This window comes from Crotalus tigris, unplaced genomic scaffold (genome assembly GCF_016545835.1).
Source record: "Crotalus tigris isolate CLP2741 ecotype Arizona unplaced genomic scaffold, ASM1654583v1 scf7180000017940.1788314, whole genome shotgun sequence".
In the NCBI taxonomy this organism is placed as follows: domain Eukaryota; kingdom Metazoa; phylum Chordata; class Lepidosauria; order Squamata; family Viperidae; genus Crotalus; species Crotalus tigris.
In genome coordinates, this window is record NW_024096732.1 from 829,834 (window position 1) to 1,066,558 (window position 236,725).

General features: G+C 47.7%; 19 protein-coding genes and 2 long non-coding RNA genes across 59 annotated transcripts; 11 read left to right on the forward strand and 10 right to left on the reverse strand.

Annotated features, from left to right (window-relative positions):
- The first annotated feature begins 699 nt into the window (after window positions 1-699).
- UBAC1 (UBA domain containing 1) lies at window positions 700-8,922 on the forward strand. The gene is made up of 10 exons (XM_039345057.1): window positions 700-920; window positions 3,239-3,359; window positions 3,559-3,632; window positions 4,129-4,236; window positions 5,304-5,406; window positions 6,020-6,128; window positions 6,528-6,762; window positions 7,292-7,378; window positions 7,916-8,054; window positions 8,342-8,922. The coding sequence occupies exons 1-10, from the start codon at window positions 783-785 to the stop codon at window positions 8,455-8,457; spliced, it is 1,230 nt and encodes a 409-aa protein (XP_039200991.1). The 5' UTR covers window positions 700-782; the 3' UTR covers window positions 8,458-8,922.
- A 982-nt stretch (window positions 8,923-9,904) lies between these two features.
- Window positions 9,905-21,457, forward strand: SET (SET nuclear proto-oncogene). Of its 5 annotated transcripts, none has more exons than XM_039345058.1 (8): window positions 9,905-10,577; window positions 11,748-11,805; window positions 12,340-12,482; window positions 12,845-12,948; window positions 13,242-13,355; window positions 14,131-14,301; window positions 14,388-14,534; window positions 21,192-21,457. In XM_039345058.1, the coding sequence occupies exons 1-8, from the start codon at window positions 10,505-10,507 to the stop codon at window positions 21,267-21,269; spliced, it is 888 nt and encodes a 295-aa protein (XP_039200992.1). In that variant the 5' UTR covers window positions 9,905-10,504; the 3' UTR covers window positions 21,270-21,457. The 5 variants fall into 5 exon arrangements, with proteins under 5 accessions (XP_039200992.1, XP_039200993.1, XP_039200994.1 ...); XM_039345059.1 differs by having other exon boundaries at window positions 14,388-14,493; XM_039345060.1 differs by lacking the exon at window positions 21,192-21,457 and adding an exon at window positions 15,627-16,998 and having other exon boundaries at window positions 9,917-10,577.
- A 4,361-nt stretch (window positions 21,458-25,818) lies between these two features.
- On the reverse strand, window positions 25,819-28,590 carry LOC120308672. Its single transcript, XR_005556900.1, has 3 exons — window positions 28,469-28,590; window positions 27,420-27,536; window positions 25,819-26,433 (listed from the first exon to the last, which is right to left on the reverse strand). It is a non-coding gene; the product is annotated as an uncharacterized LOC120308672 (long non-coding RNA).
- A 5,293-nt stretch (window positions 28,591-33,883) lies between these two features.
- PKN3 (protein kinase N3) lies at window positions 33,884-52,929 on the forward strand. 2 transcript variants are annotated; one of them, XM_039345063.1, is made up of 22 exons: window positions 33,884-34,037; window positions 35,716-35,965; window positions 36,231-36,382; window positions 36,640-36,748; window positions 37,301-37,455; window positions 38,113-38,299; window positions 39,447-39,638; window positions 41,373-41,482; window positions 41,877-42,020; window positions 42,193-42,268; window positions 42,589-42,772; window positions 43,009-43,126; window positions 43,486-43,538; window positions 44,093-44,159; window positions 44,691-44,782; window positions 45,159-45,335; window positions 45,877-45,939; window positions 46,122-46,198; window positions 46,315-46,457; window positions 50,241-50,348; window positions 50,442-50,522; window positions 51,504-52,929. In XM_039345063.1, the coding sequence occupies exons 1-22, from the start codon at window positions 34,014-34,016 to the stop codon at window positions 51,714-51,716; spliced, it is 2,775 nt and encodes a 924-aa protein (XP_039200997.1). In that variant the 5' UTR covers window positions 33,884-34,013; the 3' UTR covers window positions 51,717-52,929. The 2 variants fall into 2 exon arrangements, with proteins under 2 accessions (XP_039200997.1, XP_039200998.1); XM_039345064.1 differs by having other exon boundaries at window positions 52,804-52,929.
- Window positions 38,314-46,426, reverse strand: LOC120308676. The gene is made up of 4 exons (XR_005556901.1): window positions 46,292-46,426; window positions 40,795-40,881; window positions 40,241-40,330; window positions 38,314-39,667 (listed from the first exon to the last, which is right to left on the reverse strand). It is a non-coding gene; the product is annotated as an uncharacterized LOC120308676 (long non-coding RNA).
- Window positions 52,930-53,815: 886 nt separating the features above from the next.
- On the reverse strand, window positions 53,816-56,300 carry ZDHHC12 (zinc finger DHHC-type palmitoyltransferase 12). The gene is made up of 5 exons (XM_039345068.1): window positions 56,131-56,300; window positions 55,608-55,744; window positions 55,355-55,441; window positions 54,824-54,990; window positions 53,816-54,660 (listed from the first exon to the last, which is right to left on the reverse strand). The coding sequence occupies exons 1-5, from the start codon at window positions 56,228-56,230 to the stop codon at window positions 54,348-54,350; spliced, it is 804 nt and encodes a 267-aa protein (XP_039201002.1). The 5' UTR covers window positions 56,231-56,300; the 3' UTR covers window positions 53,816-54,347.
- Window positions 56,301-57,537: 1,237 nt separating this feature from the next.
- ZER1 (zyg-11 related cell cycle regulator) lies at window positions 57,538-68,929 on the reverse strand. 2 transcript variants are annotated; one of them, XM_039345067.1, is made up of 17 exons: window positions 68,744-68,929; window positions 67,556-67,625; window positions 66,566-66,856; window positions 66,301-66,451; window positions 65,311-65,741; window positions 64,520-64,696; window positions 63,894-64,008; window positions 63,646-63,792; window positions 63,247-63,420; window positions 62,801-63,016; window positions 62,359-62,400; window positions 61,961-62,080; window positions 61,592-61,707; window positions 61,124-61,312; window positions 60,677-60,774; window positions 60,307-60,409; window positions 57,538-60,107 (listed from the first exon to the last, which is right to left on the reverse strand). In XM_039345067.1, exons 3-17 carry the CDS (start codon window positions 66,721-66,723, stop codon window positions 60,050-60,052), a joined length of 2,295 nt encoding a protein of 764 aa, XP_039201001.1. In that variant the 5' UTR covers window positions 66,724-66,856; window positions 67,556-67,625; window positions 68,744-68,929; the 3' UTR covers window positions 57,538-60,049. The 2 variants fall into 2 exon arrangements, with proteins under 2 accessions (XP_039201001.1, XP_039201000.1); XM_039345066.1 differs by lacking the exon at window positions 67,556-67,625.
- A 1,702-nt stretch (window positions 68,930-70,631) lies between these two features.
- TBC1D13 (TBC1 domain family member 13) lies at window positions 70,632-82,211 on the forward strand. Of its 2 annotated transcripts, none has more exons than XM_039345070.1 (12): window positions 70,632-70,787; window positions 72,636-72,709; window positions 73,530-73,570; window positions 74,040-74,101; window positions 76,168-76,267; window positions 76,506-76,588; window positions 76,879-77,038; window positions 77,258-77,459; window positions 77,545-77,708; window positions 78,856-78,953; window positions 79,080-79,137; window positions 79,413-82,211. In XM_039345070.1, the coding sequence occupies exons 1-12, from the start codon at window positions 70,765-70,767 to the stop codon at window positions 79,482-79,484; spliced, it is 1,137 nt and encodes a 378-aa protein (XP_039201004.1). In that variant the 5' UTR covers window positions 70,632-70,764; the 3' UTR covers window positions 79,485-82,211. The 2 variants fall into 2 exon arrangements, with proteins under 2 accessions (XP_039201004.1, XP_039201003.1); XM_039345069.1 differs by having other exon boundaries at window positions 70,633-70,787; window positions 78,793-78,953.
- A 561-nt stretch (window positions 82,212-82,772) lies between these two features.
- ENDOG (endonuclease G) lies at window positions 82,773-85,277 on the forward strand. The gene is made up of 3 exons (XM_039345078.1): window positions 82,773-83,329; window positions 83,611-83,720; window positions 84,219-85,277. The coding sequence occupies exons 1-3, from the start codon at window positions 82,829-82,831 to the stop codon at window positions 84,502-84,504; spliced, it is 897 nt and encodes a 298-aa protein (XP_039201012.1). The 5' UTR covers window positions 82,773-82,828; the 3' UTR covers window positions 84,505-85,277.
- An 87-nt stretch (window positions 85,278-85,364) lies between these two features.
- Window positions 85,365-91,219, reverse strand: SPOUT1 (SPOUT domain containing methyltransferase 1). Its single transcript, XM_039345077.1, has 12 exons — window positions 90,977-91,219; window positions 90,103-90,145; window positions 89,767-89,883; window positions 89,133-89,292; window positions 88,874-88,963; window positions 88,228-88,277; window positions 87,828-87,958; window positions 87,355-87,427; window positions 87,023-87,121; window positions 86,794-86,896; window positions 86,245-86,392; window positions 85,365-85,923 (listed from the first exon to the last, which is right to left on the reverse strand). The coding sequence occupies exons 1-12, from the start codon at window positions 91,010-91,012 to the stop codon at window positions 85,810-85,812; spliced, it is 1,164 nt and encodes a 387-aa protein (XP_039201011.1). The 5' UTR covers window positions 91,013-91,219; the 3' UTR covers window positions 85,365-85,809.
- A 685-nt stretch (window positions 91,220-91,904) lies between these two features.
- On the reverse strand, window positions 91,905-100,882 carry KYAT1 (kynurenine aminotransferase 1). 5 transcript variants are annotated; one of them, XM_039345074.1, is made up of 15 exons: window positions 100,746-100,882; window positions 99,675-99,777; window positions 98,116-98,174; window positions 97,719-97,869; window positions 96,936-97,085; window positions 96,603-96,689; window positions 95,947-96,075; window positions 95,492-95,612; window positions 94,938-95,014; window positions 94,508-94,597; window positions 93,622-93,811; window positions 92,875-92,942; window positions 92,543-92,629; window positions 92,217-92,313; window positions 91,905-92,079 (listed from the first exon to the last, which is right to left on the reverse strand). In XM_039345074.1, the coding sequence occupies exons 1-14, from the start codon at window positions 100,769-100,771 to the stop codon at window positions 92,245-92,247; spliced, it is 1,407 nt and encodes a 468-aa protein (XP_039201008.1). In that variant the 5' UTR covers window positions 100,772-100,882; the 3' UTR covers window positions 91,905-92,079; window positions 92,217-92,244. The 5 variants fall into 5 exon arrangements, with proteins under 5 accessions (XP_039201008.1, XP_039201009.1, XP_039201005.1 ...); XM_039345075.1 differs by lacking the exon at window positions 99,675-99,777 and having other exon boundaries at window positions 100,746-100,874; XM_039345071.1 differs by lacking the exons at window positions 99,675-99,777; window positions 100,746-100,882 and adding an exon at window positions 98,979-99,060.
- A 585-nt stretch (window positions 100,883-101,467) lies between these two features.
- LRRC8A (leucine rich repeat containing 8 VRAC subunit A) lies at window positions 101,468-117,455 on the forward strand. 6 transcript variants are annotated; one of them, XM_039345086.1, is made up of 5 exons: window positions 101,468-101,657; window positions 103,897-104,071; window positions 104,651-104,774; window positions 109,492-111,655; window positions 115,414-117,455. In XM_039345086.1, exons 4-5 carry the CDS (start codon window positions 109,499-109,501, stop codon window positions 115,687-115,689), a joined length of 2,433 nt encoding a protein of 810 aa, XP_039201020.1. In that variant the 5' UTR covers window positions 101,468-101,657; window positions 103,897-104,071; window positions 104,651-104,774; window positions 109,492-109,498; the 3' UTR covers window positions 115,690-117,455. The 6 variants fall into 6 exon arrangements, with proteins under 6 accessions (XP_039201020.1, XP_039201019.1, XP_039201022.1 ...); XM_039345085.1 differs by lacking the exon at window positions 104,651-104,774; XM_039345088.1 differs by lacking the exon at window positions 104,651-104,774 and having other exon boundaries at window positions 103,902-104,071.
- Window positions 117,456-117,859: 404 nt separating this feature from the next.
- On the forward strand, window positions 117,860-126,030 carry PHYHD1 (phytanoyl-CoA dioxygenase domain containing 1). Of its 4 annotated transcripts, none has more exons than XM_039345104.1 (12): window positions 117,860-118,030; window positions 119,164-119,316; window positions 120,397-120,555; window positions 120,696-120,771; window positions 120,849-120,896; window positions 121,300-121,355; window positions 121,867-121,929; window positions 122,168-122,213; window positions 122,582-122,710; window positions 122,900-123,016; window positions 124,578-124,704; window positions 125,669-126,030. In XM_039345104.1, exons 2-12 carry the CDS (start codon window positions 119,284-119,286, stop codon window positions 125,718-125,720), a joined length of 906 nt encoding a protein of 301 aa, XP_039201038.1. In that variant the 5' UTR covers window positions 117,860-118,030; window positions 119,164-119,283; the 3' UTR covers window positions 125,721-126,030. The 4 variants fall into 4 exon arrangements, with proteins under 4 accessions (XP_039201038.1, XP_039201039.1, XP_039201041.1 ...); XM_039345105.1 differs by having other exon boundaries at window positions 122,192-122,213; XM_039345107.1 differs by lacking the exon at window positions 120,397-120,555.
- Window positions 125,681-129,454, reverse strand: DOLK (dolichol kinase). Of its 2 annotated transcripts, none has more exons than XM_039345092.1 (2): window positions 129,314-129,454; window positions 125,681-128,316 (listed from the first exon to the last, which is right to left on the reverse strand). In XM_039345092.1, exon 2 carries the CDS (start codon window positions 128,208-128,210, stop codon window positions 126,639-126,641), a length of 1,572 nt encoding a protein of 523 aa, XP_039201026.1. In that variant the 5' UTR covers window positions 128,211-128,316; window positions 129,314-129,454; the 3' UTR covers window positions 125,681-126,638. The 2 variants fall into 2 exon arrangements, with proteins under 2 accessions (XP_039201026.1, XP_039201025.1); XM_039345091.1 differs by lacking the exon at window positions 129,314-129,454 and adding an exon at window positions 129,070-129,307.
- A 46-nt stretch (window positions 129,455-129,500) lies between these two features.
- On the forward strand, window positions 129,501-149,704 carry NUP188 (nucleoporin 188). 5 transcript variants are annotated; one of them, XM_039345080.1, is made up of 44 exons: window positions 129,501-129,547; window positions 131,162-131,216; window positions 131,495-131,568; window positions 132,044-132,128; window positions 132,387-132,467; window positions 132,737-132,781; window positions 133,061-133,153; window positions 133,290-133,409; window positions 134,074-134,285; window positions 134,581-134,695; window positions 134,798-134,995; window positions 135,656-135,745; window positions 136,082-136,147; window positions 136,586-136,705; window positions 136,878-137,004; window positions 137,445-137,600; window positions 137,951-138,077; window positions 138,193-138,280; window positions 138,761-138,837; window positions 139,207-139,321; window positions 139,466-139,586; window positions 140,051-140,117; window positions 140,372-140,497; window positions 140,733-140,863; window positions 141,052-141,158; window positions 141,512-141,718; window positions 141,841-142,010; window positions 142,184-142,253; window positions 142,562-142,629; window positions 143,097-143,292; window positions 143,509-143,583; window positions 144,028-144,113; window positions 144,884-145,029; window positions 145,156-145,337; window positions 145,736-145,936; window positions 146,154-146,246; window positions 146,326-146,484; window positions 146,734-146,871; window positions 147,207-147,281; window positions 147,373-147,582; window positions 147,950-148,081; window positions 148,233-148,306; window positions 148,579-148,708; window positions 149,048-149,200. In XM_039345080.1, the coding sequence occupies exons 1-44, from the start codon at window positions 129,522-129,524 to the stop codon at window positions 149,198-149,200; spliced, it is 5,187 nt and encodes a 1,728-aa protein (XP_039201014.1). In that variant the 5' UTR covers window positions 129,501-129,521. The 5 variants fall into 5 exon arrangements, with proteins under 5 accessions (XP_039201014.1, XP_039201015.1, XP_039201016.1 ...); XM_039345081.1 differs by having other exon boundaries at window positions 134,107-134,285; window positions 140,369-140,497; XM_039345079.1 differs by having other exon boundaries at window positions 129,522-129,547; window positions 140,369-140,497; window positions 149,048-149,704.
- A 1,121-nt stretch (window positions 149,705-150,825) lies between these two features.
- Window positions 150,826-165,451, reverse strand: SH3GLB2 (SH3 domain containing GRB2 like, endophilin B2). 10 transcript variants are annotated; one of them, XM_039345093.1, is made up of 13 exons: window positions 165,224-165,450; window positions 161,697-161,838; window positions 160,869-160,997; window positions 160,198-160,331; window positions 159,660-159,752; window positions 158,982-158,993; window positions 157,204-157,266; window positions 154,808-154,831; window positions 154,463-154,552; window positions 154,095-154,195; window positions 153,687-153,701; window positions 152,909-153,176; window positions 150,826-152,765 (listed from the first exon to the last, which is right to left on the reverse strand). In XM_039345093.1, exons 1-13 carry the CDS (start codon window positions 165,284-165,286, stop codon window positions 152,658-152,660), a joined length of 1,242 nt encoding a protein of 413 aa, XP_039201027.1. In that variant the 5' UTR covers window positions 165,287-165,450; the 3' UTR covers window positions 150,826-152,657. The 10 variants fall into 10 exon arrangements, with proteins under 10 accessions (XP_039201027.1, XP_039201030.1, XP_039201034.1 ...); XM_039345096.1 differs by lacking the exon at window positions 154,808-154,831 and having other exon boundaries at window positions 165,224-165,451; XM_039345100.1 differs by lacking the exon at window positions 157,204-157,266.
- Window positions 165,452-166,605: 1,154 nt separating this feature from the next.
- MIGA2 (mitoguardin 2) lies at window positions 166,606-177,966 on the forward strand. Of its 5 annotated transcripts, XM_039345113.1 has the most exons (17): window positions 166,613-166,741; window positions 168,370-168,581; window positions 169,263-169,470; window positions 170,338-170,450; window positions 170,603-170,723; window positions 171,258-171,394; window positions 171,700-171,814; window positions 172,105-172,208; window positions 172,554-172,669; window positions 173,267-173,339; window positions 173,645-173,731; window positions 174,069-174,167; window positions 174,447-174,581; window positions 174,801-174,854; window positions 175,218-175,334; window positions 175,485-175,599; window positions 176,025-176,160. In XM_039345113.1, the coding sequence occupies exons 2-16, from the start codon at window positions 168,486-168,488 to the stop codon at window positions 175,551-175,553; spliced, it is 1,644 nt and encodes a 547-aa protein (XP_039201047.1). In that variant the 5' UTR covers window positions 166,613-166,741; window positions 168,370-168,485; the 3' UTR covers window positions 175,554-175,599; window positions 176,025-176,160. The 5 variants fall into 5 exon arrangements, with proteins under 5 accessions (XP_039201043.1, XP_039201047.1, XP_039201042.1 ...); XM_039345109.1 differs by lacking the exon at window positions 175,485-175,599 and having other exon boundaries at window positions 166,606-166,693; window positions 176,025-177,966; XM_039345108.1 differs by lacking the exon at window positions 175,485-175,599 and having other exon boundaries at window positions 176,025-177,966.
- A 1,761-nt stretch (window positions 177,967-179,727) lies between these two features.
- On the forward strand, window positions 179,728-188,585 carry DOLPP1 (dolichyldiphosphatase 1). The gene is made up of 8 exons (XM_039345115.1): window positions 179,728-179,880; window positions 184,641-184,741; window positions 184,849-184,933; window positions 185,377-185,476; window positions 185,720-185,818; window positions 186,144-186,272; window positions 186,824-186,913; window positions 187,292-188,585. Exons 1-8 carry the CDS (start codon window positions 179,805-179,807, stop codon window positions 187,326-187,328), a joined length of 717 nt encoding a protein of 238 aa, XP_039201049.1. The 5' UTR covers window positions 179,728-179,804; the 3' UTR covers window positions 187,329-188,585.
- Window positions 188,586-188,731: 146 nt separating this feature from the next.
- Window positions 188,732-202,019, reverse strand: CRAT (carnitine O-acetyltransferase). The gene is made up of 14 exons (XM_039345114.1): window positions 201,993-202,019; window positions 197,920-198,183; window positions 197,159-197,277; window positions 195,761-195,814; window positions 195,061-195,226; window positions 194,796-194,970; window positions 193,876-194,054; window positions 193,347-193,447; window positions 192,987-193,106; window positions 192,781-192,903; window positions 192,001-192,136; window positions 191,813-191,875; window positions 191,486-191,623; window positions 188,732-190,910 (listed from the first exon to the last, which is right to left on the reverse strand). Exons 1-14 carry the CDS (start codon window positions 202,017-202,019, stop codon window positions 190,695-190,697), a joined length of 1,881 nt encoding a protein of 626 aa, XP_039201048.1. The 3' UTR covers window positions 188,732-190,694.
- Window positions 202,020-203,487: 1,468 nt separating this feature from the next.
- Window positions 203,488-220,190, forward strand: PTPA (protein phosphatase 2 phosphatase activator). 2 transcript variants are annotated; one of them, XM_039345116.1, is made up of 10 exons: window positions 203,488-203,642; window positions 206,806-206,909; window positions 207,299-207,385; window positions 208,470-208,595; window positions 209,123-209,240; window positions 210,486-210,585; window positions 211,035-211,159; window positions 211,388-211,488; window positions 217,101-217,208; window positions 217,489-220,190. In XM_039345116.1, exons 1-10 carry the CDS (start codon window positions 203,618-203,620, stop codon window positions 217,561-217,563), a joined length of 969 nt encoding a protein of 322 aa, XP_039201050.1. In that variant the 5' UTR covers window positions 203,488-203,617; the 3' UTR covers window positions 217,564-220,190. The 2 variants fall into 2 exon arrangements, with proteins under 2 accessions (XP_039201050.1, XP_039201051.1); XM_039345117.1 differs by having other exon boundaries at window positions 203,494-203,642; window positions 206,809-206,909.
- An 8,496-nt stretch (window positions 220,191-228,686) lies between these two features.
- IER5L (immediate early response 5 like) lies at window positions 228,687-231,665 on the reverse strand. The gene has a single exon (XM_039345118.1). It carries the CDS (start codon window positions 231,421-231,423, stop codon window positions 230,236-230,238), a length of 1,188 nt encoding a protein of 395 aa, XP_039201052.1. The 5' UTR covers window positions 231,424-231,665; the 3' UTR covers window positions 228,687-230,235.
- Between the last annotated feature and the right edge of the window lie 5,060 nt (window positions 231,666-236,725).

Consider the following 236,725-nt stretch of genomic DNA (forward strand, 5'->3'; position numbering starts at 1 on the left):
AAACTCCCTTTTCCTGGTGACTGGCCCACAGGGACTATTAAACGTGTTTGCTGCCTGACACTCAATGATTCAACCAAGAAATTGCAATAAAATAGATGTAATTAAAAAATGAAAGACGGAATGAAGTGAGGCTCTGCGTGGAGAATCGGGGGTCTTCACGATCCTCAATGTTGGGGTCCCAACATTGCAGAATGGGAGAGGCGATGGGGCGCCCGTCGTGCAAAAGTCATCTCCGCACGGGCGGGCAGCTCCCCAGCAGACCTAACTCGGTTACTGGACTAACCCCGTTTCCCCGCTTGGAGGTGGACGGGCGCCAGGAAAAGCAACGGCAGCTCCCGCCTTGCCAGGTCAGCCCTTCGCCTGCAAGCCAGAGGTGCGATGCAATCGCTGAACGCCTTTCCTGGCTCGGAGAAGAAAAGCAGAAACGGCATGCACGGGAAAGACTTGGGCGGGGGGGGGAGGAGAGGCTTTACGGGGGAGCCAAGACTGAACCCCAGTTTTGGGGATCCGGCGACCACACGCCGGACACACAGGCGTTACGAGGCTGCAATCCCCTCCGCGGGCGCCGGGGGCAGCAAAGGGGCCAAGGAGCCCCAGTCTAGGAACGGCGCGGCCGCCTCTCGCTCTCTCCGGGGCCAGCCGGCAGGGCGGAAGGGGCGGGGCGCCGGCGGCCTCCGCGGCGGGACTGCAACTCCCGGCGCGCCGCGCGGCCCGTCCATTTCCGGCGCGGAGGGCAGTCGGTCGGGCCGGGCCGGGCCGCGGGCCCTGAGGCGGCGGCGGCAATGTTCGTGCAGGAGGAGAAGATCTTCGCGGCGAAGGTGCTGCGGCTGCGCATCTGCGCGCTGGATGGCGCCGAGTGGTTGGAGGAGGTCCCGGAGGACACGGCCATCGAGCGCCTCAAGGAGCGCTGCCTGAAGCACGTAAGCCCCCGGGGGGACTACAGCGCCCCTCGTCCTCAGCCGGAGCCGCCCCACGGCCGAGGGGCCGGACTACGTCGGGCCGCCCTTCAGAAGGGGCTGGCTACGGTGCCCATCGTCCTCAGCCGGCATGGCTAGGTTGGCCCCCACCTGGGGCTCCTGACAGAGGGGATGGACTACATAGCCCATGTCATTTGGCCAGTGTGGCCTCCTGAGCTGCCGAGCGTTTTTAGAGAGGGTGACGCCGGTGCCCATCATCCTCAGCCAGCCCCTGCCAGTAGTGATGGGGCTCCTTTGTCCTTCATACCCTACCACCCTGTTCTTCTGAACCATTCAGATTGGATTGACTCCAGTGCCCATCGTCCTCAATCGGCACTGTTGCCTACGCACACTTGGGACTTGTGTCAGAGTGATGCACTACGTAGCCCATCATATTTGACCCCTGCACCTCCTCATGCCCTTTAGAGGGCATTGTCCACAGCGCTATGGCCCACCTCCCTGTGGAGCTCCTGACGGGGGTAGTGGATTACATAGCCCATCATAACGAGTCAGAGGGATTGACTACAGCCTCCGTGGTTCCCAGTCAGCACAGTTTATCTCCAGACCTGCTGGCCCTCTGGAGGTCAGGGGCTTCAGCTCCTATCATCCCCAGCTGGGCAGAAGGTAGTGCTTCCAGTCTGCTGGAAGGCAGTGCCCATAATCCTCTGCCGGCACAGCCAGGTACCTTCATTTTTTCCTGTCATTCTTTGCTTGTACAATCCAGGCTCCAAGACAGGCTAGACTTCAATTCTCACCCCTTCTAGGCCACCTCTGTTGGTTTGCAGGACCCTCACTGAAGACCATATACTTGAGCATTAGAGTGTTTTGAAGCTTAAACTGGTTGTTTAAAAAATTGGGCAGGGGAGGAAGTGTTTCAGTGGCACCTTAATGTAGGATGGGGTGAGCTAATCTTGAAAGCAACTGGTCTCCCCAGTTGCTGTTTATACGCAAGAAAATGTTTGCAGTAACCAAGTTTAAAAGGCAGTACCAGCAGAAAAAACTTTAGGGACCTGGTGGGAATCTCCAGGGCATATCTAGAGTGTCTATTCAGGTCAGTTTTCCCTTCCTTTATGAGAAAAAAAGAAAGAAGCTGGCTTGTTTAACAGTCACACAGATGTGTCCTGAGCCAACCCTGACTTTGCATTTCAAAGTTATTTTTGGAAATGAAGACTGGGAGAAAATTTCAGGACTGAAATATCCCAAAACAGATGCTTTCCATAAAGAAAAAAAAATGTGCATTTAGTTTTTGCGTAATTTGCATATTCATATGCAAAAATACAAGTGTTTTAAAAACAAGCTCACGCTCTATAGTATTTGGATGATTTCCTTCTGTGACTCAAAACATGGAAACACCACCCCTAAAATGGGCCGATATGAGTGTAAGGTGAACTTTTGGGGAACACCAAATGAATCTTTAGTTTCATTTTGATAATCTGCCCACTTTATTTTAAGAAAAGAGGGAAAGCTTTTTGCATTTCCATTTTAATTTTTTTTTCTTTTGGAAACAGGCACAGGTTCCATGACTGTTCTGCCTCTAGTTTTAAGACAGCCAATCTGAATGCTGCAAGGGATATTAACTCAGACATTTACCTAGAGTGGCAAGCCTTATGTTTGGGATCAACGGATAACATCTCCTGTCGCCTGCAAAAGGTCATCGTGGGGGAATATAAAAATAAACCAGTCCTGACATCGCAGAAGAAAGTCATAGTTATGGAAGGCAGTTGAGCTTTATAGGAACCTCATAGATGTGTAGAAATTCCCATTATTTCTCTGCTCGGTCTGTACAAGTAATCCTCAACTTACAACCACAGTTGGCACCAGAATGTCGGTTGTTAAAACAAGCTAGTTCTTTAGTGCGTCATGCCCAATTTCACAATGTTTTCCCCATGGTTAAGTGAATTACTGCAGGTAAGCGAATCGTTCAGTCGTTAAGTGCAAAAAAAGGCAAACAGGATCCTCTGACAAGGGAAGTCAGTGGGGAAGCCAGACTCACTTAACAACCGTGTCACTAACAACTACAGTGATTCACTTAAAAACTGTCTGGCTTAGCCACAGAAATGTTGGGCTCCATTATGGTCATAAGTCGAGGACTACCTGCATATATCCTGTAACTTTCATTCTTCTCCTCTTGAGTCCTCCACATCCTGTCTCTCCATCCAGTTTTTTACATTTCCCCGGAAGGGGCTGTTTTGCCCAGGAAGCGTAGGGACAAGGAGGATGAGGCGGCTTTAAAAGGTTCACTCTCTTCCCTGCTCTTCCTCCCCCCCCTTCCCCCTCCCCAGTGCTTGCCGGGCAGCCTCGAGGACCCGAAATGTGTGACGCACCACAAACTCATCCACGCCGCTTCGGAGAAGGTGCTGAGTGACACTAAGACGGTCTCGGAGGAAAACATTCAGGATCGAGGTGAGGGGGCGGCTGGGGGGTCACATGGCGTTCAGAAAAGCCAACTCTGAAAGGCAGAAAGTTAATTCTTTGATCCTTTTGGCACTGGGCAAGACATTGTTTTTTTTCCCCCTCCCTCCAACTTTTTTCATCCTATCAAAGCAGAAAATGAAGCCAGCCGTGACATCTCATTCCCTTTATTTCCTTCTCGTCTCCTTAGATGTTTTGGTCCTGGTGAAGAAAAGGGCCCCCCCAGCGCCTCCAAAGATGGCAGACGTCTCTGCCGAGGAAAAGGTGAGTCCCGAGGGCCGGGATGCAGATAGACTCTCAGTCTTTGTGCGTCAAGCTGCACTTTGGCACCTGCTCCCTCCTCTCATCCCTGGGTCACATCACCAGCCTGGATTCTTTACCATGTGAGACTTGGGCAAAAGTGAGCTTTTGTCATGAAAGCTGGCTGGGTGACTTTGGGCCAATCACCAGGCGACTGGGAGTTCTAGTCCCGCCTTAGCCAAGAAAGCAGGCTGGGTGACTGGGCCGGTCCCTCTCAGTCCAACCCACCTCACAGGGTTGTTGTGATGGGAAAAAGAGGAGGAAGGTACGTTAGATATGTTCGCCACCTTGAATTATTTCAAAAACAATAAAGGCAGAAGACAGATGAACGAACGGATGTAAGGCGGGCCTCCCATCTTTAAAATAAGCATAGTTGTCCTTTGGGGCAGCCAGAGTAAGTAGCAGTCAACAGTCAAAGGGCCAAGGGGGTTGTCTGAACATTGATTCCTTTCCCGTCCAGCGGAAGCAGGAGGCGAAGGCACCCGACAAGGAGGCGATCCTGAAAGCTACCACCAGCCTCCCCTCCCACAGCGTGGATCGGAGCGTGGCCCACCACAACATGAGAGACGTGAGTGTGTGGCTTCTCCAGGGGGTGAGAGGAGGCTGCTGCTCAGCTGTCTGGCCATCCCTTAATAGTCTCAGGGAGGGGGAACTACAGTAGGAGGAGGCAATCCTGTTATTTGTGCAGCCGCCCTTGCTTTTGTTCAGCTGCAGGTGAAGAAGATGTATTGGAATATAGGTAGTCCTTGTCTTATGACTGGCCACTTAGCAATTGTTCAAAGTTACGATGGGTCCCAAAAGCTACCTATGACCCAGTTGTGACAGCAACACCCCGACACAGTCCATAACCGTTTTCAGGCACTCAGAAATGGCTTGACTTTACAGCCAGCTGCGTAAGAACATTTATGATGGGGGGTTTTTTTCCAGCCCCACCCAAAAAATCCTTAGGAATTCGACCGTCACACAAAAGGTCCTAAAATCAAGCCAGTTGCATGGGAGGGGAGGTGACTTAACAACCACCATGACACATTTAACAACTGTCTTGCTTAACAACATAAAGTTTTGGATTCAAATGTAAGTTGAGGACTCCCCGTATTGCCAGTCTGGATGCTTCCTTAAAAGAGAATTGACAGCTCGGGCAGGATGATAATCCCTGTGAATCACAATCTGGAACCAGACCAGTGAACAAATCCACCCCACGTCCTTGTCGTTGGTCAAGGCACTAATTTCATTTCAGCTCTAATTGAGCTCTTAAAGACAGCAGGCATTTGGGGGGGGGGGAAGGATGAGCCTTGAGCATGGCTGAAAATCCCTCTCTTAGAAGCAGGAGCCTTAAATGTCAAGGTAGCTGCAAAACGGGCAGTTTTAGGAATGTGTATCCATAGAAGAATTGTAATAAAACATCCAGGCCCAGTGGTGGTTTTCAAAAGGCAAATAATTGTTTTTGAGATTCTCAAGGGCCCTGGCAAATTAAAGCAAAAAAAAGGGGGGAGGGGGATACTGTGCATTGAAAAATCAACTAAACTGAAATTAATTCTTCTGCCAAAAGTCAGGGCTAATGGCGGAGTGCCAAGGAGAGGAAAGGGGGATTTTGGGGGAGCATCTTTAGACGTGTTGATTTCTTCTTCCTTCTAGTTTCAGACGGAGCTTCGGAAAATCTTGGTCTCGCTCATCGAAGTGGCCCAGAAACTCTTAGCCCTCAACCCGGATGCTGTCGAGCTCTTCAAGAAGGCAAACGGTGTGGGGGGAAAATATTTATTTATTGGCATCCTGCCTTTATTATTCTCATAAATAACTCAAGTCGGCGAATATATACAACACACCTTCCTCCTCCTCCTCCTATTTTCCCTAGAACAACCCTGTGAGGTGGGCTGGGCTGAGAGAGAGAGAGAGTCTGTCCCAAAGCCACTCAGCCAGCTTTCATTCCTAAGGCGGAACCAAAACTCACCGTCCCCGGGTGATTGGCCCAAAGTCGCAAGAAAAGTCCTTGCCATATTTTGCTCACGTGACCACAGATGCAGTGAAAAACGGTCATAAGTCCTTTTTTTTCAGGGCTGTTTTAAGTCTGAATGGCCACTAAATGAACCGTTCAGTGTTGAGTGATTGTTCAGTGAATGGTTGTAAGCTGAGGACTCCCTGAACGGTTGCTGGACAAAGACAACCTACAGCAGTGTTTCCCAAACTTGACCATTTTAAGGCATGTGGACTTCAACTCCCAGAATTCCACAGCCAGCGTTGCTGGCTGTGGAATTCTCGGAGTTGAAGTCCTCATGCCTTAAAATGGTCAAGTTTGGGAAACACTGACCTACAGAATCCAGCCCGTCCTTACCTGGCCCTTTTTCTTTCCCCAGCCATGTTGGATGAAGACGAGGATGACCGAGTGGACGAGATTGCTCTGCGCCAGCTGACCGAAATGGGCTTTCCTGAGAGCAGAGCCATTAAAGCCCTCCGCCTCAGCCAGTAGGTGCCACCGGGGGGGGGGGCACTGTTGGGCTCACATCAGCGCAAGGAACACGGAACAGGGCAGTGCCCAGTTCCCCCGTGACGTCGCCCTGGGTGTGTGTGTCTGCCAACAAACCCCCCCCCCCCAATTCCTGGGTCAGGAATCGGACCAACGTGCTTCTCTTTCCACAATTGGAATGAGCGTGTTGTGAAAAAGGTCTCCTGCGGGGGTGGGGGGGTTGGACTAGACGACCGCCAAGGTCTCTTCCAAGAAACAGAAGATAGAATTGAACTGAATTTTTTATTGCCCAAGTGTGATTGGACACACAAGGAATTCGTCTCTGTTGCATATTATTATCCTGGTTATCTATTATTATTGATTATTCCGTGTATTGACGCATGTCTTTTGCCCCGCAGCATGTCCGTGACTCAAGCCATGGAGTGGCTCATTGAGCATGCAGACGACCCCACGGCTGACGCCCCCATGCCCGGCCACGTCCCCGTGGAAAGCACAGCCGAAGAAGCGGGGCCCGCCCTCCCCCCGGCGGTCAACGGGGCCAGCTCAGCGGCCGCCCTGGAGGAGCCGAGAGATGAGCTGACAGAAATATTCAAGAAGATACGAAGGAAACGAGAGTTTCGTCCGGATCCACGGGTACTCTCCCTGCTCCGGGTTTTCCCCCTTGCCGGCCCGTTTGCACCCCCCCCCCCATACTCGGCGCCCGGCCCTTCTCCTGCCTTGGCCATCCTCAGCTTACAATCATTGTGGCTGTAAAGCTTCTTTACTTCCAATTTTTGTTCTTGCCCCATAGAAGGAATTAAAGGTCCTCCCCAGAACTCCCTACCCACGTGGCACATCTAGTGGAGAAAGCCTCCAGCTTTTAAAATATTATTTTTTATTTCTGCTGGAGCCGGAGTAGTGTAAGGAGCCAAAGGCTGGTGAGGGGATGCCCAGCCATTTGGTGTCTCCTACCAATAACCTGCTCATCTGTAATCCCATTTTCCCACCAGCTGATGGCCTGCTTTGAATTCCTCTCCCCCTAAAACAGCCACCCCCGTTATCTTATGGGAACCGTGCATGTCTTTGCTCCACCCAAAACTAGCCACTGGGGGTCCAGGAATGGGATGCAAGAAATGGATTCAGTTGGGCAACCCGTGTAAGCATTTCCATGGTTCTTTTTCAGGCAGTGGCGGCCTTAATGGAGATGGGCTTTGACGAGAAAGAAGTGGTGGACGCCCTCAGGGTCAACAACAATCAGCAAAACGCCGCTGTGAGTCTCTCGCAACTTCTGCAGGGCTGGTTGGCTTCTTACATGCTGCCTATCCAGGGGGCTTAAATCCATGGGGTAACGTGATAGCTTCTTCCAATATTTGAGGGACTGTCACAGAGAAAAGAGGGTTGACCTATTCTCCAAAGCCCCTGAAGGCAGGACGAGAAGTAACTGGTGGAAACTTATTAAAGAGAAACCCAACCTAGAAGTGTGTGCCCTATAGTGGGAGTCCCAGGGGGAGGAGTTGAAACTATATCTAGGATATGAAGGGTCTGTGGCTATTTCCTCACCCCTCATTCTGACCCACACAATATACAGTTCTTCTATGGAAAGCAGGCTAGTTGCAATTGTTTTTTCTGCTGTCTTAACTATCCGCTGAAGTGTTTAAGCTGTTCTGTTTGGTAGCTGTGCCAAACGAGGCACTTACAGAAGTGTAAACGACAGACTCAGTTGCCCTGGAGTTGCTCACCCTTCTTCTCATGTGGCACTTGAAGGGGTGCAAAGGGGTCATTCTTTGTCTTTATTTCCTCCACTCAGTGCGAGTGGCTGCTGGGCGACCGGAAGCCGACCCCCGAAGATTTAGACAAGGGGATCGACCCTGCCAGCCCTCTTTTCCAAGCCATCTTAGAAAACCCCGTGGTACAGTTGGGGCTGACAAACCCTAAAACTCTACTTGGTAAGTCTCGGGGCTTCCCAGGAATTGGATGCAGACTGAGGAGATGAGGGAGGTAGGAATGTTTGCATTATAATCCAGATTTCTGTTGCAACTTCAACTCCCAGAATTCCCCGTGCTGCTGGAGAATTCTGGGAGTTGGAAGTCCATGCATCTTAAAAATTGTGAAGGTTGAGAAACACTGATAAAAGTAACAGCAACTCTACTGGTTGCACCTGCATGGTGGGTAATCAGCTCGCATTTATAACCATTTGCACCACTGCCTCCATCCTCTCTCTTTTCTCCAACAGCTTTTGAAGACATGCTGGAAAACCCCTTGAACAGCACGCAGTGGATGAACGACCCAGAAACTGGGCCGGTCATGTTACAGATCTCCCGCATCTTCCAGACGTTGAATCGCACCTAGAGGGCTCCGGCCATTCCGCTCTGCCCTGTTGGGTCTGCCGCTTTGCTCCGATCCCAGAACGAACCTGGGACGCCGATGGCCGGCCGAGCCCGACGCGTGTTTTCTTTTGCCTTTGAGTCTTTGGATTGACGTGTTACAGACTTTCAGTTTGGTTCCACTTTTGGCTTACGCCCTGCGCCCCATTTCTGTTTTTAGGTGTAGTAGGAGACAGTTGAATGAGAGGCCGTTTCCTTTTCTTTCAAGTGTTTTTATTAAAAAAAGAAAATCGGAAAATAATCCATCATTATAACTTGAAAAGGCGTTTGCAATTAGGAATCCAACAATTGGGAAAAATAGCACAGCCTCGTCCATACATGCAGAGCTTCGGAAACGGCTCGGGCTTCTTTTGTACACGAGCTCTTTCTCGGGATGTTGGTTTCTCTTAAGTTATTTCTGTTGTAAAATACAGAAGAGTTTTTAAACTGATGGCCTGAGAGTTTTGCTTTACCAGACCCATCCGGGCTCCCCACCTCAGCCAGTCCTGCTTCAGGGAATGTTAAAGATCCTAACTTTTGTCTGAAATGGTGGTATAGAGTCTCCTTCCAGAGAAGGGGGTTGGACTACCTGGAAGACTCTTCTGATTCTGGCTCTCTGGAATTAAAAGAATGGGGTTGTTTGGGATCTGTCCCAAGTAAATTGGCACCCACTAAAGTCTTGATTCTGCTCTGCCTTTAGGGGGGAAAAATTGGTTTAATGATTGCGAAGCTCGAAAAATTTGCATTTTCTCCAGCATTTCCTTGCAGCCCCCAGGCACCTGGGGAAAAGGGGGGCTGTAGTTATGGGCATGCTTTGCTTTCCCTTGCAAGGGCATGCCTGAACGGGGGGCCACTTGCTCTCCAACTGCATCCCCCCCCCCAGTTTGGAAAGGGGAGCCTTTCTGCACCAGCGTGTGTTACTTGCAGGAAAGGCCGGAGGCGTGCAACGTGCAACATGTGCCATGCATGCAAAGCCCCAAAGCAACCTGAAGAGCCGCCCCCCCGCAGCGCACAAAAGGCAGGAAGCTCCCGCGCGCAGCAGCCTACGCATGCGCACCCACCGCCCTACTTTTCTCTCGCCCCCGCGGGCATCAGACTAGATAGAGCCAGATCGCTCCGCCCACTCCCAGCCTCTGCGCTGCCTATTGTAACCCTCGGCTACCAATCCAGAGCGGAGAGGGGCGGGCTCTCCGTCCTCAGCTCCGCCCCATCGCTCAAAACATCTCCCGCTGGGAAAAAAAAGCGCGTTTCAAGAAGGGAGGGGGGAGAAGCCGCGCTTGCGCACAACGCTTTTCTTCTCGAGCAGGGCCACTTGACCTCTCTTTATTCCATTACTGGGGGGGGGAAAGCGGCCGTGCGCTTGCGCAGAAGGCCGACAGGCGGAGGGCGGGAGTAAGGGAGCCGCGCTGACGTCTTTCTCTCTCTCCCTCTCTCTCTATCTCTCTCTCTCTCTCTCTCTCTCTCTCAGCCGCGCATGCGGCTTGGCTCGACTTCATCCTCTCTCCTGCTGCCACCCGATTGGGGAGAGTGCTTACAGGCCCCGCGCGCGCCTGCGCGCTCCCCCGCGGGCCTTCGCCCGCCGCGGAGAAGAGGCCGAGTGCGCGTGCGCGGTGCCCCCCTCGCCGTCGCCCAGCGTCCGGGAGGGGCCGCCTCTGCGCCTGCGCGTCTCAGGGGGCGGTAGAAGCGGCCGAGTCGGGCCTTGCTCTGCGCAGTCGCCGTGCGCGCCTTCAGTCTGCTGGCGGCCGCGGGAGGGCGAGGAGAGAAAGCACTTCTCTGCGCCTGCGCAGCGCTCGCCCCTCGCCTGGAGGAGCCTGAGGAGGCGGCGGCGGCGGCGGCGGTCATCGCGTGAGGCGACCCGGGCTCGGCCACCCACCGCCGCCTCGGTCGAAGCGCGGCCTTGCGGCCCAGCGGGCGGAGCGCGGCCGAGAGCCGGCGAGCGAGAGCCGGGGAGAGCGCGGCGGCGGCAGGAACGCGGCGGCCGGGCCAGGCCGGTCTGAGGCGAGGCGAGGCTCCGCGCTCCCTCCTCCCTCAACATGTCGGCGCCGGCGGCCAAAGTCACCAAGAAGGAGCTCAACTCCAACCACGACGGGGCCGACGAGATCTCCGGTAGGCGCGGGCGGGGCCTGCCGCCTCCTTTCCCTCCCTTGCCGCCTGCTTCCCTCTGCGCGGCCGCCATCTTCCCCGGAGGCGCGAACGGCGGCGGGCTGGAGGAGGAGGAGGAGGCCGGATGTGCGGCCTGGCCCGCCGATCGCTCCCTCGCTGGCTGGGCCGGCGGAGGAAGCCATCTTCGGCGCCCCTTTTGTCTGCCGCCCAGCCAGGCCCGGCCGGCCCGATGGCGCCGCTCCCTCCCTCCCCCCGCCCCCCTTCGCCGATCGGGCCGCCATGATGGCTGCGCTCGCCGCATGGCCGGGGGCCGCGCTCTCCGGGGGCGCCACGTGCCAGCCCGCCTGCCTGCCTGCCTGGGGGGGGGAGCGCCCCCGCGAGGGGCGCACGTGCCGGGGGGGCTTGGCGGGGAGGGAGGGAGGGGGCGGGAGGAAAGGGGTTATTTCTCCCAACATCCCCCCGGGGGGGAGGAGGAGGGGGGCGCCTTCTGGCTGCAGGAGCTGCTGCTGCTGCAGCGGAACGGGGGGAAACTTTGTTAGGGTGGGGGAGGGGGCCTTTTCCCGCCATTCGATGCGGCTGGTTTCATCTTTGGGATGGGGGGGGTTGCTCCCGCGAGGGGGGGGCGGGTGGACCGGAAGCAAGCGCGGGGCGGTTCTTGTTAGGGCTCAGGGCACAGCCAGATGTACGGTGGAGTGGATTTGGCCTTTTTTATGCCCCCGGGGAGGAGATTTCAGCATCCCGCCTTTTTATTCGAGGCCGGGGGCTGGCGTAAGCATCCCGCCTCCTTTTTTCCCGGCACAACAACCCTGCGAGGTGGGTTGGGCTTGGGAGGAAGGGACTGGTCCAGAGTCACATGGCCAGGTTGCTAGGCCAAGGGGAAGGGATGGATCCCCTTCTTGCATGCCCGCCTCAACGGATTTGTGGGCGGGGGCAACACAGAAGGCCTTGGAAGGCCTTAAGCTAAGCGCTTGCTCCAGATGCAGGGTCTTCCCTTCCTGTAGGGAGGGGGAGCTGTATCTGTTTTAAAGGGGCCGGATATCAGCTGTTGTGAACAACGTTGTGGAAGGCCTGGGGGCTTGATGCAATGTGTGATGTTTTCAAAACATTGCCTTGTCCCCAGTTTGATCTTTTTTATAGGGGCTTCAATAAACTTTTATTTCCCCCACCCCCCAGACAAAGAGCAGCAGGAAGCGATTGAACATATTGATGAAGTACAGAACGAAATAGACAGGTAAACTATGCTTTTAAATCTGTATTGTGGTTAGTTTGCCATCCTGTAAAAAGATTGTATTGTAAATATTTTTTCCTGATTTCATAATTAGCTTGATACAATGTAATCCTAAGGAGGTGGCTTTTAATATACAGAATTTCAGTGTCTAAAACATGAACCTTTGCTTGGAATTTATTGAAAAACGTCCCTTTTTTACAATGTAACACAATTTGCCTGTTTCAGTTTTCCTCCCAATGTTTTGAGGATTTGACATAAATTGTAACATTATTTCTGCAAAACAAGAGCTCTCATGCAGAACAATTAAAACTATTTAATGCTCAATTTATTTCTTTTGTGCACTGGAACTTTTCAGCTGAAATTTACTACCTAAGGCCAAAACAAAATCTGTCTTTGATAAATGTTACATTTTATAATAAAAGTGTGGATTTGGCATTTCACTATGTGAAAGGTTCCATGTTGGGTTAAAACTTGTTTAGTACTCCAGCTTTAAGTACTGCGTAAAAGTTTTTACACATGTTTAAATCTTGTGTTCAGACTGAACGAACAAGCCAGTGAGGAAATTTTGAAAGTAGAACAGAAATACAACAAACTCCGCCAACCATTCTTCCAGAAAAGGTCAGAATTGATCGCCAAAATCCCCAACTTTTGGGTTACAACATTTGTCAACCACCCACAAGGTAAGCAAAGTTATTTTATGTATTTTTACCTGGAAACTTACAAAACAATTTCTAAGTGACTTGTAATCTTTCACATCACATGCAAAATGAAAGTTTTAAAATGCAAAAGTCAATGAGTTAGTTCCTATTTTCGATTAGATTTTAGATTTTTTTTTAATCCATGCTTTATTATTTTTATAAATAAAGCAGTGAACGTACCTAGTATTGTTCCTCCAAATTCCCTGTTAAATTTAGCATTCTAGAACATTTAATGTAGAAATTTAGTAGGGAAGCGTACATTTGAGAGAGAAATAGATCTGATTAATGAGAAAGTGGCTTCCTGTGAAACTATTTGTAACACAAATTTCATCTTCCTGCTTTAGTATCTGCACTGCTGGGAGAGGAAGATGAAGAGGCATTGCATTATTTGATCAGAGTTGAGGTGACAGAGTTTGAGGACATCAAATCAGGTTACAGAATAGATTTTGTAAGTACAGGTGTACGCCACCATTTTTACACTTCTTTCCAGTTGTGTAATTTTTTTTAAATGCTGTTTGAAATACATTTTCTATGTAGCATGTCTCAAAATATCCTCCAGAGGATGGGTTTACAACCCTTTTGAGGTGATTGGGGGGCGGGGGGGGGGTTGGAACAATCAATACTTGAGTTGTGCAGGGGAAACATGTATAAGCTTAATGTATGGATGGTAGGCAATTTAGAGATCATGCTACACGCAATGTGTAAATTTCAGTGTTTCTATTTTTGTTCCTTTAAATGCAGTATTTTGATGAGAATCCCTATTTTGAAAACAAGATGCTCTCCAAAGAGTTTCATCTGAATGAAAGTGGAGACCCCTCATCCAAGTCCAGTGAAATCAAATGGAAATCTGGGAAGGTATTTAACGCCATTAAGTATAAAATCACCATATGTAATAGTAAAAAAAAGAGTGGTAGCAGAAGTTCACGAAAGCTGATGGCTTTTAATAAAACGTGTAGAGTTGTCGCTCTGGTTAGAATGTTGATTCAGGTTGTTAATGTAGCGTTTCCTCTGGTTAGAATTGGGAGCAGACAAAGTACCACATGGAATAAACCATTGGGGGTTGTTCCTTAAAATTCTCAGCAGCAAGTCAGGTTGAATCCCACCCTATAACATGAAAAGGAGGGTCTCAGTTGGAAGCCATGATCAGTCTGCTGCAGACCAATGGAAATGATAAATGTGAAAAATTGAATTGAATTGGTTTGTTCTGAGACTGTTAAGCTTTATGTTGGCTTCCTTTGGGATCATTCAATATTTGTGATTTTTCCCTTTACATTCACGATGAGAGATATAACTTGCAGATCATGTCTGCCTGCAGTTGCTCCTTCCATAACGCTTGAATTGTAACTGGCTGCAATATTTGTAATTGTCAACAGCCATTCCTAGCACGAAGCTCTGTTTTCCTTCACAGTTATTGACTTCTGTGCCACGATAGACAGTCAAAGGAAGCGAGGCAGATGAACTCAACTTCCAAATTGTAGCAGAAACATCAAATGGATCTGCTGTGTTGGGGGGGGAGTTACATAATTGCTAACTTTTTAATAACAAATCGAGTTGTAAATTGACACCCAAGCAGTTGTGGTAGAAAACAGGCAGGTGGGAGGGTTAATCTTTCCCTGTTTTCCGGACCAAGGACCTGACAAAGCGCTCAAGCCAGACGCAGAACAAGGCCAGCAGAAAGAGGCAGCATGAAGAACCGGAGAGCTTCTTTACCTGGTTCACCGACCACTCTGATGCGGGCGCCGATGAACTGGGGGAGGTCATCAAGGATGACATCTGGCCAAATCCGCTGCAGTACTACTTGGTGAGCGTCCACCGGGAAGACCCGCCGGTTGCGTGGCTGTCTAAGGCGCAGGGGGCCCTTTGCTAACTCTGTTTGTGCCCAACAAGGTACCTGATATGGATGATGAAGAAGGTGAGGGAGAGGAGGATGACGACGACGACGAAGAGGAGGAAGGCTTGGAGGACATCGATGAGGAAGGTGATGAAGATGAGGGTGAGGAAGATGAAGATGATGATGAGGGAGAAGAAGGAGAGGTTAGAGCTCTAAGATTTCCCTCTTGGGATGGCAGTTAGTGACCTTGTGTTGCCCTGAACTTTAAGCTCAGAACAGAACTAGTCTTTGGAGATTCCCTGGGCGGAATACTTCACCATAGACCACTGCTTTGGCTGATTAGGAGTTCAAATTCAGCTGCTGCTACAGTTACAGTGGCAACTTGTATAACTCGCCTTCGTGTCAGCCAGCAGGAGGCTTGATTTTTGCTAATAAATTCCCATGAAATTCAAAGTATATATACAGGATTGGCTTAGCACTATTAGCTTATTGACGGCACACGAATTGATTTAGAAGGAAACGTTTCTTTTATTGCCATCAACTGATGTATTGCTACCAATATAGGGGAGAAATGCCACTGGGCAAGTTGCATAAGCACCAGTTAATGGGTTTTTCTCCTGTACGTGGTGTAACCTGCTATTTTACTTAGGTCATATTATGCTCCAGAGCCTGGCTGGAGAATTCTGGGAGTTGAAGTCCGCACACCTTTAAAGTTGCTGAGGTCAGGAAACCCTACTCCCCAGGACCTCCTTTTGTGCTTGGCCCAAAGGCACCGACAGGCCCATCTCCCTTCCTTCCTTCGTTTGCCCAGCCAAAGCCCACTTCACCCTATTTACCTAAAAGGAACCCTGATTTTTCCTCTTGAAAATTGCCTCTGGTCAAAATAGAACAGTGGTGTTATTTCTCTCTCTCTCTCTCTCTCTCCCCCTCTCTCTCCCTCTCTCTCCCTCTCTCTCCCTCTCCCTCTGTGGGTGGTGGTCATTTCAAGTTGAGGTTCATCTTTTAGTGTAATCTGTTTGTTGGCAGTGCTGTACCGCTACAGCACAAAAGAACTTCAGGCTAGGACCCCAAAGCTATTAATAGGATTCACAATCCCCAAATGGAACAGCGCTAAGCATGCCTCAGTAATAAGAGCCTTACATTAAGTTTGTTCAAACTACCCCCTTATTGCTTCTTGTTTCCATGGTTTGTCAGGCCACAAGAGTGTAAAGCAAAGGAAACTTACCGTGCAGGTGGTTTATTTAGCCATTGCTTAACCAACCATTTATTTGAAAGCGTTGATTTTCTTTCCACAGGAGGATGAAGGAGATGACGACTGAACACTGACAGATTCCAACCTTCCTTTTCCCTCCACCAGTCCCTGGGAGCAAATTGCTGTCTTATTCCTTCCCCCCTTCCATTCCCCCCCCCCGCCCTCTTGTACTCAGTCGCATTGTTCTCCCGAGGTCTTTTCTTTCTTCTCTTCACCATGGTTCACAAATAATTTTGGAGAAAAATATCTTGAGCAGAATACAGTGGAAGAGAATCTCGACCCATTTCAATTTTTTTAATCCCTGTTTTTGAAATGAAAAGAAAAAAGAAAAAAACTGTCAGTGGCATCAGCGCACTGTGTTCTGTGGGGAAGAACGAGAACCGTCTGCTCCTGCTGGAGGCTGCGGAGTGCTAGGCCCCCCTGTGTGGTAGTGCATAGAATCTAGCTTTTTCCTTCTCTCTGTATATTGGGTTCAGAGATTACACTGTGTCTCTTATGTGAATATGGACAGTTAGCATTTACCAACATGTATCTGTCTATTTCTCTTGTTTAAAAAAAATGAAAAAAGCTAAAAAAAATGGGGGGTTATAGACAGGGTAAGCAAGGGGTGGGTTTCAGATGTTGGGGTGGGTTAAATGGGCATTTTGACAAAACATGGCTTCTTCTCCTTTTGGCATGTTTAATCGTGATGTTTAACAAACATCTTTGCAGTTTAAGACGACACTTTAGAAATGAAAAAAAAATTAATTAAATTCTCCTAATGATTACAGTTCAGCCCTTCCACTTGACGGAGAATCAGCAAACCCTGTAGGATCTTATTTGGAATTTACATTCTCTACTGTAATTTTGTTCCTTGTTTTGGTTTTTTTTTTCCAACTTTTTTTTGTTTCACTGGAAAAAAGAAAGATGCTCAGTTTTAAACGTTAAAAAAGTGTACAAGTTGCTTTGTTACAATAAAACTTAATGTGTACACAAGGGGGCTAATAGTCATCACTAAACAGAGCCTGCTTTGGACCCGTCCCAATGAGTTTGGTGTTTCAGCATAATACCCCTAGAGCAAAATACATCACAAGGGACACTAAAGCCAAAGCGTTGGTTGTGCAAGCAGTTGCAACCCCCTTCCCCTCTCCAGTATCGTTATTCTGTCTGGGGCTGGTGGGGTCCAGGTTCAGGCTAAACGTCATTCCTTGCTTTTATTATTTTTTTTTTTTCCTGTGAATTGTGACTGGCTGTTTCTGTGTGGTGGAAAAACTTGGCAGCCCATGAATAAGCTGGCTTGTTTTCCAAACACGATTTCTGGGGAGATGAAGACGCTTGAGGTATCCTAGAGTGATGCTTTTTAAATTTTAATTCAATGTAGGAAGAATTGTGTAACTTCATCTGTTGATATCAATAAAGATCATCACTGGATTGGCCTTTCGGAGTGGCTTGAATTAAAAGCTTTGTTTCCCTCGGGAAATGTGGGCAGAGCTCATGGGGATTATTATGTTCCTCTAGAGCCTTTGTGCCACTGACTCAAGTTTTTAAACCGCTATTATGTATGAAGTCGATTAAAATGCAGCTCTAGCATAGTTGAGACCAGCAAATTAAACTGTGTTTGAGAAATTAGTAAAGTGCCATATAAGTAAATCCCATCTATGAATTTGAAAGGCTGTCTCAAATAGCAAGCATTGCCTGCTAAAATAAAATGAGAAATGACTTGTTACATTGGTGCAGCCAAACTCAATTTTATTTCAGGTATTCCTTTACAGCATCTTTTACTCAGAAAAAAAATGTATTGAAATAGCAACTCTTCTGCCCTTAAGTAACTTCCTTTAAATGTGCTTATTTTTAATCCAGATGTGAGATCAAACAAATTCAGATGGGGGGATCCGTGGGTCTCTGGGGGAGGGCACCTTCCCTTCCTCTCCCCCTCCCATCCATCCTTTGATATTTCCTCCCACCTTCCCTGTTCTTTTTCTTGATCCTTCCCTCCCTCTCATTGTCTCTCTCAACACCCACAACTTCTGGAGGTGATTTAAATTAAAAACCTTTTAAAAAAACACTTGCTGGCCACTATCTTAAGAGTCTCCAACCAGGTATGCAGAGGGAGACGAGGGTAGAGTTTACAAAATTGCCGGCTTGCAACAGTAACTGAGATGGAAGGGACCTTGAGGTCATTTAGTCTGGGGGCAATTTAAATTTAAAAACCTTTTTTTAAACAAAAAAAAAAAAACTTCCCCTGATCAGTACAACCTCTCCAGGCAAAATCCAAAATGGGGTGGTGGGTAGGGGATTTCCTTCCAGTAAGGCAGGGGTCTTCCATCTTGGCCCTTTGATGACTTGTGGACTTCAACTCCCAGAAATCCTCAGCCAGCATGCCTGGCTGAGGAATTCTGGGAGTTGAAGTCCCCTGTCATACAAGGGCCAAGTGGGAAGACCCCCTGCAGTAAGGAGTCAGCAGAATCTCTGCTGGGTCTGTGCCAGGGAGAGGAGGAGGCGGCAGCAGCAGCCGCAGGCTACCAATTTCAGGCAGATGCAAACAAACCATCTTGCAAAGTGCTGCACTTACCAGCACAATAGGAAGCAGAGCAGTTCCCAAAGGGATTACAAAGGACAGAAGTACAGTTCCACAGAGTAACAAAAAAGAAAGTATTATAAAATACAGAAGTAATTCTAGCTCTCTAGTCCTCAAGTCCAGCAAGCAGCAGGAAAGCAAAACATTGCAAAAATCACCCAATCTGCTTCCGCCACGTGACCAAAAAAACCCCCACTTCCGGCTCCTTCTCTCCAGGCCGCATGGCCGCGGAGGCCTCGTTTTGGTCGCCGTTTTGCCTGTCCCAGGTCAGTAGCCTTTCTGAATTCGTTCGTTTTTGTGAACACCCCTAAACAAACGCTCGTCCCTGGGGAGGGGGGTTACGTGTGTATAGCCATTTGTGTTAAAATTAAGAATAAGTCCCGCTTGAATAACTGCACCTGCTTTTAATTAAACAGCCGGTTGCATTTAAACATGGCGACCTTGTTAAAGATGGACTCTATGGCTCCCTTTTTGTCCAGGCACCCAGCGGAAAGGGTTTTTTTTAAAATAAAATAAAATAAACTCTTAGGGTTTTTCTTTGCATTTGTTCCAATTTATTTTGCACCCTGCTTTTAAGTCCCGTTGAATAACTACCTGCCAGTTGCATTTAAATATGGCGACCATCTTGAAGAGCCACCGATGGACTCTGGGGCTCCCATTTTCTTCCAGGCACCTAGTAGAAAAGTTTTTTTAAATAAAATAAAATAAACTCCTAGGGTTTTTCTTTGCATTTGTTCCAATTTACTGTGCGCCCTGCTTTTAATGAAACAGCCAGTTGCATTTAAATATGGCGACCATCTTGAAGAGCCACTGAAGGACTCTGTGGCTCCCTTTTTCTTCCAGGCACCCAGTGGAAAGGTTTTTTTAAAAATGAAATAAAATAAACTCCTAGGGTTTTCTCCTCAGATCAGCCAGGCGAGGTGAACCAGCTACATGCTGAAGCTGCCTGTGTGCTACAGAGGCAGAGGAGAGAGCATTGAGACCAGCTCCTACAGCACCTTGAAAGCCTGGTGTTTTCTCTCCCTTTTATGCCAAGGGTAGCCTTGTTAAATTTCATTCTGATGTGGTCTTGTTTCTTGAGCTGACCTCCCATTTTGCTAATAATCTCTATCTTCCCCAAGGTCAACCTTATGTTGGTCTATTGCCATTTCTCTTTCAAATGGCTGGGATTTTATACTTGATTGGGTTGTCCTCCATGTAAGCTTGCTAAGATACCACACCTTCACACAACGGGCTTGCACGGCTACACAAAGGATGCTATTTGGAAGCCGTGAATTCCTTGCTCATAGGATCCGGGTCCTTGGGTTGGCTCTGAGGATGCACTGAGGACTTTCTCAGATAGGTGTCTTTCCACTCTGGCTTTCAGTGCCACAATCATAAAGGTTGGGTAGCTGTGCCCGGGTCTGACACAACACAGGCCAACTTTAGAAGCAACTACACGGAGCATTTCAGAAGATGGAGATCCCCCAAGTGATATTAGAAAACCTGAGGAGGAGAAACGATGAAGAGCTTGGCTAAGGTCTTTAGTGCCTTCAAGGGGGATTCATCTTGATCCTCACGTCAACTTCTTTCATTCACTAATCTTTATCAAGAGCATGATAGAAGAAAATTAGAGATGGTGCCAAACATAGATTTCCAGATGCTGTTGGACCACAGCCCCCAGCATCCCTTACTCTGGCTTGAGGTTGCTGGGAGTTATAGTTTAGCAACATCGGGACAAGTTTTCTATCTCTCTCATCTATCTATCCATCCATCTCTATTTCATCTATATCTTTATCCACCCTTTCTCTCTCTTTTTTTATCTCTTTTGTCTATATCTTCACATTTTATATCTCTTTATCTCATCTATATTTCACTTGCTTATCCATTTGTCTATCCATCTATCTCTTCTCTGATTCCTCTCTCCCTCCCTCCCTCTTTCCCTCCCTGCAATATGTTTTTTTGCTTGTAATCCATGGAGAAAGTACTCTACGTATCATAAAGAAAAAAAACACACTTTTTGTAACATAACTGCTGTTAAAAGTGAAATGAATGCAGTAGAGCCATCATATACCAACAATATTAAAAATACTCATTGTGTGATATCTCACTGGTTGAATAATTTAAGAGATGTCGTAGTTATCCAGTGTGTTAAGTTTTCCTTCTCCCTCCTTGCCTCTTTTTCCTTATGTCGTGTCATCCCGACTATAAGTGTACAGGCCAAATGGTATAAAAAAGACTTTTGCAGAAATATTAGCAACTTTATTAATAAAAGTTAACAACACAATTCTTCATGCAACCCATGTAAAAAACAGGCAGGCTTTGATTTTTTTGTGACTTCTTTTCCCCCTTTCAAGTGCCCCCTGGAGTCTTGTGTAAAGAAAAAAACATACAGCCTCTTTTATCCCTTTTTCTAATTAATAAATACAAAAAAAGAAAGCATCAAATTCTAAAGGAACAAGCTAAAACAAGAAATGAAAACATGCAGGATATATATTTACAGAACATCTATATCCATAAACGGAAGTTATGATTCATTACAGACATTCATAGCTAATCTATATTCATTAATTGTGCAAACCACAGAATAGTTGCAGCCATATGTTTGTCTTTCCAGGGCTGCCCTTGTGGCTTCTCAAGCATAGGAGCCAGAAGGAAGATGGGAATCCCAACTATTTTCAGCTCTGTAGGGATAGACAGCCCTTGTGCCTGTTTGCTTAGTGGTCTATTTCAACTTGTAATTGGAGAAAGGTGTTATGAACTTTACAAGGGTGGTAGGGTTAGGTTAGCTGGCCCAAGGAAAGCAGAAAAGAGTCCTCCTTAAGGGAGGTGGGCAAAAGGTTCCCAAGAGGAAGCCACCTCACGCAGGACCAAGCAAAGGTAGGGAAGTCCATGCATCCTCTTTGGAGTGAATCTCTCCCACCAGCTATTTTTTGGGAAAAATCTAAGGCCAAGTCAACTGTGAGTCAGCGTTCTGGAATGTAACATTTGCTCCTTTCTGAAGTAGGACTGAAGATTTGCAAGATCAGAAATTGTCTTCTAACTCTGTTTTTTCTTTCCTTCTGACACTAGATATGGGAAGGAATCGACATAGAGACCATGATGCCCATCCGCTTCCTGATGCTGCAACCCATGGCGCTCTGCTACTGACGGCGGCAGAGTAGCTGCAACCGGGTGGTGGGAGGCTTGTTTGGGTGGATGGGAGGGCTACATGTCTCTTGGAGCAACTGCCACAGATCCACGAAGTTCAGATTCATCTGGACCAGCCACATGGATTCCCGTCTTGAGTTGAAGACCAACCTTCCAGTGTCCAGTAAAAGGACCTCTGCTTTGATGCACTGTTGTAGTGTTTGATATATTTGTGCAGTTGTTACATGTTTTACTTCTAGCTTCCTGGGCTGTTACAAATCCCCAAACACCAAAAGGACCCCCCACTCCACATTATGAGGGGGGGGGTGCCATTATAAGGGGATGCCCATGGTAAGCTAGCTTTCGGGGCGAATGGCTATATATATTACAGGTAGTCCTTGACTTAATGGCCACATTTGAGTCCAGAGCTTCTGTTGCTAAGCGAGGCATTTTGTTAAGTGAGTTTTGCTTAATTTAATGACTTTTCTTGCTACATTTGTTAACTGCAGTTGTTGAATTAGTAACATGGTTCTTAAGCGAATTGACTTCGCTTTTCAGATCACAAAATGCAACCACCTGACCCTAGGACACTGCACCCATCATAAGTATGAGTCAGTTGTCAAGCTTCTAAACTTTAATCACATGCCACGAGAATGTTGCAATTGTAAGCTACTTCCTTCAGTGCTGTTATATCTTCAAATAGTCACTAAATGAACTCTTTTAACTCAAGGGCTACCTATACCAGCTTTTATGTAGTAATATATATACACATTCTTTTATGTACATATTAGCATTTTGTACAGATAGTTCTATTTATTAAATATGCTAATATGCACATATATGTGTATGTATATATATGCACACAGAGACATAATTTGTCTATTCCTAGAATAAACTAATTATGCCAAGAAGTCTGCATGTGTATATATGTATATATACATGCCCCAACCTTTCGCTTCTCATCCAAGAAGCTTCTTCAGTTCTGACTGAATGGTGGGGAATGGAACGATTTATATTCTTTGCAGTCATCTGGTCCTTAGTACCCCAAAGGTAAGTCGTTAGCTCTCTGAGAGTCGTTGAGGCCACTTGGGGGTTTATCTGTATCCTCGGGGTCACCTGGACCAGTGTGGAGATGGGCCTGGGACCTTCTTGGGACGGCTGCAAGGACCGTGTTGGAGACAGGAGGTAAGTGGTGTCGTATTCCTCCCCCTCTGTTGAGAGGCCTGTTCGGTTTTAACACAGCTGGCCTCTTTGACCCCTCTTTCAAACCAGCGGTCCTCTCTATCCAGACCGTGGACTGTCTTTGAAAGAGTAGCCTTCGCTTTCAAATGCAGATGGACTGCTAAATCTTGTCCTGTTGGGCCATGCATTTGTGGTTTGTTTTGTTTCTCCAGTGTGCAGTTCTGTACATGTCTCACTACATTCTACTGCACATATAGCATTGCTCAGTTTGTGAGCGTTTTATTCTTGGGGTGGACAAGCTTCTGCCTTAGTGCAGTTTCTCAATCTTGGCAACTTTTTTAAGATGTGTGAACTTCAGCTCCCAGAATTCCTGAGTGAGCATGCTGGCTGAGGAATTCTGGGAACTTAAGTCCACACATCTTAAAAGTTGTCAAAGTTTTGAGATACTGCCATAGTGTATTTTGGGGTTGAAAGTGTGCACGTAGGTTGAGTTAGTTGAAAATCCTGAGCTTTTCAGATATTCCTGTGCATTATGGTTTAATATTGCTTCATTTGTTGTTCTTTTGTCCTTATTGGGGACAGTAAGGGGGGGGGAGACAAAGGCTCCTACTGGATCTTTGTCTGGATTTGAGGAAGGCCCTGTTGGGATAGCCACAGGTTCTGAGGGCTTCAGTGTGTTTTAGTCCTTTTCCCTCTTTGCTGGTAGGTAAACCTTCAGCCCAGTGATGTAGGATTCTGATGACTTCCGTGTTTTTGTTCCAGTGAATGTAAACACTGGGTTTTCTGTATACTTCAGTGTTGAAGTATGAATTGTGTCCTGATGGGTTTGTTCACCTATGTTGTGCCACGTGCTTGTGAAGTAGTAGTTTTGTTCACAAACGCATGGCACAACATAGGCGAACAAACCCATCAGGACAAGATTCAGCAGTTCATCTGTCTGTGGAGATTCTTAGCCAGATCATGGTTTGCTCCAAAGGTCCTTTTCCAAGAGGTAACTAGACTTCCTTTGTTTTTTCTTGAAGATTTTCACTTCTCATCCAAGAAGCTTGATGGATGAGAAGTGAAACATCTTCAAGGAAGAAAAAAAGAAGTGCAGTTGCCTCTTGGGAAAGCACATTTGGAACAGCAGTCCATCTGCATTTGAGAGATGAAGGCCACTCTTGAAGACAGCAAAGTCCACGTTCTGGATGGAGAGGACCCCTGGCTTGAAAGAGGAGTCAGAGGCCATCAGTGTTAAAGCCAAACAGGCCTCTCTCAACAGAGGGGGAGGGATAGACACCTCCTGTCGCCAACACGGTCTTTTCAGCAGCCCCAAGAAGGTCCCAGGCCCATCTCCACACTGGTCCAGGTGACTCCGAGGACACAGATAAATCCCCAGGTGGCTTCAACGGAGCTAACGACGACCTTTGGAGTACTAAGGAGCAGATGACTGCAAAGAATATAAATCCTTCCATCTCCCACCATTCAGGCAGAACTGAAGAAGCTTCTTGGATGAGTGGGGGGGGAAGGGTGGGGGGGAGGTGGGGGGAGGAGGGAGGGGGGTGCGGGTGGGGAGGGGGGGAAACATAAGGGAGGGGGCACCACGCTGAAATCCAGCTCTATAGAGCCAAGCCACAGAGTGTGGGGTTCCCTCTTATACACCCGCCCGCCCACACCCTCCCCCCTCCCGCCCCCCCCTCCCCCCCCTCCCCCCCACCACCCACACCCCCACCACCCACACCCCCCTCCCTCATCCACCCTCCTCCATTACTGTATCTGCCTGTGTACTTTAACACATTCACACAGTCATCTAAGATCTATTGGGACCTTTTTTCCTAATAGATCTTAGCCTATATTGTTCTATGTGTCTGTGTTAAGATACACAGACACATAGAACAATATAGGCTAAGATCTATTGGGAAAAAAAGGTCCCAATAGATCTTAGATGACTGTGTGCATGTGTTAAAGTACACAGGCACATACAGTAATAGGCATATTCCCTAACATATGGTATATGTTTATGTATCTACATACTACCATATATTAAGGTGTATACCAGTGTTTGTTTCTCAACCTTGACAATTTTAAGGCATGTGGACTTTCAACTCCCAGAATTCTGGGAGTTGAAGTCCACATGCCTTAAAATTGTCAAGGTTGAGAAACACTGGTGTATACCATAATAAAGTTACCAGCTCTAGGCTTCAAAAGAAAAAAAAAAGCCACTAGAAGGCAGCAAATTACATTTGGCACCATCTAGTGGCCTACCATCTTTTTTGCAGCCCAGATCTGGTAACCTTTAGAGCAGGGGTTCTTGACCTTGGCAACTTTAAGATTTGTGGACTTCAACTCCCAGAATTCCTCAGCCAGCAAAGCTTTGCTGGCTGAGGAATTCTGGGAGTTGAAATCCACAAGTCTTAAAGTTGCCAAGGTTGAGAACCTCTGCTTTAGAGCAGTCTTTTTCAAACTTGGCCATTTTTAAGGTGGATGGCTTTGAACTCCCAGAATTACTTGGGAGTTGAAGCCCCCCCACATCTGACAAGTTTGCAAAACACTGCCCTGGCTCTATACACAATATACATCCAGCTGCATGTGTGCATCTTTCTTCTGCAGCTCCACTGATTTTATATATATATATACAGGCAATCCAGGGACCCTCCATCATGTCACAATTTGCCTCTTCGGCAACAGTTTTCAAGAAGGAAGTTCCTAGAAAAGGAAGTGTCTTGATGGAGGCATCAGGATACCTCCAGAATACCAAAACCATCTTCCTGGTCTGGAAAAATTCCTTTGGGGAAACTGCTGGATTAGCCCAATCGGCGTGAGGAAAACAAGGACATTTAAAGTTGCCCAGAAAAGACCGTTTTGCCCATATATACCAATCACTTTTCTCCTGATTGCACAAGGACTGCAAACTCTCAGGTGCTGAGGTCTTGCCCATCCGAGTTCTCTCTGGCCACCAAGTCCCATCATCCTCAGTCCATGCTGCAACGGCCGAGAGGAATAACTGTGGTGCTCTCCCTGCTAGTTTGGCAGCTGCCCTAGCCCACCCAGCAGGAAGGCCCCACGACTTGTGTTTCGTTTTGTGACCAAGCCAAAGAACCGGCATAGAGAGCGGATCAGGGAAAGATCCTCATACTGCACCAAGTTAGAGATGCAATACAACTCCAAGCAGCCCCAGGCAGCACGGTTAAAGAGGGGTGCTGCTTCGGCAGTCCTGGTGCGATCAGGCAAAGTGCCAGTGGAGCTGGAGAAGAAAGGATACTTACACACATGCTTGACTTACCTGTGGCGGGATTTTCTCCAACTGGGATGGCCTCTGGATCGTCTCCTAAGGTGGGATTTTGAAAACCAGCAACCCTGACAATAAAACAGCCCTTTTCAAGCATACCAACCCCCTCATCCCGAGACCAACGCTTAATAAAGATATTTTATTTACAAGAAAAACGCTCCCAAAGTCTCTTCTTCTTCTTAAGATCTCCAGATGTTGCAGGTAGCGTCGGCGCCTGTTCCAGAAAGGCAGCACTGAACTATTTCAGCTAGGTGCAAGGAATGGAAGCCCTCCCTTCCACCAGAATGGTCTCTGCACACGTGGGCTACAACCTGTCTTACTACCTCCTGATCCATGGGCTAAAACCTTTATTATCTTCTCCTGATTCTTGCCTATCTATCATGGCTCCTGTTACCCACCATCTCTTCTTCGGTCCTACAGCACTGTTATTAAAGCTCTGGGGAGACCCCCATGTGTCCCCCCTTCTTCTGCTGCCTGCTTGGCCAACCCGTGGCTTCCGAGCCCTCCAAAGAGGTCTGCAGGAACGCCATCCTTGGGGTTCTCCTTCTCCAGGGTCCAACCCAGCTGGACTTCCCTTCTTCCCACCCTGCCTAGATGTTGTCATAGGGGACCACAAGGCCAATGTTGTAGCTGTAGCCGACCACTTCGTTGTAAGAGGAGCAGCAGATAGGAAGGACGCTCTCTGCCACCAGCTTGTCTGTGGAGAATTCGTAGGTGTAGATAATGCCTCTGTGCCTGTTCAGAGAGAAGCAAGGGGAGAAAAGGGAAAAGAAAATAAGCAGGGTGCTTTTCAACCAGCCTGGTTCCCAACAGTTCAAAACCCTTTGGAGCAACTTTCCAACCTTGGCAACGTTAAGATGTCTGCACTTCAAATTCAAGCTGGTTGGGGAATTCTGGGAATTGGTCCACACGTCTTAAAGTTGCCCAGATTGAAGAACGTTGCTCAGACCAGGAGTCTTCAAACTTGGCCCTTTTACGACTTGTGGACCTCAACTCCCAGAATTCCTCAGCCAGCATGTTGAGGACCCCTGCTCCAGACTCTGGTTCCTCTCTAGGGCCAAGGAGATGTTAAAATGCAAGCACATCAATTCAGAGTAGGCCCATGTGCTTGAAGGAGCACCCTTACTGGTTCCGGGTTGTTCTACTTTTAGAGTAGTGCTTCTCAACTTTGGCCACGGTAAGACATGTGGACTTCAATCCCCAGATGGACTATAATCCCCATCAACCTTAGCCAAGCCAACCCATAATAATGGGTGCTGGAACATCTTACCACCCATCACCCAGGGTTTGTTCTTCCAAGCCACTTGCCGCTCACTAGAGCTTGCCTGCGAATTATAGCTGGCTACCCTCCCATCCTAAACCTCTGCCTGGCTTGGCCACAACATCCTGGCTCTCTGCCACTATAAGCTCTCAAAGGCTCCTCCATTGTGGCTTCTTCTCTTTCCCTTTGTTTAAACCAGGGGTCTTCACACTTGGCCCTTTTATGACTTATGGATGCTGGCTGAGGGATTCTGGGAGTTGATCCACAAGTCATAAAAGGGCCAAGTTGGAAGACCCTTGATTGAAACTGAGGAAGGCGAACTTGGGAGAATGGCCCCAGTGTCCCACAATATTGTCTAGCTAAAGTTGCTGGGAATTGTAGTCTAGCAACCTTGAGTGGTGTCACAGGGCGCCTCCTGCTGGTTGAGATAAAAAGTACCACCGTGAAGGTCAGCTCTCACCTTCGCTGAGTGGTCAAGTCGTCGTCCGTGATGCTGGCCCCTCCGGGAGTCTTTTCATTGGGGATGTTGGCCGTGATGAGGCTGTGGGAGCTGAAGCGGAGGTGGCGAACTGGGTGCCTGGAAAAAAAAAAAAGGGAACCAAAGAGTCTATAAGTGGCTCTTCAACAACGTCTCCATGTTTAAGTACAGGGGACAAGAAACTGACTGTTTAATTAAAAGCAGGGTGCACAGTAAATTGGAACAAATGCAAAGCAAAACCCTAGGAGTTTTTTTAATTATTATTATTATTTTAAAAAAACCTTTCCACCTAGTGCCAGGGGCTCTTCAAGAAGGTCTCTATGGTTAAATGCAACTGGCTGTTTAATTAAAGGCAGGGTGCAGTTATTCAAGTGCACAATAAATTGGAACAAATGCAAAGAAAAACCCTAGGAGTTTTGTTTTATTTTTTAAAAAACCCTTTCTATTGGGTGCCTGGACAAAAAGGGAGCCACAGAGTCCTTCAGTGGCTCTTCAAGATGGTCGCCATATTTAAATGCAACTGGCTGTTTCATTAAAAGCAGGGCGCACAGTAAATTGGAACAAATGCAAAGAAAAACCCTAGGAGTTTATTTTATTTTATTTAAAAAAACTTTTCTACTAGGTGCCTGGAAGAAAATGGGAGCCCCAGAGTCCATCGGTGGCTCTTCAAGATGGTCGCCATATTTAAATGCAACTGGCAGGTAGTTATTCAACGGGACTTAAAAGCAGGGTGCAAAATAAATTGGAACAAATGCAAAGAAAAACCCTAAGAGTTTATTTTATTTTATTTAAAAAAAAACCCTTTCCGCTGGGTGCCTGGACAAAAAGGGAGCCATAGAGTCCATCTTTAACAAGGTCGCCATGTTTAAATGCAACCGGCTGTTTAATTAAAAGCAGGTGCAGTTATTCAATGGGACTTATTCTTAATTTTAACACAAATGGCTATACACACGTAACCCCCCCCCTCCCCAGGGACGAGCGTTTGTTTAGGGGTGTTCACAAAAACGAACGAATTCAGAAAGGCTACTGACCTGAGACAGGCAAAACGGCGACCAAAACGAGGCCTCCGCAGCCATGCGGCCTGGAGAGAAGAAGCCGGAAGTGGGGGTTTTTTTGGGTCACGTGGCGGAAGCAGATTGGGTGAGCCTTTCAGTCCCGCATTGCAACACATTGTGACACGTGACACGCCTAAGTCAGCTGAAAGAGAAAAAAAACGGAGTTTGTGTTTATTTTCTTGTTTTGCACTTGATTCCTGTGTCTTTTGGGGTACAGGGAAGGGATTGGGCTGTATGTGCACGTGGAACAGCTCAGAAGGGCAAACAAGCTAACTCAGGAGTCTACAAACTTAGCAACTTTAAGACCTGTGGACTTCAACTCCCAGAATTCCTCAACAAGCCATGAGGGCTGAGGAATTCTGGGGGTTGAAGTCCACAAGTGTTAAAAGTGCCAAGTTTGAAGACCCCTGAACTATCTGGTAGTATTAATTCAGCAAAGCAACAAAGGAACATAGCAGCCTGAAGGGGACTACAAAGACCTTCTATAGCACAGGTCAAGCAAAGAGTGCCCTCTGGTGGTTATTTTGGGCATAGCAGCCTGAAGGGGACTACATAGACCATATATAACACAAGGCATGAAAAGAATGCCCTCCTGTGATTATTTTCGGCAGAGCAGCGTGATGGGAACTACAAAGACCATATGTAGCACAGGACATGAAAAGAGCGCCCTCTTCTGGTTATTTTGGGCATAGCGGCAAGAAAGGGACTACAAAGACCATATATAACACAGGGCATGAAAAGAGAGCCCTCAAGTGGTTATTTTGGGCATAGCGGCCAGAAAGGAGCTAAGACTGGTTCTCAACCTGTGGGTCGGGGCCCCATTTGGGGTCGAAGGACCATTTCACGGGGATCGCCAAACAATGCAGTCTGCCATTTTTTTCCCCCTTTTCCTTAGCTGTGCTACTCCCTTTTATTCTATTGGCTTTTGAAAGTCAATAGAATAGACTCTCTTGAATAGAGTCTAATTCCATTGGCTTTCAAAAGCCAATAGGAATTGTCCAGGCTGTCTCTGCCCTGCTGAACCCGCCAAAAGTCCCATTCTGCAAACAGTGCTGCACCAGTTGAGTAGTCCTCGACTTACGACCGGTTGAGTAATTCTTGACTTATGACCGGTTGGGTCGCAGCATTAAAAAGGTTGAGAACCACTGTTCTAAGACCATCTATATAGCACAGGGCAAGCAAAGAGTGCCCTCCTGTGGTTATTTTGGGCATGGTGGCCAGAAAGGGCATTCTAAGACTTCTTTTGGGCATAGTAGCTAGAAAGGGACTACAAAGACAATCTATAGCACAGGGCATGAAAAGGGTGCCCTCCTGTGGTTATTTTGGGCATATCAGCCTGACAGGGACTACAAAGACCATCTATAGCACAAGCATGAAAGGGGTGCCCTCTTCTGGTTATTTTGGCCATAGCAGCCAGAAAGGGACTACAAAGACCATCTATAGCACAGAGCAAGAAAAGGGTGCCCTCCGGTGGTATTTTGGGCATAGCACCCTGACAGGGACTACAAAGACCATCTAGAGCACAGGGCATGAAAAGGGTGCCCTTCTCTGGTTATTTTGGGCATGTAAGCTGAAAGGGACTACAAAGACCATATATAACACAGGGCATGCAAAGAGTGCCCTCGTGTGATTATTTTCGGTATAGCGGCCTGACAGTGACTACAAATACCATCTATAGCACTGGGCATGAAAAGGGTGCCCTTCTGTGGTTATTTTGGGCATGGAAGCCTGAAAGGAACTACAAAGACCATATATTACACAGGGCATGCAAAGAATGCCCTCCTGTGGTTATTTTGGGAATGGCAGCCTGACAGGGACTACAAAGACCATCTATAGCACAGGGCATGAAAAGGGTGCCCTCTTCTGGATATTTTGGGCATAGCGGCAAGAAAGGGACTACAAAGACCATATATAACACAGGGCAGGCAAAGAGTGTGCTCCTGTGGTTATTTTGGAATAGCAGCCACACAAGGAAATAAACCTTACCCCAAAGAGGGCAAAAAAGTCAGGCTTTCCTAACATATCACAAACTATGTTTGTCATTTTGGGGACAAAGTCATCCTTATGTCTACTTAACTCTTTTCTAACCGCAAAATGGATCAACAGTCAAGCCGTAGTCTCTTCTTACCCAAAAGAGGGCAAAAAAGTCAGGCTTTCCCAAGATATGAAAGACTATTTTTGTTATTTTAGGGGCAAAGTCATCAGAATGCAGCATTAGGTAGGAATAGCAGCTACAGAAGGAAATAAACCTTACCTGCTGACTTCCTGTCACACATGCGCAGTAGTCCTCCACTGTCCTACACACTGACCTCCTCTGGGATGGCCAACTTCCTGTCCGTTTCTGTGGCCATCCTTCCACTTCTATGCAGAACGACCAGCATGGCCGACTTCCTATCCCTAAGGAGGTGGCTGGATGCCGGTAGTTGCTACAGTACGAGAGACTGGGAAGCTGGGTCTCTTTGTGCCCTTTCCATTTCAGAGGGAGAAAAACAAGAGGCCAAATTGGGAACACAGAGATAAAGTTCATATGTTTGCAACATAATTTTCAGGGATTCTTTCTCAGGCTTAGTTGCTGCATCTGCATTTCTAAAATGGCCCTCGGGCCCTGTTTTACAACTGGAGAGGACAAGTTCAGGGGACAGAATGATCAGGATTTTGAGGTTATTCTTCTGCATCTTTATTATTACAAGCTTTGATATTAATAATAATAGAGCAGGGCTTTTCAACTGGTGGTATGTGTACCACTTGTGGTACTTTGCCACATGGCCAGTGGAACGGGATTGCAAGCCAAGTGAAGCAGGGGAGGGGAATGAGCCAAAGTGAGCCAAGCCTGAGGGAGAGGCAACTGCAGCCACAGGACTGTCTGGGCTGGCAGGGCAGGGCTCCAGCTGATTGGCGCTTCCGGAAGGAGCTTACAGCTGGAGGTGAGCTGAAGAAAAAGGCAAAGGGGGGGGGGGAGAGGAGAGGCTATAAAAGAATGTGGTTTGGGTGGGGGAAGGGGGAAAAAAGACACCAGGAAAGGTTTAATCCTTTAAACAAATGTAATTAATTTTACCCCTTTTAATTGAGTCTGTGGCTTTTAGAAAGTTTTCTTTGAAGGTAAACAGGCTTAATTTAAAGCTAAAGCTTTTTGCAATTGCCGGAGCTTTTCAGTCCTGGATTGCAACATTGTGACACGTGATTCACCTGAGAGAGCTTAAAGAGAAAAAAAACGGAGTTTGTGTTTCTTTATTTTCTTGCTTTGCACTTGATTTCTTTAAGGGTACAGGGAAGGGATTGGAAGAGCTCAGAAGAGTCAACCAGCTAGCTCAAGAGTCTACAAACTTAGCAATTTTAAGACCTGTGGACTTCAACTCCCAGAATTCCTCAACAAGCAATGAGGGCTGAGGAATTCTGGGAGTTGAAGTCCACAAGTCTTAAAAGTGCCAAGTTTGAAGACCCCTGAACTAGCTGGTAGTGGTGCATATTAATAAACATGGATAAATTCATCATACATTTCTCAGTGCAAAGGGAAAGTGATTCAGCAAAGGAACAGCCACAGAAGAAATTTTTAAAACTGGTACTTTTTTTTCTTTTTTTTTTCTACAATTTGTAATATTTTATTAGATCAGGGCTTTTCAGCCAGCGGTACAGGTACCACCTGTGGTACATTGGCACCTGGCAGGTGGTACACGACCATCCTAGAAAAGTGGTAGCGGGGGAAGGGAATGAGCTGAACCGGTGGCAGCATTACACAAGCCTGAGCGAGAGACGGCTGGAGCTGCAGGGCTTCAGGGCTCAGCGGAAGCGCCAGGATTAGTACTGCTTTCCAGCTGATGGGCGCTTCTTCGGGATTGTCAGGGCTCAGTGGAAGCGCCAGGATCAGTGCCAGGCTCCAGCTGGAGCTCGGCGCTGATCCTGGCACTTCTGCTGAGCCCAGAAGAAGCGCCAATCAGCTGGAATGTTGCAGCATCTCCAGGGTCTTGTGATTTACATTCAAATGCTTGGCAACTGATTCATATTTATGATGGTCACAGTGTCCCAGTGTCATGTGAAGTGACCAAAACCTGCTGCAACCACCCAGCAGATGGGGGGAATAAAACCCCCACCCCACCCCCGCTGCCAATCCTTAACAGAAATGCTCACAACAATGAAAACCTCAGACAGGAGGAAGAGCGCAGCTGGGCGGGCAGGCAGGTGTCTTGCTCAGCTGTGGCTTGGGGGGCACTTTTTTCAGTGCCATTGTAACTTCGAACAGTCACTAAGCAAACTGTTGTAAGTGGAGGACTACCTGTTACTTTATCACTTTTTTCCTTTTTTTTTTTTTGGTCATCAAGTTTTTGACACCTTGCTAGGCAACTGGTGGTACTCAGATGTTGCCATATCCTAAAAGCGGTACAAAGGTTGAAAAGCCCTGTATTAGATTATAGAATAAAATACAAAAATACAAAAGCAAATAGTAGGACACAGTGGGGAGGAAAAAGGGGGGGAAAGTGAGGGGGAGAAGGGAAAAACAGACTTCCTCTGTTGCAGTAGAAGGAAGCATTAACATCGAACCTCATCTTTTTACTTTTCCATAATATTATAAACTAGCCATTTCTATAACAACAAATGAATCTAATCAATAAAACCCAAAATCCCCCCCCCTTTTTTTTTAGTCATAATGTTTTTGACAGCTTTCTAAGCACTGCTGGTACTCAAATATCGTCACGTCCTAAAAGTGGTACAATCTGTGAAAAGGGTGAAAGGCCCTGGTCTACAACACTGCATCTCCCGGGGCACCCCACACACCCTCCACGGGTGTCGTGTCCTAGCCGAAGAAGTTAAAATCGATCTGGCCTGGTCCACCACGGCCCCACCGTAGGTGGTGGAGAGAAGAGAGAAATTCTGAAACAAGGGGGACAGGATCAAAGGCCACATGGCTGCTCCACCAGGTGCTTCAAAGGTGGGGAAAGGGTGCCAAGCAGTCGACGCAAAAGACCCACAAAGAAGACAGGGAAAGAGACGGGCCCGTTGGGTTCCCCCCAACGCCTGGCCATGGCAGGGCAACTCCCACCACCCAGCCGAGAGAGCGACAGCGAGGACGGCCCACCGGTCAGCCACCCGGGATACCTGTAGCCATCCCAGGAGGCGAAGGGAGACCCCATTGCCCCCCTGGACTTGGGCTGTACAGGCTGTTTGCTCAGTCCTGGCCACTGACATCCCCTCTGGAGGAAGGAGCTCAAGGACAGCATTTTGCCCACCTTGTTCTGAACGACTAGGGGGGGCAGGAAGAGGAGGGGGGACATGAGAGCAGTCCTGCGGCGTTTGAGGGGCTCCCCGGAGAAGGGGAGGGCTCCACCTCCCCTCCAAAGCGCTAGAGGGCAGGGCCGAAAGCCCCTCCAGCCACGCGGGCCAGGCGGGTCTCCTCAGGGCTTCCCGGGCTCCGGCCGGGTCAAAGGGCGCAGAGCCAGCAGAGGGCGCGAGATGCGCGCCGCGTTTCCTCCGCGGGGACGGGCCAAGTTTGAAAGAGTTCCCCGCCGGAGCTGGGCGTGCTGCGGCGATGGCGGCCGGGCGAAGGCAGCAGGTGAGCGCGCGGGAGGCGCCGCGCAGAGCAGGTGCGCCTTTGCAAAGCGGCCCCCCGGCTCGCGCCGCCTGAGCGGCCGGGACTGCTGCCTCCCCGTCGTGGGGAGACTGGCGGGGGGGGGGCGGGAGTTTCATTCCGACGTTCAACGCGCGTGTTGGGTGGCTGGCTGGGGGAGAATTCGTGACTCCGGACTGGCTTGTTTGGGAGGGCCCCGGCTTTGCAGGGGAGGGAGTCTTTAATCTGCCTTGAATGTGTGAATGTGGCCCCTTCTGCGCTCCTTCTCTCTTCAAAGAGAGCTTCCCCCCCCCCGCCCGGCTCAAGCAATGGGATGTAGATGAACGGGGTGTCCAAACTTTGGACCAGGAACCCCTTTTCTGCTGCTGGTTTCCCTGTCGCTTTTGGCCCTGGTGGGGCTGGCTCTCTCTTGTGTGGAGCGGAAACGAGTTGTGTTAGGCTAGGCAGGGAATTGTGGTTTAGGTGGGCAGGGGAGACAAACATCCTCAGGTGTGGAGAAGGCAACAATGGTGCCGGTGATTTAATGTTTCTCAATCTCTGCAGCTTTAAGGTGGGGAGACTTCAACCCCCAGAATTCCCCAGGGAGACTTCAACCCCCAGAATTCCCCAGCCAGCATAGCCCCCCCCATCTTAAAGTTGCAGAGACTGAGAAACAGTGTGCAAGTAAGCAGTCCTTGACTTACAATCACAACGGAATCCAAAATTCCCGTTGCTAAGTAAGACGATTGAGGGAATTTTGCCCCATTTTACAACCTTTCTTGCCACAGTTGTTAAGTGAATCACTGCAATTGTTAACTGAATCACACGGTCGTTAAATGAATCCAGCTTCTCCCACTGACTTTGCTTGTTGGAAAGCCTCTCCCCCCCCCAATCACCCTCCCACCTCCTTCGCCCTTGGTAAATCTGAAGCCAAGCTGCGTTTCCTCCGAAATCCAGTCTGCTTCCTCCATGGGCGAGACTTTCCTGCACCCGCCACTCTTTATCCAACTTCCAGGAGTTGTTTGTTTAGAGACGGGAAACCTTCCCAGATTTCCGGCCGGGGTGTTTCTGCTGTGGACATCACATTTCCACACACTTTGCACCCACCCCTTCACTAAATGAATGGTTGTAAATTGAGGACTATCTACAGTCACACTCGGCTTTAGTGACTTTAGCAGATGCATTCACTTGTTGTTTTTTTGACAAAGATTTCTTAAGACCAAAGTGCTTTTTGCTTATTTCTTTCAGGACTCTTTGACTTTTGACTGTTATGCTGAGATTTCTCGTTCAAGATCTAAAAGGGAGTTATAATACTCCATTTACCCTTTGGGGAAAGGGCAAAGTTGCCTTCGCCATTTTACAGCCCTTCCTCTAGATTTGTGTTTTTGCATTTTAAGATTTGTGTTTGTGTTTTGATTTGTGTGTCTGCCTTATACATTTTGTGTTTGTGTTTCAAGTCCTACTCTTGCCTCTTAAATTTTATATATGTTTCATGTTTCTATCTTTTAAGTTTTGGCTTTGTTTTGATTTCTCTTCCTGCATTTTATTTCTCTCTTTATTAGTCATACTTAAATCATCACCCACCTCATGCAAAGTCGCTCTAGTCTAGGCGGCGTACCACAATTCAATAAAGTTTCAAGTTGTTTATTTGTGTTTTGATTTCTTTTTCTGCAACTGGCTGAAGGTCCCAGATCCAGCAGGGAGCCAACAGAAACTGGAATCTGAAAAGGAATCGGTCTGCCGGGCCATTCAGAAAGAGCTGAAAATCAAGGAAGGGGCTGAGAATTTGCGGAGGGCGACCAAGGACAAGAAGAATTTGGCCCACGTGGAGACAGCGCTGAAGTCCTCCAGCCTGAAGTTGGAGCAGTTGCATTGCCAGCTCCAAACACTCCAAGCACGGATTGTTACAGGGGAGAGAAACAGTGGCCAAGCAGGTGGGATGTGGAAGTGTTTGTGGCTGGGGAATTCTGGGAGTTGAAGTCCATGCCCCTTAAAGAATGCCAGCTGGGGGGGGGGTTCTGGGAGTTGTCGTTTACCCGTCTTAAAGTCTGGCAGCTGGGGAATCCTAGAGTTGAAATCCGTGCCTCTGAAAGCAGTGCTGGTTGGGGAATTCCGGAAGTTTAGAATCTCTGTGTGGTCTCCCAGCCGGTGGCTGCGGTTTAGTCGCCTCTTATTGATTGGCCTTTGTGTCCTCCCCAGATGGAAAAGGGCCACCCGATCTCAAGCTTTGGGGAAAAGATCCAAACCACGTTTCAAAAAGGCTGGAAGCGTTGAAGAAGCAGCTTCACATAGAGCTGAAAGTGAAGCAGGGAGCTGAGAACATGATCCAGGTCTATTCCAGCACAGCCAAGGTGAGCTGGGTACCATTTGCCCTTGAGCAGGGGGTTGGACTAGAAGACCTCCAAGGCCCCTTCCAACTCTCTTATTCTGTAAAGTTCCAGTGACTGAGTCTAGTGCCAATTTAGTGCTGGCGGTTATTCGACTAGATTCGTGGGTAGCGGCCTGAGCAATACATCAGCTGAACTGGAGCTTCAGGTATGATCCTGATTTTGCACACCTGACGATGCTCTTGATGTTCCTCACCTCGGAATCTCTTTTCCCTCTCCAGGAGCGGAAACTCCTGGCAGCTGCTCAGCAAACTTTTCAGGACAGCAAGACAACAATCGAGCTGATCCGGATGGAGATGCTGAAGCTCTCCCAGGCGACGGGCGCACCAGGTAACCCCCTCAGCCCGACAGATTTGTCCCTTTGCCCAAACTCTTATGAAAGTTTTCATTTAGTTTCTTTTTGCAGTCCTTTACAATCATCTCCTTTTGTAAGGTAGATTCATTTCATCTCTCTCTGTAGCTGAAACTCTTCCAACCATTGGCAGTGTTGGTTGATTTTTATTTCTCCAGAGAAGGTATAAATTGATATTAAAAGAACTCTAGCCTACCTGTTCAATTGCATGTGGCTAAGTTACAAAATGCAGGCTGTTCACAGATGTTTCTCCTTCACCTGCTACAAAGATAAGGCAGAGATTGGAGCACAGCTGTCTTCCGGGACTTGTTCTTGCTTCCTGGTCTAATCTAAATCCCTGGAATTTCTTGGTGGCCTCCTACCCATTCCTAACTAGACCAAAAGCTCCTTCAGTTTTGAACCCAGAGCAAGGTGGACAACAGTGGCAGGCAGTCTTTGATTTATGGCTGTAATGGAGCCTGCCCATCATGATTGTAAATCGTAACAGTCGTACAGTGGAACAATGATTACCCCCCCTTCTGTCTCTGCAGGGGTGGGAGGCAGGGCCCCCCTCTTACTTCTGGAGCTGCGTCTTGAAGAACTGAGGCATCGCCTGCGCATTGAAGCGGCGGTGGCCGAGGGAGCCAAAAACGTGGTGAAGATCCTCAGCGGACGGCGGGTGCAAGACCGGAAGATGGTGGCAGAGGTAAGAGCAACTTTGCGTTTGTAGCAAACAGATTCTGCAACCAGAGTCGGTGACTCTGCATGTTTCTACTCCCTGTAGAGGGTGGAGCCTGCAATTCAAGGGGTCTTCCTGGGCCTGGTATGTTGGATTATAATTCCCAGGACCCCCCCCCCCAGCAAAGACGAGCACTAAAATTGCAGCACTGTAGAGTAACCTCTGGAAACTGCTGGATTAAAGAAAAATCCACTGGGTCTCATACTTGTATTATCCGCATTGAATTTTGCACGTTAAAATTGCTCATAACTTGCAAGGACACCTCTGTGTAATTTTCTCTTACCACACCCCGTGCCAGCCTGTGACGTCCATCTGTTCAGTTTTCCAGTCTAGCCAATTTCCTTGGAATTTCTGGTTGGCCCTCCCATCAAATTACGTCTGACTCCAGGTGGCTTGCCAAAATGATATTTTTTAAAAAATAAAAAATAAAAAAACACTTTTTAAAAAAAAATACTGTATTTAGGGCTGGAGAAAGTTCCAAGGCAGCTAGGTGGAAGAAAGGTTTTGAAATATTTTATTTATTTTCCTGTCTATTTATGCAATAAATATTTCCAGTCCTTTTATAGTTCAAACTTCCTTTTTCCCTCTTCTCTGCTCTTCTCTCTCCTTCGCGATATGCTCCAGGCACAGGCCTGTCTGCAGGAATCGTCCCAAAAGATTGATCTGTTCCGACTGGCTCTTGAACATCTTCTGAGCCAACTTTCTCCAGATCACCCGAAACGGGGGCTGATCAAGCAAGAGCTGACAGACACCTTCTCCCTCGGGGTCCAACAGTTGTCCCCGACTCTGATCAAGCCCTCGGCTCTCACAGGTGCCTTTGTTCTGTTAACTTTATTTCAATATTTGTGTGTGTCTTTCCATTTGGCATATTCAAACCTCGATATACACGGCAGGATGTAATTAGACTGGAAGGGAGGAAACTCCTTTGAATGAGAGGAAGCACTGATCCGGAGTTTTGTACATGGAAAAAACCCAGCCAGAATGAAATCTTAACTTTCATTTGATTAACAAAACTCTGGATATTTTACAAAGAAATGAAGACGTTCGCTTTCTAATAACATCCCGACTTTCCAGCAGCTATAAAGGTACAAATGCAAACGTACGAATTTGCCAATGCTAATTAAAGCCACTGTATCAAATCCATTAAATATGATTTTCTGTTTCAGCCTATCTGCATGCAAATCAAGAGAAAATAAAAATTATGCAGTCATAGATTACTGGAAGCAAAGAATACCACACAGATTTTATTGTTATTTAATTTCTTTTCTTTTCCTTTTTCATCCATTTATCTCCTTTCTTTTTTCTTTTCCTTTGTTATTTCTTTCCTTCCCTTCAAATTCTCCTTTCCCTTCCTCCTTTTTTCTCCTTTTCTTCCTTTCCTTTCCTTTTCTTTTATCAATTTCCTACGCCGCTCCTCACCTACAGTGGCTCTGGCCAGCCTTATTGCATGACAGTTTCTACATTTTAGACTTAACAGCCATTGTTTTACAAAACAAGGAATGTTCTTTTGTGATAAGGAAAATGTTGTGTTGTTTTTAAACAGATTAACTGTGTTTAGTAAAATAACAAAGTTATCTCACTTATCCTCACTTATCCTTGTGTGTTTATGTGTAAACACCAAGTTAAATGGCAACAAAGCTGCAGACAAGTTGTGCCAATTTCCACTAAAATTTCAAAGTACTCCAGATAAACAGAAGCCTGTTTTCTGAGTATTGTAACTGGATCAAATTAGTCAAAGAACCAACATCTCTGTTCAGTCCCAGAGAGATAAAAGTCCTAATTTCTTTTAGATCTACTGCCTAATTCATGCTGGATTTTCCGTTCTGAATTTATTCTGGTAAATGATTTGAATAATCACGGCAATTTTCTCCTTCAGTGATATATTTTGAACATTTTTCCTTACAACCCTCTTTTGTGACAGTGGTTCACGCGTTGTGGCTCTTCTCTTTGGCTTGCAGGTGGCCTTCTAGTCCGTTTGGTGGGCTGTGAAGACCTCTTGGAGAAGATGCCAGGCCGTTCCCGTATGGCCACTTCCGCGCCTGTTTACACGAGCTCTGGTGACTTCAGGCTTTTGACCCGGACATGGGCTGGCATCAACTTCCCCGGCCGGGGGCCTGCGGGGAAGCTCCTTTGCCAGGAGGAACTCAGCCGTGAGTGTTGATGATCCTCCGTAGAGGAACTGACAGCAGACAGAGCGGAATCAGGTTTATTATCCAAATAAAATATGCCAGCTCACACACACAGAAACAGGCAGACAGACAGACAGACACACACACACAGAGAGAGAGAAACAGGCAGACAGACAGACAGACACACACAGAGAGAGACAGACACACACACATACACACACACACACAGAGTCCTTCTTTAGCCACACATTCCTTCACAGATAACAAGATATATATATATATATCTTTTTTAATCCAGAAATTTCAACAGAATGATATCCCACAATCAGGCAGCCTTTGGGATCTGCCCCTGCCTGTGTGCATCTGAAGTGCTAGCTAAACTGACAGCCCCCCATCTCTTAAAACCCCATAAGGAAGGGATCCACCTTCCTTCCCACAGTTTATTGCCTAGAAATAGGACCTGCACTTAAGTTGGAAAAATGTGCTTTAAAACGGAGCCTCCGTGCCCACCCTTGTGCCTTGTAGCCAGCAAGGAAATCTACATATCGCCAGGAACCATTTGGACATCCCACTCCTGGTGCCCTGTTTATGGAACTGTTTTCTTGTAAACCTGGGATTCTTACCATAGGCAATGTTCTGCTGGCAAGCTGCCTCTTTCCGGGTATCCAAAGTTATGGAGGTGTCCAGCCGGGGCTGCATATGTCCACATTCCGCTATATTTTGAGGAAACAGAAAAAGCTTTTTAAGCAGGAAGATGGGAGCAGAAGAGATCTTGTGGGATGCTTTGACGAGGAGGCACCTGATTGGAACACTTGCCTCTCCTTCAAACTTAAACCCCTGTTTTTCTCTCTCTTAAATTCTAGTATAGACAAGCAGATGCAGAATTTTCTTTCCTTTGATGCACAGTTTAGAAATGTTTTTGGGATGATGCTTTCAATTTACCTGCAATTCTTCCCACCTCCTCCCTACTGAGACTAGGAAGGAGGTGGGGAAAAAACAAATCCCTTCCCAGTGAATCATGTTATATGATCCTCTGACACATTGCTTGCTCATATCAACCATGGTGACCTAAAGAAAGTTCTTTTGTAAAACAAAATAATAATAAATAAATTAAAGCAATTTTTAACCATTCCCCCCCCCCAGGTCATTTAATTCAAGTTACTTTTTGACTGCTTACCTTCCATACATTTGCATTCGCTGCCTTCACATAATTTAACAAGAGATTCTTCTCCGTAAGCATTATAAACGATGGTGCACCGTTTTTCTGTAGAAACAAAACAAAACAAAAATCATTTTCTTGAAATCGAGAGAGATTGATCATGTATTTAAGTTAGGGAAGGGGAAGGGGAAGAGAAGGAAAAGAAAGGGGAGGAAGAGAGGAAGGAGGGAGGGAAGGGGTGAAGGCATGAGAAGGGAAGGGAAGGAAAGGGGAGGGAGAGAGGAAGGAAGGAATTATTATTTTATTTATTTATTTTATTTTTTATTATTTTATTGTATGGTACTGTACATACAGCGTTGTACGTATGGTACTGTATACGGTGCTGTACGCACGGCACTGTACGGCAACAGCTTGGTGGAAAGCGCTGACAAGTCACTTTTTTAAGTGCCGCTGTAACTACTTCAAGCGGTCATTAAATAAGTGCTAGTGGTCGCTAAGGGAGGACTGCTTGTACTGTTAGGGGGCTTGGCACAGTCTCTTCCCAAGGAGACCCCCAAAGATCTGATGTCACCCCTTCTTTTTTCTTCTGTTGGCAGGAGACGTCCTTGCTGTTCTCAAGGTCGACAACAAAGTTGTGGGTCAGACAAACTGGGGGCCGGTTGGTCGGCAAGCGTGGAACCAGACTTTTGCTGTTGAGTTGGAGCGAGTAAGTGTGCATCCTCACTTGCCCCAGGAAGAAACCGCAATCCACTTTGGAGCAAACATAGAGTATCTATATGAGTCGTCCTTGACTTACGAGTGACAACATTTCCACTGCTAAGCAAGACCATTGTTAAGTCACACGTTTTAAGGCGGCTGTGGTTGCAAGTTGAGGATGGGGTGAATTTGTCCCTGAGCAGGGAGGCAGGCTCAATAACACCCTGCAGTCCTGAGGACTAGCAACCAATGTCCCCGGCCAACCCCCAGAGGGCTAGTCCATGGCCACCGTCACTGCAGCGCGCACGTCTGGCGCCCTGTTGAGAAACCGGTGCTGCAATCAGGATGTCGGAGAACGGATCCTTTTCCGAGCAATGCTGATCTCTCTTCCCTTCACCCTGCAGTCTCGGGAGCTGGAGGTCTCCGTTTATTGGCACGACTGGCGCCAGCTCTGCGGGGTGACATTTGTGCGTCTGGACAGCTTCCTCGACAACGCCAGCCACAACCTGGCTGTTCCTCTGGAACCCCGGGGGAGGCTCTTCGTAGAGGTAAGGGCAGTTCTCTTACAGGTGGCTCAATTGTGGCCACATGATGTAAAATCCAGCACGATTCCTTTAACAACCGCCTTTCTTAGCCACGTGGGAGTTGAGGTCTATAAGTCTTCAAATTGCCACGGTTGGGCCTCCCTAACTGCAGCCATTTTTATTCCTTCCTCCATAGGTGACGTTCAGCCAGCCGGTCGTTGAGACCCACGCCAAGCTGCAACGCCAGAAGCGCATTTTCCCTAAACAGAAAGGTAGGAGAAATTCCTCACAAAATATCAATTTCAATATTTTCCCCTGCATTAAGAACTTCTGTCGCATGGCCCAGTGATCACCCTGGTGGTGCTGGACAGCGCAACAGCTCTTAGAACCCAGAACTTAGGTCATAGGGCTGGAAGGAACCATGGAGGTCTTCTAGTCCAGCCCTCTGCTCAAGGCAGGAGACTTTACACTTCATTGTCCACCTGAACTCAGATTGAGTTTTGAGGAGAAATGCTGGACATTTAGAATCAAGGGTGACCCAGGTGGTGGCTGGGTGGCTGAGCATCGCTGGCTTTGGTGTCCTTTCCTGCAGGAAAAGAGTTCCTCCGAGCTTCTCAGATGAACGTCAACATTGCCACCTGGGGACGCCTGATGATGAGCCTCCTGCCCCCTTGCAGTTCCCTCAGCGCTTCCAGCCCCCCTTTCCGGGGGTCTCTGCATCCAGATGTTGGCTCTGCAGCTGCCGCTGAGGACAGCTCCGGGCCCTGCGCACCCAGGTGAGCTGTCCCTAAATACAAGCCGGTTGCCCAAATTCTGATCCTGTGATCCTGGATGGTTGTAAGTGCAATGACCCTGTCGCAAGTCACTTTTTTCAGCGCCGTTGTAACTTTGAACAGTCACTAAACGAATGGCTGTAAATTGAGACGGCCTGTGTTAGGCGGGCGAGGCTGACCGAGACATTTGGAGAGGAAGGGAGAGTTTACAAATGTTTAAAAAAGAGCCTCTCTTCCAGATGCAGCCCTTCCCCTCCGGAAAAGCTGACCCAGGGAGGTCAGCCGCCCCCCAAGCCCCCTCGCCTCTTTCTGCCTCTCTCGCACAAGGAACCCGTCACGCCTCCCACGGATCTGGGGGTAAGTTTCTCCTTTGCCCCTCCTGTCTGTGCTTCCGTTGGAGACGTTGTAGATTCCCAGTCCCTGGCCGGTTGCTTGCTTTTTATTTTATTTTATTTCTTTATTTCTATCCCACTTTTATTATTTTTATAAATAACTCAAGGTGGGGAACGTATCTAACCAACCTTCCTCCTCCCATTTTCCCCGCGACAACAACCCTCTGAGGTGGGCTGGGCTGAGAGGGCGAGAGGGACTGGCCCATAGTCCCCCACCCGGCTTTCCTGCCTAACGCAGAACTAGAACTCAACATCTCCTGCCATTGGCCCAAAGTTTGTTGATCACCCAGTGGTCTCCACTCCTGCCCTGTATTCTATTTTTAGAAGACTCCCCTCCTCCATGGAAAAACAGGCAACTTGCAACAAACCGTCATCAGGTACGAACCAGAAAAACGAGAAGCATTAACCAACCTGGCTGCCTTTTCGGCAGGTGCCTTAAACCCCCTTTGCTGCATTTGGTACCTTCCAGCTGGGTGGGTGTAGGAATGACGGATACAAGCAGTCCTTGACTTACAAGGTTTCTGTTGCTAAGTGAGACAGTGAAGTGAGTTTTTGCCCCATTTTACAACCTGTTAGGGGAACCGCTGCAGTTTTAAGTTAGTAACAGGATTGTGGGGTGAATACGGCTCCCCTCATTGATTTTGCTTGTCGGATGGTCGCAAAGGGGGATCACGCTGCAACCCTCGTAAATATGAGCCCGTTGCCAGGCGTCTGAATTTTGATCACATGACCACGAGGATGCTGCAACAGTTGTTAAGGGTGAAAAATGACCATATCACTTTTTTCAGTGCCGTTGTCATGTTGAACAGATACTAAACAAACCGTTGTGAGTTGGGAACTGTCATATACGACGTCAGACACGAGAGCCTTTCGATCTGAAGCAGCTTCAGGACTTTCTGGATGCTTTAAATATTTTCCTTCGCTCTCCCAGGGGGATGGCCCTGCAGCTGGAAGACTTCTGCTGTATGGCGGTGCTTGGCAGGGGCCACTTTGGAAAGGTAGCGTGTATTGTGTGTGTGTGTGTGTGTGTGTGTGTGTGTGTGTGTGTACACCCACCACTGCCCTGGCTCCAACCAACAGTGTGATAAAGACATCCCGGGTTGGTTCACCCTTGCAATATCTCTGAAGTGGGAATTTGGAAAAGCAACATGAAACTCGGGTCCCGTCTGCATTAACGCCGTATTGGGTGTTCCCGAGTCACCCAACTCCCCTTGTTCCGAATGAACAACACGCAGACCACTTTCCGTGATGGTTTCAGGACCCTGGGGTGGAAATGGCCTTATGTCACTGGTCAGAAAGTGTGTCCAGCCTCCCAAAGCAGGGGAGACAGGAAACCGTCACTAAATGTATGGTTTTAAGCCAAGGATTGCCTGCACAGCAAGCAGACAAGAACGGATGTGACACATTTATTTATTTTAAAAAATGATCCAGTCGTTTCAGCCGTAGTGGGGTAGATGCAAAGCTGGGTGGGGGGAGAAACTGGTTTTGATTTTGACCTTTTCCCAAAAGGATTGGATCCTTATTTCTAGGTCTTGCTCGCCCGTTACAAGGCCACCAAGAAGCTCTTCGCCATCAAAGCCCTGAAGAAGCAGGAGATAATTAGCCGGGATGACCTGGACAGGTGAACATGGCTTGGTTTGTAAGACTTGCCCATTGTTTTTCCTCCAGGAGGGGAGCATTGGGTATTCCTTCCAGCAACCTTGTCCGCTGGGCCAGATGAAAAAGACGACTGGCAGAAAGTTTGTGGGGTTGACGGTAGACACTTTTGTGAATTTATACACTGCCTGTCTCACTCATTGGACTCCAAGCAGTGTGCAAAATTAAAAACACAGAAAAAATTTAAACAAATAACAAAAAATTAAAAAAACCATTTTAGATAAGGCGCTAGTCCTTGTGAAAATGAAAGGAAGGAGAAAGTGAAGGGGAAAATACAGTTCCGGGAACAAAGGGTATCTTTATTGTCTTTTGATGTTTCCTTGAAATTTTATCTCTGGCAGCCTGTATTGTGAGAAACGTATTTTCGAAGTCATCAACTCTTCCGGCCATCCCTTCCTGGTCAACATGTTTGCCTGTTTCCAGACTTCCACTCACGTGTGTTTCCTGATGGATTACGCCCCCGGCGGGGACCTCATGATGCACATCAGCTTCAACAATTTCTCTGAAGATACCACTCGGTGAGTGGATGAAAAATATAGAACACAGAATAACAGAGTCGTAAGGGACCTTGGGTGTCATCTAGTCCAACCCTCTGCTCAAGCAGAAGGCTCTGTTCCATCCCAGTCAAATGGTTGTAGTCCTTGACTTACGATCACAATAGCAACTGGAAAATTCATCATTAAGTGTTCGTCGTTAAATCAGGCGTCCCATGACTGCATCCAATTGTATAATCTCCACGGTTCTGACAAGCAACCTTCCCTGTCGACTTCCCCATTGGCTGCTTGTCAGAAGCTGGCTGTGATGGTCTCAGATGACCGTCATATGACCCGGGGAGGATGGAACCGTTGCAGATGTGACACCTGAATCACAACCCTGACTGTGGGGACACTGCGATGGTTCTAAGTGCGAGGACAAGTCATAAGTAATTTTTTCCCAGTGTTGTTGTTAACTCCAAACACTTGCTAAGTGCCCGGTCTTAAGTAGAGGACTACCTGTGTGCCCTCAATGATGCTGCTGTGATGTTTGATCGTCTTCCTTTCCCCGTTCAATCTTTCAAAGGTTCTACTCGGCCTGCGTTGTCTTAGGACTTCAATTCTTGCACGAGAAAGCCATTGTTTATAGGTAAGACATCTGAGACGCAAGGATAGAATTGCTGGCTTTCCTGCCAACTAGAACTCACCGTCTCCTGCTTTCTACACCAGCACCAAATTGGCCCCGCTGCACCAAACTGGCCCCCTGTCCCCTTAATAACGGACTTCCCTTTCTCCTCCCCACCTCCCTTTTCCCTGCCGCTGCTCCTGCAGGGACCTGAAAATGGATAACCTGCTCCTGGACGCCGAAGGGTTCGTGAAGATCGGGGATTTTGGGCTTTGCAAGGAAGGTGAGGAAGAAGCAGCAGCTTTGCTTGGGGTGTGGGGGGGGGAGAAAGTGGGAGAGCTGTGTGTATTTGCAATCTGTTGACAGGCTTGCTCACCTCCTCTTTATCCCGCATCCCAGGGGTCGGTTTCGGAGACCGGACCAGCACCTTCTGCGGCACCCCGGAATTCCTGGCTCCAGAAATTTTGACGGATCCGTCCTACACCCGGGCGGTGGACTGGTGGGGGCTGGGCGTGCTCATCTTTGAGATGCTGGTGGGAGAGGTGAGCACAATTTCCAGTCTGGGCTGAACATTCACAGAGTATCCGGGCTGTAAAAAAAAATTGTAATTTCAGCAGGCAGAAAATATGCGGTTTACAAATAACATTTCTGTACAGGTAGTCCTTGACTTACAACTGATTCGCTTAGTGACCGTTTGAAGTTACAACAGCCCTGAAAAAAAGGGACTTGGGACCTTTTTCACACTTGCTACCGTTGCAGCCCCCTTTATGGATTACTGCCTTGTCATGGCGAAGGGGCTTGCGTAACTCAATGAAGCTATCAGCTGTGCCGTGCAGGGCCACCCAAGACGGACAGGTTATAGCAGAGAGTTCTGACAAAATTTGATCCACTGGAGAAGGAAATGGCAAACCACTCCAGTATCTTTGCCATGAAAACCTCATAGATAGTACTAAAAGGAAAAAGGATATGACGCTGGAAGATGAGCCCCTCAGGTCGGAAGGTGTCCAATATGCTACTGGGGAAGAGCAGAGGGCTAGTACTAGTAGCGCCAGAAAGAATGAAGCGACTGGGCCAAAGCCGAAAGGACGCTCAGCTGTGGATATATCTGGTGGTGAAAGGAAAGTCCGATGCTGTAAAGATTTTTTCTCCATAGGAACCTGGAATGTAAGATCCATGAATCAAGGCAAGCTAGACGTAGTCAAAAAAGAGATGACAAGACTGAACATCGACATCTTAGGAATCAGCGAACTAAAATGGACAGGAATGGGTGAATTTAACTCAGATGACCATCAGGTATACTACTGTGGGCAAGAATCCCTCAGAAGAAATGGAGTAGCCTTCATAGTCAATAAAAGAATAGGAAAAGCAATACTGGGATACAATCCCCAAAATGACAGAATGATCTCAATTCGAATCCAAGGCAAACCATTCAATATCACAGTAGTCCAAATCTATGCCCCAACCACTGGTGCTGAAGAGGATGAAATTGACCGGTTCTATGAAGCCCTACAGCACCTTATAGAATTAACACCAAAAAATGATGTCCTTATCATCATGGGGGATTGGAATGCTAAGGTAGGAAGCCAAAAGATAACCGGAATAACAGGCAAGTTTGGCCTTGGAGTACAAAATGAAGCAGGGCACAGGCTAATAGAATTTTGTCAAGAGAATACGATGGTCATAACAAACACTCTTTTCCAACAACCCAAGAGATGGCTCTACACATGGACATCACCAGACAGTCAACATAGAAATCAGATTGACTATGTACTCTGCAGCCAAAGATGGAGAAGCTCTATACAGTCAGTAAAAACAAGACCAGGAGCTGACTGTGGCTCAGATCATGAGCTTCTCGTTGCAAAATTTAGGCTTAAATTGAAAAAAGTAGGGAAAAGCACTAGGCCACTCAGGTATGAACTAAATCATATTCCTGATGAATATACAGTAGAGGTGACAAATAGATTTAAGGAACTGGATCTGATAGACAGAGTGCCTGAAGAACTATGGATGGAAGTTCGCAACATTGTACAAGAGGTAGCAACTAAAACCATCCCAAAGAAAAAGAAATGCAAGAAAGCAAAATGGCTATCTGAGGAAGCTTTGCAAATAGCTGAGGAAAGAAGGGAAGTGAAAGGCAAAGGAGAAAGAGAAAGATACACCCAATTGAATGCAGAATTCCAGAGAGTAGCTAGAAGAGATAAGAATGCCTTCTTAAATGAACAGTGCAAAGAAATAGAAGAAAACAACAGAATAGGGAGGACCAGAGATCTCTTCAAGAAAATTGGAGATATGAAGGGAACGTTTCATGCAAAGATGGGCATGATAAAGGACCAAAATGGCAGAGACCTAACAGAGGCAGAAGAGATTAAGAAGAGATGGCAAAACTACACAGAAGAACTATACAAGAATGAGCTTAACATCCCAGATAACCACAATGAGATGGTCATTGACCTCGAACCAGACATCCTAGAATGTGAAGTGAAATGGGCCTTAGAAAATCTGAGCAACAACAAAGCTAGTGGAGGTGACAGTATTCCAGCTGAGCTATTCAAAATCTTAAAAGACGATGCAGTAAAAGTGCTACACTCAATTTGCCAGCAAATTTGGAAAACTCAACAGTGGCCACAGGATTGGAAAAGGTCAGTTTACATTCCAATTCCAAAGAAAGGCAATGCCAAAGAATGTTCAAACTATTGCACCATTGCACTCATTTCACATGCTAGTAAAGTTATGCTTAAAATCCTACAAGCTAGACTCCAGCAGTATGTGGATCGAGAACTACCAGAAGTACAGGCAGAGGAACTAGAAATCAAATTGCCAACATACGCTGGATCATGGAGAAAGCTAGGGAGTTCCAGAAAAACATCTACTTCTGCTTCATTGACTATGCTAAAGCCTTTGATTGTGTGGATCACAACAAATTGTGGCAAGTTCTTAAAGAGATGGAGTACTAGACCATCTTATTTGTCTCTTGAGAAACCTATATGCGGATCAAGAAGCAACAGTGAGAACTGGACACGGAACCACTGATTGGTTCAAAATTGGGAAAGGAGTCCGGCAAGGCTGTATACTGTCGCCCTGCCTATTTAACTTATATGCAGAGCACATCATGAGAAAGGCAGGGCTAGATGAATCAAAAGTTGAAATTAAGATTGCCGGGAGAAATATCAACAACCTAAGATATGCAGATGATACCACTCTGATGGCAGAAAGTGAAGAGGAACTAAAGAGCCTCTTGATGCGGGTGAAGAAGGAGAGTGCAAAAGTTGGCTTGAAACTCAACATTAAGAAAACCAAAATCATGGCATCCAGCCCTCTCAATTCCTGGCAAATAGATGGGGAAGAAATGGAGGTAGTGTCCGATTTTATTTTTCTGGGCTCAAAGATCACCTCAGATGGAGACTGCAGCCAAGAAATTAAAAGACGCTTGCTCCTGGGGAGGAAAGCTATGGCAAATCTAGAAAGCGTACTAAAAAGCAGAGACATCACCCTGCCAACAAAAGTGCGTATAGTCCAGGCCATGGTTTGCCCAGTTGCAATGTATGGCTGTGAAAGTTGGACCATAAGAAAGGCTGAGCGCCAACGAATGGAGGCCTTTGGACTATGGTGCTGGAGAAGACTCCTGCGAGTCCCTTGGACTGCAAGGCGTTCAAACCGGTCAGTCCTAGAAGAGATCAACCCCGACTGCTCCTTAGAAGGCCAGATCCTGAAGTTGAAACTCAAGTACTTTGGCCACCTAATGAGAAGGAAGGATTCACTGGAGAAGTGCCTAATGCTGGGAAAGATTGAGGGCAATAGAAGAAGGGGACGACAGAGAATGAGATGGCTGGATGGAGTCACTGAAGCAGTAGGTGTGAATTTAAATGGACTCCAGAAGATGGTAGAAGACAGGAAGACCTGGAGGAACGTTGTCCATGGGGTCGCGATGGGTCGGACACGACTTCGCAATTAACAACAACAATAACAACCGTTGCAGCATCCGTATGTCCACCTCAAGACATACCTCCCTCTCCTAAGACACCCCCGCCCCCGAGGCTGGTAGCCTAATTAGGTCTTCTTAAACATCCAGAGAGATGGAGCTCAATTACTCATTAAAATTAATTATTTTAAACTAATTAACCAGGGCTTCTTGATTAAATTCCTCTTCGGCAAGAGCTGGTACTTTGGGCCACAACATCTCTCTGTACAGCCTACCTCATAGGTAGAGGAGAGGAGGCTGTTTTGAACACACACACACACACACACACACACACACCTTGGAAAAGGTAGGAGAGAAAGTTAAACAAGGAACAAGGATTAAACCGTTTCAAATTCTGTCCTTCCAGTCTCCGTTCCCCGGTGACAATGAAGAGGAGATGTTTGACAGCATCATCAGCGAAGAAGTTTGTTTCCCACGATTCCTCTCCGAGACCAGCACTTCGCTTATGCACAAGGTAGCGTCGTGAATTCAGGGCGGGGGTCCCACAGCAAAGTTTTGGTGCTGGATTGGAACCCAGTCCCGATTTTTCCTTCATTTTTCTCACCAGCTTCTCCAAAAGTGTCCTGAGCGACGTCTCGGAGCGGGAGCCAGAGACGCCAGAGAGATTCAAAGTCACCCTTTTTTCAAGGTATGGAGATCCCTCTGCATTTGCCATCCGGTAATCCCCTTCTGGGATCCATTTTCTTCCCTTTCCGATCTCTTGAATCAACACTTAAGTTGAGCACCCAAAACAGTGGTTCTCAACCTGTGGGTCGGGACCCCATTTGGGGTCGAACGACCATTTCACGGGGGTCGCCAAACAACGCAGTCCGCCATTTTTTCCCCCCTTTTCCTTAGCTGTGCTCCTCCCTTTTATTCTATTGCCTTTTGAAAGCCAATAGAACAGACTCTCTTGAATAGAGTCTAATTCTATTGGCTTTCCAAAGCCAATAGGAATTGTCCAGGCTGTCTCTGCCCTGCTGAGCCTGCCAAAAGTCCCAGTCTGCAAACGGTGCTGCACCAGTTGAGTAGTCCTTGACTTACGACCGGTTGAGTAGTCCTCGACTTACGACCGGTTGGGGGTCACAGCATTAAAATGGTTGAGAACCACTGACCCAAAAGGAGCAAGAAACAGTGAGCGGAAGAAAGGCAGTGCAAGAGATTTTTAAAAAAAGAAAGAAAAAGACCTCAATTTAATCTTTCTATCTACCTGCTCTCCATAATTTAATCGTTTTGCCTTTGTTTTTAAATCACCTCTTTTTTGGACTCCCTTTCATTCTCACCTGTATTTCTCTTTTCCTCCCTCTCAGCCCCTTTCCAGTTCTTTGATATATTTATGTATAAACTTTATACGGATGTATGGAGGCTTTGAAGAAGAGATTGGACAACCATCTGTCTGAAATGGTTTGGATCTCTTGCTTGAGTGTTTGTGTTTGTGTGTGTGTGGGGGTTGGACTAGAAGATCTCAGAAGTTCCTTCCAACTCTGTTATTCTGTTATTTCTTTTGCAATTTGATCCTTATTCTCTCCATATCAGCGTTTCTCAACCTCAGCAACAGAGACAGAGGAGACCTAACAGAGTTGGGGAAAGTGGATTTCTGTTTTTCTCTCTTTCTTTCCCAACCCCCCAGGAGATGGATTGGGATGCCCTTTTTTCCCGGAATCTCAAACCACCCTTGGTGCCCATCCTAAAAAGTGCCACCGACGTCGGCAGCTTTGACAAGGAGTTCACGTCTCAAAAGCCTGTCCTCACGCCTCCCCGGGACGCCCTCCCTCTCTCTGTCGAGGAACAAGCCCGGTTTAAGGATTTTGACTTCCTATCTCAACACTTCCTGAATGTCTGAATGTGGGCCTGATCCCTGCCCTGTTGCTCAAGATCCTCTCCCCTCAGGTGCTGCTCAAGAGAAGCTTTAACAGATCACGGTTTGGGGGAACCAACATTTCCAAGCACTATTTTTTTTTTTTTTTACTTTTTTTTCTTGGCAAAATTTTTAATCCTCTGAATCTGGCCCCAGGGAGCATCAAGGTCAACTTCCATCAGCTTCCCCTTAATTCTGAATTGTTGAGGAAGGGGCATCAAGACAGGATGGGGCATCCCAAAACCAAGATGAGGATCCCCGTGGTGCATTTGGGAACCTTGTTTCCTCTTCATCCCCAGAAGCTTCGGAGAAAACCCTAGTAGCTTTAATATCATTTTCTAACTTGAGACCAAACACTCCGGGTTGTTTTTTGTTTGCATTTTATGATGAAATCTTTCAACTCCGACCAGATGAAGGAACCTGGCTCTCCAAAAATGTAGCTTTGCTTTAGAAATGCAGGGTGTAGTTTGCACTATGTAGGTCTTTCTCAAGCTTGGCATCTTTAAAATGGGTAGACTTCCCCAGCCAGCTTTGGGAACTCTGGGAGTTGAAGTCCACAGGTCTTGAAGTGGCCAAGTTTAGAGAGCCCTGACTTAAGAGGATGAAGAATTTGATCCACTCTGATCTCCTGATCCGCCTGCAGCCTCCAGCCCTGCAGAGGGGAAATCTGCTCCCAGCTGTTGGTTCCCACAGCTGGAAAGTCTGTACATCTGGCCAAGCTCTGTCTCTATCCGTATCGGACCTCTGGTTAGGCAGGAGGCAGAATTATCGACAGGCAGTTTGCACGCTCTGGCTGGCACTGATCGGCATGGAATTTGAACTCTCTCCTCCCCCGGACGACTGTGTGAGATGCCCAGCGTTGGCTGCAAACAAAACGGGCCTCTGTTCTTGCCGTGGCTTTGGAAACAAAGCAAGTTCCTTGTTCCCGAACTCAGCCCAGGGCACAATGCCTCTCTTTCGACAGGCCTCAGCTGCCTTAGTTTCCCCCTGTTTCGCCTCCCGAGATGTCACTTTTAGAGGCCACAGAACAAATGTATGCGAATTGTATTTTTTCTCTTCCTTTCCGCATCAGGCATGGGGTGCAGATTGTTTGGACAGAGGGGGCAGAAGAGAGAAGGCAGGAAGCTCAACGCCAAACACGTCTCGCCTTTTGGTTCTCCACTGTGACTGAATTAATTTAAAATTAAACTCATTTCAATAAGAAAGAAGAGCATGTTTTTCTAAGATGGGGATATCCTGCTAGCGAAGTTGAGCCTCTGCAAGAGGCAGGAAAGTTTTAATTTTTTCCATTGCAAAGCCATGTCCTGGGCCACCTGGTATCTCCAGTCCAGCTGTGGATGATAGGAACCGTAGTACAAGATACCCGGGAGTTATGTCGTGATGCCAAAGATGCCAAATTTCTGTTGTGAATTTCTCCTCTTTTCTCCCATCAGCTCTGAAACAGAAGCCTTAATTTTATTATTTAACACCTTAGTGCCAATTTTTTTTAATTGGACACCCTAGCACAGGGGTGTCAAATTGCCAGCCCGCCCCATTGCCAGCAATGGCAAAAAAGCTCCGATATGTTGCGTGACGTCATGTGACATCGCGAGTTTGACATTTCTGCGCCTAGCAGATTCACAAAACACCGAACCCCATTGTGGTTTGGCTGTGGCTTGCTACAATGTGGAAACCCAGCTACTGAGAGTTTACAGAAGGAGCCTGGGAGACCCAGGATGGTCTTTAACCCCATTGTTTGTTGCCCTGTACGTCATAAATGTGAGGACTGGTCATAAGTGACTCTTTCACTTCCAACCGTCATTAAGGAAATGGTTTTAAGCCGAGGGACTTGCCTGCCCACTGGCAAAAAGAAAAAAAAATAATAAGTACAAAGAAGTGGAAGACATATTTTAAAAAATAGTATGATAGGTCATTACTAAGAGTAAAGCTTTTTTTTTCTTTTCGCCAGCATCTTTGTGTTTTGTTAGGCAAGAAGGAACAAAATTGGACCTGGGGAAGTGACTGGCTCTAGCCCCGCCCATATTTAAGCCCCACCCTCCATCTCTTGGCACACGCCCACACCGAGCCAACAAAACAAACTTTGATGCAAGCTTTGGTCTTTTATTAACGTTAGTGTTGGATTAAAACCTTTTTTCTTTAAGCTCTTAAACCCCACGGCACCAGGTGAAGCTGCCTTGTTCTTTGCAAAACCGCTCAGCTTCCAGGGAGCGCCCGTCTCCCCAGCCTCAGTTCGATACGAACATCCGGCCGAAATCACGACTTGTATTTCAAGCCGGGGATTCTGGACCTTTTCATGTTTGGCTGCCTGTGTTTCCTGCTTCCTGCCTTGACGCTGTAGGATTCTCCTTCGGTTCTTCTTTGTAACAACTGCCCAGATCTCTATATCTCCAAATCTCAATGGTGGATCTCCAGTTTTAGGGTTAGCCCCCCCCCCACTGCCTCATCCCCAACATCCTGTCAGATTTTAGCCTTTGGTTAGAAGAGGTGATGCTTCTGTAAATAGGTCCTTCTCCTAGTCAGGACGATGATCTGGTGCTTCGGCGTCCTCTCCAAAGCTTCTGTTGAGGCTTAAGGCCCTTAGGATGGTCCGATTCATCTCTCAAGATCCTCCTGCGTTCACACCAACTCGCTCTCCTCTGGAGGGTAGAGTTTCTCCCAGGCCACCAGGCGACACGCGCAGAAGAACCTCCAGAGGTTGAGGAGGACCCCCTGGTCAAAGGGATTCTCCACCTTGCAGTGTTTCAGGTAGGAGATGCGATGGCGGGAGATGAACTCCCAGGTGGTGGTGTTGCAGGAGATGAGGTAGAGATGGGAGCCCAGCAGCAGCGTCGCAACCACCGTGCAGACGAGGAGGAGCAGGAAGGAGAGGAGGAGGAGCAGGTGGCACTGAAACCAGACCCAGGAGAACGGCTGGAAATTCAGGCCGGACCTTTTGAAGTGGAGAGAGAGACTTGCTCTAACACAAAAGCTTCCTTTCTATCGTTGGACAGGAGCACCTGATTTGGATGAACAATGGCGGAGATGCCCTCCGTCCCCCTTCAGACTCAGCACAAGGGTCCCCAATCCCTGGGGCCATTCTGCCCATCCCTTACCAAGCCAACTGCAGAGCCCAGAGCAGGACGGCGAGCTGCACCCCCAAATAGAGTATGAAAAGTGGGTGATTCCTCTCCCCGATGCAGTTTTCAATCCAAGGACAGTGATGGTCGTAGCGACGGACGCACTGCTGGCAGGCCTGGCAGTGCTTGGCTCGCAAAGGTTGCTGCAAGACGGCAAAGCAGTGGGTCAGACTGGATAACCTTCAGGATCCCTTCAAACCCTGACTTTCTATGATTGCGTGCTGGCAAACTCCTATTCTTTTCCCCCTCCATAAATGCCTCAACATCAGAAACCTTGGGGAAACTTCTACCTACAAAGGAGAATATTGAAATGAAGTTTCAGAAGTTGTGGGTGCTCCATCACCAGAGGTTTTTAAGAAGAGACTGGGCAACCATTTGTCCAGAATGGCATAGAGTCTCCTGCTCAAGCAGGGTTGGACTAGAAGACCTCCACGGTCCCTTCCAGCCTCATGATTCTAGGATTCTATGGTCTCTCTCGGGCAATGTCACCTGGAAACCAAGCGTTACCTTCACCATGCAGTATCCACACCGCCTCAGACGGACGCTGTGATCCTGAGAGAATGTTTTGGCTTTCTCTTCTCCGGTCATTGAGTCCTATCAAAAACCACATCAAATAATCTTTAGCAAAAATTGCACAACCTCAGCACTTAACCTGTCCATTCCTAGATATCTTTTTTTTTTTTTTTTTGAAAACACATCTTTGTTTTTAACAGCCTCCAAAGTATTCCCAGTTTTTCCTCGACCCACCTTCTCGACCCACCTTCTCGTCCTCACTCTGCTCCACGTAGCCTGGGTTCATGAGCGACACAACAAAATACAGGACGACGGAACAGAGAACCAGCAAGGTGAACAAAAGAGGCTGAAGCAGTTCTCCCCGCTCAAGCTGCCTCCGGAGATCTGGAAGAGGAAGACAAATGGGAAATAATTATTCATAACCAAGTGGTGCCTTGGATGCATTCCTAAAACAACTGGAGCACCATTAGAATCCCATTGGCATCGACAAATTCACCAACGGTCAATTAGTGTGCGGACTCAGACGCGTTTTTTCAAGAGAAGGGAGAGAGCACCACGCAGGGACTTTTCACTATCACGCCGATCCTTGGAGGGAACGTCTCAAGGCTGAGCTCAGGGGCACTTAGGGTGGGAGCAGCAACCACGGTTACCTAGATCGCAGCTTACACTCAACAAGCCGCGATCGCTCCCCCGGGGCTTGGCTTGGCGGGTCACCCCCGCGATCTCCCGGGCGCTCGCTGGGGGCCCGAAGCAACTGGGGGGGGTCTCACCTGTGTTGTGCAGAAAGAGCCCCACGGTGACGCCCCAGCTGAGCCCGGTCTGCGCCGCCCGCACCGCCCACCCGCTGCCCGCGGGCGCCCCCGGCCGCATCCCGCCAGCTCAGCCGCGGCCCCGGAGCTGCTCCAAGCGGAAGCGCAGAAGCCCCGCCCCCGCCAGCGGGAGAGCGCGATTGGCGGGCCAGGAGAGGGGGGGAGGGCGTGTCCAGGGATGCCGCGCGCTGATTGGCTATGGCAGCTCGAAATGTTGAAAGTGGTACAAAAATAAACATAAATCCTTTTTTTCTCTTCCTCATTAAGGAAGTCCGAGCAGAAAAAGGAACCTCGTCTGGCTGGGGGGCTTTCAGGGGGTTCCCCCGCTCAGCCACGCCTGGGTTCGTCCATTGGGGGGGGGGAATCAAGAGCATCAAGGGCGGTTTTAGTTCGGGAGGCGTAGATGGAACCAAAAGTGCAAGGTAGGTGCACCTTTTGATCAAAAACAGGTCTCGCCTGGAGATGCCTTCCGGGCAAAGGTTCAGGGAGAGACCCTCTCTGGTCTGGAGATGCTTCAGCCAAGGGATAGGAGGGCCCCAAAGGATTATAAAATGGGCGGCTGTATAAAGATTTTAAATTAAGTAGGTAGACAGAAAAAAGAATGACAAAAGAAAAAGGGAAAGAAAGAAAGAAAGAAAGAAAGAAAGAAAGAAAGAAAGAAAGAAAGAAAGAAAGAAAAACGTCAATGGGAGAAGTTGGATTCATTTGTCATGTGATTGCCTTAACAACTGCAGTGATTTGCTGAACACCAGAGGCAAAAAAAAAATAGTCAAACTGGATCTGACTTAAAATAATAGTCCACCCCTAATGCAAATCCACAGAGTAGCAAGAGAATGAGCTCACTCTTTGCATAAAGCATGGTGATTTTTGCGCCTTCCCAGAAACGATGTGATACCTTTTTCCAAATGGTGTTTTGGAAATACACAGGAGATAATTTGCACTCCCATGCGTTATTCGGAAATCAAATAAAAACACGGCATGGCTTTCATTTCAAACATTTTCTGCTAAGCCCAATTCTCCTTACTTCAAGACAGAAACCCATGCCATTGATGCCTTCCAACTTGACATTTCTTAAAAAGCCCAAGAAATTTGATTTTCTATCGGGAAAATTTTTAAGTATTTTTAGAGCACCCCAAGGACTCTAAACGAACAAAACACCACATTTAGCAAAAAGGGAGAGCTTTCCACTTGATCTTCTCTCCTCCAGCCAACAAAATTCAGAGAGAAAAATCTCTAATTCCCTTATGCTCGGTAAAATTACAGTTTTATTTTAAAGGTAAAATGTATCAGTGAAAGACCAACCTTCCTTGCAGATCAATTCAAAAGACTGTATTATATATGAACCAACATATTCATGATAAACACAAGAAAAGTTGTTTTCTTTGTTTATTGATGACATGTAACAGCAGACAGAAGAATTCATAACTGTCCAGAATAAAAATCTTTGCGTCACAAATATAGGATCAAGAAGAGGCTCTTCAAATTGAGAGGATGGGAAAATTAGCTTGGTTAAATTTACACGGGATTTCCACATCCCTGTTACGGCATCAGCAGCAGAAAATGAAAATCTTCCAGTCTCTCTTAAGCAGTTCAAATCCTTGTCCATTCTTTCTTCTGAAAACAAGGAAATAAAGACCATCTCCTCCTGGAAGATTGAACAAATCCACACCTTAAGATGCATTTTTCCAGACAAAGGAAAATTCGGGATTTTTTTTCCCCTTCTCAAAATCAATCACCATCTGCCTTTCTTCTGGACTCGGAGGAAAATGTACAGATAATTCTTCTTTTTCTTCTGCCATCTTTTTAGGACCTCACAAAGCCAGATTTCCTTATTTATTTATTAAATTTGTCACCCATCTCACTGCAAGGCAGCTCTAGGCAACTTACATTAAACCAGGTTGGATCAACTGACACCAAACTCATGGAGTGTCTCTGAACCTTGGCCAACTGAAAGGGAGTGGACTTCAACTCCCAGAATTCTCAGCGATGGTTATGCTGATTGGAATTCTGGGAGTTGGCGTCCACATATCTGGAAAACTGCCAACCCTGGAGTAATGGTTCAAATTCAATCACATGTAGAAGACGCCGAACTATAAGGTCATCAGGAATCAATTCCTTCTGCCTTGAACTCACGAGAAAGTTCAACCATGAATCTTGCTCTAGAAAAGAGTATAACATCTATAGGTAGAGTCTATCTATACAGAAGGATAAATAGATAAATTGATAAATTTGGGGCACTCTTGCTGTAGATTAGGAGAACAGCATGAAAAAGAGAATTTTGGGGTGGATTTTCTGTGCCAGATGTTTTCTGGGCTCCAGATGTTGTGAGAAGACCTCTGTGGAAGGTGTTTTCAGTTGACTCCAGCCAAAGGAAGACTCAGTTACATCCGTTCAAAATGTCATAAACTACCTCAGGAATTTGCGAATTTCTTCCAATTCTGATCCCATGGCAGTTCCGGAGGAGATAGAAATGAAAAGCTGCATTTGCTAGAATTTCAGACACATGGAAGAGAACCCAAAGGAGGGGCTTTTTTTGAGACTTAAACTTTTTTTGAAATATAGATTTAAGCCTGCTTTTGCAATCAGTTAACCAAACCTTCCTTGGTTTGTCAACAATAAGGTCTAAAAGTGGCTCCATCCACCGAGGACTGATTTTGCCGTGCCGCACGCTCCCTGCTGAATTCAGGGAGGGAAGGAGAGTCTGAATTTGCAAATGTTGATCTAAATTTGCAAGTTCTTTGACCTGTATCCATTTTTTCTGACCCTGACACTCAAGCAGCTTCCAAAGAAACTTTAAGCTACGAGAGAGACTCTGCTTTTTCCTGGCTAGAGAGACCCGGGGTTTTGGGGTTTTTTTTTTACTCTGTCTCAGCAAAGCTTCCTGGTCATCCGAGTCTCCACCCCACAGGTTTTGCTTGTGTCATCCAAGTGGCGAGCAGCAGTCTCTGCCCTGTCTTCAGAGCACAACAACCAGTTAATTTCCACAGCTTACACTTTTCAGATCTCCACTCCTAACTTTAGGATTCTGCTAAAAAAAAAATCAGCTTTTTTCCGCTGCTTCTTAAAAGCCCCGAAGCGACCAACAGCACTGAAATCTCCTCCTCTATCTGAAGGAGTTGGGGAGGGGGGTAGATCAGCTTTGACCTACCTCAATATTAACCAGTCAGATTTCCTTGCTGCTTGCAAAGCTCAGTTGCAGGAAGGGGCAGATTTCAAAAGCTCAGGGACAAGCAAGGCCATCCGTCCCTCCTTAGTGTTCCAATCCGAGTGCTCCAAGGTACTTCAGATAGGTTGACAGCACCCATAATCCCCAGCCTCACAGTCCTTCCTGGTCTGGGGTTAGCAGCTTTGCCTAAACCTTTTATAGTCCTGCGGCGTTGCAAGAGGGAGAATGACCCTCATCCGAAGGGCTGTGCTGTGATTCGAAGGAGATCTTCGTGCTCTGTCGAAAAGCTCCAAAGATACACAACAGCGTGGATTTTTGTTTTATACAGTCATGACGCGCGCACACACACACACACAAAAAAACAAAAACACCAATCAGTACTTTTTAAACACACACACACACCCCGCTGTATCTCAAACTCCACCTTTCAAGGGAAGCAATTGTAGTGTGCAAAAAAATGGTCCCTCAAAGACAACTTGCTCAGGTGTGGTTTTTCTAACCTCCCCATTCCCCTCCTGCCCCCCCCCCCGTTTCCTGAGCCTCTCTCATCTTCCTAACACTGTCCAAGTATGCACACTTCCAACACACCCCAGCACGCACTAAGGGCTTCTTCCGACAGCTAAGCTGATGAGAGGAGACAGTCCAACCTATGTACAGGTGAATTTGAGAGGAGGCGGGCGCAGGTGGGCTGCACCTGGGATTCCACGCTCGGCTCTATCTGGAGGTGTCCATGTTCTCATCCGTAAAGTTATTGCAGTGTTCGATGACTTTCCTGGTAAGGAAGGAAGAGAGAGAGAGTTCCAGCTTCTTATTTTAGGACAGAGAGAGAAGATGGGGCAAAACTGCCGGAGGGTGGAAGGGTTTGGAAAAAAGAAAGGAGAAAGAGAAGGGAAAAGGAGGAGGAAGGAAAGGAGGTAGATAGGGAGGGGAGGGCAGCACCTGGAAAGGCGTCCTTCCCCAAGAGAGCTCACCTTCCCATCTCCTTGGTTTCTGGCTGTGCTGATGCCATCAAAATCATGTCCTGCAGGAGGAGAAGGCCCCCTTCTTTGATCAACAGGGGGCAGTATTTGTCCGCTGGAGATGTAGGCAGAAAGAGGAAGAGGTGAGGGGCTGGAGCTCAGTCTGAAACACTGGGTCTGTATCCCCCCCCCCCCTTTGGAAGATGCCCCTTCCCTCAGCCAGATCCCCTGTGGCATGCAAGGAGCAGGAGACCACCCTCTGGAGAGGCACCTCAGAGGCCCACAGGGGGCGCCGGTCCAATTTTACTGAAATGCTTGGCTGCTCTGGGTTTTGTGATTCTTTGGGGCAGGATGGAAAAACAGCTGAGAGGAGGACACTCACGGTAGACAGAGACCAGGTTGTAAAGGGCCCACGTCGCCCAGTGCTGGCTGACTGGGGAGATCCACTGAGGGATGAGTCTCAGGATTGGTTCAAAGGACCTGTTCGAATGGCCACAAAAACTAGATTAAGAACGAGGGAGGGAATGGAGGGAGGAACTAGCAATCTGCAGCTCCAGAAAAAACACTTCCCTTCTTCACCACTGCCCGATTCGGACACAATACTTATCCCATCCACCACAGTTTCTTTCTAAGATGTGGTGGAATGTGGTCTGGATTCCCAGAAGGGAATTCTAAGTCCTGCCTTAGGCATGAAAGGCAGCTGGCTGACTCTGGGCCAAGCCAAATCTGTTCCAAACCAGGCAGAGGCATCACGAAGCACCCAATAGAAAAGCTTGATCAGAGATACAGGTAAATCAAGGTTGTCCCTTTACGCAGCTGGCCTGCTCACCTGTAGTTAATGTTCCGCCTGGAATTGACATCCCAGCGTTGAATTGCCGCCCACATCCTGTCCACCACCTCGTCCCTGGTGGGCTCAGCGATCAGCCAGGCCTCTGGCCCATCAAACATAATGTGGGAAAGGACCCCGCAGGCGTTGTACGACACTTCGATCCCGTCCGCTTCACTATCTAATAAATTGCTGTCACAAAATGTCAGGATTTCAATCCCCAAACCCTGTAATGTTGGGACCCCTTAAAAACCACATTAAGAGGGATTTAAAATGCGTTTGGAAGTCTCATCTCAGGGTCTGGATGAGCGACTGGATGCTTTGACTTTGCCCCCCCCCTCCAAAGCCCACTTACAATTTGACTCATTTCAGCATTTCTGGCTACAAATTTGTTACCAAAGTGGCTGAGAGCAGCCCCCCAAAGAACCACCGCTGCCTTTTCACCCCAAGGCAATGCAACGGAGGCTTCACCTGAAGACGCTGATGAACTGGGACGTCATCAGCTGGGGACGGAGGGCTTGAACTTCGGCCACGTTGCCCAAGAGGCCCAGCATGTTGCGGTGCAGCTCCTGCTTGTTGGGAAACTCCTGAGGGAAAACAGCCAGCCTGTCACGACGGAATCTCAGCAGCCTGGATGGCCACAGAATTACAGGCAGGCAATATTCCTCAGCTTGTGAGCCACAATGCAGCCCAAACTTTTTGCTGCAGAGTGAGACATTTCTTAAGTGAATTTCGCTCCCTTTTACAACCTTTCTTGGCACAGTTGTTAAGTGAATCACACACACCCCGCTGTCATAAATATGAGTCAGTTGCCAAGAAATCACGTGAAACGAGGCCCACCTTCAGGCACTCCAGGAAGAGCTTCATGCCGCCGTAGTTGAGGAACATCTCGCAGTTGCTCGGCGTCTCGTCAGTGATGTTCCACAAAGCGCTCCAGGAGAACTCCATCACCTGGTCACACTGGCCGAGCCGAGGAAGAGAGAAAAACGACAACCGTTCACACCGTTGCCAGCAACAAAACAGAGGAGCAAGACAATCGGAGGGCTGTGGGAAGCATCCTTAACGAGCTGCACCAAGGTGCTAACACTTAGGGGAGGGAGGGGGATTCTGGGAGAAGCAGTGTGGCACAGTGGTTAAGGTCTTTGGACTCGGAGGAAGGGAGGCCAGGGTCCCATCCCGGACCTGTTTATTTTTCTTTTCTAAAATTGTCAGCCTGAGAATCTGAATCCGACACTTACTATTTTGTCCCCCAATTTCTTCTGAATCAGCCTCAGCATGGTCTGCCGGAAGAAAACAATGAAGAACTGAGTTACAGGCGAGGGGGCGAGTGGCAGAGGATGTCAATGGAGAATTTAGACTTAGCCGTGTGACGGTCTGGGAAGAGCTTTGGCTGCCACCTTTAATAACGTCAAAACAAAAGTGTTTTTTTTACAGCAGACAAAAATCAATCAAGCAACTCTTTAGATATTTTTTTTTCTTCCCAGTCTCTCTTTCTTTTCAAATCGGCAGCTATTTTTAAAGACCGGGGATGTGTGTAAAGAAAGAGTTCCTTTTTGTTTTATATAAAATATGTGGCCTCTCGGCAACTACCCTGCATTGACAGTTGTGTTATGCAAAGCAGTGAGCAATTTCTCCCCCCAACAGGAGCACAATTCTCGAGGGCTCAGCCACCTGACCCACCGTGACGAACCCCATCCGGCCGACGGCCTCCTTGTGGTCGTTGTCCACCTGGCAGACCAGGGCGTTGCAGAGGTGCACGGCGATGCGCTGGATGGACTCGTCCTGCCGCGTCGGGTTCAGGATGTTCAGCAGCAGCTCGTTGACCCGCCGGTACTGGAATTCCAGCTCTTCGGGGATACTAAAATTGCACAAGGTGAGGCAGCAGTTCCGTTGCACCTGTGGAGGAAGCGCCCGGATGAGCCAGCCAGCCAGGGAGACGGGCCGGGGCTGTGGGATGCTGCCGTCCTTCCAGTTCTCGACTTATAAGTTTAGTGAAGTTACAGCAGCACTTTAAAAAAGGTGACTTAGGATCATGTTTCAGACTTATGACTGGTCACGTGATCAAAATTCGGACACTTGGCAACCGGGAAGAGAGGCGGGGGTGAGGGGGGGGTCAGCACCCTCACCGTGACTTCCTGGTAGGACTCCATGCCGTTCAGCACCACCTGGACGACCTTCTGCCGTAGCCTGGTGCTCTGCTGGAGGCGGTACTCGGAGTTGGTGAGGTAGAAGAGAGCAGCGCTTCCCGTGACCTGGATGTTCTTGTCGTACTTGTGACATTTCAGGGCGGTGATGACCAGCTGCAGAAGCAGGAGAAGGAACAGGAGTTACATGCCTTCTGCCCACACAGTCTTCCACTTACGGCCAAAGTTACAAAAAGGCTTAACCAGCGTTGCAGCATTTTGCAGGCACGTGATCCAATTTTGTCGGCAAACGAACCGCACTGCAAAGGACAAGAAGCCTGGAAAGGCGGAGTGCCAGGGCGGTGCCACCTGGGCCTTGAGCTGAAGCCGAGCACCCCTCACCTTCAGGGCTCTCAAGAGCTGGGTGCAGCGCTCAATGCGGACAATGTCGAAGAGGATATTGAGGGCTCGCGATGTCATCTCCGGCCGGTGTTCGGTATACGCCTCGATGGCGTTCAGGACCTGCTCCTCGTTCTTCTCGCCCGTGACCTGAAGTTGCCAAGGGGGGGGAGGGGGTGGATCAGAGGCCAGGAAGCAGATAAGCTGAGAAAAGCATTCACTACACACACCTGGCTGGGTTCTGCTTTTACCTTGTAGGCTGGGATGTGCGTGACGTGGCAGAGAGAGACCTCAAACAGCCCCAAGAACTGCAGGGGTCTTCTCAGGCTCCGCAAAGGGGCGATGCTGCTTTTCGCCGGGTTGGTGCTGAAAGAAGAAGCAGGAGAAACGAACAGGTTGAGTCAGGAAAATAGAATCCTAGGTCTAGAGGGGGCCTTGGAGGGCTTCTAGTCCAGCCCCCTGCCAAGGCAAGAGATCCTGTACCGTTCTGGACAAATGGCTGTCCAGTCTCTTCTTGAAAACCTCCAGTGATGGAGCACCCACAACTTCTAGAGGCAAGCTATTCCACTGGTTAATTGTTCTCACTGTCAGGAAATTTCTCCTGAGTTCTGGGTTCGTTCTCTCTTTGACAAGCTTCCACTCAGGACTTCTTGTCCTTCCTCCTCCTCCTCCTCCTCCTCCTCCTTCCCCCTCCCTCCTCCTCTCCACACTGTTCCATTCTAGCACTGATGACATCACCTAGTTGTGCCATGAAATGCCTGCAAGAAAACCACCAAGCTCAGACAGCACCAAGGATCTCACAGTTCAGCCCTGGGCTACAAAGGTTCTCCTCCACTGATAGCTTCTCTCCTCACGGTCAGCCATGTCCAACACCCACCTGGGCTGATCTGTTTTCTCATCCGAGCAGGCGATGGTGCAGTTGTCCAGCATGGTGTGACCCGAGATATCCAGAGAAGTCAGGTTGCTCAGATTCTCCACAAAGAGGTTCAGGACTTTGCGGGTCAGCTTGAACTTGTAATAACTGGACAGGCAGTCTCGGGAGATGTCTAAATGTCTGAAGGCAAACGGGAGATGGAGATTCTCAGCTCTTGGGGGTCTCAAAGGTGTTTTTCCAAAAAGAAAACAATTGGACTTTCTCGTTTTCCCTTGAACACATTTCTCCTTCTCACCCAGAAGCTTCTTCATAATTGAAGAACTGAAGAACTTCTGAAGAAGTGAAGAAACGAAGCTTCTGAAGAACTGAAGAAGCTGCTTGTTTGAGAAGCGAAATGTCTTCAAGGAAAAACAAAGGAATTCCAACTATCTTTTGAAAAAGCCCTTTTGGAAGGAGTCGTGTTTTCCAATTTAGGTGTTTATTAAATGGCGCAAGCTTTCGCGTATCTTTTCTGGCCCACAAAGCTTAATAGTTACGTACTAAACTCTGTCTGATTTTGGGTTATTGTAGACCAACGAGGAAGAATGCAAAGTCATAAAATTTGCATGTGAGCCATAAAGTTATTTTTTACTGGAAATTCTTATCTAAAGATCTTGTTTCATTTTGTGGCGCTTATCAGTTCCTGGTTTATTCAAGTTTTATTTTTCACTGTCTCCTTCTTCTTGCTCTTTCTCTCCTCCCCTACCTCAAGAACTTTTCATGGAAAAGCAGCGACGTCTTTCCAAAAGACTCACCTGAGCTTCCGCAGCTGGGCTATCACCTGAATGTGCTCCTCGGAGAGATCCATGTTGTACAGCACTAAGGAGGCGAGGCTGTCCTTCCACTGGGTCAGGAAGTGGATGTCGTTCAGCTGGATCCCGGAGAGATCCAGGGCGGTGAGGGAGGCCAGCGGCCGCAGGAGGCTTTCCACGTTGATCCCTTCAATCATCCGGCCCAGGTTGAGGAAACGCAGCCGCTGGAAGCCTTCAAAAGTGAAGTCCTTCACCAAGACCTGCCGGGTGGGGTTGAAGTCATCCTCGCAGCCGCCTGGGTTCTCCTCTTCGTAGAAAAAGTTGGTGCAGCCAAAGAGGCTGAGCGAGACCAGGGTGGGGCTGAAGCTGCCCAGCGTCTGCAGGCTCTTAGCCGTCAGCTTCTCACAGTTGGTCAAGAACAGCTCCACGAGGTCCTGCAAGTCAAGCAGGGGAGGGAGGGCTGTAAATGGAACGTGCGGAGGACCTTGGGGGATGAAGGGAAGAACTGCTGCCTTACCTAGGCTCAAGCCAAGCCTTAAGCAGGTGTCAAGTCCCAGTCTAGGGTTTGAAAGAAGCATGCCTAGAGAATCTAGATCCATGCCCACCAACTCTGGCAGGGCAAGCCACTTGTATATAAACAGAGAGCAAACCCTAGTCTCTTCTAGCATGGATGAAGTTCCCTAGTTGGGTTATGAAACGTCTGCAAGAAAACCATGAAGCTCAGGGAGCACCAAGGACCCCTCAGGCCTCCTTTTCCTCTCCCCTTCCCCTCTGGCACCGATGATGTTCCCTACTTTGATAATGAACCATCGTCAAGAAAACCAGCAAGCTCAGAGAGCACCAAGGACCCCACAAATACAATCTTCAGGTTCCCTCCTGGTTTCTAATCACTGGAAGCCAATGTTCTCAATTTGGGCATGCTTGGCAACCAGAAGGGGTGCCAACAGACTCCTGATGTGACCTGCAGATTCACAAAAAAGTGCGGGCCCTTACTTGCTTCCGAATGGCTTCCAGGTCTTGATCCTGGACAATGTCCTCTCGCAAGTGGATGCGGGCGAGCCGAGTGCTCCGAGGATCCGAAAAGAGACTAAAAAAGTTTTCATTGTGTTCAAACAAGGTGTCTGCGTTCACGAGGTCCACGTAGCTAGGAAAGAAAGAAACAGGCGTCAAGGCGGCGATGTGGGGTTATTTGCAATCCGAGTCCAACGGAAGCAGTTGGTGCAACCTAGAGAGAGAGAGATAAATATTTGTAACTTACTCATTGACCAGCCTGTCGCAGATCTCACTCGGAAGGAAGATGTCTGTGTGGAGGCGGAAAGTCTCGTTGTCCAACAGGTAGCATAGAGTCCCTTCAAGGTTGTGAAGACAATAATCTATGCACAAAGTCATCAGTGACTCTGGGCTGTCAGAAGCCATCTTGGGGCCGTGGAGGATGGGAAAAGGGGAAGGGAAAACGTGAGATCAACTTAGTGATTCCTCTTCTGGGGTCTTCCTGGAATGTCCGCCCAAAGAGATTTCTGAGTGGACTTTGAAGTGCGTTTCCAGGCAGCTACAGCAAAAGCAAAAAGAGAATAAATCAGCTCTTTTAAAATACAGGCAGTCCTCGACTTCCAACAGTTCATTTGGTGACTGAGGTAGCACCAAAAAAAGGGACTTAGGACCATTTTTCACACCTATGACCATCGCAGCATCCCCATCTGAGAAACATCCCACACATGATTACAACCACATGGCACAAACCAACTCAAGCTCTCCAAAACAGCTTAAGTAAACCAAAAGACCCAACAGCCCCAAAATGAAAAAAAAAAGGTCTCATTTACAACATACAATATAAGGACTGTAACAGCCAGTATGTAGGGCAGGCAGGCAGAAGGCTAGCAGATCACATCCATAAACACCAACTAGCAGTCATAAGAAATTATGCAAATTCCTTAATTTCACAACACATGGACTCAACCACAGTTTGATAACAGAAATTGCGAGCATTCTAGACCAAGCTGAATCCAAAAATTCTAGAGATTTCCTGGAAGACTGGCATTCAGAGAAATCATCTATCAAGAGGCACATAGAGATAAACCACATTTACACACCATTCAAAAGAGGCAATCGAGAAGCTAAGGAAACAAAAAGAGCAGAATTTATGCTCTCCAGCAAACAACAGCCAGATAAGCAGAGGTTAACACCAGACAAACAATCAAGCAGAAAACCTTAATCAGGGAAAATATCAAGGAGAAAACCACAGCCCTACCAACGCTAGCAGGCCAAGGTATTGCATATAAGCAGGGAGCCAAAACCACACTGAGCAGCACTGATGTTACCTAGGATAAAAAAAACAGGCCAACATCACAAGAGAATAACAAGGCAAGTTGTGCCAAATATAAACTCCAACATCTCAAAAGAGGATTTTGTGGATGATGCCCAACTAGGAAAAATATGAAATGCACAGAGGAATTCAACTTCTCCATCTAACCCAGTTTTCTTCTAACTTGGCAACAGAATAACAGACTTGGAAGGGACCTTGGAGGTCTTCTAGTCCAACCCCCTGCTCAGACAGGAAACCCTCTACTATTTCAGACAAATGGCTGTCCAGACTCTTCTTAAAAACCTTCAGCGATGGAGCATCCACAACTTCTGTTACTTGTTCTAACTGTCAGGAAATTTCTCCTTTAGGGAGAGGCTGGGAAGGCCAACACCCAGGATTTCCCATCCAGTTGAAAAACGCTGATCCAACTCATCTCACTGGGTTACTTTGCTTTGCAAGGCCCCCTTTGTTTTTATAAACATAGAAAGGTGTGTTTTTTAAACGTTGTTTTCCTCCTTGATGATCTGATCTCCCTTTTAAAAGACCTGCTCTTCAAGATTACTGCCATGGTCTCGGTTGGTTAAGATTCTGGAGAGGCAAAGCCACCTAAAGATCTTTAAAAGGGGTGGATCAGATTCAAGATCGACTGTCACTATTAAAAGATCTCACCAGATGATCCCAAAGGTGCTCCTTTTTTGTCTTTTTCCAAAAGGCAACTGGACTGAAAAGAAAATCCAGTTGCCTTTTGAAGGGGGAAACGCGTCTTTTCTGCACCTTTGGGGCAAGCATGAGAATCTCCCTGGAGATCCCACCAGATCCCTTCCAGCCCTGCCAGGAAGAGAGATCGGACCTGCTTCTCCTTCGGGCTCAGCCAAGCCGGGTAGCAGCAGGAGCCAGACTACAACTCCCATCCTCCTCCACAGAGCCAAGGAGACTTTCCACTCCTCCCGTGATCCCGGGGGCGCCAGGCTGGGGAAGCCGGGGGGGCAGCACGCGCAGGGAGGGGGGCGAGGAGGAGGAGGGGCGGGGACGGGCTTCTATCCCCTCCGGCGCCTGTCAAGGGGGAGCCCGGGGGCGCCTGGCGCTGCGGCGACGCCTCTGCCCCCCCCAACCGGCAGCGTCCTCCCCACTCACCGGACTCCCCGCCTGGCTGGGGGGGAAGGGGGGAACAAAGCTCCCCCTCGCAGCTGGTTCCGGTTCCGGCGCGGAGAGAGCGCAGTCCCCACCGGGGTCCGATCTCCCCGTTCTTTTCGCTGGCGCTCGCATTGGCAGCGGCCGCCGCTGTCAACAAATCCTCACGTCACTTCCGGCGGCCGTGCCTTCTACCGGCCTCGGGGGTGCAGCGAGAAACGCTTTCCTCCCCCTCCCCCCGGAAACAGAGGCGGGCGGCGGGGAGTTCCGCCGCGCTTCCTCGCCAAGCAGCCCACCTCGCTTCCTTGTGAGTTGGGGAGTGTGGCTGATGGGGGTTGTAGTACAACCCCTCCAGTTGCCATGGAAGGAGCTCAGGTGCTGTTGAGAGAAAAGTACCACAGGGAAGGAAGGCAGTCCCAGGACTGTGGTAGGGGCTTCTTAAGGGGAGGGGGGGTTTCTCAGAAGCCTTTCGGGCTTTGAAGGACAGCCCCAGCAGTTTAGGGCGGGGGGTGAGCAGAAACGACCGTCTACCTTAGACGGCTGCATTTTGCACCAATGGCCACGTCTGAGCAGCCTTCAAGGGAAGCCCTGCCTAAAGTGCCTTGCAGTAGTCCAGATAACTTCTGTTTGATCCTGTTTGACGAGAGTTTCTTCAAGCGTTTCCTCCTTCAAATGCTAGAAGGGTGTATTTTGGGCAGCAAAACCGTCCTAGAGGCAGGCAGACAGAATGGATAGATAGAAGACATGGATAGAACAGATGGATGGATAGATAGCTGCCTATACAGAAGACATGGACGAGAGAGAGAGAGAGAGAGAGAAACACACACAGACAGAGAGAGCGCAATCTCTTACACGCATCTACATATATACAAGATGTACACACCCAAACATGTATATATTTAGCCATCTGATATTTTATTCATTTATCAAATTTTTACACTATCTCACCTAAGTGACTTTGGGAGTGTTTAAAAACCATAGTTAAAACCATAGTTAAAAACACTATACTAATCTAGATTTTTGTTTTGGTTATTTTTGCTCTCCTGGATTTTGCATTGCATTTGTTAATGCTGTAAATGTCTTAGCCAATGACAATATTTTGCATATTTGCCTCTGGGGCATTTAATGAATAATGTACAGTATAGTGTTACATTATTCTAACAATGGAATGATCAGCATTAGTAGGCTTTACCTATATTCCTAGATAGCGTACAAAAAACAATGAAAACAGAGCCTGCAGCCATATTAATTATTTATGGTTAATATTATGCATATGAAGTATAATGTATAATTAATATATAAATTGTTATGTATCTTATACAATATGTAAATTGGAAATTGCTTTCCTTGTTGCTCAAAGAAGATGCTAGATCAAAGATCACGGGGATCAGGGAGGATGCTCATTCCCTCTTAACAGTGACCCCCAAATATAGTTCTTCATCATGGGTGTCTAGACTCCTTATCCCATTAGTCCCACCCAAAACAAAATGCCTCTTTTTGTTTCATTATTAGCCCTTATTCCTCTTCCAATAAAAGCTTGTAATATTTTAGGAGGATTCACTAGAAAAGAGACGAGGCTGGCTGTGGAGCATAAGCAATGGAATCCAGCCCCCCCTCCCAAGCTACTAGGAACTTTGCTGGCTGTGGAGCATGGGCCTGGAGCCCTGGCTACCAAGTAAAAAAGACTGCTGGCTTGGAGCATAGGCATCAGAGTCCAGGTTCCCCCTCCCCAGATTGTGGGGCTGTGGAGCATGGGCAACGAAGCCCAGACTCCCCCTCCGCGCCCCCGATTGTGGAGCGTAGGCTTCCCACAGGTCAGCTTTGGCCCATGGGCTCTGGAGTCCCGGCCGCCGGCCAGGGAGGAGGGAGGGCGGGGAAGGAGGGGAGGCAGGGCGAGCCGCAAGCCGGGCCGGCGGGCAGCCGAGCTCCGCCTCCGTCTCCGCCATTTAGTCTCCCGGCGGCGCGCCGGAGCGCCCGGGAGAAGCGGCGAGAGGGTCCGGGCTGGTCCCCGCGGGGCCCGCATCATGTCGCGCCTGCACCGGAGCAGGTAAGCAGCCCCGGAGGGGGCGCGAAAGGGGACCCCCGGCCCGCGTTTTCCCCGCGCGAGCCTTGCAAAAGTTCCCGGGGTTGCATCGCCCCCCGTTCCCATTTGGGGCTGGGGGTGAAGGGAAAGGGGCTTTGCGCCCCGGGGGCGAAACACGCCTTTGGGGCAGATGCCGAAGACTCTGGGAGACCCGCGTTCTCTGGGCGGCTTCCCTCTCTCTGGAACTGAGCCGCTTTTCCCCTTGCCCGGGGCGATGCTTTCCTTCCCGCTTGGAGCACCCGGGCGCGATTCTGTAAAGGCGCTTTGACAATCCCCTGTGTGTTGTGTGTTTGTGTGTTTGTGTGCATGCGAAGGCTGTTGAGAAGCGGTCCAACGACCGGCTCGGGTTTCTTTTGTTCTTTCTCCCATCCTTGTGTTGTTCTTCCTTTTCTGCTTCTTTGCCCAACTAAAAGCAACAATGAAACAAAGAAAAAATAAAGGAAGCTTTTTCAGGTCTCCAAAGGCCATTCGGTACTGTTTTCCCCATTTTTCCGAAATTAAATCTTTGCTACTCCTGAATTTATTACAGTTGTAGAACGAACTGGTAGGACTGTTAATGGTGTGGTGGGTACGGTCCAGCTCTTTGCTGATTGTTTTGAAAACACATACAAAATAGTCCTAACATAAACAAGACCAGGATTGTTTCCTTTCCAAATTTCCCTGTTTCTGGCTGGGAGGGGGAGTTGGCTTGCTAGCTGTGGAAGTTACCGACTGTGGATTTTCCCCTCTTGAACAAAAATAATCTGGAATAAAAGAGGCTTTTATATGGATTGTTATTAATGAACGTTAATGAAACATCTCCAATTTACGGAACAAAATCCATAGTCAACTGAAGGAAAGGTGGATCCATTTTTACCGTAGAAAACTGAATTTTTAGCACAGGAATGCTCTTGCCTTTGGGTGCTCCTTAAAAAGTAAATTTGTATTTGGCCAAAGTTTTAAGAGGGCCGAAGAGCCAGAATGTAACTTTTGAGTTCAGGCAGGGGAAAATGGCTATTTTTGTCCAGCTATTCTTCATGTGGCCGTTTAAGGATTTTAAACATCTAGGATAGCTTTTTTCCAACCAGGTGTTATTCAGATGTGCTGCCACATTATTTATTTAGTGATCGAAGTTAGAACGGCATTGAAAAAAGTGACTTATGACCATTTTTCACACTTATGACCGTTGCAGCATCCCCATAGTCATGTGATCAAAATTCGGACACTTGACAACTGACTCACATTTATGACGGTTGCAGTGTCACATGATCCCCTTTCGCGACCTTCTGACAAGCAAGGTCCATGGGGAAGACTGAGTCATTTAACAACCATGTTACTAACTGAACAACTGAAGGCAAAACTCACTTAACAAATGTCCCACTTAGCAACAGAAATTTTGGGCTCAATTGTGGTCTTATGTTGAGGACTACCTGTGCAGATCTGGGGAGGCATTGAAATTGTTGCAGCTATTGCTGATAACAAAATTCAGGCTCCCTTTTGCGCTTAAACATGGTTTAAGCTCAGATAAAAGCCCTTATCAGAATGCTGCGGTTTTTCAGTTAGCCTCCATGTGGCCTGGGGGGGAGGAATACAAATAACGTTGCACAGTGTTGTGTTTGTGGCTTCTGGGCTTTATCCTATCCTGAATGGAGACTGAAAGAAACTTTATATGCATTTAGCTAAAGCCCCAACAAAGTGCTCTGCCTCATAATGTTTCACCCGCCTGCAGGTCCCAGGTTGCTTTAGGCAACACAGAACCTTTTGTGGTTTCAGAGTGTGTCTCTCTGTGTGTGGTGTGTGCTAACAGCTTTGTCTGGGTTGTGTTTCCTGCAGAATTGCAGAATTTGAAGACATTCTGAATGAGCCCAACATTGTGCTGCAAAAGCTGCGGAAATTTTGTTTCAACGGTAAGCTCAGTCTGGCAAAATTTGCACAGAAAGCTGGTTAAGAGATACCAGTTTCCACTGAGAAAAGTTACATAAAATCATAGGGCTGGAAGGGACCCTGGAGGTCTTCTAGTCCAACCCCCTACTCAAGGCAGGAACCCTATACTATTCCAGTGAAATGGGCTGTCCAGTTTCTTCTGAAAGTCCTTAAAAATCCTCCAGTAATGGAGCAACTTCTGGAGGCAAGCCATTCCATTGATTAATTGTTCTCACCGGTAGGAAATTTCCCAGCAGATGATGGAAAGGAGGAGGAGGATAATGATGGGGGAGGAAGAGGGGAGGAGGAGGAGAAGAAGGATGAGGAAGAGGGGGAGGAGAAGGAGAAGGGGGAGGACCTTGCTGGATTATGTACCTGTCCCATCTTGTCTGGCCATCTGTCCTCACAATGGTCACCAACTGCCCACTCAGCAGGTGGCCTCCAGAAGTAGCCTCACTGCTCTTCATCCCAGGTATCCATAAATTGATCCAGCCTTTGCTTGAGGCCAGCACCGCATGTCGAGGTAGCCAATCCCGAAGCTGAATTATGTGCTGCGTTAAAAATAGGCCCTCTTTGGCCTGTCCTGGTTCTCCCAAGATTTCCTTCCTCTGGGTGGCCTCCGATTCTAGTATTTTGAGCAGGGGAGAACAGCGTCTAATTGTCCACTTCATCCACACCGTGGATAATTTTGTGTGCTTCTGAACCTCCCTCAGCAACTGCCAATAAAACGTCCATCTCGCCTCTTAATCCTTCTGCCACGTTGGAAGGGGCTCCATTTAATCACCCGACTCTTCTCTTCCATAGGAATTCCCTTTGAAGGCGGTTTGCGCTGTCTCTGTTGGAAGGTAAGCGCCTCCCGATCAAAGAGCATCGCTCCACCTGCTCATTTTATTCCCTTTTGCATTGCTGTATTTAAATGTGTTTCATTATACAGGCAGTTCTTGACTGACAACCATTTGTTTAGGGACTATTTGGGAAATTTCTGTCGCTAAGCGAGGCAGTTGTTTTGCCCCATTTTATGACATTTCTAGCAACTCTCCTAGGTACATGCCAGTTGCCAAGCATCTGAACTTTTGATCAGGTGACCACAGGGACGCTGCAATGATCGTTAGTGTGAAAAACTATCATAAATCACTTTTTCGGTGCCTTTAATGCCTTTGGTCACTAAAGGAATGATTGCAATTTGAGGACTATCTGTGTTAAATGAAGAAGGGTTAACGGTTGGGGGTTGGGAAAGTCTGGTTAGCAAATTGAGGAGCTCAGAATACATTTTCCCCCCTAATTCAAATCCTTTTTCCTGTTTGCCTTTTGCAGATCCTCTTAAACTACCTTCCTGTGGAAAGGTGTGCTTGGAATTCCCAACTGAAAAAGCAAAGGTGTGTTGAACCATTGGCACTCTCTCCATCTTTCCTTCTTGGCATAGAGAATAAGAACATTCCTGTGGGAGAAAGGTGGGCAGAAGCAGGAGTCAAGAGAGGAATCAGCCTGGAGTCGTTACGTGGCTGCCAACGATTTTAAGTCCGAGCTCTCTTGCAGTTAAAAAAGCCAACACAGTCCTAGGCTGCATTAACAGGGGGATAGAATCAAGATTACATGAAGTGTTAGTGCCTCTTTATAATGCCTTGATAAGACCACACCTGGAATATTGCATCCAGTTTTGGTCGCCATGATAAAAAAAAGATGTTGAGACTCTGGAAAGAATCAGAGAAGAAAGAGTAACAAAGATGACTTGGGGGACTGGAGGCTAAAACATATGAAGAATAGTTGCAGGAATTGGGTATGGCCAGTCTAGAAAAACGAAGAACCAGGGGAGATATGATCGCAGTCTTCCAATAATATTTGAGGGGCTGCCACAAAGGAGAATGGGGTCAACTTTTTTTCCTATTCTCCTTTGGATCAACTAGCTGTTTAAAATTAAATTTATTTTAAAATTAATTAAAATTAACTAATTTTAACTTAATTACTTAAAAGCTTGCATGTCCATCTGGATCGTTTTAATGAGTTTTAAGAAAGGTGAAACAAAGGAGATTTGTTACACGGTCACTGAGAGTTGAGGGTGATTTGACCCCCCCCCCATAATCAATTAATCAATGAAAAGCATTTCCTTCCTGTAGATTTAAAATTTCTTTTCCTCATAGATTAACTAAACTGCAGGGCTGATGACTCAACAGAAGCTCTGCTAACACTTCCTGTCCATTTTTTAAAACATTAAGTCAGCGTTTTTCAACCTTGGTGATTGTAAGATGGGTGGACTTCAATTCCCCAAATGCTGGCTGTGAAGTTCTGGGAACTGAAATCTACCCACCTTACAGTCACCAAGGTTGACTAAGTTGGAAAAATTATGCATATATGACTTAGAGTAGAAAATGTGAATGTATAATTTGAGATGTATTTAGAAAGGCGATTAAAGGCAATGTTCAATCAGCTGGACACTGTTGCGGCAAATTTATTTCCGCATTGCTGCTTGAGGTGTTTGGGGTAGAAAGCCAAATGGTTACACTGACTATTTTTGAGTCTGTGAAGGCGGTGCTTTGTGGGGGCTAAAGAAATTACATCAAAAATTTAAAACTGGGGTTGTGTTCCTAATTATTCTGCCTGACCAGATTGGTAGATGCTGCTTCTGAATAGCCAGCAATGGCCTTTTCCAATAGAAATCAATGGAAAGCCGTTGCAATGGAGTGCTTTAAAAGCAGAGATCAAATCGCAAATTGGTCGTGCTCCTTAATAATGCATGGAACTGCATAACTATCGGTGTATTTTTGTATGTTCCCTGGAAAATCACTTTAAGGCAACCAGCCTTTGTTGTATTTGCGGGGAAAAAAAAAAGGTCTCTGGAAATCTTTCAAGGAATCTGAGGGAAGAGATATGTCCAATATGTACACCGAAATAATTTCAGGTTTGATAAGTCCAAGGCTCTAGATTTGATTTTGCGCTAAAGCTCAGGATGAAGCTTCATATAACTTCTGAAATGTGGGTGTGATAAACGCATCCCGTATTGTGTCCCAGTGTTCTGGCTCGGGGGGGGGGGGGGCTGCTTCCCACAATGTGCTAACACAGAGTGATCAGTATGTCAAAGCAAGAATATACAGTATTTGCCTGAAAGTTCTTTGAAGTGCTTCATTAGTCGGAACCTGTGACATCGTGACCATTTTAGCCTACTGTAGCATGTTGTGTGAATCTAACCAATTCATGCCATTTCTCTCTCCTTCCTTCCTTCCTCCCTCCCTCCCTCCCTCCTTTCTTCCCCTTCTCTTCCTCCCTCCCTCCCTCCCTTTTTGTTGGGTGTGTTTCAAACAAGGCGGCTGTGTGTCTTATGTTAAACAATATTCAGCTCTGCTTGCTTTTGAAAAAACCTAGCAGTGCCGATGGAAATCGAGTGCAAAGCCTGTTCCTAATATGTGCTTCTTTTTGAACTGTCTTCTCCTGCATCATCTCTTCGAAGGGAGTTATATGCCCAGTTCTTGAAGGAAATGATTATCCAGCCAGGAATAACGAAAGCTGAACTTGGAGTCTTCAGGGAAGATGTTACCTTGGAAGACCACGTAAGCCATTTTCTTCTAATTGTGGATATTTCAGTTGGGGGTTTAGGATCACCTCACAGGGTTGTTGTTCTGGGGAAAATTGGAGGAGAAAGGCATGTAGGAGATATTTGCCCCCTTGAGTTATTTGTAAGAATAATAAAGTTAGGATATAAGTAAAAAAATAAATAAAACAAAATCTGCATTTCTGCTCTCATCTTGGCTTTGAGTGCATTTTCTCTTCAAATCTCTCTCTTCAAAGCCGCTGAATCCAAACCCCAACAGCCAGTGGAACGCCTACTTCAAGGACAACGAGGTCCTGTTACAAATCGACAAGGATGTCCGGTAGGTCAAGAAGGCCGAGTCGCCCTTCGTCTTCGCTCAAGCCCCTGTTTCAGAAATAACCAACACTCCATTGGCAGGATCTTGGTGGCTTCATCTGCAGTAAACCATGATTTATAATAAACTTGTTAGTCCCAAACTGGGGTTTCCTTGAACCATGGCTGTCAGCTCCAGTAGAGAAGAACATTTTGGGGATGGCTTCAGAGCTTTCCTCTCTTAAAGCAACTGCAGCAGCTTCTCCGGCGTTGTGACAGGCACACTTTGAGAAACTTGGTTTTTTTTCCCCCCCGTAGACGACTGTATCCCGATATGGCTTTCTTCCAGCGCCCCACAGAGTATCCCTGTCTGTTGATCCTCGACCCCCAGAACGAATTTGAGACCCTTCGCAAGCGGGTGGAACAGACCACCCTCAAATCGCAGACAGTGGCACGGAACCGGAGCGGGGTCACTAACGTAAGAGGATACTCTAGTCTCTTCTTAAAAATCTCCAGTGATGGAGCGCCCACGATTTCTGGTGGCAAGCCATTCCACTGGTTGATTGTCCTCCCTGTCAGGAACTTTCTCCTTAGTTCCAGGTTGCTTCTCTCCTTGATCAGTTTCCAGCCATTGTTTCCCGTCCTTCCCTCTGGTGCTTTGGTGATGTTGGGGCCCCATTTTTTTCTGACCTTGCAGGTGAGCTCCCCTCTGAAAGCACCGGTGCTGAACGAACACGAGGTTCTGCCCGATGGCTCAGAAGCACATTGGGAAGTTGTAGAACGGATCCTCTTCATCTACGCCAAGCTGAACCCCGGAATTGCCTACGTCCAAGGGATGAATGAAATTGTGGGGCCCCTTTATTACACCTTTGCAACAGACCCCAACAGCGAGTGGAAAAGTAAACAGGGTGGGGATGTTCCTGCCGCGTTGGTGTCTGGTTGATCTCCCTGGATGGAGCTGACGGTGTCCCTTTTCACGCACAGAGCACGCCGAGGCGGATACTTTCTTCTGCTTTACCAACCTCATGTCTGAGATCAGGGACAACTTCATCAAGAGCCTGGATGACTCCCAGTGTGGGATCACCTGCAAGATGGAGAAGGTCTACGTCATCCTGAAAGAGAAAGACGGGGAGCTCTACCTGAAGCTGGTGAGAAGTTTGCAGCTTGAGTCTGGCCCTTTGGGGAACCTAAAGGGAAGGTCCATCGTAGTCAACTGAATCAGGAATGTCCACCACTTAGACCAACTTCGTGGAGCTCAAGGCTCATGGAGAGGCATAAATCTGTTCAGGCAGATGGCCCAAAGCCACCCATCTAAGGCAGGTCTAGAACTCACCGTCTCCTGGCGATTGGCCCAGAGTCACCCAACCGGTTTTCATGCCTAAGGCGGGACTAGAACTCGCTGTCTCCTGGCGATTGGCCCAAAGACACCGAGCTGGTTTCATGCCTAAAGTGGGACTAGAACTCATAATCTCCTGCTTTCTAGCCTGAAGCCTTGACCACTAGACTAGACCACACTGTCTCTCATTTTAGGTGTGATACTTAACAAACGGCAATATTAACAATTCAGCTATTCCTATTTCAGGAAATTCTGCAGCCCAGCTGAAATGTTCAGTGAGGTTTGCTCCCCTGGGATTGCAGGAGGGCTCAGATTTCTATGGGGCTTCTAGGCGTTCAGTTAGGACCCACATCTAAGAGGAGCTTCTGAAGCGAAGAGGATCTTTCCCTTCTATTTCAGTGGGCAGAGACTGAATGTTAGGAGGTCCGTTCGTGGTGCCCCCGTCTGCTTCGTTGTTGAACATCTTTTTTATCTTCAAGAAGAAGAGGAAGGAAGTGCTACCGATTGAAAACCACAAGCTTCCTTTCGGGTGATAAAGTGGTTGAATAAATTAAGAGGCCTGGGTCTAATCCACGGATCCTTGCTGAGGACAAGCTGCCTTGCCATTTGTGAGAAAACTTTATTTCCAGACAGTGCCCAGTTTGATCTGTTTAGGGCGCCAGGCCAGAAAGTGGGAGATTGTGAGTTCTAGTCCTGCCTTAGCCATGAAAGCTAGCTGGATGACTTAGAACCAATCACCAGGAGACGGCGAGTTCTAGTCCCACCTTAGGCATGACAGCTGACTGGGTGACCTATATATAATTTTATTATTACTAAAAGGATGTCTTTGATACTTTCTTTTTCTTGCCCACATTTTCTGCCGCAGACTGTGTCAATATTCTATTTTCTCCTTCCAGCAAGAGCAAAACATCAAGCCCCAGTTCTTTGCTTTCCGCTGGCTAACCCTCCTGCTCTCTCAGGAGTTCCTGTTGCCCGATGTCATTCGCATCTGGGACTCCCTCTTCGCTGACGACAATCGCTTCGACTTCCTCCTGCTGGTCTGCTGCGCCATGTTGACGTGAGTTGTAATCCGCACATTTTAAAGAACTTTTTTCATTTCTGCTCTTGGATTGTCCATGCTCGACCCCTTTCCTGTTGGATCCGGGCTAAGTCCATTTTTTCCCCTGTCATGTTATCCCTACAGGCTCATTCGAGATCAACTGCTGGGAGGGGATTTTACTGTAAATATGCGGCATTTGCAGGTAAAGAGGAAAGGCCAAGTATTTTTCTTCCTGGCTAAGAACAGCCTCAGCCACAACTCTGTAACTTTGAATGATTGCTAAAGGAATGGTTGTAAGTCAAGGGCTACCTAAAAGTCCAGGGGGACAAGGATCCTAGTGGTCACCTGTGGATCTGAGGCTGTCCAGGGCTTGGGATCAGTGTCTGTAAGTGGTTCTCCCCTCTTGAAGAACGGGTGGCCTGCAATTGTAAGGATTCCTCCCTCATTCAGCGCCTGCGTTATTCCTTTTCCATGCAGGACTATCCTATCTCTGATGTCCACCTGATTCTGAAGACAGCCAAGGATCTTCAGGACTCTAAGCAGGTGTGATGCCGCTTCTCTCCTCTGGGTAGGACCTCGGAAGTAAGTCCTGAGGAAGCCATGTTTAGGTTGCCCAGGATCCAGTTCTTCTCTTCCAAAATCTCCCCCACCAGGAATGACTCCTCCTTGCCACATCTTTTGGGCAAGGGACTCTTAAGGAGATGAGCCACAGGGCATTTCTTCAAAGGGTCCAGAAATGGTCCAGAAGCAGGACCCACCTGGAATTTGACTTGATGGGAAAGAACCAACCTTTCGGGGGAACCTCTTCTCTAAGAGACCACCAAAACCAGCTTCTGTATCATCGTTTGGGGATAGGTTCTTCCCAGCTCTCCATTCAGACACCAAGATCTTCAGCCTTCTTTGCAAGATTCCTTCCTTCTTTCTTTGGAGGCCAGCTTTTCTTGGAAGCGTAAAAAAAAAAAAAAAAAAAAATTGGAACGATGCTGGAAATGTCTTCTTACCCACTGCCTTAGAGTGAACCTATTTCCTCCTTTGCTGAAACACGGTGGGGATGTTCAAATGCAGAACAACATTCTCCTTGCTGAGCTTAAGAGTTTCAATTGTCACCCTGTTGCGTTTTCCTACTGCGTGTGATCTTTCAGTGATCTGCAATGAATTATAAATTATCCTCCCCAAAAAGTGGTAAAAGCCTATCCTTGCCCATAAATGCCTCCAATAAAAGGTTTCCTGTGAGCCAAAATAACTGATAATTTAGGGATTGAAGATTTCTTCTTGGTCTGCTAGTTTTCTGCTTGCAGGGAAATCCCCCTCTCCAATGAACATTGGCGCAGAGGGATTATTCTAACAATGAAAAAATAATTTTGGTTGTTTTCAGAATTCTACCATGTTAATAACGTGCTATTCTGGATTAGTTTGAATTCCCAAAAGCTAATTAGGTTCTTGTGACAATTGAAGTGGCTTTCTTTTCCTCTAGTTAAATTCAATGTAATGTGTGTGACTTGTTAATTAGCTACTTTGTTTTTTTTTGAGGGACCCCGTTACCTTGAATGTAAGGTCGAAATTAGAGGTATGATGTAGCTGAGCAAAGCAAGTTTGTTTTCTTTCCGGGTTTCAATGCCAATCGGAGAATTTTCCTTTTAAAATGGTTTTCAAACAGCCCTGCAGATGTCAACCTTCATGTTGTGTTTAAAGAGGATTTAAAACAAGAAGTCTGCTTTTTTCAAGAAGGATGTGGAAAAGGTCATTTCCTCCCTTCCTGCTTCCATTCCTGATTTTGCAACAGAAAATATCCCGATTGTCCATTTTATGGCTTTTTGGATAATGCACGATGGAACCAGAAACCAGGAGATGGAATCAAAGCATTTCTACATTTAAAAGTCAGTAAGCTGTAATCCTAATGGAAACTCACTGCAGAAAACACATGTTTGCTTTATTACCAAAGGAAGACAATTAGCAAGAGCCATGGAGTTTCAAAGCTGGTATTCCATAGTTCTTCCCTTATTATCCTGAGGTAGGGAAATTGTTCTGTATTAAGGAATATGCTGGGCACTTTTGAAGGCTGCTTGAAAATTAGCCTTACAGCTTTTATACAGCGTAATCACTGCCAAATCCTGTAGCTTAAGTTTCCTGCCTCCTTCCGCGGAAGAAACCGAAAAAGTCACAAAAATGCAAAACTTGCACGAAGAATGAAATAGCCACTTAGCAGTCGACATTTCCAGTAGAAAGGAGAAAAAGAAGACTTGTAAAAAATACATAAAAATTGCTCTTCTCCCAAAATACAGATTGGGTTTCTTGCAAGACACCTCCCAACCATTTTTTTTTTCATATTTTCCTGGATAATTGTCTTTTTGTTCTTTTTAATTTTGATGACAAGACTCCTATTGGACATGATGTGTGATACAGAGCAGCTGGTTTTTGCGTGACCTAAAAATCATTCTCTGTTGGTTGAATTGAATGTAAAAAAATGTTCAGATTATGATATTTAAAATATCATGTTGCAACGAAGGGACAAAAATATATCTCTGTGAGTGTCTGTGCATAAAAATTCCAGTTTCTTGCATATGGGTGTAGCATATAACGTATGTCAAGATTTTTACACACCCATGCACACAATCCCACAAAACTGCTTAGAACCATTGAGCCTATTGTTAACTTCCAAGTTCAGTGTGTAAAAATGCTTTGTAAATCTCTTCAACTATGCTGTACGCAAAGGGAGAAATACTTTTGTTTTTCTTTGCAGATATAATAGAGCAGATCAACTCAGTTTGCTGCCATTTTATTTTGCTGTCCCCCTGCCAAATCTTGCTTTCGCTGTTTAATTTGTACATATTCCACTACTTTCCGAAATAGCTTTTTTATTTCTACTGGCTAAATGAAATTGGCTACCCAGTTTGAACATCAGTTGTAAAATCATGTAAAAAGAATTGATGGGGAAAAGATAGAATAAGGTTAAAAAAAATTGCCTGAGAAGTATGTAGTAATAGGAAAGAAGAACTTTGACTCAAGAGGGAGTTCACAAGTGTATAATTTGTACAGGAAATTCTCTACAACTCTTTGTCGATCTGTATTTTTTTTTAATTCTATTTTTTCTGAAGAGCAGAAATATTTGTTTTTTAAAGATCGAGTAGAGAGCAGTTGCCAATATGAAACAGGGTATTTTGTGTTTTGCTTTTCAATTCATTTGGCAACACCGTCTGTTAGCAAGCAAATCCGGATTCAAGATATTTGCCCTGATTTTTGTGCAGGATATAAATAAAGTTTTTATTGTCTTCCTTGCACATTGTGTCATCTTTTGGTCTTGAAATTATGTAAGCAAAACATGGCTCCAATAAAAGATGTATCTTAAATAGGGAAGAGTCTCTAAACCGCAGTCCCTTTAAGATGCATGGACTTCAACTCCCAAAATTCCCCAGCTATGTTGGCTGGGGAATTCTGGGAGTTGAAGTCCACGCATCTTAAAGCTGCCATGGATTAACAGGAGCTGGTTGCAATCAAAGGTGGCTTAGCCTTAAGACCTATTTCCCAAATCCCTCGAACTTTAAATATCTTCAAGGACAGAGAGAGGATGCGAAAGTGCGGGCAATGCGGAAGCTTCTTAAAAGGGCAATGCCCGGTTCATGTGGCCACTTTTTACTAGCTTTCTTCCCATCACAACAGCCTCATGAGGTAGGCTCAGAAGGATCATTAACATCGGGTGGGGAGGGGATTTTCAGCTGGATCATCCGGCGCTGCCAAATTTTTGCCACATCGTAGGTCCAAACCCCCCCTTGGCTCGGCGCCATCGCCTCTTTAAGAAGCGGCGAGAAAACTTCCTTGTATTCACTTTCCCTTCTTCCGGTGTTCCATTCCTTTGATCCCGGCGCGTTCCATCCGGAAGCGCCTCTGCGGACGGGATGCGGCGCTGGTGGTGCAACCTGGCGCCCGCGGCGACCTCGCTGGCCCTCGGGCTGGGCGTGGGCGCGGTCTGGGCCGGGGGGCAGAGCCGGGGCTCGCCGTCCGCGGAGGGGCTGCTGGCGCGGCTGCCCGTCGTGCCGGTGGCGGCGGCGTCCTCCTTGGAGGTGGCCCGGGGCGGGAGCGGCGAGCTGGCCAAGTACGGCCTGCCGGGGCTGTCGCAGCTGCGGAGCCGCGAATCCTACGTGCTGTGCTACGACCCGCGAGCCCGGAGCGCCCTCTGGGTGGTGGAGCGGCTGGAGGCGGCGACCCTGCGCGGCTCCTCGGAGCGGGCCGCCTGCGACTTCCGCGAGGACGACTCGGTTCACCCCTATCACCGCGCCAGCAACGCGGATTACCGGGGCAGCGGCTTCGACCGAGGCCACCTGGCCGCTGCCGCCAATCACAAGTGGAGCCAGAAAGCCATGGGGGACACCTTCTACCTGAGCAACATCGCCCCGCAGGTGAGCCGGGATGGGGTGGGAACAGATGGATGCCCTCCCGAACCCCAGGCGGAGTCAGGGAGCAGTTCCTCCCTTGATTTACTAGGGTTTGGCAGTTTCTCAGCATCCTGCTAAGAAGTGATTTTAAGTCTGTTTAATGGTAATCCTCGACTTTTATGTCACCTTTTTCAGTGCCATTGTAACTTCGGTCACTGAATGGTTATAAGTCGAGGACACCCTAGTATATTTTTGAATTTTTAACATTTTATCTTCCCTCTAACCTGGTGGCTTTAACTTTCTAGAATCCTCATTTAAATCAAAACGCCTGGAATAACTTGGAAAAATATTGTCGAAGTTTAACAAAGACTCATCAGAATGTTTATGTCTGCACCGGCCCTCTTTTCCTACCCAGGTACCTGTTCCTCAGTTTCCCCTTTCTATCCTCTAGCAAGCCCGCCTGTCGCGTGATCCAAGGGAAAAGGCACTGTTATTTTGAATTTTTTACTATGAGGTTGAAAGATCCAAGCAGATCTTAAGGCAAGGTGTCTGTTTGCCATGGAATAGAAAAATTTGGGGTGCAAAATAAAATTCAATATTTTTGCAAAATCTGTGACGAGCTCAGCTTGCAGGGGTCTTTTATTGGCTGAATGTCATGGCAGAAAAATGATCCAGTGCCATTAAAGCGTGGCTGTGTCATCAAACATTTGCATTTGGGATGTATTATTTCTTTTTTGAAACTTAATCAGAAAAACATTTGAAAATTTGAAAGATCTTTAATCTCAAAAGAAAAAAAAAGAAGAAATTCGTTTTGTGGCCTTTGATATGCAAATTCATGCAGTGAGGACTAGAAACCTATGTAGCTTTTTGGGGTGGAATAGGAGTCCTTTGTAACAGTCCGTTCTCCCTGCAGGACGGAGCCGGATGGGAAGATGTACGTGAAGTACCAAGTGATCGGGCGGAATCACGTGGCCGTCCCCACCCACTTCTTCAAGGTGCTGATCCTGGAAAAGCCGAGCGGGGAGGTGGAGCTGCAGTCCTACGTCCTGCCCAACGCCCCCGTGGACGAGAAGACCCCCCTGCAGCGCTTCCTGGTCCCCATCGAGAGCATAGAGCGGTCATCCGGCCTCCTCTTTGTGCCCAACATCTTGAAAAAGACCAGCAAGTTGAAAGCAATCACTGCTGGGAGCGGCCCCTGAGGACCCCCGGCAGCGAGAGGCGTCCCTCAAAGCCCCTGAAGGCAGGCGGTCCTCGGCTGGCGATCCCAAACGAGCTGAAAGGTCCGTTGCTAAGCGAGACAGGGATTGAGTCCATTCTGCCCCATTTTACGACCTTCCTTGTCACAGTTAAGTGGATCGTTGCAGTTAAGTTAGTAACATGTGAAACTCTGGCTTCACAGAATCACTTAACGATCGATCGTGTGACTGACGACTGCAGTGGTTCACTTAAGGTCGTATAATGGGGCAAAACTCAACAAATGCCTCACTTAGCAATGCAGATTTTGGGCTCAACTGTAGTCGTTAAGTCGGGGACTTGGTTTTCCTAACCAAGCAGGCGGTGTAATAACTACTGGAGAACCGCTTGCGAAGAAGTAGGGGAAACGACTCCCATCCAAAGGGCTTTTAGTGCCGGAGCTTCCCAGTTTAGTTCCCAGAAACGGAAAGGATGCTTGGAGGACATCCGAGGAAGAAGAGGGCAGCTGAGACCAAATCAGCAAACATCAGAAGGATCTTCAGATGAAGAAAAGGAACGGACGTGGGAGAAGAACGCTGTTTCTTTTGCAAACGCCAAGAAGAACATTTCGTTCCCAGGAAACTTTTCAGGGGTGAATCGGCAAGGCGAAGGGGGGCTGGCCTCATCTCAGGGAAAGCAAGAGGCTGTTCCTTGCCCAAACTCAGGTTGAGTTTTGGGGCAGAGAGAAATAATGGATACCTTCGGATCTCTTTTGCAAATAAAATGAGACGAATCTCTCCGTGATGGCCTTGAAATTTTGTTTTCCAAAACCAGCTGCTCTGTCGTTCTGCCTTAAACACGGTCCTCAAGTTATGACTACAACAGGGACTTGGGGGGGGGAGGCACACAACCCCCTTCTCCCATTTATTTCTGCCAAGCACATGCTTTAAAAACAGATTGTTTTTTTCTCCAGCAGAGGCGATGAAACAGCATCTCCTCGTTCAGTATCAACCGCAGTTTTTGGTTCGAGCGAGGCGGTCGCAGGTCTCTCCATCGTTATATAAATAACTTTAAAAATGCCAACATGGAGAAAATGCAGACACGGCCCCTCCTGTTTTCAAAGGGGGCCCTTAAGGAGCTGCAGAATTCTGGGAGTTGAAGTCCACCCCTTGCCAAGTTGAAGAAGTTTGTCCTATGGTCCGTCTTAAGCCCCAGAAATTCACGGGCGTCGCCATCTTGGCTCCCAGGGTGCCCCAATTGGTGCATGCACTGGTTCTCCACCAAAAGATTATCCGAGCCCGTAAGAAAAGTGCCTTTACTTCTGCTCCTTCTCATTTGGCTACTGGGGGCTGATTCACGTCTGGAACTCGGCTCCCACTTCGTCCTTCCTTAGCCGCTGCGTCCATCTTGGGTCTCAGTGCCGAGAGAGAGACCAGGAGGGCTTCCTACAAAGGCATGGGAAAGAGCTGGAGTCAGCCACTGGATCAAAAGGATCGTTGCTTTCTCCTGCAATGGTGTCCCATAGGATCTGTCAAGGATCCAGAAACAGAGTAACAGGCAGTCTTCAAATTACAGCCAGAAGCGCCAGAATTTTGAACCGTTCTTCTACCAAGGGTTATAAATTGAGGACTACCCTTTAGAGCAGGGCTTTAAGACACGTGGACTTCAACTCCCAGAATCCTCCAGATTAGATTAAGTCAGTAAACTCCCTGCGGGGAGAACCTGCCCAGAGAGACTGCCCATCCACTGCATTAATCCTGGCTTACCTCCGTCCGGATGGTGCGACTTCCTTGTCCCGGACAGGTGTTCAAATACAAATCAAACAAGGTACTGGGGTCGGTGACATCCAGGTGAGGATCTGCCTCCACTCCAGTTTCAAGACCTTGCAAACCCCCGAAGACGATCAAAGCGTGGCTACCAGGAAGAGACAGAGAGAGGAGGGGTCTTGGGAAGGCTGTCTCAGCTCCTGCAGGGCAGAGACAGCGCAACAGAGTTGGAAGGGACCGTGGAGGTCATCTAGTCTGACCCTCCGCTCAAGCAGGAGACCCTATTCCATTCCAGTGAAATGGCTCTCCAGTCTATTTTTGCAAACTTCCAGTGACGGAGCACCCACAATTTAGGGAGGCTGGTTTATTGTTCTCACTGTCAGGAAATTTCTCCTCGTTTCTAGGCTGGCTCCCTCTTCTCTTCAGCAGCTCCTCCAATATCAAGTCGCCCCTCGTCTTCCGCTTTGCTAGACTAGGCACTCCAGTTCCTGCAACTGTTCGTCACGTTTTAGCATAAAACATAACGTGCACATGCTTCATTGCTGTTACCTGAAAGCAGGTAGGCTGGCTTGATCCACGGAGGATCCGCGCTCCGAGGTCCCAATGGAGAGATCGTAGCCATCCTTATATGGGGATTCGGCAAAGACGGCGCCTGATGCGAAAGAAAGAGCTTTTAAAAATACACACAGTTAGTCCTCAACTTACAGCAGTTATCTCTCCTGTTTCTAGCTTTGGGTAAATTATACGGAGAGAAAGAAAGTTATGACATCAGACTTACTCAGACACGAAGCTAATCGGACGTTGTAGCCCCAGTAAAGGCCAGAAACGGTGCGGGGACTTTGTGTCGATACAACAACACCCTTCTGCGTTTTGCTCTCTGAAAGAGAAAGGAGTCAGTTGGCAGAACTGAATCAGCTCTTGCAGGCAGGCCTCAACTTACGAACACAAGTGACCCCAAACTTTACATTGCTAAGCAGAGGCCTCCTGACTGATGTTGTGGCTCCTTCTTAAACCTGCACAGACTTTGTGCTAGTTTTCCGTTACTGGGCACCGTCACGGGAGGGACCGGCTCTGACCTGAGTTTCTAAGTCAAGGCCTGTCCAAGAATACCTGGGTTCTGCTTTTTATCCAGACGCACCGTGACGCGAAGACCAGCTTCCAATTGCTTGTCTATCTGGACCTCCTGTGGGAAACCGACACCAACAAGGAGCATCACTTAGTCCGGGCAGAGCAGTCAAACCGATTGGTCTGTCTGTCCAGCAATCCATCAGTCCTTCCATCCATGTCTGCCCCTCCCATCTGTCCATCCATCCATGTCTGTCTGTCTCCCTATCTGGGATCGATCATCTATCTCCATCCATTTATCCATGTCATCTCCATCCATCCATCCATCCTTGTCATCCGTCTATCCATCTGTCCAATCATCCAGTTGCAGCCCATAAGCTCCTCCCCCTCAGCCAGCCATTGGCTGAGTGGCTGCCCCATCATGGAATGGTCCACCTTCCTCTCAAAGGGGGGCAGAGAAAGTGGACAGAACCGCAAAGCCTCCGTTAGGCTAACGCAGCTTGACCGCTATGAATTACCTTCCGCATCCCGCAGTTCACAAAGGACCCTCGGCCAGGCCTGGTGGGCCGGTCCAGGACCACCCCTTCCCGGTATTCAGACTCTTCGTCCATTCGGACATGGTGGGGACTGTCCAGAGGATTCAAGAGGCCTGAAACGATCCACAGATGGCCAGAAAGAGAATTAAAAAAAAAAAAAGTTAAAAGATGTTTCTACTAAATACAGCTCCCATAGAGGCCATTTCTCACACAACTAGTCCTCGGCTTACAACCACAATTAAGGCCCAAATTTCTGTTGTTAAGTAAGACATTTAAGTGAATTTGCCCCATTTTACGACCTCTCTTGCCCCAATTGTTAAGTGAGTCGCTGCAGTTGTTAAGTTAGTCACACTAACTGAGGAAACGGGAATCCAGGACTCACCAGCAAACTGCAGGTCCTGGTGCTTGGGGAAGAAGGACTTCCTTAGGTACCTGTTCAAGAAAGAAGACCCAGAGAGAGGAAGAGCTGCCACTTTTCTCAGACAATTGTGCAGGCAAAGCAGATGCCTGGCTGAGCTAATGACAAAAAGCTGCCACTTTCTTGCCTCACTAAAAGAGGAATGACGAGAGAAAGAAAGAAAGAAAGAGAGAGAGAGAGAGAGAAGGAAGGAAGGAAGGGAAGGAAGGAAGGAAGGAAGGAAGGAAGGAAGGAAGGAAGGAAACAGAAATAGTAGCTCTTACTCAAAGGCAAACACTGTAATAAACTAAGATAAATTTACACTTCAGAAAATGACCTATTCCTTGAACTCTTGAGTTCTAGTCCCTCTTTAAGCATGAAATCCGGCTGGGTGACTTTGAGCCGGTCCCTCTCTCTCAGCCCAACCCACCTTGCAGGGTTGATGTAGTAGGGAAAATAGAGGAAGGAGTATTAATTCTGTTTGCCACCTGGAGTTATTTATAAAAATAATAATAAACGTGGGATTTAAATAAATAGATGATGGCAAGGCAGGCAGACAAGCAAGCAAGCAAGCTAAAAGCGACATAATTGTGGCTTGTTTTGGCCGGACAGTCTTTGCAGGGCGACTTACTGGGGACACTCCAGGTACTGAAGGATCCGGGCCAGCTGGACGCAGGCCTGCCCTTTGCCCTTGATCCCCTCGAACTCGCCTTCGATGCTCCTGAAAGACAAGCAGCAAAAGTCACCGAGTGCCTCAGGCTGGCGACCCTGTTTGCAAAAATGCCAGTTCGCAGCTCAGCCTCGCTTGGGAGGAAAAAGCATCGTATCAACGCAGAGCCTGGCTTTTTGCAACTCTGTCTGGGGACCCAACCTTCACAGGGATTCCTTACCTGGCATTTTCTCCTTGATCGTCAAAAACCACGATTTCATCCACGCAGAAGATGACGCAGGCGCGGGCGATCTGTCCGGCCAGATACGTCCGCAATTCAGGCGACTGCGCATTGCTTAGAATTGAGCCAGGAACAGCCACGCTGACTGTGTGGTGCCGCCCTAGGAAAGAAGCGGGGGAAGTTAGGAGTGGGATTCCCCCTCCCAAAATATTCCTTCCTTCCCTCCATCTCTCCTCTCCCTCCCTCCCTTCTTCTTTCTTCTGAACATACTTAATACTTCTTTGTCCTTCTATTTTTCATCACAACAATAACATTATGAAGTGGGTTGGGCGGGACTACAATTCACCGTCTCCTGGTTTCTAGGTTAGCACCTTCATCACTGCAGCAAACTGGCTCTTCTATCTAATCTAAGGTTACTGTATTAACACAGTTTCTGGGTTTGGGGCTGCTGATCCATAAGCTGGCAAGAACCGGCAAGCTCCAAAAAGAAAAATCTAATGAGAATTAACCCTCAGTCCACCATGCAGGGAGAATACACTCATTGCTCTTTGCCCAAGTTGTGTGAACCCAACCTTTCTCATTCCTCAAGGCTAGTCAGAGACCCAAAATAGGTTTTCTGTATTTTGGCAGCCACCTTTGTCCTCCTTTGGCTTTGCTTCTTCTCTCTCTTTCTCCATCACCGCCCGGGCTCTCTCCTTTTCCAACTTCTTCAGCAGTTTTATCTCTTTCCATTTTTTCTTCTCTTCTTTTTCTAGGAGGTGAAAGCAAATGTTTGATTTTAAAATTCTCTCCCCTGAGGAATTTGCAAAGAGTTACAAGGTCGCCCTTCCATATACAAAATGATGGTTATTTTTAGGGAGAGTTAAAAAGCATCTTGCATCCTTCTAACCGGCAATCAGGATTTCTCTATGGACACAACTGACACCCAGCAACTCTTTTTAAAAAATATCTTTTAAAACTCAGTTCTTACTTTGTTGTTTCCATTTACGCCAATCCATCTTTTCTTCTCTTCCCTGGAAAACAGCGCAGAGACTTTGTCAGTTTGGAAGACAAAGGCTGGGTTCACAAAACATGCTAAGCCCAAGTTAAGAGAGCAAAAATATAAAGTTATAAAGGTGGGATAAACATTGAATAAAGGAAGGAAGGGAAGGGAAAGGAAGGGGTAAGGAAGGTTATAAACAACATGGGCGTATTTGCATTACACGGGATGTCCAAACAAACAGGATGAAGTTTAAACTAATGACCTCATTCACCCTTTAAACCAGCGTAGGACTGGGTTCCCAAAACACCGATCCACAACCTGCCAATCCACTTTAGCCGGGGCTAAGATGTTGTGTGAATCCAAGCCCACGCACCCCAAACCCCTAGAATGTCTGCATCTCCCTGACTCACTGGCAAACTTAACCCGCCTTCTCCCTGCCTAGCTCTTCCACTGGGCCAACTACAAGATCCATCACCCACGGCCAACGCAGAGGCGGAGAGCTCTAACCACACACGCATACGGAGGACCTCCAGGATGCAACCCGGGCGAAAGACTTTTCATCCTCCCCAGCAGGCAGATGACAACCCAGCCTCCCCATCAGAACCGGTAAAGTGTTGCAAAAATAAATCCATTTTTTTGCAAAGGGTTCCGACGCTGGCACGGATCTCTTCGCCCAGCCCCGCGTGGAGCCTCCCTGGCCAGGAGCAGGCTACCCGCGCCAGATGCAAAGGGAAGCAGCCCAGGAAAACGGCTGCCTCACCCGCAGGGCGCTCCAGAGGACGCCCCGCCGTTGCAACGGGGGCTGCCCCCCCAGCACCCCCCCCCGTGATCCCGATCCGCGCGCCCCGCGCCCCTCGTGCACCTCCCGCACGCGCTTCGCCCCGCCGCGCTCCGCCATGTCTCAGCCAGCCAATCCCTGGCCGGCAACTTCCGGAGGCGGCCGCCGATTGGGTGGGGCGGGAAGGAGCCGCAGACCGATGAAAATGTAGAGGGGGCCATCCGGCTGCATTCCTTTTCTTTTAATTCCTCTTTTCCTTTTTTTACTTTTTCCTTTCCTCTTTCCTTTCTTTCCGTTTTTCTTTCTTTCGTTCTTTTCTTTCCTCTTTCCTTTCTTTTATTCCTTCTTTTCCTTTTGTTTTCCCTCTTTCTGTCTCTGTCTTTCCTTTTCTTCATCCTTCTTTTCCTTCCATTTCTTCTTCTCTTCCCTTTTTTTTTTTTTTGCTCACCTTGTACTTCCAAGCTATTTTTCATGCGATTTTTATCCATGGAGTTTTGTTTTCTTTTAACTCCTTTTAGCTAGTTTTTTGGTGGGAAATGTTCCTTTTCAATCGATAAAAGCAAAACTTTTTTTTAAAAAACCTAATGGTTCTCTTGCTCTGTGTTTTGTCCAGCAAAGTCATTGACGCAGAGCTAAATAACATTTCAGAGTTACTGGGGCAGCATATTGCAACCTCAGATTAAAAAACATGTCCTGCATGTGTTTGTGTGTATGTGCTTCTGTGATGTTGAAATGCCCTTGGTTCAATGGGCTGGTTTGAGCATCCTCCCAAAAATGCACGGTTCAGGTGAATTTTGACCTAGAGCATCATGAAACCCTTGCAAAGTTGTTCATTTAACCATGATAGTCTCTTTCATTGATGCAACCAAGCAATCCTACCTATTATGGTCTGGTGGACAACCACACCCATTGATTGTGGGAATCAGAGGGGATCCCAACGTTCCGAACTGTTGCTCTGTGCAAGAGTTTTACGGTCTTTTCCAGCCCTAGGAGTTTACACGCTTTGCAGACATACAGCAAGAAGTGCAACTTTAATTAAAACTTGACACCCTGAGAGGTAGGAACTCCTGGGAGGTTTTCAGCATCTCCAGGGGTATGAATAGTCTTTGACACACAAGTGCATCGGCGCTGGGCTGAGTGGCTGCCCCCATCATCTTGCTGAGACCTCGGGAAGACCCGCCAGGAGCCTGCAGAGAAAGAAGAGGAAAGAAAATCAGCGTCAAACCCGGGTTCTGGAGACTTGCAGGGAGGGCTTGCTTTGCAAACGGCCCAGGGAGTCAGTCCCTCCTCCCAATAGGGCAGGTGGCAATGCCCCAAAGCTTGCCTCTGCTTCTCTCCCCAGGGCTGAGGTGTTACTGGTTTTGCATTTCCTGGCTCCATTCCTTCAAGATGTCCCCAGCAGCTTTCAAGGTCGAGTCCTCCTAAAAGATTGAATGAAAAAAGGATGAGCTTTTTTTTTTAAAATAAAATATAATTTTTATTGAATAATTATTTTTACAAAGTGAAAAGATAAACATGAAAGAAAATAGGATAGGAGAAGATAAGGGAAGGGGAAGAGGGAAGGAAAGGAAGTAAATGGAGGAGAAAGGGAAGGAAGGAAAGGAAAAGAAAGAAAAAGGAAAGGAAAGGAAAAAAGAATGGAGACTTCACCTTTGCAAAGCAGAAACGCAGAAAATGGTCAAAATTTTTCTTCTGTGGGACACTGTAGAAAGCAGAGACAGGAATGGAAGCCAGACGCTGTAGAGGAGGGAGGACATGAAAAATCAGGATGAAAAGCAAAATACATCTCTCTCTCTCTCTCTTCCCCCCTCCCCAAAAAAATATTTTGTTCCCCTTCTTGGATTATAACAAAAAACAGAGCCTTCATGGTGAAACTTTAGAGCCCCAGTAAAGGAAAAGTACGTGAGGCTCAGGGTTGAAATGAGGGGTCCTTGGTGCTCAGAGAGACCCCCCCCTTTAGAACCCCACCCTTCTCCACTCACCTTATTCTTAATCATCCATTTTGCAAAACGAAAGTCGTAGGATTCTTCCGAAGGCAACAAATCAATTTCTGGAAGAGGACACAAATGACGTGAGGGCCTTTGGCAACCTCCGCTGGGTCTTTAGAGGTCTTTACTGTAGTTCCCATCATCCCCAGCCATGCCCCATGTGGCTGAGGAACATGGGGCAACCCACTAGCATTGCGAGGCTCTGTTATTATAATCCTACAATACAAATAGTCTTAGTACGGGTGCAGATAGTCCTCTACTTACGACCAGTCACCAGTGACCATTTGAAGGTACTTCCATCCCAGTGCCAAAGTTATGACAGTCAGATCACGGGACCACATTTTGAGCCATCGACCACCAGCCCACATTTAAACCATGGGCAGCGTGTTTTGCCAAAAATGAGTGCTTACTTCTGGGTTTTGCCAAAAACACCCAATAGCAAACAATGTGTTCACTTAATGACCACAGATTCACTTAAGGACTGTGGCAATTCACGTAACCACCAACGTAAACGAGTTTGTAAAATAGGGTTGGTTACATGGGTGACTTGCTTTACGACTGCCAGTCTCCATTACGGTTGTAAGTCAAGGACTACCTGTAGTCCTCGAACTACGATGGCAGCTGGGATTGGGGTTTCCAACATTCACCGTTGCAGATGTGGGATCAACTCAACACAGGCCCAACCTGAACACCCAACCCTCTGCACAGCCCTGCAGGGACTTTGGGGGGGGGGGGGCTTACTAAACGTCGAGAGGTCGGCAATCAGGTAGTAGGTGCCCTCCGGGACAATCGGCGTCATGCCCACAGAGACCAGGCTTTCCACCAGGAGATCCCGTTTCCGCTGAAGCTCTTTGGGCAGCTGCAGAAAATAGCTGTCGGGCTTGCCGAGGCGTGCCAACTCTTGCTCAAACCCATGGGCCACGGCCTCCTGCTGAAGCAAAGGGCGAAAGAGAGGACGATGGGGTGGCAAGCCAGCCTCGGGGGGGGGGGGGGAGTGTGAACCCAGCAAAGTGCAATTTATCGAACAAGCCATGGGAAGTTGGCCTTGTCAGAGCTCGGGAAAGAGGATGGAGGTTTGCAAAATATTAGAAGGGCAAGACTTTGGCCTCTTCTCCCTGGATAATAGATGACAGGCAGATAATAGATGATAGATAGATGACAGACAATAGACAATATAGGCAATAGACAATAGGTTATAGGTAATACATGACACATTAAAAAACGGGGGGGGGGACTTCCCAATTACTCCAGCAGACAGTTAGAAAGATGATAAAGAAAACTTTGACCAGATGATCTTAGAGCAGGGATTCTCCCCAGGGGTCAATAGTGATTCTCAAGGGCCGATGGGACGGCCCAAAGGGTTGATAAATATCCAGGGGTCAAATGGTAGCCAATAAATGACAGAGGGTTGATTAGGATCGATCAATCTTTAGGATCTCTGTAGAACTCCATGTCAGTTTCTAGTTATCTATTATCTATTATCCCAAGGAACCATCACATTGCAAGAAACTGGACGGCTTGTTTCTTTCGTTGATGCTTTTAGCCTGCCGTGCAAATGCTGTGAATGGGCTGCCAGGTGAACCTGGGTTGTGTGAAAGCCACGCTTCGCGCGGCCCTGTCCACTTACCTGAGCTGCAGTGGCACAATGATAGATCGAATTTTGGTGGACGGTTCTTAGGTGTTTCAAGAGGTGGTCGGGCCCGATGGCCCAGCCAACCTGTCGGAAAAAAAGAAGATGGATAATTACTTCCCTCGTTTGGTATGTCTTCTTCAGATCTTTAGAGGAACACCCTCGGCTATTATATTCCTCAGTTGGCAGCTAGTTCTGCCATTTGCAAAAAAAAGAGGAAATGTTGATGAGCGGGCCTATGGGTGTGGGGAGTGGGTACAGATAGTCCTCGACTTACAATCGTTTGTTTAGTGACTGTTCGAAGTCACAATGGCACTAAAGCAGTGACTTGTGACTCTTTTTCACACGTAGGATCGTTGCAGGATCCCCCAGGTCACGTAACCAAAATCCAGACACTTGGCAACTGCCGCCACACCAGATCCCTCACCTTCCATCCTGTGGCACTGAAGGATTTGCCAGCGCTGCCAATGGTCACAGTCCGCTCCCACATTCCTGGCAAACTGGCTGAAAACAGAGAGGAGGAAAGTCTGTCTGCTCACCCAAGGTATTGTCTGAAAACCGCCACCCTCTCCTGCCGGCTCTGCCCATCTGCCTTCCATATCGCAGGACGTCGGACTCCCCAGAATCTTTCCAGGGGACTTGTTATAGAATCAGTGGGGCATTGCAAGAATCTACGTTGGAGGTGGTCCTCGACTTACGATCAAAACCCTAAGTGCCATTGCTAAACAAGGTACAAGTCGGTTGCCAATCACCAAGTTGGTTGATCACGTGACTGCAGGGATGCTGCAAATGATCCTAAATGAAGGCACCCAAAATAGGATCATACGACCGGAGAGAGGGAAGGCAGCCATCAAAATTTAGGCTCCAGGTCATAAGTAGCCCTGGGGAGGTCCATTGTAAATTTGGATGGTCATAATTCAAGACTACTTGTAAAGAATTGGGAATATTTGTGGGAAAAGGACCCACTCAGCTGGACCTTACCAATCCGCACATGCTCATTTTCGTCATAAACCAGCCACTCGTAGACTTCATCGCTTAAACAGAGCACGTCGTGTCTCACACACAAGTCCGCCAAGTGCATCATCTCATCTCTACTGAAAACCTGCAGGACACAAAGAGTCAGGAAGTTGGTCCCCTCTGAAATGCAACTATCACAACAACCCTAGTAGGTAGGCTAGACCTGGCCCAGGCGCTCCGATTGTGCTCGGCTTCCAGCTTCTCCATTTTATAAAAAGTGAACAGGTAAAGACTCCAGAAGTTATGGGTGCTCCAACACTGGAGGTTTTCAAGAAGAGACTGGACAGCCACTGGTCCGAAATGGTATAAGGTCTCCTGCTTGAGCAGGGGGCTGGACTAGAGGACCTCCAAAGTCCCCTCCAGCCCTAGGATTCTATGATTTAAATATCCCCGATGGCCACCTGGCAATACTTCATTACCTTCCCCAAAGGGTTGTTGGGGGAATTCAAAATCAGGACTTTTGTTCGTTTGGTGAATGCCGCCTCCAATTCGGCTGGATCGAGTTGCCAGTCCCGGCTGGATGCCAGCTTTCCACTTTTGGCACCTTTCTGGAGGAGAGAAAAAGGACCTTGGTGAATGATCTCCAGCCTGGTGCCCTTCAGATTCATTAACTTAATGTAGATCCTTTAAATGAAATTAAAATAGCAGCAGCAACAAAAACGAAGGGGGACCATTTTGTTGCCAAGAATCCATCACATAAACCCCAGAGGAAGTCTTGGAAAATGCACAGTCTGAGACCACAACACAAAGGATATGTTGCAAGACTGATAGTCGCCTCACAGAGGAAATCAGGTAAAAATCACAACCAGATGAGTTAATTCTACTGGATTGTAAAGCTACATTAGCAGAAACTTGCAAGTACAAATATTTCTCCGTCTCCTTTGCAGCCTGAGAAACGAGGAGGGACCCCTTCTGATCCTCTTTCTCCACCCATTATGCAGCTCTGGGCTGTGCCCTCTCTTATCTGACTGTCCCCTTGGCAGCGTCTCTTTGCCCACTGATCACCAATGCTCTGAACTTGAAGTGTGCCCTTCCCTTCCTTATTTAGAAGACCCATGAACGGGCACTCACTCACCAGACGGAGGGGGACAAAGACGGGTTTCCCGCCTGCCATTTTGGTCATGGGTTCATAGCAGTCAAAGTACGGCTCAATTATAATCACCTAGAGAAAACCAAGACGGGGATTGGGCACTTAAGTGACTCATGGCAAGGGAATTCTGGGAGTCCATGCACCCTTAAAAAGGGGCCAGCATGGGAGAAGTAATTGCCGACTTGACCCAGCGGACCCCAATAACGGGAGCTGAGATGCCTCCTTCAACAGGCAAGCTGAGTCCGCTGCTCCCTGCCCGCTGTGTCAAAACCCTGGACCCCCACTTTGCTGAAGGAGGACTGGTACCCCTTTAATTACCTCGTCCCCCTCATCCACCAGGGCCTGGAAGCAGCAGAAGAGAGCTTCGTACGCCCCCACTGTCACCATCACATTCTTCAGCGGGTCCAGGTCTCGCTGGAGCAGCTTCCCAAAGAAGCGAGCCAGGATCTCCACCAATCGCGGATGTCCCTGGGGAAAAATAAGACCCCAAAGTCTCTTAAGGCTGAGAGACTTTTGAGCAGGTTTTGCACGATGGTGAACTTAGCCACGGTTAAATTTTGAACCGTGGTTGAATCAGCTCAGTTGTCTGGATCTGGAGGCAATCAAGCTTCTGGGCTTACAGACGACACCCAGGGAGCTACGTGGCCTTTTGAACCAGCCATACAGGCAGTCCTCAACTTATAACCAGCTGTTCGAAGTTACAACGGCACTGAAAAAAGGGACTTATGGCTGGTCCTCACACTTACAACCGTTGCAGCATTTCCCCCGTGAACAGAATTCAGCTTGGCAAGCTGCATTATTTACAACCTTTGCAGTATCCCAGGGTCTTGTGAACAAAGTTTGCCACCATCCCAAGCGGCTTCTGACCAGCTGGAATTTCAAATCTGGGTCATATGTAGCTCTGCAGAGGTCTGTTGTAACTTTCTACACTCGTAAGTCGAGGACTACCTGTTGGTGATTTATTGGACGTTTGTAAGCTGCAGCTTAAAAGTTTGTGAATAAATCACAGGGCCCAAATTTGTTCCAGATGGTTAACAAAAAGCAAAGTTCACCCATTTTTGCACTAGACTGTTTGTGCCAAAAAGCGGATGTTCCACGTACAAAGGCCTGCGTGTATTGGTGCAACATGGTGTTTTCTCCACTGATCGCTTCCATGTAGGCTTTCTTGACAAAATCCGGTGGGGAAAAATTAGGAAAACCTTGACCCAAATTCACAGCCTTGTGAGAAGCAGCTAGTCGAGAAAATTCCACCCTAAGGAGAAAATCATTTAAAAAAATAATTTTCATGGAAATCTATTTTTTTTAACAAATAAGAAACGATAATGAGAAGAATGGGATGGTTTTTCATTTTTGCAAACATCTTCCCTGACAAATAATTTGGATTTTTGGGGCACCTCAGAGGGTCCTGGGAAGACCCCAGGGGTCCTCGGGCCACCCTTGATGAGATGCTGGCTTAACCCATGAACCAACCCGAAGAAGCAAATTACGAGCTGCCTACCAGATATTCTGGTCCACGCCTTCCAGCCGCCGAGCTTGAATTGCCTTGGCCATATTTTCCTAGATTTAAAAAAAGCAACGAATCATGAATAACTCCAAACCACGGACTGGCCAATCCCGGCTAAGTCCCTCTTCAGGTAGTCTCAGCTTACAACCATTCATTCAAAGTTACGACAGTGCTGAAAAAAAGTCCTCACACTTATGATGGTTGCGGCACCCCTGCAGTCACATAATCAAAATTTTGGTACTTGGAATGTATTTAAAATGTTGGCATCATCCTAGGTCTTGTGATCACCCTCTGTGATCTTCCCCATCAAACAAAGTCAGTGGGGAAAGCTGAATTCAGTTAACAACCGCAATGACTCACAAAATTAACAAAAAAAATTATCAGTCAGGCATGACTTACTTAACACCTTGCATAAAAATGTCGCCTCCAGTTTTGGTCGTAAATTGACAAATGCCTGTGGCTGTTTTTCCCTTTCTTGCAACTGTAGCTGATCCCCAAAGGCCAAACCAGTGTGTTGTTAACCCTTAGAAAGGAGGCCACTCAGAGATGCAATAGAGAGGCTAGCCTGAAAAGTCGGAAAAACCTCCCGGAAGAAAATCAGAGCCAAGGAAAAATCCACAGAAATTCCACGGAACTTCTGGGTGTTGACAAGGGCAATTGTGCAAGCACCATTCCTTGCATTGCATAACTCCCGTTTTTCCTACCTTTCGGTTACAAGGAAATTTCTCTGAGGTTTCAGTTTTTTTACAGATCGAGGAAGGAAGAGAGCCAGCAACCCAGAAGAACACAAACTTGTGTCACAGAAAACACCTCAGGCACCCAGAACAACCGCCAGCAGCTCACAAACACTCCCTTACACACTTAGAGAACTTGACACCTCCTTTGACAGGGGAGAAAACTTTGGAGAAGTTGCGCAGCTCTTTCAAGTGACCTCTGTGGAAACGGAAGTCTGCTCCAGTGCAGCTGCCGATTCTTAACCTCTTAATAAGACTTGGGACTTTAGACAAACAGTTAAATAAAAACTGTGACAGACGCATGGTTTTTTTTCCCCTCTTGCACAACACTGCCCTCCTAACTCTTGCATTTTGAAAATAAATAATAACGTTGTCTTAAATTGATATACCACCCAATTCCCAACGACTCTGAGCAGAAAGCAGTTTCTTATTCCCTGGTTTCCTTCTGAATTTCTACAGAAAAACCATGAAGAGAAAGCTAGTGCCTCAGGGAGAAAGGCTGCATTCTTTTCCCAATATGCTATTTCTCTGCTTGCGGGAAATTACAATGCGCAAATCTGAGTAAAGATGGCAGAAAAGGAAAGATTTTTCCCATCTGCGCCAGTTCTCTGCTTGCATGTGAACCTCATGCTCTAGCTTAGGAGCCTCCAAACTCAGTAACTTTTAGACGTGTGGACTTCCACTCCCAGAATTCCCCAACTGGCTGGATATTCTGGAAGTGGAAGTCTGCATGTCTAAAAGTTGCTGAGTTTGGAGGCCCCTCCTCGGGGCAACAAATCCTAGATACTAAACCATGGGCCAGTCAGTTGTGCTTCCTACCTTGGTACAATAGTAGCCAAAATACAAACATGGGGTTCTCCACAGACCATGAATCAAAGGCAGGCCACGACAAGGGCAGCTGGTACTCCAGAGAGCTCTGCACCTTTTTATGCATAAATAAAACAAATGTTTAACTCTCTGCATTATGAAACCCAAATTAAAATATACGGATTAATCGTCACACTGTCTGAAAATAGTCTTAAGGTTCTCCATTCACTTCCTTTATCACTAACCAGCCGCAGAGATCAGATTGATAGATTATCCAGCCTACAAAACAATACCCCAAAAGGAAAAACAAAAGCAGGCTTAGAGTGAAAAATGAGAAAAAAATAATAAACAGCTTAAGAGGAACCAATACAATCAAGCTTGATTTGAGCTGTGTAAAATCCAGATAATCTCAAGGTGAGAACGAAAAACCAGAATGTTTGTGAGCTTTTCCAAACTCTTATCTGTCACCCAGATTATTGCAACCAGCCCTGAAAAGCCTCAACAATGTTACCGAGTTTGCACAACACACTTCTCCGGTAAATTAAACTTAATTATTTCTTCTGAGTGGGCTGAAACAGGCTTAACCTGGGTTAGCTTCTTTGGGGGTTAAAGGTTTGCGTGCTGAGTTCATGTCTGGTCAGCAAACCCTTTTTTCAATGAGAGAGAGAGAGAGAGAGAGAGCTTTCTACAACTACACAATGATTCAACTTTCAACCTAAAATCTTTCATTTTTGTTCCTGTTTCAAGTCTGAAAGCCAGAAGCAATTTCCCAATGGAAACAGGATGGAATAACATCTTCTCGTTGCTTAAAACAGTTTACAGGGGCATCTCAGCCAGATTCCTTTGTCTTCCACCAAAGCGCAAATTGATAGATCTCCAAACTCAAGAGCACCAAGGGCACCCCTGTTCAACCGTGAGCTTCAAATGTTCTCTTCGGTAAAAGTCTATCTATCACTCCACAGACCAAACTTTGAAAGAGGGTTAGTTCAGCAACCGTTTTGCCAGCAAAGGTGGGAAACCCTGCCCGAAAGCCACAGCTGGCAAGAAGAAACCGATGCCACAAAAAAGTCAAAAGAAACTTACAACTTTGCTTTGTCACAACACAACATCTATCATGCTTCCTGGATTGAGCCCAAAGCAGCTTCTTCCAACAGCTGATTCATTTCCCTTTTCCGGTGGAGGGATAAGGGAACTGTCAGCCAACCAGAAAACCTGCTGGCTGCATTTAAAAATGGGCGTGAGACAACCAGGCGCTTCTATTTGGCGCATAAGCCGTGTGAGCTGCAACTGGCTGGCTGGATTACGGGGGGGGGGAGTGTGTGTGTGTGTGTGTGTGTGTGTGTGTATGCTTGTTTGTCCACAAATCAGGGTTTGGACAATTTCAAAGCACTGGCCATTTAATCCAGGTTGTTCTCTGTTGATGAAACTGCCAGCTGTCACTTTTGCAAAAGTTGCACCCTAGTTCCCACGTTGTAGATCATCCTACATCATCCTATGTTATCATCTGACTGAGGATATTACCTAGTTGGGTAAAGAAATGTCTGATTGATGAATGAATGAAAATGAATGAATGATGAACACTGGTGATGTTACCGACTTGGGTCATGAAAGGTCTGCAAGAAAACAACCAAGCTCAGAGAGCACCAAGGACCCCACAGTCCTCCTCCTCCTCCTCCCAACCCTGAGCTACAAATGTAGTTTGCCCTTGCCCAACATGGCCTCCGCCCGTTCCAAAGATGGCGGCCAAAGACGTAGCGCCGCGCCCGCTTGGCGACGTATCGCCGCCGAAGCCCCACCCACAGCCGCCAAGATGGCGCCGTCTAGTGGCGGCGGCGCGCGGTCCTCGTTTCCCGCCGCCGCCGCCGCCCGCCGCCGCCGCCGCGGGGGATGCCCGGGCCGGCCGGGTGACGTCAGTTCCGGGGTGGGGCGGAGTGGTGCAATGAGGGACTGAGAGGCGGACAAAAGACGGGGCTCCGACGCGGGAGGCGCCACCAGGTGGGTGCGGGGAGAAAGGCAGTGGGGGAGGGGGCGATGAGACCCCCCCCAAGCAGGAGGGGCAGACTTGGAAAGCTTCAGGACTAGGAACTTGGCTCAGTGACTATGGGGCAGGGGGAAAAGGGGAGGGAGAGGAGTCCCGCACACGCAGACACGCCTCTTTGCCCCCCCGAACTATGCGGGAGGGGAGGCTCAGGACTCCTGAGGACTAGGAGCTTCATTAATAAGGGAAAAGGCGCCCTCGTGGAAATCCTGCTGGCAGGGTGGGGGGTTGGGAGGCAAAGACTTGGCGGAGGGGGGCTGAGCCCATCCAGATAGACGGGAGGCAGAGGCAGACCGCAAGAGGACTAGTAACCTGCCTGATTTGATGCCAGGCGAGGAGGCTGGCCGAAGGACGAAGCAGCTACAGGATGGGCAAAGGGGGCTCTGGATCCGGTTTGCTGGGTGTCCTGCGGGGAAGCAGGTGGGGAGTTTGCGGAGGAACAGGAAAGGCAGGGAGGGGGGAAGGGGGAGCTGGAATGGGGAGACTGAGGGGCACGGAGGGTGCTGGGGTGTTTACAGCATTGCCAAGGAAGGCAGATTTGGGGGGGACTCCTGGAGGAGGGGGAGGCTGGGCAACAGCCTGAAGATGGGCAGGGGGAGAGAAGGAGCCTGGGAAGCGGAGTTGGGGGCTCTTTGCACATCATGGGCTGGGAATAGGATTCCCCCCTCCCCAGACCTTGTATGCCAGAATATATTTGGGGTGCCTCGGGCAAGGGTGCGTTCAAGGCAGGCCCAGAAAGGAAAAATACCCCAAACGGGTCACTTTAGGGAAGGGAGGTCAGAAAGCCGGGGGGGGGGGGGGAAGGACGTTCAAAATGGAAAACTCAAATGCAGGGGGCTCGACTGATTCTCGCATGGGGGGCTTCCAAAGTTGGGGGGAATGAGAAAGCCAGGCAGGTCAGAGAGCCGTGCCCCTCCCTCTCCTCTCCCCTTGCCCTCTCCATTTGGCTTTTGAACCCCCGCAAGGAAGGTGCAAAGAGAGGCCTAAATGCACTTTAGGAATTTATGATTTCGAGGGCGCAGGTGGGAAGGAGCCCTGGGGCAGCCCAAGAGGCTCTGTGTGTGTGTGTGTGTGTGTGTGTGTGTGTGTGTGTATTTGCGCAGAAGATGAAAGGGGAGATTGGAAAATCATGGCAAAGCGGAAAAGGGCTGGCCATGTTACTAGTCCCTGCCCTGGAGGCAAGGTGGCGAAAGAGAGCAGAGATGGAAAGAAAACTCAGAGATGGCCCGGCTAAAATCTCCGGTGGGTGTGTGTGACTTCAGGCTTGGGCAAGCCTGGAGGTATTTGGGGGGGGGGGTTAACCCCGTCTCCCGGAAAAGTGAAACTGGGAGGGGCAGGAAAAAGATGGAGGGAATGTGTGAAGGAAAGCGGGACTGGCTGGCTGCCGAAAGAAACGTAGGCGTGCTTGCAGGTTTTAAGGCAAAAGGGGCGGCTGGGAAACAGATCACTAGGTGACTAACTTTGCATTTTGTGGCCAACCCTGAGTCGTCATTGTTTTTATTCCAAAGGCTTGGTTGCAGGAGATGCTCTGCCCTTGTGGCTCTGGTGCTGGTACCCTTGCACCATTTTAGCCTGGCACTCTGTGTGTGTGTCTGCATCCCTTCAGCTGGTTCATCTGGGGTAATGCTCCCCCTGGAGTTGTTGGGAGGGAAAGAAAAGGAACATAGCTGAGTGTTGTCATTCCAGGAACCATGCCAAAATGTCCTTTAAGACAAAGATGGAGCAAAAAAAAAAAACCAAAAACACAGGGCTGCTCCTGATGCAGATAGACAAGATTGAAGATTCCGGGAACTTTAGAAAAAGGAAAAACATTTTCCAGCTCTTCCTTTGACTGGCTGCTGGAGAAGGGCAGCTTTTTAAGGTGTGGGAAGAGAGGGACTGAATGGGGAAAGGATGTTATGGTCGGGTTATTTAGGAGCGAATATAATTTGATTTATCAAATTTAGCTACCACCATCTAAGGGAGCAAAAAAAAAAAAACTGTTGTCAAGCAAGATCATGGATAAGTGAATTTTGCTCAGTGAATCACAGTTGTTTAATAACAGGCTTGTTAAGCGAATTCTGGGAGTTGAAGTCCACAAGTCATCAAAGGGCCGTGTTTGAAGACCCCTGAACTAAAGGAAGGATTGTAAGTCGAGCCGTCCTTTTGAGCATTTCTTTCCAAAACAGGCCCCTGACAAAAGGTTTCTCTTTCCAGCACAGCAAGGTCCATGGCGCTCGGAGGCTGCCTCCCCACCCAGCATCCCTGCCCGGCCAGCAGCTTTGAACTCCAGCCCAGATTGCTGAAGTGCAGATAGCAGAGCGGAGAGGAAAGCCGGCAGCTTTTTCGGACGGGGCAGTGGGGGGGGGGCATCCCGGGAATGACCGGCTTGGTAAGGTGACACTTCTTTTCTTTGAAGCCATAAAACAAGGGGGGAGGGAGCCATTCCAGTCACAGGTCAAGCAGCCAGCTGACCAGACGCAGTTTTGAGGTTGCTTCTAGTACAGCTAGTCCTCAACAATGTTTCATTTAACGACCGTTCGAATTAGGAGAGGAACAACCCTCAAGATTTTTTCTCCCCTGTGGGTGGAATTATGTAAGGGGATCATAAATTATTCCTGAGAAGCTGGAAATGGGGTTGCATGGCTTGGGGAAAGCCGTGTTGGATTCTAGGAGATTAAAGGCTGCGTGTAGCTTTGCTCTGGGCAAAGAAATCGCAGCTTCTCTCCTTAATGACTGACTACTATTAACACCTCACAGAGGGGAAAATATCGCAAGTGGCAAAGTGGCTTGCCTTCTTCTCGCACGTCTCTCTCTCTGGGTGTGGGTGTGGGTGTGTGTTGCACGCGTTTGGCTGTGCAGCAACAGCCCATTAAGGAAGATGGAATCGCAGCACAGGTAGAGAAATACTCTGATTTTAAAAAATACAGATAGTCCTCACTTAACGACTGTTTCCTTTATGGTCATTCAGAGTTACGACAGCCACAGAATGGGTGCTTTGAAGCAAATAAAATCATACATGATTCTCCTGTGATCTTGTGACTTCACCTTGGGCAGGCCAGCTTGAGAACTGGCTAAGGTATTTTTGAGGACATGTAAGTCACCATTTGTGATGGGTTTTGTTTTTTTACCAGTTTCTGGCATTTTTCCCACTCAAAATGAAGTGGCTTGCTTAACACCCGTGGGGTTCGCTTTACAACCGTTGTGAAAAAGTCCAGAAAATTACTTCTGGTCACATGGCTGCCTCGACTGATGAGCGTAATGGCTCCTGGCCATATTTCCAGGCTTAGTTATGGCCATAAATTGTGGACTATTTGTATCGCAACTTTAAAGGTGTGAGCAAACTACTTGGGGCGGTGATGACAAGAAAGGTCATAAAATGGGGCAAAATTCATTTAACAAATGTCTCACTTAGCAACAGAAATTTGGGCTCAGTTTTGATCCTAAGTCAAGGTCTGCCTATATTTTTCAGTTGAAGACACTGGCACTGCAGAGTGGAGATCTCATTTCTCACCAAATCTGCAGAGCTGAAGATCAGGGTTGCCCCTTTTAAAAGGTGCTGGACTTGGGACAGATCCTGGTTTAATGCTGGGAAGCCTCCTGGCCTCCCTCGCTATCCCAGCCTGTCCTGCACCTCACCTGAGTTCTCCTCCCTCAGCTGAACTGTAACAAGGCTGCCCTTGAAAGGACGATGCACAGCTCACGATGACTTGGCACTTTCCTAATTCATGAGCGCCAGCAGCACAGCTGGCTTGTTGGGTGGCTGTGTCATTGCATCAGTGTGCCTTGTTCACAACTGCCCATTTAGGGTGGCCCTCCTGCCGAGTTGCAGGAAGGAGAAACTGGGAATGTGGCCTTTGGTTTGCATTTTGCATTGGTGTGCATCACTTTGCATTTAGCTGAAACACGTTTCCTGTGTTTAATGTGCCCAAATCTGTCTACTTATGTATGATCAGATTATAGCATCGGGTGCAAACCTGCGTATTCATTTGCTAGGGAATGCAGCATGAATAGTAAGATTTTGAACCTGTCTTCTGTTGTTTTTATTATGTATTGATTTATTGTTAAATATAGTCGCCCAACTCCCGTGGAGCCTGTGGTGTATCAAACAAAACAAAACAAAAATCCATACTAAACGGATGAAAGCCTAAAACCACAAACAAAAAAAATCAGCCCAGATCAAATGAAACAGAGCTTGGTGGTGTTCTTGCAGGTGTTTCATGACCCAACTAGGTAACATCATCCGTGCTAGAAGCAAACCCCACTCTCTTCTAGCACGGATGATGTAATCTAGTTGGGCAATGAAATGTCAGCAAGTAAACAACCAAGTTCAGAGAGTATTGTGGACCCTAAGTGATGCTCCGTGACGAACACAACACAGACTTGAATGCAGCGTTAGAATCTTTTAATGGATCTAAATAGTGATATTTGGCTACACGAACAGCTGTTTATATAATAATAATAATAATACAATGATAAAGTTGGAAGGGACCCTATACCATTTCAGACAAATGGCTGTCCAGTTTCTTCTTAAAAACTTCCAGTGTTGGAGCATTCACCGCTTCTGGAGGCAGGTTGTTCCACTGGTTAATTGTTCTAACTGTCAGAAAGTTTCTCCTTAGTTCCAGGTTGCTTCTCTCCTTAATCAGTTTCCATCCATTGCTTCTTGTCTTTGCCTTCAGGTGCTTTGGAGAATAGCTTGACTTCCTCTTCTTTGTGGCAGCCCCTGAGATATTGGAACGCTGCTATCATGTCCCCCCTCGTCCTTCTCTTCGTTAAACTATAGCAAGGAGTCACTAGGGCACACTTTTCTGGAAAATACACAGAAGACAGCACCCTAAAATTATATTTAAGTGGTGCTCCGGAGGTTGCCTTCTGGAGCTTTCCAACACATCCTTGAATTTTTCTTCCTCTGCAGTTGTGACTCCTTCAGAACGAGGCTGAAAACCTTGGGAACTGGTTTCCTTCTTACTTTTCCCAACTAGGTCTTCAAGGTTTTGCTTTGTTCTTGAAAGAACTTTTGTTCAGGAGGTTGAGATTTTTTTTTCTGTTCAAAAAAACAAGTTTACAAAACCTTTACTTGGGTGGGGGAAAAATAATAAAAGGAATAGAATAGCCCAGGCTGGAGTTTAAGGGCCTGAGAACTTCTAACCATCTTTTTTTTGCCAGAACAAAAAACAAACAAGCTGCATTTCCAAAGCTCTCATTTTGGGAGGAAAACAGCCCATCCACTGCGTTAGCAGAGAGACACACACACACACACCACTGTTTATAGATCAGATAAGTGTTGGGCACAATTTTTTATCCTCTTGAAAAATCTGCCCAGTGTTCAGGAAGTAAGATTTTCCAGCCGGGAAACTGAGCAAAATGAAGGAAGAAAATTAGATGAACCACCAAACCAGAATTTAGAAGTGTCTTTGCAGACTCTTGCTTCTGAATAGACCTCTGCAGAGCTGTGCTAAAGCAGAGGTGCTGGAATAAAAGAATTTCTTCCCCATCCAATTCTGTCATTGTAGGTACTTCAAATTTTGCAGCAGGGAAAATATACTTGGTTGGAAATACAACTGTTGTTCAGTGAGAACTCAAATATTTTGTATAGTACAAGTAGGGTTTTTAATTCTGTCTTATGTCTGGTCTTCTTATTTTTCTCTAATTTTTATATTCTGATACAGCCTTGTGGCTAGCCAGTAAAGCACTACTTGTACTCCTCGACTTATAACCATTCATTTAGCGACCGAAGTCACAACGGCACTGAAAAAAGTTACTTAGGACCGTTTTTCACACTTACGGCTGTTGCAGCATTCCCCCAGGGTCACGTGACCAAAATTCAGACGCTTGGTTCATCTTTACGACCATTGCAGTGTCACGTGATCCCCTTTTGCGGCCTTCTGACAAGCAACGTCAGTGGGGAAGCCAGATTCACTTAACAACCCTGTTACTAGCTTGACAACTGCAGTGACTCACTTAACAACTATGGCAAGAAAGGTAGAGGATTTCCTGTATTAATGGAATGAATCTTCAAACTATCCAGACTTCGAATTGAGTAGAAAAGGCTTTTCGGCGCCCTTTCAGTGTAACACCAATGTAACAGAGACTTTTTCAGTGGCTCTCTTTTGACCTTGAAAATCAAAAATCTCCTCCTGAGGATTTTTCTCACTTGCCTGAAGTTGTTTGTTCCGAAAGATGAAACTGGGTCATAAAAGGAACATGTTGTTTCCTGCAGTCACAAGTTTAAATAAATAAGGCTGGCCTAGCCAAACATGTCAGCTGATTTAAACTGCACCTTTTTTTTTTTTGCAGTTTTCTTTGCTTCCCTTGTCTTCCGAAGTACAGCTTCTGAATTTTGAAAGCTGTGATTTATTGCACGGGATGTGTAAAGCTTTATACAGGGGTGGGTGGTGTAGGAAAGCTTGCAGTCCCTTTGCTAAAAAAAAAAAAAAAAAAAGCAGCACAGATCTTGTTTTTGCTGAATGCGGGTTTATGATCCTAGAGGGGTTTGCTTTCATTCTTCCCGTCTTCATCCCTGAGGGGAAAAACGAGAAATGAAATGAATAATCCGCGCAGGAAAAAAGTCAAACCCTAAGCTAATGAATGCTTCCTAACTCTTGTTATCTCGTGGTTCTGCATCAATAAGAGCAGATTAAGGCTGGCTGACTCCTATACAGGTAGTCCTTAGCGTACGACTATAATGGACACAGCAGAGACTTCAGCAATGCTCCTTGATTGGTGTGGAATATAACAATAGAATCTTGTCTAGGTTTCCGTCTGTCCCATCTTATACTAAATAAAATCAAGGCAGAGTGACACTGAGTTTCTTTCTGACCCTTCCTTCAAACTCTGGGCTGTGTCATCTTTGCTACAATTTCTCTTTAACAGTTTGCTCTTTCATTTCTGAACGTAAGCTCTACATTTAACAAAAAAAAAACCCCAAACCCCTGTGCATCTAAAATGCAGCGGGAACTTAAATTTCCATAGGCTAGTCCGTCCTCTTTTGTTCAACTGTCTCGCATTTGCAGCGTCCCTGGCTCCCTTGGAATCTGCCTTGCCTCCGTTCAATTATATATATTTTTCAGGATTTTTTAATTAAACACAATTAAGCCAAACAGGAAACCGGCCCAGCTGCAGACAAAGCATCCCCCTTGGCCTTACAGTTTCGATTCCAAGAAAGTCTTGAGTTCCTTATAAGGTCTTCTTGGAGAAGAAAAAAACAATGGATGATTCAGTCCAGCTTGTGGTTGGTTGGGAACAGAAAGGTCCAAGATGGAGGGATTCAGAACATCTGATGAGTCAGAAAGACCTTGGGCATCTTTGGTTCTTTATTTTTTATGCGGATCTAACATGGAGGTGATTGCAATGTTCTCCCAGCTCTTAAAGTCAAAACAGTCTCTCTTATGTCCGTGATGGCACCTTCTGCCTTCCTGCCATCCTTCAGATGTATCTGCCCTCAACCACCAGGAGACACTTGTGGGGGTCTCTCACGGGAACAAGTCCTGGTGGGCAAGAGCTTCTCCAGGATGGGAAGGGGCTTTTGAGCTTGGTCGTTGGCTCTGCCCTTGTTTCTGCTTTGCTAAAACATCTGAAGAACGGTTGCAGGAACTGGGTATGTCTAATCTAGAGAAAAGAAGGATTAGGGGTGACCAAAGGGCAGTGTTTCAGTATCTGAGGGGCTGCCACCAAGAAGAGGGGGATTACCTGTACTTTATGCCATAAGCGAAATAAATAATGAATAACAGGATTCAGGACGCTTTGAAGGCCAAGCAGCACTTCCTTACGTTGGCCGCATCTGCTGAGAGTTTTTTTCTCTCTTTTCAGGTGAGCCATGATTCCTGTCACGGAGTTGCGCTACTTTGCCGACACCCAGCCGGCGTACCGTATCCTGAAGCCCTGGTGGGATGTCTTTACGGACTACATCTCCATCGTGATGCTAATGATCGCAGTATTTGGTGGGACCCTCCAGGTCACCCAGGACAAAATGATCTGCTTGCCTTGCAAATGGGTTACCAAAGATGCTTGCAACGATTCTTCCCGCGAATGGACGGTGGGAAGCGTGGACTCCAGTTACTATAATGCTTCTCTGGGGCCATCTGTGGAGCCTGGGCCCACCGGGATCAAATATGAACTTGACCGTCACCAATATAACTATGTGGACGCCGTGTGTTACGAAAACCGCCTTCACTGGTTTGCCAAATATTTCCCCTACCTCGTCCTGCTGCACACCCTCATCTTCCTGGCTTGTAGCAACTTCTGGTTCAAGTTCCCCAGGACCAGCTCCAAGCTGGAGCACTTTGTCTCCATCCTCTTAAAATGTTTCGACTCTCCCTGGACCACGCGGGCTCTGTCCGAGACGGTGGTGGAGGAAAGCGATCCGAAGCCAGCCTTTGGGAAGATGAACGGCTCTATGGAGAAGAAGTCTTCCAACGTCAGTGAAGATGTGGAAGCCACCGCCCCAATGCTGCAGAGGACCAAGTCTCGGATTGAGCAAGGGATCGTGGACCGCACAGAGAACGGCGTCCTGGACAAGAAGGAAGGGGAGCAGGCCAAAGCTCTCTTTGAGAAGGTCAAGAAGTTCCGGACCCACGTGGAAGAAGGAGACATTGTCTACCGCCTCTACATGAGGCAAACCATCATCAAGGTCATCAAATTCATCCTCATCATTTGCTACACGGTCTACTACGTCAACAACATAACCTTCGACATTGACTGCAAAGTGGACATCGAGAGTCTGACCGGCTACCGCATGTATCGCTGCGCTCACCCCCTGGCGACCCTCTTCAAGATCTTAGCATCCTTCTACATCAGCCTGGTGGTCCTCTACGGCCTGATCTGCATGTACACCCTGTGGTGGATGCTCCGGAGATCCCTCAAGAAGTACTCCTTTGAGTCCATCCGAGAGGAGAGCAGCTACAGTGACATTCCCGACGTCAAGAACGACTTTGCCTTCATGCTCCACCTGATTGACCAGTACGACCCTCTCTATTCCAAGCGCTTTGCGGTCTTCCTGTCAGAGGTGAGCGAGAACAAGCTCCGGCAGTTGAACCTGAACAACGAATGGACCTTGGAGAAGCTGCGCCAAAGGATCACCAAGAACTCCCAGGAGAAGCTGGAGCTGCACCTTTTCATGCTCAGCGGCATCCCCGACACGGTCTTCGACCTGGTGGAACTGGAGGTCTTAAAACTGGAGCTCATTCCCGACGTCACCATCCCGCCCAGTATCGCCCAGCTCACGGGCCTCAAGGAACTGTGGCTGTACCATACGGCGGCCAAAATTGAGGCCCCGGCTCTGGCCTTCTTGAGGGAGAACCTGAAATCCTTGCACATCAAGTTCACGGACATCAAGGAGATTCCGTTGTGGATTTACAGCCTGAAGACGCTGGAAGAGCTTCACCTCACGGGGAACTTGAGTGCCGAAAACAACCGGTACATCGTGATCGACGGTCTGCGGGAGCTGAAGAGGCTCAAAGTGTTGAGGCTGAAGAGCAACCTGACCAAGCTGCCCCAGGTGGTGACGGACGTGGGGGTCCATCTCCAGAAGCTGTCCATCAACAACGAGGGCACCAAGCTCATGGTCCTCAACAGCCTGAAGAAGATGGTCAACTTGACGGAACTGGAACTCATCCGCTGCGACCTGGAGCGCATCCCTCACTCCATCTTCAGCCTCCACAACCTGCAGGAGATCGACCTCAAGGACAACAACCTCAAGACCATCGAGGAGATCATCAGCTTCCAGCACCTCCATCGCCTCACTTGCCTTAAACTCTGGTACAACCAAATTGCCTACATCCCCGTGCAGATCGGCAACCTCACCAACCTGGAGCGCCTTTACCTGAACCGGAACAAGATCGAGAAGATCCCCACCCAGCTCTTCTTCTGCCGGAAACTTCGCTACCTGGATCTCAGCCACAACCTGTTGACTTGCATACCAGCGGAAATCGGAGCGTTGCAGAATTTGCAGAACCTGGCGGTGACAGCCAACAGGGTAAGGAAAGGGGAGACCGGGGGGGGGGCGCTTTGCAGTAAAATCCTACTTGGGTTTTGCAGTTAAGAACCTAGAATAATCCTGCATCCAGATTTGATCACCGCAGTATAAAGAAAGACGCCGAGACTCTGGAAAAAGGGCAGAGAAGAGCAACAGAGACAGTGAGGGGGCTGGAGGCTAAAACATACAAAGAACAGTCACAAGAATTGGGTAGGTCCAGTCTAGAGAAAAGGAGGGCCAGGGGAGACAGGATAGCAGTCTTCCAACATCTGAGGAGTCGCCACAAGAAAGAGGAGTGGGTCAGCCTATCCTCCAAAGCACCAGAAGGCAGGACAAGAAGCAACACATGGAAAGTAATCCAGGAGAGATCCAGCCTAGAACTAAGGAGAAATTTCCTGGTGATTAGAATAATTGATCAGTGGAAGAGCTTCCCTTCAGAAGTTGTCACAACCGCATTATCTGCTTTTTCATACCGCTGTGGCCTCTTTGTCCGTTTTTAAACTCTCTTGCTTCCTGAAATGCATCTTTGGAAAAGGAAATAACATGCTTTATTTGAAATATATAAAATATAACATATTTATTTTACATTCTTTTTACTTTATGAAAATCTCGTACTTGCCCTTTTCTGGTCCCATAAAAATCCAGTGTTTCCTTGATAGGTAAAAACTTACTTTTTCTGCAGCTATCTATACTTCTGACCCCAAAACCCCCAACCACTTTCCCTTAAGATTTATACTATTAAGTTTGTCTCTGAGCTCCCTGTGCTTAGATAATGTGTTTTTACTAACACATTAGGAGATGCAATGAGGCTTTTTACAGACAGCTATAAAAAAAACTTCGTAGAAGATCCCAAAAGTAATACAGGGCTCTCGTTTCGGGCTTGACAATTATACGAGCTGAAATAACACAGCTCTGTGTACCTTTTGGGCTCTGTTTACTTGTTCAGAGCTTAAAATAAAGAGAGAATGGGACAAAGCTACACACAGCCATGAACTGGCCATTTTATCAAACCTGTTGCTGCAAAAATAAATAAGATTTTCGCATGATTAAAGTGGATTTATCAGAGAACAGCCTCGCTAGAAGCCTTTTGAATGAAAAGGCTTGTAAAGATTAAAAAAGAAATCTTGTTATTTTATGCAGCAGGGCCGGATTAAATTTGATCCAGGAATTTTTTGTGTTTGTATTTTTAACTATTATGAGATAACTCTCGTTTCGTAGAGACTCTGTGCCCGTTTCAGGCCACCATTAACAAAACTATGACCATTGACAATTATTAATCATTAAGTTATTATCATTATTCAGTTGATAATTTTAATGATTATATTTATTGTTTATTATGGTGATCCATCAGCCTTTTGTCTGGAATGACATAGGGTTTTATTGCAAGGGGTTGGTCTAGAAGACCTCCGGAGATCCCTTCTAACTCTGTTATCCTGTTAAAAATCTGTATTTGGCAAGCATGCTTTAACATTGCAGTGACAAGCAAAATCAAAGGGGAAGTCAGATTCATTTAATAACCCTGTTACTAACTTAGCGACTGCAGTGACTCAGTTAACAACTGAGGCAAGAAAGGTCATAAAACGGGGCAAAATTCACTTAACTGCCTTGCTTACAGCAAAAATTGGGGGCTCACTTGCGGCCGTAAGTCAAGGACTGCCTGTGCCTTTATCAAGGGCCAAGGCCAGCTCCTTCCTGGGTACAAAACCCTCCACAAAATCACCCCTTTAAAAAAAACCTTGATTCTGTTTCAAAAGACAGGGCAGTATTGCCCATGATGTCAGTGCAATTTCCAAAATGTTAATTTTGTTCTTTTGCTCTTTGTGAAAAGAAAAGCGGAGGAACACTGGCTGCTGGATGTTTGTTCTCTTGCCACTGAGCAAAGGGTCTCATTTCTTTCTCCCCCCCCCTTTTCGTTTCCCCAGTTCTGGGCAGGGCTCCAGTTCTCATGAGGCTGAGGGGAGGTGGTCTTTTGTTAACGGAGAGGGCTTCCTTTTTGCTTTTGAAAGGAAGAGTTTAAAGTTCCAGTTCTTTCCCCTGCCAATTGGTTTCTCTAATTTCGCAATCGCAGGCTGTGTTGGAACTGGCAATCCAACTGGGTGTGTGCGTGTGTGTGTGTGTGTGTGTGTGTGCGTGCGTGCACCGGGTTGGGGAACCCTGGTTGGGAAAGTCCTTTTAAAACCACGTGTTGGGACACTGGCGTGTTAGGTACAATCTGTGGGGGTCCTTGGCGCTCTCTGAGCTTGGTGGCTTTCCTGAAGACGTTTCATGACCAACCTAGGTAACATCTCCCATACCTAGTTTTATTATTTTTACAAATAACTCAAGATAGGGAACATTTCCAACAAGCCTGCCTCCTCCCATTTTCCTTGCAACAACGACCTTGTGAGGTGAGCTGGGCTGAGAGACCGGTCGAAAGTCACCCAGCCGGCTTGCGTGCGTAAGGTGGGACTAGAATTCAGGGTCTCCCGCTTTCTAGTCTGTTGCCTTAATCACTGGATCAACCCAACAACTTTGTTGCTTCTTTTATTATTATGTTTATTCCGAGTGCTTCCCCTGAATGTTTTCAAGCCCAAACATTTGGAGCAAAAGAAAAATGTTTATTTTTTTAAAAAAAGGAAACCTTTGAAACTGAAACCTTGTAGTCAGCTTGCTTTATTTTCCACTCCCTGCCCTAAATCAGTTACCCTGATTTATGAACTCCGGATATTAAAATGCCTCGTGGACGTTTTTCTTTGCTTCTCCTTCAAATATCGTCACCCACCCACTTCCCTTCCTGGCTGTCTGCTTCTGCTGTTTTAAAAAGTTTGTAAAATCTGAGTTTTCACAGCAAACATTCTTTCCTTGCTGGACCGAGGGGCTTGCCTTAATTCTGGCCCTTTCTGTTGTTGTTTTTCTTCCGTTCAGAATTTAGCAAAATGCTGCTTGGGGAAAAAAAGCCAAGCTGGTAGTTAGCATCAGCATCATCCTCTGTGAAGTGGCTGTTCTGGCTCCCACAGACAATGTGTTGATCTTATTAGCTCTATGACAACAAAGCAGCAATAGATTAATTACAGGCCCTTTTGCCTCCCTAGAGGCTCTTCCTGTTTTCTGTGCTGGTTTGTTTGCTTGGAAACAATTTATTTTCCCTACCTTCCGGCCCCCGAGGCCACTTTTACCAGAGGATGGTGCCTCTCTCCCAAAAGAGGCAGAAATATCGGGTTTTCTTAGAAAACGGTTGCTTTCAATACTCAGATTTCTTAACAGCAAGTAAAAAAAATCTTCCAAGTGCAGGCAAAAGGATTCTTAAATCCAACAAATTTTGCATTCTGTGTATTTTTAACTGTTGCAAGCACAGGTAGACCACAGTTGAGCCCCAAATTTCTGTTGTTAAGTGAGTTTTGCCCCATTTTACCACCTTTCTTGCTATAGACTGCAGCTGTTAAGTCAACTTTGAGCCGGTCAGGATCGAACTGCTGGCAGCCGGCAGAGTCAGCTGGCAATGCTGCACTCTAACCACTGCGACACTAAGGCTCATACAGACTGGACAGCCAGTTGTCTGGAACGGTAGAGGCTCTCCTGCTTGAGCAGGCGGGTTGGACTAGAAGACCTCCAAGGTCCCTTCCCACTCTTGTTATCTTCTTATTCTGCTGTCCTGTAAAGTTTGCCCCCCCCTCCAGCTTAATCCTCCCTCGCTGCAAACGGGGATTTATTTTCGGCTTTGCCTCTTCTCCAAGCTGGGCCTGAGCGTCTCTCTCGCCTTCCCTCTTTTCTCGCTCCAGATTGAGGCTCTCCCCGCCGAGCTGTTCCAGTGCCGGAAAACAAGGACTTTGCACCTGGGCAACAATGTCCTGCAGTCGCTGCCTTCCCGGGTGGGCGAGCTGACCAACCTGTCTCAGATCGAACTGCGGGGCAACCGCCTGGAGTGCCTGCCGGTGGAGCTGGGCGATTGCCCCTTGCTGAAGCGCAGTGGGCTGGTGGTGGAGGAAGACCTCTTCAACACCCTGCCTTTGGAGGTCAAGGAGCGACTGTGGCGGGCGGACAAAGAGCAGGCTTGAACCCGTTGCCGAGGAGGAGGAGGAGGAAGCAGCAGATGCCGCTGAGCTGGGGAGCTGCAGCCTGGCCCTTTTCCTGCCTTTGACCCCGCTTCCCTGGCCCCCTGCTCTGGAGACCTTCACCCAGGGGCCAGGGCTCCCTGACTGACAGCCAAGAAGGATCAGGAGTGGCTGGGAATGAGACCGTTTCTCTGCTTCAGGAAGGAGAGGAAAAGCAGGACAAACTCTGGGGAAGGGATTGTGACTCGGCCCGTCGCTCTCAGTGGGGAAGGACGTGGGAACTGGTCCCCCGAGGCTGAGGCTGGCACGCTCGGAGGAATTTCCCACCGCTGTGTGTTGGGGCAGAGAGCCTGGCCCTGCGGCTGTGTTGAGTGGTCCCGTCCTTGAGTGCTTCGCCCCATCCGAAGGGGAGAATGGCGTCCACCTCTCCAGCCACGCATTGCGCCAAATCCAGTCCTACTCCCAGCGATGAGGCTCAGATCCTCTCCGAGAAGTGGATCAGAGAAGATGCAGCCTTTTTTTTTCCACCCAATGGTGGCATTTTTTTTTTAAATTGTACTTTACTTTAGAACCCTATTTGCAAAAGTCTGACCTAAACCCCCTTTGTCCTGGAGTTTCTCCCCAAACTTGAGGTTCCCCAAATCGTGATGGCAGAAATCACTCGTGTGTGTGAGATCGAAGAATTTCCACATGAAGGATGCCAGTCTGTATTTTTCCATTTAAAAAAGTCTTAGCAGTTGTAAAAAAAAAAACAGCGTTAGGCAGGCAGGGGAAATTGTTAATTTTTAAACTGACATTGGACATTCCTTATAGGACTTAACACACATGGCTGCAGTTGGGAAATGCCCGTTCAAGGGGAACGGGGGCACTGACGATAACACTAAAAAGAACCTTTAACGTACCCAGTAGTTTTTTTTTTTAATCTGCTACCAGCATCTTTCCAGGAGACTAAGACTCCATCAGTATTCCCTTTACAGTTTTTCTTTTAAAATAACAGCTGGTCTGTTTTTCGCTCTTTTCGTTTTTGAAGCCTCAGTTGTCCAAAGAGACACGATTTCGCCTCCATTGTCCGGTTTGACGCAGCACCAAACGGGTCGATTCCCTCCCAAGTTTCGAAAAGGCGTGGCCGAAAAGGCAGAGCAGGGGTTAGGGGTTTTTGCCAGGGGAGGGGGCCGGGCGCATTTCTTTGCAAGGAAGACAGGAGTCGAATTTGCACTAGTGAAAAGGGGTTTTTTTTTACCCTCCACAAGTGGCCTAAACTTTCCACCCTGTTTGCATTTCCACCTGCCAGGTGAGCAAGGAATTAAGTTCCCAAAGTTCTCAGCCAGGATGGAGTCACAGTGTCCCCTATTCAGAAGGACTGGGACTTACTGAGTCTGCCGTTCCCAAAAATATACACACTATATATACATACATTAAAACTAAAATATCGTATCTGGAAGAGAGTTGCTCCCTTCAGTCGAAATGAATTGCACAGGCTTCGATCTGTGAAGAAGGGTAGAGCAGCCAAAGCTGGTTGCCATCTCTTCGGGCACCCCTGCCACTGGAAGGTTGGTCTTGGCTGATCTCGAAGAGGTGGGGGACCTCTCTTTTTTTTCCCCTTCTTCCCTTTTCCAGCAGTCAACGGGACAAGCTTCCCTGCTGCCTCCGTCCGCCGTATCAGGAAGGATTTCTGCAGGCTGGCAACGCTACCAACATCCAGAGCGAAGTGACCCAGGCACCGGCATTGTTCGTATTTAAAATAAAGCTACTTGGAAATCCTCAAGAAACGTCGGGTCTCTGGTCTGCTTTAAACCACGATCGTAGAAAAACGGGGTGGGAACCACAGATTTCTCTGATGTTCTTAACTCTGGTTAAGAAGCCACAACCAAGACAGCTGTCAGAGAAAGGGAATCTGAGTCTGGGCCAAAACCGTAACTCGAGAAAGCGTCTCAAACAAGACTCCCCCTAGTATCTAACGGCAGACGGGGACGGGAGGGGGGAAGCACATTCAGACTTGCAAGCTTCTGCCACTGTAGCCTTATAATAAAAGCAGCATTTGCATGCATGACTCTGGTTTCCTAGTTTGGACTTCCTTGGGGAGACTAAGGAGGAGTGAATTGAAAAAAAAAATAGTAACAGAAAAGTTGTTAATTGGAGAGAGAAAAACTGGCGGAGCGACTTTCCCACGCTCCCGGCCCTTTCTCCCTCTCTTTGGAATGTGGAGAAACAAGTCCCAGCTTCTCCCGTCTTCACGCTGGTTCTGCCCTCTTTCACCTTCTCCTTTCCACCGCCAGCTGACTGGAAGAGCCTCAGCCAGGTGACCGGCTGACCAGTATCGGCTTTCTGCAGAGATGCTCTTAAGGTAATTGCGCTTTGGAGAAACGGACGAGGTCAACGTGATCTCGCCTTTCTCTCTTTCCAAGATCTGGTGCTCCGGGCTCTGCGGGGAATACTGGCAATCAGACAACCAACCGGCAGCTGCCTGGGGAGCACCCAAGGATGGCCGAGAAGGGTCTTGGGTGATGCTGCACTCTAGCTCTCATCATCCCCAGCCACGTAATAGTTTTCCTGGGCTCGCAAGCTTACTGGGGGTGGGTGGGTTTTTTGGCCTAAATTTAGGGGTGTCCAAGAAACGGGAAAATCTGAGCAGTTGCCCCAGAGCTTGCTGTATAATTCCCTGAATGTAAGTGGAGGGAGGGGGGAGCTTAAATTTGGTTTTCAGGCGGCCCTAAGGAAATCCCAAGGAGAACAAATTAAGCTCTGCCCCCTCCTCTTTTTTAAAAAAAATCTTAGGGGGATCAGAGCCAGTTTGGTGGTTAAGGCACCAAGCCAGAAACCGGGAGACTCTTGAGTTCTAGTATTGCCATAGGCATGAAAGCCAATCGGGTGACTTTGGGCCAATCACCAGGTGATGGTGAGTTCTAGTCCAGCCTTAGGCTTGAAAGCTGGCTGGGTGACTTTGGGCCAGTCCCTCCCTCTCAGCCCTGCCCACCTCACAGGACTGTTGTGGGGGAAATGGGAGGAGGGAGGAGGAATATTAGGCAGGTTATCTGCCTTGAGTTATTTATACAACTAATAAAAGTGGGCCATAAACGAATACAAGAAATAAATAAAATCAAATTATACATGGCTGGCTGGGGAATTCTGGGAGTTGAAGTACATGCATCTTAAACCTTCCAGGCTTGGGAAACTTAGCCCTAGGCTACGCTGCAGCAAGCGTGTTGTGACAAGAAAATCCTGCTTTGGTTCCCGGGCGGGCGCATTGTGTAGACCCTGGAGTGGAATTAATTCTGTAACCCGGAACCGTAACTCACTCTGGGGAATTTTCCAAGGTTTCTGCAATCTGCAAACGGTGTTTTGCAACCGGTGAATAAGGAAATGAACACCGTTAAAATCTGCAGGCCGTTTAGGAGATGGGACAAATGTCCGAAGCCAAAGTCCACTGCAGCGGCCTCCAGAGTCAGCTGGGGTCATGCCTGCCTTTGTCCTTTGCAGCTGATCACATGATGATGAACTGACCAGCCCAACTTAGCAGGGGAAGATTGATCCCTGGACATGGAGCAAACTGGACACAGGCAGCACCTGTTCCTTTAATAAGTGACGCGTTTAGCGTCAATGACAGCCATCAGCCAAGAGACCCTCTCTAAGGTAAGAGGAGAAGGGAGCAGAGAAACAAAACTCAGCAAGAATTTTATTTCTTTATTAACGAAAGAGATCGATGTGGCCGCCCAGTTCACACACAGCAGAGACTGAGTCATTTCCAGTTCTCTGAAGAAAAATTAATAAAATTTTGATTTTGCAGCCCTGGGGGGCCAGCAACGTTTTGTTGGAAGTGATTTTGCTAAAATTGTAGACCTTAAATAAAAAGGCAGAAAAGAGTTTCTAGAAATTGATAGTCAATAAAAATGGATGCCGATAGTAAGACCATAAGAAGAAGAAGGAATCAGTTAAAATACTAAATACTTTTAAATATCTGAAGGTGGTTGTCTAATTTCATCATGCACTGTATCTTTAAAATGTCTTAATGAATATAATAAGTACTAAAATATTGTTTTAATACACAACTCAAGTTTTAAAAGTTGATTCGAATATATACAAGGAAATCCTACTGATCGCAGGATTTCCCCCCCCCCAATTCTTTGCTAAGATTACAAACCATTTCTACTGATTTTTTAAACACGACTTGCGGTTATCTCTGCAGCTTCTCCCTTTCTCCTTAAGTCTCAAATCTGGTAGAGATAATCTGATTAGTTTCTATAAAGGGCAACCCACCAGCTCTTTAAATAAAAACAAGGTGTCATTAGCTTCCTAGCAAGATTTTTTTTTTCAAATAAATTCTATGATAAATACAGGAAGCTGCCAACCCTACGACCTCAGTTAAGCCCAAAATTTATGTTGCTAAGTAGGATGTTTGTTAAGTGAGATTTGCCCCGTCGCTCTCTTTGGAGCCTCTTATTCTATCTTCTTTGACCAAGTTCATGACTCATCAGCATCAGAGAACAAGGAGAGGCTTTTCCAGTAGGATCAAACTCAACAGTCAACCTAAACCACTTGGGAATGTCAGCTTGGGACTGGGTTGATCTTCCATACTGTCCAGCTGTCTGAAGATATTCCCAGGTGTCTAATGCTGTGCAGGCCTGGGCAATTCTGGGAATTAGGTCCACAGACCTTCAACTAATCAAAGTTGAGGGATGGCGGTCTACATATCGTCTTCAACTTGTTCTGTAGTTCCACCAGGAGGGCTTCTTGGTCCTCAAACGGTTCTTCAGCCTAGAGGAATGCAATGCCATGAGGGCCCAGATCCGAAAGATAGTCGCATCTATGGACGTGCCGGCCCACTGCCGCACGGAGTTTTCAACCCAGGAGTCAGAACAGCTCCAGGCACAGGTGGGCAATGTCAGGAGGTGCTTTTCAGTTCTTGCTTAAAGGACTTTGTGGATAAATGCAGAGAAGTGATAAAATTGGGTAAGTCATAGAGGTGACCTACTTTACAGCCCATATTGATATTTTAATCTGGTTTCTGACAGGGGTCTGCCGAATATTTCCTCAACAGTGGAGACAAAATCAGATTCTTTTTCGAAAAAGGTGTTTTTGATGAAAAAGGTACGGTTTTCCCCAAAGCATCTTGACGCTCCCGTTTTATCCAATCTCGTCTTAAACCCAGCCCTTTTCATTTGCAGGGGACTTTCTCGTTGCAAAGGAGAAATCGGTCAACAAAATTGGTCACGGTAAATAAAGGGCTACCGGGGGATCCATTTCCCTAAGAAATAATTAATGCAAGTTGGAAAAAAAGGGAGGGACTGGATGAAAGTGTAGAGTGTAGTCCTTGACTTATAACGGTTTGTTTAGTGACCGTTCTAAGTTACAACGGCACTGAAAAAAATGACTTTTGACCGTTTTTCACTCTTAAGACGGTTGCAGCATCCCCAGGGTCACGTGATCAAAATCCAGACACTGGCTCACCTTTAAGTCAGCCGCAGTGTCCCTTTTGGGAAGCAAAGCCAATGGGGAAGCCAGATTCACTTAACGGCCGTGTTAGTAACTTAACAACTGAAGCAATTCACTTAACAACCGTGGCAAGAAAGGTCGTAAAATGGGGCAAAACTCACCTAATAATATGATTATTTCTAGCACTGCATGCCTACGATCCGGTCTTCAAGCAAATGACCCACGCAGTCAAGGTGCAGGTGAGTTGAGTGCTGGCCAACCCTGCAGGGCTGTCGTAGAAAATTGACTGGCATTAGCTCTGCCTTTCCTCATTCAATCCTTCACAACAGCCCTGCAGAGTAGGCCAAGAGACCTGCATAGATCCCACAGGGAGCTGCATGCTGGGATTGGTTTTAGTAAAAAAATGTTTTTATTCCAGTTGGCAATGAAATGGACCAAAAATGGGACCTAAATCTTGATTTAGAAGTTTTAGTTTGCATGCCACAAGCAAACTCAATGCCAAACCAGCCACACTGAGCTAAGAGCGAAGGGTAAATCCAGCTATTGGGGCTTTTACAAGGTGAAGTTTTTACTGCCATGATGGTTTAGTTAGCAAACTACAATGTTGAGAACCAACCTCTCAGTGAGAGGGGAAAAGTGCTTTTAACTCTGCTTTAACTGGTAAAATGTTGGAGGAAGTATGTTCTCAGGCTGCAAGGGAAAAGGGCAGAAAATTAAGATTTTTTTTTTTAATTTGGGGATATTCTGCAGGCTTTGGCAAGAAATTTGGGTCTGGAAAATCCTGTGGTGGTGCAAAGCATGTACATCTTCAAGGTAAGCAGCATTTTTAAATATATATAGTTGGGGAATTCATAGGTTATGGGTGGAAGGCTCCTCAGAGGCCATCTAGTCCAACCCCTGCCTGCTGCAGGAACCCACAACTTAGAATCCCAGAACAGGCTTGGAAGGGATCCATATAGTCTAACTCCTTCCCCAAACCAGAAACCCATTATTACTACAATGGATGAATTAAAAAAATATATATCTTTTTTTTTCTCTTCTGGTTTAATAGTCTCCCCCCCCCCTCATTTTACAGCAACCGGGCATTGGTGGGGAAGGTGAGTTTCTTATTGTATGACCTTTCCTCTAACTTTTGATGTTGGACTGCAACTCCCATTGTCCCCTGCAGGAATGGGAGGCATCTGGGTGGCTTAGCCTTGGACAAAATGTCCGGCGATTAAAGGTCCACCCTCCTTTAAATCTCTCAAGGTGGCACTTTCATAAAAATCAGGATGTTTGTCACCCTGAAACAGCGTGGCTCAAGGACCCCAACACTGCCCTTATGCCTGGACTGTGTAGGAAAAATAGAAATGTTTGTGATTTAGGCTTCTCTGAAGCCAGCTTACGGGAGTTTGCAAACCATGATCTGCCAGGGGTGCAAACAAGCCAATTAGGCGGCTTCACGTATCTTCTCTGCTCCTCTCAGTGACCCCACACCAGGATGCGACTTTCTTGCACACAACCCCTTTGGGCAAAGTGATGGGCCTCTGGGTCGCTCTGGAAAACGCCACCCAAGAAAACGGCTGTTTGTGGTTCATTCCCGGCTCTCACACAAGTAAGACGTGAAGAAGGCCTGGCCGCATTCTGGCTTCTTCTTTGGTTCTGACTTCAGGACAAGGGGAGGGAGACTACTGGGGTAAACTGCCAAGAATTGCTGCGAGTCGGGTGGCATATCAATTCAAGAAATAAAATTAATGACATCCAAGGGAGCCCCTAAAGCTCAGCCTCCTGATCTGGTTTCCAGCTGGCATCACGCGGCAGATGGTCCGAACTCCCCCTGGGACGATTCCTTGCACCGATTTCGTGGGCACAGAGCGAACGTATGACGACTGCCAGTTTGTCCCTGTGCCAGCGGGCAAAGGTGGGCTGGCACCCCTGAAATATCTAAGTGGGCCGAGCCACAAGCCGGGGAGGGAAATTGGCTCTCTTCTCCTGGAAGGGGAAACGTAACTTGGGAGCCAGGACTGGGGCACATGGATAGGAGGGGTACCTAAAATTCCATCATTTAGATCAGGGGCCCCCCAAACTTGGCGACTTTAAGACTTGGGGAATTCTGGGAGTTGAAGTCCACAAGTCTTAAAGTCACCAAGTTTGGAGACCCTCTGGATTTAGACCAGTTTTAAATCGGGGCCTTTCCCTCCATTGAACGGAAGAAACCAAACCATTATAGGTGGTCCTCAAATTAAAAGCTCTGAAGTTGCAACGGCACTAAAAAAACGGACTTGTGACCATTTTTTCCCCCATTATGACCGTCGCAGCACCCCCAAGGTCACAGGATCGAAATCCGGATGCTTGGCAATTGGCTCCCATTTACGATAGTCGCAATGTCTTGGGGTCAAGTGATCCCTTTTTGCGATCTTCATGCAAGCGAAGTCAAGGGGGAAGCATCACTAACTTAACTGCAGTGAGCAAGAACAGTTGTAAGGTGGGGCAAAAATCCCTTAACTGCCTCGCTTAGCAACATAAACTTTGGGCTCATTTGTGGTCATAAGTTGAGGACGACCTGTTTTAGAGATCAGCTGGCACGACGCATCATCTTTGTTTCGTTTTTATTTGGAAAGTCCTTTGCAAATGGCTTGGAGATATTCTACAGAAGCCAAATAATGGAGTTGAGCTTGATGAGTGATGTCAATGACACATCCTGTCTTCTCCCCAAAAGGAGAATTAGCCACAATTTCTGGCTAACCTCCCACAAAGGCGCAACTCGGCCCCCATCCCTATTTTTGAACTCTTATCAGCCAAAATTGATGGGCAAAATTGGCCGAGTGCTGCCCCCTGCTGGGAAAAGCGTTTCCAATGACTAAATTGCTACCAACCTTGGAAGAACAGTGCTGAAAAAAGTGCCTTACAACTTGGTCCTCACGTTTATGACCACGGCCGTGTGATCTCACTCCTGGTGCTCAGCAACTGGCTTGCATTTATAGATGGTCCTCAACTTGCGATAGTAGTTGAAGTTGGAATGATAAATCATGAGTCACGGTCATATTTTTATCAGTGTCATTTTAATCTTTGAACTATTTTTTACTTGTTTTACAGTTTGTAAGAAGCCCAGAGACGGGCGGCATGATCCGGCCCAATGTTTTGACATTTTTTGTAGTATGGTGGTTCTTAAATGAACACTGCAGTCACTAAATGAACCCATTGTCCCCATGGACATTTTTTTGCTGAAAACTGAAAGTAAATGCTAGAATCCGGGGAAAAAAGTCACAAATTGTGTCCACACGACCATGGGATGTTGCGAACAGCCACAAAGGCAAACACCCAAAATGCAATTGTATCCCTGCAGGGGGCAGGTGTGGCAATTGTAGCTTCGAAAATGGGCGTGGGTGGCAACCTTGAATGGCCGTTAATCGGTCGTTAAATCAGGGACTACCTGTCAAACTCTCAGATGGTACGTCTCACTCTTTTTAATGGGGGATCAGGGGACCTAGTCCTCATCCACGGCGAGGTGGTGCACAAGAGTGAAGCGAACTATTCTGAAGAGTCCCGCGAGGCTTACACCTTCCACCTGATGGAGGACAAGGATGCTGTTTGGAGCGCCGAGAACTGGTAAGCGAAGGGAGACGGAGGGGAGGACCTTGTCCCAGGCAGGGTCTCTCTGCCAGGGCTTTCCTGTGCCCCAGCTGGCTCTCTAGCATGGGAGCTCAGAAGCCAGCCACGCTTTGCATGGAAAGTGCTTGAGATGAGAACCGTCCGTGAGTTGAAAAACACTCCCCTCCTATAAGCAAACCAAACCTGATGTGGTTTGCTTCCCTCAAGGAAGTCCAAATTATCAGAACAAGCGAGTGTGTCGTGCCTTCCAAACGTGGACATTGTGGTTTGTAGGTCCGGGTGGGATGCAAACTCGAGTCATCTCAAAACCATGACTGTAAGGCGCCCAGAGTCGCCTTGCGGCAAATAAATTTAATAAAACAAATTAAAAAAAATCTGTAGTTTATTGAGGGTCTGTGCAATGAGTGAATCTGGCAGATGTAGCTGGGCCCAGCCAGCCCCCAGCTGTTTTGGAATTCCAGCTCAGAATTCCATGCAGCACAGCTGGAATGGCTAGAATTTTCTAGTTCCCAACACAGCTGGAAGAAACCACTCTAGGAAAGGTGCCTATAGAACATTCTCAATATACAGGTAGCCCTCGACTTACAGCAATTCATTTAGTGATCATTTGGACTTACAACAGCATTGAAAAAAGAGAGTTATGACTGTTTTTCACAAATTGTAGTCTCCCCAGGGTCACGTGATCAAAATTTGGTCGCTTGACAACTGACTCGTATTTATGACGGTTACAGCAGTCCAGGGTTACATGATCCCCTTTTATGACCTTCTGTCAAACAAAGTCAATGGGAGAGCCGTTTAACAACTGTGGTGATTCACTTAACAACTGTGGCAAGAAAGGTGGTAAAATGGGGCAAAACTCGCTGAACAACCGTCTCACTTAGCCATGGAAATTTTTCCTTTGTTTGGGGTTAATTCACATTTTTTGGCTGATCCATTTAATGGTTTTTCTCACCCGTTTCAGGCTTCAACCAACTCTGGAGCTGCCTTTCCCATCGCTCTACACGTGCAACTAAATCCGCAGAATCTCTCTTTTGGGACCCCCACCCCTCTCGGGGAACCGGCGGGGGCTGATCTTCGGCTCTGCATCTGTAACTGGGGAATTTCATCTCTGAATCCGCTGAGTCTGCTCAGGAGAGCATGGGTGTGGAATTAAAGCATCAGTTCGTGACCAAGGAAAGTCGGACTGTTCTTGCTCAGCAATGATCCGGCACAGGGACGTTGTGACGGGAAAGGAGGCATGCAGGGAACAAGCACTGCTCCTGGCTTCTGAGAGGAGAGGCGAGTTAGAAATGCAATAAAATGTGGACTGGAATTCCAACTATTTTAAGTGCTGTGGATGAGACTTTTGTTAGAGTATCTGAGAGTTCAGAAGTGTGGAATAGATTTATATCTCACCCTTTTAGAATTATCTTTGATTTTTTTGTAATTTCCAGTTGGGGTTAGGAGAAGATGATCTAAGTTTGCAGTTTCAGCTAGCTGGAGAAAGATTCCCCCAAACCTTGCCTCTTCATGATGTTCAGGCTCTGCCGTCGTCTACAAGATCCTTGGAATAGATGGGACTGTGTTGGGTTCCATGCCTAAAGCAGGATTAGAACTCAGGGTCTGCTGGCTTCCCGTCCAGCCCTTTGACTGCTTGAGCAAACCCATCCTATAACTTGCTTTAAAAAAAACAACAAAGCAACTCCTTGGAGGATTGCCAGCCAGTTAGAAAATCCTTGTAGCGTATTATGCTGCAGGAGCCATCAAAAAAATAGACCACAAAGAACAGCCTCATTATATTTCAGCTTTAAATAGTGAATGTGCAATAATCACTTACAGGGATGAGCCGTGGTGTTCCTTTTTGCCACCCTGAGCCAAAGACACCAAAGAAACACCGTATGGGTGTATCTGCTTACGCTCCAGAGGAGAAACTTTACGCCCTTCAGGGGTACCTAAAGCATTAGCAGGATGTGGAGGTAGAGGGGCAATAGTAAATTGTCCACCTGGGTGGTGTAGGCTTCTAAAAACGACACCAGGCTAATCGAGAACAAGATCCAGGAGTAGCTGGCGTTCAGGTCCACAGAACTGTCAAAAATCACAATCAGGGCAACCGCAATAATTTGAGCAAATATAGCCGACATGGTTCCTTCAAAAGTTTTCTTGGTTCCCGGCCACTTGACTTCCCCCATCGTGCTCCCAAAGATAGAGGCCACTGAGTCCCCCACACCCACAGCCAGGACCCCAGAGTAGGGCGCCAAGGCTCCTGCCCCAGTCAAGGCACCCTTGGGGGCACACGGCCTCGGTGCCAGCCACACCGGGAAGGACATCCCAAGCAGGAGGTAGATGTGAGTTAAGATCAAAGGGCCGCTGTCCCGCTCGTCCAAGAACAGTGAGAGCAGCTGCCTGAGCGTCTGTCCGAAGGGCTTGATGGTGAAGTACCGGATGTATTCCAGCAGGATGAAGACGGCCAGGCAGATCACGGACGCTACGTACAGCAGCTGGCGGTCATAGATCAGCCCTGGGACATAAGTGGCCACCACGATGAAATGGAAGTACTTCCGGGTGACGGTTGAAGCTTGGTGTTTTTTAGAACCAGAGGACCGCTTGATGTTTTGATAGAGGACTATCGCACACGCCAGAGCAGCCAGGAGGGTCCAGTAGGAGAGCAGGTGGATTCTGATCTGGGTTTGGGAGAGCAGCTGGAAGAGCCACGTCAAGGGATTCCTGCGGATCAGACGGTAGAGCCACGGCATGACCACGCCAAGGCTCAGGACGGCTGTCATCATGTGGAAAAACATGGAGGAGGTCCAGGTGGTGGAATCCATGAAGAAAAACAGTAGCGCGAAGGAGAGGCCCAACAGGACCACTCCCACCATCACCACCAGGAGGAAGAAGTCCACGGGACTCCCTCGGTTCTCGCTGACGTTCAGAGAGCGCTTGATGAGCTGGTTGAGGACGAAACTGAGGCCGGCGAGGATCAGCAGGGCCTCCCCGGGGGTGAAGCACCGAGGCAACAGGTACAGCAGGATCATGCTGAGGTAGACAAAAATGAGCAGCACCTCCAGCACTTCGATCACTTCGGAGACGGTCAAGGAATGCTTCATGGTGTAGATGATCAGCGTCCCAGCAACCCCGGAGAGCACACAGGTATTGGTTGGCACGGGCTTGGTAATACCCAAGGCGATCACTGACAAGAAGAGGGTGATCATCATGCCGGTGGAGGCCACGATAATGCCCAGGCGTTCGAAGTACACAATGCCAGCCACTCGACATCTTTCCTTCATCACGATGCCCAACAGAGGGATAACCATGCAGGAAGGGAGGAGGCCGCTGTTGGCCGTGGTCCGGAACTGGAATACAGCCCCACCCAGTCGAAGAAGATGGTCCCACTTAAACTGGATGTAAAAAGCTTGGACGGCGAGGACAAGAGCGGACCACGAGAAGCGGTCCCAGACCACGCTGTGCACACAAAGCACGATGGCAAACACCACCAGTGATTCCACGAGAACTGGTTGTTTCCACATGGTGGCAGTCAGCTAGTTACGTCGCGCAAGGGAAGGATCTCCACAGCTGCCCAGGGCCTTCAAATGCAGGGACCTTCAGGGCTGATGATTCCTGTTTGGGTCATCCCTAGAAAAGAAAAGCCAAATCTTTTAAAGAAGCACATAGTGGCAATGATTCATCCCACATCACAAATGAGCTGTCTTAACAGCATTCCTTTAACAGAATACAGAGTTGGAAGGGACCTTGGAGGTCTTCTACTCCAGCCCCTGTTCAAGCAGGAGACCTTGTATCATTCTGGACCAATGGCTGACCAATCTCTTCTTAAAAACCTCCAATGTTGGAGGATCCACAAGTTCTGGAGGCAAGTCATTTCACTGATTGTTCTCTCAGGAAATTAACTCTGAATGGTCATTAAACAGCCAGTCGTAAGTCAAGGATTCCCTGTAGGCAAAAAATACCGGTGCAGCAAGGGTTATGGGGCCAGCAGAGGCCATCTGTCTGCTCCTCTACCTACGCCTGCTCTTAGAAATGAGCTTTGCAGATTGCATCATTGTTATTGTTTGTCGTTCTTCTTTGCCTCTGATCTGTGTTTTTAGCGGTATTTTTAGCAACGCAGGCTCCTTAGTCTAACAGCTAGAGCCGCTGTATGTGAAAAACGGTCACTAGTCACTTTTTTTTCAGTAACTTTTCAACGGTCAACTGTTGTAAGTCGAAGACTACCTGGGATCTGAAAGCAGAGGGTAGGATGCCGATGGACAAAACTGTCATCAATTGCTTATTCACCCCAAAAACGCCTCTTTCGGCATCCCCGCCCTCAGCAGGGAGGAATCGCTTCCCCGGATTGCTGTGGCTCTAACGGTCAGAGGCCTCCCTACCCACCTCAGGCGATACTTCTTTCGCACCCCTCCTCAAGTTGCGACTACTACCATCATCCTTGGAAAGCGCCGTCTTGGCCGCGGCCTATCCTGCGGGGCTGTTGTGAGGCAGATTCTACGGGGGGAGTGCACGCCATACACACACACACAAACATCGGGGCCTGAGGCTCCTGGAGCAAAGCCGCGCTACGATCTCATCCCGCCGCCCTTCAGCTCCGCCTCGTCGCCTCAGTCACTCGTTCACCTACCCGGGCACCGCCATCTTGCGGTGACGATGGCCGCGCGCTGCTGACGTCAGATGGCTGCCTAACGGTCGAGCGGGGAGGTCCAGTGCGCAAGCGCCACCCCGCCTCTCATTCCGCCGGCGGCCCCGCCCCCTTCCTCCTCGTGCGCTCGGCGGGCATGCGAGGTAGGCGGGCGGGGGGAGGGGGGAGGTCACGTGGGAGGGGAGGCAAGATGGCGGCCGGCGGGCTGTCTGCGAGGTAGGGGGCGGCGGGGTGCGTGCGGCGGTTGGCGGGACGGCGGAGGGGAGGGGGCGGCTGAGGGGGGAGCGAGGCCAGCCGGAGCCCCGAGTCTCGCCCGCTCGTCTCCCCCTGGAGCTTTGGGGTGAGAGTGTTGTGGGTTGGAGGGGAGGGGGGGACCCCAAGCAAAGCCCCCTCCATCTCCGGCCCTTATGGCTCCTCGTTTGAGGCAGCGTACTTTATTTATCGTTATTTATTTGAATGGATAAGCCGCCCAGGTCCAGCGGACTCCAAATTACATCTTCTTCCGCCTCCTTTTCCCTTCCAACAACAACCCTGTGAGGTGGGCCGGGCTCAAAGAGAGGGAAGGTGTGGCTTTGGTGCCTAAGGCAGGACTCGGACTTAGATCTTTGGGTTTCCAGTCCGGCTCCTTCTCCACTGTAATGGAATAACCCCTTCCCCCGGAAGGAAAGGAATAATTCCCATTTGAGTAGGAAGAGGCGGGAATTTTAAATATATTTACCATCTTGAGCTGCCCAAATAGATCTCCGTGTAGATCTCCCATCAGTTCTGCCAATAGATCCACGAAATGATCCCCTGATTTGAATTTGGGGTCTCTGAACTGATATTTCTGTGAAAAATATGGCAATTGGTTTCAGCTAAGTGGAAATATACGAGGGAATATATTAATCATGAACTTTTGTAAGTATATTAATGAGGTGTTACAGGAAAGGATAAGAATCTACATATAATTGAAACTTAGGGGTCACAATAGCTTAGAGAAAGCACAATAGAACCCCAAAATAGTTTGTAAAAATAACAAAAACATCTGGTTTAAAACTGTTACTTTTTACTGTATTCCTATGATAGAACCTCCCATTTTGCACCCAGGAAGTTTAACAGTATCTGAAACCATAGGCTCAAATGTGCATTTGCAAGCCTCTCGTTCACCGAATTTTTGACTTGCATTAAATGCAATCTGGTATCAATTTATAATTTGCAGTAAATTGAGTGTCGCATGATTTGAACACTAATTATGACCTACCTGTATGTTCAAAGAGGCAGGATGACATCATAATTGTTCTGGCTGTGCATTCTTTACACATTTGTGCTATTTGACGTCAGGGCTGGCTGTAAGCCGAGGGCTTATACCGGTCCAGTGTCTGCTGTGCTTCAATGGTTAGATGGCCTAGGCATTGGTATTTGCACGTATATCTTTTTAACATTTATATTTATTGTGTTTTATTAATCTAGAGGAAATGTTAATATATATCGCTAGTTCGTGTATGATACGCCATATGCTAAATAAATCATGTACGGTTCCCCTTGATGCTTCTCAAAGTTGACTCAGTGAAGTGTTCATCCCTGGACATGAGGAACTGTCCACTGGTTGTGTTGTGTTGATTCTGTGAGGTGGACTGGGCTGAGAGACAAGGACTGGCTCTGAATCCCCCAGCCTGGCTTTCATGTCCAAGGCAGAATTTGAACTCGAGTCTGGTTCTGGAGTCAGCATAATTGCTGACCCTATCGTACCATTCCAGAAAAGTGGCTGTCCAGTTTGGTAGGATTGCATAGAGAAATAGTTCCGTGAGCCTTTAAAATACTTTTTAAGGAAGGCATGTATTTTATTTTAAGGAGCAGCAGAGAACTGTGGACCATTCTTTTGGGAAGATCAGCTTTGAGAGAACCGGTAAGCAATGTTGGTTTAGGCTGTTTCCTTTGAAACCACTGTGGTTTGGTGTTAATAATATAGAGGGAGGCTTCTTTAAAAGAATCTCTGCTTGTGGACTTCAACGTCCAGAATTCCCCAGGCAGCATGTCCACAAGTCTTAAAGTTGCAAAGATTGTTCAACCAATTGTACAACACTGCTCCTTCCATCTATCTTGCTTTGCGAAACTAAGCAAGCAGCTTTTAAATTTGCAGTTTAGAGGAACCTCTAGATTCATCATCCTTTTGTCCTGATTTAGGCACAGATTGCAGAAGAGTTGAATAAACACTGGCAGAGATTGCTTGAAGGACTTCGTTACTACAGACCACCCAGGTACGGTAACCGGGTGCTGGATATCCAGCACAGTACTCAAGTTAGGAAAAGCTTGGAGAAACAGTGGGTTTTTCTGGTCATGAACGTGCTTCCTCCTTTTAGAAATTCATCTAGACTGAAATTTTAGCAGAAAAAACAGCAGCTAAAACATTTGTATTACCCTCCCCCTCGTCTTATTTAGATGAACTCTTAAGGCTTAAGAACTGGTTCTTAGGCTTGGTTAAAGAGATAAGCGGGCCCTCAAACTTGGTTTTCTCTGCATGTTCTTTCTGAATTTTGTCATGTGTGTGTTAAATCTGGATCCAACTTGCTGAAAAGGTGAGAATATTGGAGAATTACGGCTTTTGTCCTTGGCTCCCTGAGTGGTAACTAACATCTGGCTGTAACTGAAAACTGGATTCGAATTGCAAAGTTTTACTTATCCAATTATCCAATCCAAACAAATTAAACTGAATAACTATTTCTTTATGTGTAGCTCCAATTCAGCAGAAATAGTGAAAGCTGATAAAAACGTGCCTGCTTCATTGAAGGAACTGGGACTCCGAGTCAGCAAGTTTTTGGTAAATTCTTTCAAGTCGCTTTGCTTCTTTGCCTGTTTCAAGATGGGTGGGAGAAAATACCAGAACTGAAGAGAAATTGGTTTTCCCCAGTTTTAACTGTTTGAGTGAGGTTTGTTTCTGGGACTTTTGAAGTCTAATCGAGATGCTTTGCAGATTTTGGAAGCAGCACTGAAAATTAGGCTTTCTTCTGTTCTTCATTGGCCTTTCCCTCTCTCCCAAAATCATGTAATGTAGCTAAAAGTTTGTCTGCCGTTGCAGGGTTTGGATGAAGAGCAAAGCGTGCAGCTCTTACAGTGTTACCTTCAAGAGGATTATAGAGGGACTAGAGACTCGCTAAAGGTAGGTGACTTTGAGCCAGTCCCTCCTTCACAGTCCAACTCCCGTCATGGGGGGGGGGAAAGAGGAGGAAGCGATATTAGCTATGTTTACCTCTTTGACTTATTTATAAAAACAACAGATGGGATACAAACAAACAAAGGCATGCGTGCTCTGCATTCCTTGATGACTAGCTGAAATCTGGATGGGAACGTGCCTTTCTCGTTTGCACGTGTCTCTGGCCCAGCCTTGACTGTTTCGGACTGATTCCTTGCCTTCCTTTTTGTTTCTAGACCGTGCTGCAAGATGAGAGGCAGAGCCAAACCCTGCTACTAAAGGTGAGCCTCCCCTACATCCTGCAGGGAGCCCGGCCCCCCTCTTTTGTGGTTGTGGGGTGTGCCTGTGGAGTTGACTCCGTGCAGCAGAGGGGACTGAAGTTCCCAGCAGAAACAAAACCGCTCTAGACAAAGTCTTTCCTTTAACCAAAGTAGTCAGTCTTGCCCTCTCGGCGCCCAGGCGTCAAACAGCTACTCCTTGACTTGTTTAATGACCGTTCAAAGTAAATACGAAAATGCAAAGACAGCTGCTATGATAAAGACAACAAAATATCTTTACAGATTGCTGATTACTACTACGAGGAAAGATTTTGTATTCTTCGGTGTGTTCTTCACATCCTCACTTACTTCCAAGATGAGAGGCACCCTTACATGGTACGTATTGGCTTCCTTCCTTCTGATATTCTAGCATAATAAATCACTGTTAAAAAAAATGGCACGCAAGTACAAAATGGATGAAACTGTCTCTTAATTTTTATTTTATTTTTCTAACCTTGGTTTTGCCACAAAGGTCCCGTATTCGCAGTGTATGGAAAAACTGGATAAGGAACTGGTTCCTAATTATCGGAAGCAGTTTGAAGAGCTGTATAAAGCAGAAGTGCCTACATGGGAGACACATGGAAGTCTAATGGTATATTTTTTTCCCCACTGATACTTTCATAAATCCAACCTAGAATACTGAGGAGAAATTTCCTGACAGAACAATTAACCAGTGGAACAGCTTGCCTCCAGAAGTTTGGGTGCTCCATCCCTTTTAAGCAGGGGGTTGAGCTGAAAGGCCTCCAAGGTCCCTTCCAGCTCTGTTATTCTGTAATTCAGCTGGTCCCAGAAGGAAACATCCTTGTGAGAAAGAAGTCTTTTTGACCTATGTTAATGCTCACTCATTCACACAGTGGTTAGTGGTTCTATCAAGGAGTAATTGACCAGGAATTGCATGGGAGTGAAACAACTCCAGATTCTGAGAAGATGCAGAGGCAGATGAGGGAAATGGCCTTAAAAGCTGTGTACCATTTGTCCGTAATGGTATAGGCTTTCCTGCTTGAGCAGGAGGTTGGACTAAAACACGGGTCCTCAACCTTGGCCACTTTAAGACTTGTGGACTTCAACTCCCAGAATTCCTCAGCCAGCAAAGCTGGACTAGAAGGCCTCCGAGGTCCCTCCCACCATATGATTCTACATTCTGTGTTCTTGTTGTTTCCAGAAAGCCCCAGAAAAGCCAATGCTGCTTTTCCTTCTTTTCTCCCGTTACCAATGTGTGTGTTTAACCGCCTGCCACACCTGCTTTTTGCACGTAGACAGAGCGGCATGTCTCTCGCTGGTTTGTGCAGTGCCTCCGCGAACAATCCATGTTGCTGGAAATCATCTTCCTTTACTATGCCTACTTTGAGATGACCCCGGAGGAGCTGCTGACATTCGCCAAGCTGTTCAAGGAACAGGGGTTCGGCTCTCGGCAGACCAACAGGCACCTGGTTGATGAAAGCATGGATCCCCTGGTGGATCGGATTGGGTGAGTGAGTGCCACAGATCATGCTAGGTAAATTTATGCAAGTCAGTGCATGGAAGGAGAACAGCTACCAGTAGATCTCTTTTACCGATCACAGTTGGGACCAGCGTGTACATTTTCTTGTGTCTTTGTTTTGCTCACTTTTTTTTTTTCTTTTTGGATTTTGTATTTTAACTTTGGAAATAAAAATGATCAAGGAAACAAAATGAGCCAAGGAAGGGTTTGTTTGAGAGGTGGATCTTTCCCTGCAGTTCTGATTTCTTTGTGTTTGGTCTCTTCCTCCAAATACCTCTTCTAGGTATTTCAGTTCTCTAATTCTAGTGGAAGGCATGGAAATTGATTCTTTACATGAACGATTGTTGGACGACAGGAAAGAGGAGCATAAATTTGCCGGTAATGGACAAATCCGCCAGGTAAATCCCTAGCAAATCTGTGATCGCTCAATATTCATATTTTTACTTCACCACGCAAAATCTGTCAAGGAAACATTAGTTCATCCATTTGTTTCCCCACAGGAAATGGACCGCCTGCTGCTGAACCTTGGGGACATTCCCCATCACGCCCCTGTCCTCTTGGCCTGGGCCTTGCTCCGGCATACGCTGAGCGCTGATGGGTCAAGCGGGGTGATCCGGCGGATGGGAAGCACTGCTATCCAAATGAACGTCTTTCAGTACTTGACAAAGCTGCTCCGAGCCATAAGCTGTGAAGGAAATGTGAGTCTCCAGCCCAGAAGAAATCTATTTTATAATATTTAATAGCTTAAAGGGCTGAGAGGCCCCCCAGATCCTCCCCCTTTTTTTTTACCTTGAGATTGTGTCCAGATCACACCACACAATTCCATCTTTTCTCACCTACAGGAAGATTAAGTATTTACTAGGTTTAGCCCATTGGTTTCCCAGTGAAGAAAAATAATGTAATGTTTGTAACAGTATATATCTGCAATTAAACAGATTATGCAAATGGGGCATAAAAACTATTCAGGTAATCCTCCTTTAGTGACCGTGCAGGCCATCCTTGTTTAGCAACCACCACTGGGGCTGGCAACTCAGTTGTTAAACCAAGCGGTCACTAGGGGAAACTGCAGCTGCTGATGACCTTAGTTCAGTCTCCCATTTGCTTACCAACCTGCTGGGATTGGTTTCATAAGGTTACTTTTTCACCACCGTTGTAACTGTGAACAATTGCTAAATGAGGCAGTCGCTAAGCAAGGACTAACCTGTCTTTAACAACCATAGCAAGGAGGATCGTAAAATGGGGCATAACTCGCTTAACAAATGTCTCACTTAGCAAGAAAAATGTTGGGCTCAGTTGTCGTAAGTCGAGGACTGCCTGTATTTCCATTGCTTCGGCTGTGAGACGCTCTTTGTTTGCAGTGTATTTCCAGCACTGCCTGCATGTGCATCTACGGCCTGCTCTCCTTCGTGCTGACTTCCCTGGAGCTGCAGACGCTGGGCAATCAGCAGGTCAGACTCGGGGGCCTTAAGGCGGAGACGGTGGCCCTGCCGGATCTGCTCAGAGATGGGCCTAAATCGGGGGGGGGGGTCCAAACTTGGCAACTTTAAGACCTGTGGACTTCAGCTCCCAGAATTCCCCAGCCAGCCATTTTGAAATCAGTTTTGGCCGTGCCTTTTCCACAGAGAACTGCAGTTATATCAGAGTGCAAAGTATTCTCTAGCCTGGAGGAACCTTTAACTGTAGTTTCTTAGGAAATGGGTTTAAATCTTCTTATGACATTCACATCAAGGGCACCAAATATAATTCGCTCCCTCTTTCTCTCCCTTCCCATTTATATTCTCAAGGACATAATTGACACCGCCTGTGAAGTTTTGGCAGCCTCAAGCATTCCTCCCTTGTTCTGGAAAACGGTGAGCTTGCTCTGGAAGGGAGACTTCATTTCTGTTTTCTTTTGGAGTCTTTTTTCCTGAAAAGTTGGCATTGGCAAACCCATGATTTAAAACATTCCTTCAAGATAAAATGGTTGAGAGGCTACTTTTTATCAGAGGAAATGGGGGGAAAAAATAGCCCTCCACAGTAAACACTGTCTCTCTCCCTATTTTGTCCTTTTTTTAAAAAAAGAAAAAGAAAATATACGTAGGCACATACATACATTCTGTCTGTATGCTCGCTTAAGGAAACGTCGTAAGTTAAGGACAACCGGCAGATAAAATGAGATTCTATCTTTTTTTAAGGGCCAGTATTTGAAAGTAGAGTAGTAGATCCATTTCACAGCAAAGCCGGTGCCAGAACATCTTGCGAAACAACGTCTGTTTTTGACAGCTTCTGTTTTCTGCCTCTCATCCCAGGAACCCACAGCAGGTCTGGGCATTATCTTGGATAGCGTCTGTGGCATGTTTCCACACCTGCTCTCTCCTCTTCTGCATTTACTCACCGCACTTGTTTCAGACAAATCGACGACAAAAAAGGTACACATGACTTTTGAAAGTCTGTCCAGGTTTCCCCCTGCCCCTGCTTGCACCTGTCTCGCCGTGTAATTTTTTTCCCTACAACCCCCTTTTTAATGACCCGTCTTTCGATTCCTTTCTACTTGCCCTCTCTTCATGAGCTCATCGTCCCTCTCTCTCTCCCCCTTTGAAGGTTTACACCTTTTTGGACAAGATGTCCTTCTATATCGAGCTTTATAAGCACAAACCGGCAGACGTCATCTCTCATGAAGACGGGACCCTCTGGAGGAGGCAGACCCCCAAGTTGCTGTACCCCCTTGGTAAGAGATGGATCGGCGCCCTCTGCCCATCCCTCAGACACACCTGCTTGCTTATATTTGTGCTCTCTGAGCTTGGTGGTTTCCTTGCAGACATCTCTTTACCAAACTAGGTAACGTCCTCAGCGCTGCAAGAGGGTCTTAGGCTGTTTTTTTAAAAAAGAGCAAATTCCCTTCTGGCACTGAGAATGTTGCCTAGTAGGGTAATGAAATACCTGCAAGGAATCCATCAAGCTCAGAGGGCACCACGGACCCTTCAATCTTCTCTATCATCATTAAAATCCGCCTTCTGCTGCCTGGCCAAATAGACGCTTCCGAAACTAACCAGCTGGTCCTCTTCTTAACCTACCGACAGATTGCCCAGTCTTGTTTTGTTGAGACGTCCTACTTGCCCAAAAAGTCTGCTTTTTAAAAAAAAATCTGCTTTTTTTTTTTTCTTTCAGGGGCAGGTCAGACCAACCTTAGGATCCCTCAGGGGACAATCGGGCAGGTGATGCTGGATGACCGGGCCTATTTGGTACGCTGGGAATATTCTTACAGCAGCTGGACCCTCTTCACCTGTGAAATTGAGATGCTGTTGCACGTGGTGTCCACGGCTGGTAAGTTTCCAGAACTTTGAGGAGCTGTTGGGACAGGACTGTGACTGGCCTTGGGGACTCGGGAGCTGAAGGGTGTTTGGTTAGAAGATAAAAGCATAAGCTTTCATTTTCACCCTTTTGTTTCCTGTACTCTACAAATAGTTCTGTTTATAAGATAACTGTATGGCATGTTGGTTTAATGGAAGTACTGCATTTCAAAATGCTTCCATTAAACTCACACTATCGGCGTGTAATATGGGTCCTTGTTTGTTTGTTTTTTCTTTCTTCTTTTGGGTGTTGCAATTTTGCTTTCAAGGGACCTGGGTTTGCGGCACAAAAGAGCCGTGTCTACCTGGAACTCTCTTTTTCAGATGTCATCCAACATTGCCAGAGAGTTAAGCCCATCATCGATCTGGTTCACAAAGTTATCAGCACCGATGTGTCAATTGCAGACTGCCTTCTGCCCATCACCTCCCGGATCTACATGCTGCTGCAAAGGTAAAATCTCAGGTGTCCATTGGAATTTTTGCCTTCTCGATCTGACGCGCTCTTTAGATTTAACCTTCAGCTGTTTTGCTCTGAGATCACCACCTTTTCCTTCCCCCCCCCCCAGGTTAACCACCGTGATTTCTCCCCCGGTTGAGATTATAGCCTCCTGTGTCAAATGCTTAACAGTCCTGGCTTCCCGGATGCCTGCCAAGGTAAGAGGTCGTCAGCCTTTTTTGTTCTGTTGGCTGATGCAAAGATACTGGAGGGACCATCTCGCCCCACCGGGATTGGCTCGTCCCAAGGAGGGTCCTATCAGTCCGATTATTCCGGCTGGCGGGATCCAGGAGGAGGGCCTTCTCTGCTGTGGCCTCCGCCCTCTGGAACATTTTTCCTCCCTGATGTGAGGTTGTCCCCAACCCTCCTACCTTCGGCAAGGGCTTAAAGACCTGACTCTGCCGGTTGGCTTGGGACCCCAGTGGGGGGGAACAGCGCAGGGGAGGTGGCTGATTGAGTAACAATAGATCCCAGCTTCTCCCCAGTCTGCCCCCCTTTCCCATGTGTCTTTGGTTTTAGTGGTTTTTTAATGTTTTAACTGTCTTTAGCAGTAAGCTGGCCCAGAGTTACCTTAAGATGGGCAGTGAATATAAATAATAAATCATAAATAAAGGAGCATTTCTGACTTTTCTTCCTAGGTCTGGACTGATCTTCATCATACAGGCTTTTTACCTTTTGTGGCAAATCCGGTTTCTAATATGAGTCACATGATTAGGTAATTTGCTATATAATAGTTCTCGACTTACAATTATTTGTTTCAGTGGCCATTTGAAGTTACAGTGGCATTGGAAAAGGGACACGACCGGTTTTCTCACTTACTGACCATCACAGCAGCCCTCTGTTGTTCTCTCTATTTATGTCCAAGTAGCTTGTCAGGGATGGTGGGGCTGTTCCTGGGGGTCCCTTGATTAGGCTGCTGGCTTGTTTGTTTGAGTTGGTAGTTCCTTGACTGGGGTATTGTAAACAATAGGGCCAGCCACAGAGACCAACACACACACACACACACACTCCCTTCTAGCACTGACACTAGAGCGTTTCACTGCCTGCTAACTCTTGGGGCCTCTTTCTCTCTCCCTATCCCCAGTGCAGAGGGGATGAATGCTGGAGGCTATGGGAATCTGCTGATGGGCGTTGAGCAGCCTCAAGGCGAATACAGCGTCACAATCTCCTTCCTGAATTTAGTCATGACTTTAGTCCGGGTAGGTGCTGAGAGAGAGAAAGCCTCTGATCCCTTTTGGTACCACCTGGTCAGAATTAACTTTTACGTTTCTGCTGCTTAACTTTTTCCTGGGTGATTGAGTGACGGAATATCCCATTTAACCCTTCGGTCTGTTTTTTTCCAGGGGCAGCTGGGCAGCACCCAGAGCCAGGGCCTGGTGCCCTGCATCGTGTTTGTCCTGAAGGAGATGCTGCCGAATTATCACAAGTGGCGCTATAACTCCCATGGAGTGAGAGAAAAAATAGGTAAGCAGGACTCCCCCGAAAGGACTAGAAACTTAGCCTGCAGTTTTTTGGACTCTTTCATGGTATTAGTAGGTCTCCTGTGAGGGTCTCAAGGGCAGAAAACTCCGTACAAAGTTTTCCAGGTCATCAAGGACAGTATAGCTGGCTGGGGAATTCTGGGAGTTGAAGTTCCACACCTCTTAAAGTGGCTAAGGTTGAGAAACGGTCCTGGGAGGACAGCTGAGCTGACTCGCCAGGTAGGTTCCCCCAGTTAAGGAATTCCCATGCTTTGCGGATTGAGTTTGGAGTTTTGCCTCTTGTGGGCACTCTCACAAAATGGCTCCCAGAAAATTGGCTGGTCGTAACTTAGCCATGGTTCTCTAACTCTTCCTTAAAAAGTGAGCTGGGGGCAAAATCTCACACTGTCGGCTTGTTCAGTTCTAACTCCCTTCTGAAAAATGGTCCACTTTCTTCCTTTTTTTCAGGATATCTTATCCTCCAGCTGATCCATGCGATTTTGAATCTGTGCCCTGAAATGGATCCTCGTAGCAGGTGAGGTCGCCTTTTCCCACCACATTATATCCTAGATATGTTAATTTTGAGGCCTTTTCATCCTTAATCCTCCGCGTCTACAGCTTTATTCCTTCTTCCTGCTGCCTGCCAAGTAAATTCACATTCCATTCTTGCCTTGATGCTAAGTTTCTGGTCCTCCTGGAGGACTAGAATAAAGCAGGCATCTTTTGGATTCCAGAGGTGAGGTTGAAGCTCCATGGAAAGTGGAGGTTTCTCTTTTTGCTTTTCAGCAGTGCTCCCAGTCTTCAGTCCCTTTGCATCTTCAGCCTGGCCAATACAGAAGCGGGCCAGGCGGTCATCAGCATCATGGGCATTGGGGTGGACACCATTGATATGGTGATGGCCAGCCAGTCCTGCAGGTGTGTGTCTACCTTTTCTTAGTTTGAGCACTCTTGGCCTTCTCAAGGGGCCTGCATTCTTAAATTCTTGGTGTTGATCTATTTTCTAAAGCACCCGAGGGCAGGATGAGAAGTGAAACAGATGGAATCTTACAAAGAGAGATCCAATCTAGAATTCACGACCATTACAACTTAACGACCACAATGGGTAGGCTTAGGACAGGTTTTAACACGGTTCTTCTTCCCGGCAACCCAGTGATGGGGAATCTCAGGGCCAGCTGCTGATCCAGACGGTGAAACTGGCCTTCTCAGTCACCAACAACGTCATCCGGCTGAAGCCGCCCTCCAGTGTGGTGTCCCCTCTGGAGCACGCCCTGACTCAGCACGGTAGGTCCTTGCCTGCTGCCCTTTGGGGAAGGCACCTCCTGCGTGGACCACTTGCACGGAACACTTAACACGCAGACTTTGCATTGATTTTCAGCCGGCCGAGCGAAGGTTTTTGGATCCTGCTTATCCCGTGCAGAAAATCAGTTGTGTGACTTTACTCTCTGTGGTTCTCTGCCCTCCCAAACCAGGGGCCCACCGGAACAATCTGATTGCTGTCTTGGCCAAATACATCTACCATAAACATGACCCGGCCTTGCCACGGCTGGCCATCCAGCTGCTGAAGCGGCTAGCGACGGTAAGAAGTGTCCTCGTTTTTCTTCTGACGCCTTTCGTTGCTTCCCTTGATCCTCGAACCTGGGACAGCCAAGTCAGGCAGTGGGGTTTCCAGCGGTTTCTGGGTCTTCCTTTGCCCAGTGAAGTTTAATTGGTGGTGGTGTGTCAGACTTAAATGCGAACCTCTGATTGTACAATTTGTTGTAGGAAAAGAGCAGGCAGCTATGCTGGCTGGGGGATTTTGGGAGTTGAAGTCCACACATTGTAAATTTGCTAAGGTTGACAAACACGGACTTAAAATCAAAACTGTGCTGGGGGGCACATTGTACACGGCCTCTACGCCCTTCCTCACCTTTCCTCCTTTCCCCCCCTTAGGTGGCTCCCATGTCGGTCTACGCCTGCCTCGGCAGCGATGCCTCTGCCATCCGCGATGCCTTCCTGACCCGCCTGCAGAGCAGAATCGAGGACATGCGCATCAAAGTCATGATTCTTGACTTCCTCACGGTGGCCGTGGAAACCCAGCCCGGCCTGATCGAATTGTTTCTTAACCTGGAAGTGAAAGACGGGAGCGACGGCTGCAAGGTAACGCTCAGTACAGAAATGGGCCGTGCTGGATTCAAGGTAGTTTTAACTGCCAGCTTCATACCAGCTTTTGTGGCCCACTTCGGGACCTGGATCTGTTCCCCCTCCCCCTTCCCTTCCAGGAGTTCAGCCTAGGGGAGTGGAGCTGCCTTCACGTGGTCCTGGAGCTGATGGACTCCAAGCGGCAGGAGCGCTACTGGTGCCCCCCCCTGCTGCAGCGAGCCACCATCGCCTTTCTCCACGCCCTGTGGCAGGACCGCCGAGACAGCGCCATGCTGGTCCTCCGGAACAAGTGCGTGAACCGCGCTCTCTCTCTCCCTCCTCCTCCTCCTCAAATTGCCAGCTTTGTTAGTCGATCAAAATATAAAACTCAGAAGTGCAAAGAAAAATGAAAACAACGTGAAAATAGCAGAGGAGAATGTGGAATGGGGGAAAGAAACACTGCATTTTTTTGTGTGTTTCTAGGCCAAAGTTTTGGGGAAACTTAACCAACCCGTTGTTTGGAACTCTTCCTCCAGCGTCCGAAACATCTGAGGTGAGGAAAAATAAAACTCACTTTTTCTGTGCTTCATTTAGTGACCATTCAAGTTACAACAGCACTGAAAAAGGGGGGTTGGGTCCTTTCAGACTGTGATAATTGATTCCTGCCCTATAGAGTGGGATGGAGTTAGCCCCCCTCGGTCACCCTGAAACTCTGGCTTCCTTTGCTTTTCTTTGTGGGTCAGGAATGCCCTTGATGTAAATCAGGAAAAAGGTTTCAAAGCATTCCTGAGGGGCTGGAAGTTTCAGCTCTCTGCAGGTAGAAAAGCAACACAATCACCATTTTCCTTTCTGTGTTTGCAGCTCAGTGTCTTGGAAACCTGTGCCTTGATAATTAAAATAATTTGCCTGGAGATTTATTCTGTGGTCAAGTAAGTGACGTTCAGAGATTTTTGGTGAAGAAGAAATTCAGCCTGGGAAGAGGGTGTCCTGGTCCTTTCAGATGTTAGAATGGAGAATTGAGAACCAGCTTCCATCTTGTTCCTCACCTGTTTCTCAGAGACTGTATAACAGAATGACAGAGCTGGAAGGGACCTTGAAGGTCTTCTAGTCCACCCCCCTGCTCAGGCGGGAAACCCTAAGCCATTTCAAACAAAATGTTGTCTAATCTCTTCTTAAAAATCTCCAGTGATGGCTTCTTTTTTTCAGCCCTCTTTTGAGCCACCCAAGCAAGAACCTTCACCACATTTGACACCCAAGTTCCCTTTCAGCTCTCTTCTGCGGATTCGCATCTAGGCTCTTACCCCCATTCTCGTTGATGTAGTTTGAACACTTCCGCTTGTCATGTTAATCCTTTTTCAAGGAGGAAATCCTCTAATTGTGCCTTTGTGGACCACAGGGGATCACTGGACCAGTCCCTGAAGGACACGCTCAAGAGGTTTTCGGCGGAAAAGCGCTTTGCTTACTGGTCGGGCTACGTGAAGTCCCTGGCCTTCCACGTGGCCGAGACGGGGGGCAGCGGCTGCACCTCCCTGACCGAGTACCAACTGCTGATCTCAGCCTGGCGAATGCTGCTCGTGGTTTCCACCAGCCACGTAAGCGATTCACTTAAGAACTGTGGCAAGCCAGGTCACAAGGGGAAACGATGGGCTTTTCAAAGGATCCTAATATTACTTCCAATCAGAGGCGCTGATTATCACAACACCTGCAGGCTTCTGGATGTTAATATCTATGAATTAATGTTGGGATTATACACAAGAAAAAGGGGTCATCACTTTACCCCTTTTAAATCGCAAACTGGTTTTTCTCAGGCTGACATTGTGAACCTGACCAACTCGGAGATTCAGCAGCTGTTTCTGGACGTCTTGAGTGGGACCAAGGCTTTGGTAAGAATGTGCATTTTAAAAACCTATCGTGGGTTCAGCCATGCTGTGTTTTGAATATGCAATTGCCTAAATTCAAAAGATCTGGGGGTGATCTTGGAGGGGTTACCTCTTTTCGGCACATCAGTTCTGAAGCTCCAGTTTAGCAGTCAGCAAAACTATTAATACAGAATAATTTAGTGACTGTTCAAAGTTACAACGGCACTGAAAAAGGTGATTTATGACCATTTTTCCCAGTTACGACCTCTCCAGCATTCCCGTGGTCATATGATCAAAATTCAGATGCTCGGCCACTGATTCTTTTTAAATTCAGTGCACTGTTAACTAGATGATTTAAAGTCTCGATTGTTTCGGTTTGAGCTCGTGGACTTGGGTGGCCAATAGATTTAAAATAATCACAATAATTTCATACTGAAAGACATTCACTGAAGACAAATCTCTCCGTAGCTGCTGGTTCCCACTTCCGGGTGCTGCCTGCAGTTGGGGTCCATGCTGTGCACCCTCCTGCTAATTCTGCTGCGACAGTGGAGGAGGTAGGTCCTTTTGGGGGAAAGACGCAGCTCTCTAGGAAAAAACAACAACCCAATTTTGTATGCAGAATATCTCAGATTCGGGCCCAGAGACTTCGTAGCAGGACTGAGAATATCTGAAGTCCCCAGACGCCTTGCCAGTTAGGAACAGGGAAGCCCCACCAGTTGTTGCTCTGCCGCAGTTCTGCGGGTGAGGAAGTTTGGGAAATTGAATTTGTTTACTTAATTAATTAATTAATCAGCCAGTCAGTCTCTCTCAGTCCAAGTCGCCTCACAGGGTTCCTTTTGTGGGGAAAACAGGAAAGTGTGTGTTGGGTATGTTTGCCAGCATGAATTATTGATTAAAAAAAAATAGTTAAGGCAGGTTACATATAAATAAAACAACGCAATCAAATTGGCCACTTGATCAGCTCCCATTTCCATTTGTGGTCTCCAGGCCCGCTGACAAAACCCACAGTTTTTAGGGCCGTAGGAAAAGCGACAGGGTGGGGGGAACCCTTCTTCTGAGGGAACGATTTCCATAGAGCAGGAGCCACCACCGAGAAGGCCCTTTTTCATGGTCCCACCAGGTGTACATCCCTAATCGATGGGACCCGTAACATCCCCTCCCTTCCTGTCCTGCTGTGGGTGTTATTTGGGAGCCCTTCTTGTCCACCCCAAAACCTGCTCCCCGGAGGGATTCCCAAGCCAGAAGCTTCCACCGAAGCCATCGGAACTCCTTCGTAGGTTCTAACCTGGTATCTCCCCTTCCTTCTTTTTCTCCCTGCTGCCAGCAAGTTGGGCTCGGTGGATGAAATCACAAACTCCTTGACGCAGATCCTGGACGGGGTGCTTCAGGCTGACCAGCAGATGATGGAGAAGACCAAAGCCAAAGTCTTCTCTGCCCTCGTCACCGTCCTGCAGATGAAAGAAACTAAAGGTCAGCCGGGGACAGTTGGGGCCTCACCCGATTTCTCTTGTTGAGAAATTGAAGGGAGGGGAAAGTGTAGAATTGTCCGCCTTGGATGCCGGGCCCAAAACTCACTCTCTCTCTCTCTCTTCCCAGCCAGCGAAATCCCTCACTACTCGCAGCTGGTGTTGAGCGTGTGTGAGACCCTCCAGGAGGAATTCATCGCTCTCTTCGGTCACACCCGGCGCTGCCTGTCCACGGGGGATGCCCTGGAGGACAAAGACAGCATGGACACCGACGACGTCTCCCGGCACAAGCAGAAGGACCAGCGAGACGGGGTGAGTGCCAGCGGTTTTTAGCATCCTTGGGGAGCGGAGAAAATGCGATAATGCAGGAAGCCAGGCCTCCTTTTGCCCCTCGGGTGCTTTGAGAGGGCCCTCCCTTCACTCGCTTGTAGAAGGGAAATCTCCAGTCTCCTAAAGCCAGTCAGCCAGCTTTCATTCCTGAGATGATTTAGGCATGAAACTCACAATCTCCTGGTTTCTGGAGAGGCACCTCAACCACTAAACCAGACTGGTTCTCATTTCGCAGACAAAGAAGCCCCCCACCCCCCCATTTTACATCCCTGTTGCTTCTCTGAGGACAAAATGGTGGCTTTGTGCAGCCCAGAATAAGGTGGGCTCAAACATCCCCCTGCCTCTTTTCTCTCCCCCTCTCCTTCCCTCCCTCCCTCCAGGTGTGCGTGCTGGGCCTTCACTTGGCCAAGGAGCTCTGTGAAGTGGACGAAGAGGGAGACTGCTGGCTGCAGGTGACGCGGACCCTCTCCTTGTTGCCCACCCTCTGCAGCACCTTGGAGGTCAGCTTGAGGCTGAAGCAGAATTTGCACTTCACGGAAGCCTCGCTCCACCTGCTGCTCACCTTGGCCAAGACTCAACAGGTGAGGAGCCCAGGCCAGTTGACAGTTAAACTGACCTAGATTTGCACCCAATAGAAGTCGCTAGGCTGGGCTCACTCAACTGGCTGCGTGAACCCTGCCATTGCATTCAGCCACAAGACGCTTTCTGGGCTCAGCTAGAGCTTCTGTGTGTGTTGTGAGATTTGTCCCATGGGGCATCCCAGACCGTGAGTTTCTCTGCTTTGCCCCGTTCTTTTAGGGAGCAGCAGCGGTGGCCACAGCTGGCATCCTTCACAGCATCTGCCTGCCTCTGCTGAGCGTCTACCAGCTGAGCAGTAACGGAGGGGGGCAGGTGAGCGGCTCCCCACAAACACCCCTGGAGAAGCTGGCTTGTTTCTGGCTTAAGGGTTTGACCGTGATTGTCTGTGCAGGCCCCCGTTTCCTCTCGGCGGTCTCTGGACGGCCCGTCGTGGCCCGGGGTCTATCGCCTGGCCATATCGCTGATGGAGCGCCTGCTGAAGACCCTCCGGTACAACTTTCTGACCGACGCCCTGGACTTCGTGGGTGTTCATCAGGAGAGGATCCTCCAGGTGGGCTTCTCTTCGGTCTGTGACTTCAGGTAGTCCTCAACTTACAGCCACGATTAGCACCAGCATTTCCACTGCCATTGTAACTTCAAACGGCTGCTAAGCAAATGGCTGTAAGTCGAGGACTAGATCTGCAATTGCGGGGGGAGGCGAAGAAGCAGAGGCCCCCTCCATCTTCATCCTCGGCCTCTTCCCCCTGGGGAGCCCCAAGCAGCAGGAGGGGCTTCAGAGTTGGGCGCTGTCTCCCTGCAGTGCTTGAACGCCGTCCGGACGGTGCAGAGCCTGGCCTGCCTCGAAGAAGCCGACCACACGGTGGGCTTCCTCCTCCAGCTGTCCAACTTCGTGAAGGAGTGGCACTTCCAGCTGCCCCAGCTGCTCAGGGACGTCCAGGTGCGCAGCAGAACCTTCCTCCCTGCCTGGCAGGGGGCGGGCCTGGCGCCCGTGGCCGAGACACCCTCTTGAGCCCAGGGCTAAAGCTGAGGGTGGTTTTTTTTTTGTTTGTTTGTTTTTAATTCCATCTTGATCTTTAAGGACTGCTAGCATTTCACGTTCACTGGAAAGGATTACAGTTAGTTACAACTGCAGCAGTCTGCTTGACCAAAGAAGATTGTAAAACGAGGCACAGCTCACTTCCACTCCTTTGCTTAGCAAGAAAAACATGGGGGTCCATTCTGGCCGTGATTCAAGGGCCCCCTGCATTTCCCCCGCTTTCTCCTCCGTTCCAGGTCAATTTGTGCTACTTGTGCCAGGCCTGCACTTCGCTGCTCCACAGTCGCAAAATGCTTCAGCATTACTTGCAGGTAAATGGCCGAGCCCCCCTGGGCGCCTGCCCCCATTTGGCCCGCCTGGACCCTCGGCCTGGGGCCTCCCCTCACTCGGATTTCTTTCCAGGCCAAGAACGGCGAGTCCCTCCCCTCGTCCGTCCTGCCTCGCCTCCAGAGAGCCCCGCAGACGTTGGCCAAGCCAGCCGGCCCCGAGTCGGAGGCAGCGGAGCAGAGGGCGCTGAGCACCGTCCAGTACAGCCTGCTGAAAATCCTCAGCAAGTGTCTCGCGGCCTTACGCCACTTCACCCCTGACCTCTGCCAGATCCTTCTCGACCAGGTAGAGGAGCCAAAAGCCTCCCGGGAGGAGAGAGAGAGACGCTTTTTCACGAGGCACCAAAGAGTTTGTACTCTCAGGAGTGTCCCCAAAGGTGCTTTTTTCAACTGGGCTTCCTTGTTTCTCCTTGGAAGACCTTTCGCTTCTCTTCCAAGAAGCTTCCTCAGCTCTGACTGGATGGTGGGGAACGGAAGGATTGATATTCCCTGCAGACAGCCGTTCTCCACCATCCAGTCAGAACTGAAGCAGCTCCTTGGACAAGAAGCGAAAGGTCTTCAAGGAGAAACGAGGGAGTCCAGTTGCCTCCTGAAAAAGCACCTTTGGGGCAGCCCTGACCTGGAGAGCATTTTGACTCTGCTTTCCGTTGCAGTCCCTGGACCTGGCGGAGTACAACGTCCTTTTCATGCTGAGCTTTACGACGCCTGCCTTTGACTCGGAGGTGCCGCCCTCTTTTGGGACCCTGCTGGCCACCGTCAACGTGACCCTGAACATGTTAGGGGAGGTAAGAGTTCAGCGGGGCTCGTGCAGAGCGGAGAGGCAAGCTCAGGCTGGAGCGGTCGTTCAAGTGACTGAAGTTACAATGGCACTGAAAGAAATGACTCGTGACTTCTTCGTCTTGAGTTCTGATGCCGCTTTTCTTTCCCCCCCCAAAGCTGGATAAGAAGAAGGACCCCTTCACTCTGGCTGCAGGGCCCTCCCCCCAGCAGGAAGAGAACAAGACGCTCAAGTAGGTCCCGGGGGGGTTTCACCCCCTTTGAAACAAGGAACTGGAAAAGAAATCCGTTTTTTAAAGGTGTTTGCTGTGAGCTTTCTCCGGCAAATGCAGTTCCTCAGCACAGTCCTCTCCATGCTAGCCCATGCTGGGGCGGAGGTGGGGAAGTCTGTAGCCCCTTTATGACTGGTGGGCCAACTCCCAGAATTCCTGAGCCAGCAGGGCCAGAGCTCCCCACCCTGAGCTAGTGCTTTTCAGCGGGTCAACAAACCACGTCTCTGTTCCAGGCCTCTCCTGATGTTTACGATGGAAAACTGCTTCTACTTGCTCATCTCTCAGGCGGTTCGGTATCTGAAGGATCCGGCGGTGCACTCGCGAGATAAACAGCGCATGAAGCAGGAGCTCAGCTCAGAGCTGGTATGGGCCACCCTTGCTCCGTGGGGGTAGCCGGTCTAGAGCAGGGGTCCCCGTCCCCCGGGCTGCAGCCTGGCCCCTGTCCACACGAGTGCCATTTGCACGAGCGGAGGGTGCACCTGCCCTTCCCTTGTGCAGATGGAGCTGCACGCAAAGCCAGCCAGCCGGCTTTCGTGCCTAAGGCAGGACTAGAACTCACTGGCTCCTCAAAGTCACCCAGCCGGCTTTCGTGGCGAAAGCAGAACTAGAATTCACCACCTCCTGGTTTCTAGACCAGCCTCTTAACCCCTAACGTACCACGTCCTCCAGAAGGAATGACCTAATGCTGTGTTCCCTTCTCAGAGCACGCTGCTCTCCAGCCTGTCTCGCTATTTCCGCCGTGGTGGTCCTTCCTCGCCTGCCGGGGGCCTCCTCCCCTCCTCCAAGCTGGGGCCGGAAGGGCAGGAGCCCCTCTTCCAGCTGGTGCAGACCTTTGTCAGACACGTGCAAAGATAGAGGCTGCCCGCCCCGGCTCAAGACAACCCCCCCTCTCCTGTTCGTCTCCATGACTTCTGGGGCCTCCACCGCCAGGGCGGCATTGGCTGGTCTCTGCCGGCAAAGGACCCCGCCTGTGGGGAAAGCCCCCCAAACCATTGTGTCACGAGTAAATCTGGCTTGGCCTCGGTAAGCCTGTCCCTTATTTCTCTAGCTTACGTACAGCCCAGGATGGAAAGCAGATGGCGAGAGCGTGAATATCCCCTCTGGGAAAAATATTGGGCATTAATCTCATAATTCAAGGACGGTTTTGTGGCGGAGCTTTGCCAGCTAAAGGCAGAGACCCCCCCTCCCCTGCTTTCCGTGGGGCCAGCGGGACCCATCTCTGCCGTTCCGAGGGCAGAGGAGATATTTTTATAAAGGCCTCGATCCTTTTTCCAGACAGGATCAGAATTCCATTGCTTGAGTCTCCCTTTTTGTACGACTTGTTTCCTATTTATATTGATTAAACACATTTCTAAGCAATGCTGGGACTCCAACCTCTTGCATTTTCACAAAGCAGCCCCGTTCGGTTTCCGCTTTCGGAGGAGACCTTTTTTTTTTTTGGAAGGAATAAAGCAGCGTGTAAAACTGTTGGAAGAACTCAAGAGAGGCCTCCGATACTTCAGCTTCTACACTGGTTTACAGTCAACCTCTAAACCTACAAAAAATTCTGCAACTGTCGGATTAAATGTCCGGAATAAACAAGGCTTTGCTTTGGGTAGAGGTGGAAATACAGGAACTCCTGAAATTACGACAGCAACACAGCAATGGCGCTTAGACTTTGCCCCATAGCTCTTTACAGCCGTCTTTGGGCAGTTTACAAAGTCAGCCTATTGCCCCCAGCAATCTGGGTCCTCGTTTTACTGACTTAATCTGCCCATTCTGGTTGTAAAGCAGGTCATCCTGTGACTCACCCGGTTTTACTATCTTCTTGGCGGGAGGTTGTTAAGCGAATCACCGCGGTGATCAAGTCAGGGCCTGGTTATTGAGCAAAATGCCAGCTGCTAAGTGAACCCATTGCTTTTGTCAGAACTAAATGCTCACAAACGTTGGCAGAACTGCCACAAACATTGCAGATTGCAGTTGTGATGTGGGATGTTGCAAGCTGTTGAAAAGCTCGCAGTTGCCAAGTATTTGAAAAGCAGCCGTGTCACCACAGGGGTGGGTGGGTGGACCATCTAGTGCCAACTGGGTGCTGAGCAGAAGCGAGTTTTTCACAGTTGCAACCTTTGCAGCATCCCCAAGATCATGTGATCAAAATCCAGGCAAGTGGCATGTATTTACGACGGTTGCAGTATCCCGGGATCACATGATCCCCTTTTGGGATCTTCTGACAAGCAAAATCAGTGGGGGCAGCCAGGTTCACTTAACTGTGTTACTAGCAGTGATTCACTTAACAAACGACAAGCAAGTTTGTAAAACGGAGCAAAGCTCACTTAAGAAATGTCTCATTTAGTTGTGATCCGAGGCTGAGGACTATTTGCATTTCCCTAACCCCTTGGGGGGGGGGCTCAAGTCCTGATTTCTGCCTAGCCTGGAAAAAACCTTTTGCTCAAAAGTCACAGACATCCTGCTTTTTTGGAATAAGTCAGCCGAAGCGAATAGCAGCTCTAACTTTTTATTAATCAAAGATAGCAGTAACAAGAGTTTCAGGCATTTCCTTTACATTTGAGCTTTTGGCCCACTTCAAAGTCTGCAGTTAAAGGAACTTAAAAGAAAAAAGCAGAACCTTTGCAGAATACGAACAGCTGCAAGGAAAGATGGGGGGCACCCCCAGAGGCCCCCGCGCAGAAAAATGGGCCTCGCTTACTTGCTGCTTCCTCCTGGCGAGGTCTCCCGGATCCGTGGTCCCAGCGGGCAGACGTGTTCCTGACTCGGACCAGGGATACATGCCAAGCACCGGAGAACGCAAAAAAAAAAAAAAACCCATTCAAACGGGGGGAAACCATGCAGAAGCTTTAAACTGAGCACACAGGAAAAACATCTATAACTTAGGAAGGACAAAATGTTTTACACGGGGAGTGGACTCCCCCTGCTGCTAAACAGCTTAAGGTCCAATCCATTTCTAGGATTCATGATTTTGGCTCCTGCTGTGGAACTATTATCTGGAAGTATTTTTAAAACAACGGGCTTGTGAAAACCACCACATCCTTTGCCAAAGATCACACCAAGCAAGAGTCTTCCTTCTACCAAACATCTCTGCCCGATAGTTTTGGCAATGTCCCACAGTCCAGGGAAGCTTCAGAAATCCTGCATTTCTGTTCCCAGCCCAGAACGGATCTCCAGAAAGAGCAGAATTATCTAAACCCCGCGCGGCTCTCTTACGAAGAAACTCGGAGGGGATAAAATGAAGCCCACTGGGAGAACGAGACAACAGACCGGCAAGCAAAGAAACATTTGGAAGTCATTCAAAATAAATGCACTGACGGAAGGAAGGGCTCTGCGACCCGACATCAGCCTCAAAGCGCACAGAGGGAGGCCAGCCAAGCGCTGAGCCACACAGCCCCGGGCCGCGGGGTGGCGGTTGAATCTGCTCCATGCTCTGTGCTAGGTTTACACTGGCTCTACATATGGCTTCGACTTCGGGAGAAACACCCTAAAGATTGAGCTGTGGGGCATGAAGGGATACGACAAGTCCGGGCTCCTCAATCTCAGGCAGATGTGTTTGCGTGTGTGTGTGTGTGTTTCCACACAAGAAGGCAGTACAAGAGGTGGAATTGGTGCACAGGCAGGCAATCAAAGCTTAGCCGTTACGGAAACTTCAGCCGAGTTGCAGATTTCGTTAAATTCTTAGGATCTTTCTGTCTATCAAAAAGACTGACCAGGCAGGGTCGTCTCTGCCTCCAAAGCTAAAGTTTTCTTCTCCAACTGGCTCAAAGTCTGGGAATGGAATTGGATGGCGGGGGGGGGGGGGCTTGGCCAGCAACCAGGAAAAAAGCTCCTTTCTCTCTGCACATCACCCCCCTGGAATGTCTAAAAGCGATTGAAGACTCCGAAAAAGACAGGACGAGGGAAATAGGGTGAGAAAAGGGAAGGAAGGAAGGAGAGATAGGAAGATGGGGAGGGAGCGGAAAAGGAGGGAGGAGGAGAAGGAAAGGAAGGAACTCTAAGTGGCTAGTCCTTATGACCCCACTTTGCCATCCCCAACAGGGGCCGGGGGTGTCTTCCCAGCAGCTCCCAACAATTCTCAAAGCCAACCAGGATGAATGGAAGGGAGTCACTGAAGCCCTGGAGAATGGAAGGGATTCACCCTCCACTCCTTTGGGGGCCTTAATCCACACATCCCAAGAACCCAAAATAATAACAACAATAATAATAATAATAAATAGTGAGCGCGAGTGATCTCAGAATGAATCGGTTTCAGCCTTTACAAAAAAAGAAAAGAAAAGAGAGACGAGGGTTTTGCTTGAAGAGTGGTCCTTGCCAGGCGGTGTGTTTAACTCAGCAGCTCTAAGTAGGTGACGGGGACTTTGCCTTTTTTGTTCCCCCTCTCTCCAATCAGCCAGTCAGGGTCCATCCCTGGGAGACTGTACACAGTGATCATCTGAAAGAGAAGAGACGGAAGGAGGTCAGGGGTTGCCCTAACCAAACATCCAGAGGGTTAAGTTAGCTAGCCATAGCCGAGCAGGGCTGCCCAGGCACCAGGCGTTCTACCCACGCCTGGCACGAGAGGACGGGGGTGCCAACCTCATCCGAGAGGAGGGAGAGCTCGCTGCTGTCCGCTGCTTCGTAGTCATACAGCACCCGGGCTCTCCGGGTCCCGCTGGTGGGGGGCTTCACCTCGCTGGGGTTCAGCACTTCAGCCCCTGGAGCTGAATTGGGTGCCCTGGCGATCGTGGGCACCACCGGGAGGGTGGGCACGGCGGGCCCTGTGGCAGCGACCATGCCTGTTGGGGAAGCAGCGTTGGGCGGGGGCGATGTGGACTCTGCATTGCCCACGAAGGTCCCCGGCAGCCTGGAGGAGAGAAGAACAGGAAGGGAAGTTGCTGGCCAGCCTTTCCACCTTTCGGCTCCAGTAGTTCAACTCGCTTAACTCAGTTGCAGCCACCGTGTGTGAGTGGGGGACTCGTGTGACAAAGAGATAATTTGTTTACTCAGTACATAAACTTGGCTGTTTTCTGAGGATGCACAGACTCCTCTGCTAAGCCAAGCCACGGGATTCACACCGCCAGCTTAAAACTAGCCAGGTTTAGCAACTGAGTTGTGTGAACTGTGCCACTAAGGCTAGCAATGACTGAATAACAGAGTTAGGAGGGATTTCGGAGGTCTTCTAGTCCAGCTCCCTTCTCAAGCAGGAGACTCTGCCCCATTCTGGACAGATGGCTGTCCAGGCTCTTCTTGAAAACCTCCAGTGTTGGAGCATTCACAAGTGGACAAACACAGGAATCATAGGAAGGTTATAACCCTGAAATTGTTTTCATTAAAAATAAACCACTGGAAAAAAAAATCAGATTGTTTTACTTACATTTCTCCTCTGGAGCTGAAAGCCAGGGAGGGACAGAACAGAAGACAACAAATAAAAAAAAAATCCATCCAAATTTCTGAACTTCAATATGAACAGAACAGAGGACACAGAATAATAGGGTTGAGCCTCTTGTGATGGAGCACCCACAATTTCCAGAGAAAAACCGCTCCACTCATTAATTGTTTTCTCACTGTCTGAAAACTGTCGAGGACCACCAACCGTTCTGAAGACCCTCCAAAACTTTTTAAGTTTAGCCAAATTTTTCAAGTGCTGACTCAGGAGGGGACAGGAACCTCTAAAGAGGGCAACCTCTGGCCCTTAGCATCCCACTCATGGCACCACCACCCCAAATATCCTCCCTTTAATATACCCTGAGCGGCACCAAAAACACCCAAACCATTTAGCTACCTGTTCAGCTGCTTCTGGAGGTCCAGCATGTATTGGTAGCACTGCGCAAAATACGTGGTCTGAGCTTCTGCAAACTCGTGGAGACATCGGAGGTGGTTGACCTGGAGAGGGGAAAGGAAAGCCAGCTCATTGTCCAAGGAAGGTTAGGGCTCTGAAATTTAACAGCCGATTCCAAGCATCAGGTCCTCAATATTTTTACAAGATGGCACTACAAAGATCGAAAGCCGCTTTTTCCAGGGCCGTTGTGACTTTGGACAGTCACCAAATGAACTAAGTTGAGGACTACGTGTATTACTGGAGGCCTCCTAGGACAGTCCCTAGGGCGAGACGGGGGGCAGATAAATGTAACCATCAAATCAAAAACTCACATGCGTGCTGCTGATGCCTTCCAAGAGAAGTCGGGTGACTTCGGCCTGTCGGTCAAACTCCGTCTGGGCCAGTCGCAGTTCGTGCTCCGCCTGCAAAAACCAAACCATGAAGCATCCTTCGAATGAGGGCACCGTGGCTACTGTGACTATTCCAAATATTCTAAATATATCCACCCCCCACCCACGCTACACTGATCAGACCTTTCAGCCCATTTTCTGCATTTTATTGACCAAACACCGTTTTGTTTTATTTTTTAACTGCCGTGGATTTTTATTTTTGGCTGCTGACATTTTTGGATTTAAAAAAAGAAAAGAGAGGAATACCAGAATATTGGTAGTACTTACTTTTTCCACCTCGTCATTCCAAAGCTGTGGGGAACCACAGGACAAACGGAAAAGCAGGTCAACATTAGAAGACACCAAACTGCCAACATTCGACACAACAAAGTCGCTTTGGGGGTAGCCACAATAGGGGTGACCGTGGGAATGCAGCCAGCCCGTCCCCCAGCCAGAGTGGCAGACGGCAGCAGCCCCGTCCCCAGATGGTGAGACCATTCCATTTCCCCCTCCCCAGGTATTGGGATGAAGATAGACCGGGGGTCCTCAAACACGGCCACTTTAAAACTTGTGGACTTCAACTCCCAGAATTCCCAAGCCAGCCGTGCAATCCTGGGAGTTGAAGTCCACAAGTCTTAATTTGTCCAGGCCTGGAGACCCCTGGCCTAGACAGACCTCCTGTCCTGTCCTATGAGCTATGAGAAACTCTTCGTTCTTCACGATGGGCCATCTAGGGTCCTGCAAGGCCATCTGCTCACTTGGGTGGGATCTGGCACAAAAGCTCACCGCAAAAGGCAACACGCCATGCACCGCGCAACCAGGCCGAAGCAAAGCAGCATTTCCAAAGAAGTGGGTGCCTTTCTTTCTCACAGCAAAAACGTTCCCCCAGGGTGGGCCAGGCCCCAATTGCAGATTTTGGATGGAGAGACACGGAAAACCAACGGTGTGAACCAGGGAACTCCAAACGTGGCAACTTTAAGACTTGTGGACTTCGGCTCCCAGAATTCTCCAGCCAGCCCTGTCCATTCACAAGGACACTTATGACAACGGTTCTGGAAAATGATGGGAGAAGTCGACTCCGCTTGGAATCAAAGCTTTAAGTTGGGCGGGTCAATAAGGAGGGATCACTGTGTGACGGTGACTGATTTTATGACTTTGTTTTTTACAGGGATCGCTAAATAAATCACCATGCCGGGGCCCTTAACCAATTCCATTGTCCGCAAAGGGCGTTTTTTTTTTTTGCTGGAAAAGAATCATGGTCAAGCACGGTCAGGTGACCGTGGGAAGCCACTGATGCAGCCCAGGACTGTGTTGGCTTTTTGGGCAGCTGCAGCACCCGGCTGGCTCCTAGCGGAGTGACCTGGCCTGGATGTCAGGGCCAAACAAGAGAAACCATGGTTTCAAAAGGCTCTACACTCCCGGTCTTTTTTCTGGATCGGAAGAAAGCAGCACTGACTGTCTTCCTTTTCTCTCCAAAGTTCCACCCACGTCCAACGTTTTGCCTCCTCCTTTTTTGGCCAAATTAGCAAAGCCGGCACTGCCTCCCCAAAGTTGCCAATTTGGAGCAGAAACACCGCTGTGGAAAAGAAAGCCCCCCCCCTTCCCCAGGGTGATGATTTAGGGGAGCAGCCAGCATGCCACCCCAGCAGGGCTGTGGAAAAGAAAGCAATTCCTCTGCAAAGCAAATGCCGGGATGCCGGGGGCCCCTTTGCGTCGCCCCCCAATCTCCCTGAATCTGGATTGAACCTGGTTCCTTCCCAGTGGGAGCGTCAGCAAGGCAGAAAACGGACATGGGGAAGGGGTTGTTGTTGGTTTTTTTGGGAAGTTCCGACATTTTAACGTGAGGCAGCACAGCCGCAAACCCAGATGAACGGACGAATGTCTGAATGGGTGGATAATGCTGGCAAACCCCTTAACTGCTTTGGGAAGGAACCCCACTGTGGTGGTCGGGTGAAAGCCAATTACTCTAAAGTGACAATTGTTTTTTTCCCTCTCTTTGAATGTCTCCCATTAATGGGGGAGGGGGGAAGCAGGAAAGGGATGGTGAGGCAGGAGGGAGACAGGGAGGAGTTATGGGGTCAAGTAAGGGGGTCATCCAGCTGTCCACCTCTGGGCTAAAGACGGTCTACCTACAGGTCTATGGATATTCTCCATCATCCAGGTCACGCTTGCTCCAAAAGTGCTTTTTCAAAAACTGGACTTTCTTGGTTTTTCCTTGAAGACGTTTCGCTCCTCATCCAAGAAGCTTCTCCAGTTCTGACTGAACTGTACTGGAGTCAGAACTGAACCACAATCAGAACTGAAGAAGCTTCTTGGACGAGAAGCGAAACGTCTTCAAGGAAAAACCATTTTGCCTTTTGAAAAAGCAACTGTGGAACTTCACCACCCCGGTGTTGGTGTTTCATGCAGGAGAACCTCTAGCTTGCTTCTCTCCTTGATTCGTTCCCCTCCGTTGCTTCTTGCAGGTGCTTTGGAGAGTGGCTGGACCCTCCCTCCTTCGTGGCAGCCCCCCAAATATTGGAACACTGCTATCATGTCGCCCCTGGTCCTTTGAGGATCGCTTGGCTCACGTTAAAATGCTGGAGGCAGCCGGTGCTCGATCCAGATTGGCAAGGAAGGGGGGGGGCGGGGGAGAAGGGATGTCCAAGGAGAGATGGGGGGGCGAGAATGGGGACGGGTCTTACCGCGGCTGCACTGGCGGAGAGAATGTAATTACGAGGTCTAGTCTCTTGAAAGTCGGGCACCGCCTATGGAGGGGGAATACAAATTCACACACAGCATGCGTCGGGAAAAGGGGGGGCTGGGAACTGGTGAGGAAGGGGCCCCCTCTGGGTCCCCCAGGCCCAAGGGGGACGGTTGGGAGGGTCTCCTGAAATCCAAGGGTCCTCCCAATTCTCTTCCGCCTGTCCTCGGGGCTCGGCGCGTTTCAAGGAAGGTCCCCACGTTCTCCAGCCAGCCTGGTTTAAGACGGATGGACTTCAACTCCCAGAATCCCCCAGCTAGCATGCTGGCTGGGACATTCTGGAAGCTGAAGTCTCCCCCCCCCCCACAGTCTCAAAGGAGCTGAGACTGAGATGCTCTTTTGTTCCGAACAGCAGAACAAGAATGGCTGATTAAACTCCCGGAAGCTGCCCGATCCTCTTTGGAGGGCAGAAAATGAAATTACGGGTATTGCGGGCCAGAGAAAGCAGGCAGGAGCAGCCACACCGCAGAAATTCACATCACCCAGCCGGTGCCTTTTCCTCTTCCCGCTCTCAGCCTTGCTTGCTCACACAGACATAGGGCATTCCGAAAACATGAGGACTAGAAACTTAGGGGGAAAAAACAAAATAAAATAAAAGGCAGTGCCGAATTCCACACCAGCCATGCAGGTTTCATGCTTTTGAAATCCCTCTAGGCCAGCCTATGATGGTGGAGGTGGAGGAGGAGGAGGAGGGGGGGGCCACCTAAGGGTGTAAAAGGAGCACTGATTTTCTTGCTAGATGGACATAATTAGCCAGTGGAGTCTTAGCATTTTCTGAAGAGATTTCTGTAACGGCTCTGGCTTCAGAATGACTTTATTTATTAATTTATTGGACATTTATGCAGCCCATCTCACTAATACAGCCATTCTGGGCAGCTTACAGTTGAACAAAAGTTTAAAAGCGCACTAGAGTAAATAAATAAAGTGGGTGAGGTTGGGGGTGCGGAATAGATAAAACTGAGGATCTAACTCATTGCATGAAATGGAGCACTTAGGAAATGAAACCTCCATCTTCCAAGGCAGTGTATCCCACAGGGTTGTTGTTGTGAGAAACGTAGGAGGAGAAAGGAGTATTGTGTATGTTTGCCAACTTGAGTTATTTATAAAAACAATAACGGCAGGATATAAAACAAAATAAATACAATAAATTCAGCTAGATGTCCATGGTAGTCCTTCGAAGGCCTAAACCACCATTCTTAGCTAAAGGTCTCCATCTCCCTCTTGGCTTGCCTCCCCATGCACGCTATTCTCACACCCCTTCCCCCCAAAAAAACAGGGCTGTGTGTAACCTGGTTCCTTTAAAAAAGAAAAAAAAAGCCAACAGTTACCACCTCTTCTTATGGAAGGCAGCTCAAAAAAAAGAGATCAGCCCAGAAAATTGAGATGCCGTTTCCTCCTTTTCAACCATTTTCAACCATTTCTTCGCACCTCTTAAGGACTAGAAACTTAACAAAAAGAACAAAGCCAAACTTTAGCGTTTTGCCAGCACGGTGTACACACAGTCCTGTTTCCTGCAATCCTGCCTTTGAAACCCAGCTCCGTGTTTGAGGAAGGGGCTGAATGCCCCCGTTGCAGGGAAGACCCTCCCCATCCACACCCCATTCTCTCCATGCACCCAAAAGGCCAATCCAAAAGGAGCAGTCCATCCAAAAATAACGATAATGATGACGACGATAATAATAATAATGCCACAGCACTACTAGCACAAGTAATACTCACAGTTCCCTCACACTGAGCAAAATTACAGACGAAAACAAAATAATAAAACAAAAAGGACAAAACAAAAGCAGAGGTTAGTGGAGAGCAGGACACAGGGAGGACAAAATATTCAGAAGAGCAAAAAGGGAAACAAAGCAAGGCAGGCAGGAACAAAACCTCTGGCGTCCAACAAAGTTTGTTAAATCGCTTCCGGCTGATTTAAATCACCCTCCTAATCGGATGCTGGTTAAGCTCCTGGGACGACTAAGAGTTTGATGAGGACTAGGATGTTAGCTTCTGAGAAAGAAAGCTGAATTGAGGAACTGGGTGGAAACTCTGCAAAAAGTTGGCTATTTTTTGCACAGGATTTTGCAGTTCCTGCTGGGGTGAGTAAAGCCCTGGGTTTTTGCAAACGAAAAACTCAAGAGATTTGGGGTCAGCTCTCTCTCCCCCCTCTCTCTGTTGCAGCAGGGAAACCATTTCTTCTTTTTGGGGGGGCGTGGGGCTGTGTGGGGGCAGAAGGCATGGCAAACATATTAAGCCTTCCCCTTCCTCATCAGAGACAGGCACAACACAGCCCATCTGGTGGGCGAGAAAGAGATGGGAGGCCGGGATCTCGCGTGCCGCATGCTGACGGATATACGCTCGGGGGGGGGCAGGCAGGCCGGTGGGGAGGGGGGGGAGAAGGAAGAAAATTACCGCGGCTTTCGCTTCCGCAGCCTTTGCTTTCTTCAGCCGAGCTTTGCAAGCGTCCAGGTCCAGCCGACGGTTTTGCAGGATCCGTCGCTCTTTCTGGAAAAACGGGAGAAAGTCCCGGGTTGGACTAGATGACCTCCAGGGTCCCTCCCAACTCTGTTGCTCTGTATTCTGATTCCCCAAACTGGTGCTTTTGCGGTTTTGAATTAGGACATGCAAGGAAGTCAACTCAGAACCCCAGTGGGGACCGCAATTTCCACTGCGAAGCGAGTCACGTCTAATTTTACACGGTTGTTTAATTGTGGTTGTTAAGCTAATCCCCGAAGTTGTTAAGTCAGTCACGTGGCCATTAAGGGAATCCAGCTTTCCCCATTGACTCTGCTTGTTGGAAGCCAGCTGGGAAGGTGGCCAGTGGAGGTCACGTGACCCTGAAACTCTGCAACTGTCCTAATTGCATGCCGGTTGCCAAGCCCCCGAAGGAGCCCCTTCCATCCAAACGGGCCCTTTTCTCCCATCCTTCCTGCCCTCCGTTTGTACGCACCGAAATGGTTCTCCAGTCTCCCTCCAGGAAGTTGCGCAGAGGAGTCAGGAAATTGATGGAGGCCACGTGAATGAAGTCCCGCTCAGCTCCTCCAAGGCGCCGTTCGGTTTCCCCAACTTTGATGAGAGTTTTGCCTAGCGAGAGAAGGCACTGTTGGCATTTCCTGGTGGTCTCCCATCCAAGCTGGACTGAATTTCAACTTGAGAAGTCTCTTAAGCTGCAGGAAGCTGCCGAGCCTCTGTTTTTGAACCCCGGTAATGCAACTCTTCCCCTTCCAAAGGTGGGACTGCTGGATTCGAAAGAACCCCCGAGGCCACGGATTCGAACCCCCCACTCGAGGCAGGAATCCCATGGAAAAGCAGCGTCAGTGTGGACATATCCAGCCACAGGAAAGCAGTTTTCTTTCCTTGCTTTCTGGCTGATAGAAAGTTCTTTCCTAACACTAAATCAGATTCTTGGCAGGGAGTCAAAGCTGCCTGCAACCTTCTCCTTTATTGGCCCTCTTGAGCTCATCCAGCCCAACCCCTCGCTCAAACAGTGCAAAGCTGAACATCTCCGGCAGACGGCCGAGTGCATGAGAAAGGGAACCATGACAACCAGAGGAGGGATAGATCACCGCCTGCTTTGCCTCTGCCAAAATATCGGTCTGGCCTCCTCGGGCCAGGACTCACCATATGGAGAGGTGGCACCGAAGTCGCTGGCCGCTTCCATCATGTACTGGGCCAGAAGTTCCACATTGGTCACCCGGGACGGGACCTTCCGGTCCAGCTTCTCGTACAGGAACTCCTCCACTCGGGCACCTGCAACAAAGCGGACAGACATGGTTGTGTTACACACTGGGCAGCTCTTCCTTGGAGAAGGAAAGACACCGTTGCCGCTCTGAGAACGGTCCCGTTTTGTTGCTTAAGTCGCCCGAAAAAATTAAAGTGTACTTTCGCTTCCTTTCTTCCAAAAAACAATCGGTGAAGGCTATATAAATCTGTTAAATAAGTCAATATATAAAATGTTCGACAGTAGACGTTATTTGTTAATTATATTTTTTATTATATACCATGATGACGTATGCTATGCATGTGCCCACAGGTCTTAAAACGCCCAATTTAAACTGTTTATTGCCCTTGGGCAACTGTCCAGCGATGTTTGGGCTGCGACTCCCAGAATCCCCCAGACACTTAGGCAGGGGGATTCTGGGTGCTGCCATTCCATGCCCTTCAGAAGAGCACCAAACTGAAAATATTCTAAAATGGGTGTCTGTGAATAATTTTGAGAACTGCAGAAGGAGCAGAACAATAGGAAAAATGGTTATTTATCTCTGTGGATTCTGATTGATCAACAGTGTTGGACGGGACCCTGGAGGTCTTCTAGTCCAACTCCCTGCACAAGTAGGAGAGTCCAGTCTCTTCTTGAAAGCCTCCAGTGAGGGTGCACGGCCCACTTTCTTTCAGTGAGCAAAAATCCCCATTTCGTAGGAGGAAATGATGGAATTAATTTCTGCTTACTGGGGTTCGGCTGAAGCAGGACTTCCGTCTGTCGTAAAATCTTCTCGGTCCAATTTTTGGTGGTGTCTGCTCGAGCGAGGAGGTTTTCAAAGTGGGCATCTAACTCGGTCTTCTCCGCCTGGCCGAGTTTCTCCTCCGTGAACTGCAGGAAGAGAAGGAAAAGCAGGCATGAAACAGCCTGGATGGTTCCCACAGCCAAATACTACCCTTAAACGCAAATCCAGTGGCTAAACACCACTTGCAACAAGGATGCTGATGCTTATTGTTATTTTCCTGGAAAGGATACACAAAAACAACTTGAAGCTTTCCTGGGAACGGGGCCAGCCGGCCCCACGCAAGAGAGCTAATTGGTGACTCAGCACCCAGACAGCCTCACCAGCTTTCAGCTTGCAAAGAAACCTGGCTGATGAATTACCAGCCGGTCCGGTTTCCTCCGCTGTTGGGGCTCAGTCAAGTGGAAAGAGGCAGCTGCAGTGTGTTAGCTTACCCATCGTCCCAAACCCCAAGGTTAGGAATTCTGCAGGAGAATTTCTCCCATCCTGGGGAAGATTCAGTCTTCAGGGGTCAAAACTGCGGTTCTGCAAAAGCTACTCGCTGTGACAGCCCCAAACCAAAAGTACAGGTAGTACTCGAATTACGGCTAGGATGCTGCCTGAATTTTGATCACGTGACTGTGGGGATGCTGAAACGGTTGTGTGAAAAACCACCATCAGTCACTGTTTTTCACCATCGTCGTAACTTCTAACGCTCGCTAAATGAAGGAACACCTGTATCTCGAGCATCTCTAAATGCAGGCCAGGCTGCCTGCCCTGCTTGGAAGTTAACTGAATTTAAAAAGTACCGAGGACTGCAAAGAGCCCGAATGGATGATAGCTAGAAAGCTTTTTTTTTTTGTTGTTCTTCGCTGGTTTGCTTAGAAAATAAAAATGCCAAGTGGGCTCAGGGGATGCAGGCCTCCTCTCGGAAACCTCTTTTACTTAGCAGGTGAGAAGACCATGGTAACTGGAGGTGATAGAATTTTTTAACTGGCCCAGGGGACCCAGCCCAGCCCAGTTGGAAGGATCCAGGGCAAAATGCCCATTGCAGATTGCAAAATATAGCTCCCCCCCCTTTTGCAAAAAAGCAACTCCAGGACTCAAACTGTGCAAAGGGTTATTTCCAGAACACAGTCAATGCAGCGGCTATCAAAGGAGAACAATGCTAACTCCCAAAGGGGCTGTTTGATTTCAGCCAAGCTTTGCACCGTATTGCACTAGCTGCGAAACAAACAGGGGAACAGTGTTTTCTGTCTCCACCCCAACTGTCCCCCCTCTTTCATCCTCTTTCCAAAGATCACCCCTCCCCTTTTTTTAAATACAAAAAGAAAGCTGTTAAAAAGGACCGAATGACTCTATACGATGGAAAAGTTCCTTTTTCCAAGGATATGTTTGTGCGCACAAAGACAACAATATATACTACAATATATTGTTATGAAATAATTTATACAAAATTGAAAACATGCATTGCAATTCGTGCTAAATGTTAGCCTAATGTTGCAAACATATTGCCTATATTGCCATATTGCCATATTGCAATATATATTAATCGTATTGCATGTGTTTTATTTGTATCCCATCTCTATTCTTTATAAATAACTCAAGGCAGCAAACGTACCTAATACTCTTTCATCCTATTTTCCCCACAACAATCCTGTGAGGTGAGCTAGGCTGAGAGTCTGTCTAATATGTGTGTGTGTATACGTAACTATGTATGTATATGTATTTCAAATACATACATAGTAACCTATCTAAAATTGCAAATATGCTTTGCAATAAATATATGTATTAAATAGCTGTATAACATTGCAAATATATATTACGGTGTGAATATATTTTAAATAAAATATATTGCATATATATTGCAGTATAATAAAAATACATAGTCCGGCAAATATACATTGCAATAAACAAAATCCTGCAATTTCATCAACACTTATCACCCCTCAAGCTGCCTGAAGTTGTGACATCTTGAAAAACAAGAGAAATGATCTGCAATAAATAATTTGGATGGCAAAGCTGTAAACCATCTGTCTGGAGGCACCTTTAGTCCATTTTTTAAAAAACAAGATACAACGGGGAAGCAGACCGTGGGATGGTTTAATGGCCGAACAGAGCAAGTCCAGAAGGAAAAGGCAAAACCTGTTTTGCTTTCAGAAAGTCAACAGGAATCAGGTTGGCTCCCAGCTTGGATTTGGAGTTTATACAAGTTATTCATCCGCCTTCAATTCACTCCTTCCTCATTAACAAGTCAGAAAAAGAGGCTGGGACAAAAAATTCCTACCCAATATCTATAAAATTTTTATCTTCTTCCGAACACCAGCCATATTTCATTCTACTTCTTTATATGTTATGTCTTCTGCAACAGAGCTCAACCTTTGAAAAACGTCCATTTGTCTAGCAAGCACCTCCAGTGAACAGAAATAAAAGTCCCATCAGTTGGAGGATCAGATGCAACCTAGAGGGACATTTGCGGAACAAATTCTCTTTGACGACCTTACCAAAGGATCTGGGTGTGATATTCCAGGAAATCTTTACTGCCTTTTTTCCCCTCCAAATTTAAACTGCAAGGTCAATATGACAGGTACCATATGTTTGAGGTGTGTTCAGACCAGGGTTTGGTTCCTCTGACTGCAGCCTTTGGGAAAGTAGCATTTACAAACCCCCAAATTAAAAAAGTGAAAGGGACGCAGGGCCCAGCAAGATTGCACAGTCACCCGCTGGAGTCTTTAGGAAATAGTCAGTTGCAAAATGCCACGGGGCCGGATAATGGCTTAAGACTTTGTGGGCGAAAGCAGCCAGCTGGTTTAGTGGACCCCCATCCACATCAGCCAGCTGGAACAAACAAAAACACGAGCATCACTCTCTGTCTTCATTCGGGTAAGCAGAGATGTACAGAGGAGGCTCCAAGGCGAGTTTTGCAGGACGACCACCCCCCCCAATCCTGGTTCAGCCTGCCCTGTTTGGGTGCTCCTTTGGGAGCTGACCTGTAGCGTCCGAGCAGAAATGGGAAGCTTGCCCTTTAAATCTAAGCAGGCCTCGTTCACACAACCAGGAAGCACGCAATTGATCCAGCCAACCAACTGCAACCCGACCCACCCATCCGTGCATCCGTCCTCACTGGCCGAACCAGGCATGTTGCATTAAGTCAGATCCCGGGTTTGGAGGGGGGGGGGGGAGAATGATAAACACGACCTATTTCTTTTTCTGCCTGGCATTCCCTTCCCACGCTTCTCTGGCACGCGGGCGAAACAAGGCAGCCTGCCCTCCTCCTCCTCTTCCTCCTGCACCCTGACACTCCTTGCAGGCGTGCATTATGGTCCTTAGTGTCATTATTAGAGCCCGAGCTGCCCCCCCCCCGCGGCGCGCAAAGAAATTTCCTCCCCCTCCAGCTTCAGACAACGGCCTGATTCAGACGATCAGGCGGGGAAAGACGCGGCTCCCCCGCTTGCAGAGCCCCCGCACCCCGATCTGGCCGCCTGCCCGCCCCACCTGCACCGCTCGGGTGAAGAAGACGCCCGCGTCCGATGCCAGCTTCTTCATGTTGAAATCCATGGCGTGGGAAAGCGGCGAGGGCGACGGCCGGCTGCCTGGCTGGCTCTCCCCGCAGCAGAGCGAGCCGGCGGGGCTGGGCTAGCGCTGCGGGCAGACGAGAAGGCGGAGAGCAACGCCAGCGAACGGCCGCCAGCCTCGAGCGCCGCGAACGCCCCTCCCCGCCCAGCCAGCCAAGCAGCCCCTTAAAGGCACCCGGCCCGGCCGGAGCTCTCCAGCGCCGCGCGTAAAAGCGCCGCGTTTTTACGCACCGGTTGCCATTGCAGTCTCCGCCGGGCACCCTCGGGGAAAGCACTCCATCCCCGGAGTAGCATAGAACGTAATAAAATAACAGAGTTTGGAAGAGATCTCAGAGGTCATCTAGTCCAACCTCCTGCTCGACCAGGAGACCGTTTCAGATAAAGCGTTGCCCACTCTCTTTTTGAAAGTCTCCAGTGATGGAGCACCCACAACTTCTGGAGGCAAGCTCTTCCATTGATTACTTTAATTCCAGGTTGCTTCTCGATTAGTTTCCATCCATTGTTTCTTGTCTTCCGTTAGATGCTTTGGAGAAGCATCTTCTTTGTGGCAGCCCCTCAAATATTGGAAGACTGCTCTCGTGCACCCCTAGTCCTTCTTTTCATCAGCCTAGACATGCCCAGTTCCTGCACCCGTTCTTTATACATTTTAGCCTCCGGCCCCCTTATCATCGTTCTTCTCCGCAACCAGGATGATTAGGGTCACCCTCTGGCTGCAAAGGAAGCGGGGCCTGGGAACCTGCTTGGCACTCTTGCCTAGAGATAGATTTAGATTCATCAGCTAAAGCCAGGTTTAATGTATTGTCACCGCTTTCAGATTCCAGGGTTGTGTCTCTTACAAATGTAATAATAAATCAGTTTATCGGGTATGGTTTCTATTGTAGGAAGCCAGAGATAAAACCTTTTATTCCTGTTCTAATTTAAATTACAATTATTAGTGTTCAAAACAGAATATAAATTCTCATTCAAATATGGACGGAAAAGAGAAGAGCTGAGACGCGCTGCGTGTTTCTAGTCCCTCTTTTTATTTCATTCCCCGCCTAGCCTCTAGCCAAGTGCAGAAGGCAATGCTCCTTTAAGAAGAGCCCCTCCCCTCCCCTTCTACGTCGCGCAGGAGCCAATCAGCTCGGAAGCACGCCTCCTTTCCCATTGGGAAACAAGGACGCGGCTTTGGTGGTTCAACCTAGCTCTAGATTCTTTTGCGGTAAGTTAAGCGACAAAAGGGTAACTATTGGTCCGCTCTCGGACGGGCTGCCGTTTCAATTGGTTGAGATGGCTGCCAGTCTGCAATTTCCCTCGCTAGGCGGAGATTAGACAGGGTAGTCTGCGCGGCTGCGATCGAACCGGGAAGGAGACGCTGTCCTTCTGCAGCCATGGCGAGCGGAGCGTTATGGTGAGAGCTCCCCTCGATTAAGAGAATGGTATTGGCTATCTGGCTTAGGTGAGACGGGCGGCGGACTGTTCCATTATGGGTTGGGGGGGGGACAATATTTTAAGATGATGATGATGATTATAATTTTGCATAGCCGGCTTTCTGCCGGGGCTGGGAAAGTGGATCTCTCCCAAACAGGCGCCTTGGATAGTGACAACTGCTTAATAATTTAAGCACGCCCAGCGGGTTTACTGACAGGCGGGTGACAGGATAGCAAAGTGAATGATGTGCAAAACCCACGCAGGACGCAGCACCAGCACAAGCCGAGCTCAGTGCATGGAAACCAGGTTCGTCTCTGAGGGGGAGAAAAAATGCCTTTCCTAGCCTGGGAAACGGTAGAGTGGAGCCCCCAGGTTCAGGAACAGTCTACCTGGAATGCCATTTCTGTATAGGTTGGATGCTTGAAGCCTGGTTTTCCAAGGTGAAGGGAGGGGGGAGGTTTGGAGAAATTAACAGAAATTAAATGGCCTTGGCGGTGCATGGAGAAGAAGCGTCTGGACGTGGGGTATTTGCAAAAGGCCAGGTCTAAAAATTGATCTGTAATAAGGGGCAAGGCAGTTATTGCAATCCCGAATTACTGACACTGTTTATGGAGAGCATGGGGTTCAAGGAGAGCTTCCACAGGCAGAGGCAGTGTATCTTCGAACTGCATGTGGCAGGTCTCTTAAGCTCATCAGTTTGCTCGAGCTTCCCAGCCAGGAGGGGAAAAAAAACCCTAAAGAAAAATATTCTGGAGGAAAAAATCCTAACCGAATAATTTTGATGTTTTGATTGGCAGTTTTGCATCGAAAACTTTGTTACACACCAAGCTTCACTTTAACAATTGGGAAAAAAAACGAAGCTTCCCCCAATACAGAGTAATAATTTTGCAATTAAGGGATGCAGTGATAGCATATTAAAACACCATTACAAGAATAGTGTTCTTATATTAATTATATAGGTTTGAAGTTATCTAAGATTATATTAGGTTATGTGATCTAAGCGAGTCTTTTCCATATATGTTTTTCAGAAGGAGTTGCCAAAAATTATGCTCAGCTTGTAATTAGTTAGGAGCTCTGCAGAGACTGGCTGGAGGAGACATTTTAATCGGGGAGTACACCAGAAACTTTCTCAAAAGCCAAGGCTAATTGTGTTCAAAATGTTTCTATCAGTGTTGCCTGTAAAACACCACCTTCTGAGCAATGGGGAATTGTTGCAATGGGCCAAACTGATTCTGTGAGAATTGAGACATTTTGCACATTTTTCAGGACGAGGAAGGAGTGTCAGATATGTTTGTCCCCTTGAGTTATTTGTAAAAAAAAATAAAGGCAGGATGCAAGTAAAGAAATACATAAAATAAACTGGGTTGCTCACGGTTGACCTGATTTACGATGGCTGCAACTTAGGACCGTGATGGGCAAGCTTGTCATAAGTTGAGGGCAACCTGTCATGAGATTGATCCATCATGCAACCGTAAACCCTGCTGGCTGTCTTCTGGACTTGCTGTGAAACGTATCTAAATCTTCATCCACCAGGGTTTGTCCTGAACTTTAAAAATTAACCTGGTCCATCGTTGTTGATTTTGCCGTTTTTTGGCTGGTTCTCTCCGAGTTTTCCACCATTTTCCCAACCTTTTTTTTTTTTTGCCTCTGCTTCAGGAAATAGATGCACTTCTGAAGGCCGATGGTTGGATCTTGCCTGACGCTGGACTGCCGTGGGACCAGCACCACCTCGTTTGCGACGCCTGTTTGCACAACCCGAGCACTTTCCCAACATGGCATTTCAGAGGACGGAGGGCATGTCCATTATCCAGGCCTTGGCTATGACCATAGCAGAGATCCCCGTGTTCCTTTACACCACGTTTGGGCAGGTAAACGAAAGAAAACATTGAGGGCGAGCAGAGATTCTTAGCAACAATTTACAGCTGAAGCGCATTATGTTGGCTTGTTTAAGTGACCTCGCGTGATTCTGCACGTCATATATAAGTCCAGAGGGATGCTGTTCCGCTTGGAGTTAGTCTGTTAGTAATAGTAATAGTAGTAAAGTTGGAAGGGACCTTGGAGGTCATCTAGTCCAACCCCCTGCTCAGGCAGGAAACCCTATATCATTTCGGACAAATGGCTGTCCAGTCTCTTCTTAAAAGCCTCCAGTGTTGGAGCATTTACTGCTTCTGGAGGCAGGTTGTTCCATTGGTTAATTCTTCTCACTGTCAGGAAGTTTCTCCTTAGTTCTAGGTTGCTTCTCTCCTTGATTAGCTTCCATCCGTGGCTTCTTGTCCTGCCTTCAGGTGCTTTGGAAAATAGCTTGATTCCCTCTTCTTTATGGCAGCCCCTGAGATATTGGAATACTGCTATCATGTCCCCCCTCGTCCTTCTCTTCATTAAACTAGACATACCCAGTTTTAGCAACCGTTCCTCATATGTTTTAGCCTCCAGTCCCTTAATCATCTTTGTTGCTCTTCTCTGACCTCTTTCTGTTGAAGGGGACTGCAAAAGCTTCCCTTTGCCCAGATGGTAAAGTTGTGTTGTTTTGCTTCCTTCTGCTATCGAAGTCGGCCTTTTCCGCGCTGAGGATCACTCCCGGCCTCCGGAAGGTGCTCTTTGCCACGGCTCTCGGGACGGTAGCTTTGGCCTTGACGGCCCACCAGTTGAAGCGGCGACGGCGGAAGAAACGAATCACCCCAGAGAAGTCCAGCGCCAAGCCTGGGGTGGTTCCGGTGCCCATCTTGCCCACCCGCCGGGTCCCCTCGGTGAAAAAAGGTGAGGGTGATCGAAGGTTGCTTTTTTGATGGATAAATTCATTTCTTCTTTTTTATTCATTTATATTCAACCTTTATTAAATAACTCAAGGTGGCAGACATGCCTAATGTTCCTTCCTATTTTCCCCAGAACAACAGCCCTGTGAGGTGGGTCCAACTGAGGGAGACTGAATGGTCCAAAATTACCCAATTGGCCTTCATAGCTAAGGCGGGACTAGAACTCGCCGTCTCCTGGTGATTGGCCCAAGGTCGCCCAGCCGGCTTTCATGCCTAAAGTAGGAATAGAACTGCCTACATCCGGTGATAATAAGAATAAAACTAGGGGTCTTGCTCTCTACTGCGGGATGTAGACGGAGCTGTTATGGGCTGCTTAAGAGGTGAATGCAAGTTTTATTGGGGCCTCAGCATTCGCTAATTAAAACGGTCTTTTTTATTCTGTTTGCAGCCCAGAATCTGTAGCTTTGTTTAATCATCAGGGTGATTAAAATGGGTCAAACAGAAAGAGAAAATAAAAGCATGGCTTTATACAGGAGTCTGCATACATCGGGGTAGTGATTTCACATTATGACATCAAACATGACTGTTTTACTAGCTTGAACAGTTCTCAACTTATGACCGGTTGCTTAGCGACAGTTTGAATTTACAACAGATGCGAAAAAAGCTACTTATAACTCAGATTCGAAGTTCGGACGTCTGCCCCCCAGTTAGGCAATTACATTTTATCAAAGCATAGTTGAAAAGCGAAGTATTTAATTTATTCTATTTAGATCCTTCGCAACACCGACTAACTTTGGGTGCTGTGCAACAGAAACTTGTTCTTTTTTTTTTTTTTCCCCTTGTTTACTTGCATTTTCCCCTCTAATTTCAGGTTATTCCGGCCGTCGGCTGCAGAGTCCCGGCAGCAAGAGCAACGACACGCTGAGCGGGATCTCCTCCTTGGAGCCCAGCAAGCATTCCAGCTCTTCGCACAGCCTGGCCTCTGTAAGAGATGCTCTGGGAGGGGCCCTTCAGGCCCCCAGGGTGGGTGGGTGGGGAAGCAGTTGCTACAGGTTGTCCTCAACTTACTTCGTTTAGTGACCGTTCAAAGTTTTACAGCTTTTGTTTCTCTGGGATTTGTCTGGTTTTCATTCTAGATGGCGGTTGTCAACTCCCCCAGCCCCACCCCAGCTTCTGCAGCTCCCTGGGAAGCCCCTTTGGGGGGAGAAGATCCAGGCGCTGCTGGCGACTGCAGTGCGGAAAACCTTTATTTTCAAGGTAAAAAGAGGTTGCTGTGCAAATTAGCACCACACCTTTCTCTCAGCTGAGATTGGTTTCCTGAGTCGGGTCCGTGCACTCAACGCTCCTTGGTGGCATTTGGGCAGCCCCCTTTCCCATCAGCCGTGTGATGAGGGTTTACGGAGCCGCCTTAGTTTGCTGATCATAGCATGTGACCCTAAAATGTCATCAGACGTTCGTTGTAGCCTGTGAACACAGCTTGAAACTTAGCATACTGTGTTAATTCAGTCTGCAGGGAACATAGAAGGTTAATTTTTAACTCCTTTATTTATTAAATTTTGTTTGCCACCCATCTCACCACAAGGTTGACTTTGGCTGGCCTGCAATATTAAAAGAACTAAAACAACAAGATGCGTTGACTTCAGTTCCCAGAATCCCCCAGCCAGCAAGGGGGAAGCTTCAACTCCCAGAATCCCCAGCCTAGCAGGCATCAGCTTAGTGGGATGCAGGTTGCCAAGAGGAGGCTCAAATCTGGTTGTTGCTGGTCATCTGGGGGTCTCTCTTCCTTGGCAGGCATGGAGCTGTTTGAAGAGGCCCTGCAGAAGTGGGAGCAGGCCTTGACCGTCCGTCAGAGGGACCCCCCCAGCCTCTCGGCCTCTTGGGTCGTCCCCAGGGAGGAGGATCTGCTGCTGCCTGAAGACCTCTGTGAGGTACAGTCCCTCCGGTGCCCCATATCTGGTAAAACCCAGAACCCCCTTTGAGGGGACTTCATGGACACACGCGCCAAGTTGTTTTGGGCAACGGACAGACCTTGGCTTATTTTCGGGGTGATTTCCCGGCCGACTGGCTGGGTAAACTATTCAGGAATGAGCAAATTCTGCTTTGTTGTAAAGCTACATCAACAGAGGTTTAAGAACCCAATTCGGAATTCTGGTTCTTCGGAACCTGATCCTCGTTTTATGACCCTGATCCTCATTTTATGTCGAGTGCAGCCGTGTTTGTCTTTTTGAACCAGGAATCTCAGAAAAAAGAATTTGCAGACAAGCTGGAACTGCTCCTGTACCGGGCGTATAACCTGCAGGAGGAGTTTGGGTCCTCTCTGTCGACCGACAACCTGTTGCTTGATTTAGGTGAGCAGAGCCGGTTTGCTAATTCTGGGAGAAACTGGGCTTGTCCTAACTCAAGACCTCTCCAAACCATGGTCAGACTGACTGATTGTATAGGTCTCGCCCAGGTTTTAACCCTGACGTCGTCATTGTACGTTAACAGTTTTATTTTCACCGTATTTTATTGTTCCGAGATGGTTTCTAAAACGTTGATTTGTGTTTCAGAAGGGCTGTTTTGTTCCCGGTTTTATGCTGCCTGTGATCCAAACAAACCACCACTACGCCTCTAAAATGTTTCTCTTCCTCTTCCTCAGAGCAGACTCTGATGTTCCCACTGACTGAGCAGTCTCTAAGGCGCCAGCAAGATGAGGAGGCAGATAGTGTGACCTCCGAGGAATCCTTTTTCTCAGCCGCGGAGGTAATTTGAACCCTGCACAGTGCTTTGCCCTTGTTTATTTATTCATTCTACAGGTAAATCCTCAACCTACGACCACAATTGAGTCCACATTTGTTAAGTGAAGTAACAGGGTTGTTAAATGAATCTGGCTTCTCCATTGATTTGCTTGTCGGAAAGTTGCAAAAGGGATCACATGACCCAGAGCAGTCTCCTAGGGCTGTCCCACACAAAACGTCTGTGTAGTACTCAAGGCTACAAATGATAAACTGTTTCTGCTCGGTCTGTAATTGTGGTGTGTCTTCGATGAGCCTCTTGGGTACCTCTAATGTTTAAGAAATCCTTTTGTGGTTTCTGCTTTTCTCCCAGATCTTTGACTCCCTGGAAATTGAGAAGATGCCATTCCAGCCTTCTAAGCCAGCTGTTGCCTACGAAGAAGCGTTGCGGCTGGTGAAGGATGGGTTGGTTTTGTGCAGGACCTTTCGGTGAGCTCGGGGTAGGCAGGCCTCAGGATATTTATCTTCCCATGGTGGCCTCAAGGTCATTATGGGTCTGATGGACCTTTAGATCTTCATGGAGAGGTTTTAGCTTGTTCCTTATGCTTACTCCTTATCCCAAACTGAATGTTGCCAACACAACTTTCTTTAGCTAGATACTTCCAAATGTACCAAGATCAGAGTTGCTAGCTCTTGGTTCTGTAGGTAGAGAATTCTGGGAGTTGAAATCCTGAGATGTTTGGAGAATGCTCAAATCACAGTTCTCAAAGTTCCTGGTTCTTGATTGAGCTCATAGAGAATTCTGGGAATTGAAGTCCTGAGATATAATTCTGAGATATGATGATAAAGGCTCTCAAGACTAGATTGCAGGATGAACAGTCGTCCTGGCCAATTGTAGCCTTTGGTTAAGGGCAACCCCGGGTATTAGCTGGTTTCCTGTTCCAGGAGTCTGTGGTGCATCTGAGATTCCCAGGCTTTCATCTTTCAGAATTTGTAATCTCAAATTTGAGAGGGCATCAGGGTGGGAAAACTGACCTAGATGTTCTCTGTCCTCTCACCCCACCGCCTAACTTTCTCCTCTTCCAGCACAGAGCTTTTGGAGTGCTACAGCGATGATGATTTTCTGGCAAAGCTTCACTGCATCAGGCAAGCTTTTCAGGTGGGTGCCTGGAGACTGTGAAACTTCATCATCTCTTGAAGCTGGTCTTCTCTGGAGACCTTGAAGCTGGTTCTCCCTTGAAGCTAGTTGTCCCTCAAGGCTTGGGCCAACTCTACCCTGATGTCTGTTCTTTCTGGAGTCCTTGAATCTGAGGAATGGGAATTTGGGGGTGGAAGGAAGTTGGCTTTACTGCTGTGTCTGGTCCAGAAAGAATTGGCTTGATTGACAAGCCACAGTGGACCTCCGTGCTGAACTTCAACTCCCATCCAAGGAACCGTGGTTTCCAAAGGCTGATCTCTTCACAGGAACTGCTGCTGGTGGAGAACAATCAGACATTTTTTGGGGAGGTGGGCAAACGCATGGTGATGGGGCTGATGACCAAGGCTGAAAAGGTAAGGACCAGCCATGAAAGGGTTCTGTGATTGTGCTGGGGGGGGGGGGGAGAAGACAATGGTAGACAATCTACCACAGGGTTTGCTCAGTGTAATGTGACAACTGCTTTCACAATAACATCTTGAGATCTTCTAGTGGTCTACCAAAGATCTTCTGAGGACCTGCCCCAAACATAAGCCCCATTGGGCGGGGGTGTCTCTGTGAGATCAGGGTTAACTAAGCAAACTAGATCTGAGGAAACCTCTAGACCTCATGGAACTGATTGAGAAGCAACAAGCAAGGCTGGTTTCACCTGACTGGTTTTGGGCTGTTTTCCTCTGATTTCTGCTCTTCCAGAACACAAAGGGTTTCCTTGAAAGCTACAAGGAGATGCTGCTCTACACGCTGAGACAGGAGACTTGGCCAACCACACAGAAGGAACTGGAAGGCCGAGGGGTGAGTGTTGGGCTTCTTATAAAAAATTGACTTAATAAGAAATCTTTGTCCGTTTCAAACCTTCACGGGCAGATCTTTGCCTCCATCCAGGTTTTCAGCTTTGGGATCAAGTTTCTCACTGATCTATTTGCCCTACCTTAATCCAGTCCCCCCTCCAATTAGGGGAGGGGGGGGGACAATACCAATATGATTAATAAAACTGAAACCGGCAGAATTAGGGAAGTTTGCTATGATTTGGGTGAATAGACATAGATTGTTTCTTTTTTGTCCATCTCTCAGGTGGTCTGCATGAATTTCTTTGATGTTGCCTTGGACTTCATCCTCTTGGATGCTTTAGAAGACCTGGAGAATCCGCCTTCCTCTGTTGTGGCCATCCTGCGCAACCGTTGGCTCTCCGACAGCTTCAAGGAGACGGTGCGTTTCTGGGGGTGGGGTGGGGGGGTCCGGAGAGGAACAGGCTCTTCGGAGTCATGGAGGCAGAGCAGCTGATAGCCTCAGGCCAACCTGGTTTAGGCACAGAAACCAAGGAGGGTTAGGTTTTAGGGAGGACCTCATACTTTCCGGTCTTCTGGAACGTTCCAACGAGGGGAAAACTAACCAAGCAGGGTTACCTGACTTTGTCTCTCATTTTAGGCTCTTGCAACCGCCTGCTGGTCAGTTCTGAAGGCGAAGAGGCGGCTTCTGATGGTACGTGAGAACGACCCGATCCGGATCCCATTTTTTCTCTCCTTACAAACCTCTTTGCAGTGGGGATTTGATGAAAGAATGGCAGGGGACCTTAGTGGTCATCTGGTCTACTCCTTGCAGGATCTGCTAAAATTATTTGGAGGGGTTTTCTAGCCCTCTTCAGGTGGCAGTTTGTCGGCTAGTTAATCCACACATCTTAAACACTCCTCTTATACACCCCAGTGGATTTTCCAAGAATTTATATTCTTGGTTTCTGTGTTTTTATAGCGCTCTTTCCTGGCAAAGAGCATGCGGTTTTTGTGTGTGATGTGTGGTTTGCAAGTGACAACCGTTCCGTCTTCTCAACTTCCGCTTCGGTTTCAGGTTCCGGATGGTTTTATATCTCATTTTTACTCCGTATCGGAGCACGTCAGCCCAGTCCTGGCTTTTGGCTTCCTGGGGCCCAAACAGCAGCTTTTTGAAGTCTGCAGCTTTTTCAAGGTAAATGCTCTTTAAAAAAAAAAAATCCGGAAGAGTGGGCAAAGGATATGCAGTCACTTAAAAAGAGAAAAACAAACCCTTATGTGATTTTTGTTGTTAAATGGCTCTTGGCATCTATTCCTTTTTCTCTCTCTTTAATATGTGATATAGTCAGGAGATCGGCAGGATGAAGTGCCTGTTGTATATTCAAGGCTTCGGATATTTTCCCTTACAGAGTGACTGTTCTTTAGCATCCAGCAGGAATAACAGTTGTTGTCCCCAAATTGTGAGTGCCGGGCAGGTAAACAAACTATCCAACATAGAATGTCAGAGCCTATGCAGGGAGTCTCGGATTTAACAACAGTTCATTTAGTGACCAAAGTGACAGACTGATGACCGTTTTTCACATGACCATTGCAGCATCCCCAGGGTCACGAGATTTATATTCAGATGCTTGACAACTGATTCACATTTATGACGGTCGCAGTCTCCCCAGGTCACGTGATCCCCTTTTAAGAACTTCGGACAATCAAAGCTCATTTCACTTCATAGCCATGTTGCTAACTTAAGAACTGCAGTGGTTTTTTTAAGGAAGGTCATAAAATAGGGCAAAGCCCACTTAACAAATGTCTCACTTAGCAACAGAAATCTGGGGCTCAAATTGTGGTCGTAAGACGGGGACTGCCTATAATCCTCTCTCTCTTTCTCCAGCATCAGATTATGCAATATCTGAAGGACATGTTTGACCTGGACATTGTAAGGTACACAACGGTGTCCTTGTTAGCCGAAGACATCCTTCAGCTGTCACGGCGTCGCAGTGACATCCTGCTCGGCTACTTAGGCGTGGAGACTATCCCAGAGGTCAATGGAACTCTGGGAAATGACAGTGTTTCCTTCGATAGCGTCAACTAAGCTTGCTTGATCGGAGAAGACCGTTTGGGGCTTATAAATGGGTTTGTTTTCTCCTTTTTCAAGGCAACCGGCCTCCCTATTTCGGAAGCCGAAGACCGAAGGCAGCGAAAAAGACCGAAGACCTTGGCAACTTTTAAGAGAGGTGGACTTCAATTCTGGTTGGGGAATTATGGGAGTTGAAGTCCACCCATCTTAAAATCACTAGATTGAAAAACACTAATTTAGAGATTATTTAATGGCCGAGATGTTTCCAGCATCATCCAGATGGGAAGTTTTTGCCAACCAGCCCTACCTGTTTCGAGTTATTTAATACTTGCATAAATTGTGGCCGAGTCCTGTCGGATATTCCTGTTTTGAGATTAGTGCACAAGGACACTTTTTTCCCCTATGAAATGTGATGGCCGAAAAGAAAGACAAGTGGGGAGAGACCTGGTTGAGCTCTATGGACCTTTTGATCACTTGATTTGGAAAATTCGGTTTTAATTTTTTTTTAAATGAATTTATTTTATTGTGTGTCTTGTCAGCATTCTTCAACCTTGGCCACTTGAAGGTGGGTGGACTTCAACTCCCAGAATGCTCCAATCAGCATGCTGGCTGGAGAATTCTGGGAACTGAAATTCACGTATCTTAAAGCATGCTGACCTTCACGTTGGCAAGGTTGAAAAACGCTGTAAAGTCAAACTTTTAATAATTAATATATTTAATAATAACATTAAAGATTCTTGCACATATGGTGGACTCGGATGGAAGAACCCCTGAAAGAGATGGATGGAGAAGGAAGGAAGGAAGGAAAGAAGAAACAAAGGAAAGAAGAAATGAAAGAAGAAATGGAAGGAAGAAAAGAGATGGCAATGAGGGAGGGAGGAAGGAGGGAAGGCCAGATCTCACTGGGTCCTCTGGAAAGGATCAAATGTTTTAGTGAAGCCTTGCAAGAAATGCTTTACTCTAAAATCCCAATTAGCTTGAGAGCTTATCCACTTTCATAGATGAGACAAACTTCCTTTTTTATTTTTCTCTCCGACATCTTCATGGTCATATTCCAAAAACTGGGAATTTTCTCTTTCAATCTGAAGGCACCTTCTTCTCCCAGAAATGAGGGAATTGGAACACAAAACTCCAACAGCTTCTTGTGCCCAAGTCGTTTTTGCTCACTTGGTATGACAATTGACCACTGACCTTCACATTTTTTTGATCCCAACCATCATGGCTACCTTTTCCTACAGATTTGGACATTTTCAGCCTGGGAAAAGTGGACTTTTCTGCCTGCAAATCAAAGGATGGTGGGGAGATTGTGATCTTTGGATATTGCTAAATCTTGAACATCCTGTGTCCATGGGATGTGAGGTGGAGGGAGAAGAGCAATATTCTGGAAATTATATACGGTAGTTAATCGACATCTAAAGCAGTGTTTTTTCACCCTTGGCTACTTTTAAGATCTGTGGACTTCAACTCCCAGAATTCCGTAATCAGCTTTGCTGGCTGGAGAATTCCTGGAATTGAAGTCCACACTTGTTAAAAGAGGAGGAAACCCATTTTGGGGAATATTGCCTGAAAATGTGGAAGGAATTGAATGTAATTTTTGTGCCTCATTATTTTGGTTTGCTTGAACTTTATTTCCCCCCCCCGTCCGTGATCGATGTGCTTATGCCTCTCAATCCCCTTTGCAATTAAAACTTTTGTATCCTATTAGAACTTTTGGCACTGAAAAAAAAAATCAAATAAATATTTCCTTTATTATTAAGTGGTCTGGAGTGTTTTCCTTTTCCCCTCTTTCAATTTAATGGAAGTGATGGAGATTTGCTTAATGCTGCAATGTAAGTGTGAAAAGTACTCATAAGTCACTTTTTTCAGTGCCATTGTAACTTCAAGTGTTCACTAAATGAATGGTTGTAAGTTGAGAACTACTTGTAGTGGATCAAACAACAACTGGCTGGATTTGTGCAACACAGCCGGGCAAATCTCATTACACAGAATTTCTCCATTTTATTTTATTCTGTGCCTGGTCTCTGCTGGTTGCTGGTGATGAAATTCTTACTTAGATTTTCTAAAGAGACTTCTTGCGTTTCTCCATTTGTATACTTACTGGACTGATTGACCTCTAGTTCAGCAAAATTAAAAAAAAATGTTTATTCAACTTTTCTAATTTCCTTAGGAGTTGCGGTCAATAATACGATAGCTAAACCACCCAATGTAATTTGCTTTTATTGTTTCTGCATCTTGTTTTCTTCTGCTCCATTCTGGCTTGGCTTGGCTTTTGCCTGCTAATTGTATTTACTATCTCCGGGGAATTGATCTCGTGCAGATGGTGCCCGGAAGAGAGAAAGAAGAAGCAAGGAAAATGAATTTTCTTCTCTGTTACAAATCCTTGAAGTCTTTGTGCTATGTGAACGCACACAAAAACTAATCTTTACAAGAACAGAGGTTTCTCTAACCCACTTGCTAACCTGTTATTAGGTTATTGCAAAGCTTTGAAATATGTCTGGCTCTAAAATCTCATGTTTGTTTCATGTCTGAACACATTTTTTTAATGAATTCACACCAGATGGAGAAGACACAAAGGGTGGCCGAGGCTTTCTCCTGTTCAAATTGGCAAAGATGAGTCAGTCAGATAAGACTTACTTTATTATTGATATATATTCCGCCTTTATACCCCAGCTAGCATTTAATGCAGATCTTATTTCATTTCATTCAGGGCGTATTTATCGAATGTGATGATTTATTCATGTTATTCCCAATTTATTAAAGTTATGCAAACAGCAATTCAGTACCTTGCGTGAACATAATCAGTATAGCTTGCAAGCTGTTGTCAGTGGCTCAATGGGAGTGTGAATTGTGGTTTATTCAGTGTAGGATTATGTAGACCATAAGGTGGGGTCTCCCAATCTTGGCAATTTCCAGATGTATGGGTTAACTCCCAGAATTCCCCTGCCAGCCTTTCATACTAAGGAATTCTGGGAATTTAAGTGATAAAGTTGCAAAAGTTAGGAAGCAGTGCCCTAAGGGGTCTGTTGTTTGTAAACAGGGCTTAGCAGTTTCTTTCAGCCTAGCTAGCTGTGATTTATTCAACAATCTAGAATAAAGCATGGCTGAGCACACCGCAGGCCACCATCTGGCCATCATAGCCCTGAGTCATAGGGGCTGAGCCCAGCCCCACAATGCACCGCGCTCCCATTCAATCGCTCCTCAGCCCGCCATCCACTCCCAAAGATCTGATTGGCTGTGAACGGGAGCGCGCGAGGAGGCAGGAGAAGAGGCAGCGAGGAGGGGCGGACCAGCGGAGCAACTTCTCAGTTGGCGTGGAGAGCCAACCAATCCTCGGTGGCCGCTCGCCTCACTTCTCCTGCCATTGGCTTTCTCATATACCTGGGCTCGGCCATGGACCGGACTCTGTGATTGGCTGCTTGATTCCAAGGGAAGGCCAAGCCGCGGGGGTGTGGTAGTATTCGAGGATTGGTTGGAGGCTTCACCTGGCGAGCTATCAGATTGGTCGAGCGGGCCACACAGGCACGCCCACTGGCCGCCCCGCCCCGTGTGTGCCGGCCGATTGGCTGTGGCCGCCCGGCCCGGTATCCGGGTAAGATGGCCGCAGTCGGAGAGTGCTCGATCCCTGTTCCGTGGAATTCGGTGTCTCTCACTCACGTCGAGTATCCAGCAGGTAAAAAGCGCGCTTTCGTCTTCGCTGGTAGCTTTTAGCTTTAGCCAGGCCTGAGGGACGTGAGGCGGGAACTGCCAAATAGTGAGCCATTGATGAGCGGCGGATGGGCGCGCATGCGTATTGGGGCGGCGACGCTGCTGCTAGCAGATAGGGAGCCGCTTTTGCTGTAGTGCGCATGCGCGGTACCTCTTGGGCTTTGCCTTGATAGTACACAGCCTAGAAATTGGGGCGGGGGGGTTCTTTTCTTCCCCCTCCATTGCAATTGCTTCACGGGTCTTTTGCAAGCCGTCTTCTCCTCTTATCCCTCAGCTGTGAGGGTGGGCTTGATTAAGCCAGGGCTGTGCCCCCCCTCCCCCGGACAAAGCACTTTATTGCATCAGGTACCCCAGTTTTGCACACTTTGCAATTTATGCTGCCAAACGGTGCAAGGACCCTTGCCCCCCAGCCATGGATGAACACGATGGAGACCCCTCCCTTTGTCCTGGAAACAGCGTTGCAAGTTTCCAAGCAAGGAGGTGCTTCCTTCCTTATACTACAACGTTTATTTTAAATAGGTTCCGTTTGACAATTTTAATGAATGGCTTTCATGCTGTTTTGGCTTCCTATTGGGAGCCGCCCAGAGTTGGTTATAAGATGGGCAGCTATTTGAACATTTTAAATAAAAAAGCAAGAGTTCCTCCAGGACTCAAAAGTGGATAAGCTGTTTCCTTTGCCAAAACGTGCAAGCTGGCTTTGCACAGCCCTCAAGCTGATTTCCCAAAACGCAGCAACTTTGCTCACCTAATGTGCTGTGCCAGACAGTAAATTCTGGGCTGAAACATCTTCAGTTCAGAGAGAAAAGCGTCTTTGGGACAACCATGAATGGGAGGATTGAGAAACTCCATGGATACTTGTGCTTAATAGTTTGTCACTGGAATCAGATCATTTGAATGAACTGAGTAAACCAAGGTTCAGTTCACTGATACAACTTATCAATGTAGGCCAGGCGCTTGCTCTGATCATCTCTGATGAATAAATGTGACTCCTAAACCGTTGCCCAACCTGGCATATTTTACATAGATTCGATTATCACTAACGTTCCTGTCTTTGTGCCTGTGACAAAGCACACTTCTCTTTCTTTTGGAATTCCCGATTGTTTTAATGCCTTCATTAAGCCGTATCTGGTGTTGCAATGTTGAATTCAGGTTTGTTTGCTTCATGCTTTATCTTATCAGTAGCAGCACAAAGTCTGAAATGGGACCGGGGTTGCAGGGGAGTTACAACACAGCCAGCCTTGTCGGCTTTTTTCTCAATTTATCTTTAAGCTTTATTTGAGAGGAGGCCAACTTTAGTGCAAAGTGGCAGAAGGAGGGGGTAGGGGGGACTCTAATCCCTTGCACCCTGGTTTATATAACTGAAGCTTTGGTCCCTCAAGTCAGTTAAACAAAAATTATCTCCTTTCCCCTTCCTTGAGATATTAACCGTTTTGGAGAAGTCACAACACAGTCAAAGATGGATGGAAACAGAACGACTTTCAAATATAATGCAGGCAGTTCTCGACTTACAATCAATTGTTTAGTGACTGTTCGAAGTTACAACAGCACTGAAAAAAGTGACTTATGACCATTTTTCACATTTATGACCGTTGCAGTATCCCCTGGTCACGTGATCAAAATTCGGGTGCTTGGCAACTGACTTCTATTTATGACGGTCGCAGTGTCCCAGGGTCGTGTGATCCCCTTTTGCGACCTTCTGACAAACTCAATGTGGAAGCCAGATTCACTTAACAACCGTGTGGTTAAAACACCGCAGTGATTCACTTAACAGCTGTGGCAAGAAAGGTCGTAAAATGGAGCAAGGCTCACTTAAGAAATGTCTCACTTAACAATGGAAATTCTGGCTCAATTGTAAGTCGAGGATTACCTGTAATCTGAGGCATAAACACGCCCAAACTGGTCTGTTTTTGCATCTCACAGCAGGATTAGCCTCTGAGGCAGTGCAGAGCACGTTTTTCTCGGCCAGCTCCCCAAATCAGCCCTTGGCCTCTGGGAGCAGAGCGAGGGTTTCTCGTAACAGGGTGTGGTGCTTCCGAGCAGAGCTACGTCTTGGCATCCTTCGGGTTTTTCCTTTCTAGGCACTCAGCACTGTGCATGATAGGCGCATTGTGGCAATAAAGCACATGTATTATTTATCTCCTCTGATGTTCAGCGGCCTCCTCTCCTGTTTCCTGAATGATGCTGGGCTGCTTAATGCCTGCAGGCTGTCACCCATTGTGTGTGTGTTTGTCTCAAGTAACATTAGTGGGTCTCCTAGTTTTGAGTGGATGTCCGGAGTTTTTAAGGGCCTCCCAACCAGCCTGTCTGGCAGGCCTTGAAACAAAAGCAGATTTGAGGGGTCCTTGATATTCTCCAAGCTTGGTTGTTTTCTTGCAGACTTTTCATGACCCAAACTAAATAATATCAGTGCTAGAAGGTAGTGGGTTTGTGGAGAGGAGGGGGAGGAGAGGAAGGACTGTGGGGCTCTTGGTGCAAGTCTCAGTGTAAAGCATAGTAGTGATCCACTGCTTATTTGCCAACACGCTGCCCGATTCCAGTTTCTTGCAATTTTGGCTACACGTGTTTGCTTTTGCAGCTCTTTAGCCCCTTTAAAGGAAGATTTAGACATCCTTGCACAGCGTGCATTTCATAGCTAGCTGGAAGCCATGTGTAGCAGATTCTGGCTAAATTCGCACGTTGATGTAGGATATGTTTGAGGATGCATTAGCTGGATGTTTCACTAAGTAATTGGAAATGTCGTCATTCCTCAAACCAGCTGTTGCCAGCAGTTTTGTTTTGATGGGGAAAACTAACAAGTTGGACTTTCTGTTCCTATTCATCTGCTTTCTGCAAGCTGAAAGCTCATTTACCAGATTGAGGAGCGCTGGCTATTCATAACCTTGGCATGAAACAAGCAAAAATATCCAAATCTTAAATTCTACCTTCTCTTTTTGCTGGTTTGCTGCAAAGGTTCCCTGCAGGGATGGATAAATTCAGCTGTCAACTTGACGGAAGCTGCCCTGCGGTTGATTTACTCCTAGGGGGCTGTATCATAATTAATTTTCTGGAATTAAAGGGAGGTGGACTGTAATTCTCCAGGAAGCTGGGCCAAAAGCTTCATAAATCACTCCCTACCTTTTCTGAAGCCCACTTAGCATATGTAATACTCCGAGATCCATAGTTTAAAGCCAGGACAGCTGAATCTCATTTATTTAACTTTATTCACATTATCTTACTTTAAAATAAGTGACAATAAAGTTTTTCTTATCTTACTGAGAAAACCTATAAGTGGTCCTTGACTTACAACTGTTTTTTAGTGACTGTGCAAAGTTAACAACAACACTGGAAAAATGACCCTTTTTCACACCTACGACCGTTGCAGCCTTCCCGGGGTCACCTGATCAAAATTCAGATGCTTGGCCACTGACTCAGGATGGCCGCAGTGTCCCGAGGTCACGTGATCTCCTTTTGCAACCTTCCGACAAGCAAAATCAATGGGGGGAAGATGGATTCACTTAATAACCGTGTGGCTCATTTAACAGCTGCAGGGATTTACTTAAGTGTGGCAAGAAAGGTCGTAAAATGGGGCAAAGCTCAGCAAATGCCTCTCCTAGCGACAGAGGTTTGGGGCTTAAGCGTGGTTCCAAGTCACTTTTTCAGCTCTGTTGTAACTTCAGACTGTCCTTAAATGAACAGTTGTAAGTCGAGGATTACCTGTACTGACACTTAAAGACGGAGACTGAGACCGAGACCGTTTTGACCAAGCGGTTGAAATTATCACCTCCGAAGCATCTGCCAAAGCTGACATCTGAGAGGAAACGGCGGTGGTGGCTGGGAGAAGGATGTGGTTTGTTTTCCATTCATTGACGCGCTTCGCTTCGTGTGAGGCAAAGCTCCTGCGGTAAACCTCACTTTTCAAACTGGTTTTAGGGGGGAGCTGCCCTTTTGCCCGCCTTTGAATCTTCCCACACGTAAAGGGAAGTTACTGTTCACATCTTTATCTGTGCATCGGTTTGCATGTCGTAGTTTAAAACTAGGAGAATAAAAATGGTACTCTGTGATCTTCCAAACCTGGTGGAAGCTGGTACCCGATCGGAGAGGGGATGGATATGAATTCTTCCCTTTCTGTTGGTTTTCTCAAGACAAAGAGTTTGCAAGGGCAGGTAGTTCCAACCGTTTGTTTAGTGAGCATTCAAAGTTACAACCGTGCCGAAAAGAAGTGATGTGTGTGACTTAGCAACAGAAATTCAGTGCTAGAAGGGAGTGGGGTTCGGGGAGAAGGGGGGGGAGAAGGACTATGGGGCCCTTGATGGTCTCTGAGGTTAGTTGTTTTCTTGCAGACATTGCATGACCCAACTAGGTAACCTCATCAATGTTGGAAGGTAGCAATATGCAGAAACTAGCTCCCTTTTAGCACTGATGTTGTTGCCTAGCTGAGTCATGAAACGTCTGCAAAAAAACCACCAAGCTCAGAGAGCACCAAGGACCCCACAGTCATCGTCCTCTTTCTCCATAAACTCCACTTCCTTCTAACACTGATGAGGTTACCTAGTTGGGTCATGAAACATCTGCAAGGAAACCGCCAAACTCAGAAAGCAGCAAGGGCCCCACAGTTCAACCCCGACCTGCACATCTCCTCCTCTAAAAATCCATGAGTCTTGGAGAAGCGTTGTTGCTATCAGCCCTTCCAACGGGATGCAAGTTCCTTTCGATTCCACACTCTGATTTCTCGCTGTCTCCCTCCAGGTGACTTCACCGGCCATCTTCTCGCCTACCTTAGCCTGAGTCCCATCTTCATCATCGTAGGCTTCATCACCCTCATTGTTTTCAAGAGAGAGCTACACACGGTAAGTCTGCTGGACTGAAATAGATAAAATTGGGCCCATAAACACTACGTTGAATGATAACGGCTCTCTTGCATACGGTTGATCTGGTTTTGAAATCTCTTTTGTAGATCTCTTTCTTGGGAGGGCTGTGTTTCAATGAAGGTGTAAATTGGTTAATCAAGAACATTGTCCAGGAACAGAGGCCTTGCCCAGGTAGAGTACCAGTTGCACACTCACCAACAGGTGAATGCAGGTAACGTGGTCTCGTGATTGTGGTCACCACAATGCAGAAAAGATGCAGAGACTCTGGAAAGAGGGCAGAGAAGAGCAACAAAGATGATGAGGGGGCTGGAGGCTAAAACATATAAGGAACAATGAGAACAATTCATCAGTGGAATGGCGTGCCACAAGAAGTTTTGGATGCTCCATCACTGGAGGTTTTTAAGAAGAGACTGGACAGCTGTTTGTCTGGAGTGGTCTAGAGTCTCCTGCTTGAGCAGGGGTTTGGACTAGAAGACCTCCAGGCTCCCTCCAGCCCTAGGATTCTATATTCTATGGTGTCTGCTAGAAGCCACATTGAGGTCAGACTGGGAGCAAATGTGTGTGACCTCCCACAAATGGAATTGATTTCCACTGCTTTCTTTCGGTCTCCGCAGAAGTCCACCTGTCGGTCTACTCGAAATACGCCATGCCTTCCAGCCATTCTCAGTTTATATGGTTCTTCTCCGTCTATTCATTCCTCTTCCTTTATTTAAGGTGAGCTGTCAATCTGGAGGTGGAAAGTTTTTTGGGTCAGTTATGTGGGTGACCCATTTTATAAATGCCGTGAATTGTGTCTCTGCTGGGCAAGCTCCATCACGGGCCATAACATGCCTGTATATCTGCCTGGGAGAAGCACAGATGGAGGAAAGCTACGTCTAGCTTTGGGCGTCCACTTTTCAGGGCTCGGATGCGCTGTTTCTTAACCACTTTTTAAGAGGCTTGTTTCCTCTCTCCCAGGATGCACCAAACCAACAATGCCAGGTTCCTGGACTTGCTGTGGAGACACCTGTTGTCCCTCTGCCTTTTAACCTTGGCTTGCCTAGTCTCGTGCAGCAGGTATGTGTGTGGGGGCCTTGTGATGGTGCCTTTCTGCTCCCAGATGGCTGCCTATCGCAACCTTGAAAACAAATTTTAATGTTTGTGGACTCCCAGAATTCCCCAGCCAGGGGATTCAGCCCCAGCCAGTGAATTCTGAGAGTTGAAGTCCACACCATCTTAAAGTGTCCGAGTTTGGAAAAGCTGCTCTTCGTAGCACGTTCTAGGGAAAAGGAGGGCTGGGATTCTGGGTGAGAACGCTCGTCTTTTCAGAGAGAGATAAAGAGCTAAATGGCTCCCTCGCATCCTTCCTTCTTGATAACCCTTTTTTCTTCCCCCTCTGCAGGGTTTACTTACTGTACCACACCTGGAGTCAAGTTGTCTACGGAGGGTTTGTGGGAAGCTTCATGGCTGCCCTTTGGTTTCTCTTCACGCAGGAAATCCTAACGCCTTTGTTCCCGAGGATAGCTGCATGGTAAGTCCGTCTTTCCCTGCTCTGCAGTTCTTCTAAACTAAAAATGCCTCTCCATGTAGATGGTGGGAATGTACAAAGTTATTTGACTCAGCAGTGGGGCATTCCAGGCAATGGTGGGAATATTCCAGAGGACGCCAGAACATTCAATTTCTGGCTGGATCCTGCCAACCTCTTCTTGGACCGAGCCATTCCCAGAGGGAATCCTTCAAAAGGGAGGCAGTTTGAGGTGGTATGATCAGAATCTGGCCCCAAACCAGGTCTTATTTGTCTGGAACACCGTCTCTGGAATTTGCTGAGATCAGAGGATTTATTTTCAGAAACTATTCATTCACTAAACAGTTGTCACTCAAGCCATTGTCATAAATGTGATTTTGGTGGGATGTTTCTTTCAAGCCTCGAATGACAAAGCTTGATGAACTGTTGGTGCTTGTCACAATAGCCTGAATTCTAGCACTGATTTTTGGCCCGATTCAGTAGAAGAACTTACAGGATTTGGCCACATTTTGCTTCACTTGCTTTCCTATCTTGCCTTCCTGCCTTTTCTCTTTAAGGCCGTTATCCGAGTTTTTCTTAATCCGAGACACCAGCCTCATCCCCAATATCTTATGGTTCGAATACACAGTCAGCAGAGCAGAAGCCAGGTAAGCAGCCGTCAGCCCTGTGAGGTAGTCACGGAAAGGTTACGTTCACAGAAACAGGCAAGTCTGGAAACATTCCTTCTCTCCTGTCCTTTTTACCACCTGGAACGGTCGCTCACCTGGTTGGAGGTCAGCAGGCCTGTGTTCGAGACCCAATTACTGCGGTGGGGTGAGCTCTCGTCCTTTGCTCCTGCTGGGGACACGAAAGGGGCCTCCAGCTGGGCCTCCCCCAGGTCCTAGTCCAGCCTCCTACTCAGACTGGAAACCCTATAACATTTCAGACAAAGGGTTGTCCAGTCTCTTCTTAAAAACTAGGCGCCTCCAGTGGTGGTGAGGTTTGGCCCAACACCCTTGACCCTCGTCCCGTTGCTTCTCTCATAGGAACCGACAGCGTAAGCTGGGCACAAAGCTACAATGAGCGCCGAAGTCTCCGGCATTTGACTACGCAGTTCTGTATCCCGGCAGGCTGGAACGGAGACACCTGCGCAGATCTTTGGGGATGTAGCCAGGCGCCTTTTTACGGGACGGATCGATGCCATCGGGCAGGGACCACCACCGAAGACCCCAGAGGCCTTTTCCAATGCGCTGGATCAATCCTGCTGCATGCCGAGTCCATCCACGAGCAAAAACCCCATTTATATATCGCAGGCGCATAGCGTTAGACCGGATGCTACCCTGGGAAGCACCAGGAAGCAATTTTTGGGAGGGGGGCACAAGCACCGCTAATTCGGATGGGGGCGGAGAGGCCTGAGGGGGCGAAACGGGCCGTGGGCGTAGTCCATCTACTCCAGCCGAGCTTGATTCAGACATCGGTCGGTAGGTTAAGACCTGTGAATATTTAAGTTGGGGCCTGGAGGGACCACATGCGCCTTGGGGGACACGCCCGATACAGCTCTGTAACTTTTCTATTGAATTTCTTTTTTTAACGAACAAAAAAAAAATCAATTTGCAGCATGCAATCCACACACTATTTATATAATCCTGGGTTGTCTAGTTTGCTGAAGGGGAACGGCGGAGGCCGGTTTGAGGCTGGTTTTCGGGGGGCAGCAGCCAGCTCACTGCCACTAAAAAAGAGTTGGGGGCAAAATTAATAAAAAGTTAAGAGAGAAAGGGAATTCTGCATTTTGTTTAAGCCAGGGGTGTCCAGCCTTGGTGGCTGGGGAATTCTGGGAGTTGAAGTCCACAGGTCTTAAAGTCTCCAAGATTGGACCTCTTGGCTTAAGCGGTCTGCAGATTGCTGTGCATAAAAGTGCTTTTTCTACACACTAAAGCAACCCGACAACCTTAATTAAAGGATCTGCATGTGCTGATCAATACAGCAGCAGCAAAAAATAATAATAATAAAAAAAAATCCACAATGCTTTTTTTCTTTTTAATCAGACCCTGGTACTGAGATTACTTAAATGGGGGTTCTTTCTGAGTGCCGATTCCCATGACTGTAACTCCTTTCTTTCCCTTTCTCTCCATTCCTCCGATCCAGAGTTAATCCCAAACTCGGTTTTGCTGGCTTGAGGAAGGCCCACCAACGGGAACACCCCCGTGTTCGGTGGCGAGCGATGGGGATTGTAGTACAGTGGAATTAAAATGCATCTCGCGAAAGGCTAGTTTAAAATGATTCCCCCCGCCACCCCTTCAAAACTTTTAAATACTCAATAAACGTGTTTTTATGGTCGCGTTCCGCCTGGGAAAGTGTGCTTCCTCCAGCTAATGGGACAGAATGGGCACTATTGCAAGCCTTGATTGGGGAGATCATATCATGGGCTGTTATAAATCAGGAGGGGAATCTGTGCATTCACTCAGGAAAGAAAGATCTGAACGGCGTTCTTTTCCCATCTTTTAATTAGGATATATTTATATTTATTATATAGCTCCATTTCTCTGCGTCTTTCAGAACAAGACATTTTGCCAAAAATCCATGTAATACAATTTACAGCCCAATCACACAAGCATTGGGCCAAAGTGCTAAAAAACCAAACAAGCAAGAATTTGGCAATTCTTCACTAAACAGTGCAAAATCTCTGTTGTGTTAGGAGAACATTAGGACAGGCAACATTTTGGCTGCTTTAAGACCTTAAAACTAGCTGATCAGCTTCCATAGAATTGTGAGGAGTATTTTTTTTTTTAAATTCCCAGAATTCTTAGCTGGCATCATATTTGGGACTCCTGGGAATCTCTCTATTTAAGGGGTGCCCAAATCAACCCATATTCTGAGCGCGGGAACGCCAAAAAGCAAAAAGGAACCTGAAGGTTGAATTCAGACAACGGGAACGGTTGCAAATACTCAGAACAAGGTTGAACCTGGCAAGCTTAGCATGTTGTATGAATGTGGCACAAAGCGTGAACTGTCCTTGTCCTGTCCCTAATTCTCATTACTTTTACATATTTATATATATATAAAAACATTTTAAAGCAGTGTTTCTCAATCTTAGCAGCTGTAAGATAGGTGGACTTCAATTCCCAGAATCTTATTAGCTGCTAAGGTTGAGAAACCCTGCTCTAAACGCTCTATTTAAAATTACCCACCACATTTGCCTTTCAATGTACAGCACGTTAAAAACTTTAAAGCTAACATATCAACTTACAATTTGTAAACCACTTTACATTTTATCCCTGGGAGCAGGCAATATAAGGCACTTCTGTGACTGAACAGTTTCGGCTGACGCGCTTCCATCAAGTCGCCGGATCTCATGAATATTGTGGCAAATGCTACCTGTGGGGAGAATTTCCCTCATCCTTCTGGAAGGAACTCATCACCCAAATCTAATTTGGCACTCTATGAATTCTCTTACAACACGTTGGCCACTGAGCTGTGTTGGTAGCACAGGAAGGAAGGAAGGAGAAACAAGGAAGAGGAAAGGAAAAGAAAGAAAGAAAAAGAAAAGCTGTATCTTGGTTTTTCCCCATCTTAGAAACTTAAAACATTTTACTATTCAAAATGCGGGCATGAAGATTGGCTTTTTGCCGTGCCACAACTGTCGGTCTTACGTTTACATCTTGCGACTTAAAATAGTTATCCTGGTTTGGGTAGCCAGAATCCTAGCCAGCAATAGCCAATCAGCAAAGGAAGCTAAAAAACAGAAAGAAATCGGGGGCTAATCTCCCAACAAATATATATACTTTTTAAAAAAACAAAAGACTTATCATTTAATGAAATAATATCTATTGGCACAGAAAATCCTAGACAATGTTGGCATTTTCAAATGCTCCTTAGTATGGTATCAACTCTGGCAGGACAACTCTCTGAGCCAATTTTGTAAGATCAAAGAATCCGCCGTTGGTCCAGGAGGAGGACGAGATGGAGAAGGACAATGAGAAAGGATGATGATGATGGAGAAGGGGAACGGGAGGAAGAAGAAAAGGGAAGGAGAAAGCAATCTTTATCATCAGATGATAAACTGGCTCTACCGTGAAACCCATCATACTGATGGATGCTATGAAACCAACTTGTCTATTCACATGGAGAACAAACGTGCAAAATCCCGGGCTAAAATTCTCAGGAGGCTTTGAGCCAAGACCTTCTCTTTCAACCCAGCATCCAACCAAGATTCCCTTGAATTCAGGAGCCCCCCTCCCCATTTTCCCTGCGAAACCACTCTAAGGCACAGACTGAGGTGAACGGAGGAAAGGTGAGCAGGGAGAGGACTGGTGGAGTTCATTTCCGTCCCGCAAACTCAGCGCCACAACGAAAAGTCTTCTGTCCTTCAGGGGAGTCCAGGGTCAGGATGAAGCCCACCCAGATGACAGTAAGTTGAGCAGGCAGTTCACCTCTCCAGGGCTTCCCCTCTTAAAGTTTGGACTTGGGAGTGGACTGGAGCAGAAGCCGCATGTCCAGCAAGGCTTGTTCCAAGTAATGGGCCAGCCGGGCAGCGTTGGTTTCACTGCAGCTGTTGAAGGCCGAGATGGCAAAGTTGATGTGCTCCTCCATGGGGTTGTAGCAAACGCCGTAGCCGTCTGGCACCACTGGGCCAAAACACATCACACAGTCTGTCTTGGCGGGAACCTGCCGGGAGGATAATTTGGTCTAGTGGATAAAGGTACTGGGCTAGAAACCAGGAGATGGTGAGTTCTAGTCCCAACTTGGGCATGAAAGTCAACTGGATGATCTTGGGCCAATTGCCAGAAGATGGCAAGTTCTACTTCCACCTTGGGCATGAAAGCCGGCTGAGTAACTTTGGGTCAATCCCTCTCTCAAAGCCCAACCCACTGCACAGGGCTGTTGTAGTGGGAAAATGGGAGGAGGAAGGGGTGTTGGATAGGTCTGCTGCCTCAAGTTATTTGTAAAAATAATAAAGGCAGGATACAAAATTAAAAGTAAATTAAATAAACATGGATGATTTAAACTGGGGGGTCCTCCCATTCTGGCTTTTCTCCCACCCCCTCAAACTGGTGACCCCATGTATGACCATCACCACTTAAAACCTTGATGGCCAAGCTCCACTATGGTCATAAGACAAGGACCATCTGCAAACTTGCAAAAATCCACCACGAGGGACGGCTTGGAGGCCATGCATGAGCGTCCAATAACACTAAAGGACCCAACCCCCAAGGGCCCAATCCATGGCAATGCCAGCTCACCTGGCTGGTGGAGAGGTTGAAGTGCATGGCCACAGCGTAAGCGGTGTCCATGAAGAGTTCAGGAATGCTCACCAGATCCTCGATCGCTTGAAGCTTCAGGCCCAAAAGATGACGATCAATCGCATTTCCCCTTATGGCCTACGGGAAAGAGAGAGAGGAACCCGCAAGGGAACAACGTCGCTGCTCAGAGGTTTGCCACTGAAAGGGACTGTGAGGGCAAGGGAGGGGTCCCTTGGTGCTCTCTGAGCTTGGGAGTTTTCTTGCAGATGTTTCATTATCACCACTAGGTCACGTCATCAGTGCCCAATGTATAATAATAATACCCACCATGTCCGTATAGCTTCGGTGTGCTTGGGTGGCTCGTCTCAACAATTCTGCCTTCTCCTGATCCTAAGGAAGAAACAGCCGCAAAACGCAACCATCAGGCGCTTCTAAGAACCTCAGAAAGATGGTGAACTTCAAGGATTCCAGAAAACAGGCGTGACGGATAAACACATGGACGCTGAGTAGCCTACCTGTATGTTGTCCGCAGTCATGGACTGGACAAACTTCAGCGCATCCACGGAGGTCGAGCGAATGGTGTCCGTCCGCCCGAGACGGAACATGCGAAGCGAGGCGCTCTCGTAAGTGGAGCAAAGCTCCCCATACATTCTAAAAACGCCACAAGAAACAAAAGCAAACATGGGGAATGTGAAATGTACGCCTCCCCCACCCTAACTTAAAACTGGCTTCCGAAAAGGGAAGGAGCAATTTATGGAATGGGCCAGGGATCCAGGATTCTTGGCCTTGAGGGCAGTTGGGCCACCTCTGAAGACACCTGCTGGGAGATTGGTGGCTTCTCTTGGGCAGTTGGTTAAGAATATAAGGAGGGCCCTGCTGGATTAGACTTGGATGTGTTCTTACAGTGGCTCACCAGCTGTTCAAGGAAATCCACCACTGCCAGCAGATGGGAAGAGGAGGAGGAGGAGGAGGAGGAGGGCAGGACAAGAAGCAATGGATGGAAATTAATCAAGGAGAAAAGCAATCTAGAAGTAAGAAATTTCCTGACTGATAACAGTTAACCAGTGGAATGGAAGTTGCCTCCAGAAGTTGTGGGTGCACCATCACTGGAGGCTTTTATGAAGAGATTGGACAGTCATTTGTCTAGAACAGTATAGTGCTTCCTACCTGAGCAGGGGGTGGGACTAGAAGACCTCCAAGGTCCCTTCTAGCCTGGTTATTCTATAACATAATAAATCCATCCAAGCCATTCAGATCACCAGACCTGGGAAAACCGAACCCAGCTCCCTAGTTACCTGTAATAAGCCAACTGCAAAGCGATTTGAATAAAAGCATCCGGACTGATCTTCTCTGACTTGGGGAAATTTTTCCCAAACTGGTGGAATACGATGACTTTGATATCCAAATCTTGCACCATGCTGCAGAAAAAGGACAGAAAACGGGTCACACAAGGGCTTCTTAAGGATCCTTTACAACTTACGTCCACAACTGAATTACTCACATGTTGAGATTCTGTTTGGCGTTTTCAATATCTTTCTTGATTTCCGGGGTGATATTAAACCGTAATTTCTTTGGCATCGGTAATGGGATCATGGGGGACCTTACAAGCTCTGGCTTCTTTCTACCAAAAGCAGCAAGGATATAATTGAAACACAGGGGGAAAAATGGATTTTTTAAAGAAAGAGAATCAGGGACCCCCTGATTTTTAAACTAGAAACGTGTTGAAAAGACAAAGAAGTATTTACTGAAGAGAGAATATCGCCCAACAAAGACATGCTGGCTTATACGAAGACCATCCTGGATCGGTTGCCAGAAAGCAGGAGAAAAAAAAAAAAGCTATCTCAAAGCCAAGCTGCCTTACGTGTACTCCACAATGTGATCCAGTAGAGCCACAATGGGGGGGCCCTCTGACGGAGCGTGTTCGTACATCAATCCGCAGGATCCATCTTCCGCCACGATAAACTGCAAGGAAAAATCCAGATGAAATTGGGCACAGATGCCCAAATAAGGAATCGTGGTTTGTTGGCTCTGTGACTGCAATACACGACTTTTCTTTCTTTCTTGATATTTTACTCTTTTTTACAATCATAGAATCCTAGGACTCAAGCTGGAGACCCTACTCCAAAGGTCCCCAACCGTGGCCACTTTATGACTTGTGGACTTCAACTCCCAGAATTCTTCAGACAGCATGGGAGTTGAAGTCCACAAGTCATAAAGTGGCAAGGTTGGGGACCCCTGCCCCACACCATTCCAGACAAATGCCTGTCCAGCCTCTTCTTGAAAACCTCCAGTGATGGAGCACCCACAATTTCCCCATGTCTGCACAGAAACCTCGCAACTCATGCCAGAGTTTTAGACAAGGTGCGGCAGGTGTACCCTTGCTGAGTTACCTGGAGGGTTTTGTCAAACCAGCGGTTTCCACTATTCCAACGACTCCCTCCTCCGTGCAACATCTGGGCAGCCACTCGGCTCTTATAAACGTCGTCTGAGACCCGAGGAATTGGGGCATCCAAGCAGACAGTGAAGATGCTCTTTTCAATTGTGCGCACAGATTCCTTGTTCGTCTTGTCTAGAAAGGAAGGAAACGCTCCGTCAGCCGGGAAGACACCCACACACACAGAACAACAGTGTTGGAAGGGACCTTGGAGGTCTTGTAGTCCAACCCCGTGTTCAAGCAGAAGACCCTATACTATCTCAGTCAAAGGATTGTCCTATAATGGAGCATCCACAAATTCAGAAAATTCTCTTTAATTCTCCTAAACAGAACATAGAATAATAAGGGTTGAAAGGGACCTGGTGGTCTTCTAGTCCAGCCCTTGCTCAAGCAGAAGACTCTATACCATCCTGGACCAATGGCTATCCAATCTCTTCTTAAGAACCTCCAGTGATGGAGCAACTACAACTTCTGGACGCAAGCCGATCCAGTTTATTGCAGGGGTCTTCAAACTTGGCCCTTTTATGACTTGTGGACTTCAGCTCCCAGAATTCCTCAGCCAGGTACGCTGGGCCAAGTTTGAAGACCCCTGGTTTATTGTTTGAACTGTCAAGAAATTTCTCCTTACCTCTAGGTTGGATGTCTCCTGGATTAATTTCCATCCATTCCTACTTATTCTGCCTTCAGGGGCTTTGGAGAATAGCTTGACTCCCTCTTCTTTGTGGCAGCCCCTCAAATGTTGGAGGACTGCTATCATGTCACCCCCAGTCCATTTTTTCATTAGACTAGACATACCCAGTTCCCTCAATGGTTCATGACAAGCAATTGATGGTAACCCATCTGGGGTCTCCCCGGGAGTAAGGGGTGGGTGTTCACCTTTGATGAGATTGTTGTAGGCTTTGGCCCAACTGTTGCGATGGTTGCTTGTCAAAATCCCGATGGGCTCCTTGTTGGTTTGAAGGGATGTATTCCAAATCTTCTCCAGCTGGATAAAAATCTGATCGGTGGTCAAGGGGCTCCCGTCGCTGCTGTAAACATCCAGCTGAAAGAACTGGGAAAAAAGGAGAACTGATGATGTTACCTAGTTGGGTCATGAAACGCCTGCAAGAAAAGAACCCAGTTCAAAGGGTCACCTGCCCACCTGAAAGTTGTGAACCACGGTGATGTGGGTGGGCGATTTCTTCCCCTGGGCGTAGTTCACCACTGAATCACGTTTGGGGCCCGGGATGCGGCAGGACGAGAGGATCTGGTAGTACTGGTTCATGCAAAGAGGCTTCCCGCCAAGATATTCCACAGGTAGCGTTTCGCTGGAGAAAAAAAAGGTGAAAGAATAGCAGAAAGCACGGTGTCTAGCAAGACATGGCTGACCATCGTGTCGAGGCTACAAACATCTGGAATTTGGAAACGGCTTTTGAAAAATGTTTGCTTGGGGCAGCTACAGAGGGTGGGGAAAAGCACGGAAGAGGAAACAATATGCTTCGTTCTTTGATTAAACTGGACTCTTCCCCAGGTGTTAAGAGTCTGTGGGAATGGCCTAGGCAGACAGGAGGAAGAGCTGCAGGCGAGACAATCGGCAGGACAGGGAGGATAAACGTTCCAGTAGCTGAGCTCACACATACATGTGGCAATGGGGGAGTGGAAGACGTCCTTCGTGTCCTATTAGCTGCAAGGTCTACAGGGATATCAGAGCAACTCTCGGCAGTCCTCAACTTACGATCACAACCGAGCCCAAAGTTTCTGCCGCTAAGTGAGTTTTGCCCCATTTAATGATCTGTCTTGGCATGGAATGAACGCAAAGGACGTTAAGCCCCTCGGAGATCGAACAAGGCCTTCCAACTCACTTGTCAACCATCGTCTTGAAGTCCAGAGCCCCCTCGATCATCTTGGCCGCAAACCTGAAGGAGTCACAAGCAAAGAGGTCAGGAGGGAAGGTGGGAGGCGAGGGGCTCTCTGGTTTCAGGCTGCGGTGGAGGAAGCCACCAAGGTCAGCTGTCCAATGTGACAGCAGCCTGAAACTCTCTGCCAAATGGAGCAGGGGCTGCTTGGCTCAAATCTCCGCAGAGGTCAACAGGAATAAATGCGTTTCGGAACAGCTTGCCTCCGGTAGCCGTGGGTGCTCCAACACTGGAGGTTTTCAAGAAAAGATTGGATTTGTCCGGAATTGTATAGAGTCTCCTGCTTGAGCAGGGGGTTGGACTAGAAGACCTCCAAGGTCCCTTCCAACTCTGTTATTCTCTTATTTAAACACAGTCTGCGTGCAGTTTTGGAACTTTGGACCACTAGATTTCCCCCCCCCCCAAGGATCCAGATATTTTTGCAACAGATGAGCTATTCCAAGCCATGTAATTTTTTGTGTGTGTGCGTGACATAGACAGGATTCCAACTTGTGAATTAAGATTTTATCCATCCCTATGGTATCCAAATATTTTTCCAGATTTTTCGACATGACACCTCTGGATCTCTCAGACTACAAGTCCCATCAACCCCAGTCAAGGATTAAAGGCTGGAGGGGGGACCTGGCTTCATTCCACACACTGACCTCCTTTGCCCCGAAAAATGCTTGTCTGTTTGGAAATAAACGCCTTCAGTTTTTTTCTAGCCATGCCCAAGCGGCACCCCGCAGACTGGGTGACCTTTTGCTGTGGGAGGGGGCCCTGCTAGGCAGTGTGTGTGTGTGTGTGTGTGTGCATCCATCCCTGTTGCAGATGGAGCCGGGCCTATCAGGGAAGGGAAGGACGCTGCAGGAGAAGGAGAATTCCTTTCTGATGCCCTCACCGCTCGCTCGCTCTTTCCTTGCATTGGCTGGTATTTTTAAATGCAGCCCAGAAGGAGAGGAAAGGTGAAAGGGGGCTGGTGGGCTAGTGAGGGAAAGGTGACTCCCCCCTTCTGCAAAGATCAAATATCCCCCCTCACCCCCTTTTTTTTTTTTTTGCATTCTCAATCGGGGGCAGCCCACAGAGGAAAGATAAAAATACTAGCAGCACTTAGATGATTTGCAAACGAGCGGCATCCAAAATACATACTACACGGAGGTTACCTTCTGCTCTGGAAGAACTGGATTCTAAATGCCCTGGGTTCTACAAGCAAAAGTTACGGGGCCTTCCGAAAAAGTAACAAGGTGGGGACCAACCTTACCTCGGAGGGAAGGAGCCACCTCCTGCTTGAAAAACTACACTTTTCACCTCTACAAATGGACTTTTGCAGCAATGAGGTTCAACCACAAAACTAAGGAGGCTCACCTTAGTTGGCCTTGCCGATCCAGGAAATCCTGTTTGGGCAGCACCACGCCAGGGCTGGAATGGATGACCACTGGAAGCCGATACTCCAGATACGCTGTTTTCAGCCACCAATCTGAAAGCTCGGTTGAGAAGGGAGAGAATGCAATAAGTGGTGCATCTACATATTGCTAGAATAGCTCAGGGTTGACCTGAGGGGCCCTGGGTGTTCTCTGTGGGTTTGCTTGCAGGCGTTTCATGACCCAACTAGGTAACATCATTCGTATTAGAAGGGAGTGGAGTGCCAGGAGAGGAGGAGGACTGTGTGGTCCTTGGTGCTCTCTGAGCTTGGTGGTCTTACTAAGGTTTTATAAAGCAGTGCTAGAATTTCACATGATCTTGATCCTATCCTTCTGTCAATGCAGACTAGGATTGTGTTGGCTTTTTTGGCTGCCGCCGCAGACGGCTGGCTCATATTTAAGTGACTGTCCACTAGGATCTCAAGGTCCCTCTCATAGTTACTGATTAGAAAGGATCTCTAAAACCCCCAAGATGCTTTTCCGTTCTTGTTTTGCCTTGAAGACGTTTCGCTTCTCATCCAAGAAGCTTCTTCAGCTTTGAGCTGAAGATGAGAAGCGAAACATCTTCAAGGCAAAACCAAGAAAGTCCACTTGCTTCTTGAAAAGCACCTTTGGGGCAACCTTGACCTGGATGACTGAGCATCTCCATAGACAGATCTCTAGAACCCAACACACTTTCCCCCCAGGGCTTGGGGGCCCACCTACCCAATTCTCGTTCTTCCGCGCTCTTCTCTCCAGCCCTTTCTGTAACCGCTCTCCGACGCCGCCCGGTTTCCGAAAATCCTGCACCAAATCTTTGGTGTGGCTGAGTTCCTCCTCACTAATGATGGGCTCCAGCATTAGCAGGTAACGATCCAAAGTCTGCTGCAGGGGAGGGACGGGCAGATGGGGCAGGCCCTCCTGATGGGTCAGATAGCGACCTCGCAGCTTCCTTAACGCCACCGGCTTCAACCAGCTGGACGGCTTTGCCTGGAACAAGGAAGGAAGGTATGGAAGACAGACGTCTATATATTTTTTTTCTTATTTGTGGTCTGGTTTCTTCTTGGTTTCTTTTTGCCTTTTTTCCCCCCTTGTCTTTCATTTCAGGTTGTGTTTTGGTTTGTTCCTTTAATACACCCAACATTTCCTAACCTGTCAATGAAATAGTTTGACGACGTGCTGCCAAAAGCATGCTCAGCAGTAAGGTGAGCAGGGTGAAAATACCGAAGGTGGTCAGCACTTGTATAAATGCAAACAAGAATTCAGAAACAACAGGATCATTTTGGTGCTAAAATTCTCTCTCTGGTATTTCACATTTCCCGTATCACGTGACACGTGATGCTTTGGGCTTCACGCCCTGAGCAGCATGAGGGCTGAGGGAGACGATGCCAGCCTCCAATCTGGATTCTGAAAAGCAGGCAGGGAAGTAAGAAAGGTTACTTGCTCACCTTTCAAAACACAAATGGACTGACCAGCTGATGAAACCCAAAATGTTTGGTTTGTATCTCATCAAAATAATTCTCTCTGTTCTTTATGCCACATATCTAAACGCCCCCAAATAATCCCCTAACAAAACAAGCCAACCTTTAAAGGATTTCTTGATATAACAGTAATTCCGGTTTGAGGCTTATATAATGCTAATTATTTACTTTGGTAATTGATCAGCCAAAGCCTGCAGAAAGCCAACTAAAAGACATGCATGAATGTTTTGTTTTTAAGGCACCCTCTCTAACGGGGGTCACTGCCTAATCCCAACTAAAATTAACAAGCAAAATTAAACCACAGTTGCAATTAGAGAAAAGCAATGCAATCAATATCCACCGTAATTTATTTATAGATGCTCTAAAAATACATTTATATGGCTACAATTCCCTAACAAAGCTGATGCTCCTGCTTTTAGATAGTCCTTGACTTACAGCCATTTGTTTAGCAATGGTTTGAAATGACAACAGTGCTAGTCCTCGCATTTATGACAAGTGCAATCTCTCCGTGATCACGTGATCAGAATTTGGGTGCTTGCCAACCAGCATCCATTTACAACAGTTGCAGCATCCCGGTGTCAGGCGGTTGCCGTTTGCGACCTTCCCAGCTGGCTTCCGACACGCAAAGTCAATGGGGGACACTGGATTTGCTTAACAACCGCTACACAATTCAATTAACAGCCATCTTGCTTAGTGCCAAAAGCTCCCATCCCAATTGTAGTCATAAGTCAAGAACTACCTGTAGTAATAAAATTGGCAACAAAGCAGCCCTGTTATGTAATTTGACTAATCACACAAGCACACACAAAGCCTTCCCAGGCATCTGAGGAAGTAAATTACATGACCGACAAGCTCAAAATCAGGAACTTGGTAGCCTCTTTGCTAATTAACAAATGTTATTACAATACAAGGCTTGTATTCTATTGCATTTTGATTTATTGATTATTTACTAAATGTTTGTGCCGCCCATCTCCCCTATTAAGGTGAAGCTGGGCGGCTTACGGCTTATAAAAAAAGGCAAATAGAAAAAAAGAATAAAACAATTAAAATTATATAGGTTTAACTGTTAACAGATTGAACAGGTTAATTTTAACAAGATTAAAAACTACCCCATTTTAAATCCTATCTTAGCCACTCTGTGCCACTGTTTGAAGCCAGCTGCACCTCACAAAATGTAATAAAATTAGTTTAATTGGGAGGGGGGGAAATCTGTTCGTTGTTTTTTTTTTTTTTTTTTTTTGCCACTACAGGCCCAACCAGTTTTGCTCCTACGATGTCTCTCCAGTTCAAGGTGCAATTTTTGAAAGCAGGGTTCAACCCGTTTCTATTTGCCAACCTGACGCAGTGAACAACTTTGCGGGTTTTTTTCCAGCAGTTTCCAAACGATTTTCGAAACGGTGGGAAAAAAGTTCAGCCTCTGGGCGTGTGATTCCTCTGCTGTTTTTCTGTTAATTTTGCGCTGTGCTTCTTTCACCAACTCGCTCTGCAGCTTCCTTGCTTGTCCGTGCAAGAAATAATCTCCTCTGATAGAGAGCGAGTCTCTATCAAAGGAGGAAGGGTCCCCCCGAGGACCTCCAGTCTGACCCTCTGCTCAGGGCAGGCAACCGTGCCAGTTGGCTGCCTGGCTCCCAAAATCGCCATCTCACGGCTTTGATGCCCAGCAGCTCTCACCATTCGGGGTTGAAATCGACCGGAGTCATCCTGCATGGCACTAAAAATGCCTGAAACTAAATCCATAGCCGGGAAGAGAGTTTTCAGGAGCCAGGAATCCCAGTTTCAGCATCGTCCTTAAGGCACACCACTCATTAATTCAGGCTGGGACGCTTAGCATCTCCTGTTTCTCCAAAGTCTAATTAGCAAAATTACTATTGCAAAAGTTTTCCTGGAACCCGGCCCTGTCAACGGGGATTGTGTAAACGCAACCACTTTAGCTAAACAAACATTAAACCGAACAAGATTACTTCCACAGGCAATGCTTGACTTACAACCGTTCATTTAGTGCCAGATTGAGGCATTGAAAAAAAAGTGACGACCGTTTTTCACATTTACGACCATTGCAGCATCCCCCCCCCCCCGGTTACGTGATAAAAATTTGGATGCTTGGCAACTGGCATGTTCTCACTACTGTTGCAGTGTCCCGAGGACACGTGATCCCCTTTTGCAACCCGACCAGCAAAGTCAAGCCTTGACTTACAACTGGCCATGGTGCTGAGGAGAAATGCAGCGATTTGCTTAATGACCATGGCAAGAAAGACTGTAAAATCAGCTGCAGTCATGCGGTGCCTCGGTTAATGACTGCACTGGTTAGCGATGAATGTCACGGCCCCTGTTGCTGCCGTAAACCGAGGACTATCATCTCTGCAAGGCGTCGGTTACACTAGTGCTAATAAAATTATTGTAGCTTTGAGCGGAACGGTACCAATACTGACTCTGTCTAGTGGAAGGAGGAAGCTAATTATTGAAGGGAGAAAGGAAGGCCAGCCAGTGCAAACTTTCAGAGGTCAATGGCATTTACTTTCACGGGTAGATAGAGCACAGCCAAAACTGGATTTAGCACATAACTAAATTGAAATATTTATTTTGCAAGGGAATCCATGCCAAAAACATTGAATTAGACCGGCTGTTTTAGGACTAACTGTAAAACAGAATTCTTCTTTCAATTTTTGCTTCCCCTTCACTAAACGAAAGTACTTGTTCCCAAACCGGTGCCAAAATAGTGATCCTGTTTGTTTCTGTCGCGATTTCTTTTTGTTATTTCTTGCAGAATAAAAAGCAACTATTTTGTCCATTTGTTTCTTATTCCTGGGATCCACAACTGGAACAACAACAACAAAAACAAAAAAACAAAACCCTGTCGGAAACAGCCAAAAAGTGAGACCTTTCCCTCTTTATTTAAAGGGGGTGGAATTAAAAATCTCCTCTTTCTGAGTGGACAAGTCAATGCCTGTCCTTTTGCAAAGGAGAATATTCCGTCCCACCCAAAGGCTCACGGACCCCCCCCCCTTGTCCTTCCCTCCCCCCCCCAAAAAAGGCCAGGATCCAAAAGGACCCGGCTGCATTGCAACCAAAAGAGAGATGCCAAGCAGGACAAACACAAAAAACACAACACAATTTTATTTTCCTTGCTGGACAATCCCAAACGCAAAAGCGAAAGTCAACAGAGACCCATCAGTTTGCAAAAGAAGGAAGGAGGCGGAGGGGCCTCCCTGCCCGCGATCCCCACCCGACCCGCGCAGCAGCAGCAGCGCCCACTCAGGATCCCCCGGCCAACCTGCGGTTCTCCAACCGGGCGCCCGCGCAGCCTTGCAAAAGACTCACCATGTTCCTGCCTAGGAAGGCGAGCATTGCGCCGGCGGAGATCGGGGCTTTTGCCAAACCCGCGCAACGCCCTGCCCACCGAGCGAAGTCCGCAAGGGCAGCCGCGCTCCGGCGCAACCTGGAGGCTCTCGACCCCGCCCGCGGCTGCTGCAACAAGAATTTGCAGCTGCTGGGGGGAGTGGGGGGGGCGGAGTCCCAGACGCAACCATCTTTGGCCCGGGCATGCCCGCCCCCCGGGCTGGGAGGTATCGCCATGCTTGGGAAGGGCAACATCCCCCCGCCCGCCCGCAATGCAAAGGGATTGGAAGCAAGATTAGGGTGTGGATGGGAGACCACTAGGAGATCTCCGGAAGATCAAAGTGGTGCTTAGAAACCTTTGAAGTTTGGCTTCTGAAAGTTTAGAAGTGCATCAGATTAGTTAAGAGCAAAGGAAGGCAGCTCTTTTGTGGGTCAAAGATAAAAAACGCCCGAGCCATTGTCCTCAAGTCTATTTTGCCAGTTGCCAAAGTCCGCACCCTTGAAAGAATCCATATGACTCATTCCTTAACCAAAGCCTGGCCATTCCAGACGGAATCAACCCCAGGGCATAAACAATTTAAAGAGGGAATTGAGACAAACCCTGACCATTTATTCCTGCAATGGCGATGTATATTGTCTTTGTATATTAATGAAGGGCGGTTTATGCATTCTAAACATTGTGCCCAAAGCAATTCTGAACATTTTGACAGCTCAACTTTATGCTAAGTGGACATTTGCTAAGTGCCCCAGTCTTCCTGATCTGGGCTCTGTGCCGAACGAAGGAATAGGAACAAATCAAAAGTCAAATTTATTTTAGTTTGGGATTAGAACAGCATGGACATAGTGGTGACACAATTTTTTAAAATGTGTTCTTGGAGAAAAAGCCAAAGCCAAGGCTAAGGAATAAATCCATAAAAAGGAAATTATTTGTTTGTTTATTGAATTTCCGTCGTACCCGTCTCAACTGATGATTGGGTGGCTTACAAATTCAACAATCGTACAATAAATATGATACAATTTAAAATAAATAGAATAATATAGCATAGTATAATTTGTTATGGTATGATGTAATGTATAATAGAATAGAATACAATATACAGTATAGTGCAGTATAATATTATGCTATGCTTTAATGTATTGTAACGTATTGTAATGTATTGCAATGTATTGTAATATAATAAAATAATAAATATGATATATATATATATAGATCAGCGTCATTGGAGCGCCCTCTAGAGGCCAAACAAGTGTAACGTCTTAATTTTCCCGCCGCCCTAGACAGGCGCACGTGGTGACGTCATGCACGCGCGCGATACAGTGCTGTATGTATAGAGTAGCAACTGTGGCCCGTCGGCCTTTTCTCCCTTTGTTGGCTTCGTTGCCCTTCGCCGACATGGCCGAAGGAACGTCGTCCGCTGACGCCCTGGCCACAGATGGCGTGCCCTTGACAAACATGGCCGCGCCGGCTTCCTCTTCGCGCTTTCCTATTCGCCGCCGCCGGCGTTGCCCTTTTCCAAGATGACGGGTTGGCGGTTCCTCAGGGCCGTCAGGTTGTGAGGGTTGAAAGGCGGCGGCGGCGGCGGCGGTTTCTCCTCAGTCCCGAGAAGATGGCCGAGAGCGAGCGGCAGCCGGGTAAGGGCCAGCCCCGAGAAGAACTTGCCCCCCGGCGGGGCAGAGCGGGGGAAGGCGACTCCGCCTCCCCTCCAAGAGGAAGAACGGCCTACCTCGCAGGGTCGTCGTAACGCTCTCCCGCGTGCGCCAGGGGATCTCCGGGGGTCTTTTGCTCCTCTGAGGGAGGAGAAAACACCCCCTTGAGAAAAATAACATGGGGGTCTTATCTCGGGGGGCCTTTGCTTCTTCTGTGGGGAGGGGCGAGGCTCAGGCCTGGAAGGGCTCATCCCATAATAACCAGGCTGGGAATTAGGGTTGCTGGTACACTCAGCCAGATGTTCAGACTGGTTTTGGCGTTTTATTCACCCATCTACCCTTACTAATCAGATGTGGATGTTTGAAGGTGTTACAGTAACAGGGAGTCCTTTACTTATGACCAAAACTGAGCCCCAAATTTTCTGTTGCTAAGGGAGACATTTGTTAAGTGAGTTTTGCCCCGTTTTACAAACTTTTCTTGCCATGGTTGCTAAGTGTACCACTACATTTGTTAAGTTAGTAACTCGGTTGTTAAGTGAATCCGGCTCCCCCGTTGACTTTGCTTGTCAGAAGGTCACAAAAGGGGACAATGCGACCGTCATAAATATGAGTCAGTTACCAAGCATTTGAATTTCAATCCCCATGATCATGGGGGTGCTGCAGTGGTTATAAGTGTGAAAAATTGTCATTTTTTTCAGTGTTGTCGTAATTTTGGTCACTAAATGAGCTGTTGTAATTGGAGGACTATCTGTAAGCTATTCGAAGCAAAGCTGCCTTTTGCAATTAATTGACAGGGATTTGGTCAATGCTGATAGTAGTCAAATGTCCAAATAATACATTATTATGTTTTGTTGCACAGTCAGCCAGATGTTCAGACTGGATTTGCCATTTTATTCACCTATTAGTAAGCAACTGGATTAGACAGATGAGGATGTCTGATGGTGTTGCAGATATCATTGCAGAATGTCAGCTGGTCCCAGCAAAGCTGCTTTTTGCAATTGAGCAAGGGTGAATTTGTCAATGCCGATGGGATTCGGCTTTTCAAATAATAAATTATGGCTCTTCACACAGCCAGATGTTCAGACTAGATCTGGCATTTTTGTCCACCTATGGAATCCTTCCAAAGGACTTAAAATAGACAGATGCTGTTTGATGGCGTTATAGTGCAGGATGTAAACTGTTATAAATCAAGCTGCCTTTAGCAATTGACTGATGAGGATTTTATCAGTGCTTGTGGTGTTCAAGTAGTGATTCAGTTGTTTTGGGATTGTACCAAAGGTGTTTATTGGTCCTGCCTTTGCTTTCTTTTGCCACAGTCGTTCTATTTCTATTTGCCAATCTTTGGGTTTGGTTATCTTCTTTCTGTCTCCAGGTACCATCTTTCTTATCAACAGGGGTGAAGTCTGGGGTGTTGTGTGACAGTTGCTTGTGGATTGTTGCATAGTCAGCCAGATGCTCACTCAGGATTTGGATGTTTTGTCCACCTATTGAATCCTTCCTAACAACCTGGGATGGTTAGCTGTTAATGTTTTATAGTGTTATAGGTCTCATCCCAGGATGTCAGCTATTTTGAGTAAAGCTGCCTTTTGCAATTGACGGATGGGGAAGATTACAAACGGTGGTCACATGGCCCCGGGACCATGCAACAGTCATAAATACATGCCAGTTGCCAAGTGACTACATTTTGAACTGTGTTTTGGGATGATGGAGGGTAAGGGGGCCAAGAGGTTTGAATTTTTATCTCCTTGAGTTATTTTTCTAGTTTCTTCCCAACATGTCAGTTTTTGGGATAAGAATAAATTGGCAGCAAATCAGCTGTCCTGCCCTTGAACTAAAATTGTGGGTATCTCAGCTGGGGCAGTTTTTGGCCTCCCTATTTATGAAATCTACTTCCAAGCATAACTCTTCAGAGCTGGGACCCCTCTGAAGCGTAAAAACCTTCTTTTCTGGAAAACCTCTGCGGTTTAATTGATTTCTTAGTTGCTTGAATTGACAGGAAACCTTTTAAAAAGACAAATAAGAGTGTCACATGTACAAACAAACGGCTGGTGGCTTTAACGCGGAAATTTCTAAAACCTCCAATCATTAAAGGCTGCCTTGAGGGAGAGAGAGACGTGCTGTTTAATCTCGAGGGCTGTCTTGCATTAATCCCCCCCCAAAAAAAGCAAAAAAAAAAAAAAGGGGTTCCTCACATCAAACCTTTCAGGTTGCATACAGACAAAGTATGAAGCATTTTTTGCTTAATTACAGTCTTACTTAAATTAATTTGGTATTGATCACTGCTTATATTAAGTTTCGTATTGTTATATTCTATTTTGATCTGTTTTGATACTCTGTGACCAGTAATACAGTCAGTCCTCGACTTACAACCACAATGGAGCCCAACATTTATGTTGTTAAGTGAGAAATTTGTTAAGTGAGCTTTGCCCCATTTTACAGCCTTTCTTGCCACATTTGTTAAGTGAATCACTGCAGCTGTTCAGTTAGTGACATGGTTGTTAAGTGAATCAGGCTTCCCCGTTAACTTTGCTTATCAGAAGGTCGCAAAGGGGGATCACGTGACCTTGGGACATTGCAATGGTCGTAAATATGAGTCAGTTGCCAAGCGTCCAAATTTTGATCACATGACTGTGAGCATGCTGCGACCCTTGTAAGTGTGAAAAACGGCCATAAGTCCCTTTTTTCAGTGCCGCTGTAACTTCGAACGGTCACTAAATGAAGTGCTGTAAGATGAGGACTACCTGTGTACACATTCCTTCATGCTTTTAGAGCTATCAAAACTGGGGGCTTGCAGTGATTTAATTGGGTTTCCTCTCCTTCTTAAGAAACCTAAAACCTATCCTCAGTGCAGTGCAATGCTTATTTTCAAAAGTTCACTTGACTTCATCTGGACCCACACCGTTTATCTCTGCCTGCCTGCAGATTTAATCATGGGAACAGTTAAAAGCAAGGTTCCTGAGGGTTTTAACTCCCGGGTGATAACAGTTAATCTCCTGCATTTATTGCCTTTTGACTGTCTTTCCCTTGCATCTCACTCAGGCACAACTGAGAGACGGATTTAAAAACCTTCAGAAGAGATTTTCCTCCCCTGAAGGAAGTTGAACCTTTCAAAGATCTGTTGCAATCTGACTGCTTTTTCTTCTTCCAGAAGTCTCTGAGGAGACACAGCCTCTTCCTCCATCCCGAAAGTTCATGATCCCTAAGAAGGAAATCAACATGGTTCCTGACATGGCCAAGTGGAAACGGTCGCAGGTACGGGTGAAAAGCTTTGCTTGGCATTCTTTGGCTCGGGCAGTAGAGGCAGAGTGAGTTTTGCCCCGTTCTGTGACCTTTCTTGCCACAGTTGCTAAGTGAATCACTGCAGTTGTTAAGTTAGTGACACCGTTGTTAAGTGAACCTGGCTTCCTCAGTGATTTTGCTTCTCAGACTCTGCAACCGTCGTAAATAGGAGTCGACTGCCAAGGATCTGAATTTTGATCACGTGACCAGGGGGGAGCTACAAGGGTCCTAAGTGTGAAAAATAGTCAACTGTGTTCGGTGCTGTAGTTAACTTCGAACGGTCACTGAATGAACTGTTGTAAGTCGAGGACTGCCTGTACTGCTGGTCCTTACATTCTGTGAATGTGTGTGTTTTTAAACAGGCGTACGCTGACTACATGGGCTTCATTCTCACCTTGAATGAAGGAATCAAGGGGAAGAAGTTGACCTGTGAATATAAAGTCTCGGAGGTAGGCCGTGTTTTGCTCTCTGGTTGAACATAAAACCTTGGAGGTCTTCTAGTCCAACCTTCTGCTCATGGCAGGAATCTTATACCACCCCAGTCAAATGGTTTTCCAGTCTGTTTTTTAAAATCTCCAGTGATGGAGCACCCACAATTCCTGCAGCACACGAAGCTGAAAAGAGCCTCACATTGGAGTTAATCAGGTTTAGCCTGCTGATTTCAAGTGCTCTCGTCTTTTCCTGGTTAAGCAAGTTGGGCAAATACTTCCAGTGTATCTGGCTTGACCATCAAACTTGCATACACCTCACACGTAGATGACTTTATTTCCTAATTCAGAATGTAATTGAAAATTTGGATTAGAAATGGGTATCATATTTGGTGATGAAGTGATCCAACGTAGAACAATTTCTGGTTCCTGATGGTTCAGCTTCCAGAAATATGCCATTTATGAAATATTCAGACTGACCAGCTCTAGAGAGGAAAAAAAAGGAGAGGTTCAAAACAAAAACGTAGGATTATGCATTTATAATGGTGCATTTATAATTTATAAATGCAGCTAATAGCCCCGTCTTGCACATCTGTATTAAAAGCAACACACAGTGCTTAGGAAGCTTTTATCTTGATGGACATTAAGATTTATCCTGATGTGGTTGGAAGAAATTCTGTGTCTCCTAAAATCTCAGGTTTGCCCTCTCTCAGGGTGGAGAGGCTAGCCTTTGGGATTGAGTGCAGTTCATGGGTAATGGCAGAGCATGTGAATCCAGCTACCAAGCCAGTTTGTGGAAACATTGCAGATTATCCCATTGCAACCTAAACTGGAAATAAATTTCTTGAAGGAAGAAAAATCAGAGTGCTTATATCTATATATTACTAAAGGTTGGGGACACCGAGGCAGCCACAGACCTTTAGCGAAAGGGGCTTTTGAAGACAGTTCAGAAACTGATTGTGTGTTTGGGCTCTGAGGGCTAGGGCCCGCATCTTTTTGTGTGTGGGTGTGTCGTGACCAGAATTGCCCACAGCATTCCACGTGTGGCCTCTCTAGCATCTTATAAAGTGGTAAACTTGGCAAAACAGTACTTTCTCCCCGACAGCCCATCGAAAAGCTGGTCACGCTCCTCAACACGCTGGATCAGTGGATCGACGAGACACCTCCCGTGGATCAGCCATCTCGCTTTGGGAACAAAGCTTTCCGGATGTGGTATGCGAAAGTGGACCAGGTAGGCTGGAGGGGAGCTGAAAGTGAGAGGGGAGAGAGTCCCCTGGAGAGAGGGTCAGGAGTAAACTTGTCTTTGCCGGTCAGTTTAGGCCGAAAAGACTCCCAGAGTTGTAAAAGACACTATAAAGGCCACTTGCTTGGGGGCTCAAGTGCAAAACAAAGATATTTTTTTAAAAATCTGATTTGTTGTTGCGTGAGCTTATACATCTAGATTTTCAGTCTCGTGGCCAGCTGACCTTCTCTTAGGACAAATTTGGCAACTTTAAGACTTGTGAACTTCAATTCCCAGAATTCCTCAGCCAGCCACATGATCCCTTGCCCAGAATCCTTAGCCACAGCCAGATGCCACAAGAGGCAATGCGGGGGGCGGGGGGGGGGGCTGAAGTCCACACCTCTGTAGTTTGCTTGGGGTTGGCTGCTGTGAATGATAATAGCTGGATAGGGGGAACCACTCAGCTTGTTGATTTATTCTTTTGCTGGGATTGCAACGATGGGGTCTCTAATGGCTTGATTATGGCTGCACCCTAGGGGGCAGAGTCCTTGGTGGCAAATGTCATCCCCAAACAGCAAGCTGAAGCCGTGCCCGAGGTGGCTGTGTATTTGAAGGAGTCCGTTGGCAACTCAACTCGCATTGACTATGGCACAGGTATTTATTGATTTAAAGCATTTACATAGCTGCCCATCTTCTAAGCTGCTGCTGAGCCCAAGAAGGAACTTTTGGAAAGCTAGTTTATCCTTTTTTTTAAAAAAAAAATGCACGAAAAATTCAAGACTGCAGGACTGCCAGAGAACCCGCAGTAAAGCCATAGTCAGCCACCAGTCGGCACTGTCATCCTGGTTACCTTTAGCTCCAATTCCTGTTTTGTTCCTCCTACTTCAAAATTGAATGCCAATTTAGCTTGGAGGGAGCATGAACCAACTGAGATATCACACTCACGCACACACACAAAACTCACTTTTCCCTCCATGCCTTTTTCATAGCTCTTGCCCTAGACTGCAGTCCTCATCATTTCCAGCCAGCCTGACCCACAAGTGGGCTTGTCATTTCGTGTGACATCACAGCAAGAGAGTTAAAGCGAGATTTAACCGCATTGAATGAAGCATTTTTTTGTGTTTTCTGGAAATGTTAAGTTGGATTCTGAGGTTGACAGACCCAGATTAGCTCCATGCATTTTGCACACATTCAGAGGCTCCTTAAATCTTTGGAATGACTGTTGTTGTTTTTTAATTCTTTGTTACTAACTTTCAAAAGTAAATAATTAAAATACAAAATTACAACCCGAAGGGAACATAAGGAAAGTTTAAAACGTGAACACAGATACAAAAGGAAAAACGAACAAACAAAAACAACATGAAAAAAGTTACTTCCAACCCTCTTCAGTACAGATGCAATTATACAATGAAACAGGATCTGGCTGGGGAATTCTGGGAGTTGAAGTCCCCACATCTTAAGATTGCGAAGATTGAGACGCACACCGGTCACTTTCATGCAGGCAGAGAACGGAAATGCCCAAAGCGCCTCCTTTTTAAGACGTTCTCAAAACAATGAGTTTTGAAAGAGTTCCAATCTCACCTGAGGTGGCTGAGTTCTCAGTAGCCCAGACAAGAGCGACTTTATTTATTCATTTATTTTAATTATTTATTTCAATCTCACTTTTATCATTTCTCCAAATAACTCAAGGTGGTGGACATATACCTAATACTCCTTCCTCTTCCTCTTTTCCCCACGCCAGCCCTGTGAGGTGGGTTCAGCTGAGAGAGGAGCTGGCCCAAAGTCACCCAGCCAGCTTTTATGACTAAAGCTGAACTAGAACTCACTGCGTCCTGTTTTCTAGCCTTAACCAAACTGTCTCTCCATTCGTCCTCCTGAGCATCTCCTTTCTCCCCACAGGCCACGAAGCGGCGTTTGCTGCCTTCCTTTGCTGCCTCTGTAAAATCGGCGTCCTCCGGGTGGACGACCAGCTGGCCATCGTCTTCAAAGTGTTCAACAGGTAAAGTCCAGGCCTCTTAAAGCCGCCGAGGTTGACAGCACCACTTTGGAACAAGTTCTCAGAGAGCTGATGCTGTTTTCCTTCTGCACCCTCTCTCTTGGGCCCTTGTGCAAGGGGAGAGGTAGGAGACCTGCTTCCTGGGAAAGTGAGGCCAGCCCTGAAGAGGGAACCGAGGACATAGAATGATAGGGTTTTAAGGGACACTGGAGATCTTCTAGTCCAGCCCCCAGGTTCTGCCCACGTTATGGCTTTGACCGAGATCCCAAATACTCCCCAGATTCCCCCTCTGCTTCATCTTCTGGTCACTCCATTATTCCTCCCAATGGGGGGGGGCTTTTCCCATGTGGAGGTTTGTTTTGTGGCTCCATCGGGCCATCAGCAGCAGACCGGGATAATAAAAGGCTGAGCTGCTGCACAGTCACGGCCCATCCAAGTTTATTTGGTTTCAGGTACTTGGAAGTCATGCGGAAACTCCAGAAAACCTATCGGATGGAGCCAGCTGGCAGTCAGGGGGTCTGGGGTCTCGACGACTTTCAGTTCCTGCCCTTCATTTGGGGAAGTTCCCAGTTGATTGGTAAGCAGGCATGTCCTCCCCCCTCCCTTTTTCTCTTCCTCTCTCTGCCTCCTCTCTTTCTCTTTGCTTCTTCCTTTGCCTCTGTTGCGCTCTTGCTTTTCCCCCTTTCCCCCTTTCTCCTTTTCTCTTCCTCTGCTTCTCTCTTTCTCTTTTCCACTTTTCACTTCCATGCAGTAAATCTCCTTCAGGGTTTCACTTCCAGCCCCTCTAAAAAGATCCTGTTTTTAGATCACCCCAACCTGGAGCCGCGTCACTTTGTGGACGAGAAGGTGGTGAACGAGCAGCACAAGGACTACATGTTCCTGGAATGTATCCGGTTCATCACAGAGGTGAGACTGGAATTCCGCCTGACTTTGAATGGTTACTAAACAAGTGGTTATATGTCAAGGACTCTTCTTGTATTGTGGAAGGAGACCTGATTTTTGCAGAAAACTTCTGGTAGGTTTTCCTCAAGCCTTGATGGGGAGAATTTGTGAACTGGACTCCAGTTGTGTTCTTGCAGCTCCACCTAGTGACCTGCCATTTCTCGATTTTATGGAAAAGGTTGGACCGCAAGAGCCCCACTTCTGCTTCTAAGCCGGGTTCGGTTTGGTCTCGTCTGCTTTGTCTAAAAAAGGTGGACTTGACTTACAAGGGTTTGTTTGGCGACTGTTCAAAGTTACAAACGTACAAAGTGACCTATGACCATTTTTCACACAACTGTTGCGGCATCCTCTGGGTCCTGTGGTCAGAATCCGGACTCTTGGCAACTGGCTCAGGTTTATGACGGTTCCAGCGCCCCGGGGTCACGTGAGCCTCTTTTGCGACCTTCTGACAGGAGCACCTTTGCTCTTTGGAGATCCCTGAAAGAGGGACAACATTCAGCCTACGTTGGGGACACCATAGTCCTTGCACAGCCTCACTTCTCTTCCCCCCATCCAGCGTAGTCTTTCTGCTCCCAGGCAGCTCTCCTTCCTTCCCGCCCACGGCTTTGTTCCTTTGTTCAGCAAGAGCATCTCCCTGTCTCTTGTGGGGTCCCCCCCCCGCCTCATTTCCAAAGCAGGGCTCCACCACCCCCACCACCCCCTGGGCGGGGTGTGGCATGGGGGGTCAGTGAACAGGCCAGAAAACTATTGCCTTCCCACTCACGAATTCCACCGCCTGGAGAAAACCAGGAAGGGTTTAGCATTCCTGCCTTTTTTTCTCCCCCAAGTCCCAAACATGCAGTGCAAAGCTTTTTAAAAATGTTTTATTAGGTTGTTTTTTTCCCCTCTACACCCCCTTCTCGACCCCTTCCCCACCCCGGCTCCCTGCCCTCTCTCCCCAGTTTTAATCTTACCGTAAGGATGGGCGGCTAATGAATTTTTACAAATCGATAAATAAATCCGGCTTCTAAATTTGGGAAAGTTTTGGGAATAACAGAGTAATTTAATAATTTAAATAAAGGAGCTGGGGCGGGGTGGGGTCTCAGAAGGGGGTGTAGAAGTAAAATAAAAGGTTTTTTTTTAAAGCTTTGCAGGTTTGGGGCTTGGGGGAAAAAAAGGCAGGAATGCTAAGCCCTTCCTGCCTGGAAGGGAAGCCACGGACAGGAAGGTGCTGGACTCAGCTGCCTTCCCCCCTCCCCTTTTCCATCTCCCCTCCACCAATTTTTTTTTTTCAACTGACAGAGGAACCATTTACAAAAGGCCGATTCTCTTGGGAACACAGAGGCAGGAACGCAGCGTCTGTGAGTAATTTCCTGCTCAATATGGTTAGCCTGACTCATTCTGTTCCCTGGGGGTCACTGCAGGACTCTCTCTCTCTCTTTCTCTCTTTCTGTTTCTCTGTTTCCTTCTCTCTGTGTTTCTTTCTCTCTCCACCGTTCTCTCTCCCTGTCTCGTTCTTCTTTTCTTGTGGCTGGAACCAGCTGCAGCTCTTTTCTTCCTCTCTCTCTTTTTTCCTGCTTCTCTCTGCTTTTTTGCTTTTTTCCAACACTCCACCACTTCGTTCCCAGTCTTCCCTCTCCAGCAGATGTCCGTTTGGCACCTCGGTGATGCCCACCTGCCTGGGCGGAGTGGTGTCTCTCAGGGTGCCAAACTCTGGTTTCGTAACCGAGGCTGCGCGAAAGGTCATCTCTTTGGAACACAAACACAAACCACCATCTGCCCCAAGCGACAGCGACATTGTGGGAGCCTGGCCGCGAAGGGGCAGACAAGAGGCTTTCCTTGTCTGAGTCACAGATCCCTTTATTGCAAGCGCTGATCCATTTTTAAACGTTTTTCTTGTTTCTTTTTTCAAAAATATATAGTTTTTATTGAAGTGGATCATCATATAAAATGCAATGTACCGCCGCCTTGAGTTACTTGTAAAAATAAAGATGGGGAAGGAAGGAAGGAAGGAAGGAAGGAAGGAAGGAAGGAAGGAAAACAAGATCAAATTTCCTGACAGTGAATGGAACAGCTGTTGTGGGTGCTCCATCACTGGAAGTTTTTAAGAAGAGACTGGACAGCCACTTGTCTGAAAGGGCATAGGGTCTCCTGCTCGAGCAGGGGGCTCGACTAGAAGACCTCCAAGGTCCCTTCCAACTCTGTTATTCTGTAATTCTCAAATGCAAAGGAAGATGGTAGGGAAATAGGAGAGGAGAAGGAAAGGAGAAAGGGGAAAAAAAGTGATTTGCAACCTTTTTTCAAAGCAAATAAAACAAAAGCATCCCAGGGTCCTGTGTGATCGCCATTCCAGCCAGCTCGTGGCAAGCAAAGTCAGTGGTGTGTGTGTGTGTGTGTGTGTCTTGCTTAACAACAGAAATTTTGGGCTCACTTGTGGTCGTGAGGGCCACCTCTAAAGGAGAGATAACAGCCAATAAATAAATAAAAATCAATCGATCCAACAGCCCAGGGGTTCACTCTGGAGGAGCCTCACGTGAGCTGAAGTCTCCGATGCTTCTTGGGAAGAACTTAAATGCAGCTCACCACCTTTGCTGGGGCTTTGGCAGCCTGGATGAGTCACGCTTAATTCCCTTTCAAGGATCTGGCTGGGCTTGACGAAGAGGCCTCTGCAGCTCCTGCTGCCTGGGGCTTTTTCCGAATTGGGGCCTTGCTCCTCCCCCCCCCCCCCGCATTGCCCCAGCTTCAGTCCCCGTCCTTCGATTAAGGCCCTTGAAATCCTCCAGCCTTTTGCCTTCTGTCTCAGAGCTAACTGCTCATCTATTTGCAGATTGAAAATAGGACGTGGAACGCTTTGCCTCCAGAAGTTATGAGTGCTCCAGGACTGGAGACTGGACAGCCATTTGTCCGATATAGGGTCTCCTGCCTGAGCAGGGGGTTGGACTAGAAGACCTCTGAGGTCCCTTCACATTTATGACCATTGCAGCATCACTGATCACATGATCAAAATTCAGATGCTTGGCAACTGACTCATATTTGTGACGGTCGCAGAGTCCCGGGGGTCACGTGACCCCCTTTTGCAACCTGACCAGCCAAGCCAATGGGGAAGCCGGATTCACTTAACAACTGCTGTGATTCGCTTAACAGCCTGTGGCAAGAAAGGAGGTAAAATGGGACAAAACTCACTTAACAAATGTCTCACTTAGCAACAGAAATCCTGGGCTCCATTGTGGGGATCCAACCTCTAGCTCACAAACTGCATTTTTCCCACCCCTGCTGGAGCCCTTGAGGACTAGGAGCTTGAAAAGCAGGTGTGGCAGATTCCTCGCCCCCCCCCCAAAAAAAACAGACTTTGTGTCCCTTCATTCCTTACCCCACCCCTGTCCTTCTGGCTTTTTTTTTCTTCTGTGTTTTGGAGTGATGCTTTTCCTCTGTTCCTTTCGGCAGCTGAGCCGAAGAAATTCTGCAAAGAACCTGATAACCCCTTTAGGTTTGCCTCAGCTCCCCTCTTTACCCCCCCACCCCAGATTTGTGCTTCTGCTCCAGATCCTCAACCCTTGTTGGCTTAGCAAGGGGAAACCAGCAACCCGTTGTCCTTTTCTTTGCTCTTGGGGATGGGGGATTTTTGGCAGCTGTTGGGGGTAGAAATGAAACCCAGGCCTTGTTATAAAGGGTGGAGAAAGGGGGCTGACCACCAGGGGAGGAGGAAGGGGCCGATCACCTATTTTCTCCCCTCTTCAACCGCCCCACTGTGTTGCCGTTCTCTTCCCCAAAATACCTTTGGGCTGAGTATAGTGATTTTCAGTGCATTTAAAATGCAATCTCCCCCCCCCTCCACCATCCCTTTTAATTCCCCCCTCCTCCTCCTCTCAACCCCTGTTTGTTTTTGATGCTGGGGGGTTGCAGTCTGAATATTCTGTGTGCTTTAGGTCTGGAGAGAGGAGGAGGAGGAGGAAGTGAGTTATTTTAAAATCCGCATCCTGCAAGGGCTGTTGACTTCTTCCCAGGCTTGCTTTTCAGCTGGCGCTGCAGCTCTGTGGTGGATGATGTCATGGAAACTTCCCTCTCGGCAAGTTGAGTTGCATTCCCTCCCAACCTCCTCCTCCTCCTCCTTGCTCTCTCTCTCTCTCTCTCTTCCCCCCCCCCCCCCAGACAGAGCCAGCTTTCTTCTGAAGGGTGTGCCCCAGAATCGTGTCCAGGAAAAGTAACTCGGCTGCTTTTTCGCCTCCCCGCCAGCCCTGCCCCTTTTGCTTGGGAGTTCATCCGAATTGCTTTCTTGCAAAAGATTGCTGGGGTCGGAAAGGTCAGGGTGCAGCCTTCTGGGGGAGTCCTCCCCGCCCATTGTAGATTGCTGGAGAAGGGGCGCCTCAGCCTTCCAAAACGCTCCGATGCCCAGACAGCCAGCAGAACCGGTCTTTTGGCCTCTTGGGCAAGCAAGATTGGGCCGGGCGCAGATCGGCAGGTGGGAAATAAATAAGAGAATTACAGGGTTGGAAGAGACCTTGAAGGTCTTCTAGTCTAGCCCCTTGTTCTAGCAGGAGACCCTAAACCACTCCAGACAAATGGTGGTCCAATCTCTTCTTAAAAACGTTCAGTGTTGAAGCACCCACAACTTCTGAAGGCAGAACCATTCCGCTGATTTATTAGTCTCACTGTCAGGAAATTTCTCCTTAGTTCCAGGTTGCTTCTCTCCTTGATGAGTTTCCATCCGTTGCTTCTTGTCCTGCCTTCAGGGGCTTTGGAGAAGAGCTTGACCCCCTCCTCTCTGGGGCAGCCCCTGAGATATTGGAAGACTTGCTATCATGTCACCCCTGGTCCTTCTCTTCACTAAGCTAGACATACCTGCTTCCCTGAAATCATTGTATGATTTAGCCTCCAGGTGCCTTATCATCTTTTTGGCTCTTCCCTAACCTCTTTCTAGAGTCCGGGGTGTGTGCCTGCGGGTGTGCAGCCGTCATAACTTTGAAAGTAGCATTTTGGGTGCTTGGCCTGTGACTCGCAGGTCAGCCATTTGCAGCATCCTTGGGCCTCACCTGTCCATGCTTTTCACCAGTTTCCAGTCTTTACTTCCAGCTTCTGGCATCTGGATCATGCAGTTAACCCAGTTCTTAACTGAACCTGGCTTCCCCACTGACTTTGCTTGTCAGACGGTCGCAAAAGGGGATTGTGTGACCTTGGAATGGCTGTAAGTATGAAGCAGTGGCCATTTTGATCAGACGATCATGGGGATGCTGCAAAGGTCGTAACTGTGAAAAACGGTCATAAGTCACTTTTTCCTGTGCCGTAACAATCACTAAATAAACTGTTGTAAGTCAGAGGACTACCTGGAGTTGTGTCCCAAAGTTCAGGCTCTCTGTTTCTTCCAGCAGTTTTTCTCAGTGCTTCCAAAGAAACTGCCCTGCACCAACGGCCAGCAGCCATGCAGCAAACGGGAAAAATACCGTCTGGGATTTAAACGTTCTCATCCCCAGATGTGCAAAACAAAAATCGAGGGGAACTTCCCACAGTGACCGTGTGTGGGGTTTTTTTAGACCACTTTGGGCTCCAGTTTGTTGTGGGGATGTGCCTGGAAGTGAACCCTGGTTCCTTTTGCCTTCCAGATGAAGACAGGGCCCTTCCCTGAGCACTCCAACCAGCTGTGGAACATCAGCGCTGTCCCTTCGTGGTCCAAAGTCAACCAGGGGCTCGTCCGGATGTACAAAGCTGAGGTGAGGAAAGGCAGAGGAGGGGGGGGGCTATACCTGTCGTAGTTCTGGATCAAACATCTGCCTGGACTTGAGGCTCTACGAAGGTGTTAGGCAGTCCACGAATGTGAAGACCTGGTATTTGTCAGCCTCCCTGGACCTTTCACGGAATGGCGTAGTTGGAAATTCTGGCCTCAGTCGCGGTCGTAAGTCGAGGACTACCTTTGCCTGGTGACTCCAGCCCATGATGGACGCCGATGTCAAACTTCTGTCTCTCTTCTGTTTCCCCCCCCCCCTTTTCTAGTGCCTGGAGAAGTTCCCCGTCATTCAGCACTTCAAGTTCGGCAGCCTGCTCCCTATCCAGCCCGTCGCGCCTTAAGGAGCTCTGTTGGTGATGGGACCGAGGAGGGGGGAGCCCTGCCGAGCGGCGGGAGGGGTCCCCTTCCCACTCACCCCAGTACCCGCCGGCCTTGATGCTCCTCCCTTTCGGCAGCTGCCTGGCGGGGCACAACTGTCCAAGAAGACCCTTGCATTGACGCAAAAGGAAAAAGAAAAAAAAGGCAAGAGGTGGACTTGAGTCGGGCCACACAACTGTCCCCCCCTCCTCTGCACCCCCTTTTTTGTTTGCCCCAGGATGGTTGGTGCTCTTAAGACTGGGAGGGGGGGGTGTATATTTTGCTGGGCAAATACACATGCTTTAAATTTAGAGACAAGCTGGCCGTGCTTGCATTCTTCCCGAGGGTCCCTTCCCAATCCTTCTGTTTCTTTGCCTTGATCCCCTTGGACGGGGGTCTCCAACCTGGGCAGCTTCAAGACCTGTGGACTTCAACTCCCAGAATTCCCAGCCAGCTCTATTAAAGTCCACAAGTCTTAAAGTTGTCAGGTCTGGAGACCCCTGTCCTCGGAGGACTGGGATTTGGAGGAAGTTAAAGAGAGGCCCTGAGGACCCCATTCTGCAAAAGGAGATCGGCTTCCTTTTGGGGGCGCAGTGGGTTAGCCGGTAGGTTTTCTGTGACCCAAAGCAAAGGTGGAGGGAGCTGAACAGGCTTCTTTGCAGCAGTCAGGGACGGAATAAAAATTGAAGCACAGTGTTCCTTGACTGGCATGGAAGTTTGCTTTGAATCCGGATGCATCGCTATTGGGTAGCAGCAGCCCACTCTGGCCCTTTCCAGAGCCGTGGGACCAGAGCCCCCATCATTCCTGCCCCATCAGAATAGTCAGGAGATGGGAGTTGTAGTTGAAGTGTTTGGAGCCCCCACCCCCAAAGAGTGATAACACTAGTTTCTCAGCCGTGGTGAGCCCTGGTTTCATCTGGGAACTTGAGCTGGGTTGAAATATCCCCCTCAACAATTTTGGGGTACAGGGAAAGGCCTGGGCATCTGCAGCCTCATGTCCCAGTCCTGAAACATGGAAGATAGGAAATTGTGGGAATGTCAGAGCCCCACGAAGCTGCTCAGTGGCTTTTCCCCCCGAATTCAGTGCAAAATCTCAGATCTCTTACATGCCCAACCTCCCCCCTTTTGGAGCAAAATTGAGGGCAGCACCCTCCAAGGGGTGGGGTTGGAAGCCCACCTGAAATCCCACAGTGCCCCCAGTTTCAAAAGATTGTGTATGTGCTACTCTGAGCAACTGGAGATCCAACTTGGCTCCCCCATCCTTCGCAACAGGTCTGTTCAATCCTGTTTTCCAACCTTAGCAACTCTAAGAGGGGTGGACTTCAATTCCCAGAATTGCTGGCTGGGGGATTCTGGGAAGCAGTCCACCCCTCTTAAAGTTGCTGAGGTTGAAAGACGCTGCTATGGAATTCAGATGTGCAAGCTGCAAATGTGAGGACCTTTACCAGACCTGTAGATTTTGACTTCCTGTGCTTGGTCCTAGGAAAGGACCTTAAACTGAAGCCTGCTTGAAATTTCTCCTGCCTTTACAGTCACGCCAAGCGCAGCACTATAATCCTGGCAACGCAGAAATCCTTTCCTGCCAGGATTCATCTTCTCCTGTCTTCTGTCTGGAGTTTGGGATGCTGCCCCAAACTGCCTCCTTTCCCCCTCCCACCCCCTCAACCCAGCAATGGTACTTTTTCAGACATTTGCTGAATATTTATCTTGGCTATCTCTTTCTTAGCCCTAGAACTCCTCTTCAAATGCAATTCTTCCTGTTAAATCCTCTTTATTTTTTTTCTCTCTTCCTCTGTCCCATTCCTGCATACTCCAGTAACATCTTGTGTTTCTGTCTCCAGATCCAGATAGAACCAATCTTCCATTATAAAGTTTTTTCTTACTGAGGCATAAATCCTTCCCCTTGCAAGTATTGCCATTGCCCAAGCTCTGGCAAGCCACAATTCCCCAGCCAGCATGTGGCATCTCCACTTGGGGACACCATGTTTGAAGGGTTCAGACGGACAGCAAGTTCAAAGAACAGCAGTAAAAACAATTATCCTCTTGCTAGCCTGCATCAAGAAAAAAATAGGTTTGGAATCCCAGGTTCTGCTCGGTGCCTGGTGAAATTGACCAGACAGGAAGATGAAATTGACTTAATTCTTGAAATTGACTTAAGGAAGGAGCCGTGGTTCTAGATCTTGAGCAGTCTGCTGTTCCTTGAATTTTGCTTCTTCCAGGAAATGGTTGGGTAGAGGGCAAAAAAAAAAGCATTTTGTATTGATTTGCAGAAATGTTAGCTGCATCTAAATAGGGGAATAATGGTTAGAAGTGAAGCTTCTTTGTGGGCAGAAATTGGACACAACAGGAAACAACTAAAGTGGAAATATCTATGCTGGTTGGAGAATTCTAGTCCACGTCTCTTAAAACCACCAAGTTTTTTTTTAAGATCTCCCAGTTGAAGTGGATGGGGAACACATTTCTTTACCTGCCCCTCCCTCCCCTCCAAGTGATTTGGAAGAAGGGGGGGGTCTCCATTCCTGGTATAAGCTTGCCTCCACTTCTAATTCAACCGGTTCGGTAGGTTTATTTATTTATTTATTTATTTATTCTGGCTCCTTGAAAAAACTTGCCAACCCTGTTTTTTCTCCTCAATTGGGGGGGAATTCCAAGAGACGCTTCTATAGCGCAGGAAAGGTGAAGCCAGAGTGGCTTTGCCAGTTTATTCCATTTTAAAGGAACCCCCTAATTTTATTTTTTTTTAATGTTCAGCCTGAGCCTAATTTGAAAGAGGTGGTGGCTGGGTGTAACTTCAAAGGCCCATTCCCAGTAAGTGGTGGATTCCACCTGCTGGTCTCTTTGAGGTAACGTCATCAGTGCTAGGAGAGAGTGGAGTTTGCAGAGAGGAGGAGGAGGAGGAAGATAACGACAACTGTGGGGTCCTTGGTGCGCTCTCAACTTAGTAGTTTTCTTGCAGAAGTTTCATTTTACCCAACTAGGTAATACCATCAGTGCTAGAAGCAAACCCCACTCCTTGATAGCGCTGATGATGTAACCTAGTTGGGTGATGAAACGTCTGCCAGAAAAAAAACAAGTTTAGGGAGCACTGAGGACCCCTCATTTCAATCCTGAGCTGCCAATATTCTCCTCTGTTGGCTGATCTCTTTTCCTGCCTTTCCCGTATTTTACTCCTGGACAGCCCTCTTGGAACTGCACTTGAAATGGCTGCGCGCAACCCCCCCCCCAGCCTTTTGAAACCTTGATCAAAGCAAGTGGCAGCTTCCCCAGGCAAGCTTGCTGATGGGGGTGGGATCTTGCAAACCTTGCATGTGTCTACTCAGCCTGGGGAGGAGACACCCCCTCTTCCCTCCCCCTCAAAATATCGCATCTTTGCCTGTTCTTGCAAACGTGAAACCCCCAAGGATGACACCGGTGCCTGGAGAGCTGCACCTTCCATTAAATAGGATTGGCCTCTTTCTCTGTGTGGTGTAGCTTTTCTTCATAGCAGGTATCATCCAGGGCCCCGTGCGCGCTCCTTCGGCTGGACGGTCAGGGGTTTTGAACCCTCTCTTAGGTTTTACAGTACAATAGCCCAGCTTAAGGAGTCTCCTTACGACTGCTGGACTTCAACTCCCAGAATTCCCCAGCCAGCATCTTCCTAGACACATCAGCCCACATATGGGGTGGGGAATTCTGGGAATCCATAAGTCTTAAAGTCGCCAAGTTTGGAGACATTTGGGCCTAGCTGGTGGACATTCAGTTGAGTGTCGTTTAGCCTGTCTGCCCGGTCTGTACTTCTGCATATCTGTGTCTAAGTCCAGAACGGTCAGTCTGGCTTTCCTGGGCCCATCAGCCTTCCCCTTGACCCTGTTCCCCAGTTCTTTTAGCCTGTTGGCTGGAATTAAACCTGTTGAATTTTGCCTGGAGTCGCCCGCGTTTTGTTCAGTGTCTGACCGGTATATTTGTTGAGCTTTTCTCAAGGATTGGTTGAAGGCGAACCTTCGCTCTCGATTCTTTTTAACCTGCGAGGTCGGGCAGTCCTCCACTGAACGGCCAGAATTTCTGTTCAGAGATGCCTGCCCAATTTTGCAATCTTTTTTTGCCACGGTTCTTAAGTGAATCGTGTCGTTAAAGAAATCCAGCTTCCTGCATTGACTTTGCTTGTCACAAAGTGGCTTGTGGATGTCAGTCAGATGACCCTGGGATGCTGCAACTGTGGCAAAGACAGGCCGATTTTGACTGACCGTGGCGATGCTGCAATGATTGCAGGTATGAGGACCGGTCATACATCTCTTCCAACGGTTGCTCAAAGGTTGTAAGTTGAGGACTTCCTGCAGGCTGCTGTTCTCTGGGATTTCCAGGTGGCAGACATGGATCTCTCGAACAACAAAAACCTAAGGCCAAGTCAGCAAACTGAATTCCTAATCAAACAGCATTTTGAAAGAGCTCCTTGTGACCATCAAATCTGTTTATCTACTGCTTAGATTACGTCCCTCTCCATCTCTTAATACCCCCCCCCAATGTTTCTAGAGGAATAAAGCTGATCCCAGGTCTTCAGTGTTTTCTTTTCAAGAACTATGTAATTCTGGGGCACACAGCTTTGTATGGGCTGGAGGTAAAGTAAATTATCATTTAGGCCAGATGCGGGATCAGTGAAATTACATAGTTAATAGAACGGCTTCCTGTGTTTTCTACCACTCACCTGTCCTAGTAATAAGAGTAAAATAATATAATTGAACAATGCGATGGTGATAATAATATGTTTTGGAGAAGATCAGGGTGGCACCCGGTTCCTAAGACGTTTGTTCTTCTCCCATAGGATCTGGGGAACTCTTCTTCAGAACTGAATGGGACTGGATGTGTTTAAGCTTTGGGGAAAGTCACTCTGGAGAATGTTTTAGTGCAGAGGCCCCCAACCTTTTGGGCACAAGGGACCGGTTACGTGGAGAGAGGTTTTTCCGCGTGGTTTTGTGTGCTGCCTGCATCCCACAGATGGGGCTTTGCTTGTTTGTGCGAACCGGTTGCTGGCATGCCACGGACCGGTACTGATCCACGGACCGGCGGTTGGGAAGAAGGAAGGGCCAGTGGTTCTAGATCTTGAGCTGTCTGCTTTTCCTTGAATTTTGCATCTTCCAGGAAATGTTTGGGCCGTGGTGGGGGGAGTCATTTGTTTAAAAGCAAAAATGTAACCCACGTTAGGGAAGAGCAACAAAGATGATCAGGAAGCTGGAGTCTGAAACATGCGAAGAACGGTTGCAGGAACTGGGTATGGCTAGTCTAAAGAAAAGGACATGATAGCACCTTCCAATGTCTGAGGGCCTGCCCCAAAGAAGATGGGGCCACTCTATTCTCCAAAGCACCTGAGAGACGATGGATGGAAACTCAAGGAGAGAACCAACGTAGAACAACAGAGGAATTTCCTGACAATGAGAAGAATCAATCAAAGGAACGGCGGGCCTTTTGGAGTTGTGGGTGCTCCATCACCAGAGGTTTCCAAGAAGAGCAGGGGGTTGGACTAAAGGACCTCCAAGGTCCCTTCCAGTCCTGTGGTATGGAGCTGGAGCTGGACAGGCAGTCCTCAACTTAGGACCATCTCTTTAGCCACCATATGGATTTTATCTAATTTCTCCATTGTATAATCACAGGAACAACCAAATATCCAGAATGATGCAGAGCCTGCAAATTCCTTTCAGAATCAAAGGATCTTGAATCCAAAGTCTTAAGTTGGAGTTTCGGCACAGAAGCAGGACGTGTTTCCTTAAGGGGGTCTTGAAATCAATGTCAGGCAGAAGTTCTCTAGTTTTCCTGGGCCATGAAATCCTGTTTTATACATTTGTGTTTGTGTATGTGTGAGTGTGTGTGTGTGTGAAAAGGATAAGTCCCTTTCCCTTGAAATAAACAACGGAAGAATCCTATTTTTGTGATTTTGTTTGTCTGGCTCTCCATAATTCCCGAGATCCGGCTTGTATTTTTGAGATAGTCCTCGTTTCACATCGCATGTTTATTTTGGATCCGTCTTTGCTCCTGAGAGCTGCAACTGTACAAAATCCTGACCCTCTGCAGGAGGTTCTGACAGCAATCCATATATAACACAAATGGACACATTCACACAGCACGCACCTCGTTTGCCTCGCCTCCCTCAATTGATGAGCCTGAGTTTGAGAGTCCTTGGAGTGAAACATTGTGAAACTGATCAGATCCAGTTGTCAAAGCGCAACTATCAAAGAAAGATGAGCATCCATATGATTTCTTTCCCCCAAGAAATTGTGTTAACCTGGAAAATTTTTGCTAACCACTGTGCACCCCCCGTAGTAACCCTCCCCTTCCAATCCCTCAGCAACTTTAAGATGGTTGGACTTCAGCTCCCAGAATTCCCCAGTCGGCGTCTGGACTGATATGTCTAATAAAATGCCGGGCTAGGGTATTCTGGGAATGGAAGTCCAGCCCATCTTAATGCTTTCTCTCCCTTTTCCAAGAAACTCAGTAAATTAAATCTGGCATGATAAAAGGGAAAGCTCCAGATTTAGGAGACGTCGCTTCCCAGCCCTTGCTTAAGCCAACCAGCTGATCAGACCATCCCCTAAAACTTTGTTTGGCTCTCTGCACACTCCCAGAAGCCTTTCCACCAAGCGAAGCTACAGCGATTGTTTCTTTGCTCTTCTTTCCCTGCCTCGACTCATCCTCATATTCATCAGCAGCCGATAAATTAATCATGCTGTCGGTAAATTTTCAGGGTGACAGCAAAAATCCCCTCTCCCTTTTTCTCCCTCTCCCCTAAAAACCCCCAGCCCCAATTTCTCCTCCTCCTCCCTGTTCTGCTGCTCTGCTGAGTTTTTCTCCCTCGGAAAGGAATTGCTGAACTGACAGCCGAGGAGAAAACATGAAAGGATCCCAGCTTTAGCAGTTCAAAGGCTGAACCTTCTGCTGGGGTTTGCAACCGATCCATCGTCCCAGCTTCCAAGCCGTGAGGTCAGAAGTCAGGCGAAGGATAATGAGAAAAGGGTTGGCTTCTGAGAAGGTGCAGAGTGAATTTTCTTCCACCAGCACAGTGGTCAGGAGAGAGGGGCATCATCTGGTTAATTTTAATTTTAAAAAGGACAAAAGACCCCCTTTGGAGCTGATAATGGCATCCAAGCGAACAGCTGAAGGTTTGCCTTCCATTCAGTAAACAAGAATAAGAGTAGAATAGAATAGAATAGAATAGAATAGAATAGAATAGAATAGAATAGAATAGAATAGAGCTGGAAGGGACATTGGAGGTCTTCTAGGCCAGCCCCCTGCTCAAGCAGGAGAACCTATACCATCTCAGACAGGTGAATGTCCAGTCTCTTCCTAAAAATCTCCAGTGATGGAGCGCCCACGATTTCTGGGGGTAAGCTGTTCCACTGGTTGATTGTCGGCACTATTAGGAACTTTCTCCTTAATTCCAGGTTGCTTCTCTCTTTGATCAGTTTCCAACCATTGTTTCTCATTCTTCCCTCTGGTGCTTTGGTGAACAACCTGGCTCCCTCTGCCTTGTAGCAGCCCTTCAGATACTGGAACGCTGCTATCATGTCTCCCCTATTTCTTCTTTTCTTTAGACCAGCCAAACACAAGTCCCGTAGCCGTTCTTCATATGTTTTAGTCTCCAGGCCTTGGGTCATCTTAGTTGCTCTTTGAATTTTTTTCCGAACTCTCAACATCTTTTTTGTGATATGGGGACCAAAATTGACTGCAGTATTCTAGGTGTGGTCTTAACTAGGGTTTTATAAAGCGGTACTAATACTTTGCATGATCTTGATTCTATGCCTCTGTTTATACAAACCAGGATTGTATTAGCTTTTTTGGTTGCTGCTGCACACTGCTGGCTCATGGTGAAGTGATCGTCCACTAGGACTCCAAGGTCCCTCTCACAGTTGCTGTTTTTGAGCCAGGTCTCGCCTTTGGTTTTTCCTGCCTAAGTGTAAGACTTTGCTTTTCTCCACACTGAAACTCATTTTGTTGGATAGGGCCCATTGTTCGAGTTTGTCAAGATCTTTTTGGATCCTGAGCTTGTTTTCTAGGGTGTTGGCTACTCCTGTCAGTTTGGTATCTGCAAATTTGATGAGTTCCTCTTCAATTCTCTCATTTAAGTCATTGATGAAGATATTGGAGAGTTTACTGGGCCTAAGAGGGAACCTCGTGGTACCCACTGCTCACTTTTCTCCATGTGGATGTAGTGGAAACTAGCTGGATTTGTTGATGATGTCACCACAATTGAACTTAACAAGAAGTTTTTTATTCTAACCTGGGCTGGTCTCCAAACACTTAAGCAGGTTTCAAACTGCTTTGGGCCTGAATGAGACACCACCAGGCGATCTCGGTGCCACAGACCAAGGGGTGAAGTTGACAAACCCTTCCTACCCCTTTCTCAGCGTTGCCAAGAATATGTTGAACATGTCCATTCTTGAAAGAGACTTAACTTAAATTTGAAGGTAGTTCTAATTAACTTGCTTTTTAAAAAGCCTCTTTTGCTATTTGAGTTTTCATGTCGTTAGCCGCCTTGAGCATTTGGCGGTAAGATCATAACTGCATGGAATTAAATATGAATTAATCTTAACTGAAAGCAAGGATACCGTTAATCAACCATTAATAAATTAATTAAGTCAGTACGAACCTTAAGCATTGGGGCCACAAATATTTTTTTTATCCCACATAGGTTGATTGGGACGTTGGTCTGGTTTTCATTTGCCTGCAAACTGCCCCATTTCCCCCCCCCTTTTAAATATAGGCAACTCTTGTGCACCTGAATGGGAAAAAAATCTGGTTTTCTGGGTGCGTTAAGGGATACTCTTCATTTTGCCCAACCCACAAGCTGGTTGCTAAATTAACCTGTTTTTTTAGGTTCGCCCCGTCCATTGGCCTGGTTCCCACAACATACTTAACTGGGTTCATGGAGAGGTTAACTGTCTTGTGGGAATACCAAGAAGGGTCCAGCAGAGCCAATCTGCTAATTATCAGGAGTTTAAATTTAGCCCAGAACAAACTCTGTCTTCAGCTAATTCCATTTTCTCCTCTCTCTGCCTTCCACAACACCCAAATGGGGTCAGGGCTGTTTTCAACACAACGGTTTTGCTTTATTTACAAGCCTTTTTTTTTTTGCATGCTCTCTTTCAAAGCGGTTGGGCCCTTTTTGGGGAGGAAAAGCAACAGAGAATTTGGTTTTGCCCTGTGAGTCCTCCAGGAAAAGGAGATAGAAAGAGCGGCTGAAATGAGGCTGAAAGGGGGAAGGAAGGAAGGAAGGAAGGAAGGAAGGAAGGAAGGAAGGAAGGAAGGAAGGAAGGAAGGAAGGAAGGAAGGAAGGAAGGAAGCCCACTGGATGACTTTGGGCCAATCACCAGATGACAGTGAGTTCTAGTCTTGTCTTAGGCGTGGAAGCCAGCTGTGGCTTTCCCCACAACAGGGTTGTGGGGAAAAGAGGAAAGTATGTTGGATGTTTGCCACCTTGAGTTATTTGTAAAAATAACGAAGGCAGGATACAGGTAAACCCAGATGGTGGTTGGTAAATCCTGATGCATGTAGTGCACCGCATGGACTCGGCTGGAGTTTGTTCATTAAAACCATGGCTTAGCATCCTGTAGCAATTATCCTGGGTTATCCAAGTTCTAGAACAGGCTTTTCGTTTTAATCTTTTTATGCAGCCCATTTAGATGTGTGTATATGTATTTGAGTGTGCTTATGTGTGAATATCTGTGCAAAGAGGCAATAAACTGTAAGAGAAGAGTCATCCACTTTCCCACCCACCCCCAGTAATGATATCAATCCCTCCCAAATGAGTTGAATTTGGACTCAACTCAAACCCAAGATTCCAACTCTGAAATGTATTTTTTAATCTACTATAGCATAATGCTGCAACGCCCACATTGACCACTAGGGAGAGCTCTGGCAATTGCCTTCTCAAGCTGGACTTTACCGCGGTTGTAAATTTAAACTGGGGAAAAATGAATTAAAATTATATACATTCTTTTAAGAAAAAATTAAAAAACGGAAGGGAACTCCTTTTTGTTTAAATATTAAGTTCTGATTTCAATACACTCCGTTCTCCTGTATTTCAATTCAGATCTAAAATGGGCTTTTTCAAAATTTAAACCAAGATGAGCTAACATGATCCATAATAAAACGATTTTCCTACTTAAGAAAAAATAAATGAAAAAAATGATAGTAGCAAGTGCACAAATTCATCAAAATCCATCAGTGACCCTTAGAAGCAAAAATGATAATCTATTTGAGGTCAGAAAGTAAATATCCTTTCCGGGTAAAAATTCTAATAAGGGGTATCAAAAGGTTTTCATGTATTATGCCCATTTTGTCTGGGATTGGGAATGTTTCTAGCTATGTTTTAGTAACAGCTCCTATAAAAAAATGTGTTTGTGTAGGCACACATGTGCACAGTCACGCACACCCATTAATTTTGAGGCCAGCCTCTAGTTGGTCAGAAAAATCTTTTTATTACCTTCATTCATTTGGTTTAAAGAAAGGGGTGTGTGGAAAACACCACCAAGTGGCGTAAAGTAGAGATAACAAACTCCACTCTAGATAAAGAGGGAAAAACAAACTTTAGGAATGCAGCCACATAACCATGTTTTATAGAACCACAAGAAAAAATTTTTTTAGCCCTTTGTCAAAGGCACTCTTCTGTTGAAAAAATTTAAAAAAGAAACCCAGATTGAAATAAACTCTCCGAATCCATCAAAGCCTCCCTAAGCATAAATAATTCAACTTTTTACAACTCCAAGTTTGCTCCAAAAACTAATGAAAAAAGTTTTTTTTAAAAGAAGATAGCAGACGCTCTTTTCTTCCAGTCTGGTTGTCTTAAGAAAGTAGATCATTCTCTTTCCTTTTGTTTATTCATTTGAATAAGGCTTGACATCACCACAGCCTCCCAAAAAAATCTTTAAAATGTGAAAGATAACTTGGAGTTTTAAATGCTCTCAGACAGGGGCATTTTCAGTCAACTTTAGGTTAGGCTCAACTTAAAAGGCTGGGCCGGCAGCAAATCCCATTAGCCAAGGGTGAGTCATGCACTTACTCAGGAGTAACAGCAACTCAAGAGTTGCAATTCCTCTCCCAGCTCTAAGCTCCTTTTTGTAAGGACAACACAGCCACATGCTTTCCCCTTTTATAATTGGCCTTTTTATTAAGATTATAAATTTAAACAAATCTGAACAGTTTTACCCGGTGATATACAATTCAGTATGCACACACGCACACACACACACACACAAAAATATACAGAGATACAAAGGGAGGGTGGGAAAAAAAATAATGGTTTTGGCAATGAGTCCTTTAATACACAGTGCTGAATGTGAAGTGGATGGCAGATTGAAAAAAAACTACCTTTTTACAACAAAAGGCTATTTTCCTCCCTTCCCTTGCAAAATAATAATTAAAAAAAACACAAATTTAATTCCCACCCCCTCCTCTCCAAGAAATAAAAAAGGATTACAGAAAACACAGATTTTTTATTTTTATTTTTCCTGCACACAGGACTGAACAATGCTGGCTGGTTGAGGAGTGTTTCAAAAAAAAAAAAAAAATTGGAGGAGTCATTCAACACGTTAAAGACACAAAAATAGTGAACTCGGGAGCTCTTAAGAGCTGTTTGCCTCTCTTTCTTCCACACCTCCCCTTGGGAGGGAGGAAGCAGACAGCTGTGCAGGATGGGAGCTGTTACCTCCCCCCAAAACCCATCTGCAAATGGAATACTTAAAGAGTGTGTACTGCATGTTTGTGTACATGCAAGGGAAAAATAGTAACCATTTCCAACGTGGTCAATTGATACAAAAATCACCCTCTGAAGAAATATTTTTCTGCAGCTTAAAACGTCGGGTTTTTTTTTTTAAAAGGGAGGAGGGGAGGTCCATGCCCACTAAAGGTGAGCCTCCCCCCCCAAAAAAAACCCTAAGCAGCTGCAGAGAAGTGGAAAAAATGCATACTGTCCGTTTGAGTTGGGGGCAGTGACTCTAGAGCGAAATCCATTCAAAGCCCAGATTTTCAAGGGGCTTTCAAAATAAATCCTAACTCTGAAGCTTTGAAAAATATTTCTCACCCCAGCCTTACAGGCAAGGAAGGGAAAATCGCCTTCTTTCCAGGCAGGGACCTCCCCTCAATTTTCCAGTTTTTTCCCCCACCGCCCCCTCCATTAGGCAGAACCAACTCTTCCTCCACCGAGACCCCCAAAATTTCGCCTTTTCCCCCGTGCAGCATTCGCGCTCGCTCACGGTCCCACCTTTCCCCCTTTTTAAAAAATCAAAAACCCCTCCTCTTAAAAGACACACACACACACACAAAGCAAGAAAATCAAAGAAGGCTTGAAACCCAGAAAAAACGGGGGGAAAACCCACCCCTCCAACTCAAAAGCGCCGGGAAATCAAGAAACAAAGGAAAAGTTATTCGCCCGTCTTCCGCGTTCCTCGCTGCCCGAATCGTCTCGCCTCTGCTCGGCCGGCCGGTCGTCCGCGGCAAAAGCGGAGCTCCGATGGCCCCGGGGAAAGTCCGCGGTCCAATCTCAGAAAACATTCGCTCGGTTCGACGCCCCCCCTGCCCTCCCCGCTCCAGCCCAGAGCCCCGCCGGTCCAGTCTTTGTTTCGGGGTCTCCCGCCCGCCATCGGTCCGTCCCCCGCGTCCCCAAGGGGGCCGAGCGGCGCCCCCGGCCGCTCTCAAAAGGCCACGATGGCCCGCGTCCAAGCCCCCAAGCTGGCCAGCGCCTGTTTGCCACACAGCTGTCCGCTGGAGAGCTGCTCCGAGTCCGACGGCGGCGCCGGCTGGGGCGGCCGGCTGACCAGCCCGCTGAAGCTGGAGCCGAAGATGGAGATCAGGCTGGAGATGTTGGAAGCATCCGGCGAGGAAGAGGAGGAGGAGGAGGAGGAAGGATGGGAGCAGGAGGAGGAAGAGGAGGAAGGCGAGGGCGCCGGTCCAGCGCTGGGGAAGCCTTCGAAGCGGGCGCGCTTGGCACAGGAGGCGAAGGGCGAAGGCGCACCGGGCGGCGGAGGCGGCAGAAGCGGCGGATCCCCAGCGCCGCCCGTCGGCTCGTACTTGCGCTTGGCGCCCGGGCTGGGCGGCGGCGGCGGCGGGCAGCAGCAGGCAGTGGCGGCGGCTGCGGAGGCCACGACGGCGGGGACGAGGCCGCCTGGCGGGCAGGGCGCGCAGCAGCAGTCCTGGTGCAGGTAGCCGTTCTCCACCGTGGTCACCACGTGCGTGTCCAGGTCCAGCACGGTGGTGCGGCTCGAGCAGTGCGCCGCGGGCCCCGACGGCGGAAGCCCCGAGGGCGCGCACGAGCCGCCGAAGTCAGTCCCGACGCCGCCTCCTGCTGCTGCAGCTGCCGAGCTGGGGCCGGGGTAGCCCCGCGGCGGGTAGAAGGGCAGCGGCGAGTCCCGGCACACGCCCGCCGCGCCGGGCAGCCCCAAAGCGTCGTCGGCGGGCGGCGGCGGCGGCGGCGGCGGCGGTGGCAGCAGCACGGACGGGGGATCCGGCCTGGCCAGGGCGCAGCTCCGCAGCTGGAGGCCCTCCGCTCCGGGGGCGGCAGCGGGCAGCGCCTGGAAGTCCGGGCCAGCCAGCTCGCCCAGCGGCGGGGGAGCGCCGAGGGCGGGCGCGGGCGCCGAGGGCAGGGCGATGCCGGCCCCCTCGGGGTAGAGCGGGTGCGGCGGCGGCTGGCCGGCCAGGGCGCTGCTCTGGCGGCGGTACAGCTCGGCGTAGCGCTCGCTCAGGTAGAGCTGCCGGGCGTTGCGGAGCACGTAGGAGACCAGCAGGTTCTTGTGCAGCTTCAGGCCGCCGCGCTGCGTGCGCGACATGTGGATCTTGCGCAGCGAGAGGCTGATGAGGCTCTGGGCGTCCAGCGCGCACTCCATCTTCCTCGCCGGCCGCTCAGCTTCGGCCGCCCGCCCGCGCCCCGGCCCGGCCCCGCATCCACCCGCTGCTCCAAGGGGGGCCGCGCCGGGCGGCGGGCAGAGACGGGCAGGATCGCCCTTGCCCGGCGATTGATGCCCCGTTCGGAAAAGGCAGCGAAAGCAGCCGGCTACCCCGCCCGATGCCAGATGCCCGATGCTGGCTTGCCCGGCCCTCCCCGTCTCGCCCGGCCGTCCGCGCTCGGCAGGGCCAGCACTAAGCGCGGCTTTGCCCAGCCCCCGTTATTTATACCCCCTCCCCGGGCCCGCCCCCGTCGCCGGGGACCTATTGGCGGGCACCTTGGCCTTGGATTGGCAGCCGCCGCCCGCCCACCTGTGGCCCGGCCCGCCAATCCAGACGAGGCGGTTCCTTTGTGCTATTCAAATACCGATCTGGCTGACGCGGCGGGCTGGAGCTGGGCGCTCCGGGGAGGCCAGGCGAGAGGCGGGCGGCGGGCCAAGGCGGCCGGGCAGGGGCCGAGGGAGGCGGGCGGGGGCCGGGGCGCTCCTCGGGGGCCGCGCGGCTCTCTCGCGGGCGGAGGCGGCCGGCGCTGCCTGGCACACACAGGTGAGCCTCGCCGGGCTGGCTCGCCACGTGCGGGGCCGGGGAGGGGGCGTGGCGGGCGAGGGGGCGGTATCTCGCGAGTCCCCGCCTCCCCTGCTGCAGGTGCGGGGTCGTGGGGGCTGCCGCCGCCCCAAATCAGCCCTCGCTTGGAATGTCTTTGCCTCCCCAATCGCGTGTTTGGGGATCCCCAAATGCCCGGTGCGGAAATCACGATTGCGCGCCGGCCCAGATGCGCATCATCCGGCCTTGGGGGTGTTCCACCAGTTCATTCCAGTCTCCGGGTGTTCCGTAGGATGTCCTGCTTCTTGGCTGCGCCTCTTTCCCCGCAGGAAATCGCCTTGCGTTTGCGTTAGCAGCGACGGCCTTTTGACGGACTAGTTGGGCTTCGTTTTAAAAAGATCCTTGGAGCGCGTTTTTCTTTCCCGATGCTCTAGTCTAGTCTAGTGGGACCACCAAAATCTCAGTTTTTATTTCACCAGACCGTTTTTTCTTGCCATGGACTGGTGCTCCTTTCCACATTTTTTTCTTCTTTATATGCAATCTTACTACTGCACCAATGTATGTATATAAAGTTTTCTATACAAGTTAAGAGTCATAAGGCACTTTTTGAAGCTTTTCAAATTAGCTTCCGTTTCCTATTTTTGAAATAGGACTAAAAATAACAAAAACAGCATCTGTCTATCCCAAGTTCTTGGGAGGGATTCAGTAGGTGGATTAAAATGCCAAATCCAGTATAAACATCTGGCTGTGTGACCAACCAAAATAATAACAACCGATGGGATCACAAAATAAGCAAAGTAATAGCATATGAAGAAGGTTAGGGGCTTGGGACTTTAGGATTCAAACAGGTAAGCATCTGCCATATAACACCCGGGTCTTCACAACTGTTGATAAAAAGAGGGGGGGAAAGTCTGGAGAATGGATGTAGCAGTCAGTACCTGGAGGCAGTAGAAGAGAAGGGAAAGAACTGGAGAACATGACCAAATACAAAGGCCTGCAAATAGAAACAGAATGACTGTGGCAAAAGAAAGCAAAGATAGGATCAGTAATGATAAGCACCCTTGGTGCAGCCCCAAATCACCGCTTGAGCGCCATCAGTGTTGACAAAATCTGCATCAGTCAGTTGCAAAAGGAAGCTTGATTTAGAACGGCTTTCGCCCTGCAATGATATTTCCAACACCATCAAACAGCCACATCTGCCTATCCCAGGTCCTTGGGAAGGGCTCCATGGCTGGATAAAAATGTGTCAACATCTGGCTGACTGCGTAACCAACCATATAATTTATTAAATTGTATACCTCTGGACTATCAATGATTCCAGGTCATTTGTTAAACAGACCTGGGAATCTTTATTTAAAAAAACAAAACAAAACAAAAAAAAAAAACAACCGGATCCTATGGATAATGCAGAGAGAACTGAGGCTGAGTTGTTAACCCCAGCAATTAATTGCAAGCCCCCGTGGAACTAATTTGCCCTTGTTTTATGTCAAACTGTAATTTTTCTTTTGCAGCGTAAGGCAAAACAGCTATAGAAGGAAGGTTTGGGGTGGGGTGGGGGGTTTCTATATTTCCTTAAGGATCCAGCCAAGGGGCAGCACTTAGCTTAGCCTGGCTGATCTTGAAAAATGAAGCAGGATTTAGGAGAGTTTTGATGGGAGTTTGACGGAACTTCAGAGGTCATCTAGTCCAACATTCCAGAAATCTCAAGACATACAAAGAGACTGGGAAATAAAAAAGGCTTTGAGGAAAGAAAAAAAAAGTCTACCAGTTTTGAGCTGACACTGCTGGAACAGGCTAGTCTTGTCCTTGAAATCCCTAGAAAGTTGAGCTTGACTCAAAAAGGGGATTTTGTTTTCTGCTATATAATTAATAAGCATTTAATTGGATTTGGGAAGACGCTTTCAACTCGGCTGGGTCGGGACTGAGCAATTTGGGGTTCCCTGCACTGTGGGAAAACAAATAACCTGCTAGTACATTGGATGATATCACCAATCTGAGAAATGAATTCACAGGGACCTCGGCTTGCTAAAGACGCATTAGAATTACAAGTAGCTCTTGAGCTACGACTGTAAGGGAGCCTGCCCACTGCAGTTGTAACTTGTGATGGTTGTAAAGCAGGTCAGTCGCACAACAAACCTTTTTGTGGCCGTTGTTAAGCAAATCATTGATCACTAAGCGAATCAAAGGTTTACTGTGGGTATGGCTTTGCTGAAAACTGCTGTGAAAAGTGCAGTCACTTGACTGGGATGCTGTGACTGGTCATAAAGGCTGCCTGATTGCAGAGCTCCTGAAGGATGTGCTTGTGACTTCGCCAATGCTTCCCTATCTGAAAAGCCCGCCAGCGACTTGATTTTGACTCCCAGAATTCCCCAGCCAGCCTGCTTTAAGAGATCTGGACTTCAGCTCCCAGAATTCCCGAGCCAGCCTGCTTTAAGAGGTCTGGAATGCTAGCTGGGGAATCCTGGAAGCTGAGGTCCACCCATCTTAACGTTCCCAAGATTGAAGACTCGGAAGGCTGGGTAAACCAGACAGGCTGCGAAGAGCATAGAGGTAGTCCTCAACTTACAACAGTTCATTTAGTGACCATTCAAAGCTACACTGAAAAAAAGTGAGTTATGGCCGTTTTTCACACTTACGGCCATTGCAGCATCCCCCGTGGTCACGTGATCACAATTCGAACACTTGGCAACTGACTCATACCTATGACAGTTGCACTGTCTGGGGGGGTCACGTGATCCCCTTCTTGACCATCTGACAAAGTCCACGGGGAAAACCAGATTCCTTTAACAACCATGGAAACTTCAGGCTCAACTATAAGTCGAGAACTACCTCTATTGCAAAGACCGTCCCTTTAAAACAAAACAAAACAAAAAAACAGCAAAACCCTGCCCAGCATTGAAATCTATTTGATTGGAATGAAACCTGCAAACAAATCTCCTCTCCTCAAAGCACGTGACGTGCTAAGACAGAAAGCAGGAGAATAAAAACCTGTAGGAGAATTTTTCCGCACGAATCACCCTCCGCGGGCTGCCCAGAAAGAGCCACGAAGTTGCAAAGAAACAAGTCGGGAGAATTAAATTTGTCTGAACGTGCATCCCAGCCCAAACCTGTTCGGTTATAATCTTGCCAGTCGGTTACCAGGTTGCATGAAAGGAACTGGCGGAAACAGCCCGGAGGACATCTGTCTCCCCGTTGCGCAAAAGCCAGCCTGCTCCCAAGCGAGCTGGAACCAGCACTGTGGGACCAGGCAAAAACAACCAGGAGGAACAACAAGACGGGGTTGTCACGAAGGAAGGAAGGAAGGAAGGAAGGAAGGAAGGAAGGAAGGAAGGAAGGAAGGAAGGAAGGGAAAGGAAAGGAAAGGAAAGGAAAGGAAGGAAGGAAGGAAGGAAGGAAGGAAGGAAGGAAGGAAGGAAGGAAGGAAGGAAGGAAGGAAGGAAGGAAGGAAGGTGTGCACCCCGAAGTTGGAGAAGGAGAGCCGGTTGCAAAGGAAGGAAGAGAAGGGAGGAACAGCAGCTGCAGAGTCTCTCTTCTTCTGCCAAAGAGAAGGGTCCACGTTTATCTTCTGGTATATTGCACAGTCAGCCAGATGTTCCCACTGGATTTGGCCTTTTTATCTACCTCTTGAGTCCTTCCCAAAGGCCTGACATAGTCAGAAGCTGAACATTTGTGGGGTTAGAGGTCTCGCAGCAAAATGTCTGAGCAAAGCTGCCTTTTGCAATTGACAGGTGCTGAAGTTGTCAATGCCGACAAGGTTCAAGTGGTGCTCCAGTTGTTTTTGGGGTGGCACCTGAGCAAATAAATTTAAGAAATAATAATAATAAGTAATATTATTACTATTTCTTAAATTTATTTGCTCGTTCTGTCACTTCGGGGCTTACAAGAATAAAAAAGGAGAAATGAAAAGTGTAAACATAGCAATAATAAAAGACAGGGAGTCCTTGACTTATGTTGACTTACGGTCACATTTAGTGACCGTTCGAAGTTGCAACAGCACAAAAAGTGACATGACCATTTTTCAGATTTATGACCATTGCTGCGTCGCCCCCCCTGGTCACATGACCAAAATTTGGACGCTTGATGACTGACTCGTATTTATGACGGTCGCGGGGTCACGTGGTCCCCTTTTGTGACGCTCTGGCAAACAAAGTCAAAGGGGAGGAAGCCAGATTCACTTAACAGCCGTGTTGCTAACTTAACAACTGCAGTGATTCACTTAACTACTGTGGCAAGAAAGGTTGTAAAATGAGGCGAAACCCACTGAACAATGGTCTCCCTTAGCAACAGACCTTTGAGGATCCATTGTGGTCATTAAGCTGAGGACTGTCTGTAGATCAAAGGGTTGAACTGATAGCGATTAGCCACTTTAAGACACCTGGATGTCAACTCCCAGAGTTTCCCAGCCAGCATGTTGGGGGAATTCTGGGAGTTGAAGTCCACGTATCTTAAAATAGCTGAAGGTAAGAAACAGCAGTTTAGGTCTTCTCAAGATGCGACGCGCAGGTGGGATTCTATTTAGCCTTCTGCATTTCTGATTTTGTTTGGATTTGGGTGAATTGAGCTCTCAGGCCACCTTAATTGATGCTGCCTCCCAGCATGCATTGCAGCTTCCTTCCTTCCCAAAAGGAGGGGGGGAGACTCTGAAAAATTAAACATTCACCCTCTTCCCACTCGCCCATCCTCACAGCCTGGTTATCGGAG

Coding starts and splice junctions, on each gene's coding strand:
- DOLPP1 (XM_039345115.1), top strand. CDS start 179,805: ATGGCCGCAGTCGGAGAGTGCTCGATCCCTGTTCCGTGGAATTCGGTG. Junction 179,881..184,640: donor TCACGTCGAGTATCCAGCAG/GTAAAAAGCGCG, acceptor GTCTCCCTCCAG/GTGACTTCACCGGCCATCTT. Junction 186,914..187,291: donor GTCAGCAGAGCAGAAGCCAG/GTAAGCAGCCGT, acceptor CTTCTCTCATAG/GAACCGACAGCGTAAGCTGG.
- UBAC1 (XM_039345057.1), top strand. CDS start 783: ATGTTCGTGCAGGAGGAGAAGATCTTCGCGGCGAAGGTGCTGCGGCTG. Junction 6,129..6,527: donor AAAGCCCTCCGCCTCAGCCA/GTAGGTGCCACC, acceptor TTTGCCCCGCAG/CATGTCCGTGACTCAAGCCA. Junction 8,055..8,341: donor AAACCCTAAAACTCTACTTG/GTAAGTCTCGGG, acceptor TTTCTCCAACAG/CTTTTGAAGACATGCTGGAA.
- DOLK (XM_039345092.1), bottom strand. CDS start 128,210: ATGTGGAAACAACCAGTTCTCGTGGAATCACTGGTGGTGTTTGCCATC.
- PTPA (XM_039345116.1), top strand. CDS start 203,618: ATGGCCGAGAGCGAGCGGCAGCCGG. Junction 203,643..206,805: donor CGAGAGCGAGCGGCAGCCGG/GTAAGGGCCAGC, acceptor TTCTTCTTCCAG/AAGTCTCTGAGGAGACACAG. Junction 217,209..217,488: donor TCCGGATGTACAAAGCTGAG/GTGAGGAAAGGC, acceptor CCCCTTTTCTAG/TGCCTGGAGAAGTTCCCCGT.
- SET (XM_039345058.1), top strand. CDS start 10,505: ATGTCGGCGCCGGCGGCCAAAGTCACCAAGAAGGAGCTCAACTCCAAC. Junction 12,483..12,844: donor ATTTGTCAACCACCCACAAG/GTAAGCAAAGTT, acceptor TTCCTGCTTTAG/TATCTGCACTGCTGGGAGAG. Junction 14,302..14,387: donor ATCCGCTGCAGTACTACTTG/GTGAGCGTCCAC, acceptor GTGCCCAACAAG/GTACCTGATATGGATGATGA.
- SH3GLB2 (XM_039345093.1), bottom strand. CDS start 165,286: ATGGATTTCAACATGAAGAAGCTGGCATCGGACGCGGGCGTCTTCTTC. Junction 154,553..154,807: donor GGAATGACGAGGTGGAAAAA/GTAAGTACTACC, acceptor TGGTTTTTGCAG/GCGGAGCACGAACTGCGACT. Junction 154,196..154,462: donor AAGGCATCAGCAGCACGCAT/GTGAGTTTTTGA, acceptor TCCCCTCTCCAG/GTCAACCACCTCCGATGTCT.
- IER5L (XM_039345118.1), bottom strand. CDS start 231,423: ATGGAGTGCGCGCTGGACGCCCAGAGCCTCATCAGCCTCTCGCTGCGC.
- SPOUT1 (XM_039345077.1), bottom strand. CDS start 91,012: ATGGCGGAGCGCGGCGGGGCGAAGCGCGTGCGGGAG. Junction 89,293..89,766: donor AAAGCCAAAGGAGGACAAAG/GTGGCTGCCAAA, acceptor CTTCTTTCCTAG/GGCGGCACCACACAGTCAGC. Junction 85,924..86,244: donor GTCGCACCATCCGGACGGAG/GTAAGCCAGGAT, acceptor ATGCCTTTGTAG/GAAGCCCTCCTGGTCTCTCT.
- ENDOG (XM_039345078.1), top strand. CDS start 82,829: ATGCGGCGCTGGTGGTGCAACCTGGCGCCCGCGGCGACCTCGCTGGCC. Junction 83,330..83,610: donor TGAGCAACATCGCCCCGCAG/GTGAGCCGGGAT, acceptor TTAACTTTCTAG/AATCCTCATTTAAATCAAAA. Junction 83,721..84,218: donor GGCCCTCTTTTCCTACCCAG/GTACCTGTTCCT, acceptor TTCTCCCTGCAG/GACGGAGCCGGATGGGAAGA.
- ZER1 (XM_039345066.1), bottom strand. CDS start 66,723: ATGGCTTCTGACAGCCCAGAGTCACTGATGACTTTGTGCATAGATTAT. Junction 62,081..62,358: donor AGAAATTGGGGGACAAAATA/GTAAGTGTCGGA, acceptor CGGCTCGGCCAG/TGTGACCAGGTGATGGAGTT. Junction 60,108..60,306: donor GAAACCAAGGAGATGGGAAG/GTGAGCTCTCTT, acceptor CTTCCTTACCAG/GAAAGTCATCGAACACTGCA.
- CRAT (XM_039345114.1), bottom strand. CDS start 202,019: ATGCTCGCCTTCCTAGGCAGGAACATG. Junction 195,815..197,158: donor GATCGGCAAGGCCAACTAAG/GTGAGCCTCCTT, acceptor TGACTCCTTCAG/GTTTGCGGCCAAGATGATCG. Junction 192,904..192,986: donor GCCAAACAGAATCTCAACAT/GTGAGTAATTCA, acceptor CTTTTTCTGCAG/CATGGTGCAAGATTTGGATA.
- PKN3 (XM_039345063.1), top strand. CDS start 34,014: ATGGCGGCCGGGCGAAGGCAGCAG. Junction 36,749..37,300: donor CCAGGCGACGGGCGCACCAG/GTAACCCCCTCA, acceptor CTGTCTCTGCAG/GGGTGGGAGGCAGGGCCCCC. Junction 50,523..51,503: donor AAAGTCACCCTTTTTTCAAG/GTATGGAGATCC, acceptor CCAACCCCCCAG/GAGATGGATTGGGATGCCCT.
- LRRC8A (XM_039345086.1), top strand. CDS start 109,499: ATGATTCCTGTCACGGAGTTGCGCTACTTTGCCGACACCCAGCCGGCG. Junction 111,656..115,413: donor TGGCGGTGACAGCCAACAGG/GTAAGGAAAGGG, acceptor TTCTCGCTCCAG/ATTGAGGCTCTCCCCGCCGA.
- ZDHHC12 (XM_039345068.1), bottom strand. CDS start 56,230: ATGCGGCCGGGGGCGCCCGCGGGCAGCGGGTGGGCGGTGCGGGCGGCG. Junction 55,442..55,607: donor AGCAGAGTGAGGACGAGAAG/GTGGGTCGAGAA, acceptor GGTTTTTGATAG/GACTCAATGACCGGAGAAGA. Junction 54,661..54,823: donor TGGGCTCTGCAGTTGGCTTG/GTAAGGGATGGG, acceptor CCACTTCAAAAG/GTCCGGCCTGAATTTCCAGC.
- KYAT1 (XM_039345074.1), bottom strand. CDS start 100,771: ATGTTGTGTTGTGACAAAGCAAAGTT. Junction 96,690..96,935: donor TGGTGGATGAGGGGGACGAG/GTAATTAAAGGG, acceptor GGTTTTCTCTAG/GTGATTATAATTGAGCCGTA. Junction 95,613..95,946: donor CCAACAACCCTTTGGGGAAG/GTAATGAAGTAT, acceptor TGTGTCCTGCAG/GTTTTCAGTAGAGATGAGAT.
- NUP188 (XM_039345079.1), top strand. CDS start 129,522: ATGGCGGCCGGCGGGCTGTCTGCGAG. Junction 133,154..133,289: donor ATGAGAGGCACCCTTACATG/GTACGTATTGGC, acceptor TTTGCCACAAAG/GTCCCGTATTCGCAGTGTAT. Junction 143,584..144,027: donor TGAGTGGGACCAAGGCTTTG/GTAAGAATGTGC, acceptor ATCTCTCCGTAG/CTGCTGGTTCCCACTTCCGG.
- TBC1D13 (XM_039345069.1), top strand. CDS start 70,765: ATGTCGCGCCTGCACCGGAGCAG. Junction 76,589..76,878: donor CAAATCGACAAGGATGTCCG/GTAGGTCAAGAA, acceptor TCCCCCCCGTAG/ACGACTGTATCCCGATATGG. Junction 78,954..79,079: donor GTCTGCTGCGCCATGTTGAC/GTGAGTTGTAAT, acceptor TTATCCCTACAG/GCTCATTCGAGATCAACTGC.
- PHYHD1 (XM_039345104.1), top strand. CDS start 119,284: ATGACAGCCATCAGCCAAGAGACCCTCTCTAAG. Junction 119,317..120,396: donor GCCAAGAGACCCTCTCTAAG/GTAAGAGGAGAA, acceptor CTTGTTCTGTAG/TTCCACCAGGAGGGCTTCTT. Junction 120,772..120,848: donor AGGTGTTTTTGATGAAAAAG/GTACGGTTTTCC, acceptor TTTCATTTGCAG/GGGACTTTCTCGTTGCAAAG.
- MIGA2 (XM_039345109.1), top strand. CDS start 168,486: ATGGCATTTCAGAGGACGGAGGGCATGTCCATTATCCAGGCCTTGGCT. Junction 172,209..172,553: donor CCTTTTTCTCAGCCGCGGAG/GTAATTTGAACC, acceptor CTTTTCTCCCAG/ATCTTTGACTCCCTGGAAAT. Junction 174,582..174,800: donor CCGACAGCTTCAAGGAGACG/GTGCGTTTCTGG, acceptor CTCTCATTTTAG/GCTCTTGCAACCGCCTGCTG.